General features: G+C 35.4%; 9 protein-coding genes and 1 pseudogene across 21 annotated transcripts; 5 read left to right on the forward strand and 5 right to left on the reverse strand.

Annotated features, from left to right (window-relative positions):
- Positions 1-3,639: 3,639 nt before the first annotated feature.
- Positions 3,640-8,312, forward strand: LOC138325723 (ectonucleotide pyrophosphatase/phosphodiesterase family member 5-like). The gene is made up of 3 exons (XM_069271563.1): positions 3,640-3,902; positions 5,337-6,067; positions 6,725-8,312. The coding sequence occupies exons 1-3, from the start codon at positions 3,650-3,652 to the stop codon at positions 7,070-7,072; spliced, it is 1,332 nt and encodes a 443-aa protein (XP_069127664.1). The 5' UTR covers positions 3,640-3,649; the 3' UTR covers positions 7,073-8,312.
- Positions 8,313-8,443: 131 nt separating this feature from the next.
- On the forward strand, positions 8,444-22,854 carry LOC138326352 (ectonucleotide pyrophosphatase/phosphodiesterase family member 5-like). Its single transcript, XM_069272468.1, has 4 exons — positions 8,444-8,682; positions 20,220-20,476; positions 20,997-21,727; positions 22,215-22,854. The coding sequence occupies exons 2-4, from the start codon at positions 20,230-20,232 to the stop codon at positions 22,539-22,541; spliced, it is 1,305 nt and encodes a 434-aa protein (XP_069128569.1). The 5' UTR covers positions 8,444-8,682; positions 20,220-20,229; the 3' UTR covers positions 22,542-22,854.
- Positions 22,855-29,802: 6,948 nt separating this feature from the next.
- Positions 29,803-32,159, forward strand: LOC138326353 (ectonucleotide pyrophosphatase/phosphodiesterase family member 5-like; annotated as a pseudogene).
- Positions 32,160-32,754: 595 nt separating this feature from the next.
- LOC138325724 (NACHT and WD repeat domain-containing protein 2-like) lies at positions 32,755-53,474 on the reverse strand. The gene is made up of 7 exons (XM_069271564.1): positions 53,031-53,474; positions 42,430-42,518; positions 41,977-42,096; positions 41,330-41,542; positions 40,690-40,831; positions 39,719-40,290; positions 32,755-39,242 (listed from the first exon to the last, which is right to left on the reverse strand). Exons 1-7 carry the CDS (start codon positions 53,146-53,148, stop codon positions 35,247-35,249), a joined length of 5,250 nt encoding a protein of 1,749 aa, XP_069127665.1. The 5' UTR covers positions 53,149-53,474; the 3' UTR covers positions 32,755-35,246.
- A 6,695-nt stretch (positions 53,475-60,169) lies between these two features.
- Positions 60,170-62,609, reverse strand: LOC138326354 (nuclear factor interleukin-3-regulated protein-like). The gene is made up of 2 exons (XM_069272469.1): positions 61,916-62,609; positions 60,170-61,551 (listed from the first exon to the last, which is right to left on the reverse strand). Exons 1-2 carry the CDS (start codon positions 62,580-62,582, stop codon positions 61,256-61,258), a joined length of 963 nt encoding a protein of 320 aa, XP_069128570.1. The 5' UTR covers positions 62,583-62,609; the 3' UTR covers positions 60,170-61,255.
- A 14,480-nt stretch (positions 62,610-77,089) lies between these two features.
- Positions 77,090-77,467, forward strand: LOC138326481 (uncharacterized). The gene has a single exon (XM_069272580.1). The coding sequence runs from the start codon at positions 77,090-77,092 to the stop codon at positions 77,465-77,467; it is 378 nt and encodes a 125-aa protein (XP_069128681.1).
- Positions 77,468-81,034: 3,567 nt separating this feature from the next.
- Positions 81,035-104,040, reverse strand: LOC138325725 (dynein axonemal intermediate chain 4-like). Of its 8 annotated transcripts, none has more exons than XM_069271566.1 (26): positions 103,879-104,040; positions 102,896-103,094; positions 102,220-102,327; positions 101,729-101,811; positions 101,255-101,352; positions 100,791-100,847; positions 99,690-99,871; positions 99,137-99,244; positions 98,685-98,754; positions 98,426-98,443; positions 96,358-96,483; positions 92,582-92,620; positions 88,803-88,921; positions 88,349-88,451; positions 87,593-87,741; positions 87,269-87,355; positions 86,903-86,980; positions 86,387-86,460; positions 85,092-85,246; positions 84,766-84,889; positions 84,297-84,384; positions 83,971-84,099; positions 83,178-83,275; positions 83,002-83,077; positions 82,398-82,475; positions 81,035-81,857 (listed from the first exon to the last, which is right to left on the reverse strand). In XM_069271566.1, the coding sequence occupies exons 1-26, from the start codon at positions 103,923-103,925 to the stop codon at positions 81,753-81,755; spliced, it is 2,598 nt and encodes an 865-aa protein (XP_069127667.1). In that variant the 5' UTR covers positions 103,926-104,040; the 3' UTR covers positions 81,035-81,752. The 8 variants fall into 8 exon arrangements, with proteins under 8 accessions (XP_069127667.1, XP_069127666.1, XP_069127672.1 ...); XM_069271565.1 differs by having other exon boundaries at positions 96,340-96,483; XM_069271571.1 differs by lacking the exon at positions 100,791-100,847.
- A 205-nt stretch (positions 104,041-104,245) lies between these two features.
- Positions 104,246-117,171, forward strand: LOC138325727 (mesoderm induction early response protein 1-like). The gene is made up of 12 exons (XM_069271573.1): positions 104,246-104,367; positions 104,673-104,700; positions 105,613-105,740; positions 106,236-106,476; positions 107,793-107,887; positions 108,271-108,340; positions 108,803-108,859; positions 109,522-109,619; positions 110,316-110,397; positions 110,858-110,952; positions 112,507-112,634; positions 113,132-117,171. Exons 1-12 carry the CDS (start codon positions 104,359-104,361, stop codon positions 113,652-113,654), a joined length of 1,554 nt encoding a protein of 517 aa, XP_069127674.1. The 5' UTR covers positions 104,246-104,358; the 3' UTR covers positions 113,655-117,171.
- Positions 117,172-118,171: 1,000 nt separating this feature from the next.
- LOC138325728 (high affinity 3',5'-cyclic-AMP phosphodiesterase 7A-like) lies at positions 118,172-206,395 on the reverse strand. Of its 6 annotated transcripts, none has more exons than XM_069271575.1 (14): positions 206,158-206,395; positions 164,779-164,839; positions 143,553-143,639; positions 142,664-142,806; positions 141,872-141,935; positions 139,726-139,821; positions 129,157-129,257; positions 128,259-128,390; positions 127,531-127,622; positions 126,472-126,553; positions 125,728-125,793; positions 125,075-125,171; positions 124,048-124,128; positions 118,172-123,521 (listed from the first exon to the last, which is right to left on the reverse strand). In XM_069271575.1, exons 1-14 carry the CDS (start codon positions 206,341-206,343, stop codon positions 122,401-122,403), a joined length of 2,409 nt encoding a protein of 802 aa, XP_069127676.1. In that variant the 5' UTR covers positions 206,344-206,395; the 3' UTR covers positions 118,172-122,400. The 6 variants fall into 6 exon arrangements, with proteins under 6 accessions (XP_069127676.1, XP_069127680.1, XP_069127679.1 ...); XM_069271579.1 differs by lacking the exon at positions 206,158-206,395 and adding an exon at positions 175,610-175,991; XM_069271578.1 differs by lacking the exon at positions 206,158-206,395 and adding an exon at positions 175,606-175,991.
- A 21,897-nt stretch (positions 206,396-228,292) lies between these two features.
- On the reverse strand, positions 228,293-260,350 carry LOC138325729 (uncharacterized). The gene is made up of 3 exons (XM_069271581.1): positions 259,886-260,350; positions 240,128-240,207; positions 228,293-231,955 (listed from the first exon to the last, which is right to left on the reverse strand). The coding sequence occupies exon 3, from the start codon at positions 231,949-231,951 to the stop codon at positions 231,421-231,423; it is 531 nt and encodes a 176-aa protein (XP_069127682.1). The 5' UTR covers positions 231,952-231,955; positions 240,128-240,207; positions 259,886-260,350; the 3' UTR covers positions 228,293-231,420.
- Between the last annotated feature and the right edge of the window lie 28,008 nt (positions 260,351-288,358).

Below are 288,358 nucleotides of genomic sequence, written 5' to 3' on the forward strand. Positions count from 1 at the left end.
AAGGAGCCTTTCGTAATGCTTCCCTATGAAGAATTTAAAGTTAAGGAATGTTCATGAAACTGGGCCCTGTTTACGATGAGAAACATACTTCGTTGTCTAATGAAAATTATGTTATTTGTATCCATGTATATACTTTCATATTTCGAATAATGATTTGATTAGTAAAGATTTATTCCACATTTGATAAAGTTGCTTACACCTCCGGATCGCATGGTCTTGTCATGAACATATTGCTGTATAATGTGTGGCCATATGAGTTTATTATATTTACTCTTTTCTTCTGTCATACGTTTGTGTAAACATTATTTAAAAACTGAATTGTGGTCATATTGTGCCATATCTCCATTTTACAGTTTGCATTTAAATATATGTGATCAGATTGTCACAATTGCAAAAGTAAAACTTGGGCTGTATCGGAGGAAATGTGAAAATATTCTTCGTCAAAATGCTTAACTTTTAATAATTAATATGAATTTAAATTTGACTGAATGCTCTTTTTAGTAGATAAAAAGGCTTGGTATTTCCGAAGTTATGTTTTGTTATATACATGCGGGATAAATATAGGATTTCGTTATTTCTATTCTTTATCCCCCGAACTAAGGCATGATAAACACAAGGATTTCTGCCTCGACAATTCGTAGATCTTGAGGATAGTTTATTTCAGGGTATATCTAAGTTTATATTAATCAATTTTATGTGTATAATCTGTATAGAGCATTTGCATTTGAATATGTAAAAGAAAATCAATAGTGTGTCAATACGTTCACATTAAAGAAGACGCTAGGAAAATATATAACTGCATGGCAATTTTTATTGTAAAAATTAAGACAGAATTCTAATAAGATTTTTTTTCAAATATATAAAAGTCGTTGAATCGTAGATTGTAAACCAAAATTCACAAGTTGCACCTATTTGTAGATATTCGAAAAGAAATGTATCTACATAACATTGTCACATATGTACTCTTGTAATAAATTGTTGTTAATTAACATTTTGACGTGTATTGTCATATGTAATCATCACAATAGATATGAATACATCAATCCATTCAATACACAATGTAATGCCTCTTCACAGTTAACAAATAATTGACGCCTTCTATGAATGAATGTTACTAATGGACTGTTTGCATGTATCACAATGTGGCGATAGTATAAGTAAATCTTAACATACCCACTTCATCTTAATTCAGTAACCTATCTACACTGAGGAAACCACCATCAGAAAAAGAGCGTTTCATGTAAGTATCTTATTCTGAATAGCTTGATCATCTTTTTTTCTTTTTACTTCCTTTTTTCCCTTCCTATTCACAATTTAATTATAATACTCGTTTTCTTCCCTATTGATCATCTGTAAATTATTATCTTGATCAACCAGTTGCTTTCTCTATGAAGTGTAACCCCTACACATTCTTCACATTTTGTCTTCATGAAGTATCCGAATTAACATTTACTCCAGTTTTGTTCATTAACTATACTGACTTCATGAGGTTCTTTAAAGCTGAAAATGCACGTTAAAAATGAAAAAAAAAACATACAGTTTAACTATATCTTCCGGTCATTAATCTGGAAATGAACGGTGACATGCTTGTTGGAGTGTTTTAGCTGCATGACTATCATTCTTATTTCTGGATAAAATATAGAACTGACCGGGGTGTTATTGTTGTTGTATTTTTGTGCTTTTATAAGCTTGTAACAGCTTGATCATTCCGATTCTATCCATTTGAAATAATCAAATGTAATTTTGTGTAGTTTGATCATCGATATTTTGTCTCTATGACATATTTTTAGTATATATGGATCCCTCATATCCTTTCACTGAAAATTTACAAAATTTGAATCTTCCATATTCTTTCTATTGGCCATTCATAGTCTTTCTTTTTTAATATTTTCTGTCTCTATGAAATATTTACCCTGTTTGAATCTTCCATATTTTTTCTCTGTGAAATATTTACATTATATGGGTCATTCATATTCTTTCTTTTTTAATATTTTGTCTCTATGACATATTTTTAGTATATATGGATCCCTCATATCCTTTCACTATGAAAATTTACAAAATTTGAATCTTCCATATTCTTTCTCTGTGAAATATTTACATTATATGGGTCATTCATATTCTTTCTTTTTTAATATTTTGTCTCTATGACATATTTTTAGTTTATATGGATCCCTCATATCCTTTCACTATGAAAATTTACAAAATTTGAATATTCCATATTCTTTCTCTGTGAAATATTTACATTATATGGGTCATTCATATTCTTTCTTTTTTAATATTTTCTGTCTCAAATATTTACACTGTTTGGATATTCCATATCCTTTCTCTATGAAATATCTACACTATATGGGATATTCATATTTTTCTTTTTGAAATATTTTCTGACTGTATGAATTATTTACACTGTACGAATCTTCCATATTCTTTTCCTGTGAAATGTTCACACTGTATAATTCCTTCATATTCTGTCCTTATGAAATGCCCCCTGGCGTAATCTGACCCATATTCGGTCAATCATTATTAAATACTGTTCTGAAGCTTAATGAACCCTACCGTTATGACTTTATGAAATATTTCTTCTGTGTATATGGCTCATTTCAATGCATATATATCGTTAAATTATACACAGGTTTAATATTTATTCTGTCGCTATAGCTACTTCTTTCTCGTGCTGTAATCAAAGGGAAATAACTCGTACAAAATTTAGCTGGTTACGATTACGCTATAGGAACCAATAAATGATTTTGTTTAGTAATAACGATACCTTAATTTCATTCGTTTCCTATAGATTTTAAGTTTATTGTCCATTTCTACTGGACTCTACTACTCATATAACACAAAAGAAAAGCGAATATGAATTCTTGAGGGATGTAACCAGATATACTACCATGGATAGTAAAGCAGTTGATCCCCATCTTTGCTAAAGTGTTTTCATTTACTCCATTTAATATATAACAAACAGGTTTTTATAATAAGAAAAAAAATATCGCGTGTATTTCCGTCATTTATTATAAAAACAAATGACATCAGTCACTTCAAGAATATGGAGTTTTTGTTGTGTTTTTCCATTATACAAACACATCACATCCAGGGTCTTAAAAGAAATAAAATGTTTTCAAACTTTGGGAAATATTGATGTTTGCAACCTTCTTTTCAACTGTAGTTTCTAGGTTTTATTTGATTTAGTGTATTTTCTTTTAATTCCAGCAGATGAAAAAGAGCAATTTTATCGAATTAATTAATAATCTAGTTTAACAAAATGCTAACTTTATAGAAAAAATAGTCAGACATCCATGTATGCATAAATATACCATCTACATGCAACGCGCATGCTTCTCCTGTCCACGTGTGATGTCTTCGGCTTTTTCCGTTCGATTGATGACAAACATTTTACCGACTTTAAACATTAAATATATCGATTGTATTTTTAAATTGTGTAATTGCGAGAAAGTGTAAATTTAGGATGTGTAATATGTTGCAAAATGCTTGGCTTCTGTTATTAACGATGAAATCTAATGTTAAATTCCCTTTAAATATTTGGGTTAGATATTAATCGAAATCGAAGAAAAGCCTTTTGAAAAAAAGATACACAAGTTCGGAATAGTATTGTTTTAATTACTATTGTTGCTTAAACAGGAGTTGTAACGTGATGGCTCACCCAGTGAGGTTCATACCTATTCTAGTGTTGCTAGCGATTTGTTTGACCCGAGGAACAGAAGGAAAATATAGAAAGTATGCTAAGCATGTTTTACTGGTATCCATGGACGGTTTCCGATGGGATTACATCGACAAAGCAAAAACTCCCAACTTTGACCGACTGGAGTGTTATGGTGTGAGATCGAAATACGTCACCAATGTATACCCAACCAACACCTTTCCATCACACTACACCGCCATCACAGGTAAATGCATTATTTAGTGGTTCGACAGTGACATACGGACAATTATCATTTTGGTACAAAAAAGTATCATCAAAGCATTAGCAGTGGCTTTATTATTTTTTTTCCTTTTATGTTTTTGTTTAGCAGACAAAATTTTAGACTAACAACAATAATTGTTTCAGCGAGTATACCTTGTAAGGTTTGCACCAATAACACGACCTTTTTTAGTTATAATGTTTTGTAGTGTTCAGTTATTGCTAGTGAGGCCCTATCAAATGTATTACTTTCGCAGTGATTAAGAAAAAGACACATTTCATTGCTGATATCGAAGTTTAAAAGAAAATAAGAGCTTAATATTCTATTCACCCTGTTCCCTTTTTTTAAATAACCTGTGACATTTCTGTTCATTCTCCATCCTAATCGGGCGTCAGAATTGTACCTGCTGTCCTCTTTGCATGATCGTTAAAGGCTACTAAATGGCATATTATTTTTTCTCTTTTTAATTACAAATTTCTTTTTTTTTTTACATCAGTTGGGCGTTCGCCACCTTTGGAAAGATCTAGGTTCTGTCCCCTGTCCGAGACGCACCATAGTCTATAGCAGTGATAGTTGCTGCTCCTGTTTAGTTCCCAGCACACGTTAATGGAGTGGGGTGACTGGTTTGCTAGTTATTAAGATAACGTGACCGAATGTGGCGTACTCGTTCTGTGTCTCTGGCAGCACGTTTCAGTGAGATAGCACTAAAATAATGGCAAGAGTATTACTATTACAAAGATTCACAAGAACATACTGCAGTCTCCCAAAACACGCACGAACTTCACACACGCAACACACCGCATCTACGTAAGGCCGTCCTTAAATGACCCTGACTGTTAATAGGGTGTTTATCTAACCAATCAAACAGTATAGATATTTTATAAAGCTTTCATTTTAAATCTTAAAAGATCATACATTTGAAAAACTATTCAAAACTATTTGATAACAAAATATAACGTCGAAAAGTGTTTTTTTCCATTCCTGCTAAGAGTCGTAGAAATATTTGTTTATACATTATGTAGATCAAATCACCCGTGTATAAAGGTGAATAGATTTTTTATGTTGTGGAGACAGGAGTACACAAAATCACTGAGAACCGAAATGACAGCATACTGATTTAACTGTTATGATTTCATGACATACATTCAATCTCGTCCTGTGATATTCCGTAAATCATTAATAAACCTTACACTGTTATATCAGAGGCAGCGTCGCAAACGACCACGTGATGGTTTTTTTTATGTTAATTGATGATGAATTAAATCAGTTGCAAATGAAAATGCTGGTTACAATTCAGATCTTATGAATCCTTTTGAATTTCGCAAAATCTTATATCATAATAAAACTAAGTTACAGTTGATCATAGTTTCTTGAAATTGAAATACGACATATTTATTGTTCCCATTCTTTTTTACATAGGCTTGCATGCTGAAAGTCACGGAATAGTTGGGAATTACATGTATGACCCAGACTTTGATGAAATCTTTACCATTGGGACGCACGACACAAAATGGTGGGATGGAGGCGAACCTGCATGGATAACGGCCCGGAAACAAGGCCTTACTTCCGGTACTATGTTCTGGCCCGGAAGTGAAGTCGAGATTCAGGGTCTTCGCCCTAACAGATGGTACTATTACAACGAGTCTATAACGTACGATCAGAGATTAGACATCGTTATAGACATGCTGAAAGTGGACAAGTTAGATTTTGTTACTCTGTATTTCCATCAGCCTGACTTCCAAGGTCATGTCTCTGGACCTTCTTCGCAAGGACTTATCGACAAGGTCGAGGAAATGGACGAATATATTGGAAAACTTTTACACAAATTGGTAGTAAACGGTCTTAAAGATGACGTGAATCTACTAATCATGAGCGACCACGGGATGACCGATATAGACCATGATAATAAACTAGTGGAGATATGGGATCTAGTGGATAGGTCTTTGATAGAGCGAACAGTGGACACTGGCGCATTGATGCACGTGGTTCCGGTCTCTGGACAGGAACAGGCTGTGATTGACGCTATAAATAGTCATCCACACTTCACAGCTTACAGAAAGGCGGACATTCCAAATCGTCTGCACTACAAAAATAACCGACGGATAATGCCAATCTTCGTTATGGCTGACGAAGGCTGGACCATCACATTTGTATGAGAAATTATCTCAAATTTGTTATTTCTAAAATAATTCAATCCTATTTGATAATGATTAAGCCAAGTATTTCCCTGAAGCTATTTGACATAATCTATTAATTGCGTGTGCAAAAATAAATATTATCATAACATTTTTGTCAATTAAGCGTAACAAATTGTTTTGTTGTATGTTTCGATAGACCGAAACGTCATATCGGAGCCTTATTTCGCCTCTCGAATAGAAAGGTTTTGAATATATTTCCATTAATATTATATGTGGTAAATGGAATCTTACACTAGTGGCTACGCAATATGAAAATTATTAAACCTGTTTAATAATTCAATATACCACGAGCGTTTAATAAATTCACATTACATAGCTATTAGTGTAATGTACACAATGTACTATCTACAATTCATCAATCTGAAAGCATGTTTTGGAAGATTCCAATTTGATCTATACAAAATTCGATTTCGATAAAAAAAAGATTAGTTTCATTTGGCGTTTCTTATTCATTGCACTACCACATAGGCATACACGCTTTATCAAACATATCATGTATCACGTGAGTTATTCATGTTTGTTTTTATTTTATTTTGAATGGTGTCACTTGTCTATTGTCGATGTAGCTATGAACATATATATATATACAATTCCATAAATATGTTTTAGGATCGCGATTTCACAAGACGGTATACTAAAAAGGGTGGCCATGGATTCGACAACAGGTTGATGTCAATGAAGTCAATTTTCTACGCTATTGGGCCAAACTTCAAACCGAACTATGCGGCGCCACCTTTTAAGTCCGTTGACCTATACCCGCTTATATGTGAACTACTGGGGATAAGACCAGCACCTAACAACGGCTCCCTGTGTAATACTGCAGACTTCCTAAAGCCATACAGGAACTACAATGACAAGTTCTACAACTATGGGCTACTTAACCTTCTACGTTTCTATTCCATGCAGCAAACTCGCCACAGGAAAAAGGATGGAAAGCTGACATACGACCTGTATTAAGGTTACATCAGGATTTCTTGTTTTGATTAATAAAAAGAAACTCTGGAAATCGATTTTACTTATTTATAGTTGAAATTCTTATTTTATCTGAAGATATGTTTGGAAGTGTAACATCCATACAAAGATACAATGTTTGATTGACTTAACGTCGTATTAGCAGCCAGTGTCTATTGTTTATTTTAATGTCGTGAGGAGTTTTTACAAACAGTTGGACATAACAAATGCTAATTTCTCAAAGCCGCTTAATTTTGTAGAATCATCTGAAATCTATCCTCAGACTTCAATTTGTGTATATTAATTGATCATTTGTATCTGATAATATCAGCTAGTGAGGTAACCATCGTCCTTAGTATACGATAGATATTGTGTAGTGATTACTTATTTGTATAAAGTCACAATAAACAAAGAACCAAGTGTTCGAAAAGAGCTACCGTCCTCTGCTTCAGACCACCATAATGATCGAGATCTTTTTTAAAGTAATTTGTGCCGTATTTGTCATATTCACGAATCAAGATATGCTTTTAGCCTTTTGATATGTTATTCATCACCAAAAGTTACCAACACTTTGGGAATTACAGTACTTCCAATGCATAGGTTTTAACTCTACACGCACAGATAAACGCTGAAAACGAGTTTTGGCAGTACTGCAAAAACGTATTATATTTACATATGTAGTGAAGTGAAATGAATACATACGATCCGACCATGAAGCCAAATTGTAGTCTACAATTTCATTACACATTCTTACAGTGTTATTAGTAATTGTAAAGTGATATCTGCAGATATGTTTCCATCTTACTTCAGGCATAAAAAAACATCAATTTTACAGTACATGATTTCTGTGTTGCAACTAACGTTTATAAGGCATCTGAAACCATTTGAATGATATTCACAGCGTAATTCACCAAACAAACCTCATGGTATTCAATAAATTAATGAAGAAAAAAATCCCATTTCAAAATTTTCGTTCAATTACGGCACATATAACTTTAACATGAACAGATGTTTTCTCAAAAACATAAGCTACATACATATATATGTTAATATCATATTTGGCAATATACTATAAAAATCGAAATGCCAATATATCAGCTAATGAAAAATGGCATTATGAACAGTGGTCTCGTTTCCTCCGTGTCTGTTACAGATATAATTGTTATGCATATGCATGAAAGATTTAGGATGAATATCAAACAGGGTATCTTATATTCCGGGTTATGTTATCAGTGCATTTCGGTGAATCTCTATATTAAACATTCTTAATAATTGTTTATAGTTCTGTCATTTTTTTGAAGTCACAGTGTATGGTAAGTCATATTTTTGATAAGGGACACGATCTTACAACGACTAGTGATTTTTAAGAAACTGAGGCCTACCCAAGGCCGCGGCCGTATTTCCGTTCTCACACTCAGGCTAGGGAGATCCATCTGTGTACTTTGCACGAATTTATAGCTGACATATTAACTTTATTGTATTAGCTTTACTAAGACCAGTAGCACTTGTTGACAAGGACAGTAATAACTGAATCAGTACCTCTGATCGACTACAAGTGTGTGCTTATGTGAGCAGCAAACACGGGAGTAACTTTGATCGAGAGGAGTACAGCATTGGTAAGTATACGTCTTGTTTAACGGAATATGATCGAGAGGAGTACAGCATTGGTAAGTATACGTCTTGTTTAACGGAATATGATCGAGAGGAGTACAGCATTGGTAAGTATACGTCTTGTTTAACGGAATATGATCGAGATGAGTACAGCATTGGTAAGTATACGTCTTGTTTAACGGAATATGATCGAGAGGAGTACAGCATTGGTAAGTATACGTCTTGTTTAACGGAATATGATCGAGAGGAGTACAGCATTGGTAAGTATACGTCTTGTTTAACGGAATATGATCGAGAGGAGTACAGCATTGGTAAGTATACGTCTTGTTTAACGGAATATGATCGAGAGGAGTACAGCATTGGTAAGTATACGTCTTGTTTAACGGAATATGATCGAGAGGAGTACAGCATTGGTAAGTATACGTCTTGTTTAACGGAATATGATCGAGAGGAGTACAGCATTGGTAAGTATACGTCTTGTTTGACGGAATATGATCGAGAAGAGTACAGCATTGGTAAGTATACGTCTTGTTTAACGGAGTATGATCGAGAGGAGTACAGCATTGGTAAGTATACGTCTTGTTTAACGGAATATGATCGAGAGGAGTACAGCATTGGTAAGTATACGTCTTTTTTAACGTTCATGGATTGGTTATTTTATTAAATTGTGAATATCAACTTTTGCTTAGTGCAAAAATAATATCAAATCTAAATTAATTAAATCTATTTTTAAAAATATATTAGAATGATTGATACATACCCTTGATCCCATGACTTTATATTTGTTATAATGAGGAAAAACGGTATAAAGCTAGTATATTAATAATCCGAAATAAAAGGCCAAAATAAATTCAAAGTAAAATCAAAATCATTTCTATGGAATATATATTTGCCACTATAGGGCCTTCTTCAGTCCGTTATCATGTTATGTTGCTGAAAGATGAATGAAAACTACAGAGAGTTAAAGTAAATGAACGAATTTACAATGCCAATGTCCTTCTGTCTCTGCTTGATATATTTGAATAAATCAGTTTTAAATTTTGTATTTGCATCTGTAAAAGTTCCATTTTACGGAAAACATTCAGATCACGTTTCATCTTAACATTAAGGTTTAGATTATGTTTAAGGGGGTTAAACGTACCTGTACGATAGCATCGTTCCGGATACGAGAACAGATACAAGCGGAGTAGGAAGAGTAAAAGGATGTAGAAGAGCGGGAGGGGTCCTCTGTTTTATCTATGTATCTATTAATTTTAAAGACGACTCCTAGATCCTGTTCTGTCTTAGCTTACCACCGTTCAGCAGTAACTAGCCTAATCCATCAAGAGAAGAAAGATAACATATCAATATGGATCATCATAACATTTAACAACGCTTTGTGGTGTAGCTTTGCCACTCAGAAGTTCGTACTTTATTAAAGAGTATAAAGAGAATATTCGCGACTTCGCTTAAAATGTTTGAATCAGCTATCCTAAACAGTCATTGTGATTCTTAGCTATGTACATGATTTGACGAGAAACATATGTATAAACATGATCGCAAACCTACGGTATATACTTTGCAAATGTCTTGCCTATATGTTTATAAATAATCTTAGATGACTTTATATTTGTTATAATGAGGAAAAACGGTATAAAGCTAGTATATTAATGATCCGAAATAAAAGGCCAAAATAAATTCAAAGTAAAATCAAAATCATTTCTATGGAATATATATTCAGCCACTATAGGGCCTTCTTCAGTCCGTTATTATGTTATGTTGCTGAAAGATGAATGAAAACTACAGAGACTTAAAGTAAATGAACGAATTTACAATGCCAATGTCCTTCTGTCTCTGTTTGTTTGAATAAATCAGTTTTAAATTTTGTATTTGCATCTGTAAAAGTTCCATTTTACGGAAAACATTCAGATTACGTTTCATCTTAACATTAAGGTTTAGATTATGTTTAAGGGGGTTAAACGTACCTTTACGATAGCATCGTTTCCGGATACGAGAACAGATACAAGCGGAGTAGGAAGAGTAAAAGGATGTAGAAGAGCGGGAAGAGTCGTCTGTTTTATCTATGTATCTATTAATTTTAAAGACGACTCCTAGATCCTGTTCTGTCTTAGCTTACCACCGTTCAGCAGTAACTAGCCTAATCCATCAAGAGAAGAAAGATAACATATCAAAATGGATCATCATAACATTTAGCAACGCTTTGTGGTGTAGCTTTGCCACTCAGAAGTTCGTACTTTATTAAAGAGTATAAAGAGAATATTCGCGACTTCGCTTAAAATGTTTGAATCAGCTATCCTAAACAGTCATTGTGATTCTTAGCTATGTACATGATTTGACGAGAAACATATGTATAAACATGATCGCAAACCTACGGTATATACTTTGCAAATGTCTTGCCTATATGTTTATAAATAATCTTAGATACCAGGGGAGTAACAGAAACAGTTTTATAGCGGATATAAACAGATTTTTTCCTTAGCTATGATTTGCAACTTTCACACAGTGTTTTTATTGTCAGCGAGATTAACGTTACTGATGTTATATATGTATTAGAATATTCATACCGCCGTAATACTGCGCAGAACACATGAGGGATAAAATCACTAGTGGTGATCGTTTTCTTTTGAACCGAATCTTATGTTAATGCAATGGTGTTTATGGCGTGCCGAACATTGCAAAATCAATAGGTAAAAACATGTGTGTGTGTTTTTTTTTAAATATATTGCTATATGTGTTCAATATTTTCAATTTTTGTGTAAATGTTTATACTTTTAGCTAAAAAGAAAGTTCATGTTCAATATTTTCTTGGTTAAAACATATGTTTATGTGTAATTTTATTTTATATCTGTGTGAAAAAAAAAATAAAAAAAAATAAATGGTGTATGATTAATAATACAAACAATTTTTTTTACACAAATGTTTTTACTTATTGAATTTTGCACCGTTCGGCACGCCATATGTGTTCCCTTTCAATAGCAGTGTGTTAAACATCAGAATACCAAAACTATTTCCCTGATGAAATATTAAAAGCTGGGGAAAAACAAGTTAAAAAAAGTCCTGCTTGCGACACACTAATCTCACCCTGTTACAATATTTTGAGTTATCCTCTTTTTGTTTTGAAATGACCATTTTTTAGACAAAATGTTTTTATGCACATAACTATTTGCTAATGCATAGTAAAATGCTCTTTGATCGAGATTAATTATCTACTTGCATAGATATTTCAGAAATTATACCACTTTTTTTAATTTCCGTTTTCCAATTAAAAAAAACCAAGATAACTTTCAAAATAGCACGGTTAGGTTTTTATTGCTTGTATGTTCGGAGGTTACCCTTAGGCAAATACTATACCATTTTTATTGTTATCATTATTATTATATTTTATTTCATTTTTCCCTACACTTTACCTTAAAACGAAAACCAGTTTGAAAGGTAGCGCGTCCTTCTTTATCCACTGATTCCATAACTGGTAACTAGGTAGCCTTTGACAAAAATGTCTTCTTAGAAACGATGACAGACATTACAAAGGACATCAGTAAACCATTTTAAAGATATATCAACGCTAAAATGATTTGAACTTGTATTGTCAGCTTTAAGGATTTATATAATTATGTAACTTTAGCAATATGAAATATATTAACCATTTCTGAAATGTTAAAATTGATACACAAGTCACCGATTGAACTATTGTGTAGTTGTTCTAATTCTGTATTCATTTAACGTGAATGAAATTCATATGACGAAAAGAATTGCTTTAGCGGTATCTGCACAGGCATAACAGTATGTAATGTATAAGACAATCTATGACTGATGACGGCAGTGAGGAACATATTTGATCTACAATGATTTGCCCATAATGGATTTTAATTTGAAGTCAAAACTTAAGAATGTGATTGGGGGGAAAAAGCGTAGGGGTTGATTTATTCCTAAAGTGTTCAGAGAGATTGTTCCAGTCTCTATTTGATTTTTTTAAAGGAAAGATTGGCGATAAAATGTTTTTGAGGAAATTTGAAGGGGTCCATCTAAATTTAAAAGTTGTAGTTTAGAGCGTGATATGAAAAAGTGGACGAGGTGTTTCAAACATTAAGGGAAAAGATCATGTTTCATTAAAAAATCACTTAGTAGCCCACAACCAAGCTCGGTTAAAAGTGTTATATAAATAGTAATCTCATACCCCTTGTGCTGATTAGGGCAACCCTTCGTCGATTTCTTTCAATAAATTCTGGTTCATGCTGATTGCAAATGCCAGAGAGTAAACAGTTAAATTTATGGTGTTTGAAGATCGTTATGTAGGGTTATGTATGTTTAATATTGCATAAACCTTTGCAGCAATATCAGACATGTGCATAAATTGCATAAGTTCCAAGATAATAATATACCAAGATGTTTATGTCAACGTGTTGTTGAATAATGACAACTGCATTTTAATGCATACAACAAGTTCTGTTTAGTTGGGTAAACATTACTAACTAACGCTTTGAGCAATATGAGTGAGCCGAAAGTCCATTTGTTTAAGTTATTAATACACCCAAGGTTGGTAAGTTCTGAAGCGCGAAACGTGTCATGTGCAAATACTGTCAACCTGTCTTAGCGACAACCTCTGTATAAAGACCACCTGCTTTATAAGACCGCTTTCTTGGTGCCCCAAATGGTCAATTTCAACACAATGTGCCCCGTGTACGGGTATAAAAACCACTTGTGTATAAATATATTTTTCTTGGCTCCTTAGTTGGTAATTATAGACAGGTTTAACTGTGAATTATTAATGTCTTCCAATATCGATACCATTAACATGTCTTAAAACAATGAAGATCAAATATAGGACCCCGAGGGACACCGAGTTGGCTTAACTGCGTTCTGACCATTTAATACAAATATGAATTCTGTCTGTAAGATATCACTAAGCTATTTAAGTAAATAAACTTTACTACTAAAATATTTTAAAATAGTTTTTCATGTTAAACCTTATCAAAAGTCTTCGAAACCTCTATGAAAAACGGAACATACGTACTTAACATCATCAAAGCTTTTGTAATATGTAAGTAAGTAAATTTAATTATGTGCTAATATTATATAAAGAATATTCCTTGTTTCTTGATGAATATCAGTTATATTTCATCAAGTGGGTAGAAACTTTGATAGGACGGATGAAAAATATCAATGTTTTCATTTTCTAATTTAAATGACAAGATACAGAAACGATTACTGATTGACTTACTTGTTGGTTATATATTAATCCAGTTCTGCGCATAATTTTGTATGACATCATCCATATATTTTTAAATCCATATTAACATAACGTATGCAAGGCGATGTGCTCAATTCATTAAAAAATTATGGCTGCTTTGGTTAATACAAAACACAACATTTAAATTTAACGAAACGCATAATGTAAGTAAGGCTTACTTCGTTTCTCTTGTTTTGCGAACATGTATAGATAACTCCTTATTTTCATAAAACCTCAATATTCCTAATAAAATTAGAATGGCGGTCGAAACAAGTAAAAATACTATGAGTGAATTAAGAAATACATTAATCACTGCTTCTTGGACTGAATTGTAGAAAAAGTTTGTAAATATATGTATTTATGACATCTAAATTCCAAAAAGTAAGCGACAACATATAAAATGTGACTTTTGATACATTTAATACCATTTTGATAAGCTGTGGTCTAAAAACAGGAATCAATGGCCGTGCTCGTTAGAGGTCACACGACGCAATGTTAAGAAATATCCGGTTGTGTTAACCTCTAACATTGTTTGAGCAGTAATACATTTATTTTATTTTGGGTGTGATATTTCAAAATAAGATATTCCCTCCAAAACGATATCTTTTCACTATCACTATAAAACTTATTTATACTGAACTCTGCAAAATGTCATAAAATCTTTTTTTAACCAGCGTTTTCCTGATTGAGAATATTATTTTCCACGAGAAAATTATAAATACATTTCTATGCATTTTCCAATACATTTTCAGATATTAGATAGTAGACATGTAGGACGGTGATTGTTAATATCTTGTTTGGTACCTTTCTTGTCGGTAGGGCGTTAGAATTGTACTTGCTGCCCCTATTGCATGATCGTAAAAGGCGACTAAATTTAGGATCTTATCTTTTCTTTTCTTCCTAACTGACTTTATCTTTCCTAATGCCTTCCTTGGCACCGCCTCACTTTTGGCCTTGCGTTGAGCGTTCGCCCCTGTGAGGAAGGCTCTGGGTTCTGTCCCCTGGCCGAGACACACCAAAGTCTATAAAAGTGGTAGTTTCTGCTCCTGCTTGGCGCTCAGCAAACGGGGAGTGGGACGACTGGTTCGCCCGTTGTCAGTATAATGTGACCGGGTGGGTTGTGTTGTTTGGTGTCTTCCGCGGCATGCTTCAGTGATATAGCACTATAAAAAGGGCAATAGTTCCACTATACAAGAAGACACAACATGAATTTACCGCAGTCTCCCAAAACATGCACCTCGCACAACATACACGCAACACACCGCATACATGGGAGGCCGTCCTTACATGACCATAGCTGTTAATAGGACGTTAATTAATCAAACAAACAAACCTTTATTGTATTGCTCAGTTACATTTCATGTATAACATATACATGGTTAGAAATTGAAGCCTGTTATATGGAGATGTAAATATATTGAAATACTAATAAATGCAGAAATGTTAATATTGTAATTACATCTGTTCTATTTTCATACATTGACAGCTGCTACATATTGTCATAATGGTTTGAAACATGTCACGTGACACGACAGTGGTCACACGCTAAATTACCTCTGGTGAAATATTGCTAATCTATGGTGCTAAAGTGGCTTAAATTTGCTAAAAAAATGACTGGTGGAAGAAGAGGTTGTCGAACGAGAGGAGGACGTGGCGGTAGTTGTGCTTTGAACAGTTCTAGAGCAGGGAAATGTGGATTTTCTGTACAAGGCCAGGACACATCCAGCGACGAAGATCAAAATGGCCACGACGAGTTCGTCAAGGTCACCTCCAAACGGCAACGGCACAGTACAGGGGGCAGTAAAGTGGACACTGGTCTGGGCTTATCAAAGTTTGAATCTATGTCTGTAGATGAGAAACTGAGTGTTATGATGGGAGAGCTTATGAAGCTCGACGGTATTGGAGTCGTCCTGAACAAGGTCAGTAAACAAGTTGATATAGCCGTAGAGGACACTGAAAGCATACAGGAAAATATTGATAATTTAGAAGACAGAATGAAATATCTGGAATATAGAGCAATGGATTTGCAGGCGAGAACTCGTCGGAACAATTTGTTGTTTTACGGTGTTCCGTATTCAGCAGGTGAAAGAGGCATAGATGTTGTTAAAAACTTTATGAAAACAATGCTGAATATCAGTGAAGGTGAAGACATGTTTATCCAAAGAGCACATCGTGTAGGGAATCCCGGCCGAGTACGTGGTGAAAATGATGGACAGGTTAAACCACGCCCACTAATCGCGGGTTTCCGTGACTATACCGACACTGAAAAAATTATGTCTGAAGTGAAATGCCTCAAAGATACAGGTTTCGGGGTTGGTAGAGACTACCCAAAGGAAGTTCAAACCGCGCGTAAGAAACTGTTGAAGGATCTCAGGACGGCAAGAAGGAATAATGAAGACGCAAAGATAGTTTTTCCAGCTAAGCTGATCGTGAAGGGCAATGTCGTCAAGGACGCGTTTCCCGAATGGGACAAAATTCTACAGCGACGGGCGTCTACTGATTGGTCCGAAAGACAAGGAAGCGAGCCAATGGAAGCGGCAAGGGGCGGAGACTCGGACAGTGACTAGGTTAGCGAAGGTTGCACGTGCGCGTGCGCGGGTAAGGACAGCATTATACTTGTTTACCTGAGGTTAGTTACTAAGAGAAGTAACAAACTGAACAGCGATTTAAAAAAAAAAACTTATTGATGTTAATAACATTATTTTGTTTACCGAGACGTGGACGTCTCCATTGCGGGATATTGAGGTTGAAAATGTTACGTGTTTTTCCCTGCATAGAACTGAATATGTTAAAAATACTAAAAGAGACTCTGGTGGTATTATTGTATATGTAAGAGATACAATCTCACAGGGTATCAAAATTGTTAACAAGGATTCTGATGATATTATCATTATGCAACTTTCAAATGATTTCTTTGGTTTTGAGAGAGATATTTTCCCATGTTTATGTTACGTGCTGTCTGTTAATTCTGGTAGAAGAGCGCTGATGAATGCGGATACTCTTGACCGATTAAATGATCATTATTTAAATATACTGAATAATAATGTAGATCCTATAGATTTTATAGTTATATGTGACAAGCTAGGACTAAGTGTCCAGATTACATAGAAGTTGATGAGAATGATTACGTTCCTTTGGGTGAAGATTACATTACAAATATAAATATACCTCGTCACTCATTAGATATAGCTAGTACGAATGAAAACGGTCACAAACTCATTGATATCTGTAAAAGGTCAGGGTTAAGGATTTTGAATGGTAGAATTGGAAACGACGCTGGAATTGGCGATTTTACTTGTATAAATGAGCCAGGAAAAAGTCTAGTTGATTATGTGTTGTCAACACAGAGTATTTTCCCTTTGTTTACTAATTTTCAGGTTAGCCAACCAAACATATACAGTGATCATGTGACTATTTCGTTCTCGTTACAAACTGATACCGAAAATGTGAGCACTCTGCAGTCAAATGAAATGTATTCAAAATATTACAAGTGGAAACAGAAAATGTGTGACGCGTATATTCAAAATTGCTTGGTGAGGACTGTCAACTACTGTTGTCCGAAATGACATATTTAATTGAAAATGTCGGAGTAGAAACCAGTAACTTAAATAAAGCTGTTGAAAAAATTAATGAAGCTCTGTGTAAAGCAGCGGATCCAATTATGTCAAAAACCAGGCGAGTTAGGTCGCACGGTGAGGTCATTAAGTACATGTAATAGCAGGAAGTATAGTATTCCCTGGTATAGTAAAAAATGTGAGGAAATCAGGTCAGTATTTTTAAAAAATTAAATTTATACGGGAGAGAGAGTACTAATGAGAATCGAGTTAACATGATGAAAGCAAGAAATGAGTTTAAAAAGGAAGCAAGGAAATGTCGTTTAAGTTACGACGCTGATAAAACTTCAAAATTAGTGAATTTTAGAACTAGCAATCCCAAAAAATATTGGTCGTTGTTAAAAGAGTTATCGTCTGCAACCAACAATATCAACATTGATGCCGACGAGTTTGCGAATTTTTTCAGTTCAATTAATAATCCGGACGACCCTTTTTTTACACCCGAAGAAGATGTAGTAAATTATGTTGATAGGTACGAAAATAGTGAATTGCAAGTAATGTTTAATGAACATAGACCGAAAGGAAATCACAGATGCTTTATGTCGGCTTAAAAACGGGAATAGTGCAAGGCCTGATTTGGTGATAAACGAGTTTTTGAGTAGAGGGCGCAACATACTTACCCCATACCTCGAAGCGTTATTCAATGCTATTTTTAGAAAGGGAGAATTCCCCACTATTTGGTCAGAGAGTTACGTGATACCCATTCATAAAAAGGGCAGCAAATCAGGTGTTCGTAATTATAGAGGTGTTACTTTATTAAGTGTGGTTGGTAAGCTTTTTAAAATTTTAAATAATAGGTTAACTACCTGGGCAGAAAAATACAGTGTTTATGTAGATACCCAGGCCGGTTTTAGAGCTGGTCATAGTACGATTGACAACATTTTTATTTTACATGGCCTAATATCATGTTTTACTAATAATAGAAAAACTTTTGATTGTACTTTTATTAATTTTTCGAAAGCCTTTTATTATGTTGTGAGGGAAAACTTATAGTTAAAGTTTTTGAAATTGGGAATTCGAGGCAAGATGCTTGATATCGTCAAGTCAATGTATCAATCAGTAAAAGCTAGGGTGAAAGTTAATAATGAACTTTCTGACGAGTACGAATGTGAAACCGGGGTAAAACAAGGGGAAAGTTTGTCCCCATTTCTTTTTGTAATGTATGTAAATGATCTTGAAGAATAGCTGATTTTAAAAGGTTTTGAAGGGGTGTCAATAAATTTTTTGAAATTATTTATATTACTTTATGCAGATGACATCACTTTGATGACCTGCACTAGTACTGGATTACAAAAGGGTCTGGATATTCTGCACGGTTATTGTGATAGATGGAAATTAAAAGTAAATGTTTAGAAAACCAAGGTCATGATTTTCAGAAACTGTGGTCGATTACCAGAAGATTTAAATATCTATTTGGGTGAAGAGGAGGTGCAGATAGTTAAAAAGTTTTCTTTTTTGGGCTTAGTACTCTCACCCAGTGGGTTATTTGCCGATACCCAATTTACTCTAGCGGGACAAGGAAATAAATCACTTTTTCAGCTGGAAAAACAATTGCAAAAATTTATTAACCTTTCACCTAAACATGCATATACTTTATTTGAAAAATTAGTATGTCCCGTAATGAGGTATGAGTGTGAAGTGTGGGGTTTTCACTCTGGGTTGGCAGTAGAAAACGTTCATTTAAGGTTTTGTAAAAGATTCCTTGGAGTGGAAACTTCGACAGAGAACAACTTTATTTACGGAGAATTAGGATGTTTGCCACTAAAACTCAAGAGATATTTTAAGATAATTAAGTATTGGCTACAGATTGTCCATCATAAGAAAAATGTATTGGTGAAGTCAGTCTATGGTGAACTTTATCAACAAGCTGAATCATGTAGAATAATTAACTGGGCAAAATTAGTAAAACATTTATTATGTACGTATGGTTTTGGTTATGTTTGGTTAGAACAACAAGTTGGAAACGAAAAGGTATTTTTAGAATAATTCCAAACAAGAGTTAAAGATATTTTTATACAAAACTGGCATAGTGAGCTGGTAGATTCGCCAAGGGCAAGACGTTATTTATTGTTTACAAATGAATTTGGATATAAGAGTTATCTCGATACTGTAAATATTGAAAAATATAGAAACGCTCTAACGAAGATTAGAACATCATCACATAGATTGTATATAGAAACAGGTCGGTGGCGTAAGCCTAATCCAATTCCAGTCGATTCGAGATATTGTTTTAATTGTGCAAAAATTGAAGATGGATATCATTTTATCTTGGAATGTCCTAATTTTGTAGATATTAGATCAAAACTGTTAAAAAAGACATTTTGGTTTAGGCCTAATATGACTAAATTTATAGATATCTTGACTTCAGAAAATAGTAGCATTGTTAAAAATTTAGCTATCTTTGTTCACAGAGCTAATGAAGTTAGAAATTCAATATTATTTGAAAATTGATATATTTGTTGTGAGCATCCTTTCGCTGGTTTCTCTTTTTTTATTTACATATATATAGTGTTCATCCTTTTTCCAGAAAAGTCTGTTTACCATTGTCATGTCTGTATTTGTTTTGCACAAAGGCTTTTTAGCCTATTTGCTAAATGAAATAAAGACAAATTATATATGTTATGCTATCATAAGAATACAATTATTGATTCCCATGTATAAGAATAAAGCATGAAGAAAGTAATTCTGGTATTTTTGACAGGAACTGTTCCATGATGGCTCGGTCAGCATTCATCGTGATAATGATGATAGTATTCTACACTGGAAAAGCAGCAAGTAAATGTAGAAAATACGCCGACCAGGTTTTCCTTGTGTCAATGGATGGGTTCAGGTATGACTACCCCGAGAAAGCAGCTACTCCAAACTTTGCCAGAATGGCTCGAGATGGCGTCAGAGCAGAATATATGACCAGTACCTTCGTTACCAAGACCTTTCCAACTCATTACAGCCTTGTAACAGGTACATTATGTGAACAGAATATGTCATAATTGTTATCATTATATGCAAGCATAAAGAAACGAATGTTGTCATAATTGTTATCATTATATGCAAGCAAAAAGAAACGAAGGTTGTCATAATTGTTGTCATTATATGTAAAACACGTTTTTAGATTACAAAGGTATGATGTCAATTTGAACATTCTGTTGCCCTTCAGTAATATGTAGTTTTGCAGGAAGATGTCAACCGCATATATATGGGGTGCTTTTAGTCAATCATTTTTCACTATGCTTATGGTTATTTTCAGGAGTCAAAGGTCATAGCATAATTGAATTTCTTTATTTTATACTAGAGAAAAAAGAATATCTTTTTTACGTTTCTACATTATTTTTTTTCTTCTGAAGTGTAATACTGAAAGTGCAGCAGAATTGTGTGAAATGACATTCCTACTTGGATACAGAAATATGAATCCGATAGAGTTTAGAACAGATGCTAGAATGTTATTGTATAATGAGTGAATTTGATGTCGTGTTCAACACAGGAATGTACTCTGAAAGCCACGGTATTGTGGGGAATTCAATGTATGATCCGGAATTTGACCAATTCTTCTCGATGCGATCCCATGAGACAAAATGGTGGGATGCGGGAGAACCTCTATGGATAACGGCCCGGAAACGCGGTCTAACTTCCGGTACTATATTCTGGCCCGGAAGTGAGGCTCAAATCCAAGGAATGCACCCTAATAAGTGGTACAAATATAACGAATCCATAACTTTTGACCAAAGAATAGATATTGCTATCAATATGCTTAAAAACGACAACTTTAATTTCGTAACTACCTACTTTCACGAACCGGATCGGACAGGGCATATTTACGGACCAAATTCTAGAGAAATCGAAGACATGGTCATGGAAATGGATACATTACTTGGAACGATCTTGAACAAACTGATCGCAAATGGACTCCAAGATAAAGTAAATCTTATACTAGTAAGTGACCATGGAATGACTGAAGTCGATTATGTTAACAGACTTGTTGAAATATACAGCTTAGTGGATAAATCCCAGATCCAACTTACAGTAGACAGTGGTCCGATCATGCACGTGCTTCCAGCTGAGGGTCAGGCTGACGCTGTGTTTAGTGCTATCAATAGCCATTCCCATTTCACAGCCTACAGAAAATCAGATATACCAGACAGGTTTCACTATCAGAACAACAGGCGGATAATGCCGATCTTCGTATTGGCAAATGAAGGATGGAGCATTACGTGGGCAAGTACAAAAGTTAATGTCGAAAGTAACTTTATCGGTCAAATGTTTTATTGTTGCACATTGTTTATAAATAAATATTTATTAAAGAAACAAATACAATCATTGCATTCCTGCATGGTGTGGATTCTTTGGTGTACATGTTGACCACGATTTCAACTACATCAGAACAGACCCGGACGTTTCTCGAGAAACAAAGCGCTGCATCCTAGGCTTCCAAGACCTACAGTGTTGATCATATGATATCTTGTACCGATAATACATGACTTCTTACCATAAAAGCTGTATAAGATATCATGTTACATATGTTGTTAATATGTTTTGATATCTACTTTGATATCTAAATTTTTCCACAAAAGGAATACATAATAAGTGATGCTTTGTTCCATCACAGATTATCCATGCTCATCCCAAACAGCGTTCGCTGGGATATTTGCACATTTCAAATTCCATACAGACAATAATGCGCTGTGCTTCCTACATGTTTCAGAATGCCAGTAGAACTTCCGCAGGGAAAGGCAACCATGGCTATGATAACAGTCTGATGTCCATGAAGCCGATATTCTACGCCATGGGTCCTAACTTCCGGTCAAACTTCTCGGCTCCACCTATGAACGCAGTAGACATTTACCCTTTGGTTTGTGAATTACTCGATATGACGCCATCACCTAACAATGGTTCGTTATCGAACGTGGCAGACCTTTTGAAGCCTTATGACAAAGATCATCTGATATGTGATGGCGCTGCTGCGTGTACTTCCGGTCGATTGAGCATCCCGTCTGTCATATTGTTAGTTGTTGTTTGGCTGATTAATTAGAATAATTTTAAAACATATAAGTCAATAAACATGTCTGTCACTACACCATATCTGTGTGTATATAAGTCAACGCTCTTGATAGCGCTTGGATGTGTGATAGTAGAACAGAAAAGAATATATCAAATTTTTAAAGTGATAACTGTTTCTTCTTTTCGGGTGTTTGAAATGTAATGTTGAAAGGTTTTCTGTGTTTGTTGCTGTTTCTGTGTGCTGTCGTGTAGAACTCCACCTTGTAGTTTGATATGTTTATTTGGAGTTCTTTGGAGTCGAATTAAGTACACAATTAAAACATTTATTACATTTATTACCGAGATATCATGCGTTAATGTCTATCAATGTAATACCTGACCAACTGAAGCCACGATACCCTACAGGACATGCATACTTGTCTGGTATAACACAACTCGTTGCCTGGTGTCCTGTAAACGGTCAACATTACCCCGACTGATCCAAAGGCTATGTATAGATACACATTTGCAAATTTCTAAAAACCTAATCAATTTATTGCATTTGTCCCTATATTATAAAGTATATCAAATTAGTTTTAATTTGATGAATCTTATCTTTTATGACCATTGCATCCTATATCAATGAATCTTATGTAAAATGTACAATGACACTTTTACATAGATGTGTTTCCCAATTAGACTGAACACCAAAATGGTGTCCTTGTTAATATTTAACCCCAGAAATAGGGTGCAAGACAAGGAAGAAGCATGCGATAATTTTGTTTTGATATTTTCTTTTTTTAGTTTTCCTAACTTAAATACCTTCTATCATATAGCAAAATTGCTCATTGTAGCCAAAAAAACCATTGAAGGCTTTCCATAAAAGTGAAAATAACTTAATAAGGAAGGAAATACCGATGCTTAAAGGCCTTCGAGCTAAAAAGCATTGCTTGATGTCTTATATACTACTAATTTATAGGTATGAAACAAAACAAGATCTTTTTGGAGACTGAAAGCAACTTAAACATCAGGTTCAAATAGGGTTTTACATCACCTGGTAGCATTGACTATGACCATATGAAATAAACCCAGTTTTACAAAGCTTCAACCTCATGGGTACCATAATATTTAACGTCTCGAATCTGAATTCTTCCATCAGTAACCATGCAGTTAAGTCAACTTCATGACGGTCGCTAATATGTTTTATCTTGAAACAGACTATAGAAATATCTGGTATGTCCTGTATATGCATCCATAAGATATGATAAAGACTATTCATCTTTATTTAAGCTGTTCGTAGGAATAAAAAAGGGAGAACTCCGTTCTTGGTGACCAGATGAATAGTCTTGCTGGTGATATCATCATTTTTTGGTAGAATTAACCACAAGCGTCTTGTAATCAAAACATTGCCCATATAATAATTTAAACACTTTATCACGCATCCCATATTTACTTTCTAGATTCTGAAAGCTGTCACGTGACTGGCCATCTCATCCATTCACCCACTATGTGTTTTTATATTGTATGATACTAAGTAATCATATGTGCGCTATGAAAAAGAGTAATAAGGTAAAAATCTCCCGATTGAATTGAATACTTCAGCACAAAATCCAAAATTCAAATTGGCAAATGACTACCTTGTTCTGGTTTTGTTCCTCCCGAAAATCTTATATGGGTAGACAAATTAGCTGTGTCCAATTCTTGTATGCATGAAAGGTAACGACATTTTCCTTTGCAATTGCTTCAGTTGTAAGACTGAATTTTCTTTGTAGAAGTAGAAGGTGATTGGATTTAAAAAGAAAACTTCTACTACTGAATATCAAGAAATCTAAAAAGAAGGAAGAATTACAATAGATTAAGACTAAGAGGCACAAAAGCGACAATATAATTCAGGATAATCAGCAGCGTTACCGAGCTCAGGTTGCAATTTCTGTCACTAATAAGAACAGTATGGTTTACTGAAATCGAAAATGAACAAGACATACGAGATGATGGCAGACACATTCCATTACACAAACTCTCTATGAAAAGATTGACAATATGAACATAAGTCCAATAAGCAATGTAAAGTCTTAGAATGGAGCGGAGAAGATTGCAATGGCAAAAAGAACCATTGCTGTTATATTGGGAATATTTTGAAGAAATAGAGTAACAATATTACTGAGCAGTGTTGTCATGGTTTGTTAGAAGCAACGAAAAGATAGCGACGCACAGCTGAGAAAGAAAGAACAGCAGGATGGAATGAAGAAATGACAGCTGCATGCAAGAGTGAAGCTTTCAGACTTGTGCCATATATGACAAAGAAAGCTGTAAACGAAAAGATACAGGAAAGTCCATCTTTGAATAGCCTTATGGCTGTTAATTGAATGTTAACTAAGCCATTCCACATTAATAAGAACCAACCTTACTTTCATCAAAGAAGGTTCTGAATGAGACTTCAGATTTCATATATGTGTAGAAGAACAGGGAAAATACACATATGATTCCTGTATAGTGCCCCGACATTGTGAATTGCAAATTTTGTGACGGTAAAATGACATGATCTTGCAACGATCAGTGATTTATTAGTCGTATTTCCGTTCTCACACTCAGACTAGGGGGATCCATCTGTGTACTTTGCACGAATTTATAGCTGACATAGTAACTTTATTGTATTAGCTTTACTAGGACCAGTAGCACTTGTTGACAAGGACAGTAATAACGAACTGAATCAGTACCTCTGATCTACTACAAGTGTGTGCTTCTGTGAGCAGCAAACATACGAGTAACTTTGATTGAGGGGAGTACAACATTGGTAAGTAGACGCCTTTCCATTAGCTTCTTATTTGTTTTTACTATATTGCGAGTATTAATCCATTCGACTGAAAAAATTCAGATCAAAACTATATCTGAACATACTTAAAACACATCGCATTGGCATTTTCCTACTCAAAACACTTAGTACTAAAATAAAGAGTAAAAAAGAGTGTTCGTAGCTTCGATTATGCTATGTTGTTCTTGTTCTTTAGAAATTCCCTCCGTTGTAGGAGCATACTGCAGAGTGTCTGTGCGATTCCAACAGGTGAATTATCTATCTAACCCACGTTGTTGATTTTAATACTATTTCAGATCAAGTTTTTCGGGTCCCTTTGGCCCGTCAATGAAGTGATGATCCAGTATAAATGACGAAATACAGGACTATATACAGTTTATGGATTAGTTATACACAATGAGCATGCGTGAACACATACTTTGTAGCCGGTCATAGATTATACATATACAGGATTACACACACAGGGGATATAGGGTCACAGTTAAAGTTCATGGGTTGTTAATATATTTTGTGACTCCACTTTACAGCTGATTGATACATAGTCTCTTATTAAAGCAGAAGTGGGTATATGTGCACTGCAGGATCACCCAGTTAGATTAGTCATAATCGAATTTGTGTCATAGCCCCCTTTTTTGTTGATTGGTAGATTTGTCGTAATTTCCAATCGGCGTTGGTGAAGAGCGAAGCATATTCTGCGCGTGATGAGTTCGACCTTAAAGATAATGTCTCTATTTAAGTCTCTGTTTCCGGAGCAGTCTAAGACAAGTTCTACATTGACGGTTGCTGACCTTCCTATTAACTTTTCTTCAGTATGAAAGTTCCTTATAGACGACATAGAACCATCCGTTCTATGTCTCCTCTGTTTGATGAGACATAGGCCATGACTTGATGTCTCCTCTGTTTGATGAGACATAGGCCATGACTTGATGCAGCGTGCCTGACTTGTAATTTTCGATGTTGCGATATTTCAAGGTATTGAGATACTTTGGCTTTGATACAATAAGCGATTCCCTGTATCTTCTGATGTTTGTTTTACCCTTGGATTTCCAGGCAGCATATCGGAATGAGGTATCCAGAAGATCAGCAATACTAGGCTGTTATGTTCTCTTGGTTTTCGTTAGCAGTACATGTCGGAGTAGTATGTCCCTTTCAAGCGATGTAGATAGACAGATACATCCCAACATATTTAGGGCGTTGGTATGTATCCTAGCGACCAAGGGGATCGTTCCAATGAGAATGATCTGTTTCAGTACTTTACGGAATTGCCTTTCCAGGGGAATCGGTACATTGCTTGATGGTGGTAACACCTCCAGGCCATGTGTAAGAATTGGAATAATATATGTAGTTAGGATATGTAGGCTGGTTGTTGGGTTTAACCCGTTATTTCCGTGTAGTCCTGTTCCCATAAGACTGTAAAGCGCACCTTTGCCTTTTTTTATGTTTTTCTGAATGGTAATAGGGGCAGATTTGTTGGGATTGTTGTGATGGAGTATTCCTAAATGAGTGGCTTCCTCAACGATTGGAATGTTGACGTCGCCCAGACTCCATGGAAATAGAATATCTTTTTCATTCTGAGTCTTACATAGTTATTTACATTATGTGCCCGGCGGCTACGGAGTTCGTCGTAGAGTTGTGACTATTTTGTCTCTGTATTTAAGTTGAGCTGGGTCTTGCTACGTTTTGCCTCGATCTTTTGCGGATTACTGGTCATTGGGACAAGGGAAAGTCTGTTACCGGAGGTTAAAGATGGCCACTACATTTTGGTCTGTGCTATACCACGGCTACAACTACGTTCTCCATAGGCCCGTAACGATCTGATGAGGTCCCTACGTTTAGCATATTTAATCAAGCTCTTATACCTTTATACGGTCCTCCATGGCTGACGAGGGATGGAAGTCTGATGTTGGGCATTTCAAAAATAGGTAATAACAACAAAATGAGTAATTATGAAAGAAAAGCTTAACAGCTTAATTAGCCACACAAAGGGGCATCATTTGCGTAACATTTTCGGTTATCATATGAAAAGTTCCCAACGAAGTTACAATTGACTTATTAAGCATACATGAAACTCTAGACCTCTTCGATGACATATCTGAAATGATTATCACAGCCTACGTTAAATCTTTAAAAATATCTAAAACTAAAATATTTATTCGACTCGACTTCTTGTGAAGTACTGATTTACCTAGATTCCTAACATTGTCTAACGGTCACCCCGTTTTGTCCACGGTGGCCCGAAACGAGGCTGTCATGTATAAACATGATCGCAAATGTACGACCAATGTTGTATGCCTTTAAGATGATAAGACATGTTTATAAAGAATCTAAGTACGGGCGGAATAACAGGTTTATAGCGGATATAAAGTATATTCACATGCACACACTATCACGCCATTGAAATTGAAACAAAGTAATCGATACAGCAGCAAAGATTAGTCATTATATAGCTGTAAAGAAATATATACTTGATAAGTTAAATAGGAACAAATGAACATACAAATTCCCCTCTCTAATGCTAGGTTTACACTAAGTACTCGGCGGCCTTGGCAGCCCCGTTTTAGGCCAGCGTGGACAAAACGTGGTGAGCGCGAGACAACGTGAGACAACGCAGAAGGACGTGATAGACCAACGTGAGCGGCCGTGATTACCGTGAGTGCCGTGCCAGATTTTTAAAATGTCAAAAAATTTTCCACGGCAGTCATGGTACAGATGGTGAACGCCACAGGACGTAATTAAACGGGATTGACATAACAAAACGTAACAGCGCATATGAAGCCGTAACAGAACTTCAAGATGGTCCGTGGTGGAACGGGCAGCAAGCAAGTTCCCTGGAATATCATGGTGATTTCAAGTTTTGTGACGTTCTGTTGCGTTTTCTCCACGTTTTCTCAGGGTTGATGCAGATTGGCTGCACGTTTTGTGCCGTTTTATCCAGGTTTTTCACGGTTTTCACAGTTTTCACGGCAAGCCAAGGTGGATGATATCCTATTCGATGCGTTTTTTCAAGGCACATCACGGCTTGTAGCGGTTGAAAGCCAGACGTGATACGGCGTATTGCGTCCGATTACGGGATTACATTGCAAGCAATATAACATCATTGTTAACTACTCATATCCAACCGCAGAATCAAAATGGCCCCTACAAGCACGTGCACGCTAATTTGGTGCATTAATAGCAAGAATCAGCAAAATGAAGTTGTTTAGGTACAACACAAAATAATTTAAATAGAACCATATCTGAAAACATGTCAGGGGTTGTTTTTCTCAAACCCTCAAACAATGTTAGCTTAAGTCTAGGTCAGATTAAAGAATAGTAAATTGTTTCATATATCTCGATGTCTGGGGTAATTATTTCTATGATCTCATTTAAGAGGTCTTGAGAAGTATTTAGGCATTGGCAATTTTATTGGGGAGTTCTGGAATAGTAACTGTTGAGCAGTTGCATATCTGCTGCCTATTGTGTTACTTAAATGCTATACAATATATTAAATATATAATAATTATATATCTTTACCAAATACAGTTTAAATTTTCTTTTCATTTAACTCATTTTATAATAAAAACGTCTTTTAAATTAAATTTTCAACAATAAATATTGTTTCATTTGCTCTAAAAAGCACGGCATCAGACTTCCTTCCCTAGTAAGCCTTCGCGAACCGTGAAAAACGTATCGGAGCTTGATCAAAACGTGTAAAACGTAGCAGACCTCATCAGATCGTATCCGTGATAGACCGTTCAAAAGCCGTGTTGTACCTTTAACCTCCTGGAACTGCCCTTTCCCCTATATCCACGGTCCACCACGTAATCCGTAAAAGACCGTGGCCAAACTTCACAAGCCCTAGCTCAACTTGAATACAAAGACAAAAATAGCCAAAACTCCACGGGCAAACGAGGCTACTGTGGTCGCCGGGAACAAAGTGTAAACCTAGCATTACATAAAAATGAAACTTGGACTAATTACGTAAAACATACAATATGGACATCTTAACCACTCGTGTTGTTTTACATTCCGACGCAGACGAAATGTGCCTGAGTGGACGGCGTATGCTGTATACTAGTTTGGCGAAAGTTTTAGCAAACATGTACATTACCATTATGTTATTAATCATATTAAACAGAAAAAAAAACGACAAGGGAATACTGTATTGTATTAGTTTGCTTAAACATGAAGAAAGCATAAGTATTTTCCGTGATGAAAACATTTCAGCTGGTAAGCAGGAAAAGTCTATTTCTAAAGATTTCTAAACGAAATGAATGAATGAGAATATATTGTTAACCATGGGAAAGTTGTGAACGCGTTTATATGCTATGTTTCGATACATTTGAAATGTTTGATAGAATTGGTAATTTTGAATACCTTCTTTGGTGCATTTGATGTATTATGGAATACCTATTCATGGATATAGCAGATATCACATGGTAAGAAAATGAATCAATTACAGTATACATGTAAATATTAAAACATCAAATTAATAATCACATGCAGAAATATTATTTTCAAATACTTTTCAGGTAAAATGGCATCTGCTCTCTCCGTCTTCATCATTCATTGACGGCTGTTACGCTGTATTGCTATTATTATTTGAAACATGATATTTAAAATAAGAATATCGTTATTGATATTAGAATAAAGCATAAATATAAATATATTCTGCAATTTTTGACAGGAACTATTCTATAATGGCTCGGTCAGCGTTCATCATGATAATGATGATAGTGTTCTACACTGGAAAAACAGCCGGAAAATGTAGAAAATAATGTAGAAAATGTTAAAAAAAAAAAAAAAAAAAAAAAAAAAACATACGCCGACCAGGGTTTTTTCCTTGTGTCAATGGATGGGTTCAGGTATGACTACCCCGAGAAAGCAGCTACTCCAAACTTTGCCAGGATGGCTCGAAATGGCGTCAGAGCAAAATTTGAACAGTACTTTCGCTACCAAGTCCTTTCCAACTCACTACAGTATTATTACAGGTATGGTCCGTGCTTGTAGTTTAAAGAAGACAATTTATCTAGTTCACATATCTTTATATTGAATTCCTCAAAAAATAAATAATTGTTATCATTATATATGTAAACGCAGATATTAGATATCAAATGTATGATTTGACCGTTCTGCAACACTTCAGTGATAAATATATTATTTTACAGAAAGATAGGCGTCAGCTGCATAATATGTACGTTTCAATACGATTTGATATCTTATTTATCACAGGAATGTACTCTGAAAGCCATGGTATAGTGGGAAATAAAATGTATGATCCGGAAATTTGCGAGTACTTTACCACAATGACTAACGACTCAAAATGGTGGGATGCGGGAGAACCTCTATGGATAACAGCCCGAAAAAGTGGTCTTACTTCCGGTACTGTGTTCTGGTCCGGAAGTGAGGTTACAGTCCAGGAAATGCATCCTAATAAGTGGTGCAAATATGATAAATCTATGTCTTTTGAACAAAGAATAGATATTTCTTTAAATCTGCTAAAAAGAAAGAAATTTAATTTCGTGTCTACCTACTTCCACGAACCAGATCGGACAGGGCAATATCCGATAATTATCAATATTCAAAAAATAATTATCAAAAATATCAATAATTCTAAAGAAATTGAAAGCATTGTTGTGGAAATGGATAAATTTCTTGGAACGATCTTTGACAAAATGGCCGTAAATGGACTCCAAGATAAAGTAAATCTAATCCTTGTAAGTGACCATGGAATGACCGAAGTAGATTACAAAACGAGACTTGTTGATATATACAGCTTAGTTAATAAGTCATATATCCAATTGACAATCGAAATCGGTGCGTACATGCACGTGCTTCCAGCTGAGGGTCATGCTGACGTTGTGTTGAGGGCTATAAATAGCCATCCCAATTTAACGGCCTACAGAAAAGCAGATATACCAGACATATTCCACTATCAGAACAACAGGCGGATAATGCCGATCTTCGTATTGGCAGATGAGGGATGGACCATTACAAATGTAAGCATAATATTGACAATAAAATTTATGTCAAGACTTTTATTTTTACGAACGTTAATGTCAAACATATTTGTTTTTTGGTTCATTTTTGTTTAGGAATAAATGAAGAGTCAGAGTCAATAGGTTATTATGCTGTGTGGTTTCCATGGTGTACAAATGTTGACTTAGCGCAACATGTCTTGGATACAGTTCCAACTACAGCAAAACAGAGATGACCATTTGTCAAACAAAGCACCAAAGCAATCGGTACACTCTAGGCCAGTTTTACAATGTTAATTATTAATACCTTTGTGGGATTATGTATGCTAAGTATATGATAGCTAATACCAATAAGGCAGGACTGATATGTTTAGTTTCAGAAGATTTTTGTTTAAACTCCTTCAATAAGTTTTTGTTTTTACGCTGTTAAAGATTTATCGTACTCTTCCAAAGGATTAGTCGTCGCTTGGATAATGACACACTTCATACAAATATTGACGCTTTGTTCTTCGTGTTTGTATCAGGATACTGATGGAACTTCCGCACGGACCATGGGCCCTAACTTCCGGTCAAACTTCTCGGCTCCACCTATGAACGCAGTAGACATTTACCCTTTGGTCTGCGAATTACTCAGTATGACGCCTTCACCTAACAATAGTTCGTTGTCGAACGTTGCAGAGCTTCTGAAGCCGTACGACAAAGGTCACCTGATATGTGATGGCGCTGCTGCATGTACTTCCGGTCGATTGAGCATCCTGTCTGTCATCTTGTTAGTTGTTGTTTGGCTGATTAAATAGAACTAATTTAACAATATAAGTAAACAAACATGTCTGTCAATAAAATATCTATGTGTGTATGTAAGTCAACGCTCTTGGTAGCGCTTGGATGTATTAAATTTAAATGATAACAGTTTCTTCTTTCTGGATGTGTGAAAGTAGAAAAAAATGAATATACGTGTATCAAATTAAACTGATTACTGTTTCTTCTTTTTAAACGTGTAAAAAAAGAAAAGGAATTAACATATCAAAATAATATGATAATTATTTCTTCTTTTTGGTGATTAACAGTCTACTATAATTACATATTTAGGCCAAGAGGAATGAAAACTGACTGGGACAAAATAAAGGCACGATCATATTAACGAGGAGATAACAGAGGGTATATAGTAAAACCTGTGACCTTGTGACCCTCGTATCGCCATAGACAGGTTATATTGTATATGTCGATGTCTGATTTATTTGCAATCTTAAATGTTCTTACATGTAAGATAGTGACAATGGAAACCCTTGACATCGTATACGAATACTGATTCTTACGTCCTTACGTAATACTGCAAATGGATTTTTTCTCGATACAATCTTGACATCGATCGTAAAAACCTCCCGTCATAACTTTTGTAATTTCAATAATACCATTTCCATTGGGTAAAGCACTGCATGTGTAATGTCTATTTTTCTCGCTTTGAATTAAAACGAAAAAAACAACAACCAAAAATGCACATTTGAAATTATTTATTCTAGATCTTGGCATTACATGTTTAAATACATTGTATATAAAAGCAAGTATCACAAGTCGTCATATAGCATAGTATAGCAGACATTAAAGTAAATAATTGACGTCACAGGGGAAGTGGTTAGGGGAAGGCCTTGCACTTATAATATGTACTTTTGTATACTAATTACCATGTTCGTTATAATAATATAAAGCTCTTGATTATTCATATTGTAATAAAATATTACGATGAACATCTACAAGGTACATTTATGAAATAAAAGTAATTGAGCAACAAATAAACACATATTTTAATTTTATTGTATAGCAATCACTGCATGTTTTGATCCAAATATGATAAAATGATCTGAAATTAATTTTCTTACTTTAATTACAGAATTTCAGAAGAAGATTTTAATTCATTTCTCTTAGTTTTCATATTATTAACAGACCTCGTATCATAATATGCCTAGACTTTCATTTTATATCTTACGGATTAAATCATAAGTGTCATTTACTGTTTATTTCAGGATTTCGATACGAAAAGGAATGTTAAAATCAAATTTAAAGTTGTTTTAATTATCGCGTATAGATTATTTGTTTTTAACTGCTTTTACTCTTTGTGATATGAAATAACAAAAATAATGCGAAGACATACGCGAGGTCAAAATTCCAATAACCCTTTCTTAAAGGTGCTCCACCGCCGACAAAGCATAAATGATATTCATCACTTGAACAATAATTGGTGTTTAAACATGTATATATATGTCTAATTAACAGTAAAAAAATCATCTAAAATAATTTATTTTGCCTTTGGTGCATGCGCAATCAGTACTTCATTCCATAAAGGATATAGTGGCGCGGAATTTTTTCGGGATGCAATTAATTATGTTTTGTAATTTTAACTTGAAGTAAAATTAGAAGCTCAAACGTTTCAATGGTGGTAATGGTGTAAAGTAAGTTTTTTTTGTAACTGAAGAAAAATACTAAATCGCCTGCTCCTGTTTTTGATAGTGAAAAAATACCCTTTGTCAGCGGTGGAGCATCTTTAAGCATAATGTCTGTAGACCGACATTCAATTTATTACTGGAACTGTGTAGAGAAGTGTCTTCAATTTACCGATATATCCAATCCCCTCAATCACTTGCATTCTATTTTCATATCGCGACAATTTCATGCAAAAGGAAGCCGATACACTAGACATTCGGCACTCCCAATGATATAACATATACGTGTAACGGTAATAAACAGCACTTTTAAACTTTACTTGTCACATATCAGTAACAAATATAAGTCATATATTACTCTACTGCAGAAGGTATAATCTGCTTATATCAATGCATATGATACACATAGTTGTATAACGCTATGCATTTATCTGAAATTATCACAGTTAAAATATTGCAACATAGGCTTAGCTAGATAATTGTATAAGTCGTGAAATGATATTTCAATACAAAAATATATAAAGCCACTGGATATACACTACAAGTAACTTTAAGTTCTCATTGTGTCTAAAACATATTTAATCATAACAAGTAGTCTGTCTTTTACAAAACATGTTATAGTAAAGACACATATGGAATACTATAAGTGCAATCCCACAAACATAAAGTATCTGGCACGAACACCCCTAAAATAATATTACTGCTGGGATATGTACAGTAAACCTAACATTACAAGATAAATTATATGACTAGCTAGTATCACAGCTTTGTATTATATTGGCACACGCTACATTAATACCCTTTGTTGCCTGACATGTTGATTTTTACAGTAAAATAAAAAAAATGACAAAAAACATTTTATTATTGATAATATTTACACATTTTGTATGACAACCTTAATCAAAGTTATTTTCACAGTGACTGAATTCCGCGTTTCCTTAGCAACATACATAGCCATAATAAGTTTATTGTACATGTCATAAAGTATCCGCAGATACTAATATTCGTATCAAATCTAATCACACGCGAAAGAAAGTTTGTTTCACCATACAATAACCGTTTTTATGTTTATATACAAGTATTTGTTCAAATGCTAATATTAAATACTATTATCACAGAGGAACAGCTGTTGTTTGAGACTTCAATTACATTTTTTTCTATTACTATTATAAAGTTAATCTTGAATCACAGACGTTAATTCATGCTCAAAGTAAATTTTGTGAGAACACATTTGATCCCAAACACAAGTTTTCAATAAGTCTTTGTATTTGATATATATTCTAATTCATTACTATAAGCCAACCTTATTTCGCGGTAACTAAAATTTGCGATTTCCATTTCATAAAAGGTTCGCGAAGATTAACATTCGCAGATTTAACATTTTAAATGGTGTAGACATCGATTCGTGAAGATAAAATTTCGCGAATTTACCTTAATCGCGAAGTTTGCAAAAGTAAATCTAACTCCAAGGAAAGTTGGTTTACAGTAATCCGCGGGTTTTCTGAACACATTGTAGGACAGGATTCCGCTGTACCAAGTCAGAGTGAAATCTACATGATTGAACAGGATTTGGAGTTAGCGTTTAGGTACATGAAGGTGTCAGAATTGGGACGAACTTTGGGTACCGGCTTCACTCGTTTCAGCAGGATCTTGTCCTTGGGACTGGCGCCAATCATACCGGAGTTTGGACGGGACTGAGGAGAGTAGCCGCCGCTTTCAATCTTGTCCCATGATCTGGATAGTCTCCCATCAACGTCATCTGTTACGTCAATCTGTCGACTTCGCAGCGTTTGTATGACGTCACTGGCTACTTCATGGTCAGGGTCAATGAGTACATAGGACGCGATAGTTCCGTCGTTACATCCTACGATGATAGTACGGTCGTTTTTACATAGATGTAAATGACAGATTTTGGCATGAACGTTGCACGTTGCAATCTGTTTGCCGTCGGATATTCTGCATGCGTAAAGAACGCAGTCGTTGTAATATACGACGACGGAGTCGTTGAGTGCCGTCAGTGTCGGTCGTACGCCGGGGCTGGGCAACTGACCACGGTAACAACACTGGGTGATGTCAAAATAATTTGACTTCATATCTAAACAGAATTCAAAATCATTGGAATATACAAGTCCGTGGTCAATGGATGGCGAGTTCGTCATGAAGGGATCACACATCGCAATCATGGATCCACTACAGATGTCAAGGATGAGCAGTCCGTGGCCCGCCTTCGAGATTCCGTTTGTTGTTGCATTTTCATTGATATCAAATGACGCATTAGACTCGTATATGACTGCTATAGTGTATGGATTTTTCGGGCATGGCTTGACATCGACGATTTTCGACAAGTTTGCGGTCCCTTGGAAACTCTCGGGAGCAAAGTAAGAGACTCGCATGTCCTCTTCCATTGCAAAAGTACAGATGATAGGTGTATCGTAAGTGGCAGTGAGCTGTATATAATCCTGGGCAGTAAGCACAACCAAGTACTTGTCGTCACTGGTAAGGAACGGTGCACCAAGGATGTACTTCAGAGACAAAGGATGTGTGTACTCGTGAAACGTGTCCCCAATAAACCTGAAGAGTGTGATGTAAAAAGGTGCCTTGAAATTGTGCTGCTCTTGGGCCAGGAAAATCATATAAGCATCCGAGTGGGCGCTGATGCAGTGTCCGGAAGTGTTGCCGAACTCTTTGATAATTCTTCGCTCTGTCATGTCCCACAGCTTGGTCGCCATGTTTAACTTCTTGGAGAGAGTAGACACTAGGACGTAACTGCCAGTGGGTGTGATGGAAAAGTCATGCACGGGACTGTCGTGTGTTAGAAGATCTAGCATCGATCCGTTGCGCATGTCAATGACGCCGATTTCGTCACTATTTTTGCACATGACGTATGCGATAGAACTATCACCTGTTACACGAACGGCGGTGATGGCTCCCGTGAGACGATCAAGCATGTTAACTTGGTTGACAGCCTCGTCGATGTTCCACAGTTGGATGTTGCTGGCACCCTGAATATGAGTAACGATCTGGCTTCTTTTGGTTGAGACAAGCAGTTCCGTGATGATACCGACCGGGGCTTGGATACAGGTCACTTGATCACCAGTGGAAATCTGCCACAGATAGATGTTTCGGAAGATGGTTCCTATCACAAACTTCCCATCGCGCGTATAGTCGGCCGCAGTGAAGAAAAGATCGATGAAGTGGCTCTTTGGCAGTTTGAATTCCTTCGGAATGTCTTTTGGTCTTGGGAAACGTGCCATCACTTTCTCGTTAAATCTGCTGTAAACGAGAATAGTGTTCAGACCCCGAATAAGTACAGTATCGTCATTCGGAGAAATTTTGAGTTGCATAATCGTATCGTCGGGCATTTCCTCTTCCAGTAATGTTTTGTACGCCATTTCTACTGCTCCCCGATGCAAGTGCATAACTAATAACTTCGTCTCGGAAGCACTCGACAAATATCCGCGAAAGCCGTCTTTGCTGAATGTCATGGAGTTAGGTCGACTTCCCAAGGAAAAGGTACAAGTATGCTCTAGAGAATACAAGTCGTATCCAAGTAGAAACTCGTTTGAATTGCAGAAGACAAATTTTCCGTTTGGTGTTATTCTGCATAGATCAGATCTGCCGTCGAGACTAATGATTTGTAAGAAATGACATGACTCGATATCTGCGATACAGAGATAGCTAGTATCTGTAGTCACAACCAAGCAGATTCGGTCATTTGTGATGCTGATGTCGCCCATCTTGTACTTTTCCTTTGGTTTGAGAGTGATATGATTGAGAACTATTAGCTGTCCCACAAAGTCACCTGTTGTTGAATTGTGTATTTTTACAGCTTTTTCGGTGACGTGGTCAACTATAACAAAGTATTTCCCATCAGGAGTTGTGTGTAAAGCACCGTTAGATGTAAATATACTTTTCTTCTTCTCCCCTACGGCCATATCGTAAACATGTATATGGGAACTGTCTCTTTGTTTGATCAACAGGATTCGATCATCTTGGAAAAGTTGAAAGAATTCTCCCGTGATGCTTGTGTCGAGTGTGCAGATCAGGGAGCTTCCTGGAACTTGCAAGTACGGAAAATTCGGAATAAGTGCACAGTGCTTGAGTCCATCAGTATCACACTGTTGGAGAAGAGCGCGAATATTTGCCATTTTGCCATAATACGGCAGTAAATGACCTGATATTTCTGGTGATAGATTATTGATATCAAGTTCAATAACGGATTCAGCAACTCTAAGTGCCTCTTCCACGAGTGTCGCCTCAACACCAGGGTTTAAGGCAAAGTCGGCCATGATATGCTGCAGCGACAGAGCCTTAATTTTGTTATACATCCACTCGTAGTTGAACAACACCAGCTGATTGAGCTCCTTCAATCGATCTGCAAGATACAAATGTCTCGGTACTTGGTCATATTTTCTTCTATTGAATCTCACGGCTCCTTGTTCATAAAAGAAAGTAAGAGGTTGTGACGGAACATATCGGTCTGCTTCTTTTCCTGGGGTTACGTCTGCACTTTGTTCCTCCTTTGATGTTATAGATGTTACTGGCTTGGGTTTACCATGCCATGTACCGAGAAAGTAGTCAGCCATCATTGAGTGGACTTGCCTTGCTGTTTCCTTACTTGACAGATATTTCTCTTTGATGACCGTGTTAAATTCCTCTTGACGAAAGCAGCAGGCTGTCACTCCATCCACTTCACGAACAATCAAGAATCGCCGGATGTCATCTTTCAGGCGGAGCCATTTCAGCGCCGGTAGTCGTCGGATGGACGGATGATAATCGGTATATAACGAAGACATTACATCTTCATCCAAGGACAGGAGGTCTTCAATCTCACAATCACTCAATCCGGTTACAGATGCAACAATATATGCCATTGCTTTGGAGACAAACGTTGTACCGTGGGATATTTCCAGTCCGTCCAACAGTAATGTTATTGCTTCGTGTATATTTGTTGGAAGTGTCTTTAAACTAATTTCGTCACTCGAATGCAGCATTTTTGCATGCTCCGCGCACAGACTAACGTACATCGGTAGAGAGCAGTTTGTCATAGCTTCTTTGAACACTTGCATTTGCTCTGTACTAATTCGCCTGCCATACTGACCGAGGAAAAAGGACAACATCCGTTCGGCATCGTCTAACGACAGTGGCTTCATTTCAACTAATGCCTTATCGTTTCTGATGATATCCTGCTTCATTGCTGAGAGGATCTGGTTTTTCTCGGGATGAGTGGATATCACAATTTTGACATTACGGCTCAAAAGATTTGGCATCCAGGACATGAAGTGAGCACTGTAGTCGGGTAATATACAGTCGACGCTGTCCAGAAACAGCACCAATGTTACGTGAGACGGAATCGTCTTGATCACGTGAAGGAAGAACTTCTGCAGGTCCTTGAAGTCATGGGGAACTTCTGTTGTGTCACGCTTGAGAGAGGCGAGGATTTGTGTACATATTCCAGAAAGAACCTGTTTCAGATCGGCACTCCGTGGGGTGAATCCTATATACCTTATCACACTGATTACTTCCCCTGGTACAATCTCTTGGGTCTGAAATAAAAGCAATGAATGAAATAAATAACTGTACTTAGTAAAAGCGTTCTCAATTCATAACAGGTGGTAACAGCGCAGTTGACGGTACGCTTAGCTACTTGATTTGATGAGTGTAACACTGTCTAACGTTTCAAAACGCAATTGTTTCTAGTCGATAAATTTCACAAAGAGAATGTTTAAGTACTGTAAACGTACTTGGTTTAGCGGAGTCAAATTTTAGCGTAAATGCAAAAAACAATGTTAATTATGATTTATCAGCGTGGAGTTAAATTGGAGTCGCTCGGTGGTTAAATACCTGTAATACCCTTTTACAAAATTTAGCGATGTGCATGACTTAGCGATTCAAAGACAACGAGCAAAGCGCTAAAATAAAACAACCGCTGAAATAAGTATATTTACAGTATACATTTCCATCCAAATGTAACTCGAAATTACCAGTACTTAATTCATATTAATATCTTAAATCAACCTACCTCCATTGCAATCTTTGACAGCAAGGAAGTCTTGCTTGAACCTGGTGGGCCAAACACGACGACGGGCTGGTTGAATGTCCCTAGTAGATAGTCTGTAAGGAGTTTATATTCCTCCTCTCTACCACAGAAAGTCCTGGCAATATCTTGACATCGTAGCCAGTGGTACAACGCTTCCTCCACAATGTCAGACTGGAAGTCGTAAACAGTCGTGGGCACTAAGCGGTCAATCAGCTCTTTCGTAAGCAAAGTAAACTCAGAATACAGTTGGTCCAGATAGTCTTTGTGTAGCTCAGGGCTGATGACGTCATCATAACGCCATAATACATCATAGGATAACACATTCGGTGAAACCATCGAAACCGCATCTTCTTTCATTTTAGTGAGCATCTGTGTTGATTCCGTTTCTAGTTCAAAATGTTCATGTTTTTCATTGTAGACAACTTCAGAGAAGACTTTGGCTTTGGGGTCATCTAAATAGTTCTTGAGATCGACGATATTTCTGAGGATTATGGTACACTTATTGAGAGGGTTGTCAGACTCTTCAATACCTTGATGCAGGTAGCTATCCAACTCTATAAAATAGACGTTGAAATGTGTATATTGTATATATGCCTTTAAATTTAAACGTAATTCCATGTGCATTTAACTATAGCTCTAATTTGATAATTGAAGCGAATATTACTCAAAATGCAAAATTTTAATAATTATTTTTTTCTTTGATTTCCTTTTTTTCTTTTTGGCACATATCGTTTAAAACAAATCAAGATATATGTTTCCATTTCCATTTCCAAATCGCTAAACCTTTACACAATGTATTTACGTACAGGTAATACCTACATTTCACCAAGCATTACACAAATCATACTATCAAATATATTTTTGAAAATAATTTATTGGAACCACTGCATATTGAAAAGAAGAAAAGGCATGTTATTGATGAAAATATTGAGATATAAAAATGTGAAGTATACCTGACATAGAGTACTTGTTTTTCGTTTCCTTGGTAATTTGACCTTCTAGATAACAATAGTCGGCGGCTTTCCGGAAAAGGCGTCTCATTTCCGTTTTTACCTCGAACCATTTAGAAATACCCTCAATGCGCTGATCACCATCCTAAAAAAACATTTGGAAAACTTAATAAATTGTCAGATAAAAAAAATGAAAGTGTTTTGTGGTATTGTCGAATAACCGAAATTACAGAAATATTTACATACTGTAACTACATAACATTTTACATTGATGTATTGCAACAAGTATTTATCTAAATTTAGCTATGCTTCGAAGTGTCACAATACCGAATAGCCTTTAGAATCAACAGAAACCTTTACATGTTATGATGTTAACGAGAACGTCTTTCAAGCATCCCGTTTGAACGCTTAAATCTTCTCTTGTTTATAGATTAATTGTAAAATTTGCATAATTTACTTAATTAATCAAAGTAGGTTAGAGAGAACAAAACCACTACAATTTACATGTATGCCTATTTTTCTCTTTGATGTGTACGTTATTGCTAAAAAGAAAAAGGTGACAAATGACTTTGACTCGCGCTCTGCTCCGTTGCCAAACGTCTCAATAAATTAAATTCCGTGATGGAGTCATAATGTGACTAACCTGGTTGTACTCAGGAATTATATCCCCTATTTGTCTGAGCACGTAAACTGGTGCTACAGAGTTATCGTCCCTAGTATACCACTTGTCCAGTATGGGGGCGTTCCGAGTTTCTCTTCCTCTGTGATTATGAAGGGCCATTCGTAAAGTATCGAACTCGCTGGCAGGAATGGACGAGTGAAGTAATCGTTCTCCATACTTCTGTCCGACAAAGCCCTGGGTTAAGGAAATAAACAGTATAGCTATAGATGTTCCGCAAAATCAAAACATTAAAATTTTGGATATAAAGCGGTTTAACATTGGTGAAATATTTCTGTCTACCATGAGAAAAGACCCAACACGTTTTTAAACGATTTTGATATCAATTAACATTCTCTTTTGGCAATGTCGCTGTTTCAAAAACCTATTGCAATTAACAGTATCAATTACAATTGGTTTTACGAGGTAAAAAAACGTTCATTGAAATGGTACAAAGATTTCGACATACTAGAAATCGTGGCCCTGATGATTTTGTCTATCATTAGAGCATATTAAAACAAATGGTAAAAGTGACCCATTATAAGAAACAGATCATTCTTTTTAAATCTCAATAGATGCAATTTTGTTACACGTAAAGCTATCACACATCACTCATTTCCATGGCTACCTACCACAAAATTGGGTCCTGCGGAACTCCTCTGACATCGCTGTAACTCTCTAAGCTTAAAGTCGGGAAGTGTGTTGTCGATATTTAGATTTGAAGGCGGCGTCCCCCATTCAAGGTCAACCATCTATTATGTAAGGTCAATAAATTAAACACTTGACAACTCCAAAGGTGATATCGTGAGCCTTACAAATAAAACATTTTGTTGTGTTTCATGTCAGTTTTTAAAATTAGATTACGTAAATCAACAAAAGACGGAAATTGTGGAATATTTGGATGATGTCATTCTCACATTCTATTGTATTATATAATCAGGATTGTATACATAATGTATGATATAACATAATGTTTAAAACATTAACAAACAGGTGTACAAATATGCATGATATCAGTGGAAGCCGGCTTTTAATATATTTTATTGAAATTGATGATAGAAGTATAACTATATTTATAAGTTTACCTGGAATTCGACGCCATGTCTATTTCTACAGTACTCCCTAAGCTCCGGGTAGACACGCTGGGTGATCATGTCCCGTTCAGCTTTAGAATCTATAATAATAAGAGAAAAAAAATCAATCGTTATTTTGAGTTTATCGCACTTATAGTTTAATCAATCAAAAACATGAAGGTATAAAATATCGTGGACAATAAAACCATGCAGATAATATGCTAATAACGTGTCTGAAACTGTTTTCCTGGTGTTTGGTGCCGTTCGAGACAGTTGGCAATTAAATTGTTTGGACCCAATACTATCACCACCAAATGCATATATTTGCTTTTGTATAAACAGTTTGTTCTTTGAAGACGAGGAAAGTGAGAAATGTCTCGGCTCAAATTCTCATTAATGTCCAACAATCACCTACGACAAAATGTGGTCCAAAGACCATCAATGCAAACGAGGAACAGGGATCAAAGCAAGTATTACCTTTGAAATCAAACGCTCGGTAATCGTTTCTCCATTCCGCGCGTCATGAAGCAAATGATTTTAGAGTTATATAAATGAGATAGTCATTAGAAAATTGTTTGACTTTTGTGAAAAAGGTACATCGTTTTCGTTGTTCCCAAAACAAACAAGCATTCACTAAAGGTGTATCTGACTATCTATGCAAACAAAACAATATATTTATATTGGGTTAATTCTCTACACTATAGAAAAAAGCATTATTCCTGAGCTACCTATGGGCATAAGGAGTTTGTAAAAGATTCTAATAAAAAAACAAATAAAAAAGTGTATCTTGACTTAATTAGAGCAAGGATTACATCAACAAAGTAATGAAAATGTTTATTGATTTCAAGACATTTGATAGGATAGTAAATACTAACAATATAAGACAAAAGTACAATGAAAACTGAACCAGTGAAAGCTAAGTGTTCGTTGACTGTCAACTTCTTTAATGATTAATAATTCACCGTAAATAAGTGTTTATCTGTGTGTAGAATTTCCTTACAATAAACTGAAAACGCCAAGAAAAGTAGATAGAATTATGAAAATAGATGAGATAAACATTAAGAAAGTAAAATCACCAGTGCATACTTATTACGTTGAATGTATATAATATAACATACTTTATACAGCATATGGTGAACCCTAAATCGGATTTATGAGGAAATTATAGGCAAAGATGTGATTTTGCCTTTACTCTACACGGAGCTCATTTAAACACAGCACTGGATTAATAAGCGAACACATTCCAATGTGCTTATCGCTAGGATTTATATATCAGTGAAGGTATTTATTGCTAATACACAAAATCATCGACCTCAAACGACATTGATTTTGTAATAATCTTAATAATGCTTGAACGAATTCTTTTGATTGTAACAGTTAATGTCCAGTACTATAGAAATGATATCATCAATGTTTCGTTAGCACGGATTTAAAAGAGAACGCTGCTTAGTAGGATTAAAACAGCTTCGATAACTAAGGGTATAATTCCAGAACACGAAATGGTCATGAGTTGCGTTCCGTTCTCATCGGGTTTCATACCCCTCCTTCCAGCTTATAATCGAAAGTCAATATTGTAACTAGAATAACAGTGACTTTAATATCAACTAGGCCTCTGATTATATATGTCACGTGTCAGGCAGAGTTAGTTGTAATCCTCTCATCAGGATTATGTTATAACTGTTCCAGTTTTGCTATCTTCCTCTTTAGTGGTTGTATTTCGAAACTGTTGACCTTTGAAAGGACGACAAATGTCAAGTATATCCGAATTATATTAATGTTCCGTCTACCAATAAATCCATTGAACTACTATCAGTTGACGAAATGATGATGACAACCAAGCAAAGACTTTTTTTTATATTTGTGGGGATTTTTGATTTAGCTAAATTCACGGATTCAACCAAAATAAGCGAAAATTAATATCTCGCGAAATTTACCAAAATTATGATGGTTTTACATATCAGAGCATGTCGTGGTGAATGACGCGAAAAAAAATCTAAACGGTAGATCATCGCGAAATTTTGCGAATGTTAACTAATATACATTATAAAGTATATATTTATTTACTATATATATATATATATATTTATTTATGCTCTTCATGGCAAAAATTGTTGATAATGGGAGACTATAAAATCTAAACTCATAAAGTTTTCAAGTGAAATTCTTAAACTCCTTGATAGATAAAAAAATGAAACAAAACTATTCATGAAGAATTTTAACATAATTTCTTTCTAAGGAGTTTAAATAAATATAAATAATTCAAAAGTGCACTTCCAGTACTATAGAACTGATATCATCAATGTTTCGTTAGCACGGATTTAAAAGAGAATGCTGCTTAGTAGGATTAGAGCAACTTCAATAACTAAGGGTATAATTCATGAACACGAAATGGTCAGAAGTTAATTTTGAATATTTCTTGATACTAAATGAAGATCCTTTTAGATTCTGGATCGTGTCACATTTCTAATAAATAAAGGCATGACAGACATTTTTCGGTATACCTAGAGGGCTAAAACACCATCGTACAATAAACCTTGTAAAGGTTCAGTCACACACCATCGTACAGTAAAGGTAAAGTGTAGCCTGGTAAAGGTTCAGCCATACACCATCGTACATTAAAGGTAAAGTGTAGCCTGGTAAAGGTTCAGTAAAACACCATCGTACAGTGAAGGTAAAGTGTCGCCTGGTAAAGGTTCAGCCATACACCATCGTACAGTAAAGGTAAAGTGTAGCCTGGTAAAGGTTCAGTAAAACACCATCGTACAGTGAAGGTAAAGTGTAGCCTGGTAAAGGTTCAGTCACACACCATCGTACAGTAAAGGTAAAGTGTAGCCTGGTAAAGGTTCAGTCACACACCATCGTACAGTAAAGTTAAAGTGTCGCCTGGTAAAGGTTCAGCCATACACCATCGTACAGTAAAGTTAAAGTGTAGCCTGGTAAAGGTTCAGTCACACACCATCGTACAGTAAAGGTAAAGTGTAGCCTGGTAAAGGTTCAGCCATACACCATCGTACAGTAAAGGTAAAGTGTCGCCAGGTAAAGGTTCAGTCACACACCATCGTACAGTAAAGGTAAAGTGTCGCCTGGTAAAGGTTCAGTCAAACACCATCGTACAGTAATGTTAAAGTGTAGCCTGGTAAAGGTTCAGTCATACACCATCGTACAGTAAAGTTAAAGTGTCGCCTGGTAAAGGTTCAGTCATACACCATCGTACAACAAAGTTAAAGTGTCGCCTGGTAAAGGTTCAGTCATACACCATCGTACAGTAAAGTTAAAGTGTCGCCTGGTAAAGGTTCAGTCACACACCATCGTACAATAAAGTTAAAGTGTAGCCTGGTAAAGGTTCAGTCATACACCATCGTACCGTAAAGTTAAAGTGTCGCCTGGTAAAGGTTCAGTCATACACCATCGTACAATAAAGTTAAAGTGTCGCCTGGTAAAGGTTCAGTCATACACCATCGTACAACAAAGTTAAAGTGTCGCCAGGTAAAGGTTCAGTCATACACCATCGTACAGTAAAGTTAAAGTGTCGCCAGGTAAAGGTTCAGTCATACACCATCGTACAGTAAAGTTAAAGTGTGTCGCTGGTAAAGGTTCAGTCATATACCATCGTACAATAAAGTTAAAGTGTCGCCAGGTAAAGGTTCAGTCATACACCATCGTACAGTAAAGTTAAAGTGTCGCCTGGTAAAGGTTCAGTCATATACCATCGTACAATAAAGTTAAAGTGTCGCCAGGTAAAGGTTCAGTCATACACCATCGTACAGTAAAGTTAAAGTGTCGCCTGGTAAAGGTTCAGTCATACACCATCGTACAGTAAAGTTAAAGTGTCGCCTGGTAAAGGTTCAGTCATACACCATCGTACAGTAAAGTTAAAGTGTAGCCTGGTAAAGGTTCAACATACACCATCGTACAGTAAAGGTAAAGTGTAGCCTGGTAAAGGTTCAGTAAACACCATCGTACAGTAAAGGTAAAGTGTCGCCTGGTAAAGGTTCAGTCAACACCATCGTACCATCGTCATCGTACAGTAAAGTTAAAGTGTCGCCTGGTAAAGGTTCAGTCATACACCATCGTACAGTAAAGTTAAAGTGTCGCCTGGTAAAGGTTCAGTCACACACCATCGTACAGTAAAGTTAAAGTGTCGCCTGGTAAAGGTTCAGTCACACACCATCGTACAGTAAAGTTAAAGTGTCGCCTGGTAAAGGTTCAGTCATACACCATCGTACAGTAAAGTTAAAGTGTCGCCTGGTAAAGGTTCAGTCATACACCATCGTACAGTAAAGTTAAAGTGTCGCCTGGTAAAGGTTCAGTCATAACCATCGTACATAAAGTTAAAGTGTCGCCTGGTAAAGGTTCAGTCATACACCATCGTACAGTAAAGTTAAAGTGTCGCCTGGTAAAGGTTCAGTCATACACCATCGTACAGTAAAGTTAAAGTGTCGCCTGGTAAAGGTTCAGTCATACACCATCGTACAGTAAAGTTAAAGTGTCGCCTGGTAAAGGTTCAGTCATACACCATCGTACAGTAAAGTTAAAGTGTCGCCTGGTAAAGGTTCAGTCATACACCATCGTACAGTAAAGTTAAAGTGTCGCCTGGTAAAGGTTCAGTCATACACCATCGTACAATAAAGTTAAAGTGTCGCCTGGTAAAGGTTCAGTCATACACCATCGTACAATAAAGTTAAAGTGTCGCCTGGTAAAGGTTCAGTCATACACCATCGTACAGTAAAGTTAAAGTGTCGCCTGGTAAAGGTTCAGTCATACACCATCGTACAGTAAAGTAAAGTGTCGCCGGTAAAGGTTCAGTCACACACCATCGTACAGTAAAGTTAAAGTGTCGCCTGGTAAAGGTTCAGTCATACACACCTCGTACAGTAAAGTTAAAGTGTCGCCTGGTAAAGGTTCAGTCATACACCATCGTACAGTAAAGTTAAAGTGTCGCCTGGTAAAGGTTCAGTCATACACCATCGTACAGTAAAGTTAAAGTGTCGCCAGGTAAAGGTTCAGTCACACACCATCGTACAGTAAAGTTAAAGTGTCGCCTGGTAAAGGTTCAGTCACACACCATCGTACAGTAAAGTTAAAGTGTCGCCTGGTAAAGGTTCAGTCATACACCATCGTACAGTAAAGTTAAAGTGTCGCCTGGTAAAGGTTCAGTCATATACCATCGTACAATAAAGTTAAAGTTAAAGTGTCGCCTGGTAAAGGTTCAGTCATACACCATCGTACAGTAAAGTTAAAGTGTCGCCTGGTAAAGGTTCAGTAATACACCATCGTACAGTAAAGTTAAAGTGTCGCCTGGTAAAGGTTCAGTCACACACCATCGTACAATAAAGTTAAAGTGTCGCCTGGTAAAGGTTCAGCCATACACCATCGTACAGTAAAGTTAAAGTGTCGCCTGGTAAAGGTTCAGTCATACACCATCGTACAGTAAAGTTAAAGTGTCGCCTGGTAAAGGTTCAGTCATACACCATCGTACAGTAAAGTTAAAGTGTCGCCTGGTAAAGGTTCAGTCATACACCATCGTACAATAAAGTTAAAGTGTCGCCTGGTAAAGGTTCAGTCATACACCATCGTACAGTAAAGTTAAAGTGTCGCCTGGTAAAGGTTCAGTCATACACCATCGTACAGTAAAGTTAAAGTGTCGCCTGGTAAAGGTTCAGTCATACACCATCGTACAGTAAAGTTAAAGTGTCGCCTGGTAAAGGTTCAGCATACACCATCGTACAGTAAAGTTAAAGTGTCAGCCTGGTAAAGGTTCAGCCATACACCATCGTACAGTAAAGTTAAAGTGTCGCCAGGTAAAGGTTCAGTCACACACCATCGTACAGTAAAGTTAAAGTGTCGCCTGGTAAAGGTTCAGCCATACACCATCGTACAGTAAAGTTAAAGTGTCGCCTGGTAAAGGTTCAGCCATACACCATCGTACAGTAAAGTTAAAGTGTCGCCAGGTAAAGGTTCAGTCACACACCATCGTACAGTAAAGTTAAAGTGTCGCCTGGTAAAGGTTCAGTCATACACCATCGTACAGTAAAGTTAAAGTGTCGCCAGGTAAAGGTTCAGTCATACACCATCGTACAGTAAAGTTAAAGTGTCGCCTGGTAAAGGTTCAGTCATACACCATCGTACAGTAAAGTTAAAGTGTCGCCAGGTAAAGGTTCAGTCATACACCATCGTACAGTAAAGTTAAAGTGTCGCCAGGTAAAGGTTCAGTCATACACCATCGTACAGTAAAGTTAAAGTGTCGCCAGGTAAAGGTTCAGTCACACACCATCGTACAGTAAAGTTAAAGTGTCGCCTGGTAAAGGTTCAGTCATATACCATCGTACAACAAAGTTAAAGTGTCGCCTGGTAAAGGTTCAGTCATACACCATCGTTCAGTCATACACCATCGTTCTATAAAATTAAAGTGTCGCCAGGAACAGGTTCAGTCGCTAACCAGTGTTAACATAGCAATTCTTTAGAGATGTGTTTATAAAGCATATTTACATCCATTACTGTACAGTATTATTACATTGTACGACACATAGACATAGGGGTAGATTTTCTATTTACATACAGAATATTTACATTTCTGAAGCCGTTCATACGCTCACACATTTCTTCGACCATTATGTTGAATTTTCTTATAGCTACATGATATCTATTGAAAGAACCCAATTTAAAGTTTTAGATAATATCTTTGTGATGTCGTATTTATCCTGTCAGATATGTCCGATCTTATAAAGTATATTATATTTTAGATCGTAAGACATCTGTTCATGGTTTAATGTAGCTAAATCGTATTTCCCTTCTTACCATCAATCTCTATAAGATACGTCATCTGTCAGTCAGAAAGTGTCTTATTAATTAAATAGAGTGGAACCTGCCTTAACAGTCACCTCTGAATAATGACCACCTGTTTAATAAGATCGCTTTCTATGGGTCATGAATGTTCAATTTAAGACAATTTAACCTGTGTATAAAGTCCACATGATAGTAAACTAAGTAAAGGCCATTTTTGTCCATTTATCCTCTTTACAGATAGGTTTGACTGTATGATATGTGTCAAACCTCCTGTGCTTCGACTTCACTCTCTTTGGACACACTGGCGATGAGTCTAGGACTACCGATTACGCAACATTCGGTGGAAAAGTGATCAATGAACAATGAAATACGTTCGTTAATAGCTAAATTTCGTTATTAGCAATTTCATATCATGAAAATTTTTATTCTGAAAAAAAAGATAATGAACAGTGTTAAAAGTTTTTTTTTGTTTTTTTTTGTATCAAATGGGTTCATAATAGACAAGTTTTACTGTATTGGTGCATGATTTGTATGTATGTTGTAAAATATGATGGATGGTAAGGCCTAAAGAATGAATTGAATTGATTTGAATAGCTAGTTATGTCTCGCCTCTAGACACTATCTTGCCAGTTGCCTAAGCAAACATATTTGCCTTACACGTCAACACAAGAGCTGTTTGTAAATGAGTGTGTCAAATAAATCTTCTCTGATTTCTATTACAAGCCATAAAAGTTTAATATGTGCCAGGACCGCTATCATTGTATCACATGGTACGTTAGACCTTGGGCCGACTTGCGTCACAGATTGAAGGGCTGGTGTCCTGATCAGTATAATTGAAGAAGATTTCTCCGTCGTATTGATCTTAGATGCCTTACTGCACCAATGCATACAATAAATTACGTAATATTAGACCATTTATTGATTTGTGCCATCTTAACCTTGACTTTTCAAAATTAATGTTTCTTCGGCTCAATATTACATGAGTGTATGGCACATTTAAAGGCTGTTAATTCTCAGGCGCCATGAGAAGTTGCATTCATAATTCTCCTGTTATATCAGAAGCAAATTACAGTAACAAACGTAGCATTGAAAATTATTCGCTATGAGAAGTATTTTATGAAACGTTGCATTCATAATTCTTTTGCATTATATAAAGTTAACATCATGTTTTGTATATCGCAAGGGAAAGTTAATTATCTTGCGAGACCATCATAATTATAGACAATGGCGCAGAAGATGGTTGAATATTATCCGTTAAAACCATAACATAAAACCATATAAAGACAAAATTACATTAGTTTGTAACTGGATGTTTATTTCTGTTTCGCTTTTCGCTAGTACCTAACTGTGGTATTTTGTATTCATGTTGAATGTGTTAATTTGTAATCCATTCTGTAAGTAGACCTTCTGGTCTGTTGAATTGGAAATAAATAAATAACATAAATATGTAATATAGTGCGGTTACTTTACTTTGAGAATTTTAAGTACTTTCACATTTCAAAGACTCCAACTAGCGCTGGATTCACCTGGTACTTCACGGTATATAGTGGTATGTGTGTGGTGTTATAAGTGGTATTATCGTGTTAACACTTCAGATCAACAACCAACATTACCACATAACACTTCAAACCAAAAAGTGTAATTCGCGACCTCGATAACCTTTATATATAGTTTTATGTTATTGTAAATACATATAAACTATAAACAAAAGCAATAACACGAGGAATGAGTTGGTATCGGCTATAAACGAGACCCCTATTTTGTTTGTGTTTTATTATCAAACACAACTACAGTGACTTCGTAAGGAGATTTTAAATGAAATAAAACATATTGAGCGCGAAATATTTTACAATTGCATGCGAACGCAATACATTACTCTACATAGGTAGCCATTTAATACTGTTTGTGTGCGAAGGCAATACTATTGCCGTGCGATTTATTGCGTATGCATGCAGAAGTATTCAGTTTGCACGGAATGGGATTGTGTTCCAACACAAAATCTCTTTATAAAAGAGCATTAAAAGAATATTTCGTGTTTTGGTTGAGGAGGAAAATCTGAGGGGAAAACTAGAACAAACAAGTAAGTGTGAAAAATGGATGCAAGTCTAAGTACCAGCAGAAAAGACAATCCACGATTATTACCTGGGACCTTAAGTAGGCTTAAACTCTGCGACTCAGAGGTAGGAGGCCAGGGGTATTATATGTCATAATATCTACTCCACTAGTCTCCCGAAAGCGATCAAGAATTGCTACAATCGTACCACGAAGTTGTTTACCGCGCGAAGTTTACAGTCATCGACATAATTTATTTATGGGGTATTTTGTTCGTTTTTTACACGGGTGAATTCGTACTAACAATAAACAGACAAAGTGTCAGCCCTGTCGTTAACCAGGTGAGTATCGAACACGTTTATAGACTGTTTTTGTCCTGGCGGATCAAATCAATGGCTCTACACACGAAGTATTGACACAGATCTACGGTTCGATAAAGGAAGAAAATAACTCAATGCAACCCAGTTCAACTCACGAGCAAGTTACAGCATCTACGGGTAATGTTAACATGGTGTATAATGTCAGGTGCTTTGTGAGAAATACTACCGTTTTAAGTTAGTGAAAAAGGAACTCATCATATCTGTTATCAATATGATATCTTTCTTCTTTTATTTATTTTTCATATGACGAACTTGGATATCTCGACTCCGTTATGTTTTATAAGCTTCGCTAATAAATATCCGAGGACATCGTGACATGTTTAACTGGTGGGTATGTTCTAATTAACAAAACAATGGCGGATTATGATATCCGAACATAAGAGCCGATCCCAACAATAACAGTTAATTGACCATGAAAGAATATGTTTGGAACTTTATCAAAAGTACATATCTGGAATGTAGGGGGATTGTTAATTGTTTATGTATAGTAATAAATAATCCTGTCAAATAACAGTAAACAGTTAATTGCATTGAAATTAAGTGTTCAGGTAACAGAGCCAGTGTCGGATAGACGGCTATATAGGCTATTAAAAAAGGTGTAGTTTATAAAGATATTATGAATGATATCAATTAGGGTCGTAATGCAAGAAATATACATATTAAATTACATATATTGTATAGGATGTAATTGTATAAATGGAAGGAGTAAAACGTCAATTTCAAATGTCACAATCGACACCAAGACATACAAGTAAAGGTATTGGGAAAAAATATTATGGGCCATCGTGGAATTCTGTGCATTTATAAATAATTTAAAAGACATGATATTTAAATGTTGTTTTATGGAAACTTGTTTGTGTGGTCGTGCTCAATATGTTAATCATTATAGAGAAACATTAATTATACATTCAGTGAAGTCTCCGTCACTAATTAGTTTGTACGACAAGTCGCACAGATGGTACAAAATATTTCAACATACCCAGGCAGCACAGGAATGAACACAGGATGTTTTGTGCCACTTTGTTTTTAATACAATTCCTTTGCACAGGTTGATCCCAGAAACGTATTTTAAACACTAGTTCTATTCTTGTTATTTTCATGACCACGCATTTATTTCATATACTGTAAATGTGATTTATGACAATTTAATCAACGATATTGTTGTTGTTTTTGCTGTGTCTTTTGACTTATATACATACAGAAAAACCCACACGTTTGTCAAATAGATAAAGAAAGTCTCGCCGTGGTATTTCTCACGTATTAAACTGATCGTTTCAAACCAAGGTCGTTCGGTCCTTCCCATCTCTAATACAAGTTCTCACTACCTCCCCAACCGTTCCCAACCCCTCTCTATTTCTACCCTCTGAGCGTATTATATATCATCAGTAATATTACCTGGTCCTGAAGCCCCTAGAAACACTCGCACTACTCTGGCGGGTATATTGGGCACCCTTCCCTGTGGAAACATCCCGGAGAGGATCTCCAGGGCGTTCGGATCCGCTAAAGACGACATCTTTGCTGTCTAAGTTCCAATCCGACTCCCGTGGGGGTTTATGTGCCACTACACGCGTGCAACATGTGTGTTAGAACTCCATAACACTGAATCCCACTGAAAACTATATTAAAACACGTCCAATTGGTCCATTCCTATATCTGATTGTCTCGAAGAAGCTGGTATCGACCTGCCGCTTCGTAAGACCACAGTGTCCGTGTCCATAAACAAACAACACCTGACAGTTACTCCGGACTGGAGACGACACGCGATCACCTGTCCGACAGCCCCATAACAGCGCTAGTGGTTACCAGGGACGCTACGGCTTACACAGCGCGAGCTATAAATAGCTACGGGCCCGTATACACCTTTGCGTTTGCCGGTGTGTAGTGATTCAAGTATGCTATTAAACTTCAACTTATTGATATCATTCCTACACAATGCAATACACATGTGGGTCTTTACAAAAACCAGAGTAAGGCTTTTACCGAGGTTAAACTTTTCCACCTGTTTTGTGACTTTGCCAATATTTTCTTTAAGCCGTTATAACGCAAATATAGGAAATTATGACAAATGTATTGTGAATGGGAGGTGTACCTGCCAATAATATAATGCGATTGTCTCTGTGTTTATTCTATCATGGTTATTGGTCCAGTTCCACTTAACGTTCTCACGGGTGGGTAGTTCCCTATACACGGACCACCAACGCTAGCTGATAGTTTAGAGGCCAGGTCACCGGGGTAAGGACATATGATCAACATTGCTATCAAACATTACCGATTGTTTTTGTTTACCTCACACCATCCGTATAGCATGAAGATTATTAATGTTTTATTAGTACGTCGACGGTATGCACATATATCAAGTGTCTAGTTAGACATAACCAGGAACTTCTCACATGTGACTGCATGTTGAGTTGGCATGCATTTATGCTGCAAAACAACTTATTATAGCGGCGACATATAGTTGCGCTTTTGTCATTAACGACTTTCTCACGGCAATATATTTTCGCGATGTAGAGTGTTTTAAGGTTTTTTTTTTAACTTTTGCATCTATGTATATTTTTGATCGAGTTCTGATCAGCTACAAAACACACGACATTAACTTGCACGCGAAATATTATATAACTAAAATTTACATATTCAGTTATAATGTCATGACTAGTAAGTCAAATGGTTACATATGTAGTCACCTTGACACATTCCACAGGCTGTGAATTGGAAACCTTTCGCCGGGTTCCAAATATAATCGCGAGGTTCATCTATAGTGTTCTGGGCCCAGTTGTTCAAAAGATGATTAGCTTGAGCATGTTTAATGAAATGTTCGTTTATCATTTGTTGCAAAACCTGTCATTATATCTTCTACAAAATGGGCAAGTAGGTAAAGAATGGAATACAATGTACTTTGAAATTCTCTAAAATTTTGTTCAGTTAGTTTTGCAAGAAATTTTATTTTTCATGTTATTATCACATTGCACGGAACATCGCCAAAGGCCATTCCGTATATAATATTTCATTGCTGTATCATACACAGTCTAAAATGAACCATTTTTTTTTGAGTTATCGCGTTTATTTGACCTTTAATATTGAGTCCAATATCACAGTTATCATACAACAGTTCATTGTTTCGACTTTATTGATGCAAGTCTAATGAAATTTCGACAGAATTTTTCCATGGTTTGTTAGTTTTATGGTTACAGAGAGAAGATGTATTTGGAGATTGTCTGACTCGGCGATTTTTCCATACCTCTATGAAAGAATTTCGAAAATGGTACGGAAAACTGATGTCATCGAGGGCTCACAAAAAAGACATTGATGTTTCGGATTGATTTGGAAAACTAATCCCTTGATAAATCAACTAAATTGTACATTAAAACCTCTAGGATTTTTTTTGTGATCTTGTCTAAAAATTGATTATAAACATTGATGTCACTATCTCTTTTTAAATTCGTCGCGTGATGAAAAAAAAATATTTGCAAACTTTTGTGAGAACCTGCTATGACAATGGTAATGATATGTAAACATATAGTCGGAAGTGGCTGTTAAAGTTCTGTTCAACTAAAAGTAATATAATGGTGTTTTCCAATAAACGCACACATAACAATGTATCTGATATTTTACTTTTTAGCTCGCCTATTCGAAGAATAGGGGAAGCTAATGTTGTCACCCCGGCGTCGGCGTCGGCGTCGGCATCGGCGTTGGCGTCCCATTTCACGTTAAAGTTTTTGAGCAAGTTTCTGTTTCGTCAATTGTTTGAGCTTAAGTCATCATAAATGTTTATGATTTAATTTTCCTAATGAGTATAGATGATGAACGTGATAATACAACCAATTTGGGGCCCTTTAGGGGTCTTTTGAGTCTGTTAATTTGTCATATTTCCATGTTAAAGTTTTTGAGCAAGTTTCTATTTTGTCAATTGTTTAAGCATAAGTCATCATAAATGTTTATGATTTTATTATCCTAATGTGTATGGATGCTGAACGTGATAATACAACCAATTCGGGGCCCTTTAGGGGGTTTTTGAGTCTGTTAATTTGTCATATTTCCATGTTTAAATAGTAAATACTTGAACATCAACTTCTTCTCAATAGGCGAGCTTTGCTGTTCTCCAACAGCTCTTGTTTACAATTGCGTTCTACCAGTAGTTACTGAAATAAAACACGTTTGTATTATATCAAATCACATTAGAAATAGTGTCGATATAAGTAAAAGGGCATGTTTTAAGTTAAAAACTGGTATAACATGTATGTCACTTCTAAAGTCAGGTGCTCGTCCTAATGCTCTAAACCCTGCAACAATTGCCAGATTAGCCAAAATTAATATTATAAGACTCTTTCATAAGTGAATATGAAGGATAGGGATATTCTACCCGAGGGTCACAAAATGTAGTAAAACCCAAGGCTTGCCGAGGGTTTTGCAACATTTTGTGATCCCGAGACCAGACCAGCCAGTATTACACGTGTAGGTATGAAAGAAATATCCATCTTATCTCTTCGGATACGAGTTGTGGCTTCTTAATAATTTAGAGATAAATATGTTAGAACGAGCACAGAATTTTATTGTCAAATCTGTTCAAGGCTTTAATATGAGGACCAGGACTGACATGTGTGTATCATTGCTCGGTCGGGTTACCATCGATTCATATATTGACATCGGAAAATTATTGTTTGTGAAACGAATTATTGTCACGGATAATAGTTTTTTGATACTCAAAATTTTTGTCATAAGTGTTTTTTCCGGATTTTTTAATGCAGAAAAACAACAAGGTTTTATACCAGATATTACACCAATATTACGAAAATACTCATTGTGCGATACATTACTGATTGGATTAAATCTAAATTGGCGAAAACTTGTTTTTAAAAATATATACTTTAATGAAAAATCACGGCTAGAACGAATATCAAATGATATAGATTTTACCAGATTCAATTGTATTCACCCTGAAAGTAGTTTGCACTTTCCATGGAAACTCGCTGTAAGGTTCCCACAAAATGATAGCCATGTGTAAACTCAACTTACAAATATCAAATTGTACAGAATTATGTCATAACTGTGAAATGCTTTTTAATGATCAAGTCACCGATATTATTTTGCATTGTGATACATATAGTGAAATTCGTGCCGGTGTTATTTGGTGAACCATTTTAGATTAAAATTCATGATCTCGCTTCATATTTTATCAGATTTTGATTTATGTAACACCTTGTTGGGTAAAGAATTAGTCTTTGATTTTTTAAATAGTGATTTAGAGGAGTTTAGATTAGGAAATGTATTTTTGTATAGACATCTGAAAGCAGTTGATCTTTATTGTTACGGTTAAATCTAAACTAATTACTAATTATAAGACTTGAACTTGCACATGTATTGTAAATATCAATTTGCTGTTTTGTTTATTGTTTTCATTTTTTAATGTTATTCTTTAAATAATTTTCGATTTTGGAGGAAATAAAAATAAAAATGATAATGATAATCCCATTAACAGCCAGTGTCATTTAAAGACGGCAAATCTGTGTATGTAGTGTGTTGTGTGTGTGAAGTTTGTGCGTGTTTTGGGAGATTGCAGTATGTTCGTGTTGCGTGTGTGAAGTGCGTGCGTGTTTTGGGAGACTGTAGTATACTCGTGTTGTGTGAGTGAAGTGCGATGGTGTTTTGGGAGATTGCAGTATGTTCGTGTTTGCGTGTGTGAAGTGTGTGCGTGTTTTGGGAGACTGTAGTATGCTCGTGTTGTGTGTGTGGAGTGTGTGCGTGTTTTGGGAGACTGTAGTATGCTCGTGTTGTGTGTGTGAAGTGTGTGCGTGTTTTGGGAGATTGCAGTACGTTCGTGTTGCGTGTGTGAAGTGCGATGGTGTTTTGGGAGACTGTAGTATGCTCGTGTTGCGTGTGTGAAGTGCGTGGGTGTTTTGGGAGACTGTAGTATGCTCGTGTTGCGTGTGTGAAGTGCGATGGTGTTTTGGGAGACTGTAGTATGCTCGTGTTACGTGTGTGAAGTGCGTGGGTGTTTTGGGAGACTGTAGTATGCTCGTGTTGCGTGTGTGAAGTGCGTGCGTGTTTTGGGAGACTGTAGTATACTCGTGTTGTGTGAGTGAAGTGCGATGGTGTTTTGGGAGATTGCAGTATGTTCGTGTTGCGTGTGTGAAGTGTGTGCGTGTTTTGGGAGACTGTAGTATGCTCGTGTTGTGTGTGTGTGGAGTGTGTGCGTGTTTTGGGAGACTGTAGTATGCTCGTTGTGTGTGTGTGAAGTGTGTGCGTGTTTTGGGAGATTGCAGTACGTTCGTGTTGCGTGTGTGAAGTGCGATGGTGTTTTGGGAGACTGTAGTATGCTCGTGTTGCGTGTGTGAAGTGCGTGGGTGTTTTGGGAGACTGTAGTATGCTCGTGTTGCGTGTGTGAAGTGCGATGGTGTTTTGGGAGACTGTAGTATGCTCGTGTTACGTGTGTGAAGTGCGTGGGTGTTTTGGGAGACTGTAGTATGCTCGTGTTGCGTGTGTGAAGTGCGTGCGTGTTTTGGGAGACTGTAGTATGCTCGTGTTGTGTGAGTGAAGTGCGAAGGTGTTTTGGGATGATTGCAGTATGTTCGTGTTGCGTGTGTGAAGTGCGTGCGTGTTTTGGGAGACTGTAGTATGCTCGTGTTGTGCGAGTGAAGTGCGATGGTGTTTTGGGAGATTGCAGTATGTTTCGTGTTGCGTGTGTGAAGTGCGATGGTGTTTTGGGAGACTGTAGTATGCTCGTGTTACGTGTGCGAAGTGCGTGGGTGTTTTTGGGAGACTGTAGTATGCTCGTGTTGCGTGTGTGAAGTGCGTGCGTGTTTTGGGAGACTGTAGTATGCTCGTGTTGTGTGAGTGAAGTGCGAAGGTGTTTTGGGAGATTGCAGTATGTTCGTGTTGCGTATGTGAAGTGCGTGCGTGTTTTGGAGACTGTAGTATGCTCGTGTTGTGTGAGTGAAGTGCGATGGTGTTTTGGGAGATTGCAGTATGTTCGTGTATGCGTGTGTGAACTGCGTGCTTGTTTTGGGAGACTGTAGTATGCTCGTGTTGTGTGAGTAAAGTTTGTGCGTGTTTTGGGAGACTGTAGTATGCTCGTGTTGTGTGAGTAAAGTTTGTGCGTATTTTGGGAGACTTTAGTATGCTCGTGTTGTGTGAGTAAAGTTTGTGCGTGTTTGGGAGACTTTAGTATGCTCGTGTTGTGTGTGTGTGTGAAGTGTGTGTTTGTTTTGGGAGACTGTAGTAGTATGCTCGTGTTGTGTGTGTGAAGTGTGTGCTTGTTTTTGGAGACTTTAGTATGCTCGTGTTGTGTGAGTAAAGTTTGTGCGTATTTTGGGAGACTTTAGTATGCTCGTGTTGTGTGAGTAAAGTTTGTGCGTGTTTGGGAGACTTTAGTATGCTCGTGTTGTGTGAGTAAAGCTTGTGCGTGTTTTGAGAGACTTTAGTATGCTCGTGTTGTGTGTGTGTGTGAAGTGTGTGTTTGTTTTGGGAGACTGTAGTATGCTCGTGTTGTGTGTGTGAAGTGTGTGCTTGTTTTTTGGAGACTTTAGTATGCTCGTGTTGTGTGAGTAAAGTTTGTGCGTGTTTTGGGAGACTTTAGTATGCTCGTGTTGTGTGAGTAAAGTTTGTGCGTGTTTTGGGAGACTTTAGTATGCTCGTGTTGTGTGTGTGTGTGAAGTGTGTGTTTGTTTTGGGAGACTGTAGTATGCTCGTGTTGTGTGTGTGAAGTGTGTGCTTGTTTTGGGAGACTAAGTATGTTCGTGTTGTGTGTGTGTGTGTGTGTGTGTGTGTGTGTGTGTGTGTGTGTGTGTGTGTGTGTTGTGTGTGTGTGTGTGTGTGTGTGTGTGTGTGTGTGTGTGTGTGTGTGTGTGTGTTGTGTGTGTGTGTGTGTGTGTGTGTGTGTGTGTGTGTGTGTGTGTGTGTGTGTGTGTGTGTGTGTGTGTAGTAGTAGTAGTAGTAGTAGTGTGTTGTTGTTGTGTGTGTGAAGTGCGTGCATGTTTTGAGAGACTGTAGTATGTTTTTGATGTGTGTGTGAAGTGCGTGTTTTTAGAGACTGCACTATGTTCGAGTTGTATGTGTGAAGTGCGTGGCGTGTTTTGAGAGACTGTAATATGTTCGTGTTGTATGTGTGAAATGCTTGCGTGTTTTGGGAGACTGTAATTTGTTCGCATTGTGACTCTTTGTAATAGTTGAAAGTCTAGACACAGAACATGCGCTCCACATTATACTGACAACGGACAAACCAGTCGTCCGACTCCCTTAATACGGAGTGCTAAGCAGGAGTAGAAACTACAACTTTTATAGTTGTGTCTTGGCTTTGGGACAGGACCCAGAGCCTTCCTCACATGGGCAAGTGCTCGAAGAATGATGAATGTCATAAGCACAAACCGGTGATACGTGTTCTAATATTTTAAGATTGGGATAATTCCTTATGTTGATACTTATGAAAAGTACAACAACAAAAAATGATGTGATTTCACCCACTCAAAAAAACAAAATGTTCTTAACGATGGATATTAATTTATTTATCATGAGATAACAACATTAATAACAAATCAGTTTTAAAGTTTTTAACAAATATTATATCTTTTCGGTATTTCTACACTATTTTTTCATAACATGTATATGGTAGGACTTTGAATGCGGGCCATTTCATGTCCTGGCATTCTGTATGTGGACGTCGTAGGTGAGAAGTGAACTATAATGTTGATCAGTTGATATGATAACCGAGTAATCGTTACTATTACTACATCTTGGATCAAGCGGTGAACATAAAAAATAAATACAGATGCACAAAGATTATGTTTGAAACACAACTCACAATATTAGTACGTGTACAATGTACATACTTTTCTTCACTAATCACTTAATGTCGGGTATTTCTGTCACTTCGTTACCAATCCAATCACTTAATGTCGGGTATTTCTGTCACTTCGTTACCAATCCAATCACTTAATGTCGGGTATTTCTGTCACTTCGTTACCAATCCAATCACTTAATGTCGGGTATTTCTGTCACTTCGTTACCAATCCAATCACTTAATGTCGGGTATTTTTGTCACTTCGTTACCAATCCAATCACTTAATGTCGGGTATTTCTGTTCATTTTGTTACCAATAAGACACTATATATTTACAGTTGTCATTCATTTTTTATCGAAATTATGAAGCAATACCTCTCAAACCCACAATTCAATCATCTGAACTATCACATGCTAAGTTCGTCACCAGCACCTAACAATGGCGACTTCTCATCATTCAAAACCCTCAAAAACAAAATCGTTAAATCAATATATATACCTTAGTGTAACTTGTATATTCTGATCCCATTCTTACAAACATTCCTTCATTCTGGAAATTTCTGAACTTTTTCCTTTAGGAAAGCTTTACAAGAGTAAGATAAGAATCTGTCGTTAAATATGAGAAATCTAGACTAGACAATTAACCTGCGATCGCTAAAGGTGTTACCCACGGTTAAAACACGAATAATCCTAGTGTTCGAGTAGAATTTGATCGATTTATATATGGCCTTCGAGTTAAACGAAGTGGAGTTAACGAGGCTAAATGTACACACAAAGTTATGTTGTTGACTATAACAAAATAACCTGAATTCGTTTTGGTCTGTTCAGACGGTTCTCGGTATCTGTATTCAAGGGTTACCTACTCCCAGCGTTTTATCATTTGATGTGTGTGAAGTTTCCACAATCGAACGCACATTCTTCTTAATACGTAGCTTATGTGGCACTTTTTGTACTTTTTCTCTAAACTGCAGTATACAGTCCCGCTCCATGCCTCCTACAGGTGTTAAATCGTCCCGGTCAGACCTCCATATGTTGCTGTCAGAAGAGCCGTTGCCGTTCATGAACTGGGACGAAGAATACATCAACTTGAACGCCTCGGGCTCTGATAGACTGCTCGGAGAACAAGACGAACTTGAATATTCATCTGAATTTAAACATATTACAAAATATGAAATGTTGGTTAATGAAAGGTCAAGACATTACTTTTTCTTTAAGTATAGCTTACATTTGTTTCATATTCCATGATGTAAGGCTAATAAAACGGAAATAAACATAAGACCAAATGGAAAATTAAATGCTCGTAAAATTCAAAAGACCAATTATTCAACAATTTCTATAATATTGAAATTATTGAATATTGAAATAGGCAGGGTTTTCAGCGAAATGTGACATTTTGAATATCTACAGAAGAGAAATTTTTCGGAAATCCATTAAGAATTAAACAATGCCATTTTAGTATACATATGCCATGGACTTTTTGAACTCAGAAATAGATCAAATTTACTTACCAGATTCCTGAGTAAATGAGGATTGCAATGTGTCGTTTTCGTCCCCACTGGAATGTAAAGATTTCGATGGTTCTATGATCTCTGTATGTAATTGGTTTGGAAATGCATTTACGTTTTGGAAATGTGAGAACATTCCATATATACTATTGAGACTTGAGGACTCAATTGTAGTTTCCGAAAATGCATTTGCCGAACTGACCCTTGAATGTTGTTTATGTAACATTCGAAGCTCATATTTAAGCTGACAGTTCTCATTTTGTAAAACAGCTATTTTCTTTTCGAGGATTTTGTCCAAGCACTTCCTTTTGAACCTTGACCTCCGAGCAGAGTCATTATTCTTACAGCGTTTCAACCAATAGGAGCCGTCCTTTTTGTTGTTGGGTACAAATTGACGTTTTGCGCGCGATGGTATATCCACGCCTTCCGTGGATTCTAGAAGCTGAGTCTGGAGGGGTAGACAGGTCTGATGTAAGAGGAGAGATTCACTCTCCATGTTCCCATGGCATCTTGTTCTATCAAGCATGACCTGTGGTAAGACATTCGATTGTACTATATCTTGATTAGGAAACATCATTTTGTGGTTTGGCCGGTAAGATACGCGAGGAACAGAGATGTTGTCGTAAAATGTGCTTGCTGTTCTTCTGGCCGAATCTGTAAATGATAGCATATCTCACACCTTTCCCTAGAGAGAAATTGAAAATATCATCAGAAATTAAATCAACGTATTACATTAAGGATTTATTCCTCTGGGAAGTCAGCATTTTCTTGTATTAAACTTTATATCTCATATAGTTTTTTGGAAATAGGAGTTCATACTACAAAAGAAAATGGAAGGAAAAAACATATGTCTGTGTGCTCGTTTTTTGAGCTATTGTCACTCAAAGATACCAAGTTGTCAAAATATTGGTTTTTATGAGAATTTAGCCATTTTGACCATATACACGAGATAATAAAGACATAATTTCATAATGAGGTGTTTGATATGTATGGATGTTTGCAGAATTTGTTTTCTAGCGGTCATCTTTGAAAATATAACAGTTATGATTAATAAGGCACTTAATTTTTTGCAGAGTAGCAACATATGCCACACTTACCCCTTGATTTTGAGCTACAGAATGCACCATTTGCATCCATTTTGCGCTTTACAGAAAAAGTTCTGGTATTAAACTATTTTGCATATCAATTGGGAGGGGGGGGGGTCGATGTGCTTACTTTTTCCCCATAGTTAAATATTTGTTATTTTTGAATATTATTGAATAATAGTAAAAGTGCTCAAATTAACATTAAGTGTAAAAATAAAGTGACAAAAGTGTATAATTTCACACATTAATGCCCAATACATATTTAATTACCACGAATCAAGTAAATAATTACAGCAAAAATTAGCTACCCAGTGATGTTTTAAGTAAAAACAATTTATGTAAAAAGCGGTAAAACGTTGGCTCTACTCAAAGCGAAAAAGACACATTTTCAAAATGGCCACCAAACGAGCCATATCTAAAATCAACGTATAAAAAATCTACTAAGAACAGAAATGTATTCTCTTAGTGGCAATAAATCTAATAATCGACAGTATTTAGTGTTATGACTCTCTCCTAGATAAACTTAGATAGATAAGCGTAATCACACATCAGTGTATTATAGGGTATAAGGTATCATATCATGCCGAATGAGCTCTTTCGAATGACGTTCTTATTTTTATAATCGATCGATTATTTATTTTATTACAAAATGGCTGCCTCACCTTTCCTGCATGTAATTCGACAAGCAATGTGAGAAAATAACTCTTTCATATGTAAATTATGTAGGATAAAACTATTCCACCCTCGGGTACAGAATTTTGGGTCAGAAACCTCGGCAAGCCTCTATCCTACATATGTACATATGAAAGAGTCATATAATCTTTAAACACTTGTAGGGCGTTCGAATTATACAGACTGATCCATTGCATTAACGTAAAAAGGTGATTATAATTGGGAACTCATCTTTTTTTTATTCTTCCCAAAAGACTTTCAACCTCTAAATATCTTAATTAGCTATTCTTTATTTTATAATTGGGTAAAGGGTAGAAGGTAATGGGGTTTCACTCCGGATCGAGACACGTCATAATCTATTAAATATTATGTTACTGCTGAATGTGAGGTAATCGCTGTGAGTGGTACCACATATCTACTCCTTGTCAGTATAATGTGACTGGATCGGGGGTTGATTTAGATGTACCAGTTTGTCTCCATAATTGGGGATGGTCGTTCTTAAATGTCATTATATGTTAATATGACTTTAAGCATACTCAGCCAAGCAACCAACCTAGTAATATTATAAAAACATCACACATACAAATACATTACCAAGCAACCAACATGGTGATATTCTAGAAACATCACACATACAAATACATAACCAAGCAACCAACATGGTGATATTCTAGAAACATCACACATACAAATACATAACCAAGCAACCAACATGGTGATATTCTAAAAAAATCACACATACAAATACATAACCAAGCAACCAACATGGTAATATTCTAAAAACATCACACATACAAATACATAACCAAGCAACCAACATGGTGATATTCTAAAAAAATCACACATACAAATACATAACCAAGCAACCAACATGGTGATATTCTAAAAACATCACACATACAAATACATAACCAAGCAACCAACATGGTAATATTCTAAAAACATGACACATACAAATACATAACCAAGCAACCAACATGGTGATATTCTAAAAAAATCACACATACAAATACGTAACCAAGCAACCAACATGGTAATATTCTAAAAACATGACACATACAAATACATAACCAAGCAACCAACATGGTAATATTCTAAAAACATGACACATACAAATACATAACCAAGCAACCAACATGGTAATATTCTAAAAACATGACACATACAAATACACAACCAAGCAACCAACATGGTAATATTCTAAAAACATGACACATACAAATACATAACCAAGCAAACAACATGGTGATATTATAAAACATCACACATACAAATACATAACCAAGCAACCAACATGGTGATATTATAAAAACATCACACATACAAATACATAACCAAGCAACCAACATGGTGATATTTCTAAAAAAATCCACACACACATACAAATACATAACCAAGCAACCAACATGGTGATATTATAAAACATCACACATACAAATACATAACCAAGCAACCAACATGGTAATATTCTAAAAACATGACACATACAAATACATAACCAAGCAACCAACATGGTAATATTCTAAAAACATCACACATACAAATACATAACCAAGCAACCAACATGGTAATATTCTAAAAAACATCACATATACAAATACATAACCAACAACCAACATGGTAATATTCTAAAAACATGACACATACAAATACACAACCAAGCAACCAACATGGTAATATTCTAAAAACATGACACATACAAATACATAACCAAGCAAACAACATGGTGATATTATAAAACATTACACATACAAATACATAACCAAGCAACCAACATGGTAATAATCTAAAAACATCACACATACAAATACATAACCAAGCAAGCAACATGGTGGTATTCTAAAACAATCACACATACAAATACATAACCAAGCAACCAACATGGTGATATTCTAAAAACATCACACATACAAATACATAACCAAGCAACCAACATAATGATATTATAAAACATCACACATACAAATACATAACCAAGCAACCAACATGGTGATATTCTAAAACATCACACATACAAATACATAACCAAGCAACCAACATGGTAATAATCTAAAAACATCACACATACAAATACATAACCAAGCAACCAACATGGTAATAATCTAAAAACATCACACATACAAATACATAACCAAGCAACCAATGTGGTAACAATCTAAAAGCTTCACGCATACAAATACATACAATTATCTTACTTCACATAGATCAATTTAACACGACAACAGTAATTTATTAAGGTATTTGATCATATACAAGCACATATCTTAAAACAATTTGATTCAAAGTAAATTCTGTTATCCATGCACGGCAGATAATGTTTTTTAAACACTACAAATTTCGTTTCTTTTCAAATTTTCGGCTTCTTGTATTCCAAGAGAAATTTTGCCCACTGATGTTTAAAGTGAATAGTCGGGCAAAGAAAACCAGTCTAAATGCGTTCATTAGCCTTCCAAAAGTTCTCACATATTAATACGACTGTCAAGTTCTGCTTAGTTTCCCAGTTCTGACCATTGAAGTAAAGAAAAGTTGAAAGCATTGAAAGCGAGGCTGTGTGGAAATGTAACCACGGACATAGTGTGCCGGGAGGACGTTTTAGAATTCCCATACTTTAAATTAATTTCTTCGTACGCAGACAGATTTTGACGAGAGATTTTTATTTTTCCATTTCATAAGAAATTATACTGGATACATTCACACCATTTTTACCGACTTTAGCCATCCTTGCACGACTGTTCACTTTAAAGTTTGTGTTTTTTAATCTACATTAGTTAATTTTTTACCTTTGTATGACGTTATTTTTCATTATTCTGTTTTCGAAAAATGCTGTTAACAAGTTCCTAAATTATTTGATACAAACTGTGTATTTATGTAATTTGTAAATAAGATCAAAACGGGGAATTCTTTCCGAGTTGACACCCATATACACTCACGATATATTGAAATTATTGCATTGCAATAACGTCAAGACAACATCGCACACAAAAATATGTTTGTTTATTTTGACTACAGAAATGAATTTAGAAACCGCTTAAAGATACAAAATATCGACCTGTTACTTCATGCACACGTATGAATGTAGATATATACTTAGACTTACCTGATCAAAGTCGACTGTGACGTGTTCTCTATTCAATGTAAGTGTTGTAGTTAGCTCTAGCAGAAGTGAAATGGCGAGTCTTCCCCTGGTACCAGAAACCTACACGAAATTTTCGTCATGTGCAGTTCTCTCACGTGTTCACGTGTGCGATTACGGTAACAGATTAGGATTATAACCGATACAATGTGAACAACATAATACCGGTGACGTAAAGCCAGGAATTACGCATTAACATACTATTCATGATACTAATCATGTATCAAATTTAATTCAGAAATGTGACTATATTGCTACGTCAAAGAGCTGAATGGTAAATGGGGTCTATCTTAAGTGATGGATGTAAGATTCTTCCCCGCACTAAACGAATAATCTCATGATCGGTGCCGAATATTTTCTGAAATATGATCAACTGATCTTGACTGATCTCGATTTCTTCTCCGAGAGAAGAATAATGGCCACGTGACTAGCGGCGAACGTTTCTTCGACGAAAAAGAATCATTTTAAAATAAAAAAAGGAGAAAGTTTCTCATTATTTAGAAAACTGGCATATTATGTGTCCAATAAGAAACGTATGTTATATTACTTCTGTCGTTGTTTGATTTGGACAAAGGAAAATCATATTGGTTCCGATAAGCAAAAGCAAATTTTCGGGCATGACCATCGACGAATGTTTCCATAAACAACACAAACCATAATGCTGCTATGTAGGAACGATTATTATATATTATTATTATATACAAAACTGAAAGAAAACCCCAACGGTACATTGAATGATCTTAAAACTATTCGTCATAAATCTGCTATATAAAAATCGAAATAAAAATTGTATACCTTATAAATATTTTGAAAGCACTGCTTTGGGAATGCCCGAAGTTTGTAATCTAATACCTTTGCGATAATCCTGACACTTTACTATTGCTGGATAATTGTATATATAATGCATGAATCACGGATTTTGTCATATAGTACACCACATTATACCATTTCGTCTGTCACCGTTCATGTGTTTCTGTATTACTTAAAACGTGATGAATCTACACGTGCCGTTTTTGTGAAGGTCCACTAAGTAAGCTGAGTATATCAGCTCAGTTCTCCAAAACACAGACCACCATCTCATTGGTAGAAACGTGTAATACACTTCGATTCAACTGGACCCACCATCTCATTGGTAGAAACGTGTAATACACTTTACTTCCAAGGGATCCAACATCTCATTGGTAGAAACGTGTAATACACTTTACTTCCAAGGGATCCAACATCTCATTAGTAGAAACGTGTAATACACTTTACTTCCAAGGGATCCAACATCTCATTAGTAGAAACGTGTAATACATTTTACTTCCAAGGGATCCAACATCTTATTAGTAGAAACGTGTAATACATTTTACTTCCAAGGAATCCAACATCTCATTAGTAGAAACGTGTAATACATTTTACTTCCAAGGGATCCAACATCTCATTAGTAGAAACGTGTAATACATTTTACTTCCAAGGGATCCAACATCTCATTAGTAGAAACGTGTAATACATTTTACTTCCAAGGGATCCAACATCTCATTAGTAGAAACGTGTAATACATTTTACTTCCAAGGGATCCAACATCTCATTAGTAGAAACGTGTAATACATTTTACTTCCAAGGGATCCAACATCTCATTAGTAGAAACGTGTAATACATTTTACTTCCAAGGGATCCAACATCTCATTAGTAGAAACGTGTAATACATTTTACTTCCAAGGGATCCAACATCTCATTAGTAGAAACGTGTAATACATTTTACTTCCAAGGGATCCAACATCTCATTAGTAGAAACGTGTAATACATTTTACTTCCAAGGGATCCAACATCTCATTAGTAGAAACGTGTAATACATTTTACTTCCAAGGGATCCAACATCTCATTAGTAGAAACGTGTAATACACTTTACTTCCAAGGATCCAACATCTCATTAGTAGAAACGTGTAATACACTTTACTTCCAAGGGATCCAACATCTCATTAGTAGAAACGTTAATACACTTTACTTCCAAGGGATCCAACATCTCATTAGTAGAAACGTGTAATACATTTTACTTCCAAGGGATCCAACATCTCATTAGTAGAAACGTGTAATACATTTTACTTCCAAGGGATCCAACATCTCATTAGTAGAAACGTATAATACACTTTACTTCCAAGGGATCCAACATCTCATTAGTAGAAACGTGTAATACATTTTACTTCCAAGGGATCCAACATCTCATTAGTAGAAACGTGTAATACACTTTACTTCCAAGGGATCCAACATCTCATTAGTAGAAACGTGTAATACACTTTACTTCCAAGGGATCCAACATCTCATTGGTAGAAAGGTGTAATACACTTTACTTCCAAGGGATCCAACATCTCATTAGTAGAAACGTGTAATACACTTTACTTCCAAGGGATCCAACATCTCATTAGTAGAAACGTGTAATACACTTTACTTCCAAGGGATCCAACATCTCATTGGTAGAAACGTGTAATACACTTTACTTCCAAGGGATCCAACATCTCATTGGTAGAAACGTGTAATACATTTTACTTCCAAGGGATCCAACATCTCATTAGTAGAAACGTGTAATACACTTTACTTCCAAGGGATCCAAACATCTCATTAGTAGAAACGTGTAATACACTTTTACTTCCAAGGGATCCAACATCTCATTAGTAGAAACGTGTAATACATTTTACTTCCAAGGGATCCAACATCTCATTAGTAGAAACGTGTAATACATTTTACTTCCAAGGGATCCAACATCTCATTAGTAGAAACGTGTAATACACTTTACTTCCAAGGGATCCAACATCTCATTAGTAGAAACGTGTAATACACTTTACTTCCAAGGGATCCAACATCTCATTAGTAGAAACGTGTAATACACTTTACTTCCAAGGGATCCAACATCTCATTAGTAGAAACGTGTAATACATTTTACTTCCAAGGGATCCAACATCTCATTAGTAGAAACGTGTAATACACTTTACTTCCAAGGGATCCAACATCTCATTAGTAGAAACGTGTAATACACTTTACTTCCAAGGGATCCAACATCTCATTAGTAGAAACGTGTAATACACTTTACTTCCAAGGGATCCAACATCTCATTAGTAGAAACGTGTAATACATTTTACTTCCAAGGGATCCAACATCTCATTGGTAGAAACGTGTAATACACTTTACTTCCAAGGGATCCAACATCTCATTAGTAGAAACGTGTAATACACTTTACTTCCAAGGGATCCAACATCTCATTAGTAGAAACGTGTAATACACTTTACTTCCAAGGGATCCAACATCTCATTAGTAGAAACGTGTAATACACTTTACTTCCAAGGGATCCAACATCTCATTAGTAGAAACGTGTAATACACTTTACTTCTAAGGGATCCAACATCTCATTGGTAGAAACGTGTAATACACTTTACTTCCAAGGGATCCAACATCTCATTAGTAGAAACGTGTAATACATTTTACTTCCAAGGGATTCCAACATCTCATTAGTAGAAACGTGTAATACACTTTACTTCCAAGGGATCCAACATCTCATTAGTAGAAACGTGTAAATACACTTTACTTCCAAGGGATCCAACATCTCATTAGTAGAAACGTGTAATACACTTTACTTCCAAGGGATCCAACATCTCATTAGTAGAAACGTGTAATACACTTTACTTCCAAGGGATCCAACATCTCATTAGTAGAAACGTGTAATACACTTTACTTCCAAGGGATCCAACATCTCATTAGTAGAAACGTGTAATACACTTTACTTCCAAGGGATCCAACATCTCATTAGTAGAAACGTGTAATACATTACTTACTTCCAAGGGATCCAACATCTCATTGTAGAAACGTGTAATACACTTTACTTCCAAGGGATCCAACATCTCATTAGTAGAAACGTGTAATACACTTTACTTCCAAGGGATCCAACATCTCATTAGTAGAAACGTGTAATACACTTTACTTCTAAGGGATCCAACATCTCATTTGTAGAAACGTGTAATACACTTTACTTCCAAGGGATCCAACATCTCATTAGTAGAAACGTGTAATACACTTTACTTCCAAGGGATCCAACATCTCATTAGTAGAAACGTGTAATACACTTTACTTCCAAGGGATCCAACATCTCATTAGTATAAAACGTGTAATACATTTTACTTCCAAGGGATCCAACATCTCATTAGTAGAAACGTGTAATACACTTTACTTCCAAGGGATCCAACATCTCATTAGTAGAAACGTGTAATACATTTTACTTCCAAGGGATCCAACATCTCATCAGTAGAAACGTGTAATACATTTTACTTCCAAGGGATCCAACATCTCATTAGTAGAAACGTGTAATACACTTTACTTCCAAGGGATCCAACATCTCATTAGTAGAAACGTGTAATACATTTTACTTCCAAGGGATCCAACATCTCATTAGTAGAAACGTGTAATACACTTTACTTCCAAGGGATCCAACATCTCATTAGTAGAAACGTATAATACATTTTACTTCCAAGGGATCCAACATCTCATTAGTAGAAACGTGTAATACACTTTACTTCCAAGGGATCCAACATCTCATTAGTAGAAACGTGTAATACACTTTACTTCCAAGGGATCCAACATCTCATTAGTAGAAACGTGTAATACACTTTACTTCCAAGGGATCCAACATCTCATTAGTAGAAACGTGTAATACATTTTACTTCCAAGGGATCCAACATCTCATTAGTAGAAACGTGTAATACACTTTACTTCCAAGGGATCCACCATCTCATTAGTAGAAACGTGTAATACACTTTACTTCCAAGGGATCCAACATATTAGTAGAAACGTGTAATACACTTTACTTCCAAGGGATCCAACATCTTATTAGTAGAAACGTGTAATACACTTTACTTCCAAGGGATCCCATCTCATTAGTAGAAACGTATAATACATTTACTTCCAAGGGATCCAACATCTCATTAGTAGAAACGTGTAATACATTTTACTTCCAAGGGATCCAACATCTCATTAGTAGAAACGTGTAATACACTTTACTTCCAAGGGATCCAACATCTCATTAGTAGAAACGTGTAATACATTTTACTTCCAAGGGATCCAACATCTCATTAGTAGAAACGTGTAATACACTTTACTTCCAAGGGATCCAACATCTCATTGGTAGAAACGTATAATACACTTTACTTCCAAGGGATCCAACATCTTATTAGTAGAAACGTGTAATACACTTTACTTCCAAGGGATCCAACATCTCATTAGTAGAAACGTGTAATACACTTTACTTCCAAGGGATCCAACATCTCATTAGTAGAAACGTAAAATTTGTATTAGTAGAAACGTTAATACTTTACTTCCAAGGGATCCAACATCTCATTAGTAGAAACGTGTAATACACTTTACTTCCAAGGGATCCAACATCTCATTAGTAGAAACGTGTAATACACTTTACTTCCAAGGGATCCAACATCTCATTAGTAGAAACGTGTAATACATTTTACTTCCAAGGGATCCAACATCTCATTCATTAGTAGAAACGTGTAATACACTTTACTTCCAAGGGATCCAACATCTCATTAGTAGAAACGTATAATACATTTTACTTCCAAGGGATCCAACATCTCATTAGTAGAAACGTGTAATACACTTTACTTCCAAGGGATCCAACATCTCATTAGTAGAAACGTATAATACATTTTACTTCCAAGGGATCCAACATCTCATTAGTAGAAACGTGTAATACACTTTACTTCCAAGGGATCCAACATCTCATTAGTAGAAACGTGTAATACATTTTACTTCCAAGGGATCCAACATCTCATTAGTAGAAACGTGTAATACACTTTACTTCCAAGGGATCCAACATCTCATTAGTAGAAACGTGTAATACACTTTACTTCCAAGGGATCCAACATCTCATTAGTAGAAACGTGTAATACATTTTACTTCCAAGGGATCCAACATCTCATTAGTAGAAACGTGTAATACACTTTACTTCCAAGGGATCCAACATCTCATTAGTAGAAACGTGTAATACATTTTACTTCCAAGGGATCCAACATCTCATTAGTAGAAACGTGTAATACACTTTACTTCCAAGGGATCCAACATCTCATTAGTAGAAACGTGTAATACACTTTACTTCCAAGGGATCCAACATCTCATTATAGTAGAAACGTGTAATACACTTTACTTCCAAGGGATCCAACATCTCATTAGTAGAAACGTGTAATACATTTTACTTCCAAGGGATCCAACATCTCATTAGTAGAAACGTGTAATACATTTTACTTCCAAGGGATCCAACATCTCATTAGTAGAAACGTGTAATACACTTTACTTCCAAGGGATCCAACATCTCATTAGTAGAAACGTGTAATACACTTTACTTCCAAGGGATCCAACATCTCATTAGTAGAAACGTGTAATACATTTTACTTCCAAGGGATCCAACATCTCATTAGTAGAAACGTGTAATACATTTTACTTCCAAGGGATCCAACATCTCATTAGTAGAAACGTGTAATACATTTTACTTCCAAGGGATCCAACATCTCATTAGTAGAAACGTGTAATACACTTTACTTCCAAGGGATCCAACATCTCATTGGTAGAAACGTATAATACATTTTACTTCCAAGGAATCCAACATCTCATCAGTAGAAACGTGTAATACATTTTACTTCCAAGGGATCCAACATCTCATTAGTAGAAACGTGTAATACACTTTACCTCAAAGGGACCCAACATCTCATTCAGTAGAAACGTGTAATACACTTTACTTCCAAGGGATCCAACATCTCATTAGTAGAAACGTGTAATACACTTTACTTCCAAGGGATCCAACATCTCATTAGTAGAAACGTGTAATACATTTTACTTCCAAGGGATCCAACATCTCATTAGTAGAAACGTGTAATACATTTTACTTCCAAGGGATCCAACATCTCATTAGTAGAAACGTGTAATACACTTTACTTCCAAGGGATCCAACATCTCATTAGTAGAAACGTGTAATACACTTTACTTCCAAGGGATCCAACATCTCATTAGTAGAAACGTGTAATACATTTTACTTCCAAGGGATCCAACATCTCATTAGTAGAAACGTGTAATACATTTTACTTCCAAGGGATCCAACATCTCATTAGTAGAAACGTGTAATACACTTTACTTCCAAGGGATCCAACATCTCATTAGTAGAAACGTGTAATACACTTTACTTCCAAGGGATCCAACATCTCATTAGTAGAAACGTGTAATACATTTTACTTCCAAGGGATCCAACATCTCATTAGTAGAAACGTGTAATACATTTTACCTAAAAGGGACTCAACACTTCACTTGTAGAAACAGATAATAATTTCATTATTCTTTTAAAGATTTGATCAAAGTTAAGGAGCAACCTATTTTTTACTAATGCTCTGTCCTCATTAGTAGGAAGGTTCTGAATTTATACCACAATTGGTTTTGTGTAACGTTAGCCCTACTATGTTACCTTGCAAATATTTGTTGGCATTAATCAGTGTATATTTACATTCTCATTGCAGTCTCACTATGTAGCCTTACCAAGTGCAGTTGGCATTCGTCAAACTATGAAGTACCTCCCGCTTATTATGACGTCATTATCATTGTGACGTCACAATTGTCGTGCCAGCGATCACGGAAGATGGCGGTTCAAATGGCTGTTCCATCTTTGACGATAATGAATTATTTATTCATTATAGACGCAACATCTCTTGGGATTTCATCATAAAACTGTTATCAAATGTAATTATAAGCATTGAACATCTTTCAGTTAGCATTTTTGAATTGAATGCGAACTGGACAGCGGTAGATTCAACGTGAAGCAAGACGTTAAATGAACTGTCATGCGCTTATTATGACGTTATTGTCATTGTGACGTCATAATGTCGTGCGAGGGTCACGGAAGATGGTTGTTTAAATGGTTGCTCCGTCTACGACGATAATGAGTTCTTTATCAATTATAGATGCAAAATTTCTTGAGATTTATTAAATTTGCCGCTGTCCAGTTCGCATTCATACTCCCATCTAAATGCAACAGCCGTGGTCATTTAATAAGGGCGGCCTTCCATGTGTAAAAGGTGTTGCGGTGAGTGAATGTCTAAGTTTTAGGAGGTTTCGTGTTATTTCTTCATTTAACAGAATGAAGAAAATTTTTATCTAATATATATATTATTACTATTATTACATTTTGATTTCCATCAATAGAATGCCACCATAGTAACACTAGTTACTTTAAATCAGTGATGTATATGAGATATCTCACTTATACATCCTTGCTTTTAGTCTGTCAATTAATCTGATGGGGAGTATAGATACTCATGATACAAGTAAAGATACTCATGATACAAGTAAAGAGCATTAGAGACGAAACACGTGTAACATTAACTAGATTGTGCTACAGACAACTTTAGGGGATCTCAAAAAGAGCCTTCCTCACAGGGGCGAACACTCAACTGCAGATCAAAAGTGGTGTGGTATCAAGTGAGACGTAAGGAAGAAGAAAGTCAATTGCCTTTTATGATAATCGACTTATTAAATATTCTGTGCAATGTACTAAATTTATCGGTTTAGTACACAGGGACCTGGCACGAAAATTTTTAACCAATAGTATACATATAGTATATTATAGTATCAAGGGTATGAACTCGGCGGTCGAGAAAAACGGACCTATTTTTTTAAAACCGTGATTATTTTAATAAATGGGTTCTATACAACATTGACGGATATCTTACCTTAAAGAGAAATAATTTATCTTTCCATTGAGTGCTTGATGAACAAAATTGGCCAAGTATTGACGAAGTTATGGATTGATGAATCGGGAAATTTACGAAAAATATGCTAGGTAGACACACAGGGACCTGGCACGAAAATTTTTTTAACCAATAGTATACATATAGTATATTATAGTATATATGTATACTATTGGTTAAAAAATTTCGTGCCAGGTCCCTGTGGTTTAGTACACAGAGGTTAAACACAAACATAGATGATGAGTTGTTTACCATCAGATACCCGATATCTCATACATAACACCTACTCACCTAGTACAATGAACTCTAAATCTACTATTCCCGTGTTAGCATAGCAAGTGCAATATTAATAGATGTATTGTCAACGGTGGTACTAATCGTTGTAGATGTGATAGCAGATTGATAGGCTTTTAAACACAACAAAAACCGACAATTAAACATTAAACCCCAAACCAATTCATCCTGACAAATCATGGCCGACGATTTCAGGCAGAACAAAGCGATGCTATAATATAAAGATCATCTGTATTTGAGAGTGTATTCGCGGTTTATTTAGAGTACACTCAGATTTTTGTGTTTTATATCCATAACATAAAAAATCTATTAAAGTTAATCATTAAACAATGATAATCCACAAATCATTCAGTTATTCATAATCTATAACAATGGGATGTTGATATACAGCTGTTATTGGTAAGTTATTCATAATTCATAATAATGGCATGTTTTTTTATGAAATCCAACAGAAACAAACTGATTTATAATGGTACATCAGACCAACTCAATAACGGACAATTATCAAATGCAAGGGAAGACGTAAAGAAAATGCGGAAATTAATAAAAGTAAATATGGCCAGTCAAATACCACCAACATCCAATATCAATTGGAGGGAGGGGTTGGTGTTGTGAGCTAGCAAAACGTAACTGGTGTGTGATTATCAAATATCAGCATAGAGAGGCTTAACCGGAGGGCAATGGTGATATGATACGGAGGAAAAATTGAAGTAAATTGAAGGGAATATAAATCTACCTCTTTCGCAAATGGTAGAGGATTTCAAGGTAGCAAAGTTCGCCTAGACATGACATTGCGGGACTCCTTAGATGCAAAAGTCAGTGGTAAAAGTGTCCAGATAAGGACAGGAAGAAAGTGGTCAGCATCGACATCTGTAGACTAGGCTGAAAGTATGTTGGAGCTACGGAATGTGGTAGGAAACACATGCAACGGAATACATGGAATAGGGTTGTAGCACTTTCAACAGTGGTAGAATGAATCAACGCCAGAGAGATGAAGGATGATGATTCAGAGCCAGGTCAGGAGGATAGCAGAAGACAAGAGGAAGACAAATGTTGTTGAGCTGGGAAAGCAAGGGGCGTGGATGAAGTAGGAATTGCCAAGCAAGAAACTGTCTTGGTCAGAAGTTTGGAGGAAGGACCAATACAGGATAGCATTCCAGTTAAGAGAGGTATGCGACACACTACCGTCCCTATCAAATCTTCACCAGTGGAGACTTACTGATGACCCATAATGTCAGCTCTGTGGCAGCCAGGGATCAATGGCCACATCTTGTCAGGGTGTCGGACATCGTTGACAAAGGGGCGTTACAGATGGCGTCACGATAAGGTCCTACGCGAACTAGCAATCATTGTAGATGAAGAAAGGAGAAGGAAGCGCCCAAAGTCAACATTAGGAAGTATGAAGATGTTTGTGAAGGAAGACGAGGCAGTGGAGATAAAGAAGTCAGCTACAACATCATTGCTGGATAAAGCAAAGGACAGGGAACACAAAGTGGACTTAGATGGAAGGCTTGTTTTCCCAATAGTGGAGACTACATTACGTCCAGACATGGTTCTGGTATCGAACCAGTCCAGCAATATCATCGTAGTGGAGCTCACAGTACCTTGAGAGGAAAGATGTGAAGAGGCGCATGAAAGGAAGAACTTGAATTATGCGAATCTAATAGCAGACTGCAAAGAAAAAGGATGGAAGGCATGGCTGTTCTCAGTTGAGGATGGAGTTCCCAGCTCAATCACCGAAAAGACTCCTGTGACAGTTACTGAGAGTAAGAGTACGGGGGAAGGTAATGTCATCAGCCTTAAGGAGAATTGGTGAAGCTGCTGAGAAAGCATCTTGATGGTTATGGCACCGTCGGGGCTACTTGAAATGGATGTCAGGATCCATCGAGTAGTGCATTGGCCACCACTACTGACCCATCAATGGAGGATGTCGTGGTCTTGGGTTGAAACATCCGAGTATATTTGGCGACCACCTGATGACGATGGAGAGTGACAAGTGAGCACAGAGCGGCACAAAACCAGGCATTGGCAATCTATGAACTTCAAGCGCTTTTTATGACATCATTATCATTGTGACATTACAATTGTCGTGCCAGCCTTCAAGGAAAACGGCTGTTCAATGTTCCATCCAAGACGATAACGAATGATTAATTCATTATAGATGCAAAATCTCTTGGAATTCCATCATAAAAATGTAACCAAATGTAATAATAAGCATTGAACATCTTTCAGTTGGCATTCATAGCCAATATGAATGCCGACTGGACAGAGGCAAATACCATGAAGTGCGCTTCACGAAATTTGCCTCTGTCCAGTTGGTATTCATATTGGCTATGAATGCCAACTGAAAGACGTTCTATACTTAGTGTACAGTGGGTCATGTTCCGGGTAAAGAACTACAATGTATTTTGATAATAAAGTTATCAATTTGACGATGATGCATTGCCATAAAATATCACAAAATACTTATCAGTACCAATGTTATTGAGTTCAAAGTTTTGAAGATGCTCCAGTGCTGACAAATGGTATTTGTTCTTTATCAAAAACAGGGGCATACAAATTTTTGTTCAGTTAAAAAAGTTACTTATTTACACCATTACCATCATTGAAAAATTTGAGCTTCTAATTTTAATTCAAGATAAACAAGAGATCCCAGAGGGATCTTGGCGTCCACCAAAGAATGATCTATATCTGACAAAGGAAAGATGGATCTTTTCTCTACTTTTTAAACTTTTTCAAACATACTACGTACATATAAAATTTGAGACAGATCACTTCAGTACCTTTTGAGAAATAGCGGTAACAAACTTCAACTATCAAAATCCAAGATGACTCCTTGGCGGCCATCTTGTTGATCAATCGGTCCCAAATCACTTTATGCACAACAAGGGCCCTAGGGGAACCTACATGTGAAATTTGAGAAAGATCCATTCAATACTTTCTGAGAAATAGCGATAACAAACTTTGAATATAAAAATCCAAGATGGCTGCCTGGCAGTAATTTTGTTGACCGATCAGTCCCAAATCACGATATGCACAACTAGGGCCCTAGGGGAACCTACATATGAATTTTGAGACAGATCCCTTCAGTACTTTCTGAGAAATAGCGATAACAAACTTTGAATAACAAAATCCAAGATGGCTGCCTGGCGGCCATCTTGTTAACCGATCGGTCCCAAAATGCAATATGCACAACTAGGTCCCTAGGGGAAGCTACATATGAAATTTGAGACAGATCCCTTCAGTACTATCTGAGAAATAGCCATAACAAACTTTAACTATCGAAATCCAAGATGGCGGCCTGGCGGCCATCTTGTTCACCGATTGGTCCAAAAATGCAATATGCACAACAAGGGCCCTAGGGGAACCTACATATTAAATTTGAGAAAGATCCCTTCAGCACTTTTTGAGAAATGGGGATATCAAACCTTAACTATCAAAATCCAAGATGGCCGCCTGGCGGCCATCTTGTTTTTCCTATCAGCCTCAAAATCTGTATGGCACAAATAGGGACCAAGGGTAACCTCCATGTGAAGTTTGAACAAAATTCCTTCAGTAGTTCTCAAGAAATATCCATAACAAACTTCAACTGCCAAAATCAAAGATGGCTGCCTGGCGGCCATCTTGTTTTTCCGATCAGCCTCAAAATCTGTATGGCACAACTAGGGACCAAGGGTAACCTCCATGTGAAGTTTGAACAAAATCCCTTCAGTAGTTCTCAAGGAATATTGATAACAAACTTCAACTGCCAAAATCAAAGATGGCTACCTGGCGGCCATCTTGTTTTTCCTATCAGCCTCAAAATCTGTATGGCACAACTAGGGACCAAGGGTAACCTCCATGTGAAGTTTGAACAAAATCTCTTCAGCAGTTCTCAAGAAATATTGATAACAAACTTCAACTGCCAAAATCAAAGATGGCTGCCTGGCGGCCATCTTGTTTTTCCGATCAGCCTCATGTTTGTTTGATTTATCAACGTCCCATTAACAGCTATGGTCATGTAAGGACGGCCTCCCATGTATGCGGTGTGTTGCGTGTATGTTGTGCGAGGTGAGTGTACTGGGAGACTGCGGTATGTTCGTGTTGTGTCTTCTTGTATAGTGGAACTATTGCCCTTTTTATAGTGCTATATCACTGAAGCATGTCGCCGAAGACACCAAGCAACACACCCCATCCGGTCACATTATACTGACAACGGGCGAACCAGTCGTCCCACTCCCTGTATGCTGAACGCTAAGCAGGAGCAGAAACTACCACTTTTATAGACTTTGGTGTGTCTCGGCCAGGGGACAGAACCCAGAGCCTTCCTCACAGGGGCAAACGCTCAACTCAAGGCCAAAAGTGAGGCGGTGCCAAGGGAGGCATTAGGAAAGATAAAATCTGTATGGCACAACTAGGGACCAAGGGTAACCTCCATGTGAAGTTTGAACAAAATCCCTTCAGTAGTTCTCAAGAAATATCGATAACAAACTTCAACTGCCAAAATCAAAGATGGCTGCCTGGCGGCCATCTTGTTTTTCCGATCTGCCTCAAAATCTGTATGGCACAAATATGGACCAAGGGGACCCTCTATGTGAAGTTTGAACAAAATCCCTGCAGCAGTTTTTAAGAAATAGTGATAACAAGCATTGTTTACAGACGGACCACGGACCACGGACGCAGGGCGATTTGAATAGCCCACCATCTGATGATGGTGGGCTAAAAATATTATAAATAATTAATTGCATCTAGAAAAAAATTCTGTGGCTGTATGTCCTATATGGAATGAAGTACTGATTGCACATGCACCAAAAGACAAATAAATTACATGATAATGAATAACTTCAGTAACCAATTATTGTTCAAATGATGAGTATGGTTTATGCTCTGCTGGCAGTGGAGCATTTTTAATTAAATTAAACAGAGCCAACTTCCCAAACAGTTGTGCACTAAAAATATCTATTTTCTTTAAACATCACAATAACTTTCCATTTTTATGAAGTAACAATCCTGTTTCCTTTCATACTGCTTCATTGTCACATAAGGCTTTAACTTGAGACCATGTTGTACATGGCATGTGGACGAATGCTAAACATATTATCCCATGAGTTACACATTTCCTGCTGAAGCAGTACTTTTTAAAAATTATCTATTATTTATGATTCTTTTAACGAAATGAAAAACACAAAAAACTTAATTTAGTTTACAATAATTTCATTCATTAAATGTTTTCTTGGTCATTTTCATATAAATATAAAATTGCATACAAACATATTTTATAAATACTTAGAAATACAAATAAAAGTCACATGGAACGTTAACAGAACAATGCCTAACAGTAAACACATTTCTCTATCCCTTATCTATGTACAGCACCCACAGTTGGATCTCATGTCAAGTGGAAATGATGTGCAACATAATTAATTCTTCACTTATTTCTTCAATTATCATAACGGATGAAACAATGATACTTGCTTATCAAGTAAAATATAGATGAACAGTTAGGAACATGAATGCTATTGAGAATATAATTTTATTTTAATCTTTACAATATCACAGATGGAAATGCAGCTTATACACTGCTTAATGTCACTAGGTTTACTGCTGCAGAATCTGTTCTGATCTTCAAACCTACATGAAATAAACTTGATAAATCATTGCCTCTTCTCACTGTTTTTGTTTCCAGCTGACTTTGTTAACTCACAAGTATCTTGCTGCTTTGAAGTTTCAGAGATGTGGACAAGTCCAAAGTCAGAAAGCGAAAATGCAGCTAATTTATTTCTTTGTATGGCTTTTACAGGTACAGGTAAATATATCGCTGTAGATGAAGGCGGATGACATTTTCTTGTCTACATAACCACAGATAGATCACCTGATCACTAGTCTTTTTTTCTCCATTTTCCTCCCTGACCAGATCACTCGTCTTCCTGCACTCCATCCTCTTCCTCCTTCTCCTCCGTTGTTTCTGTTTGAAGTTGACTGGCCAGTGAAGATTTGATGACATTGTTCAGTGCTTCAGCCTAGGGTTAAGGAAGAACATGTTTAGCTTTTGCTTTCAAATACATCTCAAAGGTCATATGATCTTGACGGTGGTATGACTAATATAAAATAGGTTTTATGATAGGGAGTTGTCTCCCTTAGTAGAATAATGGAATTTTAAGGGGAAAATGTGCCAGAAATGAATTTGGAAATCTAAACTGCATATTAGTGATATCTAACTCTTATACCGTGAAAATATGCCTTAAAATTAGGCATACATACACAGCTTATTCTCATCTAAATACTGGGCTTTTTCTCATCTAAATACCGGGCTTTTTCTCATCTAAATACTGGGCTTATTCTCATCTAAATACTGGGCTTTTTCTCATCTAAATACCGGGCTTTTTCTCATCTAAATACTGGGCTTATTCTCATCTAAATTTTGGGCTTATTCTCATCTAAATACTGGATATAGAACAACATTTAGGTCTTAAAATCAACCAAAACCGGAACTAAATGGAGAGTTTTAAAAAGCTAATATAATATACCAATTATTATACGCTATCTATCGACATACAAACCTGGTTATCTGGGGGTTCTGGCATACATCTCAACTCGTACACAGTAACCTGTCCTTCACTGTCACCTACCAGGATACACTGTAAAAAGTAATACACATATTAACTATTAGGCTAGTATTATATAGATGTTACATCTTCTAAGTGGTACATCTCACAGACAGTTAGTGTAATTGTCCATTAGATAAATATAAACATTTAATTACAGATAATATTGAATTACATCACAGGCATGCAACTGAAACATTTTGATATTCAACATCTAAATACATCTAATATATAGTCAAACCTCCTTAGCGACGACCTCTGTATAAAGACCACCTACTTGATAAGACAACTTTCTCTGCCTCCCAAATGTTCAACTTCAACATAATTTGACCTGTGTATATAGACTACTTGGCTATAAAGACCATTTTTCATTGTCCCTTGGGTGGTCTTTATAGACAGGTTCGACTTTGAATCAAATATGGTAATATTGATATGGAATACAAACTAAAAAGAAACTTGCTTTCAGCTTTGTAGGTTTTTTCCCCACACATAAATGCAATAATATTAGGTCAGATTGAGCTTTACATACAAAAGACAAACTTCTTTATGAAAAGATTACCTCTGAGTTTTTGGCAAATGTAACAGCAGTTTGTTTGGCTCCTGATGTTGGGTTACTGACAATCTGTGGGTCCAGTCTACAACAAAATCGAACATCAAAGTTAAAAATGTCTAAACCAAAGTAGTTATACTTCACTTCAACATTAGGTAGATATAAGTGGCACAAAGAATACCTACGTGCTAAGACTAAGGTCCCACACCTCTACACGACCTTCATTGACACAGGCAAATACTGTTGAGGACCTCGGCGACCATGTCACATCATATACCGATTTCTGCAATGCAAAATACAACAATCAGTAATATTTGTGCTTTTATTTAAGGGATAGAATGCCATTTTTCATGAATCTACAGAGTAGATCATAAAATTTTAATTTTTAGTTTTAACTCAAGACGAAGTCGAGTGTTAAAACGGCAAAATTCATGATCTTAAATCTCCAGTAGATTCATGAAAAAATGGTATTCTATCCCCATCCTAAAATTATTTAGGATTCAGTGATGTATACATATTTTCCCTTGAAATTTATTAAAATTAGTGAACCAAAGAATGTAAGTTGTGGACAAAAAAATATCAGCCATATTTTCTGTATTCATGACACATTATCTGTTGTAGTAAACATGCATATGCCTTTTAAACTTTAAGATGCATTATCATGTGGTGATTAACATGTAAAAGATTCACAATTCATGTATTATGGGATACAAAGCTGATATCAGAGGCATCACATATTATAAAATATTGTTAAATCCAGGGGATGAGGGCATTCATACAAGTTCAACTCCTTCTCCAGAAAAGGGGAGGGGTGCTTATAGGGGGAAGAGCACTAATTACGGCAAATATGGTATCAGTTTTAAAAGTCATGAAAATATATGTTAGATTACACTGTTTTGTTCTGTAAAAAATAATATGTAGATCTATATGGACTTATTGATTTCATACTGACACTGAAGGCCAAAAGCAATGACTTACATTTAGGGAGAAGAAATTAAGGATAGGTTTATTTCTCTCTTGATGCCACAACCGTATACTCCAATCGGCACTGCAACTAAGGAATATATCATTGACGAAGGGAGACCACTCCATTTTGTATACTGGACCCTGCAAAATAAAATAAAAAATACATTGCATAATGTTAGGTATAGGAATAACATCAATACAAACATTGTTAATTTGTGAAAAGAGACCGTTTGGAAATTTTTGTAGAATGATCCTTATTAAAACGTCAATACGATCCTTATATAACATGTTTTGAGACTTAAAACCCATGAAATGTGTAAAAGACAAAGTATACTTACATTGTGACCAGTGTAGCTATCCAGGTATTGCTCGTTGTAGGAACATGAACACTTGTGAATGTGGCCGTCTTCTGTTCCAGCTAAATATCTGATAAAAATTATAATCACATTAGATATCAACTTAGTGCAACAAGCTGTTGAATGATTTTAGCATACTGGGCTTCAATATAGCCTTAATTAACAAAACTTGGTAGTCCTTCACCCAAGGATGCTTTACACAATTAGCCATTTCTCTTTTTAAGAGAAGACTGACAACTGAACTGCTCTATAAGTACCATAATCTCCTTGCCTCATGGGCAAGAAATCTTAACAAAGTAAATATAAACAAACCGGACACACTGAGGGTGAAGTCAATAACAGTTATTACAGCAAACTGTTTGTTTTAGTAATGTAAATGTTTAAAATTTGATTTAAATATTCGTTGGAAAGTTTCAATTCATAATTTCAACACAAACAATAAATAACTTACATGTTTGAATCCCTACTGTTGAAGTCAAAACACAGACCTCCGGCATGTCTTGAGATAAAAGCCTCACCCTTCTTCTCTTTTTTACCACCCATCCGTGTGGGCATTCTCTTCAGTCGCATTAAGTCTACAATCAACAACAAATTGAATTTTAACAATTTAAAACTGAATTTCAATCTTTTTATCAAATATTATTTTTTATCTAAAAATTATAAAAAATAACTGGTAATTCAGCTTCATTTATAACTGTAGTAGTTAATGATAGGACAACAATCTATTCATTGACAAGTGAATCTGATTTTAAGCGTGTACAATTTCCAGGTATTTACCATAGCTTTCAAATCCTTTTCTGATGGACCACTGCGTCACTCTTCCGTCAGTGGAGATAGAAACAAGTACCTCTGTACGATCCTCACCGGACCCCCTCTCTTTTTCTATCCACCGAATGTGCCACACAGGTGCTGTGTGCTTCCCAGCAAGGTGGCTAGTCAATGAATATACAGGTAAATGTTTTATATGTTCCAGTGGGGTGGCTAGTTAATGAATAGAAAGGTAAATATTTTATAGGTTCCAGCGAGGTGGCTAGTTAATGAATATACAGGTAAATATTTTATAGGTTCCAGCGAGGTGGCTAGTTAATGAATATACAGGTAAATATTTTATAGGTTCCAGCGGGGTGGCTAGTTAATGAATATACAGGTAAATATTTTATAGGTTCCAGCGGGGTGGCTAGTTAATGAATATACAGGTAAATATTTTATAGGTTCCAGCGAGGTGGCTAGTTAATGAATATACAGGTAAATATTTTATAGGTTCCAGCGAGGTGGCTAGTTAATGAATATACAGGTAAATATTTTATAGGTTCCAGCGAGGTGGCTAGTTAATGAATATACAGGTAAATATTTTATAGGTTCCAGCGAGGTGGCTAGTTAATGAATATACAGGTAAATATTTTATAGGTTCCAGCGGGGTGGCTAGTTAATGAATATACAGGTAAATATTTTATAGGTTCCAGCGAGGTGGCTAGTTAATGAATATACAGGTAAATATTTTATAGGTTCCAGCGAGGTGGCTAGTTAATGCATTTACAGGTAAATATTTTATAGGTTCCAGCGAGGTGGCTAGTTAATGAATATACAGGTAAATATTTTACAGCATTTATTTACAATTACAAGTATTGATTCAAATGTTTATATCATTGGTTGCACTGAATTTCATAGTCTGAGTAATTTACTTAAAAACACAATGATACCATGCAATTAATACAAATTGTATCCCTGAACACTTACATTTGATCTTTTTAACTATTGTCATAAAAAGCAGGCATAGCGAGAATACCCCTACAAAACATACCAGGGTCTCGCCATTTACGAAATGTATAAGCGTTTTTTCGTTAAATTTTGATTTCTGATAACTTTTTAACAAACTTGTATCCTATTTCAAAAAATTACAAGTCTATGGTACAAATTCATATGATTATATATGTTGATATTTGCCATGGTTTAATTAATTCATTTTGAGTTATTTCCTTCTTCTAGGTGTACTTAAAATTGCTGCATATAACATACAAGTCTACACATAAAACAAATCCAGTTTAAAGAATTAAGATTCCTCCAAAACTTACAAACTGTCAATGATAGGCTCGTCTTGTGTGCTCTTAACATTGTATATGGCAACTCCACCATCATATAGACCAACCTGACAATACAAACATACCATAGAAAAGCTTAACTTCCCTCTTCTTAAGTAGGAAATCACTATGATATTTGATAGTGTAAGTAGCCTGCATAGTTTTTGAATTGACAAAATTGATGTGGTGACATTTAAGAAGTATGAATAAAAAGAATAGAAAGCTCAACACTATAAAATAGGTTTTGGAATCAATTGGATTATAGCAAAGTGGATTTAAAAAATGCAACGCTTGCCTTTTGGTATATAACAGAAACAAATAAATTGGTAGCTTAGATATTCGATTAGCATTTTATGACTCTCCATATTTGAAAAGTGAGGGACTGTTGACATCCCCTTAATGTACACCTTTTCGCAGAGGTTAAACTTATCTCGTTAAAGATTCTGAAATACTACAGATTTCAACAATGACTTTTAGGTATATTTGGCCAAAAACCAAATTAACACTTACTGCCAACAAGTTAGGGTTTGACCTTGAAAAGTCAATGGCAGTCACACCTTCCTTACAGGTATAAACACGTTCTGGGAACTGAAATTATAAATCAGACGGATTAAATTAGAGTTTGAAATATATATTATAACAATGAAATTGCATCATCCAATCTAACAGGTGAATTTTTCCATCAGTTCATATATAACTATATAGACTTGCTTTACAGCAGGTTAAGATATCAATGTTTTGTATGTATATGTTTATGTCCATACTATGTTCTTTCTCAGACATCAAAGTCTAATTATAAACTACACTGTCAAATCTTTGGTTATATTCTCATAAACACTTTCAATTTTCGATCATTTCAACAAAATGAAACAATACCTCAGGATTTTTGAGCGACCAGCAACAGATAAGTCCTGACTTCTGATTGGAGAACTCAAATTGTCCATAGCCAATGGCAATGAGATCCTGCAAGATAAAAGAACTAGAGTCATTCAAATCTGTCATATGATAGAATTGATTAGTTAAGATGTTACATATATATGATCTTGCAGCAAAATGTTTGTTTCATTAATCCAAATATTTTGAATATTTTACTTCAATTTACATTTCGAAATATCAGGTTAGATTAGACCTTTAAAGCACAACTTTCTTTTTAAAGATTAGATCTTAGAATATCAAGACAAGAAAAAAAAGATCAATTACCGGATTGAGTTTGTTCCAAGACATACAGCTGACATTCCGTCCCTTTGTCATTGGACAGGAGTAGGCCCACAGCCTGTCCACGTTAGGGCCCATATCGGCTACACTGATCTGCTGGGTAGGGTTAGCAGCCACACTTAGGACATCAAAGTCTTTAGAGAACAGTCAAAAGCATTATTGAGCAAGGTAGAGTCAAACCTGTCTATAAAGACCACCCAATGGACAAAGGAGGAGAAAAGGTCTTTATAGCCAAGTTGTCTACATATGTTCATGTGACCATTCAGGACTACTGTGGTAATGTATAGCACTTTAGATTTGTGGGGTCAATATTTCGCAAGTTACAATAAGAGACATATTGATGAGGCTAAATTTTGTTGTTGACTGATTCCAACAATTTGTGAATCTATACAATATTGTTGTTCTTAGGTACGTTAATGATAATCTGAATGTATCACTAGAGTACAGAATTCACAAATTCATTAAAATATGAATATATTTAACTTCTATACAGTATATGGGTAGCGGTTATATCCAAGAATTATCTTTATATAGAGGCATGGTTCCTTGTCTTTATAATTGTTAAAATGGATAAAACAAATAATTCAAGGTTAATCAAATTATGCGAGTACCCCACGTGTGGGCAAGAATTTTTGCCAAGAAAGTGAAATGTAACCATAACTTTTATACTGATCATGAGCAAATACGACTGTATAATTGTCTGCTGTGTCAGTAAATATAGGGATCTTTAAGGATGGCTACCTGGTACAATATCAAATCCTCGGTAACATGCTTGCTTTGGTTGGTAACTGTTCAGGTTAATAACACGCTCCATGATGAAAAGATCTCGTTTGAAATTATCAGACTGTAAATGAAAACATTTCATGTTTATTGTTTACACATACAATTTGAATATCAATACATGTTTGAATACAGTGTATAATGATATGAAGTTTCCCACTAGATTTGGTGCAGCAGTAGGACTATCAACTTCAGGTTATTAAAAATTAAGATTCTGAAATAGGTTCCTTCTTATGAAGCAATAAGTTCGACAATGAATCAAGCAGATTGGTTCTAGTGGAATGTTTAACGCAAAGTCAAATCAAAGTAAATAATTCAAAATGACACTTTTTTTTAAAACTCATAATCAAAATTATTTAGCCTTTCGTAATTGCTATACAATTATTGCAATAATATTGCATGTGTGTTAATTTACCTTAAGAATCTTGTCTTCCTCGACTGCTGCGAGGTCAGGTTGCATGGACGACACTCCAGTTTCTCGGCTGGCAAAAATACTCTCAGATCCAGCAACGGATGACATGGTGGCTTGACTCTCTGTCAACATGAAACATCCTAGTATTGTCTCTGTTTTGTAACACCTTAATTATTTATTCAATGGATGCAAAATATAAACACCCTTAGGGTCTCTTAGTTTGATAAACAGTAAACATCTTTAACAGTGTTCGCTGTTGTCTCAGATTGATAAAGTAAGTACTGAAAAGCAGGTTGTGTTTTAGCATGGATGATACTTTCCAGATTTATGAGATTGGTTTAAAAACCTTGATAACTGAAATAAAATGAATGAGATGAGTAAATGAAAGAAAATGTTTGGCAGGGTAAAACTGAATTTTCTTCTTCTATGTAAAAATTGTGTGATTTTTTTTTCCAAATTAACCAGCAGAGTAGACTATGTATCATTCATTATTTCAAATGACAATGAAAAATGATATAACAGGATGATGTAAATAATTTATTTACATAAGGCCTAATCAGCATTTACATGATGAAGATGTAGAACTTAAAGAAGAAAGAGACCGAAAATAGTACATACAATTAGATGAATATGTTGTGATGATAAAACTAAAAAGGAAGTTTAAGATGCAGAGAAAGACATCAAATGATATAATTAAACCTGCATTCATGATATCTAAAAGAAAAATATATATGAAGAATGAACATGAGTGACATATTCCCATAAACTGATACAATGTGTTAATGAAGAGCATAAAATAATTCTGTTAAAAGTAAGGCTTTCATTTTTTTATATATGAACTTTTGTATTCTATTATAAACTTCATAGAATATACATGTCATAGAATACATGTAGCAATGTCATAATTGTACATTTATGTGGGCAATAGGGTAGAAAATTCATCTATTTTAAGCATTAATTGGTAGATCTCGTGCAAGGGAGACAATTTCAAATGAATAAGTTCACAAGATGCTAATGGCTATCTGATGAAGTTTCGTTTGTTAAGAAATAATTGCTTTTCAAACATTACATTATTAATAAGCATTATAAGTTATAATAGTGTTATGTGTCTAATACAAGAGGGACATCCATATTTTAATAACAAGAGGCCCATGGGCCTTAACGGTCACCTGAGTTAGAATATATAATGAAACAAATAATGAAACAAATTAAAGACATATAAACACTATATGCTGGGCCTTGAAGTTGGTCAGTGATTAATAAATTTAACTTTTAAGACTATGAAGAGTATTTGCTTCCATCAAACCTGTGAACTTGGAGGTATTTTTGAAATTTTAATCATTTTGACCCTGTTTGGTCCTGCCCCTCTGGTCCCCCAGGGGGTCATTGAGGACGGATATGGATGTTAAAATGCTATATCTTAGGCTTATAATTCTAATCAAGTTTGACTAATTTCCTACGAAAATTGGGCAAATAATGTTCACAAATATGTTTTCCTATATAAACTAAAGTAAACTTCACCCCTCCCCAGGGGGTAATGTGAGATCCCAAGGTCATATAATTCACAATTTTTATAAAACACCTTAAGACCTTTCCATCTATAATTATTTGATTCTACTATATCCTGAATTTTAGAAGATTTTTGAAGTTTTAGCCTATTTGACCCTTTTTTTGCCTCGCCCCTCTGCCCCCAGGGGGTCGGCCAGGACCAATGTGGATATGATATTAAAATGCTATCTCAGGCTTATAATTCTAACCAAGTTTGACTCGTTTCCTATGAAAATTGAGCAAAACATGCTCATTAATGTGTTTTTCCTATATAAACTATAGTAAACTTGACCCCCTCCCCAAGGGGAAACAGGACACCCCAGGGTCATATAATTTACAATTTTTATAAACAAACTTTAAGACCTTTTCATCTATAAAGTGTATTTGATTATACCATTTCCAGAATTTTAAAAGAATATTTTTGAAGTTTTAGCCTATCTGACCATTTTTGGCCCCGCCCCCTCTGCCCCCAGGGGGTCGGCCTGGACCAATATGGAAATGATATTAAAATGCTATCTCAGGCTAATAATTCTAACCAAGTTTGACTCGTTTCCAATGAAAATTGAGCAAAACATGCTCATAAATGTGTTTTCCCTATATAAACTATAGTAAACTTGACCCCCTTCCCAGGGGGAAACGTGAGACCCCAGGGTCATATAATTCACAATTTTTGTAAAGGACCATAAAACCTTTCTATTTATGAAAAGTATTTGATTCTACCATTTCCAGAATTTCAGAAGAAGATTTTTGAAGTTTTAGCCTATTTGACCCCTTTTGGCCCCGCCCCTAAGGCCCCTGGGGGTCAGTCATAGAAAATTTGTTATTAGGATTAAATGGCCATCTCATACTGATAATTCTGACGACATTCGACTCATTTCCTATCACAATTATGACCAAATAATGCACAAAAATGTGTTTTCCCAATATCAACTATAGTAAACTTAACCCCCTCCCCAGGGGGAAACTAGAGACCCCAGGGTCATATAATTCACAATTTTTGTAAAGGACCTGAATACCTTTCTATCTATGAATAGTATTTGATTCTACCACATCTGTGAGTAGAGAAGAAGATTTTTGAAATTTTACTCAATTTTACCCCTTTTGGCCCCTCCCGCAGCCCCCTGGGGGGTGGGGACCATATAATTCACAATTTTGATTGGCCTTATGCCTTAGAAGGTTTGTGCAAAATTTCATTGAAATTGCTTCAGCAGTTTTGGAGAAGAAGACGAAAATGTAAATTGTTTACGGACATACGACGGACGACGGACGACGCACGACGACGGACAAAAGGCGATTAGAATAGGTCACTTGATACTTCGTCTCAGGTGACCTAAAAAGGGGACAGAGGTTAACATTATTCTGTGAATTATACATCTGTCTGCAGTGAACTTTCTGATTGAACAATACACAGATTTATTGATACTGTAAGTTAAACCCCTCCATTTCACTAACAATAAAAACCATTAGTTTCTGAAAACGATCAAACTTCACATAAATCTAATATGTCAATTTTGAGACACCAAACCGATGTAGGTGAGGTACGATTAACCATTGATTACTTAAACCTTCTAGTGATTGTGAGGTATTTGGTGTGTTTGACGTCACAATCATCAGAAGGTGGGACTACTAGATAGTAAATCATACTTGATTCATGTCTTTTTTGGAATCTTGAAACCCCTTTATTGTGCCTCAATGACTATAAGAAATCATTATTCTGAATTGATAACTTCTAACAACTGTGTTGTAAAAATTAATAAAACTGTTTAATATCCCACCATACATTTGAAAACCAATATACAATAGCCAGGTTACTCTATTATTGATAAAGCACATGCAAATGTTACACAAGCAATAATAGAAAATATTGGCACATTTTGGTAAGGAACATGCGAAGCTAAAGGGATAAACAAAAGACTTTAGTTAATGGTACTATATATGCTACTTTCAGATGACTTCCAATATTCTTATGTAAGAAAGTATTAATTAAAAGCATGCATTAAAGCCAGTCAGGATCGAGGAATGAAGATGACTATAAACAAAGTACAGCGATGATTACAGAAGAAAGAGAAAAGGACAGCAGATGTAAGAGGATGAAGTAATGAAATATTAGGGTTTATATTTCTCAATAATTGGTGAATATATACAAGGATATAGAAAGGTGCTGACCGGCCAGGATACGGATCATGCAATGTCTATACCTACACAGAGATCTACGTAGTAATCTACTGACTTACCTGCCCTTGATTGCATAATTGACCTTGTCCTTGCAGAACCTTAGATGATATAATTATAATTCTTGTTAAACTTTCACTAAATTAATTGATATCTAAATTTTCAAATGTACTTACACCAAATCTAAGATGTCCAGTTTTAGTTCAGCTGGGTACAGAGTAAAAATGTTTAGGACTATATTCCAAAATTATTCACATTAGAAAAACGAGAAGCACTCTTTTTGGGACCCATTACCCATGAAACATTTTAACATTTTTTCTATTAGAAGTACTGGAAGAATGGGGATTTATCCCAACCACTAATCAAATTATAATACCATTTCCTCCCACTTATCCCACATGGATAACTCTGGAATAGCCCTTATGGATAACACAAAGTTTACACCTTATATTCTGTTTGACTTTTATACAATGATGATGATTCATGCTAATCTCTGAGTTCATGTCCAATTAATATTGTATGACTGATTCAACAGAACTTCTCAAACCGCTCCAAACAAAACAACAGTCCTTGCATCTTTCTGAGAGATACATGTAATTAAACAATACACGTATACACTTCAGAGAGTAAGAAACAGACATGGCTGTTCTTATTTAACTCAATGACCCATACAGACACACATGAACTCTTCTAAAACTAATAAAATTAGCTGGAATAGTTCATCGTGAAATTTCAGGGGTGAATGAGTTTTCCTTTAATAGAGACATTATTGAACTTCTAATCATAACAAACATAACACCAATACACAACTTCTAAAACAGTGCAATAGGAACAGGAATGAGACTATGTGTATACTACAACATACGTGTTCTACTTAGATACTGAGTGTAGTTATGTGTCTTTAGCATTGGATCATTATTAGTACATGTTATTGTGTACAGAAATCATGTATACCAATTCTGTATGAAGTGTTGTGTACAAGATATAAAATAGTGTCTTCTGTATAATACAAATAGTGTTGTCTGTATAATACAAATAGTACTGTCTGTAAAATACGAATAGTACTGTCTGTAAAATACGAATAGTACTGTCTGTAAAATACAAATAGTGTTGTCTGTATAATACAAATAGTGTTGTCTGTATAATACAAATAGTGTTGTCTGTAAAATACAAATAGTGTTGTCTGTATAATACAAATAGTGTTGTCTGTATAATACAAATAGTGTTGTCTGTAAAATACAAATAGTGTTGTCTGTATAATACAAATGGTGTTATCTGTATAATACAAATAGTGTTGTCTGTATAGTACAAATAGCATTGTCTTTATAATACAAAGTGTTGTCTGTATAATACAAATAGTGTTATCTGTATAATACAAATAGTGTTGTCTGTATAGTACAAATAGCCTTGTCAACGTCTGTATAATACAAATAGTGTTACCTTTATAATAAAAATAGTGTGGCTGTATAATTCAATTAGTGTTGTTTTTATATCACAAATTGTACATGTGTTGTCTGTATAGTACAAATAGTGTTGTTTTTATAATACAAATAGTGTTGTCTGTATAATACAAATAGTGTTGTCTGTATAATACAAATAGTGTTTCCTGTATAATACAAATAGTGCTTTGTGCTGTACAAATAAGTGTTGTGTATAAGATTTTATTTTATTTGGTTGTAACGTTTTATGAACAGATAGAGAAATTCATGGATGTGCCGGTCTTTAACAGATGAAGAAAATCTGTAGTCAGTACCTGGCAACTGCCCCGCAGGCGATTCAAACTTAGGACCCAGAGGTAGAGTACCTGGCAACTGCCCTGCAGGGGTTTCAAACTCAGGACCCAGAGGTAGAGTACCTGGCAACTGCCCTGCAGGGGTTTCAAACTCAGGACCCAGAGGTAGAGTACCTGGCAACTGCCCTGCAGGGGATTCAAACTCAGGACCCAGAGGTAGAGTACCTGGCAACTGCCCTGCAGGGGATTCAAACTCAGGACCCAGAGGTAGAGTACCTGGCAACTGCCCTGCAGGGGATTCAAACTCAGGACCCAGAGGTAGAGTACCTGGCAACTGCCCTGCAGGGGATTCAAACTCAGGACCCAGAGGTAGAGTACCTGGCAACTGCCCTGCAGGGGATTCAAACTCAGGACCCAGAGGTAGAGGAGTTCTAGTAATATAAGTTACATAGTGTTGTATATGTATGGTACTCTCAGTGTTTCCTCAGAGATAACATATATATATAATGGTGTGGAAAATACTAAAATAGTACAGAAACACACATAGGATAGAGAGATTATTTCTACAAGTGCCACACTGTGTTGTATAGATTACTGTAAATATTAAAGTGTTATGTATAAGATACAGATCATTTTGTGTATCAGAAAGTGTTTTGTGTAAGATACACATAACTTTGTGTATAAGATAACACAGTGTTATGTGTAAGCTTAAGGTTTTTTTGTGAAAGATAAAGTGTTGTGTGTAAGATAAAGTGTTGTATATAAGATAAAGTGTTGTGTGTAAGATAAAGTGTTGTATATAAGATAAAGTGTTGTGTGTAAGATAAAGTGTTGTATATAAGATAAAGTGTTGTGTGTAAGACGAAGTGCTGTGTGTAAGATAAAGTGTTGTAAGATAAAGTAATGTGTTGTGTATATGACAGTGTTGTGTATAAGATAAATTATTGTATATAAGATAAAGTGTTGTAAGAAAAATTGTTGTATATAAGATAAAGTAATGTGTTTATGATAAAATGTTGTATATTCTTTGGACGGCCATAACGTATTTATGCCTAATTATGCATTTGTCCCATTTCATGCGCCCTTCTGGAGCCCTACTGAGACCCTTAAACACTAAATATTGATTCGGTCATTGCATTAGTGACGTCACAAATAATCTTTGAACATGCCCAAAAAAGTAAAAAATTGAGGTCTGAAATCCGGATTTAAGTGTGTGCCCGGAAACCTGTTGTGAGCTTAATTGTCAAGATACAGATATGCAGATGATCGTAAACAGTAGAAGAGATATCAAAGTTAGAGAAAATAGAGAGAAAGGGAAAAGAAAGTGGAAAATAGCACCAATAAAAAAAAAAACAACAACCAAAAAAAAAGCCCACACGCAGGTTTCTGCCTCCCATGTCCCGTGCATGGTGACATTTAGGGGACTTCCAGTGACTGTTTTTGCTTGTTTGCAGTGTGTACTGTTTTTTATTATCGTGAAAATGACATCAAAGCGAAATCTTGATGCAAAATGCTTTCATAAATAGCATTTGTTATAACCTACTATCAAAAATTGAGTCAGGTTCTAATCCTGCCGCCATCGAAAGGATATAATATAAAGTGTTGTATATAGGATAAAGTGTTGGATATAAGATAAAGTGTTGTATATAAGATAAAGTGTTGTGAATAAGATAAAATGTTGTATATAATATAAAGTGTTGTATATAGGATAAAGTGTTGTATATATAAGATAGTGTTGTGAATAAGATAAAGTGTTGTGAATAAGATAAAATGTTGTATATAATATAAAGTGTTGTATATAGGATAAAGTGTTGTATATAAGATAAAGTGTTGTATATAAGATAAAGTGTTGTGAATAAGATAAAATGTTGTATATAATATAAAGTGTTGTATATAGGATAAAGTGTTGTATATAAGATAAAGTGTTGTATATAAGATAAAGTGTTGTGAATAAGATAAAGTGTTGTGAATAAGATAAAGTGTTGTGAATAAGATAAAGTGTTGTATATAAGATAAAGTATTGTATATAAGATAAAGTGTTGTATCTAAGAGATCTACTGTTGTTTCTACACACAGTCCCGCCCCTACCTATCCTCACGGTGCTACCTTCGCGTGCCAGTGGTGGTTTATCCTGGGTGTTAGTCTGTGACCCAGTCTCCTCTGTACTACCCGACTCCTTTGGACTTGTAGGGCGACTGATCGTACCCTCCTCCTCTCCTTCATCGTCCTTCTCTGTAATAAAAACCAAGGTATAATTTAACATCTAAGTAAAGAAGAATTGTCTTCTATTCAATATTCACTCAACATCCATTTTAACTCTTTCAACATAAAGGATTGATCAGTTCACTTCAGCATTAAAGGATAAATGAATAATTCATTTTTGTATGGTTTAAAGGTTTTTTTTCTATTAATTACAAGGTTTGCAAGTCAAGTATATATAAAGTCAAATTAGAGTACATATATTATCATATGAGACAGATACATATCAATTAAGAGGATTTTAAAAAAAAATCCTATCAGATCCACATTTAACCCACATCATTAGGACAAACATCTTACTAAAAATTGAAACAATGTATCTTCAAGTAATTTTTTTTTTGATATATTAGTCCTTAATTTCCAAATCAAAAAGCCCCTGGTAATGAAAAGTGTCTTATCTATATGCATTGAAAAATATCTTAACATGAATTTTAATGCTTTTACACTGTATTTTCATACAGCAGAATAGTATAAGGTAATCTAAATGAATTTTGACAAGGGGGAAAAATCCATCAAAAATGATCATACGATGAAAATGACTCGTAACATATAAGGTTAAAAAGTATTGGATGTTAGGAATTGGATTGAGACATTATGTATTGTTAAGGAACAAACCACCATTACATGATATTACTGAAAGGTTAATCATCATAGCAACATCACCCATAGATATTGGTAATATTATAGATGTTGGTAATATTGTAGATGTTGGTAATATTGTAGATGTTGGTAATATTATAGATGTTGGTAATATTATAGATATTGGTAATATTATAGATGTTGGTAATATTGTAGATGTTGGTAGTATTATAGATGTTGGTAATATTATAGATGTTGGTAATATTATAGATGTTGGTAATATTATAGATATTGGTAATATTGTAGATGTTGGTAATGGTAATATTGTAGATGTTGGTAATATTGTAGATGTTGGTAATGTTGGTAATTGTAGATGTTGGTAATATTGTAGATGTTGGTAATATTATAGATGTTGGTAGTATTATAGATGTTGGTAATATTATAGATGTTGGTAATATTATAGATGTTGGTAATATTGTAGATGTTTGTAGTATTATAGATGTTGGTAGTATTATAGATGTTATTGATGAATTTAAGTGAAATATTTGAAATGGATTAAAGTGTTGTGTTCTAGCATATCTCTTAAGGTGCACAATAGCACACCATAGGATGTGCTAGAACATAAAATGAATGTTACACACCAATGCATATAAAAATATGAAATTACCAATGCTTAAATAATAATCACGAAGATTTGCATCTTGATGAAATTTATGCATTCAAAAAACCCCACAAACTTACACAAAATATGAAATATGAATACAACAATATTTATGTGTTCCAGAACAGGCAAATTACCATGTACAAGTTCATGTACACATAGCACATACAGATACAACAGTCAAATTTTACAACAGGTTTAATCACAGCAAAAGATTTCAGACTAGTATTCAAAAATTGCTAAATTGTTCCATGGTATGTATCTTCACTTAAATATGAATTCCAACATTTCCGATTTTCAAAGAAATTTAGGAAATGCAGACAACTATTTCTTCCATCTTTGTAATATTATAGAGGAATTCAATAAGCAGTTTTACTGAAGAGAACATTCAAATAACTGCAGTATTCATTTTGGCGTATAAAATGGTTATTTCTGTTTTCCTTATTCATCAGCCATATTAAAAACATGTTAATTACTGTTAAAATTCTGAAGCATAGAGCAAAAACGTATAAACTTAAATGACTAGATTGTTATAAATCTAAGAATATATTTTGCTTCCCAAACCATGGCGTGCTGACCAAATTGTATGTTTCAGTAAAGACTCAATGATTAGGAGGGAATGATGTTAATTCCACCACAAGCGAAACATTCAATCTCACAACATGAAAATCTTACTCTCTTTATCTCCTGAACCTGAAACAATACCTCTTACTTGAACTCACATATAAATGCAATCTCAAAAATAATAGGAAGAAGGTAACTTCACTTTCTCATCCTCTAGTGCTGAACTACATTATTTCTATCAATATTTTAATAATTGAATGAAAAGTTTGGCACAATAATCTAACTAAAGATAAAATGTTTTAACAATATACATCATGATTTCTCATCATGTTAACGATGTTAGAACTATATATAAATGTATAAATTTTACCTTTGTTTTCTTTATCCTGCTCCTCATAGGTATCGTACATATCCCAGGTAGTAGCTGTTATACCAGTATCCTGTAACAACAGTCTCTATCACTTATTATTTATCATAGGAAAATCAACAGTTAATGTTACAATCACAACATCAAAAATATATTTATATTAAAGGTTTACAATAAAAATAAAATTTCAACTCAAATATGCACTTGATTGAAAATGTTACAAGTTTTCAGGATATTTTTAATTTTTGATATGCATTTAAGACATGAAAGAATTATATAATTTGATAGTCACACTTCATTATTAACTTTGAAATAATCTAGCAAAATAACCCCAAAAACTGTTTCTGTCTATTCCGCATTTGCATGTTACAGAGTAATCGCCCATATTGGACAGGTATTGTTATTTTTTAAGCATAAAAAAACACCACAACATTTGTATGCCAGTATATACTAACAGTATATGAGATTTTGTTGGTCTGGATGGTTTTATATTTTGGAGGTTCGTTAAATGTGTTCATTCCCCTTTCCATGTATCGGTCATTGCCAACTCTACTCTTGATCAACTGAAATAAAAAATCAAAACATGTTACATTTTGATCAAGGGAGCAGGTTTTTATCTCATTCAAACAGGCCATACACTAAATCTGGTAAATCAGACCAATATGATATATACAAGGGGAGATAAATCACATCTTACATGTGTAACAAACGAAGCCTTCCATGTGTTAATTAGCATCAAAGGTGCCTTATTATTTGCTCCTAATGGAAAATTGTTTTCAAATAGATTTAGTCAATCTGTACTATATTCAATACAACATTGATCAAATTCCTCACCAAATTACTATATATATCATAGATATTCAATCAAAGAGTATAACTAAACTATGCTGGGAAAAGATATGGAGAGCGGGACAGTTCATTTCAAAACATCTAAAGAACTTAGGATGGATTATTGTATTGAAGGGGAGATAATTAAATCACTAATAATATAAAGTTAATATGACATACTTCCTGATACGTCTCATTCCTCTTTTTGATGTCAGCTGCCTCGTTTGACTCTGTTGACACACAGATGGTGGGCAGGTCCAGCAGCCATATTGTTTCTGTTTCGGTTAAGGTGAGGTCAACCTCTTTCTCAAGGTCAGCATCTGTTAGTGTTTCCTTTACCTCCTCTCGCTTGTGACGGATATCTGTTACAGAAATAGTATCATTCATTTCATAATCAATTACAGCTATGTCATAGTAGGTAATGATATTTTGTTGTTTTTATTACTCTAATAGCAATGAAAAAAATTTAAGACTATAAACAAACATACAAAAAATAAATAAAATGCAAAATATAACAGACTTTTTTACATTTCTTAATTTTGGATAACAATAAGTAATCAACTTTAGGACAGGAAGGTGATATAGTCTTATCAATTAAGTAACCCACTTTGGAAAACACCACGAACATAAAGCAATGATCAAATAAAAATTTCATCTTTGCACATCAGAGTCATCTGTCCCTGTGAGTAGTATTGGTTCTGGTAGGGTTTTCATGTATTTGCAAGTATAACATCACATTTCAAGAGAAAGTGACATGAGTTTTGCTCAGAAAATGATGATGTCAAAATCAATACCTTCCTGCAAGGGAGAAAATAATCAATACCATTTCACTCTCATTTTTATTCCTTTAATCTTTTCCTTCTCTGATGAAAGGAATAAATCAAGACATTGTAGTTTAACACCAACTCTAATGGAAACATCCTCTGTAACTCCAATAGATTAATCAAATAAAGAACATGTATAAAATACAGAATCATTCACTGGCAGCACTTAAAAACAGTGTCCAGATCTAAATTATACATATATGTTGTACTATTAAAAAATGATGTTCATAAAATACCACTACACCAAATACTAACCATTACCAAATTTAAACAGAGAAATGAAATTGAATGCTTTTTCACAATGACCATGTAATATACAATTTTATATTAATACCAGAATCCACACTAAGAAAAAAATGTTTGACTGACAAGGAAAAAAATAATAATAAAAAAATGTAAATACCAGAACATCCGATATTTTAAATCTAAAACCCTTTCCCATATTCTAAGACTTTACCAATAATATTATCTGATTCAGGGGAGCTTCGTGTAAGAGATGGCACTGATGAAACATCTATAATACAAAGATTTTATAAAACAACACAAAACAAAACATACATCTAATTAATAATAGTGATATTAAATCAACTTCCATCAGATACAATCAAACCTGTATTTAGTGGCCATCCTAGGGATGGTCCAAAATTGGCTACTAAAACTATAGTAGGATCAAGCACCCAAAAGTCATACCGATATTTAAAAAAAAACACCATTAATTCCATAATCTTTTAATGTACAGTTACAATGTCACAACATAACTGTGTAAAATTGTTACATTCTATTCCTGTATCTTTAAGACAAAACAAATCTTTAACGGATGAAAAGTCAGGAATCTAAAATCAATGCCACAAAATAGAAGAAACGTCTGAAAGATACAAATGGCCCTCGATTGATATCTAAATATTACAGTTTGAATCTTACCTGCCCAGGCGGTTTGTTCCGAGGAAGGTTCTGTGATCTCTTCATCCCCACCCATCATTGAGTCCGTCCCTGTACCTTGTGACTGACTAAATACAGACCTGAAATAAATCCATAAAAAAATGTTTTGATCTGAAACTTTTAATTACCTAAAGATTATATTTAGAAAATACAGATTTCATAATAGAAATTGTTAATTTAAGACATAAATGTAACTAAACAGTTACATTTGTATATTATTTAGTAATGAAACCGTTATATAATATTTGTACATTATTTATCAATTAAACAGTTATATAATATTAGCACATTATCTATTAATCAAACAGTATCATTTGCACATTACCTTTTATTAATTAAACTGTTGTATAATGTTTTTACATTATTTATCAATTAAACAGTTCCTTAATATCTGTATGTTATTTATTAACTAAACAAGTATAATATGTATACATTATTTAGTATGTTTTACTTTACCTTGTAAATGGGCCTCCACCAAATGTACTGGCTGTGACATTTGCAGTATTGTAGATGGAAGCCTGAGACATCAGATCAGTGGGCTGTGAAACAAATCAAATAGATTTCTAATTTTGATACGAACATCATCTTCGTTCTATGGTATCTTTTATAAAATTATGTTTTTGTCTATGAGGAAAATTTTGTATGTTTCAGATATAGTTAGCATATAAAAACTCTTTAGTGATGTTTTCTCCTTTCAAGAATCTAACAGGAAAGCTATATCATTATAATAGTCAGTTACAAAAATAGGAGTATAATTTCAAGTGGAGACAACTCAACAAAAGTTACATTGGATGTAACATTGGATGTAATAATGAGAAGACAATATATAATCTGCATATAAAGTAAATCAATGGTGCTTGACAGAAAAAAACCCATTAATCATAGATACCATGATGTCATTAAAATCTGGTTAATATTCACACCAAACTTTGGCTTATCAAACTTACAGTTCCAGCAGAACTTTCCAGAATATTGCTCTGGTTCTTCTTTACAGTGGTATGATCATGGGTTAACAATGGGACTGGTGTCACATCGTTACCAGCTTCATCAATCACCTTTTTTTAAGAATAAAATGGAAACAAATTTAAATTGTTAAACATAACAGCTTACTGTTTTACAATATTGGAAATACATGGTCATTAATGTGTATGGTTAGAAATTTATATATCATTAAAGATAATGATCATCACTTAGTCTCTTTTTCTTTTCTTATTTAACTTAAAGTCTTAGTTTTTCATAAAAGTTAAGATTATTTCCCCCTACTTTGAATTTTTAAATCTGATATGTCTGCAAGTATATGCACATTAAAAATAAAAACTAAGTTTTAAGTCAGAAAATATCATCAGAGGAATATACCTGATTTATAAAAGGATCATGGGGATTCCAATTATGTATTTTTGTAATGTATAGATACACTAGATAAATAAAGTTTTGAAAATGAAATTTTATAAATCTGAAAGTGGCTTTGTTAAATTATTAATTTTAGAAAAAAAATTATTATGGTTTTCTAGCCTTATAAGGTAAGAAGTTAAGTAGTTGTAATTTACATTTTGGAGAGACTTTGTTATCAAATTATATCTTCGATAGTCTTTAAAACCCCAGTCAAATTACACATGCATGTACCTGGACAGGGGGCTTTCCTGCCAATGCAGCTTTTTCAGCTTCGCGAGCAGCCATACTCTTGCGACTTGCTGATGATAAGACATTTGACCTTGATCTTGTACTTCCATATACTCCAGTATTTCCGCCATATTTGCTTTTTGATACAGAACCAGCAAGGTTTCCTTTCCTGGAGGCAGTACTGGCACCTTGACCACTACCACTGAAATACAATGTAAATAATTAAAACTAAATGCAATACAGATCAAAAATTTAAAACAATATATAGCCAATTTCAAGAAACAAATTCAGGTTAATTCAAAATGGTCTGTGCATACTAACTTAAACACAAATTCATAATTTGACTATCACATATCTGTCCTATAATTATCATTAAGCAGTAACTGTAAATAAAACATATTGAAAACACTTGATTTCAATTTTCAAATTGAATCTTTTCTTTTTAATTTCTGAATTGAAGTCTGAACATTGGTACAGGAAGTCAGGTTTAGTAACTTCCTATTCATTTTTGAAAGATTTTCCAAAGATACATGTGTTCTTTACTGGTTATATGTATGACATGATAATATTTGTCAGTGTGTGCTTATGGTATAGCTCATGCATTCAATCATTAACTTTAATTTTCATTGCATATTTTTTTTATATGTGTATAACTGAAGCATTTAGAGTAAAACATGACTATTTTTTCTTGAAAATATTTCAACAAATAGACAGCTGTACTTTGTGTTTAATACTGACAGTTCAATAAAGGAAAAAAAAAGAAGACTATTTGAGTATACTAAAGAAACGACTTTGCTACATAAACGTTTGATCTTGAAATTCAATACAATTCACATAGACAAAAAAAACAATGCCTAACATTTTCGATAATTTCGAATTATTTTTTTTTCAGCATCTCACAAAATATATTGGCATCTGTCTTGCAAAAACTGTCAACATTTGTCATTTGTAATCACTTAAAACTATATTCGTCATGTTATGCCTACCCTGGTTGTGATAAATAAGTAGACTTCTTCGATTTTGACGTTGACATTGTCACTGTTAAACAGATATGTGTTTTCGAACTACAGTCTATGCACACAATGTAGACTTGAGATGATCAACAGGGTATCGCCATGTTCAAAGTTGTGTCATGTTGCTATAGGAAACTAAGTGTCGTACGCAAGAACAAATTTCATTGGTTACTGCGATATCTCCCTTGAGAAATATAGATAGAAAAATAGTACTTTTAAAGCGTATATCGATATGAAACTATAGCCTATGGACAGAAATATCAAAAGAATCTCGTATTGACAACATATATTGATTGCCAAACTTCAGAAATATCCGCTTTTCTCAAATAATTGGTTAATAGTTAATTTTGACATTGACCAATGAAAATTGTGGTAACAAAATATTTTATAGCGGCAGGTAGTTGTTGCCTCGTTTTCGAATGTAAGCGACGTATCCCATAATTTCTAAGCAAAATGGCGGAGGTAAGTAAGGAAAAGAACCGAAATATCTCAAGGAATTTCCCTCGGATTTCATTTATTGTGTGATTTTGAATTTCGAGACCGATGGATTCTTATACATTGACATATATTCTACTTTTGCTGTAAATATGAAGTCATTTGAGCGTGATTATGTTGGGAAATTTACAATTGAATTATGGCGCGCTCTCGATTGAAATTTTGACATCGCCATTACACCGCGAAGTAAAGGAATTTCCCGGAGTTTTTGCCATATCGGTATACTCTGCTGAACCCGTTGTAAGATTTTATTTTATTTTATATCGTTTCAGACGGGTGCCAGCGATTCCAGCAGCCCAGGTAAATATTTAGTGTCACTAATCGGGGTTTTTCCGTTTCGCACACAAAATGAAGATATTTTATGCAAATTACTAGGGTCACTGATGCTGGAAAGAAAAGTTTCATCTGAAGCTTCTGACAAAATACTTCGGATAGACCATGTCAAATCAATGTGACGAGGCTGAGAGTGCCGTGAATCATTTCCATTTCATTTCATCTGAATTTGTGTTTTTGTTTTGTTAGAAGTTCACAATACTTTGGATTAAAGACATATCTAATTGAAAATCTGTGATCAAAGACTGGGTTAGAAATGAAAACATTGTTAAAATTCTGTTTTGAGATTAGATGACAATTACCAAATCTGAGCAGTACCACGTACCATAAATTCTGATTACCTTGATAAAATATCGAAATGGTTGTGTACTGTTTTATATCCATAAATATAAACTAAATAAATGTTATAACTATTGGATGAAAACATTAAAGGTGGGTTGTCCATAAGAAATGATATGTTTTCATAAACACTATCTTGCAGCTGACAAGCTGTTGTCACTTTTTTCTTTAATTGTCAACTGCTTGAATTATGAAGTTAAAAAATAATTTGATAACCAAATGTCATAATTATTTACTTTGATAGCATTTAATGAAAACAATACCGAAAAATTAAAGTTATATATGGAGAATAAGTCCCAATATAATCTCTTTAACTATGAAGTCAAATTCTCTGTATCATACTAAAAGTTTCTATTCTGTATTTCATAAATCGTAGCATTCATAGCTGTGGTTTGTGCTAGAAAATTCTAACTTCATAAATTTTTTATTAACTAAAAAGTTGCAGCAGTTGTTTGCTGTTGTCAGGTTATATTGTGGAAAATTGATGAAGAGAAACTAGATACTTTATATGAATTAATGTCTGTTCTAACTGCATTTTAGAGACCGACCGTGATTTTGACCCATCTGCTGATATGTTAGTCCATGACTACGATGATGAGCATACACTGGAAGAAGAGGAAGCCCTGAGTGGTGAGAGCTGCTCAAATGAACTAGATGATCTTGAAAGAGTAAGCATGCTTGAAAAAATTGTACTTTCATTAACTTATTTTATGATCAACTTCTTGTCTAAGAAGTGACATGCTATTGTGTATGATAAACTTATTGCAATAAACCCCATAAAACTTAAAGCTGTAATCTGAATTTGAATCAAGTTTCAATCGATAAAAATGTGTCAAGTGAAAATGACAAAGGCATGATATAAGTTTAATGGGACCAATTCACATACCATGTGATACCTGATAACGTTTGTGTGGAACTAGTATCTCCAGTGGTGATGGAACATAAAATTATCTTCCAGATGAAAAAATGTTAGCGTGGGATATAATCTTTTTACGTAATTCCATCATCAATACAAACAATAGTCTGATACAAAAGTTATTGGGTTATGGTATCACATGGTTCATGAATTATTCCCATTGAAAGATCATAATCTAATCATCAGTCTAGTCTAAATTATTATTTTCTGGGTAGAAAAATTGTTGAAATTGCTTTCTTGCCTACAGGAAGGAGATATGCCTTTAGAGCAACTATTGGCAATGTACAAGTATGCAGACGAGCCACAGGATACACGATCAAGCAGTGAAGAAGAAATCCTCAGCAATCAGGACCTGACTCTGGACAAAGAGGAGATTGCGCGTGATCTACTGAAAACTAGTGATGATGACGACGACAAGGAAACGTCTGTGAATGACCTGTTGAATAGTGTACATGTGTCCTCTTCACAGACTAACAGGCTTCTTAGATGTAAGACACTTGTTCTGTTAGACTTTGAATGGTTCATTTTGTTAATTTACTGAAAAGGTGACTACAGTGTCTCAATAATATAAAACAATTCTCTTATTTTGAAGTATTTGCAGTTTGAAAATGTAAAAAATTCATGGTAGATATGCCTAAGTATCATTTTCTTCTGTTTCAATTATACTACATATGCATAGAATCAAGTTTTCAAATTTTTCACAGGCGTTTGGCTCTATAGACATTTTTCTCTCTATATATATGTAATACTGTGTGAAGGTCTATAACTCAGCCAGCCATATAACATTACCTAATTTCAGAAGTATGATTAAACTATATCAGATGTGGCAATAGGAATACTCTCAATTGACAGCCAGATAATTTATCTTGAATTTGGTATATGATACAATATATATCATGTCGTATGAACGTCACTAGGTATCCAGAAACACTGGAAAACAGCCAGATTTCAACTTGTGTGAAACTAGTGTCCTCCGATAAACATGCCAGGGCTCTAATGGGTAGCTCTAAAATCACTGCATATCAACACTTCAGCTTCAGAAGAATGAAAGTTTGGTAGAAAATAAATTTACTGGTTAGTTAGTTTATGTCTAAAACTTCAGTGGTTTTTGAGCTACCCATTAGAGCCCTGGGGTTTTTATCGGAGGACACCACAGCGTTTGACCAGTTAGAATCTGGGATACTTAATGACATTTATATGGCATGATATATATTGTATCATATATAAAATTAAAGTTAAAATTATCTGGATGTAGATTGAGAGCATTCCCATTGTCACATGTTATACGTTTTGTTAATAATGATAATCATACTTTTTCTGAAATTGAGTAGTGTTATATGGCCTGCCGAGTTATAGACCTTAACACAGTATTACATGTATGTATAGAGAGAAATGTCTATAACTAGACTATAACAAGGTTTATGTAGTAACAGAGAAATTTTCTGGTTTTTGATTTGTTCAGTTGTATCTTAGATATGAAAGATGGGCAAGTGAAATGAAATTTAAAATCTTAAAGTCCAACTACAGTAAATAAAATGTTATTTGTGTAGTGTTCATTATATTGTCAGAAGTAAATAAGTTCTTATTTATCAGATAAAATACTGTAAAACATTTTCTTTTTGCATGGGATTTAATTTCGCATAGTTTGTGTGGGCAATAAGAAATCACTAAAATAAATTGCCATAAAAATTGATTGCCACAAAAATGCTAACAAATAGAAGTAAATTAGACCCCAATGTGTCAAATGCATAATGAAATTTTACCTTTTCATTTAGATGGCTATAATTCATCTTATTTTCTTCAGCCAATAGCCAAGATGGCAGTGATAATGAAGATGAGGATTCTGAAGAGGATAGTGACTACCACCAGCCTATAGAAGTTGTTGATGACTGGAAAAAGGTGCAATATTTATAGAGAATAGAGAACATATTAAATTCAAAATACATCTATTTTCTTTGTAACCATTAGTGAAAGTGGGGAAAATACTGACTGACAAATAGTCTTAATATTGCTCACTTGAAGAAATCATATTAATTTTAAAAATTCTTATTCAGCTAGTATTTAAATGTACTTTGTTTTAATGGTCAGTTTCTTGGTAAGATATTTTTATTGAAAAGTTTTATGTATAAAAAATGAAATGGCTTAAGCCAATTTAGCCTCTTTTGACCATGGATTAACAAAACTATCTTGAGGCTTGTTAAAAATCTGTCTTAATCTATGAATGATTTTTTTGTTAATAGTTTATACTAACTCACTCATTTTGAAATTGTTTATTACTACAGACAATCCAAGTTGGCTCCGACTACCAAGCTAGTGTCCCAGACGGTCTCTGTAAATATGGTGATGCTCCTGGTGAGTGTCGTGGTCCATTCATGGCCTAAGGGGACCAGTAATACGCCCCATTATAATTTATATCATGATGAAGTTTAGCAAAATTCACTTCTAACTGCGAAATTTGAATAAGTACCAATACCAAAGAAAAATTGCATAAATTCATCCTGCAAAATTTAAAAACTATACAGTAAGAGAGAAAAATGACCGTTCACTGTTGAAGAAAGGTGAACTTGGTAAAGATGTGTTTCCATCTACTACAGATAAATGCCACCTTGCTGTGTTCATTTTTCAAAGATTTAGTATTTCCCAATTCTGTAATCTGTATACTCCTGTATAATTTCTTGCACTCAACTTTTACAGCCTATGAGAATGAAGTACAGATAAATGCCACCTTGCTGTGTTCATTTTTCAAAGATTTAGTATTTCCCAATTCTGTAATCTGTATACTCCTGTATAATTTCTTGCACTCAACTTTTACAGCCTATGAGAATGAAGATCGACTGCTTTGGGATCCCAACAAGCTGACAGATTCTGTTGGTAAGTGTTGAATGTGTTAAAAATTGATTTGGTGGACAGGGTTCTCACTAAGTGTTTTAATAGTTAGTTGAAAATTAATTATAGGTGGTTGGGGGCCACAAGCCCCAGTGGTGGCCACTACTTATTTCTGATAGAAACAGCCGGTTGTAAACAAAGAAATAGACAGCTGTTTTTGCCGGCAAACAGCTTTTAACGAGAACCCTGGTGGAAAAAAGAAATGGATTTGATTGTTGTATAAAATCATGGAAACAACTTGCGTATGTTTACAGCTTAAAAATTAATTGGGTGAATTAAGGCTGTCTTCATCTGATTTTGTCTTATTTCTAAATATTTGGAGCTGATTCTATTTAAAAAGAAAGTAAAGAAATAAAAATTGTCCACTTGCTCTAGTTTATGTACACTGGAATACTACGTACCTGCTTGGAGATTGATGTGTCTACTTTGTTATACACTTAATAAAAAGCCATTTTGTTTAAGGTTGTGAAATTTACATTCGTATAGATTTAAAATACAAGCACACAAATGTGAAATAAGTTCAGTGAAAAATTGAGTAGTCTAAAATAGGGAATAACTAGTTTTTTAAGAATATGTTATTGTCTTTTGATTGTAGTTTTAAGATGAAATGCCTGTTCTTACTTTGATAATGTTGTTTTTGTCTGTAGTTGAAAAATACCTGGATGAAATCCACACACAGGCATTAATCAACGCTACAGGTGTGAATGCAGTGAGCACTGGTATACATATCCGAGATGATGAACAGGTATGTGTGATATGGTGCAGTTTTCAATGATACAATCAGGGATTTCCAGGATGCAGGTTTTCTGCGTCTCTGACGCACAAAAATGCCTTGGGACTCCCAAAATGAAATGATGGGAGTCCCAAGATGGGAGTCCTTGGGACTCCATGTTAAAGGAATTTGAAATGAAAATTACAGGTCAATTAGATGAAGTAGAAGCAATATTTGTCTTTTTTTTCTAAAGTATATACAGTTATTATTGTACAAGATATATTTTCTGATACAGCGTAGACAGATTTATAAGATCTACAATAAATTTTAACTAGAAGACTCCAATGCTTTTATAAAGGACTCATTAACTTCCAACCTATAGGAGTCCCTGGGACTCCCAAATTTACAACGAGAGGGAATTCCCTGAGAGTTCTTTACAGAATGGCTGTCATCACTCCTAAAGGAGTCAAAATTTGAAAATCAATTTTTATAAGAATTGGTATACGTGACAATTTTGGGGATACTGAAGGAATTAATGTGTTGATTATTAAATTAATTGATTAAGCTAGATAATGTGAAGAAAGTATTTTGTTTTTAACTGGTATTTGGTTATATTAATTTCAATGATAAACCACAGTAATATAAATAGACAAAGGATGTTGACTTATTGGTAAATTTGGAATACTAGAAGTAGCTGAATTTGTCTGTACATGTCATCATATATTACAGGCATTGTATCTACTACTTCAATGTGGACATAATGTAGAAGAGGCTCTGAGGAGGAGGAAGATGCAGGCAGTCCCTCCAACAGGTAAATCTTGGAGGCTAACGTCCAGTACTAATTTATAAAGAATATTGTTTATGTCGCTAAATTCTGGTAACATTGGGGAAAAATAACAGCTGTGAAGCATTTTTCACTAGATCAGGTAAGGGCTATTCCAGAACTATCCGTGTCGGAGGAGTGGGAAGTACTTTTATTAAAATGTGATGTGTAGTCGGGGTAAATCCCCATTTTCCTGGTATTCCTTATACAAAAAATATTTAAGTATTTCATTGGCGTTGGGGTCTTGATAAAAGTGCCTCCCACCCTTCTCATTTGGATACTTTGGGAATTTTCCTATCTTTTTACTGTAAAAAGAGTTCTCAGTTAAAAGTACAGAATTTCCATCAGGTAATTCTAAAAAACCAAATAAAGATCTTAACTTTATAAGATGTTGCAGATTGGGTTGAACTCCATTTCATTGTAAAATATACCTCTTTTCTGATTTTAGATCCAATGAGTTTGTGGTCTGAAGAAGAATGTAGAAACTTTGAAAATGGTCTTAGAACTTACGGAAAAGATTTCTACTTGATCCAACAGAATAAGGTGAGAGATGGGTGCTGCTGGAAAAGATAAATTGTTGAGAAGAAAGAAGTAGTTTCAGCTCAATGATGTATAAAACCAGAAACACTTTGGCATTACTAACTGTTTAGGTCTCACTTTTATCTGAACATAGGGCTACATATTTACAGAAAATTGATATTTTCCATGTCAGTTTTAAAACTGTTTTATGTGATCAAATTTTACACCACATCTTAGGGCTGCCACGATACGGCAGAAGCGTACCACGATATATTGTGATACACAACAACTGTATTGTGATATGTATTGCAATATTTTGACCTTAACATATGTGGTGTCTATTTTGTATATATTCCATAATAAAAACACCCTTTACATTATACAAACATACAGTGCTATGTTATGTAGTTTTACATCGATTTGAACCGTGTTGTTGAGTAACAGAAATGTTCAAATATGAGTTTCTTGTTTTAAAAAATACGAGTCTGTTTGTGAAAATGCTAGGCTACAGACGATCGTAACCTAATAATGCAATAACTAAACATGATAGTTTACACTTTTGAACCTAAATAATGAACAAATTTAAGTACAATTGTCCTGGCAAAATAAGCTTACGATCGTGATTAAACTTCAAAGGGCTGATCGACTTGCAGTGTTGTTTTGACACGTGTAAGAATTCGAAAATGGCGGCGGATGATGAAGCCTGAAATAGCTGGCAAAATCCCTGCAGCCATGTATTCACCGGGCCTTAAATGTGTTTAGAGGAGAATTATATATTTCGGCATTGTTGATTGATGGAGCAAATCAGCTTGATAATATTTCAGAAACTAGCCTAATGTCATATTGTTTATATTCAACGTCATGCAAATGTTTGAATCATTTGAACATTATACACGTTAGTTACAAACATTTGACCGACATCTGAATCGAATGAAAACAAAAGGGATACCCACATGGCTTCATATTATTGGAAAGGAAAACAAATACAACTTGCTGGTTTTGTTTTAATGACAGGACATTTTAATTATATCAAATTAATGAAATTATGATACTAAGAAAATATATTGAAAAAACCGATACAGGTAACTGTATCGCGGTACAATATTTTTTGGTGGTGCATTGCAATACCCCAATATACCGGTGAACCGCGGCAGCCCTACCACATCTTGGTGAAATAGGAATTCCTATGTCACATTCTCCATTTGTGGTCGTATTTGGCCACACTTGAATGTTCCTGTCATGATATAGATGGGGTTATATAATGTTGTCCATCTTGGTTAACTTCTGATTTCATACAGTGGTGAGAGTAGGTTTATCTTACAAAAAATGGCTAGTTGTAATTACAAAGCTAAGGTTAGGTAAAAGTTAGGTATTTGGAAGCAATGAAAAAAACCTTGTATTTGGAAAACTTGTCATAATAAATTGGTAGTCATGGTAATTAGTAATTATTTATAGTCTTTCTGTTTTCAGTTTTATGCATATCCCAATATGGTGACTTGGTCATTGTTGTTACAAGAGAAATGTGCCAGAAATATGCAGTGTCTAATAAATTATCATTGTTTTGTGTTGCTTGTCTAGGTGAAAACAAGGTCTGTTGGAGAATTAGTGCAGTTTTATTATCTTTGGAAAAAGACAGAAAGACATGACATGTTCGCCAACAAGAACAGATTGGAAAAGCGCAAATATTCCTTACATCCTGGTGTCACGTTAGTATTCGCTTTGTTTACATCTTTGGATGAATTTCAAATTAAATAGGAATTTTAACTAAGTACAAGATGAGGGGTGCATCTGTTAATATCTGATGTGTAGAAAGTGAGATTTACCAAAAGTTAATGAGATACATTCCTTTAAATGGTAAAAATTACAACAAAAAAGAACCAAATATACCAAAATGGTGTTGGTAAAATACAATTATTGTTAATTTTCCCACCTTCAACTGATTCTGATATCATATTTTGAAACAATTTTTGTGATGACATATCACTCAAAGTTGGGTCTAATTGTGCTCACCCCACATGGTTTTAGTATCTTGAGTAATTACATTGAAATATCTACCAAGCCCTGGAACTCCAAAAACTAATCCAATAAGATAAATTAAAATCCTGGAGTTCTCAGCTTTGGTGGTAGATGCTTCACTGGAGTGGCCAATACTCTTATGTTACAAAGACTTTGAGTGTAAACATTATTTTGATTGTGTTTGTAGAGATTATATGGACCGGTTCCTTGATGATCAGGAGTCTCCAGCTGCTGCACCAGTGAGGGAGAGGTCAGCTAGTCCTGTCACTTCACTTATATATGGTGATCCTAAACGTAACCAACTCAAACCTCCGTCATCAGATACAGACACAACGTCCAACTTTGTTGGCGAACCCAAAGACTTTGATCTCAGTGCTGCTTCACCGACTGTTGTTCGACCGGAGATCAAGAGGCACAGTCCTCCTTCTCCGCGAGCCACCAGTAATGCAATTCATTTGTCACCTGGCTTAAACGGCAGCTGTGATGATGTGATAGAACCACTTAGCAAGAAGATAAAAACAGACTCTGAACACTCGCATTATGAACTCCAAGAATCTTATTCAGACAACAACCATATAGATTCTGTGTCATTAGCTTCTGTTGCCTCAGGACTCACTCAATCAGAACACACATTAACATCTGTCGTCGGTGCTTTAAATGTAGACCTTCATCCCGTAAAGCATGCCTCGGCCGAGTCAGTGGTGCTGTGATGTACACTACACTAGGCTTTATATATATCAAATTTCATATAGAAACATACTTTTAATGATTAACATCCAAGATCCAGTTCTGTTCTCTTTGAAATAACAATAGGCTCGTGTCTGTCTCATGTGACGATTGGTTGTGAAATTCAAACAAATTTTAAAATACCATCACTAATTTAGGGTATATTTCTATATACCTCTGCCATGAAATAAAGATAGGAGATTGAGAGGGGGGATATGGTGTTAATGTCGCGTCCCTTATATGTTACATCCTGCTTTGATATATGAAAGTAGGGACCTACAATATCTTAATTAGTTGCGTCTTTTTTCAAACAGTATGGAAGTGGGTCTTGGATGTTTTAAGCAAAAATATGGAAAAAATCATTCCATTCAGGGAAACTATTTAAATGTACAACCCAGGAGAAAAAGTGACATAGACCAGCTTTTTGTCTGACATCACTTACAATGTGCAATATCGGAGATGATCATTGGACTGCCCAGTGTATTTCCAGGATCAAAATTTGGCCAGTGGGTCTGTCTGTTACAAGACAGACGTAACAGACAGACAGTCAGTGGTGCGCGTGTTTTATGAAATCGAGCCCAACCACTCTGTATTATCTGTCTTCTGCTTAATCATGTGAAAACAATGTCAATTATAAGCCTACAAGCAATTTGCCAACATTGTGATTGTCCAAGCTTTGTGTATAAAATGATAGAATAAGAATGTGTACAACTACATTAATTTGATTGTTATTGAGCTGTCAATGACAGATAAATGATTGAAGATCTTTGATAATGAATTGTCAATGACAGATAAAGGATTGAAAGTCATTGTTCAAGATATTTGATAATGAATTGTCAATGACATATAAATGATTGAAAGTTATTGTTCAAGATATTTGATATTGAATTGTCAAATGACAGATTAATGATTGCAAGTCATTGTTCAAGATCTTTGATCAATAACAGATAAATTATTAGAATTTCATTTTTAAGATCTTTGATATTGAATTGTCAATGGCAGATAAATAATTGGAAGTTCAGTTGAGATCTTTCGATATATATTGAATCGTCAATGGCAGATCTTTTTATAGATGTTGAATTGTCAATGACATAAATTATTAGAATTTTATATTTAAGATCTTTGATATTAAATAGTCAATGTTGGATAAATGATTAGTATTTCATATCTTAAATTTTGATCACAAATGAAGTTGTGATTTATTAGTTATGTTTTGGAAAAAATGTCAAGAAGAAAATCAGATGATTGCTTTAGATCAGCTATAGAGTCACCAGCATACATGTACATCTGACAGTTGTATTGAGGTGCAAGATTAAGGAATAAAAAAGAAGATTATGTTTAAGTTATAACTGTTGGTGTCAACTGTGTCTGGAAAAGAACCTTGTAGATTTACCAGTTGATGGATCGTGATGAAAAGTATCATATGCAAAGAATGTTGTTAAGAGAGTGTAAATAGAATTGTTAATACTTGAATTCATTAGTTTCTCTACCACTAAGGCCTACTATATACACTTATGTATACATTATACTGAGTGTTTTAATACAATCGCTTGTTGATGTGTCAAAAGCATTTTAATTTGTGCAAGATTTTATTAATTTTTGAATATGATATATATTTATTAAGCATACATGTTAATGAATAGAACTTGTCTCTTTGTTAAGGATATTAAAATGTTTAGGTATCTGAAGTAAAATTGTATATACTTGTACAACTTTTTCTTGGATGAATCATCCTCTAAATTTTAAAACTGACATGCCTGATATGATAATTTTACACCATTGAAAAAGAAGATGTATGATTTTTTGAGTTTATTGAAAATTTAAAATGAAGTCCAGAAATAATTGTGATTGGTTGCAATTGATTACTTAGCATTCTATTAAGATCAATGTCCCACACCAATACAGCCAAGATTTTGATTTGTGTTCATATGATTTTACAAGTTTGGAATATGTTTGGGATAGCTGAAATTGAACAAACCTGATCACATTGCCAAACAATATGGATTTTGTAAAACACTCAAAATTTCTTTGATGTATCAATGTATTATTGTCAAAACTACTTACACTTTGGCAGTGTTTATGTATAAAAAGGGTACATTTCAATAACAGCTTTAATTCTGCTTGACATATATTTCAGATATATACGCAAGTTGGGTGCAGAGTATGTATATGATTTATCATTAAAATTACTATAAACTAACACCTTCAGCTGATTTTAATAAATTCAATAAACTGATTAGAGCAGAGCATATTTCAATTTGACAAGACCATAAATTAACACTTATTTTTGTCCACCTTTTAGTATAAGATGAATATCACTTCTGAATCTACTGAAATAAAGTCAAAATTGGACATAAAAAGAAAGAAAGCTATCAAAACAGGAAATGTTATAATAATTCTTGCCCAAATATTATTATTATTGATTTAATCAAATTCATTTGTCAAATACAAGGGGAATTTATCTTGACATTCGAATTAAGAATTATGTACACATCTATTTGCATTGTTCATTTATGTCATTCAAAATACTGTACATTTTAACATATGAAATGAAAATTGATACATTTTTTAATATCTTTTTCATGCCACTTCTTCCTGATCAGTTATGTGATAGATAAACTAAAGATGAGTGACATTATACTTTTAAATCGAAACTTGAAATGTTCCTTTGCCTATACATATGAATTTGTGTCGTGAAGTGTTTGGTGACCATGGAGAGCCGACGAGGCCGATAGAGAGACATGCTCACTCGGGCAGCATTGTAAAGTATCTAGTGCTCCACAAGTCTTTGTTTTATATCTTACTATGTGTCTTCAGTCTCTCTCTGTCAGTCAAGTTAAATTTGAACAGAGACATTTTTTTATGTATAAATCTGTCCCAAAGATTATGTATATATCTATATATAATGTATATACATCTTAACAGTGCCACACATGTACATAAAGTTAGTTGTAGGAATTACGCCGGATATAAAATACAACTTCTCTATATACACTTAACATTCTGTTCTAAAGTATTAAAATCAGTTTTGTGTTTCTTCAGTGCAAGCTTAATAAATTCTACTCTATTATGCTGAATTGAAACCAGTTTCTTACACTTCAAAATGTTATTTAATGAATTTTGGTTATTAATTTATCATGGATTCGTGGGGGGATTGAAAAAAAAGCATGGATTGTAAGTCATATTTTGAGAAGCATTTCATTTAACACATCTCTGAATCATACACTGCAACATTTTTACCTTCATTTAGGTGCATCAATATCTATTGCAATATTTATTACGGAGTGATGTGAAAGTAAATGTGTTTATTTTTGTACAAACTACTACATACTGCCCGGTTTCGCTGTACTATTGTGTAAATGCATCAATCATACCATTATCACCCTCCTATCCATATAGTGTTGTAGATGTGTACATGTTATGGTTTGTACTATTTATTATGTACATAGACATAGATAGATTCTATGCCACACAGAAAATAAAACATTTTTACAGAAAGAAGTGGATGGTATTTGTCATTTATTTCCCTTTGTTGCCAGTCAAACCTGTTTATAAAGACCTTTCAGTCGACAAGGGGAAAGTGGTCTCTATGGCCAAGTGGTCTTTTTACTCAGGGTTCCAAATGGTTATACATGACCATTTGGGACTCAAGAAAGTGGTCTAAAGAAGCAGGTGGTCTTTATACAGAGGTGGTTGCTAAGGCAGGTCTAGCTGTATGTTTTGGTAAAATATCTACTCTGAACAATATTTGTCTTGGAAGGACCTGTAAAATAGTGTACTAATCTAGTGGGGGGTGGCAGTTGGCATATCGTCATGGTGATATTGAGTGTATGACAATGCTGTTGAAATCTGCAAGAAGCAAAGGTTACCATTTTTCTTTTGTGACTAATAGATTTCGTGGACATTCTTTTTGGCGGATTCAAAATCTGATTTGAAATATCATTCCAACACTTTCAAAGTGAATAACAGTTTGCAGAGATACTAGCGAATTTCTCTTTGATTGCAAAAGAATGTTGGTTTTTGGCAATTGAAACAGTCATAGTAAAGTGGAGACATGCACCAGGCATAAAAGATTCAGAATCTGCTACAATAGGACCTCAGAGATAGGAAGGGTTACTTCCCTTGGTTTATAAATGGCTTGATTGAAGACTACATGGAATGTTTTCCAGCATCTTGAGGAATTTAATTTTGTTTCACTACTATTGTCTATAATAAAGGGGAGAGATTACTGTACCAACCGTATTTCACATATAGTACATAAAAGTTGTAGCTAGGTAGTTACAAATAACTGGTAGAGTACATAAAATCTCAAATGGCTTAAAAGCTTAACATTTTGCTACTTGAGATGTACCTGAGGATTTCACATGGTCTATATCTGTTAAAAGCGTGTTCCTTCACCAAGCCTACCATTCTTTGTTGGGTAGGGCAACAACGAATTATTTTACCAAGATTTGTGTAAAACACCAAATGAAATGAATTAAAAAAAACTACAACAACACTATATTTACATAAATATATATTTATTCATGAAATTTGTAAAACAAGTGCAAAAATTTAGTATTATCCCTCTAAGCGTTTTGTGAGAGCTATTGTATTCAATGTACTTGTAATGATGAAATTCAAGTTTGAAAAAATCTTAAACAATATGAAATAAGTTTAGACTTACATTACAATAACTGCATTCAAACTACAATAACTATATTAATTAGTTAGTTTCCTTGAAATTCTGCCTTTTACTCGATTCAACATCCCAAAACAATATGAAATAAGTTTAGACTTACATTACAATAACTGCATTCAAACTACAATAACTATATTAATTAGTTAGTTTCCTTGAAATTCTGCCTTTTACTCAATTCAACATCCCAACAATATTTAAACTGAAGACTTCTGTAATAGTCCTTCTTGTTTGAATTAATGACTAATTCAAAATTGAAGGTATTCCATATTTGTTTTACTATAACAGTTAACTTAATATCAAACACAGATTTTTAAATAACAAATCCAGCAGTGAGTTAAGAAAAACCTTGTTAAATACAATGTATATTGTCAGTTAATAGCATTGTCTCCACAATGAAACCTAAGCATGTGACATGCATCAATAAACTAGCTGATTGTTATCACACTTTGAGCATAAAATGGAACAGTTATATTCCATGAAAATGCTAAAATTATCACCTTGAATGTAAAAGGTTGTAGATTGTATTGAGAAGTTTTTTTGTTTTTTATTTAATATCTCGAATATTTGAATATACATATAACAGTACACTGTACTTTGGCGAATACAGAAATAATCATATAGTTATACAGGTGTTCTTAATGCCCTAAACATAAAAAAGTTTTTAAAAATCTGCCATTTTTAGTTGAACTTGAAATCATAATGAGTTACCCCAAACCTTACTATTCTGAGCCTAGATAATGAACAAAGTATATGTAAGATTGACAATAACTAATTTAAAAATAAAAAAAAATTAACATTACATGATTGCTGAATATACGATATACTATCTTTATATGTGAAGCCATATATTTAAATTCCTAATAAAAGAAGTAACAGTTATAATAAGTTATTCTGGAAATTCAATGACATCAAATAATGACATTTTTTATATGATATTCTAAGTTATAAATTAGGTATCATGTAATCATTATCTGGTATACAACTGCAATGGAATCTCTGAGCACGATCTAGATAAACTGATGGCTGTGAATTATCCACCGGAATTTTGATAGGGTACTAGATATTTTCTGACTATATTTTATATAAATAACAAATTTCTATAAATAACCTTAACCTTACCATTGGTCCTAAATTACATGTCATTCTAAGTTTAATTCAATGTACGACATCTTGAACAAGTATTGCATTACACCAAGAAAAGACAAGTTTCAGAGCACAACATGTAACATTTTTGCCCAATAAAATGGCACCTTTAGTAGAAAACATCTCTATTTTAACGTGTTCAAATAAGAAAATTTTCTGTCCGAATGAAAAATCCACAGAGGCTAATTAAATTAGCTCAATGTCCGTCTCACAGCCAATAAATGTAACAAGTGATGTCCCTATTCTGTACAATACACTAAACACAATGTTCTAAATCCAAAATCCTGAAATTTAATTAAGACTCTCAATAAATAAGTAAACAAAACACAAAACCCAAATTTGCTTTTAAGACCTGAATTTGTCACATGACCTTTCATATGGTGCCAACTGGCGAAGGTAAACAAAGGGCAAAAACTCTGATAACACATGTTTGAACAAAGTGGCTTGGAGTACAGACTGTAGAGAGAGATGACCAATTAATGCACAGATTTGTCCAACATTTCATAGCTATCAAAACTAAATGGAATGCCACTTTTATGAAACTATATGAACATTGTATTGGTACCAGAAGAAAAAAAAAAAAAAAAAAACAGTCGAGAATATAACTGGCCACAAGATTTTGTTGGATTTCATATTCAAGATTTCCAATTTCAAAAATGATATATGACATAATAAAAAGTATATAAACATTGAAGTTAACACCTAACAATTCAACTGAAGTTATTGTAAGTAGTTATACTTACAGTCTACCTAGAGGTCATCTTCAATATTCTAGGGGTTACTATCACTGTCATTATATGCACTTCTGAACTATGTCCTACTTAACAAAACTGAAGGCTCTTTGTGTGGTAACAGATAAGACAGGTACCGCCTAGTTTGGTCCTTTCTTGTAAGAAATGAGCAGTGGTAAATGGTATGGCTTTGAAGTAGGTGTGTAAATGCAGATCTCTGTTAATCTTCAAAGGAAGTCTCCAGTAAACCTGTGATTGGTCAGTTTTTTTCTCCTGAACTCTCTTAAGTTTTATTATGACATAGTCTAAGGGTGGACATAACAAGAGTAATAGTAACTGCTGGAAACACTGTTCAACTTATCATGCCAACAAAGCAATCAACACCTGCCTACATACACAGATGACTACATTACAAAAGACCCACAATCACAATTTCACACTCGTAATGCTGATCTACCTGGTACTCAAAAAATATTGGCATTCTGATATTTAGAAATATCTAAACAAAGTAAGACTTTAAGGAAACTAATAATATTCAATATTTCAGTTTGATACAACTAATTGATGTAATCAGTAGGCTTTTGAATTTTTGGATTCGTTTGTGATTGCCTTGTTAATGATTTCAACCGCACAGCTTTGACATGTAACATTTATAACTATAACTCTTTTACAGTTGACATCTATAAAGTTCTGTTTTCATATATCATACTACAACTGTGAAATATATCCTTACCCATCCAATGTTTTAAAGTCTTATACAATATTTCCCAAAAAAAGTTCATTACATTATTGTGGTATTGAATTTATCAAAGCCCCTACCACATTCTGATTATCACACAAACTAACTATTTTTTAAAACCAAATATTCTAAATTCATTTCACAACAAACACCAGAGTCTGTGAAGGCTGTGTCAATTAAACAACTCTTTTTTTCCTCTTTTCAGGATAATTATTCTGTAAAAGAACTAACTTTTCAGGATAATCATTCTGTAAAAGAACTAACTATTCAGGATGATTTGATTTTGTTGACTTCACTTTGTGCTTAAAAGTAATAAAACAACATTTTACTTTTTTGCCTGCAAAACACTTTAAGATATAATCACTCATAAAAACGAATTACTCACAGAAAGTCAATAATATGTGTTATAGTGATTTCATTTAAATTATTGACTGCATGTTGTTCAACATGCATTTTCACATTTTTCCCCAAGAAATTTATTTGTTTGGAAACCAAATAAGCACCTCTTTGAAACAAAAATTTTTACAGGTATTAAATCTGGGCCCTAATTACAAACCAAAACCACATCCCCAAACCCTGAAAATGGTCAACAGTCCAATTCTGATGAACCATGGATTTTTGTCTCTCATAAATTTCCCTCTCTCAGTACAGTTAAATCTTCTTAACAAGACCTTATATAACTTAATACCCTATCTAAATCAAAGTACCAAATTTAATCCAATAAAAACTCTGGGAGATAAAATGTTTTCAAGGAGTGTGCATTTCATCGAACACAAAGTTCAGAGTCAGAAGTATCCCAGATAACCAGTGATCAGATAATTAAAAAGATATGTAATTTTTAGAACTTAAACTTTTAATACTTTTAATTATTACATGGATTTTGAAATTTCCAAGGTGTGTTTTGTAACATGCAAATGGGAAAAATTACTGAGAAAACAGAGTGGGATGTCCTTTAGAGACAGGGTGTTTATTGGAATAAATACAGTACACTGCAATCATACCAGCAAAATATCACCTTAAACATTCCAATCCAGTTAACTTTTAAAAAATACTCGATTAATTTCACCACCACTGAGCGAACTTTGAGATCATGAGGTCAGACTTTATGTATAAATCTGGATAATATGATATTTAACTTGGTCAAGTATCTAACTAATATTAAAGAAATCAGTAGACATCAATATAAACCTAGAAAAGGGATCTGTTATAATAAATATCCTTTTTTTTCCCCATAAGAATTCATAAAGTGACATGAATGAAATTTTAACCATAGACACGAAACTATTAATCTAAAACAATTCGAGCTACATTTATTATACTTAACAAAGATCTATTGTACAATTAACAAATGAAGACTAGTACCAATACTTTTACACTTTGGTAATCCCTACATCATTAACTTAGAATTATAAATATAACAAATGCTACATGTATTGCTATGCAATTGTACCTGGTACATGCTTTGTCATTTCCTGTGACTTGATAGCGTCTGAGTTAGGAGCTAATGATACCCTGTCCATCGCTGAAGACGCCCTAGCATACTCAAGTGATGCCTTGATGTGTTCTCTATCACTACCAGAAACACTTGAGTCAAGGTCACTAGCAGTCAAAGCACCTACACAGTTGAAAGACACGGGTGTAATAACAGTTGTCTCCCCTTGAGCAAGATCCCCAGCTGCTTGGGAAGTTTCCGTCGATAATTGTTGGGAATGGAATGTATGACTAGTACTATCGCGCTTTCCTAACTGTGGTCCTTTAAATCCCCAGTTTGGAGTAGTCCGACTGCCACCCAGCAGATTTTGGGCACCAATGAATTTCACTGACCCTGTGGAACCGTTTAATGATCCTAGTTCTGATGACAGCGACAATCCACTGAACATTCTACTAGCTTCAAAACTTGGACTAAGGTTTGAGATCTTAGGCTGCGTTACTAATGAGTCGATAGATATACTTCTGTCAGCTATCTTTGCCGGTGAAGGGAAGGGAGACAATTTTCCTATGAGTCTATCCATTGAGGTAGTATGCAGTATCATAGCCGTGGGTAGGCTACGTCGTCGAATGTACTGAGTATGAGGTAGGCTATCTCGACGAATTGTCACACAAGTAATCTCCTTCTGTAGGTATGCTGGAGGCATACTATGTCTGCGTATCTCTGGGTTCCATTGGTTCTCAGGGATTTCTCGTAGCGGGGACAGACTACGACAACTACCCCGTCGACTTCCATTTCCAGAGGAACTACACTCGTCTTCATTCACAAGATGAGTAAAAGTTAGAGGTAAGCGTGCCTCCTGCACAAAGTCATTTTCCTCGTCACTATTATTGTTAATTTCCTCCTCCTCCTCCTCCTCATCAATATCCTCATTTTCCTTTTCCTTTCCATCATCCACCAGATCCTCTTTAATTTCTACCTTGATTTTTTCAGCTGTTTCATCTTTTATGATTTCTTTCCACCTCACATGATTTGACTTCAGATTGTTTAACATACACTCACTAAGTTTTGTCGGAAGAAAGCGATACCATTCTTGAAACAGGGGATTTACTACAAATTCTATAAAACCTGCCAGAAAATAGAAGAAAAAAAACTTCAGTCTCAGTGAAAGTTCTTAGAAATGAATACAGTAATAAGGTGTGTTTCAAGATATACTTCTTAGATAATACATCTATTTAACCACATTCATTTCTTAAAGACATTTGAATATCTATTTTTTAGTTTGGCACAGTTTATTATAAAACTATCAATACCATGGCTGATCAATGTAAAATAAAATATTATGCAATATGTAATTTGAAATTATTTGTTGTATCAGTATCGCAGTGTAAAATATGTGATATAAAACAACATTTTCATGTAAGTTTATCAGCATCATGAAGGCTTTAAAATGGGTTTATTTTGTTAAAGAATACTTTAATTGCCATGATCAATAAGGCCATTTAAAGTACAGAGAATTTTTTTTTTTACAAAAATTTTGAAATTTTCTACTTCAATACATAGCAGAATAATCCAAGACCCTCTTAATCACTTGGTCATTTATGCTTGCAAATCTGCTTTTTGTGGTTGGTAATAGATTCCCTGTTTTACATACCTGCTTGAATTTTGGCGACTGTGGTGGCTTTTCTATCACACATTGGAGTAACAGGGATATGTAAGCGACGTTCATAGTCTCCTGTCAAAAAAAACCCACAGCTTTAACCAGTCAAATAAATAAGCATGGTTTCAATCTACATGTATATCCTAACCCCAGATGTCAGTTTTATCATAATTATAGATTTTATACATCAATTATACAATAAAACATTTAATGGACTGAAATTGATCTAAAATGAATCAACATATACAATATACATTATGATCTTTCTCAGTTTTTACAAATTTCAACCCCCTGAAGGTAACAGTGTAAAATGAGTTAAAAAGTTAAACAAGAGCTGTTGGAGAATAGCAAAGCTCGCCTATTCAGTAGAAGTTGATGTTCAAGTATTTACTATTTAAACATGGAAATATGACAAATTAACAGACTCAAAAACCCCCTAAAGGGCCCCAAATTGGTTGTATTATCACGCTCAGCATCGATACACATTAGGAAAATAAAATCATAAACATTTATGATGACTTAAGCTTAAACAATTGACAAAATAGAAACTTGCTCAAAAACTTTAACATGGAAATATGACAAATTAACAGACTCAAAAACGCCCTAAAGGGCCCAAATTGGTTGTATTATCACGTTCAGCATCTATACACATTAGGAAAATAAAATCATAAACATTTATGATGACTTAAGCTTAAACAATTGACGAAACAGAAACTTGCTCAAAAAATTTAACGTGAAATGGGACGCCAACGCTGACGCCAACGCCGGAGTGACAACATTAGCTCCCCTATTCTTCGAATAGGCGAGCTAAAAAATGTTTCTTAAAGTTATTTTGTTGTCATTTTACATTTTATACTACAGAGTAACTTCTCTGAGTGAACATATCAGTTTTGACCTCATTTTTGTTATGGGCAAAACTCAGAAAAATATGACATTACCCACACAAACATGTACCGTAAATACCTGCAAGGGCAGATCACTCTTTAATATGAAAAAATAAAATATATTGTCTAATATTTACCCTGTCTAAAAAACTCTTCACAAACATGTTCACTCCACTGACGGCTGATGTCCCAGACACGACATGGATTGGAAATGTCTGCACATTTTAGCGCTATCTGTAATAAATTAATCAGACTGAATATTAGGCACACATCATTTTCATATATACATTTTTGTTCAAGCATTTTAATGTACAACACTTACTCTAAATGTGGAATAAGCTTTAGTTAAAACTCCCTGTAGTCATCCTTGATACTCCAGGGATTACTAACACTGTCCTTATATCCACTCCTGGAATATTTCTTTGTAAAACTAAAGGCAGTTTTGGAGAAAAAAACTGACAAATCACGAGCCTGCAAAAATTTTCTTTGAAAATTACAGAGACAGCAATACCCAAGTTCAAAGCCACACTGTCAACCAAAGTGTACAGTACTTCTTTAAATGACATCAAAGGACCACACTACCTTTTGGTTGCACAAAATTCCTTCTGTGGTCGCATATAGAGCCTTCGGTTTAGACATTAAATTATTCCATGTGTGGATATAATGACAGTAATAGTAACCCCTGGAATATCAGGGATGGATTCCTGTGCTTTTCTGTATAGTTTGTCAGGTTTTAACAACCCTTCCTCAGTCATGTTTCAGTTTTTAACTTATGAAGAACTAGTCTTACCTGTAACATGAAATGTCGATGTGATGGATTTCTCGCTGAGTCATACTCCCCACTATCTAAATACCTCTGTAATCAGAAAAAGAAATACTCACAATGAAAATTCCAGAATAAATGTTTGTAAGATATACATTCATCAACACATGGGACAGGAGGGCAGAACACTGGAAGCTTTGCTGTTTTTTTCTCTCCATTATTCAGAAAAGCATTCAACTAGGATCCGACCCATTGTATTTTTTATTAGTTTGATGTCCAGGGTCATGTAAGGATGTGCCAGGTTTGCTGATGGAGGAAGGCTGGAGTTCCCAAAGAAAAACTATCAACTAGCGGTCAGTACATGGCAACTGCCCCCACATGGGATTCAAACTCGCACACCGGAGAAGGAGGACTTGTGGTAATGTGTCAAAGGATCTTAACCACTTGGCCACTGTGCATGTGGTCTCATGACTTTTGAATTTCCAGATAGAGAAGTCTGAGCTCATCAGATACAAAACAAATGATTTCCTTTGATTTAAAAATATATGACAGCTATTGTGGAGGCGTTTCCCGAGAAACTAAAAACAGCAAATGCAACCCAATGGCTAATTAATACCTCCATATCCTACTGGCACAAAATTCCAAACATTTCCATTGTACTAATTAAGGGAATGGACAGGTGTTTACCGTCAAAACAAAAGGCCTGATTTCTGTATGGAGTGGCAGTTACTATATTTTATACATGTAAAAAGTAAGTGTTAACATACATACCTTAAAACGTGTTAAAAATTCCTGCTGCCGAGTTATATCAGTAGCCAGTATAAGAGACTTGATCTGTGATTCCATTTGTTCCCTGAATAAGATATGGTTAATTCAATTTTACTTTCATTTCTAAGCATAGCAACTGTGTCTACAGTAGAACATATTTGTAATGAACACTCTACACACGCAACAAAGTCATGGGTATAACATAATTATCTATTATGGCCTGGTTGATAGGGCACTATTGCCTCATAGTATTGTCGAGGGATGGAATTGTGCCCGAGCTGAAGGCGAGGACACTATCCTATCAAGAGACAATACTATGAGGCAATAGTGTCCTCTCAATCAGGCCATAATGGGTTTTCATGTCATCGTAACAGAAGCACGTCAAGCGACACCTCGCAATGCTATAACGTTACTCATTTCCACACCACGTTGTTACATTAAAAGTACAACATATGAATTGTTGCAGAAATCTGTGTTTCTATAAAACGGGACTCAGCTTCATGAAGATTAAAAGTAGATGAATATAGCACATGAGTGAACTGTCTTCTGTAAAAAAGCAACATTTGCTTCCATCCCCGCACACAACAGCCTGTCCGCCATCTTGACGTCTTTGTCGAAGCGCAACGTTATAATGACGTAATGTAATGGTGACGTCACAATACATTCACTTTTAATTTTTGAACCACTTCAATAGTGCCTGCTTGCCCGGGCACTATTGCAAATAGTTTCAATGTGTGTAGCCAATCAGAATCCAGTATTCTGTCACGTGATGTACTAATACTGATTATTCCCCACTTAACTTACTATAATATGATATGTGTATAACAAACTATACTTTTAATGAAGAGATTTTGTTGGTCCCTAAAACAGCAAAATGAATCTTCACTGTTAACATAGATTACACAGAAAAATGTGCATTTGTTAGGTGTTGTAGCCTCATCATAGGCCATCAATATAAATTTTCAGTAAATTTTTTAAGAAGCTATACTTTTTTTGGTTCTGAAAGGAATTGAGCCTTTAAGAATCCTGTGGTATTTAACCAAATGACAAGCCATTTCTCACCATTGTGTAGTGCTAAGATGACTAAACAGCCCAGTTTCATGAAGGACCCCTATAGCTGATCTCCAATGATGGTTTTCCAGCACCGATGTGTTCTAAAATAAAATTAAGGCATATCTTTTGATGCAACAGAATCATAAATATCCTTCTACATTTTGTAAAGCATTAAATTTATTCTTCATTGAATTCTGTTACATAATTCTTAACTGAAAACCATCTCGATTCATATGCCTTTTAATTTTATGACCGATCAGAATTTGCAAAATTATTAAATTGCTGCACCTGATTTCTAGCACAGGTACAGAAGAACCCTATGAAATTATATCGCCATAAAAGTGTTGTCATGCATCAACATAGTTTACTATTTCAAAAGTAGGTAAAAAGGTGGTACATTTAAATACCGATAATCAAAACCTATATATCATCAGATAGTGCTAGTACATTTGTCCAGTAATATGAATATAAATATGTTACAATATGGTATATTATGGTACTTATTGATTTAACAAAAATGTTTTTCATACAGAACCGTTAGTCTCTATTCTGCCTATACATATAACAGAGTTATCTGCCCTTGCAGGTAGGTATTGATTGTTGACATCTATTGTAATATCATTTTTGCTCCTAAACTGATATCGTCACAACTGGTACCTATAACCACAAGGGTAGATACCTATAAATATCCAGAAATATTGATTATTACACCAAATGATCCAGTGTCCTGTAATTACCTCATATAGAGCAGCTAGATGGTTAGCTGTTGCTATAAGGAACGCTTGGTTGACCCCTGGATGGTCAAGGTCGTGTGTCATGGCAGCCAATAAGCAGGTCATGATTTCCAAAGGAGGTATCGTATTCTGGAGCTGTGGAAAAAGGACAATTTGATTGATTTAACTCTTTAACATGCCAAAAAAAAACCTCTAATTTTTCCAAATTTTCAAGCAAAAATGTCTTAAGAATTTGCACGTACGGCAACTGTGCAAATATTAAAGGCTGTACCGTATTTTCCATATTTGTTTATATCATGTAGCCATTTCTTTTTTGCAAAAATATTTTTTTTGATATTTTGTGGATCTTTGTCATGTTTGCCAAAAGTTTGATTTTCCAGTTTTAGGAGCAAATCGTTAAAATCTTCTCCAGCAAACAGCTATACAGCGTATATGTAACTGATAAACTTGTCAGAAAGATGAAAGTCAGGTGTCTTTCTATGTGTAGATGAACAATTTTTGTTTTATCAAAATCAATAATCACATAAAGCAATACAGAGACCCAAATAATTTGTTTCTATGGAGAGAAATAAAGTCAATTGTAAACACAAAAGGAATAGATAGCTATTATTATTCTAAGAATGTTTTTAGAGTCAAGTTTACTTTAAAATATTCAATCCTTAATTTGATATTGTTTATTTGTAAATTATTGTTTGGATTTAATTCAAGGGGCATGACTTATTTTTTAATACTTGAAAAAAAATCGCCAATTTGAAGGGGTTATAGTTTCAATACTTGATCCCTAATTTGATATCAATTTTTGGTAATCTATTGTTGAACTTTATTTCAAGGGGGCACACACACACACACCCTCACACATGTGTGCTGGGTTCAGCTGCAATGCCATGTGGACTAAACTCACCTGTTTCTCCTGAAGGTAACAGTGAATGGCTTGTGTTACATCCGCAGCATGCACGGCGTTGTGGTAGGGATTGTTGTCATGGTAACCCTCCTCAATCAATGCTACAGTATAAACAGTGGAGATTATAGCGTGTGTTTTACGTGTGTTTTACGTATGTTCATAGTCTTTGATTGACCTCACATAATTACTACAGATAAACATTGTACATTGAGCTTGGCACCGTTTTACATAATATTGTCATCCAATGACCTCCGGTGATATCTACAGATAAATACGGTACATTCTGCTCTTACACATACATTTCAAACACCTATTAAATATTCTAGGTACTCAGACATCTAAATAAACATTCAATATTGTACATTGTTATCATTCAATACAAAATTTTCTTTCTGTGATCTAAATTAGATGTATCTATATGTTCCTATGATTTTCACCCAATGAAGAAAAGAAATCAGATTCTTGTAACAGCTTTACATTGTAAGTTTATTCCTGGTATAATTTTGGTATTACACACAGGATATGACAGTAAAGCTTCTGTTTATCAATGTATTGTTTTTCTATATAAGACCTAATCACAAATCTGAAAATATCACAGAATCGAAATCAAGGGAAATAGGCTGACGTCAATATGGCTTCAGAATCATCGTCAGTTTGTACATATTTCTACATCTCTATAGATTTGTATCTATAAACATTTATGTGGTAAGGCCATCAGTAGCGGGTCAATAACCTAAGAAACATTGATGTTTATTCAAGGTTTAATCTCCCAATAAAATCTTGATGATGGACTTTCATATAAAAGCCTTATAAGGGCAGACAATACTCATGATCATTGGTCGGAGAAAGTCTGGTTAGCTTGTTTGGTCATCCTATTAACGGTCAGGGTCATTCAAGGACATGCTATGTTTATAAGGTATAGGAAAGTTGGAATACCCATAGAAAAACCTTAGTCCAGTGGTCAGTATCTGAAAACTGTCACACACAGGGTTTGTTTATTTCACAGCTATGGAAACCAAAAGGCTGAATTTTCACGGTGATGGTAAGCTTAGTGGCAGTGAATAACCACAAACTATGTATTGTATCCTGTAAACAAAACAGAGTTTGCAGTGTCTTATTTCACGTTTCAATGCCTTATAGCTTTTTCACAGCGATGAAATTTCAGTGATGAAAAATCAGAAATAATCAATAATATCTGACCCTTTGAAATATTCCAGAACAATGCTGGAACTGTCCTAGAATGGTTCTGGAACAAGTGTTTTGGAACTGTCCTTTCACCAGTTTTGGAACAAGTGTTCTGGAACTGTTCTGGAACATAGGTGTTCTGGAACGGTATCAGAACCTATCCCGAAATGTGTAATATTGAGACAAGATTTTAAACAATGCTAGAACCATTCTGAAACTGATACTTTGAAGTGTTTTAGAACAGTTATAGAACAGATGAACACTTATATGTTCTGAAACGATTCTGAAGAATGCCACATAAGTTTAAGACTTGTTTTCCAATCATTTTTCAGACACCTGAAGATCCTAACCAAAAATGATCAAGATATCAAGGTTCTATGTAAACACTAAATCAGACAACACAAAACACTTACAGAAAGTTCTCAGTAGCTTCATGAGATCTAAGTAAAACACTTACAGAAAGTTCCCAGAAGCTTCATGAGATCTAAGTTAAACACTTACAGAAAGTTCTCAGTAGCTTCATGAGATCTAAGTAAAACACTTACAGAAAGTTCTCAGTAGCTTCATGAGATCTAAGTAAAACACTTACAGAAAGTTCTCAGTAGCTTCATGAGATCTAAGTAAAACACTTACAGAAAGTTCTCAGTAGCTTCATGAGATCTAAGTAAAACACTTACAGAAAGTTCTCATCAGTAGCTTCATGAGATCTAAGTAAAACACTTACAGAAAGTTCTCAGTAGCTTCATGAGATCTAAGTAAAACACTTACAGAAAGTTCTCAGTAGCTTCATGAGATCTAAGTAAAACACTTACAGAAAGTTCTCAGTAGCTTCATGAGATCTAAGTAAAACACTTACAGAAAGTTCTCAGTAGCTTCATGAGATCTAAGTAAAACACTTACAGAAAGTTCTCAGTAGCTTCATGAGATCTAAGTAAAACACTTACAGAAAGTTCTCAGTAGCTTCATGAGATCTAAGTAAAACACTTACAGAAAGTTCTCAGTAGCTTCATGAGATCTAAGTAAAACACTTACAGAAAGTTCTCAGTAGCTTCATGAGATCTAAGTAAAACACTTACAGAAAGTTCTCAGTAGCTTCATGAGATCTAAGAAAACTCATGAGATCTAAAAACACTTACAGAAAGTTCTCAGTAGCTTCATGAGATCTAAGTAAAACACTTACAGAAAGTTCTCAGTAGCTTCATGAGATCTAAGTAAAACACTTACAGAAAGTTCTCAGTAGCTTCATGAGATCTAAGTAAAACACTTACAGAAAGTTCTCAGAAGCTTCATGAGATCTAAGTAAAACACTTACAGAAAGTTCTCAGTAGCTTCATGAGATCTAAGTAAAACACTTACAGAAAGTTCTCAGTAGCTTCATGAGATCTAAGTAAAACACTTACAGAAAGTTCTCAGTAGCTTCATGAGATCTAAGTAAAACACTTACAGAAAGTTCTCAGTAGCTTCATGAGATCTAAGTAAAACACTTACAGAAAGTTCTCAGAAGCTTCATGAGATCTAAGTAAAACACTTACAGAAAGTTCTCAGTAGCTTCATGAGATCTAAGTAAAACACTTACAGAAAGTTCTCAGTAGCTTCATGAGATCTAAGTAAAACACTTACAGAAAGTTCTCAGTAGCTTCATGAGATCTAAGTAAAACACTTACAGAAAGTTCTCAGTAGCTTCATGAGATCTAAGTAAAACACTTACAGAAAGTTCTCAGAAGCTTCATGAGATCTAAGTAAAACACTTACAGAAAGTTCTCAGTAGCTTCATGAGATCTAAGTAAAACACTTACAGAAAGTTCTCAGTAGCTTCATGAGATCTAAGTAAAACACTTACAGAAAGTTCTCAGTAGCTTCATGAGATCTAAGTAAAACACTTACAGAAAGTTCTCAGTAGCTTCATGAGATCTAAGTAAAACACTTACAGAAAGTTCTCAGTAGCTTCATGAGATCTAAGTAAAACACTTACAGAAAGTTCTCAGAAGCTTCATGAGATCTAAGTTGAACACTTACAGAAAGTTCTCAGTAGCTTCATGAGATCTAAGTAAAACACTTACAGAAAGTTCTCAGTAGCTTCATGAGATCTAAGTAAAACACTTACAGAAAGTTCCCAGTAGCTTCATGAGATCTAAGTAAAACACTTACAGAAAGTTCTCAGTAGCTTCATGAGATCTAAGTAAAAAAACACTTACAGAAAGTTCTCAGTAGCTTCATGAGATCTAAGTAAAACACTTACAGAAAGTTCTCAGTAGCTTCATGAGATCTAAGTAAAACACTTACAGAAAGTTCTCAGAAGCTTCATGAGATCTAAGTATGACACTTACAGAAAGTTCCAGAGCTTCATGAGATCTAAGTAAAACACTTACAGAAAGTTCTCAGTAGCTTCATGAGATCTAAGTAAAACACTTACAGAAAGTTCTCAGTAGCTTCATGAGATCTAAGTAAAACACTTACAGAAAGTTCCAGAAGCTTCATGAGATCTAAGTAAAACACTTACAGAAAGTTCCAGTAGCTTCATGAGATCTAAGTAAAACACTTACAGAAAGTTCTCAGTAGCTTCATGAGATCTAAGTAAAACACTTACAGAAAGTTCCCAGTAGCTTCATGAGATCTAAGTAAAACACTTACAGAAAGTTCTCAGTAGCTTCATGAGATCTAAGTAAAACACTTACAGAAAGTTCTCAGAAAGCTTCATGAGATCTAAGTAAAACACTTACAGAAAGTTCTCAGTAGCTTCATGAGATCTAAGTAAAACACTTACAGAAAGTTCTCAGTAGCTTCATGAGATCTAAGTAAAACACTTACAGAAAGTTCTCAGTAGCTTCATGAGATCTAAGTAAAACACTTACAGAAAGTTCTCAGTAGCTTCATGAGATCTAAGTAAAACACTTACAGAAAGTTCTCAGTAGCTTCATGAGATCTAAGTAAAACACTTACAGAAAGTTCTCAGTAGCTTCATGAGATCTAAGTAAAACACTTACAGAAAGTTCTCAGTAGCTTCATGAGATCTAAGTAAAACACTTACAGAAAGTTCTCAGTAGCTTCATGAGATCTAAGTAAAACACTTACAGAAAAGTTCCAGAAGTTCTCAGAGCTTCATGAGATCTAAGTAAAACACTTACAGAAAGTTCTCAGTAGCTTCATGAGATCTAAGTAAAACACTTACAGAAAGTTCTCAGTAGCTTCATGAGATCTAAGTAAAACACTTACAGAAAGTTCCCAGAAGCTTCATGAGATCTAAGTAAAACACTTACAGAAAGTTCTCAGTAGCTTCATGAGATCTAAGTAAAACACTTACAGAAAGTTCCCCAGAAGCTTCATGAGATCTAAGTAAAACACTTACAGAAAGTTCCCAGAAGCTTCATGAGATCTAAGTAAAACACTTACAGAAAGTTCCCAGAAGCTTCATGAGATCTAAGTAAAACACTTACAGAAAGTTCTCAGTAGCTTCATGAGATCTAAGTAAAACACTTACAGAAAGTTCTCAGTAGCTTCATGAGATCTAAGTAAAACACTTACAGAAAGTTCTCAGTAGCTTCATGAGATCTAAGTAAAACACTTACAGAAAGTTCCCAGAAGCTTCATGAGATCTAAGTAAAACACTTACAGAAAGTTCTCAGTAGCTTCATGAGATCTAAGTAAAACACTTACAGAAAGTTCTCAGTAGCTTCATGAGATCTAAGTAAAACACTTACAGAAAGTTCTCAGTAGCTTCAGAGATCTAGTAACTTACAGAAAGTTCGAGCTTCATGAGATCTAAGTAAAACACTTACAGAAAGTTCTCAGTAGCTTCATGAGATCTAAGTAAAACACTTACAGAAAGTTCTCAGTAGCTTCATGAGATCTAAGTAAAACACTTACAGAAAGTTCTCAGTAGCTTCATGAGATCTAAGTAAAACACTTACAGAAAGTTCTCAGTAGCTTCATGAGATCTAAGTAAAACACTTACAGAAAGTTCCCAGAAGCTTCATGAGATCTAAGTTAAACACTCACAGAAAGTTCTCAGAAGCTTCATGAGATCTAAGTTAAACACTACTTACAGAAAGTTCTCAGTAGCTTCATGAGATCTAAGTAAAACACTTACAGAAAGTTCTCAGTAGCTTCATGAGATCTAAGTAAAACACTTACAGAAAGTTCTCAGTAGCTTCATGAGATCTAAGTAAAACACTTACAGAAAGTTCTCAGTAGCTTCATGAGATCTAAGTAAAACACTTACAGAAAGTTCTCAGTAGCTTCATGAGATCTAAGTAAAACACTTACAGAAAGTTCTCAGTATCTTCATGAGATCTAAGTAAAACACTTACAGAAAGTTCTCAGTAGCTTCATGAGATCTAAGTAAAACACTTACAGAAAGTTCCCAGAAGCTTCATGAGATCTAAGTAAAACACTTACAGAAAGTTCTCAGTAGCTTCATGAGATCTAAGTAAAACACTTACAGAAAGTTCTCAGTAGCTTCATGAGATCTAAGTAAAACACTTACAGAAAGTTCCCAGAAGCTTCATGAGATCTAAGTAAAACACTTACAGAAAGTTCTCAGAGCTTCATGAGATCTAAGAAACACTTACAGAAAGTTCTCATGCTTCATGAGATCTAAGTAAAACACTTACAGAAAGTTCTCAGTAGCTTCATGAGATCTAAGTAAAACACTTACAGAAAGTTCCCAGAAGCTTCATGAGATCTAAGTAAAACACTTACAGAAAGTTCTCAGAAGCTTCATGAGATCTAAGTAAAACACTTACAGAAAGTTCTCAGTAGCTTCATGAGATCTAAGTAAAACACTTACAGAAAGTTCTCAGTAGCTTCATGAGATCTAAGTAAAACACTTACAGAAAGTTCTCAGTAGCTTCATGAGATCTAAGTAAAACACTTACAGAAAGTTCTCAGTAGCTTCATGAGATCTAAGTAAAACACTTACAGAAAGTTCTCAGTAGCTTCATGAGATCTAAGTAAAACACTTACAGAAAGTTCCAGTAGCTTCATGAGATCTAAGTAAAACACTTACAGAAAGTTCTCAGTAGCTTCATGAGATCTAAGTAAAACACTTACAGAAAGTTCTCAGTAGCTTCATGAGATCTAAGTAAAACACTTACAGAAAGTTCCAGAGCTTCATGAGATCTAAGTAAAACACTTACAGAAAGTTCCAGTACTTCATGAGATCTAAGTAAAACACTTACAGAAAGTTCTCAGTAGCTTCATGAGATCTAAGTAAAACACTTACAGAAAGTTCTCAGTAGCTTCATGAGATCTAAGTAAAACACTTACAGAAAGTTCTCAGTAGCTTCATGAGATCTAAGTAAAACACTTACAGAAAGTTCTCAGTAGCTTCATGAGATCTAAGTAAAACACTTACAGAAAGTTCCCAGTAGCTTCATGAGATCTAAGTTAAAACACTTACAGAAAGTTCTCAGTAGCTTCATGAGATCTAAGTAAAACACTTACTTCAGAAAGTTCAAAGCTTCATGAGATCTAAGTAAAACACTTACAGAAAGTTCTCAGTAGCTTCATGAGATCTAAGTAAAACACTTACAGAAAGTTCTCAGTAGCTTCATGAGATCTAAGTAAAACACTTACAGAAAGTTCTCAGAAGCTTCATGAGATCTAAGTAAAACACTTACAGAAAGTTCTCAGTAGCTTCATGAGATCTAAGTAAAACACTTACAGAAAGTTCTCAGAAGCTTCATGAGATCTAAGTAAAACACTTACAGAAAGTTTCTCAGTAGCTTCATGAGATCTAAGTAAAACACTTACAGAAAGTTCCAGAGCTTCATGAGATCTAAGTAAAACACTTACAGAAAGTTCTCAGAAGCTTCATGAGATCTAAGTAAAACACTTACAGAAAGTTCTCAGTAGCTTCATGAGATCTAAGTAAAACACTTACAGAAAGTTTCTCAGTAGCTTCATGAGATCTAAGTAAAACACTTACAGAAAGTTCTCAGTAGCTTCATGAGATCTAAGTAAAACACTTACAGAAAGTTCTCAGAAGCTTCATGAGATCTAAGTAAAACACTTACAGAAAGTTCTCAGTAGCTTCATGAGATCTAAGTAAAACACTTACAGAAAGTTCTCAGAAGCTTCATGAGATCTAAGTAAAACACTTACAGAAAGTTCTCAGTAGCTTCATGAGATCTAAGTAAAACACTTACAGAAAGTTCTCAGTAGCTTCATGAGATCTAAGTAAAACACTTACAGAAAGTTCTCAGAAGCTTCATGAGATCTAAGTAAAACACTTACAGAAAGTTCTCAGTAGCTTCATGAGATCTAAGTAAAACACTTACAGAAAGTTCTCAGTAGCTTCATGAGATCTAAGTAAAACACTTACAGAAAGTTCTCAGTAGCTTCATGAGATCTAAGTAAAACACTTACAGAAAGTTCTCAGTAGCTTCATGAGATCTAAGTAAAACACTTACAGAAAGTTCTCAGTAGCTTCATGAGATCTAAGTAAAACACTTACAGAAAGTTCTCAGTAGCTTCATGAGATCTAAGTAAAACACTTACAGAAAGTTCTCAGTAGCTTCATGAGATCTAAGTAAAACACTTACAGAAAGTTCTCAGAGCTTCATGAGATCTAAGTAAAACACTTACAGAAAGTTCTCAGTAGCTTCATGAGATCTAAGTAAAACACTTACAGAAAGTTCTCAGTAGCTTCATGAGATCTAAGTTAAACACTTACAGAAAGTTTCAGTAGCTTCATGAGATCTAAGTAAAACACTTACAGAAAGTTCTCAGTAGCTTCATGAGATCTAAGTAAAACACTTACAGAAAGTTCTCAGTAGCTTCATGAGATCTAAGTAAAACACTTACAGAAAGTTCCCAGTAGCTTCATGAGATCTAAGTAAAACACTTACAGAAAGTTCTCAGTAGCTTCATGAGATCTAAGTAAAACACTTACAGAAAGTTCTCAGTAGCTTCATGAGATCTAAGTAAAACACTTACAGAAAGTTCTCAGTAGCTTCATGAGATCTAAGTAAAACACTTACAGAAAGTTCTCAGTAGCTTCATGAGATCTAAGTAAAACACTTACAGAAAGTTCTCAGTAGCTTCATGAGATCTAAGTAAAACACTTACAGAAAGTTCCAGTAGCTTCATGAGATCTAAGTAAAACACTTACAGAAAGTTCTCAGAAGCTTCATGAGATCTAAGTAAAAACATTACAGAAAGTTCTCAGTAGCTTCATGAGATCTAAGTAAAACACTTACAGAAAGTTCTCAGTAGCTTCATGAGATCTAAGTAAAACACTTACAGAAAGTTCTCAGAGCTTCATGAGATCTAAGTAAAACACTTACAGAAAGTTCTCAGTAGCTTCATGAGATCTAAGTAAAACACTTACAGAAAGTTCTCAGTAGCTTCATGAGATCTAAGTAAAACACTTACAGAAAGTTCTCAGTAGCTTCATGAGATCTAAGTAAAACACTTACAGAAAGTTCTCAGAAGCTTCATGAGATCTAAGTAAAACACTTACAGAAAGTTCTCAGTAGCTTCATGAGATCTAAGTAAAACACTTACAGAAAGTTCTCAGTAGCTTCATGAGATCTAAGTAAAACACTTACAGAAAGTTCTCAGTAGCTTCATGAGATCTAAGTAAAAACACTTACAGAAAGTTCTCAGTAGCTTCATGAGATCTAAGTAAAACACTTACAGAAAGTTCTCAGTAGCTTCATGAGATCTAAGTAAAACACTTACAGAAAGTTCAGAAGCTTCATGAGATCTAAGTAAAACACTTACAGAAAGTTCTCAGAAGCTTCATGAGATCTAAGTAAAACACTTACAGAAAGTTCTCAGTAGCTTCATGAGATCTAAGTAAAACACTTACAGAAAGTTTCAGAGCTTCAGATCTAAGTAAACACTTACAGAAAGTCTCAGAGCTTCATGAGATCTAAGTAAAACACTTACAGAAAGTTCTCAGTAGCTTCATGAGATCTAAGTAAAACACTTACAGAAAGTTCTCAGTAGCTTCATGAGATCTAAGTAAAACACTTACAGAAAGTTCTCAGTAGCTTCATGAGATCTAAGTAAAACACTTACAGAAAGTTCCAAGCTTCATGAGATCTAAGTAAAACACTTACAGAAAGTTCTCAGTAGCTTCATGAGATCTAAGTAAAACACTTACAGAAAGTTCCAGAAGCTTCATGAGATCTAAGTAAAACACTTACAGAAAGTTCTCAGTAGCTTCATGAGATCTAAGTAAAACACTTACAGAAAGTTCTCAGTAGCTTCATGAGATCTAAGTAAAACACTTACAGAAAGTTCTCAGTAGCTTCATGAGATCTAAGTAAAACACTTACAGAAAGTTCTCAGTAGCTTCATGAGATCTAAGTAAAACACTTACAGAAAGTTCTCAGAGCTTCATGAGATCTAAGTAAAACACTTACAGAAAGTTCTCAGTAGCTTCATGAGATCTAAGTAAAACACTTACAGAAAGTTCCCAGAAGCTTCATGAGATCTAAGTAAAACACTTACAGAAAGTTCTCAGAAGCTTCATGAGATCTAAGTTAAAACACTTACAGAAAGTTCTCAGTAGCTTCATGAGATCTAAGTAAAACACTTACAGAAAGTTCTCAGTAGCTTCATGAGATCTAAGTAAAACACTTACAGAAAGTTCTCAGTAGCTTCATGAGATCTAAGTAAAACACTTACAGAAAGTTCCCAGAAGCTTCATGAGATCTAAGTAAAACACTTACAGAAAGTTCTCAGTAGCTTCATGAGATCTAAGTAAAACACTTACAGAAAGTTCCCAGAAGCTTCATGAGATCTAAGTAAAACACTTACAGAAAGTTCTCAGTAGCTTCATGAGATCTAAGTAAAACACTTACAGAAAGTTCTCAGTAGCTTCATGAGATCTAAGTAAAACACTTACAGAAAGTTCTCAGTAGCTTCATGAGATCTAAGTAAAACACTTACAGAAAGTTCTCAGTAGCTTCATGAGATCTAAGTAAAACACTTACAGAAAGTTCTCAGTAGCTTCATGAGATCTAAGTAAAAACTTACAGAAAGTTCTCAGAAGCTTCATGAGATCTAAGTAAAACACTTACAGAAAGTTCTCAGTAGCTTCATGAGATCTAAGTAAAACACTTACAGAAAGTTCTCAGTAGCTTCATGAGATCTAAGTAAAACACTTACAGAAAGTTCTCAGTAGCTTCATGAGATCTAAGTAAAACACTTACAGAAAGTTCCCAGAAGCTTCATGAGATCTAAGTAAAACACTTACAGAAAGTTCTCAGTAGCTTCATGAGATCTAAGTAAAACACTTACAGAAAGTTCTCAGTAGCTTCATGAGATCTAAGTAAAACACTTACAGAAAGTTCTCAGTAGCTTCATGAGATCTAAGTAAAACACTTACAGAAAGTTCTCAGTAGCTTCATGAGATCTAAGTTAAACACTTACAGAAAGTTCCCAGTAGCTTCATGAGATCTAAGTTGAACGTCTCTATAAGGTTGTAGTGCTGGAATAGGTGGTAGGCTACATGGAACAGCGGTCGGCCTGAAACATAACAACATTCAAGGATGTATATATACTGCTAAAACTAGTCATTAAACTCTCTTAGTACTGTAAAACATGAAACTTTTGTTTTTGTTTTGTGATGAAACCACAAATATCAAAACAATGACATTCAGTATAACATACTGCAATCATTGTTATATTTGACTGGTCCCCACCTGGTATTTAGCCATGCACCTATTCAATGTCAAGAGAAAATGTCGCAGCATAAACAATAGCAAAATGCAAAATCATGTGTGGTAACTAAGAGTAGTTTGATTGACAGAAGGTGAGCTACCCACAAAAATAAGATGAAATTTTCAAATCACGAAGGAAAATACAAACATCACATGTTATGCAGGGTATTTTTTTTATAGCATAGCATTCCATATACTTGTTGGAAGTTAATAAAATCATTTACTGATGTATTATCACATGCCTATGTTATCTCATAAAACTAACACAGTACACTATTTCTCTATTTCTGTGAATATTTTCTTGGTTTGACTACATCACATGTTTGGTTCAGTTGGTTTTTTTCTGTTTGACATCCAATTAACTTCCAGGGTCATTAAAGAACATACTAAGTTTAGGAAGGAAAGGAAAGCCTTGAATAGCATGAGAAAAACCATTTAACTACTGTATAGCCTTTTTTTGGTTATGATTGCAAACATTAACTGATCCACAAAATATTCTGAAATGATTCAATCATACACAGTATACCTTTAAATCCAGATTGCAAAAAGTAAAACATTGCTAAATAATTTTTGCTTTGTTAGATCCAAGATCGCAAAAATCTTGACAGGCGACTACATGGTAAGCACTGTCGGTACCAGCTGGTACCATGGGGTTTCGAACTCACAACACAGAAGTGGAAGCCAAGTGCATGTGGCTGTGTGTCATGGCACCTTAACAAATCGGCCACTGCAACCTCTTGAAGGACGATTTGATCTCAGTTTTACAAAATAAACCTCATACGTAATATACAGAATTGGTTGTTGTGTTAACCTAAGTGTATTACATACACAAGGCCAATAACACACAAATGTACTCCAGCAACATTTCACTCACTAATTTGCTAATGGAAAGCTATTATCATTTCCAGATAAAATCACACTTGCCCTACAACACTTAATATAATAACTGTAGACAAAATTGATGTGTACTTTAACATAAAATTTTATTATGTAATAATAGTGTGTGGTAACATAATCAGTCCAAAACATATCGAATATATACTAGGTAGATATTATACATAATTATCGTAATATGAGAGTAGAGCCAAATAGGTAATGTTAGGCATTTCAGGCAACATTATGTGACCGACTTTATACTAGGCTAACTGACATTTACTAAAATTTACCCTAATGAATGACATCATAAGAAACAAATAACTAATTAGAATAATAGATTTTATTGGTATATAATTAATAGATTTTATTGGTATATAATTAATAGATTTTATTGGTATATAATTAATAGATTTTATTGGTATATAATTATGTATTAATGTTGTAAGATGAAGTTTATCTCAACATTTACTGACTTCACAAGTGGAATGGTTTAATTTATTTATTTTAAATTATGTCGAGTATACTTTGACTAAAAAAAAAAAAAAAAAAAAAAAAACATACCATATTCGACCCAAAAAGCACCCGTGTCCTGATAAGTGCACCTCCACCTTAATTGAAGCTGTAATTTCACTTACTTTGAATCAAATGCAGACCAAAAATATGAAAACCATTGGTTTCTATTCTTGATTTCTTTTGTAAATTGATTTATGGCCTACTTTGTACAATAGGTTTGTGTCAACATTTGGTCTTATAAAGCACCCTTCCCTTTATTCAAGAATACTACCGCCCTGGGCACTTATTGGGTTGATTACAGTACTTATTGGTCTGTACCTGGCAACTGCCTTTGCATTTGTTTTCAAACTTCCACTGTCAAGGTGAAGGATTATTGGTAATATGTGAGAACACATGAACCCTCCAGCCCCCCCCCCCTCCCGAAAAAAAAATAAAAATATATGAGGCTGGATATGGACTATACTTACCACATGTAATCACATCCAGATGGAACATGCTCACACCCCACCCATCCAGCTTGGTCATCAAACACTAGAAGACAAATAAAGAGGTTTCATTAAGTTTCATTAATTCTTGGTTCTTGACATTTCTTTTTCAATTTGTACTCAAGTACAAAATTTAATGTAACTTTGAGATAGAAATTTTGGCATATTTTTCACGACAGGACTTAACTGTCGTCCTTGCCGTGTAAGCGACAAGAAAATAGATATTTTGCCATGTCATTTAAGAACACATGCATCTGGTTCAGCTACAAAGCCAAAGTTTGCAAAGAAAAGCTACTGACCAACAGAAAATCATTTACCATACCTACATATGTAAGCCAGTATCGGGCAACAGCCTAAAGTACTACTCTGAATTTAAAACCATGAGGTGCTCAGTAAGGAAACAATTCAGAGCATTTTAAAGACTATTAACACATTCATCCCTGGAAATTCACATTGAACTGTTTCATCATTTGACTTGGAAGAGCTCAAATGTGTTTCCAGGAGTGACTGTGTTAAAGCTATGTCTAGAACCTACGAAATCTCAGATACACATCCAGACTAGAACCTACGAAATCTCAGATACACATCCAGACAAAAATTAAGTGGATGTGGCACAATGGTATTATAAGGTACAGCAAGCGATTTGCGATTGGGTGTTGTAGATCTGGAGTTTGAGACCCTGATAGGGTACGAGTCACAAATTTGTCTTCCTTTGGTCACTTGTGTTTCGGAGATATTACATAAGAAGATAAATTTAGTGATCATTATACCAACCTGTGCCTGTTTGCCATACAACTGGTCCAGTAACGAATTACTTTCCTGGGTCATTTTAAGGATAGGCCGGTGCCTCCGCCTCGTTTTATGTAAACTCTGAAACCTGGACCCCCATCGTATTTTATAATCCTTGGACGATAGTTCTGTAATGATATGCAATGGGGTTTGGATGAATCCAAAAATTTCCAGCGAAATTAAAAACCTCTCAAATATTGGCAACAATACAAGTATTCTTTATTCTTTTTCATAAATCACCAGTTATGTTATTCACCAACTATATATAATTATGTAACTTTAAGCACAAACAATATCAAATTCTATGCAAAAACAAAACTAACAGCTGTGATCAGATAATGAGACAGCCATAGGGATGTTTATATAATAATGAAGTTGACATTAATTTATGTATTTAATTGCTATTAATTAGCGTAATTATTTTCTTAAAGAGAGTTCAAGAAGTAACATCTTTCTGAAACATATATATTTAATGTATCATTCACAATGACGTACATGCCTTAATAATTTATTCAATGTTGGAATTTTCTTGGTTCACTAATAACCATCCTTCTCATTTAACAAACATGCATACTGTATTTGACCCAATAAGCATCCTTGTTCCTAAATGTGCCCTCCCCCTTTTTGAGGCCTCATTTTCACTTACCTCAATTTAATGCTGACATAAACTATAAAACCAGTGTAGGCTTATCTATTTGATTGATTGCAAATTGATAAATGGCTTACTCTTTGTAATAATTTTGTGAAATATGAACTCATATCTAGTCCTTAATTGCCCCTATATTTTTTCATTTACATTTTTTAAATGCCCTGAACAGTTACTGTTCTTCAATTTAGACTCATTTTTTTATAAGCTTGTTAAATCTGAACTTACTTTCCAAGAGCTTGAGATCGGAGACAGCCACAGCATTTGAGCGGCGATCTGAATAACATTCCAGCTTGGATTTCATTTGAACATCTCCTGTAACAAAATATACAGACTTTGATTATCTTATTTACACTTCAACAAAATTCATTCCTGAAAATTTATAATGAACTGATCCAGCCTTTGAGTCAGAAGATCTCAAACACATCTTCAGGGGTTATTGAGTGAGATTCCTGTGAACCTGTCAAATGTTAAATATAATAATATTTCTGTATGAATGTAGTTCTTTTTCAAAGGGTAGAAATTGAAATGTTCTCATAAATATAATAGAAGTAGAAGAGAAAATGTTGCTGCCAGACTTTCAGGGGTTCAAACCCAGGATCTTCTAACATTAGCCAGATATTCTATCAATCATTTACCAGGACAACAAGGATTGACTCAAGAGGGTGTCAGGTGACAACAAGGATTGACTCAGGAGGGAGTCAGGTGACAACAAGGATTGACTCAGGAGGGAGTCAGGTGACAACAAGGATTGACTCAGGAGGGAGTCAGGTGACAACAAGGATTGACTCAAGAGGGAGTCAGGTGACAACAAGGATTGACTCAGGAGGGAGTCAGGTGACAACAAGGATTGACTCAGGAGGGAGTCAGGTGACAACAAGGATTGACTCAAGAGGGAGTCAGGTGACAACAAGGATTGACTCAGGAGGGAGTCAGGTGACAACAAGGTTTGACTCAGGAGGGAGTCAGGTGACAACAAGGATTGACTCAGGAGGGAGTCAGGTGACAACAAGGATTGACTCAGGAGGGAGTCAGGTGACAACAAGGATTGACTCAAGAGGGAGTCAGGTGACAACAAGGATTGACTCAGGAGGGAGTCAGGTGACAACAAGGATTGACTCAGGAGGGAGTCAGGTGACAACAAGGATTGACTCAAGAGGGAGTCAGGTGACAACAAGGATTGACTCAGGAGGGAGTCAGGTGACAACAAGGATTGACTCAGGAGGGAGTCAGGTGACAACAAGGATTGACTCAGGAGGGAGTCAGGTGACAACAAGGATTGACTCAAGAGGGAGTCAGGTGACAACAAGGATTGACTCAGGAGGGAGTCAGGTGACAAAAAGGATTGACTCAGGAGGGAGTCAGGTGACAACAAGGATTGACTCAAGAGGGAGTCAGGTGACAACAAGGATTGACTCAGGAGGGAGTCAGGTGACAACAAGGTTTGACTCAGGAGGGAGTCAGGTGACAACAAGGATTGACTCAGGAGGGAGTCAGGTGACAACAAGGATTGACTCAGGAGGGAGTCAGGTGACAACAAGGATTGACTCAAGAGGGAGTCAGGTGACAACAAGGATTGACTCAGGAGGGAGTCAGGTGACAACAAGGATTGACTCAGGAGGGAGTCAGGTGACAACAAGGATTGACTCAGGAGGGAGTCAGGTGACAACAAGGATTGACTCAGGAGGGAGTCAGGTGACAACAAGGATTGACTCAGGAGGGAGTCAGGTGACAACAAGGATTGACTCAGGAGGGAGTCAGGTGACAACAAGGATTGACTCAGGAGGGAGTCAGGTGACAACAAGGATTGACTCAGGGGGAGTCAGGTGACAACAAGGTTTGACTCAGGAGGGCGTCAGGTGACAACAAAGATTGACTCAGGAGGGAGTCAGGTGACAACAATGATTGACTGAGGAGGGAGTCAGGTGACAACAAGGATTGACTCAGGAGGGAGTCAGGTGACAACAAGGATTGACTCAGGAGGGAGTCAGGTGACAACAAGGATTGACTCAGGAGGGAGTCAGGTGACAACAAGGATTGACTCAGGAGGAAGTCAGGTGACAACAAGGATTGACTCAGGAGGGAGTCAGGTGACAACAGGGATTGACTCACGAGGGAGTCAGGTGACAACAAGGATTGACTCAGGAGGGAGTCAGGTGACAACAAAGATTGACTCAGGAGGGAGTCAGGTGACAACAAGGATTGACTCAGGAGGGAGTCTGGTGATAACAAGGATTGACTCAGGTGACAACAAGGATTGACTCAGAGGGAGTCAGGTAACAACAAGGATTGATTCAGGTGGGAGTCAGGTGACAACAAGGATTGACTTAGGGGGAGTCAGGTGACAACAAGGATTGACTCAACAGGAGTCAGGTGACAACAAGGATTGACTCAGGAGGGAGTCAGGTGACAACAAGGAGTCAGGTGACAACAAGGATTGACTCAGGAGGGAGTCAGGTGACAACAAGGATTGTCTCAGAAGGGAGTCAGGTGACAAAAAGGATTGTCTCAGGAGGGAGTCAGGTGACAACAAGGATTGACTCAGGAGGGAGTCAGGTGACAACAAGGATTGACTCAGTGGGAGTCAGGTGACAACAAGGATTGGCTCAGGAGGGAGTCAGGTGACAACAAGGATTGACTCAGGAGGGAGTCAGGTGACAACAAGGATTGACTCAGGAGGGAGTCAGGTGAGTATAGTACCAACACAAAAAGAACACACTTTTGGTTTGGTTGTTAACTGTTTGACTACACTGTATTTTTGACAGATTAGAAAAGCTGAAGTACCCAGAGATAAAATCACAAACGTATGTATTGCTATAGGCCCTAAATTACTAAAATTACTACCCTCATTGGTCTCAATCCCAACCTTGTGTCCAGGAGGTAAATACTTACTGATAGAAAGTTCCAATAATTTACCAATTACATTGTATCATAAAATGATAGATTCAGTAATATCAAAATAACATCTTTTATGATCTGTTTCTAAATATCATGTACTCTAGTGATTTAAATACAAAGAATAAAATACTTGAATTATATCATATTAACAAATTGGACGATTTGGTTTTATTTGCTATAATGTTTCAAGAATGTAAGTCTAGTTGTTTATCACGGAGTTAGAACATGAACTTGCGGAACAATCCTTTTCTTGCGACCAGTCCCAATCCTTTTCAAACACCATGGTTAACCAACTATCGCTTATTAACACATACCATTATAACAACGGCCAACTTCTGTCATCACGTTCAACTATGTCATCTCAATACATAATAATCTGTAGCTATAGGAATCACCAATTGTCTGTCGGAGAACCCCAGGTGTGATTAGATCACAGTGAAGAAAACAGTATCAGTTTGGACTTAAAACAAGCATTTAATATAAGTAATATTTAGGAATAAAATGATGTTGATTTATATTGCAGGATTAAAAATCAATGTCCATTTTTCCTTATAATTCATTACTTGAAAGTGCTTTAAATTCACTAGGTCAATATTTCGCTGTTTATTATATATACGTGACATATTGAATTCCCAGAAGTTAAATTTTGCGATATGTCAATCGATTTCTTAATACTCAATAGGTGACTAGAATTCACACATTTCACTAAAAAACATGAAAATAGAACCAGCCATGACAGTTTCACTGCTGTATAGTAGTTGTGCATTTTTTTTACTTCAATAACTGATAATGTACATACAGTAGATAAAGAGAATTGGTAAAAATGTTTTGATCTATGACACTTTGTTTCTTTGTTTGATTCATTATTTTATCGTCCTATTAACAGCCAAGGTCATGTAAGGATGGCCCCGTGTATGCATTGCCCAGCGTGTGTAAAGTGTGAAGTGCGTGTTTTGGGGGACTGCGGTATGTTCGTGTTGTGTCTTCTTGTATAGTGGAACTGTTGCCATTTCTATAGTGGTATATCACTGAAGCATGCCGCCGAAGACACCGGGCAACACATCCCACCTGGTCTCATTATACTGACTACTGGCGAACCAGTCTTTCTACTCTCTGGATGCTGAACGCTTAAAGAAGGAGCAGAGACTACCACTTTTATAGACTTTGGTGTGTCTTGGCCAGGGGACAGAACCCAGAGCCTTCCTCACAGGGGCGAGAGCTCATCAAAAGGCCAAAAGTCAGGCGGTGTCAAAGGAGACGTTATGGAAGAACAAAGTCAGTTAGGAAGAAGAGAAATTATAAGATCCTAAATTGAGTCCACTTTTACGATCATGCAATAGGGGCAGCAGGTACAATTCTAACGCCCTATCCGCAGAGCAAACAATCTACGACACAAACGGCTGTGTTCTAAATTGGTCGTGAATAGGTTTAAATTAGTTGTATAATTAGAAGTAATAATTACTGGTTTTGTGATTTTATCAAAAACTTAAGATGCTACACCACTGGCAAATGGTATTTTTTCTTTTTCAAAAACAAGAGCAGACGAATCAGAATTTTCCTTTAGTTACAAAAGTTATTTACACCATTAACACCATTGAAAAGTTTGACCTTCTTATTTTATTTAAAAGATAAAAATAAACAAATTATTAATCGCATCCTGGAAAATCTCCATTACAATAATTGTCCTATATGGAATGCAGTAGTGATTGAGCATGCAACAAAATCAAAATAAATTATTTTATTAGCATTTTTGTGTTAATTAGACACATTTGTATAAACGATTAAATTTCAATTATTGTTCAAATGATGAGTATCAATTATGCTCTGTGGGCGGGAGCATCTTTAAATTGGCTGTGTTTAGGTTTTAATTTATTTTGTAAATTAAGAATTGAACTGTGGGTTGCGTGAAGATTTTAACTCATGGCTGTGAAAGGTTAAGGACATGTTTATTGACAACTTAGGAAGCAGACAGATTGCTCTGATAGGAATAACTAATTATCATAAATGCTGTAAACATCAGAATTTATCCTAGACAAGATAGATCACCTATAGGAGTGAACTGGCGACAGAGAAATGACACGATGACAAGATTTAGAACCTTCACCAGGAGATAAAACTGCTAAGTAGACATGCCAACTTACTTACAAATTGCTGACTTATTATCTTTTTTGTGGTATAATTAATTACATAACGTTACATTAGAGATTGTTATCAGTTTTCTGAAATTTTTTGATGATCCTATTTATCAAAATTGTAACAAATTAACTCATTCAACCGTGAAAGACACATTTTTGTTTTTCTAAATTAAAGAATAAAGCTGATGAAATTTCCGGGGTGACTGAGTTAATATTACAAGAGGCCCAGAGGGCCTGTATCGCTCACCTGGTTTGTAATGCCTAGTAAGGTTCATTGTTTCTTTTCTGAAGGAATTTGAATATTTACCTCTAATTCCCCTATTGGGCCCCACTCTTTCTGCTCAAGGGGGTCAGAGCCAAAAATTATAGGAATTCTGTTAACCCCAAGGATGTTTCTGGGCCAAATTTGGTTAAACTCCAAGCAGAACTCTAAGACTAGTAGCGATTTATAGGATTTACCTAAATTTCCCTATTGGGCCCCGCCCCTCCTGCCCCCAGGGGGTCAGAGCCAAAATTTATACAAGTTCTATTCTCCTTCCCCCAAGGATGTTTCTGGCCAAATTTGGTTTCAATCCATGCAGAACTCTAGGACAAGTAGCGATTTATAGGATTTACCTCTATTTCCTCTATTGGGCCCCGCCCCCTCCTGGGGGGGTCAGAGCCAAAATTTATATAAGTTCTGTTCCTATTCCCCTAAGAATGTTTCTGGCCAAATTTGGTTACAATCCATGCAGAACTCTAGGACAAGTAGCGATTTATAGGATTTACCTCTATTTCCCCTATTGGGCCCCCCCCTCCTGTCCCCGGGGTCAGAGCAAAAATTTATACAAGTTCTGTTCCCCTTCCCCCTAGGATGTTTCTGGCCAAATTTGGTTACAATCCATGCAGAAACTCTAGAACAAGTAGCAATTTATAGGATTTACCTAAATTTCCCCTATTGGGCCCCGCCCCTCCTGTCCCCGGGGGGTCAGAGCCAAAATTTATACAAGTTCTGTTCTCCTTCCCCCAAGGATGTTTCTGGCCAAATTTGGTTACAATCCATGCAGAACTCTAGGACAAGTAGCGATTTATAGGATTTACCTTAATTTCCCTATTGGGCCCCGCCCCTCCTGTCCCCGGGGGGGGGGGTCAGAGCCAAAATTTATACAAGTTCTATTCCCCTTCCCCCAAGGATGTTTCTGGCCAAATTTGGTTACAATCCATGCAGAACTCTAGGACAAGTAGCGATTTATAGGATTTACCTCTATTTCCCCTATTGGGCCCCACCCCTCCTGTCCCCAGGGGGTCAGAGCAAAAATTTATACAAGTTCTGTTCCCCTTCCCCCTAGGATGTTTCTGGCCAAATTTGGTTACAATCCATGCAGAACTCTAGAACAAGTAGCAATTTATAGGATTTACCTAAATTTCCCCTATTGGGCCCCGCCCCTCCTGTCCCCGGGGGGTCAGAGCCAAAATTTATACAAGTTCTGTTCTCCTTCCCCCAAGGATGTTTCTGGCCAAATTTGGTTACAATCCATGCAGAACTCTAGGACAAGTAGCGATTTATAGGATTTACCTTAATTTCCCCTATTGGGCCCCGCCCCTCCTGTCCCCGGGGGGGGGTCAGAGCCAAAATTTATACAAGTTCTATTCCCCTTCCCCCAAGGATGTTTCTGGCCAAATTTGGTTACAATCCATGCAGAACTCTAGGACAAGTAGCGATTTATAGGATTTACCTAAATTTCCCTTATTGGGCCCCGCCCCTCCTGTCCCCGGGGGGGTCAGAGCCAAAATTTATACAAGTTCTGTTCCCCTTCCCCCAAGGATGTTTCTGGCCAAATTTGGTTACAATCCATGCAGAACACTAGGACAGGTAGCGATTTATAGGATTTACCTCAATTTCACCTATTGGGCCCCGCCCCTCCTGCCCCCGGGGGGTCAGAGCCAAAATTTATACAAGTTCTATTCCCCTTCCCCCAAGGATGTTTCTGGCCAAATTTGTTTTCAATCCATGCAGAACTCTAGGACAAGTAGCGATTTATAGGATTTACCTCAATTTCCCCTATTGGGCCCCGCCCCTCCTGTCCCTGGGGGGTCAGAGCAAAAATTTATACAAGTTCTGTTCCCCTCCCCCCAAGGATGTTTCTGGCCAAATTTGGTTAAAATCCATGCAGAACTCTATGACTAGTAGCGATTTAAAGGAAATGTTGACGGACAGACGGACGACGGACGGACGGACGGACGGACGGACGACGGACGACGGACGACGGACGCCGCGCCATGACATAAGCTCACCGGCCCTTTGGGCCAGGTGAGCTAATAAGTATATAAAGTCACCTTCTACAAGCATATATTGTAAACGAATTCAATGTTGTGTATACTCAACGTCTTCATTATTGTCAACATTATCGGGAATTACATAAAATTCGTAAATACATAAATCTCGCAAATATATATATCAATGATCAATTTAGACTCTAGTACAATCCTGCATTCCTATACAATGTATACATTTTATACAAGATTCAGGAAACATTTGCATTCAAGCTCTTGTGAGATTACATGAAAATTTGTAATTCACAAAAATGTGGTAAACAGTCTGATTGCTGGAACAAATTATGCCCTAGGAACAATAACTTGTCAAGGTTAATTTTGACCGTGCAGGTTTTCCCTAAGAATTTACATGGTTTGAGGTAGTTAGAGACCCATAAGATTTTCAATTAAGCATCACAGAGTTAATAAATTATACCAAAACAAGGCCTTGTTATCAATCGGAAACCTGATTTGTTTGGTGAGATTTCAACAGCGGCCTTGAAATTTATACAAAATAATTTTATTTTTCAAAAAACCTTACTTTAACTGATCTAAATACAACAGACAGGAACCACTACCTGTTGGTTCCAGGGTCTGTTATAGTACTGCATGTAATCATTAATCAATACCGTATTCAACCCAATAAGTGCCCGGGCATTTACAAAAATTGAAAAAATGAAAAGATGCTAATGAAGTGAAATCATTGCAAATTTATACAGTTTTGTGTAGTTTGGGTCTTTATTTATGCCTGGGCAATTGAAATCGAGGCCTCAAAAAGAGGGAGGGGCTCTTATAGGGACATGGGCCCTTATTGGGTTGAATATGGTAAGGGATTTTGCTGTGAACAAGAAGTTTGTTCATTGTATCTCTTCTAGTCTATGGTTTAAAAGCATTCAACCTTAATATGAAGCTGATTTCAAAGTGCACATATTCATATGTAATTATTCTTTTAGGTTGTTAAGATTAAAATGACCTAATTACACAATACTAAAGACCATATCCAAGTTTAATTACTATATCCTTAACTTCATTGCCTTAAATTGACAAGAATTAATGCAAAAGTAGACAACTTAAATTTGACCTTTCACCTCAATGAAATAAATGAATAACACTGCACTGCATATCAGATTTAGATGATGCCATTGACAAACTGCAAGTTCAATCAAAAGTCGTCATAGAAGGAACAGAACCATAAAAGTTGGTACTAAGATAGAGATATCTCCTTCACTGGAAAAGGAAATCAATAAGACTTAAACCTCCTAATTTGATAAAGCCTTTAAAAGAATATATGTACACAATATGTACATGATATCTATCACTCACCTGAAGTGTTTCAAGTTATTGTTGTTTCTGTTGTAAATCCTCGCCAAATATAAAACCAAAAAGTAGAAATCTATCGAACCAAGTGTTTGGTAACGAGTGATGTTTCAAAGAGCTTTCCAGATGTAAGATCATATGTAACCATCCCTCTTTGCCTTTAGATAGACCACTCAGTGCAAACTGTGAAATCAACTGTAAGTCTGACTGAATAGATAAATGTTGGATATGTATCACAATAGACTACGACAAAACCTTAAAACTACCACATGTTCACCTAGTAAGATATGATCAGTTTGTTTTACATATCAATGTATTTGCACTTGCAAGCCTTTGAGGGCTGTGTAGAGTAAATGCTCCACTGATTTTGTTGTGCTGATGACGTCAGAGTCCATTGTTGTACAGGTATGTAATGACCTCAGTCGTTATATCTACTACGAGAGCTTACCATTATCTATATGTACACAGGAACACCGTCCTTTGTGATAGAGCACCTGCCCCAGTTATACAGAATGACTGACAGTGGTGTATTAGTGCACCTGATGTCTATTTGTTTGTCACAACTCAATTAGGATCAGTAGATACACTAATGAATATTGTCCATAGATTCCTCCTAATATCATCCTTTTACCAATTAGTACTTCAGCAGTATGGGGTATATAGGGATAGGCTTATAAGGGATTAGCCTGCTGGGCAATCCCAAAGCAATATTTGATTCAACAACATACTTTAAAATGAAAACGGATATCAATTTATCTTAATTCTATTCTTATATAACCAATAGGATATCAGTTTCTCTCATTGATGCTCTTATGCATTGTATGTATCAATAAGACTAATTGATTCTAACTACATTTGATATTCTACAAAATTCCAAAATCTATAGACCACCATTCTTCAAATATCAAATACAGTAAAAACACATCTATAACCAACTTCAGGGGACCAACAAAATTATGATCGTTATATATATAATTTGTTAGAAACATGTTACAAATATATAAAAGGAACCTTGACGATGATTTTGTTGTTAATGTCGTCGTAATACACAATTTTTACTACGACCTTAATTCGACCAACAATTAGATGTTACCTCATTTCTACCAACAATAAGATATGATCTCATTTCTACCAACAATTCAATGTGACTTCATTTCTACCAACAATTAATGTTACTTTATTTCTACCAACAATTCAATGTGACCTCATTTCTACCAACAATTCAATGTGACTTCATTTCTACCAACAATTCAATGTGACCTCATTTCTACCAACAATTAAATGTTACTTTATTTCTACTCCTTCAATTAAATCTTAACCTATTTCCACTTATCAATTAAATGTTACCTTATTTCTACTATCAATCAAATGTTACCTCATTTTTACTTTCAATCAAATGTTACATCATTTCTACCATCAATTAAATGTGACCTCATTTCTACCATTAATGAAAGGTGACCTAATTTCTTTAAGCATTTAGACGTGACCGCATTTCTACCAACAATTAAATGTGACCTCATTTCTACCAACCATTCAATGTTTTTTTTATTTCTACTATCAATTAAATGTTACCTCATTTCTTCTTTCAATCAAATGTGACCTCATTTCTACCATCAATTAAATGTTACCTCATTTCTTCTTTCAATCAAATGTGACCTCATTTCTACCATCAATTATATGTGACCTCATTTCTAACATCAATTTAATGTGACCTCATTTATACCATCAATTATATGTGACCTCATTTCTAACATCAATTAAATGTGACTCATTTATACCATCAATTATATGTGACCTCATTTCTACCATCAATTTAATGTGACCTCATTTATACCATCAATTAGTTGTGACTTCATTTCTACAAACATTTAAAGTAATTAGATGTGACCTCAATTCTACCTGCAATTAAATGTGACCTCATTTGTACTGTCAATTAATTGTGACCTCATTTGTACTGTCAATTAATTGTAACCTCATTTATACAAGTAACACTATGTGACTGTGTTTTATACTACTAGGTAGTAGGTACACAAGCTGACAATAATTGAAATATTTCAGCAGCTCCTTACCTTCATAGTGTAAAATCAATGAAGCTGACAGTGCTTGAAATATTCTGCATGCAAAACACATTTGCCTTGTTAATTAGCCAAGCAAGCAAACAATACTTCATATTCACAAGCTTGACATTAAATCAATGATCTAACTTAATGTGATGGACTGTAGTAACAGAACAAGCAATAAGAGGTAAAAAAATTATATAATTTCTTTCTTTCATCAATCCTATCACAGAACCTGGCATTTTGCCGTCTTGTTTTTATCTACATATTATTGCCATCGCAACTTATAGTCTACTTGTACACAATCTTGGCACATCAGAGATTTATTATGATCATATTCATTTAATAGACACTGTATACCTAGTAACTAAATATTTCTCAGTCTCACTCATTATTCCTTGTTTGATTGCAAACATCAGATGGTTTGTCAATTTCAATATTTGTTTAGTAATGTTTTATGTCATATGTTATCAACTAATATCTTTCAAGGACACACCAGTTTTTAGTGGAATGCCTAAAATGCTCCAGAAAAAAATCTGCCACCATGACCCAAAGGTGAAGGTTATTGGTAGAATGGCAGACATCTTAAACATAGTCTGCCACCATGACCCAAAGGTGAAGGTTATTGGTAGAATGTCAGCCATCTTAACCACTCTGCCACCATGACCCAAAGGTGAAGGTTATTGGTAGAATGTCAGACATCTTAACCACTCTGCCACCATGACCCAAAGGTGAAGGTTATTGGTAGAATGTCAGACATCTTAACCACAGTCTGCCACCATGACCCAAAGGTGAAGGTTAGTGGTAGAATGTCAGCCATCTTAACCACTCTGCAACCATGACCCAAAGGTGAAGGTTAGTGGTAGAATGTCTAGTCACCTTAACCACCCAGCCACCATGACCCAAAGGTGAAGGTTATTGGTAGAATATTGAGTATATTTTAAAAAACACACAGTAAGCATGACCCAGATGTAATCATGATGATTTAGTCAAGACACTTTAACCACTCAGCACAAATGAACATTCAGAAGTCAATGGTTCAGTGGTAGACCATTTGCTGCCACTTCCAATCTTATGTCTGTTGACACTTAATGACTTAATCAATGTTACCTGTTCAATCTGATCTCTAATACAAGAATGTCCTGAACATCACAATGATGCCAACAACATGATACTGAATCGTACAACTAGCATGCAAAACATATTTTTCTTCAACATCATACAACGTTTTATCTTGCCATTACCGAAGACTTAAATTGCATTGCTTATGTCAGAGCAGTAAAAGTGTATTCTAAATTAGTAGCGTTAGCTTTAATTAGCAACAAATCTTCAGTACAGCTGTATATCAAATATTCCAGAATTAAATGTCTCATTCAGTCCCAACTTATATCAGGTACAACATACACATTATGTTTCTGAATTAACAAGGCCTATCATAGAACATAAAACATCTGAATTAACAAGGCCTATCATAGAACATAAAACATCTGAATTAACAAGGCCTATCATAGAACATAAAACATCTGAATTAACAAGGCCTATCATAGAACATAAAACATCTGAATTAACAAGGCCTATCATAGAACATAAAACATCTGAATTAACAAGGCCTATCATAGAACATAAAACATCTGAATTAACAAGGCCTATCATAGAACATAAAACATCTGAATCAATAAGGCCTATCATAGAACATAAAACAGAGTTTAAAAGGCCTGTAGCTTTACAAGTACAAAGTCATTCAGATGTTTATAGAAAAATGATGGCTGCACCATACAACACAGATTACACTGACTGCATTGTAATAGAGTTTTGACTTCTCAGATTGTTGTAGCAGCTAGTCAGGTACTACTGTACTTATCTGATATTACAAACTCATTTACCCCTGAAATTGCATGATGAACTGTTCCAGTCTTTGAATCAGAAAAGTTCAAATGTATCTTCAGGGAGGAATGAATTGACATGTGAAGATAAAGTAGATAACAAAATTGTATCTAGGAGCAATGATTGTGAGGACCCACCTGAACATCATGTAAGAATACAGATTGTTTGTGAGGTAATGGGCTGGGCATATCAGCAACAAGGTTCTGCCGGCATAGTGGTTAATGTGCTTGACATTAGTTTTCAAACTCTGACAAAATTCAAAGCTAATATAGGGCAATAGCCAGGAGCCATTTGTATTGATGTATCGAGGTCAGTGCTTTTTCTCCGGGAACTCCAACTTAAAAGTTTCATTTTCCTGCACTAAATCCTGATACATTCTTTAAAAGCAATAGCTCAGGTAATATTCATAACATTAACTAACCAAAACATCTATATATAGTAAATCCTTCCTGAGCAACCACCTCTATATAAAGACTACCTGCATAACAAGACCACTTTTCTAGGGTCCTATTGTAAAATTATCAATTTCAACACAATTCAACCTGTGTATAAAGACCATCTGGCTCCAATGATCATTTTCCTCTGTCGTTTGGGTGGTCTTTACAGACAGGTTTGAAAAAAACCTGCCTGAGCAACCACCTCTATATAAAGACCACTTTTCTAGGGCCCCGTTATAAAATTATCAATTTCAACACAATTCAACCTGTGTATAAAGGCCATCTTGCTTCAAAGACCACTTTGTCCTTGGGATGGTCTTTGTAGACAGGTTTGGCTGCAGCTATAAGCTATCTATATCAAGCTGTCTGATCCCTATGAAGTATGGTTACCACAGATTTGGAGATGTGTATTTCAAGCACAAAACTGAGAGTTTCAATTTAAACATACCTAAGATGCCACAAGATTCTTCTCTCCTGTGAACCAGTGATCCCTCTAGAGTGTTGGCACCAGGGTAGTCTACAGATCTCTCAACACTGTACAACATCTACACAACTGATATACTACCACAATTATATTCCATTCACTTGCAAGTTTTTTGTGTCTTGTTCACAGAACAATACCTAAATTTCCTTTTACACTTCCAAACTCCCAACAAGACTGGTCCTCAAGATAATATTTTAGATTTCCTTAAAATGGTATTGTACACTGACAGAATTCCCCTGAAGTGGGTAGATTGCAGTCTTCTTGTAAGAAAGGCTATCCACATTTCACCAAGTGGTCAGTCATATTTATATACACTAGCTGACCATGTTCCTATATATAATGAATCATTGATGTATGTCTTAGCTGTCAAAGGTCCATCACATTTAGGGAACACCAGACTGGCTAGTCACACTGGCAGAGGTCAGTGTGTTGACCAACCATCACCACAGGATTTCAGCCAATGTTATCCCAGATTAATTGACGTAGGCGCACACAGGTGAAGGGCAAAGCCTGATGATTTGAGATGTCCCACCAATGTTATTGCTACATTGCGTATGAGGCCCCCTATCGCTTGCCTATAGGTACACATTAGTCGGTTATCAGGTACTGGTTCCTCGCCCATCTATGACGTACGTACAGGCACTGCTCTTTAACTGCTCATTGCATTGTTGTATTTTCATACCTGACTATCCGACAGCTCTATGACAGATAACAAAACTAGTTACACAAACCCGCCGACCCATGTGTAACACACATCTGATGACCCATATGAAATACGTGTAATCTACCACGTGTGATACATGTGTAATTGGCATATGTAATATTAAACTCCATCACCGACATGTTATATAAGGTTACAACAGACTGCTATTGTTCCTATATAGGACTGAAACACAACCAAGTGCAGTACATTCAAATAGGTCACACATAATTCTACAAGTGTATTGTACCACAAGTGTATTGTACCACAAGTGTATTGTACAAGGGTCAAGGCCACATAAACATTAGGATCAAGATGCAGGTCACTTTTTTTTTTTTTTTTTTATCTTTTAGATGTACTAACTTGCACATGTATATTTTACACATTTCAATTACCCAATAAGTCATAATAAAACAAACATAAAGAACATAGCATAAAGTCTCCAGACCTGGTTCATAGTAAAACTTCAATAATAAATTGTAATAATTTTATTTTGATCTCTACAAACAATTTTGAATAAGACAGCCTGTCTTCAAGTTAATGAGTGAAAATGGACAAAGTTCAGCCGTATACAGAAGAGAAAGAAGAGAAATGTACATGTGATGAAATGACCTGCTACATTAGATAAAGTTGTAAAATTCGTTTTCATACTTCTATCAAGACTGAAGATATTTTTCGATAACTGAAAATGGAGTCCTTTTCTTTAGTAGACATCATTTTTTTGGTTCTCCTATAACATTTTAATTAATTGTAATTGCTATTTCTTAATCCTGAATTTTCTTTCTCCATAACTACGTCACATTTAAATGCCACTTATTCATCAAAGTACTTCATGTTGGACGGAAAAGTAAAACAAGAGGCCCAGAGGGCCTGTATCGCTCACCTGGTTTGTAATGCCAAGTAATGTTCTGAATACAAGTTCATTGTTTCTTTTCTGAAGGAATTTGAATATTTACCTCTGATTCCCCTATTGGGCCCCACTCTTTCTGCTCCAGGGGGTCAAATCCAAAACCTATACGAATTCTGTTAACCCCAAGGATGTTTCTGGCCAAACTTGGTTACAATCAATGCAGAACTCTAGGACAGGTAGCGATTTATAGGATTTACCTCTATTTCCCCTATTGGGCCTGCCCCTCCTGCCCCCGGAGGGTCAGGGTCACCATTTATGCAAAATCTGATCCCCTTCCCCTAAGGAAGTTTCTGGCCAAATTTGGTTGCAATCCATGCAGAACTCTAGGACAAGTAGCGATTTATAGGATTTACCTCTATTTCCCCTATTGGGCCCCGCCCCTCCTGCCCCAGGGGGGTCAGGGTCACCATTTATGCAAAATCTGATCCCCTTCCCCTAAGGAAGTTTCTGGCCAAATTTGGTTGCAATCCATGCAGAACTCTAGGACAAGTAGCGATTTATAGGATTTACCTCTATTACCCCTATTGGGCCCCGCCCCTCCTGCCCCAGGGGGGTCAGGGTCACCATTTATGCAAAATCTGATCCCCTTCCCCAAGGAAGTTTCTGGCCAAATTTGGTTGCAATCCATGCAGAACTCTAGGACAAGTAGCGATTTATAGGATTTACCTCTATTACCCCTATTGGGCCCCGCCCCTCCTGCCCCAGGGGGGTCAGGGTCACCATTTATGCAAAATCTGATCCCCTTCCCCTAAGGAAGTTTCTGGCCAAATTTGGTTGCAATCCATGCAGAACTCTAGGACAAGTAGAGATTTATAGGATTTACCTCTATTACCCCTATTGGGCCCCGCCCCTCCTGCCCCCAGGGGGGTCAGGGTCACCATTTATGCAAAATCTGATCCCCTTCCCCTAAGGAAGTTTCTGGCCAAATTTGGTTGCAATCCATGCAGAACTCTAGGACAAGTAGAGATTTATAGGATTTACCTCTATTACCCCTATTGGGCCCCGCCCCTCCTGCCCCAGGGGGGTCAGGGTCACCATTTATGCAAAATCTGATCCCCTTCCCCTAAGGAAGTTTCTGGCCAAATTTGGTTGCAATCCATGCAGAACTCTAGGACTAGTAGAGATTTATAGGATTTACCTCTATTACCCCTATTGGGCCCCGCCCCTCCTGCCCCAGGGGGGTCAGGGTCACCATTTATGCAAAATCTGATCCCCTTCCCCTAAGGAAGTTTCTGGCCAAATTTGGTTGCAATCCATGCAGAACTCTAGGACAAGTAGAGATTTATAGGATTTACCTCTATTACCCCTATTGGGCTCCGCCCCTCCTGCCCCAGGGGGGTCAGGGTCACCATTTATGCAAAATCTGATCCCCTTCCCCTAAGGAAGTTTCTGGCCAAATTTGGTTGCAATCCATGCAGAACTCTAGGACTAGTAGAGATTTATAGGATTTACCTCTATTACCCCTATTGGGCTCCGCCCCTCCTGCCCCAGGGGGGTCAGGGTCACCATTTATGCAAAATCTGATCCCCTTCCCCTAAGGAAGTTTCTGGACAAATTTGGTTGCAATCCATGCAGAACTCTAGGACTAGTAGAGATTTATAGGATTTACCTCTATTACCCCTATTGGGCCCCGCCCCTCCTGCCTCAGGGGGGTCAGGGTCACCATTTATGCAAAATCTGATCCCCTTCCCCTAAGGAAGTTTCTGGCCAAATTCGGTTGCAATCCATGCAGAACTCTAGGACAAGTAGCGATTTAAAGGAAATGTTGACGGACGGACGGACGTCGGACGGACGACGGACGCCGCGCCATGGCAAAAGCTCACCGGCCCTTCGGGCCAGGTGAGCTAAAATGGGCGAAATTTGATGTCAAATTAACAGATAATTAATGTATGTGTTAAAGCGATCCTAATGAGATGATTAACCATTCAGCTGGTTAATCAAGAGTTGAAGGGCCAATGGTAAAATGTCACTACACTATAATCACCAAGCTAAAGTTGTCCAGAGTTGGTCCAGAGTCGTACAGATAATTTAGGTAAAATATCAGACACCTTAACCACATACCCAGTACCAATCAAAACATGGTCATTTAGAGAACCTAATGATAGCATATCTCCAAGAGTCCAGAACATTTGACTTAGTGACAACCTCTGCATAACAACCACCTGCTTAATAAGACCATAGCTGACTTAGTGACAAGAGACCTAGAGGGCCTGTATCGCTCCCCTGGTCTGCCTCCAGGGGGTCAGAGCCAAAACTGATTCAAGTTCTGTTCTCCTTCCCCCAAGGATGTTTGTGGCCAAATTTGGTTAAAATCCATACAGAACTCTAGGACAAGTAGCGATTTATAGGATTTACTTCTAATTCCCCTATTGGGCCCCGCCCTCCTGCCCCCGGGGGGGTCAGAGCCAAAATTTATACAAGGTCTGTTCCCCTTCTCCAAGGGATGTTTGTGGCCAAATTTGGTTAAAATTCATGCAGAACCCTAGGACAAGTAGCTATTTATAAGATTTACCTAGAATTCTTGTATTGTGCCCCGCCCCTCCTGCCCCCGGAGGGTCAGAGCCAAAATTTATACAAGTTCTGTTCCCCTTCACCCAAGGATGTTTGTGGCCAAATTTGTTTACAACCCTCGCAGAACTCTATGACTAGTAGCAATTTAAAGGAAATGTTGACAGACGACAGACCTGCCATTAGATGAGCTTTTGATATAAATGACTAGATTCATTGTGATGTCATTCTGGGCCAAACAACAAGGCAGAATTCACATAAAAAGGCTATAAATCATACAGAAAGGTAAAACATCGATAGAGATGGTGTTCTGTGTAACGCTCCATTAAATACAGAAACAAAGGATGTCTTATTGTGAACTTTTTAACCATTCTTATTTATCTACTACTTTGTCATATACATTTAAGCAATAATCGGGCGACACGATTATTTATCTGTCACCCAAATTGTATTCATATTGACTATATACTACAATTTGGTAACTGTTTATTGCTTATATTTACATTCAACTATTTTTTGAAGAAACGTCACTAATAATGCGTTTAAATTTGCCGCTAGTCACATCGCTGACGTCAGCAGGTACAAATACCGGAACATTGGATATTTCCCAGATATAATTTAGTTCCCCATGGTATCATAAATAAAATAATCAAAAACTTATTTTATACCACATCAAACTTTATTTTAGCAATAATACCTAAAAATCTACAAAACAACATACACTCTTAAAATATTTAAACATTATATCTCTTGATGTGACATTTAATATCGCGCAATGTAGATACCCTACTATAGTAGTGATGTGGTTCGGAATCAGCGCTTGGGGAAGGACGCTGCTGAGGTGATTCATCTGATGATGGAATTCTATTCCGCGAGAGACAAAGTGATTTATTTAAACCACATATTTTGACGTAGGATAACGGGATTTTTGTGCCACTAGAAAGGTAAGATGCAATCTTATTTAAATCTGACTTTTCTATGATAGTTTTGTAGGATATTGAGTGTGCCTGGTTTCACTTTTATGAACTTATTATGTTTCTATCAGTCTGTCAGATATCTGTCGATATCAATCGAAGAGTTCTTGTGATAAAGTTGGTTCTCATTAGCAATGTCATCGTTTTTCTTCGATCTAGCCTAGCTTCGGCATAATACCATGCCGAGCGCCTCCCCCAAGACGTTCGCAGTGATGTAGAGTCTACTGTACTCAGTAAGGGTTATCCCCCTTTAATCATCAAATTCACAACACTACAATTTAATTTCTGTTCTCGGAAGGCACATGTATTACAGTCACTCCGGAATCACTATTGCTGAGTAAATTTTATGCTGAGTAAAGCTCAAACGATACGATTGTTCTTAAATTAAGTTGAACATTCAATCAGTTTAAGCTGAGTTTATCTCGAAATTACACGGTGTAATTCTATTTCAAACAGTCAAAAGCTTACTAGGTATCTTTAAAAACTCTCAACTGAAGCCCCATACTGTATTTTTTCTTGTGTTTTCCAATCAAAGTAGACTACTTCTTAATTACCTCCAGTGTTCCGGACACAGTAGCAGACGACGTTCTAAGACACTGGACGATGTTTTTACGACGTTTTAATTAATTTGGTATTTGGAAAACAGCCAAATATTAATTACTGCAATTTCAAATGATTTTGTCTTGATTTTCATTTTAATTTCATTAATGCCAGCATTTTGAATTTAAAGTTTAATTATTTCGAATACAAATCTGATGTGATGACAGGCTACTAGCTTTGTTTATTGTTTACTGGCGGCCATGTTTGTTTACGTTTTTTGTATTCCTACACAGAGACCTCATCACTGTAAATTTCAGACATACTCTCATATACTACAATTTGGTATACTAGTGTTATATAGGCGAATGCAACATGGAATGTAAATATAAACACATAACTTTGATATTTTAAAAGTAAGGCACGTTTGAAATATCAATCTGATGTGAAGATCTAGGATAAATATAAATGAGATCAAGTCTGAAATATTTCATTAGAAATCTCACGGTATTTTATAATCAGATTATATCCTCTAATTGGTATTGTCATGATTTGAATCCAGTTGCTATTTCTTTTGTGCTTAGTGATGATTGAAAATGAATCACAATAAAAATTCAATCAATTAACAAATATAAATTCCCCACAATGTTTCAAATTTGAATGTTATTTCTCAACTGTTTATCAATGTCTCTATAGAAACAATGGTAAATAATGAAAATGACAGTGATTTTCAGTTGGCAATTCATAGACAATATGTTTGTAAAACAGTAGGAAAATGCCACAAAATAAACAGACATTCTAGTTTATAATGACAATTCAGAAAGTGATGTCAGTATATATAGTGATTCATGAAATTGACTATTTACTATTTTGGCTTTAATATGCAAATGAAATAGAGAACATTATTTCTAAGTAATTTTGAAAATTCTGACTTGACCACATGAAGTCTGTTAGTAAGTAATATATCATAGCTCCAATAGTGACCGTTTAGTACTCACTAATGACCATTACACACATTTTCACAGATTCTGATGTTGATAACACTAAAGTGCCTTCAGGATAATTAGCTCCTCTTTAGGATGAACAAACAAACAGGTGAAAACCTCATCATTAGTACCTTTTAATTGACCGCCTAGTTTGACTCAAAAGTATTCAGTAAACAAGTTAACACTTGTCTATCAAGACTACTTGTGACTTTGTCTTCAAACTTTTTAAATCTTGGCACATAATATTCCATCTTTATTTATAGCAGAGTTAAAAATTACCTTCCTTGTGGCAAGCTATACTGGAATATACTATGATGTATCATAATTAGTGAAACTCTCATTATTTTCTTTCTGAAAAGTATGGCTTTATACTCACAAACGCTTGACGTCACAATCATTACCAATTAACCCACAAGGGCACATAACTCTGTATTTTTCAAACTTCAGAAAACACACAAATACACAAAGAACTAGATAACTGTCGCTCAAGAGGCCATCTTATACTTTGATGACAGTTGCAGTTATGATTTAAACACCGAAATATATTCTTACACATTTTTATTTGTGCATGAAAACAAAACTGTTTAAAGAAATCAATCTGTCCATGAGACAGTACACAAAAAACTTTTATCTCATAACTATGCATGTTTCACAATGGAAAACTCATGTGATAATTCCATAGCAGTTGGTTATCATTTATGTTTACACACTCCAGTGTGTAACACCTACAGCACCTCTGATTGGTCAATTCCAAGATCTCTTGATTCCGATTGGCTCTCAACTTTGGGCTACTTTCCATAGTGCATTTTCTTTTAAATAACAGTATTTACTGTTTAACTAGTAGTTGCTTATTCAAAGTATCAAACAATAGATTATTGGCTGTCTGTTTAGGCACTATATTTTATGGCGGAAAGATATCACTACACAATGTATGGTGGTAAGTTTCCCTGAATGAAGACGAGAAAATGGTCACCACAGAATAAATAAAGAGCTAAAGTTATGGGATAAATAAGTTCCCCAACACTTGACTGTTGTTTATCATGTTTATCTAAACTCTAGTTTAGTGCTAAAGCTCGTTTCTTTTCAAAATTTGAAAATTAACTAACAGGAGTTTGATAAACATGATAAACAACAGTCACTTGTTGGGGAACCTCTATTTCTCTAAAACTATATTTTTGCAAGTCTTGATATCCAAATTCTGCTTTCAAATGTGAATAAGAAAATTTTCATCTACAAAATTATCAAAGAGAAAATTTGAAAAATTAAAGATTAAAATTCTATTCGTCATCGAAAATATTCCAAGAATTTAATATGATTCTGACAAGGATAACTTACCAAGCATTCTGACATATATAGCATTCTTGTCTCTTCTATCATAGGAAATCCCACCACGTCTCTGCAACACAAAATACACACAATTTAATGCAATGCAAGTTTGCAGTCCACAGTGAGACCATTGTTAGTAAGTGGATTGTTAGGTGATTTATTCTAATAGGTCACTCAAAGATGGCAAGTTCTGGTGGCAGGGCAAAAGTTGGTCATTGACCGGTGAACCAATAAGCAGGAGATCGAAGGCACGTCTGACTGATTAATATGTTCCATCAGAATGTTCTCCAGCCTTTCTACCCCTCACACACTTAAGTGTACAAAACCATTGAGCAATATCTGAGCCCTACTTACATTAAAGCTTCCCCTTATCTTTGTATGTATATGTAGCTGTTTAATTGAACAATTGTTCTATTTCAGAGACATTTTGAACAAGAGGGCCAAATTTATCTAGGGGATATGGGCCTTTATTTGGCTCCAAATCTTCCTAAAATAATCACTGATTATGTCATGTTTAAATACCTATAAATTAAGAAGGAAAATGCCACACAATTATGGAATAGACAGGAATCCAGATCATACAGTAGTATATGTGTATTCCTTATATGTATCTAGCTGATATGAGTATGTTGACTATAATTAATCCTACACTACTGTATGATTTAAGACAATTGATCCATTCGTAGGTAATCATTGTTACGTTGAAAATCAAATCGGTGAATGGTACTAGACACATTGACTCAATTAACACGTTTTTTAGCTAAATCGTGTTGCCAGGGAACATCCATGTCAGTCCCGATTTACACTAGTATTATAGAGCCAATCCCTGAACAGGATAAATGCTATTTACCATTTCTGAATAACAATGAATTAATTTATGAGTATATCAGATTTGCTTGATTCAGCTTGATAACATTGGTACTAATTAGTGACAATCTAGTACAGTAGCACTCAGATATCGTGGTAACGAAATATTAAATCTTTTATATTGACTTATATATACATATATTAATCTTTATTATATACACTCTTTCTGGGCCAATCTGGAGTTGAATACTAGAAGAGTAAAATTATGATTAAGATTTAGGCTATTTTTATCTGGTGAACCACGGAAAAATCCTAGATGTAGAGACATTATTAGCCTGAAATGTGTCGACAAGGATACATTTAACAGTTAACAAATCATAATAGTGGAGGTGAGATTTCCTTTTATATTTTACATAGTATATTGGTACTTTAAAGGAAAAAAACAAATCTTTACCACACTATATTAAGAAAGGACCACCAGAAACTCATATATCTGCTGGTCCTGATAGTAGCAAACAAATAATTGTTTTATTATTTTAAATCAGTTAGTATCAACACCTAAAACATTGGATGGTAACCATTTTACTTTGAAACATATCATTTAAATCAATTGTTCATCCAACATTATACTGTGTACATGCATACACGGGAATGCCGGGATACATTTGTTAATTGAAAACGAGTTTCCATCCTTTTGTGAGCACTTTACTACAGCAACAAATCAATGATAGCAGGGGCAAAACTTGCTTTCCACATCACAACCAAACATTCAGATTGCCTGCACAGTCATTATTTTTGGTTTTTGTATAAGAATGTTTTGCTAGAGAAAAGTTTACACATTTGACGGGGTATTTGTTCGGTGATAATGTTTTTAAATATATGAGAGCAACTACCTAATCACCACAACATGTATCATATCATAGTGTGGATAAAGTATCCTGATAAGTATCCTAACTTTTATATGCAGTACATTTTGTACGCTGACCTCTGTATATATACCGGTAGTACATATTTGACCTCCATCCATTTAACACCCCCTCCAAATTTTGAGACCTGAATTTTAATTACCTTGAAATACTTAAATGCAGACTGAAAATGTGTTTATGGCTAACTGTTCAAAATGTTCTATGAAAGGCTGGTTCTAATTTGTTCTATTAAAGATGCTCCACCGCCGACAGAGCATAAATGATATTAATCATTTGAACAATAATTGGTGTTTAATCGTGTATATATATGCCTAATTAACACAAAAAATAATATAGAATAATTGATTTCGCCTTTGGTGCATGCGCAATCAGTACTTCATTCCATATAGGATATAGTGTCACTGATTTTTTTCGGGATGCAATTAATTATTTTTCATATTTTGAACTTGAAGTAAAATTAGTAGCTCAAACTTTTCAATGGTGGTAGTGGTAAAAAGTAAGCAACTTTTGTAGTTGAAGAAAAATACTAAATCGTCTGTTCCTGTTTTTTATAGTGAAAAAATACCATTATTTCAATTTTGTAAAAGTATTAAATTAATTGCGTCCCGCAAAAAGTCCATAATACTATACCATATAGGAATGAGGTACTGATTGCAAAGACAACAGAGGCAAAATAAAATATTTTATATGTACTTTTGTATTAATAATGCACTTACACAATTAAACATTAGTTATTGTCCAAATAATTGATCAATCTAGCTTGAGAACTAATACTACTTTAAATAAAACAGATTATGCTAAATCTTAAAGATTTTAGGCACCCTAATGGCACTGATTAATAAAACTAAGGCAGAATTCTTTCAGTACAAATAGTTCACATTATGTTGATATTCTCTAATCCACATATTGTTATACGTTCCTGTAGTACAGTCATGATGTCAGATCCAGACACTACCTATAATCATCCACATATCACTGATAATATCACCTTACCAATCTGTTGTAAGGTCACGCTGTACATTTTAACGTCATCAAGTGGTGACAAAATATATAAAAACATGACTTTTGTACACTTAAGATAACATTCCCCTAGTACAAACTATGGTCATTAACTAGTGATGTAAGTCTATGATTAGAATGTTTACAGGCTTATTGTAGGATGCATTATTCATTAGCTTATTGTATCATGATGGTGCCTCATCAAGGCTTATTGTTTCGTAATGTAGCATTATCAAGGCTTATTGTATCGTAATGTAGCATTATCAAGGCTTATTGTATCGTAATGGTGCATTATCAAGGCTTATTGTTTCGTAATTAGCATTATCAGCTTATATCAAGGCTTATTGTGTAATGCATTCAAGCTTATTGTTTATGGTGCATTATCAAGGCTTATTGTTTCGTAATGTAGCATTATCAAGGCTTATTGTATCGTAATGTAGCATTATCAAGGCTTATTGTATCATAATGGTGCATTATCAAGGCTTATTGTTTCGTAATGTAGCATTATCAAGGCTTATTGTATCGTAATGTAGCATTATCAAGGCTTATTGTATCGTAATGTAGCATTATCAAGGCTTATTGTATCGTAATGTAGCATTATCAAGGCTTATTGTATCGTAATGTAGCATTATCAAGGCTTATTGTTTCGTAATGTAGCATTATCAAGGCTTATTGTATCGTAATGTAGCATTATCAAGGCTTATTGTATCATAATGGTGCATTATCAAGGCTTATTGTATCGTAATGTAGCATTATCAAGGCTTATTGTATCGTAATGTAGCATTATCAAGGCTTATTGTATCATAATGGTGCATTATCAAGGCTTATTGTATCGTAATGTAGCATTATCAAGGCTTATTGTATCGTAATGTAGCATTATCAAGGCTTATTGTATCGTAATGTAGCATTATCAAGGCTTATTGTATCATAATGGTGCATTATCAAGGCTTATTGTATCGTAATGTAGCATTATCAAGGCTTATTGTATCGTAATGTAGCATTATCAGCATTATCAAGCTTATTGTATCATAATGGTGCATTATCAAGGCTTATTGTATCATAATGGTGCATTATCAAGGCTTATTGTATCATAATGGTGCATTATCAAGGCTTATTGTATCATAATGGTGCATTATCAAGGCTTATTGTATCGTAATGTAGCATTATCAAGGCTTATTGTATCATAATGGTGCATTATCAAGGCTTATTGTATCATAATGGTGCATTATCAAGGCTTATTGTATCGTAATGTAGCATTATCAAGGCTTATTGTATCGTAATGTAGCAAGGCTAATTGTATCATAATAGTGCATTATCAAGGCTTATTGTATCATAATGGTGCATTATCAAGGCTTATTGTATCATAATGGTGCATTATCAAGGCTTATTGTATCATAATGGTGCATTATCAAGGCTTATTGTATCATAATGGTGCATTATCAAGGCTTATTGTATCATAATGGTGCATTATCAAGGCTTATTGTATCGTAATGTAGCATTATCAAGGCTTATTGTATCGTAATGTAGCATTATCAAGGCTTATTGTATCATAATGGTGCATTATCAAGGCTTATTGTATCATAATGTAGCATTATCAAGGCTTATTGTATCATAATGGTGCATTATCAAGGCTTATTGTATCATAATGGTGCAGTATCAAGGCTTATTGTGTCGCAATATAGCATTATCAAGGCTTATTGTATCATAATGGTGCATTATCAAGGCTTCTACCACAATAGGTGGGGTTATTCAACTCTCAGGACATTGAATAAACATTGCATCTGTTGATTAACACTTTGTTTATACCACACGTGGTATAAACTCTGTACGCATTCTGATTGGTTGACAAGGTGTACTTGGACCGAACTACTTATTTCTCAGTGTGACATCATCATTGTCAACGTCATCAATAACCAAATGACATCATTTTATGTTGTGATCGCCGCTTGACGTCCAAAACTGCTGTTGGAAAGCGTATGCGTTGTGGTCGTTGTGTCAAAATTTGTGATGTTTTTATACATGTTAAATTGACCTTTAGTACTAATAATACATCTTGACAGACAAGAATTTTACTGTTGAGTTTCGTAGATTTAACATGTATGAAACGAAGTTGATCTTGATGGTCATCTTGATGATTATCTGCCGGGAAATAGACAATGCCGTGTCGTGCGAATGCTTGTACATGTATACATGTAGTCCGCCATTGTGTCTTATTTTCTGAAGGCATTTATGAATGAGTATTATTTAACCCTATATATGTTCCCGATTAGAAGAATTTGATATAATGGATTCTTTATCAAGGACTATTTTATCATAATGGTGCATTATCATGGCTTATTGTATCATAATGGTGCATTATCATGGCTTATTGTATCATAATGGTGCATTATCAAGGCTTATTGTATCATAATGGTGCATTATCAAGGCTTATTGTATCATAATGGTGCATTATCATGGCTTATTGTATCATAATGGTGCATTATCATGGCTTATTGTATCATAATGGTTCATTTTCATGGCTTATTGTATCATAATGGTGCATTATCAAGGCTTATTGTATCATAATGGTGCATTATCAAAGCTTATTGTATCATAATGGTGCATTATCATGGCTTATTGTATCATAATGGTGCATTATCAAGGCTTATTGTATCGCAATATAGCATTATCAAGGCTTATTGTATCGTAATGTAGCATTATCAAGGCTTATTGTATCATAATGGTGCATTATCAAGGCTTATTGTATCATAATGGTGCATTATCAAGGCTTATTGTATCATAATGGTGCATTATCAAGGCTTATTGTATCATAATGGTGCATTATCAAGGCTTATTGTATCATAATGGTGCATTATCATGGCTTATTGTATCATAATGGTGCATTATCAAGGCTTATTGTATCATAATGGTGCATTATCAAGGCTTATTGTATCGTAATGGTGCATTATCAAGGCTTATTGTATCATAATGGTGCATTATCATGGCTTATTGTATCATAATGGTGCATTATCAAGGCTTATTGTATCATAATGGTGCATTATCATGGCTTATTGTATCGTAATGTAGCATTATCAAGGCTTATTGTATCATAATGGTGCATTATCAAGGCTTATTGTATCGCAATATAGCATTATCAAGGCTTATTGTATCGTAATGTAGCATTATCAAGGCTTATTGTATCATAATGGTGCATTATCAAGGCTTATTGTATCATAATGGTGCATTATCAAGGCTTATTGTATCATAATGGTGCATTATCAAGGCTTATTGTATCATAATGGTGCATTATCAAGGCTTATTGTATCATAATGGTGCATTATCAAGGCGTTTTGCATTGTAATAGCACATTATCAAGGCTTAATTATTGTAACGTAATGCCTTATCAAGACTTATTTCAAAATAATGGTGCCTTATCAAGGCATATTTCAACGTAATGGTGCATTACCAAGGCTTATTGTATCATAATGGTGCATTTTCAATAACTGGTTACAAATCATATGGCAACACTAACAGTTATATTGTAGATTTAAGAATTCAAAATCCCGCTACAGTAAATTACGAAATGATTTTGGGGTACAAATACACTCAGACATATTTAGGTATGTTACAGTATGTTACTATAAGTAAGGCCACACTATGGTACGCTGTATACCCTGCTACGCTATTAGCAAGTATCGCCAGACCTTTAAAATACACATACCGTATTCGTCACAATAAGCGCCCCTCCCCTTTTATTCTAAAGGATCAAACAATGTTTTACAATATGTTATGCCTCTAACATAACACTACATCCCATATTACATGAATTTGCGAGTCTTTTACATGTGAATCACAACATATTATAATGCATCTCACAAGATAAAAGGCAGATGCATGTTTACTGTAAAAGATTTATGTACAATGAATACAGAAAGATTTAAAGTATGGTCGACTTTTTTCGTCCACAATTAACATTTTGGTGCATTAATAAGTGCCCCCTTTGTTACAATTATTTAAGCTTCCTTGGCGCTCATTAAGGCAAATATGGTATCTAAAAGATCAGCCAGTATTTAGCATTATAGGGCACGTCACAAAGTCAAGTGCTATTGTAAAGACAAATGATCGACCTCCAATAAAAAATTATCTCTTCTCTAGCTAACGTGTGAAAATATCGTGTTATGAAACAATTTCAATTCATTGTTAAAATCCTAATTCACATAATCCAGTGTAATTAAACAATTGTTGTATTCATCTAAGGCTACATATGAGAACTTACAAGATCAGCCTCAGTTGATTCATAAACGATTTTTGCATTGCCTTGTACTACCCTCCATGCCTGAGTATATCCTTTACGCTGCCGGTAACAGAAACATGACATGAATGGCATCATGTTGAATTTGTGGTGTCAGGGAACAGAATCAGATCCAACACAGAGATAGAAAACTACACATCCTTTCATGAATGTTTACACCACAATCAAATGTTTGACTAAGCCCATCATAATGAATTGGTGGAAGTGGGCTTCAGAATTGTCGATCCAAGCAGTAAAACAGTTGTTCACAGATACAATGCTATGACATTTCCTTTGGTAATTTTTACAACAGCCATGTACTAATACTGTTCAATATCTAATCTCCAAACATGAAACCAGATTTTAAAATTCCAGAGTCAAAGAATAAGTAGTTCAGGTCAGTAACATCCACAACAGATACCAGCTACACTTATCCCTCAATAAGATTCAGATTCACAAAAGTGAAAAAAGAAACATCAGTGTTGTTCAATGTTTGACTCAGTGCTGATGAGGTCCTCCGGCATTCCTATCAACCTTGTTTACAATGAATTACCACTGGGACCAGACACTGTAGCCTTTGATCTCGTCTAGCTGCATCAGTATAAAAGGCTAGCCATAGAGTCATTGCTGTGGTGAAATTACAACACAATATTTGCATTGATGGTGTAAATTCCATTCACATGAATGGGATTATGGACCTGAGGACAGAGCTGCTGAGTGACTTCCAGCAGCAATACATTGCAAGTGTAGCACACACACACACACACGGCAAGTGTGGCACACATCAGGGTACATGTGTGTGTGTGGGTATACATGTGTAGTGATGGCGGAAACTGATCACTTTAACAGATATACCACAAATATTTATGACGCACCTTTTCTCGATTCCACAACACTTATTTCCACATCGTCAATTTAGTACAGTAATAAACAACATTTCAACAAACATTCATAACATATTTTAGAAACTTATATTTGCCATCTGACCAGATATAAGCATGTATATATATCTCTTTGTTCATTTACCATTAATCTCTTATCCCGAGATACTAACATAAACATTTATCATTTTCTTTTCATATTTGTTTATTCTTTTAACAAGCAATATATATCAAATGCTTTGCAAAACAGTTACTGAAAAATATTCAATATTTTATATTCAATATTTTTTACCCAACAGCAAAGGAAATATGTTGCAGTTACATAATTAAAATTTGACAAAGAAATTTCATAAATTATAAACTTACAGGTATTTGAATTTCTTTCATAATTTTAAGATGAAGGTTTCAATTGTTTTTTCAATTATTTTATTTCATTTTTATTGCAAATTTCATCTTCCAAAAATTTGATTGCATCCTTTTTATGATTGTTTTTCAATGAATCGTGATCCCAAATCTGTCACATTTCCAGCAGAATGTGAGATCTTGTTTTCTTAATCGATAAAGCTGTTATTCACAGTCTACACAATGTCACTTTTTCATCGTGGAGTCAGACTGAGTGTTAGTGACAAGGCTAAATAGCCATATTTATTAGCACAAAGACCGACTGCCGTCCAGCAATTCCCTTCAATTCTTATTTAGCACAAAGACTGACTGCCGTACAGCAATTCCTTTCAATTCCTATTTATCTAATCAGCACAAGCTGACCACATAGTGCTGTGATTAGCCACCTCAGAGTCAACTGGACAAACGCTGACACACACACAAAACACTCATTACAGTACATGTAAAGCACCTCACACTTATACAATATCACATAAGGACTGGATTCTATCAATTTAACTCCACAAAGGATATAATGTATTCCTTCCTGAAAAATATCTACCGTAATTCACTTGTAGTCAAACATGTCTAAAAAGACCACCAAATTGCAAAAGGAAAAGTAGTCTTTCTAAACAAGTCAATTAACACTGTTATGAATAACCATTTGGGATCCTTACGAAAATTGGTTTTAATAATTAAGCATGTGGTCTTTATACAGAGGTGGTTGCTAAGGCAGGTAAGCATATTTACCTGACCAGTAATAAACTGCGCTAACAACCATCTGATTAGTAAGACCACTTCCTTGAAGAATTTTACCTCAGTATTAAGACCATTCGGCAGTAAATGCCATGGCTTTTTTGTCACCTTGATGATCTTATGGAATGATTTGTATTTGACATTGAAACATTCATGATAAATTTTCCGTCAATATTTTGGTACAGAAACATGAGAGTACCCTAGCTAGCTTAAAACCATCAACCTACTGTCAGTATATATATCTGGTAGTTAAGAAGTGACAGTGGAAGGCAAGTGCAATAATGAAATCCATATAAAGTTATATTAACCATCGTTATAGACATCAAATAGGTTATCTAAGTATAAGATCTACTCAACATCAACTGATATGAACGATATACTATACAGTGTATTAGCTATAACCAAAAGCTATTATATTATTTGCTGCAGGATAAAACAATACACAGACAAGATTATATGTATTTCATAAATCTTTACTACCGCATTTACCCAAATAAGTATCCTTCCAAGCATTACCAAGTATAAGGAAATCACTAATCTAATATGAATATACATGCATTAATAAAAAGAAGCTTACAACTGTTAGATATAAAACACAGGCCAACTATTTAAGTATTGTATGGATATACAGGTGACAAGCCAACAATAAATTGAATTCTACCCAGGTGGGTCAAATTACATAATGTCAGCCTATAACACCTGTAAAAGAAATAGGCCAGTAAAAACTTTCTTATCCTGTACAACAGTACCCGAGTACAGGTAAATTAGACCGCCTGAGTTACATATAATGCTAAGAATTTAATCGGTTTAATACATATTTCTTACTCTGACTTGCACTTTCATGTTTTACTTTATTAGCATATTAATAATATTCTATAGTGTGTATGCAAAAGGAAGCTTTCTGATTGGTTGGTTGTCTGTTCCTACCTGTGCCTAATTAAATGGAAAAAATAATCGTAAAAGGTTCAGGAACATGACGTTGCAGTCCGTAAACACCGACGTAGTTCATTGATTTGTAAATAAAACACTGATGTGTAAAACAATGCCTCTTTTATTAAGCCTGTAAAATTAAAATTAAAATGTTAATTTCTATTTTTCAGATTTACTTTTGATAATATTAATTGTCAACATAAATCAAAGAATTTTTCTTATTTTGATATTTAATTGCAAAATAGATAATTAATTTCATTTGACAGATATCTAGTTAAAGGTCTATAAACTTTCATTTAATTTCATATGAGGTTTTTTTTTTGCATAATCTGAAAGAATTGTACATTAAATATATCATGATGGCCATGGAAACCCCAACTTTAATTTGCATCTTCAACGAAATACAGAATGATCAAATATAAATTGAACAGACAGCTTTACCAGTCTTGATTTTGACCTCTGAGAGAGCTAAAATCAAATAAAATTGATAAACCCCACACTAATTTACGTTGATTTCTGTAAGTGTTCAAACTTATAAGAACTATCTTCCTGTATCTTCATGATCACAAGCTCACTAATGGTTACAGCTTATAATCAATGCTTTTTATCAAAATTGTCAAACAAATTAAACAATGAATGAAATATGTAGTGATGTAACACTTTTAGCTGTTATGTATAACTAGTTTGCCATTTTTATATATGTACAGGATTACATTTAATCACCACTCTGTTAAAAAAGTTGATGACTTTAGACAGACCGTGCCTGTTATACATTAATGATAGAAATCATTCAATATATCCGTCCGTATCTAATGGATTTTATTCCCAGACATATTGACTCGGAAGACAGCATTAATCATGATCTGAATCTCATTGTTTAATTTACCTACCCTGGGTCCCTAGCTTACGACTCTCCATTCCTTTGAGTACACAAATAACATTGCTGATAAAATGTGGCAAACATTTTCATCAACAAGAACGCATGCCTTCATAGATTTCTATAGTCTGGTACAGAAGGTAGAGAAAACCATTATAATGACTCTCATTCAGTCCCTCTGGTCCACTACAATATTTGGCTTTGACTTTTACAGCAGCATGTCTAGTTCCACGGGTATGTCTTTCTATGATCCACAAGCTGGGTGTAGCGGCGAATTTTGTCTATATTTTCACATGTTACCTTACTAGAAGAAAACCCCTTTTCTTTGCTCAGTCTAAAGATTAACTTCATTCAATAGTACACAAAATGTACCCGACTAAGTGGCTGATAGCCTAGCAGGGCTTTAATACTTTATACAGGTATGGCCATGCAGGTAGCACCATATCATATAGATATCTTGACACTTCTAAAAGAGGCTTAAATACATGACTTTTATGTACCTATGTACCGAGTGGGCCATGCAGGTAAGTAAATCTGTATGAGGGTTAAATAATGGACTTATTTATCTTAAGGTAAAACTTGGTTATTTACTAGGTCACAGTAACGCGGTTAGGTTGGCCCCATAATAAGAGGTCAGGGATGTTTATGTTATTCTAGGTTATAATGTTATTTTCACCATAAAAAAACGCACCAGTAAAAAGTCACAATAGTTCTGGAAAAGTTACAATATTTAAGGAAATAATGTCATCTATACCATAAAAGGTAATAACAAATGTCATAGTCATGATACTCAAGGTTATAGGTCATAGGTCATGGTTATAGGTCACGATTCTTTAGGTTATAGGTCATGATTCTCTAGGTTATAGGTCATGATTCTCTAGGTTATCGGTCATGATTCTCTAGGTTATCGGTCATAGGTCATGATTCTCTAGGTTATAGGTCATGATTCTCTAGGTTATAGGTCATGATTCTCTAGGTTATAGGTCATGATTCTCTAGGTTATAGGTCATAGGTCATGATTCTCTAGGTTATAGGTCATGATTCTCTAGGTTATAGGTCATGATTCTCTAGTTATTGGTATGATTCTCTAGGTTTCGGTATGATTCTCTAGGTTAAAGGTCATGATTCTCTAAGTTATAGGTCATGATTCTCTAGGTTATAGGTCATGATTCTCTAGGTTATAGGTCATGCTCTACCTGGTTATAGGTCATAATACCAGGTACTCAAAGTTATAAGTCATGATTCACTCGGTTATGGGTCATGCTTTACCAGGTCATAGGTCATGATACTCAAGATTATGGGTCATGATACTCAAAGTTATAGGTCATAATACTCACGGTTATAGGTCATGTTTTACCATATTATAGGTCATGACACACAAGGTGATAGTTCAAACCTGTTATAAGTGTAGATACTATAGGTTGTTACATGTAAGTAAGTTTTATCATGTCTTTTCTGTCATTTCATAACCTATGTGCACTTTGTAGGTAAGGCAAGTAAACATTCACAATTTTGATGGTGTTTTCAAAATTATTGATGCATCTGTCTATGTACATGTATAATCATATCTAGAGCAATAAAAAAAAGCAAAAATTCCATCTAATCAAATGTCATCAATCAACACAAATAAGTATTCAATTACAAACTGGAGGAAGACTCACAGATCTGTTAAAAAGCAAATAAAACTACTGAAATAGCCTTGAAATGTCTACAAGGAAACTTAACACTGTCAACACATATAACGGATCTTTAAAGAGTGCATCATTTCAAAGGAGATTTTATGAAAGGTGTCTCAGAAGTTTTTATTTTTGCGAGCCTTGGCGAGCAAAGATTAAAACTTTGAGATGAGATTCATAAAATCTGATATGAAATGAATATGTTTAAAAGATATATTACGTACGCAATATAACTACCACAACAAACCTTTTGGAGAATTTCATACTGTGCTGAAAAAATGTAGCGAAGGTGGCCATTTTGTCACGACATCTTCAAGTCATGATGTCACAATGGCATTCCAGCCAATGAAAAATGCTCCCGGTTATGTTACACTTAAGTGACTAATACAAATTTATAAGTGGACAAAATCAGTGGATATCAAGCAGATTGTATGATAATTGTGTTATGATTTTACTGTGTCTATATAATTTGTATATAGTTCCTTTTTCCTTCTCTTTTCACTGTTATGACAGTCCTATTTTTCACATTTCCAATTAACATGTTCCCTTTTTCACATTTACTTTATAACAATTTCTGTCAATAATTTGCTGAATTTCAATGTTCCTTGAATCTACTTTTTTCATTCATAACATATTCGGTTTTTCCTTCATCATCCACTTTTTGTTATCATTTCCTCTGAGTCCATAAACTTCAGTTTAGCTGGTTAATCTGCCACTAAAAATTGTGATTTGACTTAATTCTAAAATATTAAGCCTTTACAAATTAATATTTCATAACCTGGTGATAAGACTAGGATGATCTAATTATTATTTCAAGGATAAATTGTTTTTGACCTCCATAATACATCATGCAAATTTTTGAAATTGCCATCCTCACGTTAACTACCAGACAAATAAGGTAAAATCTGTTCAAAAAGTATTTTCCTCAAACAAGGAATCTTATTTTAATGTTCTTTTTTTTTGGAAATCAAAATTATTTTATAATATGAATTTGATATTTCAGACTAACATATTCATTTCACATTTATCAAATTTAAATGAGGAAATTGAATATACACACCAGGTTTACATTGTACCGTAACACATAAATCATCATTTGTTTACTTAGATTAAATGTATGTAGTGAATTTATAGCTATCAAATGACTTCTGTATGAATAAATGTGTTAATTAAATTGAACCAAACTTGACTGAGTGTTAATTACAGTATGAATACAAAAACCTTTCAATTTCAATGCATTTCCTTATTTTGCATTCAATAGATGCATTAAATCACTTGGTGACACTGGAATGAGGCCACAGATCCCCCAGACATCAGTCATCTTGTTTGGGACATTCAATCATCTTGCGATCAAATTACGTAAGCAAATTAATAATACTTTATCAACCTTTCTTACCCTCCAGATCAACATCATTTCTTCAACAAATGCATACAGCCAGATCTTAGAAAGATGAGGGCTTTTCGTTGGATTTTTTTGTCAAAGATAATTAATATGAGATATTGAATATTTGTTGTCTAGATAAAAACTTTTTAGTCATGCAAGGAATCAATGAAGTCAGCAGATCCTAAATGCAGTAACCAGTTTGTCTCTAATTCATTCAACACAATACAGACTTCTGATCAAGATATTAACTCTGCCTTTTCAATAAGATTTCCCAGCTGACAGAGTTCTCATTTCAAGTTGTCTCCCCTTGATTTGACCGAGTCATACCATACACTGATATCATGGGTTTTTTATAAGTCTAAACTGTCTATAAAGATCACCCTTTGGATATACGAAAAATGGTCTTTATAGCCAAGTGGTCTTTATATACAGGTTTGTGTTGAAATTGACCATTTGGAACACAGAGAAAGTTGTCTAATCAAGAAGGTGGTCTTTATACAGAGGTGTTCACTAAGGAGGTTTGACTGTAGTATTTTTGTTCTATGCTTTGAACTCAATAAGATGTTCTGTCATTTAATTACTAAATCTTACAATGAAGACCTTGGACTGTCATACTAACTTTATACCAAAGGTTTGGGAAACACTCCTTAAACACTAGCATCAGGAAACAAACCAAGATAGAAAATAACTCCATATTTGGAAATAAGTTACAAACAATTGAATGGTATACATTTACATTACACAAGTCTACACCCACATGGTTTTAAACAGGCCATATAGTAAGGATCTCTCTCTAAACTTTATAAACTTTACATTGGACAAACCACATACCTATCATCATCAAAATCCACACTGTAATGCTGGCTAATCACCATCAAGCTTGTTCCATGTATCAGATCATGATTTAAAATCTGTTCTCCTTATCTCCACAGGAAATAAACATGGATTCGAACATTGATTTGAGGATTGAACGAGTACATAAGTCTATAAGAGTGATGTCTATGTAATTGTAACTACCGTATTCGACCCAATAAGTACCCCTATTCCTATGCCCCTGCCTCAATTTCACTGACCTACAATAAACATGAAAACCATTTTCTTTATTTGATTTCTTTTGGCAAATTGATTTATAGCTTACTTTGTACAATAATCTTATGAAAGGCTATTCCAAATTAGGTTCTAATAAGCACCCTCTGATTTTTTTTCATTTTTTTAAGTGCTTCAGGCATTTATTGGATTGAATACAGTAATTAATCAGTGTTCACAGAAGAGTTTGATTGGCTCACAGTTCAAATTGTTCAAAGAACAGAATCGACTACGAACAGTATGGCCGACCGTGACATGATTTGATATCGAAAGAAATTTCAGATTGTTCATCTACATTTATTATACTGTTTGTAAAAATATAAGCATATAGTCCAAACCAATGTGCTGACACAAGCTTAGTCTTACCTGTAATGTACATCAAGTCATTGATTAAGACTAGGCTGCTAATTAATACAGCTATAAATGTAATATTATGTTTATCATCGCTTAAATGCTTTCATTTCAAATTAACTTTTTTTTTCTCATTGCCTAAATACATTAATTTTAAATTATATTGGGGTTTTTTCTAAGAAATTTCTGCATGTAACAGCAAAAAGAGATTGGATGACCTTGACCTCTCTTGACTAATAGACATTTCTATGGAGCAGAACATTGACAGCCAGGGTCATGTAAGGACGTGCCAGGTTTGTTGGTGGAGGAAAGCCGGAGTACCCGGAGAAAAACCACCGGCCAACGGTCAGTACCTGGCAACTGCCCCACATGGGATTCGAACCCGCTTCCCAGAGGTGGAGGGCTTGTGGTAATATGTCGGGACATCTTAACCACTCGGCCACCGCGGATGACCTTGACCTCTCTTGACTAATAGACATTTCTATGGAGCAGAACATTGACAAAAGAAACACCTCATGTGTAATACCTGTAAATTTCATTTCATGGACAAATATTCTAACAGAACTCAAAAACTCAAATTCTATCAAAAATGTTTTGTTGGTTTCAGCAAAACATTAAATCATCAACATTCAAATCAATTCAAATAAAATAAATTAAAAATAAAATAAAACAAAATATCAGTCCCAACAAACTAAAACAAAATGTTTAATTCAAATCAGTGATCATCCCTTCTCATTCTGTGTTTTCTAGCACTTAAAATCCGCGGGGTCAACATTTCGCAGTTTCCTATCCATGGAGGTTAAAATTCACAGCTTACTTCTTCTAATAATTATTTTAACTACCACCCTTATGTCAATGAGTTTCTGAATATTTCACTGGTTTTAGAATTCGTGCATTTCATTGAAATGCAAATAAAACAAACATAAACAAGTGAATATTTAACGCTATACAATGCATACTAATAGGTAACAGGACTTATGAAAGGAAATGTACCATTTGTAATAACTGGTCAAGTCTATTCCATTGAACTCTCAGAATCCCCTAATGCTTATCTAACTGACATATTACCTCATAAGTGTAATCAACAGTCCAACTTTTTGTTTATTTACGATTTCACTTAAAGTTCATGCAATCTTTGACCTTGACACATGACCTCTGATTGGTCAAACTGAGTCACATGTTGTACCTGAACCAATGACTGAGTTTCTGAATGGGCTATGATCTCACAAGGGAGTACTACCTCAGTGAAATACTGCTGATAACTTGGCCTCCAGGCTTCAATAGCCCTGATAAACCATAAAGTAGCCCTCCCATCACCTGTTACAAATGTGTTGACCCAAAGGCACAACAATCATGATAAGTTTTCCACAGGCTTCACCTGACCTCCATATTTAAATTACTCTTTATCATGTATGTGATAAATATCATCTCTGACAGACTCATGATTATAATGTATACTTAACAGCCAGCCTGGATAAAAACGAAACCTGTCTCCAGTGTAATCCAAACAGAATTTAGAAACACATCTCTTACTAAAGATTAAATATATCATCTTTACAAATCTATTAAATCATTCATAGACATGAGAGTGATGGCTGTAAATACATATAGTAAAACCTGCCTTAACAACCACCTCTGTAGAAAGACCACCTGTGTATAAAGACCACCTGTGTATAAAGACCACATGTGTATAAAGACCACCTGTGTATAAAGACCACCTGCTTAATAAGACCACTTTCTTAAGTAGGTCCCAAATGGTCAATTTCAACAGACACGTGTTTAAAGACCACTCGTCTTTAAAGCCCATTTTCTTGTTCTCTTGGTCCTTGGGTGGTCTTCATAGACAGGTTTCACTGTATTTTATCTGTAATCACAACAGAAATGTTGTGCTCAAATATGACTGCACAAACTGTATTTTCTATAGTTTATATAGTCATTATGGAGATTTTGCCAATTCATCATTGTACTAATCATAACATTGACAAAATAAGTATGTTTATAGGTATATTAATATGCCAGCTAGGGCGACCACATTTCTTAGGAAAAGCCGAGATGCAAGGCTTTGCCAAGGCATCCTGGCTTTCCGTGTCGAGCACCAAAATAAACCTTGTATTGTAAGATACTAACCGTGTATTCTGTTTATCCTGCAACCACTTTGGCATTCAAAACGAAAGCAAATTGATTTATTTACTTGGTTTCGCTCAAAGCGAGACGCTTCCTTGATACGGAGGTAAATATTCATTCAGTAAACCGAATGAGAGTGTACTCCTTTTTACTGCCGTGGGAAATAAATAAGCGCATTCACAAACAGTATCTGTAATATTATTCAGTGTGATATATCATTGAAACAAAATGAAAATACTCAAAAAACGAGGTTCAAGTTCTGGGTCAAGTTAGAAAAAGTTCCCTCAGATATGGAACAAATTCATGTGATCGTATTGACGAATAAAGCATTTCGTATTGACGGATAATGAACAAGTTTATCCAGCAGTACTTATCGGTCAGTATGCGGGACAGTTGCAGGATAAAAGTAAATCTATGCCCAAGAACTTTGACATCATTTTTGCAAATTAATCATGTTTTATTGTGTATACATGTTTTACTGTGTATACATGTATTATTGTGTATACATGTTTTATTGTATATACATGTATTATTGTGTATACATGTTTTATTGTGTATACATGTTTTATTGTGTATACTGTTTTATTGTGTATACCTGTTTTATTGTGTATACTGTTTTATTGTGTATACATGTTTTATTGTGTATTTATTGTGTATACATGTTTTATTGTGTATAAATGTTTTATTGTGTATTTATTGTGTATACATGTTTTATTGTGTATACTGTTTTATTGTGTATACATGTTTTATTGTGTATAAATGTTTTATTGTGTATTTATTGTGTATACATGTTTTATTGTGTATGTATTTTGTATTCATGTTTTATTGTGTACATATGTTTTATTGTGTATTTATTGTGTATACATACTTTATTGTGTATATAAATACATGTTTTATTGTGTATAGATGTAAATCCTATTAACAGATATGATGATTATGTGCCAGGTTTGATGGTGAAGAAAAAGTCCACAGAAGTGGATGTGTGGCCTGCACAGCATCATAAAAAATATTTATTTACAGTTGAAAATATTTGTTTAATAATTATAGGTGAAGTAATCAAGTCCCGTAACTCTTGCAAATGTTGATGGATTTTGACAAGTATCAAACCACGCTGTGACCTCATTAATATAAAGCAATAAACCAAATGTGGCTGAAAATGGAAAATAAATACTAAAGTTATCGAGCGGAAACCATAGGTTTTTCTGTTTTCACAATTTTAAAGTCCTGTAACTGAGACTTGCAAGTAGTAACGGATTTTGACCATTTTCAAACGCATCTCAGATCTCACTAATATATAAAGCAATACACCAAATTTGGTTGAAATTGGACAGTAAATACTTAAGTTATTGTACGAAACTGTTTCCCGGACGCCGATGCTGCCGACACTATCAGTGATACCTAAGTGTCGTCCAACCAATCTATGGTCACTGCCCGTCAACTGTAACAGTAACAATTAAATTGGCACACCAATTCACCCCTGAAATTTCATAATGAACTGATCTAGTCTTTGATTTAGAACAGTCTAAAACTGTCTTCAGGGGTCAATAGACAACCTGACCACTCTGTAAGAGTAACTGATCAATATATCTCAACTTTAAAGTCAGAAGTAAGCAGGATGATTTTACGAGAGTAAATACAGTTTAATAGGCCAATTTCACCAGTAACTACTTTTCAATTACACTGTACAGTTAAATAGTACATAAATCAATTTCAATCTGTGATTTTCTAACTTTGATAAATGTTTCCGAATTCAAACAAAATCGCATTATATACAACATGCATATTCATGAAAGTAATCAATGTATTCTGGTAACACTAGCGACGCAGTCAAAAGGCCATTCTTAGCTGACTATTGCCAAGAACATGAATATCTTATGATTCATCACAGGTGTCGCGCATCAATAACCTGTACAATTAGACAAATAAATATGCCATCACACCTATCATACATGTATACTACCCTGTCAAATAATTACACTCACAACATCGGTCACAATACAAACAAAGGATATATTATTACATGTATACAAAGACAAATAGGTAACTTGCGGATTGAGTGATATAAGAATTATGTTCATGTACATTATGTACTTCTGAAGTAGGTCAAAAGTCATAATCAAGGTCATGACCAAAGTTTCAATATGCAGTAATATTATGTACTAATAATTTATGATTTGTAATAATACACAAAGCGAATACGGAATTTTATTAACAGTTTGGATTAATTAGGTCATAGATCAAAGTTACAAAAGTCCAGAACAGACATTTTAACTTTAGACATTAATTTTTAACTTTTAGGACTTAATCTCCGATATAATATATATATATTAAACAAACCAATTAAATACTCAAATTTTCTATTTCATATTGGGACTAATTCATGTACCTGCACGTACGTTATATCAGATAATGTTTGTGCGGCACTAGTATCTCCAGTGGTGATGGAACATAATTCTTCGTAACCTTCCCACTGAAATGATGTTAGCGTGGGATATCATCTTCTGACGTCATTCCATCACCAATAGAAACAATAGTCCCATATCACATGATATCTCAATAAGTTCTATGGTACTAATTTCTGTTGCCCTACCATGACTTAAAACAGAGGACTGAAGCTGCATGTACTAAAATGTTCTTATTCTACTACAATGCATTTATCAATCATATGAAACTTAGTCAACCATATACAGTACTGAGTTGAACTTTCAGGGAAACTGTGGTGCATGTGTTCTTATTCTTTGTAAAATCTCTTCTGGGCAAAACAACAGATATTGCATGTACAGGCCATGCTGTTTTTCATCTGTAAGTGCATCCCGCTTGTATGTAAACATTTACAGGACATGTGACGTTTAAGTCAGAAACTTTCTGCATTTTACCTAAAAAGTACCCTAGTCAAAACACCCCTTCCCATTCTTAGTGGCTCTAAGTTCACTTACCTAGAGTTAAAATATCTTTATCAAAATGTAAAATATGAGTATACCATATTAGTTTATATTTATTTTCATTTCTTTTGCAAATTGATTTAACAATAATTTAGTGCATTAGTTTTGGTATATATTTGGTCCCATTAATACCCCTCCATTTCCTAAATTCAAAGTGCTCTAAGTGTTTATTGGGTAAATGTTGTCCTATATTTGACCTAATAAACGCCCCTTTCCCTTTAAGTGCTACTCTGTCACCCCCCCCCATCCCCCCCCCCACGTTTTTTTTTCAAGAATCAATATCACTTACTTCAAATTCAATGCAGACCTAAAATATGAAAACCAAGTTTGGTTTCTTTATTTGACTTCCATTGCTAATTTGTTTATGGCTTACTCAGTGGAATAATTTTGTGAAAGCATTAGTCCATATTTGGTCCTATTAAGCGCCCCCTCCTTTTTGAAGTATTTACACGCCCTGGGTGTTTATTGGGTCATATATAGTATGTTTAAATTCACATGGCTCGCAATTATCAATTTGAACTCCTTGAATGTAAAACATAACCTCGGATGTGAATTAGGTGTAAGAAACTGTAATAAAATCAAACATTTTCTTAGCCGGAAAACCTAATAACGCCCTAACTGCAGGGCATAAGAAAATGAATAGTTATTGAAATGATAGTCGTATTTTCAGAAATTGAATGTAATCATTTCTCCTTAGAGACAGACAACACCCAGCATCAATGAACTGACACTTTTCGAGGGGTTGTGCCTTGGTGGCAACCAGTTGTTATGAAAATAGTGCATTGTTTTCAAAATGGATGCCCTTGTGTCACATCCAAGGTCAATGTACGACAGTTACATCCGAGGAGTTGCGATTGCCGCAAGTATATAGCCATTGTCATAGCATTGCATTTCCCATAATAGCTTAATTACTTCAGTTAACATTATCATTTTAGGCCAGAAAGTATATAGGATAGCTATATGGGCATGCTTGTTAGAAGAAATCTGGTAGTTTATAAATGATGACTTATTGCTAGTCTATAATTATTCGGTGTGAACCCGATATGTCAGTGTCATCCTGCCGACAGGCTGATGGATCATATTGTATCTTGTCACATTCTTACATCATTTAAATTCAGAGCAATTATTTCCAGCTATGTATAAAATCAAGTTCAAAAATTTGCATACAAAAAAATTTGCTTAGCATGGGAAAAAAACCACCAAAGATGAGCTAGAAATTTGAATTCATTTGACAACTGAAGACATAGGGTTGAAATGAGTTCAACATTTGAATTTATTTGACAAATGAAGCTGTATTTAAGTTCAAAAGTTTACACACAAAAATTGTGAATACTGATATGCAAGGCAGTTTTCAATCTGTTTGATGAATGAATATACTGTAAGAATGCATTAAGATTACAGTCTTAATTAATTCAATAATCAATGACATATATGAGTCAAGATGCTCCACCGCTGACAAATGGGATTTTTTCACTAAAAGAAACAGGAGAAGACGATTTAGTATTTTTCTTCAGTTACAAAAGTTACTTACTTTACACCATTACCACCATTGAAAAGTTTGAGCTTCTAATTTTACTTCAAGTTTAAAATATGAAAAATAATTAATTGCATCCCGAAAAAATTCTGTGACACTATATCCTATATGGAATGAAGTACTGATTGCGCATGCACCAAAGACAAAATGAAAATATATATATTATTTTTGTGTTAATTAGACATACATACACACGATTGGACACCAATTATTGTTCAAATAATTAATATCATTCATGCTCTGTCGGCGGTGGAGCATCTTTAAGAGTTTCAGACCAAAATTATTAATTTCATTATTTCAGAACAATGATTATGTAGTTGAAATAAAATCAAAGTTTGAATACTTCACCGACAAAATTATGGTATAGATCTAAGTGTTTTTAGTTTATAAAAATGAGAAGGAAACAGCCATTAAAAAATAAATTAATGTTTTTTTCATACTTTTAACGGCAGCTGCAAGGCCACATCATTTAAAGACATGACAGGTTTGAGGGAATAAAAGAAAGCCAAAGTACTCAGAGTAAAAACATCACCATGCCAACTGTTCCATGGGGTTTTAAACTCATAACCCAAAGCTTATAATGTGGAAGTCTAGTAGTAAAATGTGCATTGGGATACCTTAACCACTTGAACACCTGTCTGCCTTTATTTAACTAAATATTGCTCATCTGAAATTCTGCTTATAAAATCAATCATGAGTTAATCAATATGACAGTCAATTGCACATCATGTAGATAATTCTCTCATCAATAATGCCCCAGTTTTAATTATTTCAATTAATCATAGCAGATGGTCAGTTATTCTAATAGACGACTGTAATTCAAATTTCCTGTCACATCAAGGCCCCAGTGGAAATCTAGTATAGATCTGTCTGACCACTACAGGCTGATGGCAGCAAGTGACAACTTGTTAGGAAATATCAACACTGTAAGAAGCAGACAGAAATCTGCCCTCACTGAATTAGCATGTAAGCATCAAATGTTGATTCAATTTTGACAATTATCTATGTACAGTACTGCAGTCTCAACCTAAATATACTGTCAGGCCCAGAATGCCTAAGTTTACAGTATAACCTTTGCCTGTAGCCTACAACTTCAGATCCTATGACTGTTTAGTTTACAGTATTACATTTGCCTGCTATGCCTACAATGTCTGATCCTTTGAATGTTTGGTTTCCAGTATGACCTTTGCCTGTAGCCTACAACTTCAGATCCTATGACTGTTTGGTTTCCAGTATGACCTTTGCCTGTAGCCTACAACTTCAGATCCTATAACTGTTTGGTTTCCAGTATGACCTTTGCCTGTAGCCTACAACTTCATATCCTATAACTGTTTGGTTTCCAGTATGACCTTTGCCTGTAGCCTACAACTTCATCTCGTATGTCTGTTTGGTTTCCAGTATAACCTTTGCCTGTAGCCTACAACTTCAGATCCTATGACTGTTTGGTTTCCTGTATCACCTTTGCCTCTAGCCTACAACTTCAAATCCTGGGCCCGGCACCATAAAACTTTCTCAGACATATTTCTTACTCAAGTCTATGTGAAATCATATACTTGAGTAAAAAATCTGTCTAAGAATAGTTTTATGGTGCCGGGCCCTGTTCTAATTTTCTGTTCTTCCAAGATCTTTTCAAGGATTCACTGTCTCTATAATGGTCCTACAAGGAAGCCTATTCATATCAGATTTTGTTTTTGTGTTGGAGATGCATAGCTATATATATATAGTCAGTTACTACTAACTGTTGAATCCACAGACATAATTGCCTAAAAAGAAGCATTTTCATTTTCATTTGACATGAATATAATTTCGTCGTCTGCACGTCAATATTGATGAAGTCATTGACAATGCAAGCCACAGTCACATCGCATGTAGTGATCATGACGTCACATGATTGTCTTTTGGTTCAAAAGGTAAGTGCGCGCAATCTGTCATACCCTAGGGGTTCACAGAGAAATCTACCAAGGCTAAAACCGGTAACAAATCAGTGAATGGTAGCAAAAATATTAGTCACCTTAACCACTGAACCCCTGTATTCCTTGGTGTATACAATATAACAGCCTGTATCTAAAGCACAAACAAGATTAACACTTACAGGCATTAGATTACTTCTGTACAACACTCCTGGGGTCTGATCCTCAAAAGAAACAGATTCTATTCATTTAAATGTACCACTTCTTCATGGTTTGAAAAACACACCATTTTAATATTGTATCGTCTTTACTGATAATTGTTTAACCTGATTTCCTTAAAGGTATGTTTTCTTAACAAATTAAGGAATATAAGACTCTTTCATATGTGGATATGAAGGATAGGGATATTCTACCCGAGGGTCACAAAATGTAGTAAAACCCGAGGTTTGCCGAGGGTTTTGCAACATTTTGTGATCCCGAGGGTAGAATATCCCTATCCTTCATATCCACTTATGAAAGAGTATTTTTCTTTCATACCTTGACGTTTTATTGCAATTTTACAACTATAATATCCCGCCATTTTGAAATAAACTCGAAGAAATTCACAGCTGAAAGTCAATTTTTCATACATGAAAATTTACGTGATATTTTCAACTAAAATTTCGTTATTTGCATCTTTTATTGTAAAACCAGTTAAGTTTGTGAAAAAAATGTTAAATTTTTACCGAGGAAATAGAAATTTTGTTGATGCCGTAACGTCACGAGGCTTTATTGCATGGGTAGCCATGCAATACAGCCTCAGGCGGCATGAGTGTATTGCCCTAGACCAGCCAGTATTACACCCGTTGGTATGAAAGAAAGCTCTTTACTTAATAAACACTAAAATTGTCCTGCTTATTTGGGGGAGCAATAGGGTAACACAATCCTGTCTCATCTCTCTTGAGATGTAGCAGTGGCCAAGTGGTAAAAATGTCCTGACATATTACCACAAGCTCTCCACCTCTGGGTCGCAAGTTCAAATCCCATTGGTGGGAAGTAACCAGGAACTGAATGCTGGTCAGTGATTTTTCCCTACACACATCTAGGTTTTCCTCCAGCATCTTAACCTGGCATGTCCTTAAATTACTCTGACTGTTATAAATAGGATCCTAATCTAATCAAACCAAGTAAATCACTGTATCAAAACATATTTCTCAAATCCCACCTTAGAACCCAGCAATAGGTTTTCCGAGAAATTATGGCAATAATTTTTTTTTTTAAAGATGCTCCACTGCCGACAGAACATGAATGATATTTATTATTCGAACAATAATTCGTGTTTAATTGTGTATATATGTGCCTAATTAACACAAAAAATAACATAGAATAATTTATTTCGCCTTCGGTGCATGCGCAATCATTACTTCATTCCATATTGGATATATAGTGCTACAGATTTTTTTCGGGATGCAATTAATTATTTTTCATATTTTTAACTTAAGTAAAATTAGAAGCTCAAACTTTTCAATGATGGTAATGGTGTAAAGTAAGTAACTTTTGTAACTGAAGAAAAATACTAAATCGTCTGCTCCTGTTTTTGAAATTGAAAAAATACCATTTGTCAGCGGTGGAGCATCTTTAAATTTTTCGTGTTTTCTTTGCCACTCTTCCTTTTAATCATTTATCGGGAAAATCTAGTTGTCTACAAAGTGAACAAAAGAGAGTAATAGACAACGAATCTTCAGAAGAGTACATGAAAAATCAACATATTCCCTGGTATTCATACCCATCTACATGTATATTAGATGTACATCATTGAAATTGGTGCCTATTTAATGAATTGAAATTCTTCTACAGATCAAACTTTGTCATTCAGTATTTTATGAGAAAAGCCATTAATATAGAAATGAAATCATTGGAATTTATTTTTTAATAAAAAGTTTTGTCAAAACTGAATTAAAGTACACAGTGAATCAACTGATATTGAAACCCAATCACTCATACACATCAAATATATGGGACTAAACCCAATCACTCATACACATCAAATATAAGGGACTAAACCCAATCACTCATACACATCAAATATATGGGACTAAACCCAATCACTCATACACATCAAATATATGGGACTAAACCCAATCACTCATACACATCAAATATAAGGGACTAAACCCAATCACTCATACACATCAAATATATGGGACTAAACCCAATCACTCATACACATCAAATATATGGGACATCAAATATATGGGACTAAACCCAATCACTCATACACATCAAATATATGGACTAAACCCAATCACTCATACACATCAAATATATGGGACTAAACCCAATCACTCATACACATCAAATATATAATGGGACTAAACCCAATCACTCATACACATCAAATATATGGGACTAAACCCAATCACTCATACACATCAAATATATGGGACTAAACCCAATCACTCATACACATCAAATATAAGGGACTAAACCCAATCACTCATACACATCAAATATATGGGACTAAACCCAATCACTCATACACATCAAATATATGGGACATCAAATATATGGGACTAAACCCAATCACTCATACACATCAAATATATGGGACTAAACCCAATCACTCATACACATCAAAATATAAGGGACTAAACCCAATCACTCATACACATCAAATATATGGGACTAAACCCAATCACTCATACACATCAAATATATGGGACATCAAATATATGGGACTAAACCCAATCACTCATACACATCAAACATAATGGTGACTAAACCCAATCACTCATACACATCAATTATATGGGACTAAACCCAATCACTCATACACATCAAATATAAGGGACTAAACCCAATCACTCATACACATCAAATATATGGGACTAAACCCAATCACTCATACACATCAAATATAAGGGACTAAACCCAATCACTCATACACATCAAACATAAGGGACTAAACCCAATCACTCATACACATCAAATATAAGGGACTAAACCCAATCACTCATACACATCAAATATAAGGGACTAAACCCAATCACTCATACACATCAAATATATGGGACTAAACCCAATCACTCATACACATCAAATATATGGGACTAAACCCAATCACTCATACACATCAAATATATGGGACTAAACCCAATCACTCATACACATCAAATATATGGGACTAAACCCAATCACTCATACACATCAAATAAATGGGACTAAACCCAATCACTCATACACATCAAATATATGGGACTAAAACCCAATCACTCATACACATCAAATATATGGGACTAAACCCAATCACTCATACACATCAAATAAATGGGACTAAACCCAATCACTCATACACATCAAACATAAGTGACTAAACCCAATCACTCATACACATCAAATATATGGGACTAAACCCAATCACTCATACACATCAAATATATGGGACTAAACCCAATCACTCATACACATCAAATATATGGGACTAAACCCAATCACTCATACACATCAAATAAATGGGACTAAACCCAATCACTCATACACATCAAATATATGGGACTAAACCCAATCACTCATACACATCAAATATATGGGACTAAACCCAATCACTCATACACATCAAATATATGGGACTAAACCCAATCACTCATACACATCAAATAAATGGGACTAAACCCAATCACTCATACACATCAAATATATGGGACTAAACCCAATCACTCGTACACATCAAATGTATGGGACTAAACCCAATCACTCGTACACATCAAATGTATGGGACTAAATCCCAATCACTCGTACACATCAAATATATGGGACTAAACCCAATCACTCATACACATCAAATATATGGGACTAAACCCAATCACTCACACACATCAAATATATGGGACTAAACCCAATCACTCATACACATCAAATATATGGGACTAAACCCAATCACTCATACACATCAAATATATGGGACTAAACCCAATCACTCATACACATCAAATATATGGGACTAAACCCAATCACTCATACACATCAAATATAAGGGACTAAACCCAATCACTCATACACATCAAATATATGGGACTAAACCCAATCACTCATACACATCAAATATATGGGACTAAACCCAATCACTCATACACATCAAATATATGGGAGTCTATTGAATGGGATTCCTACCAATATTGTTATCTTTCATTTCACAAGCTAGTCATATATATATATAAGGATTCTATTCCCATAATATATTGGAAGGTTAGATGATCCAATTTTAACAAGTACTCATTGTAATGGACACCATTACACAGTCCCCCAAACGCACCTCCAATTGCAACAAATCTGAAATCTATATGCGCAAAAATACGGTAATACCAGGCTATTTTCAGAGAAATTGATTTGGCAGTAATCATGACTGTATGGCATCCCTTAAAATTTTAAGTTAAAACCCCCATTTATCAATTTTCAATGAAATGCTGACGAAAATTTGAAAACAGGAAGTTTGCCGAGCGACAATCTTTTAAAATTTTCATCATATTGATAAGCATCCCTTAATACCCCTACATACTAATTTTTATTGAAATCAGAGACCAAAATATAAAAACAGGAAGTGATCCCAGTGGCCATCTTGGAATACCAAAAATCTTCACGAAAATGTTTTCATGATGTTCGCCATCATTTAAAACCCCCATAGACCAATTTTCAGCGAGATCGGAGATCGAAACCTGAAAACAGGAAGTGGGCCAGCGGCCATCTTGGAATACCAAAATCTTTACGAAAACCTTTGCATGTTGTTCGCCATCCCTTAAAACCCCTATATACCAATTTTCATTGAGATAGAAAACCGAAACCTGAAAACAGGAAGTGGGCCAGCGGCCATCTTGGAATACTAAAATCTTTACGAAAACCTTTGCATGTTGTTCGCCATCCCTTAAAACCCCTATATACCAATTTTCATTGAGATAGAAGACCGAAACCTGAAAACAGGAAGTGGGCCAGCGGCCATCTTGGAATACTAAAATCTTTATGAAAACCTTTGCATGTTGTTCGCCATCCCTTAAAACCCCTATATACCAATTTTCTTTGAGATCGGAGACCGAAACCTGAAAACAGGAAGTGGGCCAGCAGCCATCTTGGAATACCAAAAATCTTTGTGAAAATGTTTTCATGATGTTCGCCATCCCTTAAAACCCCCATAGACCAATTTTCAGCGAGATCGGAGACCGAAACCTGAAAACAGGAAATGGGCCCTGGCGGCCATCTTGGACTTCCGGTTGGGAAAAAAAAACCTTTATGCACAATCCCATACCCTAATGAATATGTATGTGAAGTTTCGTGATAATCGGCCCAGTAGTTTCTGAGAAAAGCTGCGGAAACCCGCGCGGCGGAAGAAACCAGAAGAAATAAGAATAAAAATAATAATAATAATAAGAAGAAGAAACGGAGCAAAAACAATATGTCCGCCCAGCTTCGTTTGGGGGACATAATTAGATTCAAAACAATCAATTTGGAAATTACATTTAAAGGGGGGGAAACACTTAATTAGATTCAAAATTTGGAAATTTCAATCAATTTGGAAATTACATTTAAAGGGGGGGAAAAAGATGGCTACCAATACGAAATTTGAAAAAGAGACTTGTCCATGATTATTACATTTTTGGAAAATAATAGAGCTGCTATTAAGGATGCATGGACAACAAAAATTTGGTCAGAAACAACGAAACAAAAGATAAATAAGAATGGATAATAGTACTTGTAAACAACAAAAATTTGCACAAAAACAACAGAACAAAAGACAACAAGACTCTCTGATGATGCTCAGACGTTGATGGACGTACGTAACAGGAAGTGGCTTTCACCAACTGAGGATGGCTTTCTCCATTATACTTGTTCATTAATAAGTGTTAAATAATGGGAAGGCTCACACCTTTAATGACAAATTCAATACAATATTAACAATTATTTATGCAACTCATAAATGTTAATTTCATAACAAACTGTTTCATAACAGAAATTCTAATCAAGATCGACCTTGACATTGAAAATGTTATATCATTTCAAATTCAAATAGCTTCTGAAGATTAACATACAATTGTCATGTGTAATGTATCTATATTACCGCAAGAATAGTTGCTGACCTTCGACCTGCAGATGTGGGCTTGACATCTCATCATGAGTGATAGTAACGCTAAATACTTTTACAAAGTTGCAGCAGATACAGCAATTCCATAGTGTGAAAGAGAATTCAAGAATAGCAAGAGACAATGCCATAGATGGAGACCCTACCTTGCAAACTTAGAGCAGGTTGTTCCAAAGGTGAATCTGTGTTTACACATCTACCAATAAGGCCTTGATCTGGATGAGCCTCAGATGATGGGTGACTTTTCTCCGTGCCAAATAAACACAGACCTGTCTTTGTATTGACATATACCATACCTTCACAATGGCATATCTATGCTCTCGTTTGACTCAGAGCATTTCCGCATTGAAAAGCATTGCCCGTAAAAATCTTTCATACCTACATAGGTACACTCACACATGCATATATATATCTTTATGAAGCCAATGTTATCTTAATGATAATACACACTGACCTATAGCCCAAGGCAAGGATAAAGGTAAACTTTTAATGACAGTCTAATTTACATCAGCACAACCTCAACTACCTACAACTTAAAATACACAGGCCATAATGAATGGTTAGATGAGTACATTTGTATCATTTGGGGGTCAACAGGTTGCCCAGGAAACCACATACTCAGGTATGTATTATGCTTTCAATTGTATGTATATGAGATGGAAATGACCAAAGCATGATTAAGCTTTCAGGAAACTGACCTTCGATAAATGGTCAGTCACAATAACATATTAAGTAGTCCTTTGACTCATGTCACGATCAGATATATCACATCTCTACAGTCAGAAAGCACAAATCAACAGCTACTTCAGGTTAATTAGATACAGTCTAGGAGGTTTCTTCATATTCATTCGTAATGCTCAGACATTTCACCAATTCTTTTATTGAAATTAGATCTAGATTAAGAGTTCAAAATTTATTAAATATTGTTAGAAGTTTTGGTTTGGGTTTAGATTTATTTTACATTCTTTTCCTTTTAACAGTTTTCACTTCATGAGATGATATATAACTTTTAGAAGGTGAACGAGGGCTCGTGAGTATACTCATTTGAAGGTGAACAAGGGCTCATGAGTATACCCACTGAAGGTGAACTAGGGCTCGTGAGTATACCGTAACCCATGTGAAGGTGAATGAGGGCTTGTGAGTATACCCAGAGATATAAACACCAACCTTTAGTCAGTACAGGCGACTGGCTTTCTTGAGTTTTGATTTTAACCATGAGGAAAAGGAATGTTGATACTTTGTCCACCAACCAAAAAACCAAAAAAAAAAAAAAAAAAACAAAAAACAAAAAAAAAAAAAAAAACAAAAATGGTGACTAACGAGGGCTCATGAGTATACTCATTGAAGGTGAAAAGGGCTCATGGGTATACCCGGTGAAGGTAAACAAGGGCTCGTGAGTATTACCCATGAAGGTGAACAAGGGCTCATGAGTATACCCATTGAAGGTGAACAAGGACTTCGTGATATACCCAGAGAAGGTGAACAAGGGCTCGATGAGTATACCCATTGAAAATGAACAAGGGCTCATGAGTGCTCCCATTGAAGGTGAACAAGAGGCTCATGAGTATTCCCAAATGAAGGTGAAACAAGGGCTCATGAGTATAACCCAATGAAGGTGAACAAGGGCTCATGGGTATACCCGTTGAAGGTGAACAAGGGCTCATGAGTATACCCCTTGAAGGTAAAAGGGCTCGTGAGTACACCCAGATGAAGGTGAATAAGGGCACGTGAGTATTCCCATTGAAGGTGAACACGGGGCTCATGAGGTATAATTTAAGGTGAACAAGAGGCTATGAGTATACCCGTCGAAGCGTGAAGGTGCATCAGTGCTCATGAGTACACCGTTGCGGTACACCAGGGTCGTGAGTATACCTCATTGACAGGTGAAAATGGGAGAGTTTACATTGAAGGTGACAAGGGATTCTTGACGTATACCAGAGATGTGAAACAAGGGCTATTGAGTAACCTCAGGATATAAACAACCAACCTTTGTCAGTACAAGGGAAAAACACCATAACCATCCTGCCAGTTATACATAGACACATGTGTAGTGAGACCTTTATCACCTTTCTCACATATCACCCAATATTTCTACTTTCTAATAGCAGATTGAATGGCCAGTGACCTTGAAGTCAGCTTGTCGAAGTCATCTAATTAACATTTAATAATATCTCAGCTTCATCACTGAATATATCTTCGTCCCTGTGCTGTTACATATTTCCAGTTATGGCTGTCTGGACAAGGCATTATTATATGAAGTAAAATATTAGTAAAAATGTATGTAGCTGATAAAATTTCATTAGAAGGTTTAACAGAGAACCTTTATGACATCAAAAAGTCGTGATAACACTTTACAATAGTCCTAATCAATCTGCATATATATATATCTCCCAAGAAATACCTCAATAATTAATATTATTATAGTCTACTAAAATATCATTTAGCTGTTATTTTTGTTGGCAAAAGAATTAGCACTGGTGACTTAAACAGAGAAAATTTTTGTTAGCAAATTTACATTCTGATTTGGCTATACATTATTGATTTTGTTAAATAATTTCAAAAATTTGATGTGCCATGAGTCTTCGGGCAAGTGCCACTTCAAATTATTCAACAATTTTGATAAATTTCATATTATGTAGTCAGAGAATAATATTCCATTTATAACATAACTTGCATTTATGGAATTATAGACAAAACTTTCTTTTTTATTTCTCTATAAAAAAGTCCAAATTAGGATGTGATATTGTTTCCAGCAGGCGAGTTTATTTTTGCAAGTAATTTTTGATTATGATGTTATTATTACCTGTGACGTCACAATAGTATTATTATATATGTGTCTTACGATATCTATGACATGGCCGTACGACAATTGGCTGCACAGGCCAGTTACGTGATATATTTTCTTCACAACAAAATTTCTTAAATCTGTTGTGAAAATGTGAGATCAAAATGATTAACGATATATGTGAGATCAAAATGATTAACGATAACACAAAATTCTACATACATTACATACGTGTTCGTTGTAAAAGGTGATGGAAATATGTATGATGGAGTAAATCTGTCGGCCAGTGTTGTGACCTAGTGTATCCAGTTATTTGATCGTACTAAAGGCTGTCATTAATAAGCTACTTAACGACCACTAGATGATACAACTTTATTACAGAAATCCTTTTACCTGTACAATATACACCAGTACAATAGACTGGAGCCCTAGCTATACAGGGTCGACACACTGAATGTTTACAGAATGTTAGCTAAATACATTGTATGTCATAACATGTGTATACTTTTACCCACCATTTGCCTAGCTAAAGACTTTTATATACTTAAGTTAATATTAATTAATTAATATTTATGTCAAGAAGTCTGGCAGTTTGTTAATAGATTAGTTCTTACAGAATATCATTGTCGATAAATATCTATTATTATACCTCATGTTTATAACAGTGCCTGTGATTAGTTGAAATATATCACATGACAGGGAAATTTAACATTGTATCTCCCTCGGGGGGGAAAAAATATCATATTTCCCTTTGGATTGTACCCTCTTTGTGACCACACATCTCTCACAAGGAGTTATCTCCCTTTCTGATTTTACAACAATGATGGACAAAGTGTAAAACAACAATTTTACTCTTCACGAAACTAAGTAATATCTATCCCAAGGGTAGCGATTTGCGAATTTTCTGTATAATAAAAAATATATGTCCCAGTGGCAGTGTGATATGAAGGTTAATTTACCCTCAGATGTAATATTTCCCTCGAGAAAGCACTCAGGAAATATACATCTTCAAGTTAGTAAATCTTCATATCACACTGCCACCAAGGCCATAAATGCATAATATCAATCATATCATATACACATGTACCAGTTACACGATTTTATATATACTTTTGCTTTCTTAAATTTCCCTCTTCTTTTCCCTCAGTTAATCTTCATTTAGGAATTTGAGAAAGATCCCTGATACTCTTCCAGAAATCACAAACTTCAATTTTTCAAAATCTATTAAGTCAAAACTTTCTTTGAAACAGTGATATCAAACTTAAGAATGTCAACATATTGAGATTTTAAAATGTTCCCATCAAAACTTTCTTTGAAATAGCAAAAACAAAAATAGATTTCTGGATATCCTGTTCTTGTGGTTCTTTCCATTCAACCATATATTTTCAGAGCATATTAATGAGTTGCATTTCAACTCTGCTACTAAGTAGCACATGGCTTCTTAAGCCAAGACAGGGTAACATTGGACATGGACACACCTTAAGTAAAATATCACAATTAATATATCACTATGTGAACACCTGCCTACTAATAACAGAACTTTTAATTAATTATACATATATCTCTGTCATTCTGACTGATCAGAATCTGCCCATTATAAGTACATCATTTACTAATGACAATTGACCGTTGTAATAGCCCCAGAGCAGCAGTCCACCAGCATCATCCATGTCAATGGTACTCATAGGTATCGAGATATTATTTGGACTAAACATCAGGTTTTATTTATCCTTAATGAGAGGTTTATGATAACACACCTGCAGATGAACTTAACATAGTCAAGATGAAGGGTCAAGGTGTCAAATGTACAGTAGCGCTAATGGGGTCAGGGGTAATGTACAGCAGCAATGCTGGCAATGCCATGGCTTCCAACATTGTACCTTTATCAGCAATCATAAGTATTATATTTGGGTAAGAGTTCCTTTTGAACCACCCCCCCCCTCTAGATTTTTAGGAGAAAGAAAACAAATTTTTGGTGAGAAAGTAATGAATTGTCCTCTTCACTCATTCTCAAATGTACTCAATAAACTAAAACTCTCTATAACTTTCAGAGAGTATTAATTATCAGGATTAATTTTGAAGACATAGTTTTGTTTGAATTGTTTGCCTTTACTTGACCCAGTGGTGTAGTGGTTAAGACAATAGACATTACAGCTTATGGCTAGTGTCAAGTATGTGGGTTTGAATCTTTCCGAGAGTATTCCCGTTTGTTTTAACTTGTATATCACCTAAGTAAGCAATATGCATGAGTTGTTGTATGAATATGACAAAGGAAAGCAGGTATATATATGCCGAGGGTTTTATAACATTTTGTGATCCCGAGGGAAGAATATCCCTATCCTTCATATCCAAATATGGATTTTGATATAAATAAAAAAAAAAAAAAAAAAAAAACGTGACTGCAATATTCCATACCTGAAAATTGTATGATATTTTCAACAACAATCCCATTGTTTGCATCTTTAAAAGAAAACAAAACTTAGTTTCTGGAAAAAAAAAGGATAAATTGTAACAAGCGAATATTAATTTTGTTGATGCTGTGACGTCACCATGCATGGGTCCATGCATGAGTAGCTCGACAAACTAATAAAGCCAAGTATTAAAGGTATGGACAAACTAATAAAGTTATGGACAAACTAATAAAGGTAAAACTAATAAAGGTATGGAAAAACTAATAAATGGTATGGGACAAACTAATAAAGGTGTGGAAAAACATAAATAATGGTGTGAACAAACTAATAAAGGTGTGGAAAAACTAATAATGGTATGGACAAACTAATAAAGGTGTGGACAACCTAATAAAGGTGTGGACAAACTAATAAAGGTATGGACAACCTAATAAAGGTGTGGACAAACTAATAAAGGTATGGACAAACTAATAAAGGTGTGGACAAACTAATAAAGGTATGGACAAACTAATAAAGGTATGGACAAACCTAATAAAGGTATGGACAAACTAATAAAGGTGTGGACAAACTAATAAAGGTGTGGACAAACTAATAAAGGTATGGACAAACTAATAAAGGTATGGACAAACTAATAAAGGTATGGACAAACTAATAAAGGTGTGGACAAACTAATAAAGGTATGGACAAACTAATAAAGGTATGGACAACCTAATAAAGGTGTGGACAAACTAATAAAGGTGTGGACAAACTAATAAAGGTGTGGACAAACTAATAAAGGTGTGGACAACCTAAAAAAGGTGTGGACAAAACTAATAAAGGTGTGGACAACAACAAAGGTATGGACAACCTAATAAAGGTGTGGACAAACTAATAAAGGTGTGGACAAACTAATAAAGGTGTGGACAAACTAATAAAGGTGTGGACAAACTAATAAAGGTGTGGACAAACTAATAAAGGTGTGGACAAACTAATAAAGGTGTGGACAAACTAATAAAGGTGTGGACAAACTAATAAAGGTGTGGACAAACTAATAAAGGTGTGGACAAACTAATAAAGGTGTGGACAACCTAATAAAGGTGTGGACAAACTAATAAAGGTATGGACAAACTAATAAAGGTATGGACAAACTAATAAAGGTGTGGACAAACTAATAAAGGTGTGGACAAACTAATAAAGGTATGGACAAACTAATAAAGGTGTGGACAAACTAATAAAGGTGTGGACAAACTAATAAAGGTGTGGACAAACTAATAAAGGTGTGGACAAACTAATAAAGGTGTGGACAAACTAATAAAGGTGTGGACAAAACTAATAAAGGTGTGGACAAACTAATAAAGGTATGGACAATAATGTATGGACAAACTAATAAAGGTGTGGACAAACTAATAAAGGTGGTGGACAAACTAATAAAGGTGTGGACAAACTAATAAAGGTGTGGACAAACCCAATAAAGGTATGGACAAACTAATAAAGGTGTGGACAAACTAATAAAGGTGTGGACAAACTAATAAAGGTGTGGACAAACTAATAAAGGTGTGGACAAACTAATAAAGGTGTGGACAAACTAATAAAGGTGTGGACAAACTAATAAAGGTGTGGACAAACTAATAAAGGTGTGGACACAAACTAATAAAGGTGGTGGACAAACTAATAAAGGAGGTGTGGACAAACCTAATAAAGGTGTGGACAAACTAATAAAGGTGTGGACACAAACTAATAAAGGTGTGGACAAACTAATAAAGGTGTGGACAAACTAATAAAGGTGTGGACAAACTAATAAAGGAATTCTCGCCGTCTCGTCTTTTGTGATAATCGCGTCTCTTCGAGTCCGTCAATTAGTGTCCTCTCCGAAGGACTAGCATCATGTGTACATACCTTGAGTGGACTTATAGTCAAGTTGCTGACAATTTTTTCCTAGAAATCCGTCTCTGGTTGTCATTCAGAGTGACCGAATCCGACGTAATACAGAGACTAAGTGTCCGCTGAAGTGCTACGCTACTAGGTGTGACTCGAAACGTGAGAACACTAGATTATTCCGCTACAAGCCGCTACACCCCACGTCGCCCCCGCTGGTGTGGACGTGGAATGTGTCCCCTGTCGCCTCACATATAATTAACCAAAGTGTCACCTAGCGACAATTGTCGAACATAGCTCTCTCAACTACCGTCTGTAGAATATCCGGTTTTTGAGAGAGATTGTGTGTTTTGTTGTGCGGTCTCTGCTGTGTGTGTGTGTGGATGTGGATCAACTACGACAGAGATATCATATCGCTAACTAAGTATGTGTTATGTGTGGAATTCGCTCAGTCTTATTCGTCGAGTACTGCGAATAAAGGTGTGGACAAACAGTGATGTTTATACGCAATCGCTCTCGCCCTTGAGTCTCCTTGGCAGGGAATCGTGTCTAGATAGAGTTAGAAGCCTAAGAGTAGCGCTCGATGGAATCTCGCGAGTGCCAGTCTAAAGGTCTATCTGTGGCTCTTTTGCGGATCTGGCGTGGATTTAGCTCATACGAGATTCGCATCTGATGTGGAGAGCACAAAGCTACGTCCACAGAGTCTTAGTAGCTAGTATCCACGTGTACACTTCGCCCACTCTGGATTGCGCTGATCATAGAGACAGTGTGGCACCAACCATTTGCCGAGGGAACAGAGAGTCCAAACTCTATGCCCCATCAACTTAAACCAGCAGAATGGTAGCAGATCCATGTCTGCAATTGTGCTTTCCGATAACATGGGATCAGTACTGGTCTGCATTTCATTACATAGATTCTTTGCACATACTTATCAACGAAACTAATATAAAGGTGTGGACAAACTAATAAAGGTGTGGACAAACTAATAAAGGTATGGACAAACTAATAAAGGTGTGGACAAACTAATAAAGGTGTGGACAAACTAATAAAGGTGTGGGACAAACCTAATAAAGGTGTGGACAAACTAATAAAGGTGTAAGGTGGACAAACTAATAAAGGTATGGACAAACCTAATAAAAGGTGTGGACAAACTAATAAAGGTGTGGGACAAACTAATAAAGGTGTGGACAAACTAATAAAGGTGTGGACAAACTAATAAAGGTGTGGACAAACTAATAAAGGTGTGGACAAACTAATAAAGGTGTGGACAAACTAATAAAGGTGTGGACAAACTTAATAAAGGTGTGGACAAACTAATAAAGGTGTGGACAAACTAATAAAGGTGTGGACAAAAACTAAAAAAGGGTTGGACAAAATAAAAAGGTGTGGACAAACTAATAAAGGTATGGACAAACTAATAAAGGTGTGGACAAACTAATAAAGGTGTGGACAACTAATAAAGGTGTGGACAAACTAATAAAGGTGTGGACAAACTAATAAAGGTATGTTCATGGACAAACTAATAAAGGTGATGGGACAACTGAAATAAAGGTGTGGACAAACTAATAAAGGTGTGGACAAACTAATAAAGGTGTGGACAAACTAATGAAAGGTGTGGACAAACTAATAAAGGTGGACAAACTAATAAAGGTGTGGACAAACTAATATAAAGGTATGGACAAACCTAATAAAGGTGTGGACAAACTAATAAAGGTGTGGACAAACTAATAAAGGTATGGACAAACTAATAAAGGTGTGGACAAACTAATAAAGGTGTGGACAAACTAATAAAGGTGTGGACAAACTAATAAAGGTGTGGACAAACTAATAAAGGTGTGGACAAACTAATAAAGGTGTGGACAAACTAATAAAGGTGTGGACAAACTAATAAATGTGTGGACAAACTAATAAAGGTGTGGACAAACTAATAAAGGTGTGGACAAACTATTAATACAAGTATTTGTTGAGAAAAATAGTTTTTATTCCCGGTTCATAAGTGTCTTGCATGGTATTTAGTAGTGTAAAGAGACAGTGACGAATACTTCTCACTTATAAATCCTTGAAATCACTAATGGTAATTATTTTTCCAGTTTTCATTAAAAAAAATTTTTAAATATTTAATTCAAGTTAATTTATCTTATATATTTTTTTTTGTTTGTTAATTCACATTTTATTTTATAGAACCGGGCACCTGTGGTGTACATGTACTTTAATTTGTATAGTTAATGGACATTCTATCTATCTATATCTATATATATATGATACGTTGCAGATACGTTGCAGAACCTGTTTCCGTTTCAACACAACGGTAGAGAGAGAATCTTACAGGGCATGTTTAAAAGTCTCCAATGTTGGGGCACATACTACCTTATCCTCTAAGTGGTTCCAGTCAATGACTATACGCACAAAGAAGGAATTCCTGTATTGCTCACAGTTGTGTGTTGGTACCGTTAGGGGTTTTGAATTTCCGGTGACATTTTTTTCAACAATATTTGTGGTGATGTGATTTTCGTTATACTTAGCTTTGATGTTTCTTTTGGGTCGTTGTTTTGTTAAGTACTCATCTTGGGGTATTGATGGTAGCATCCCCGTCACCACTTTATATAGGAAGGTCAGTCTCGCGACATTACTCATTAGGCCCATATTGTGTACAAAAGTATACATTTTTTTTGTATCATAAATTACATTCAATTCTATAGCCGAGATGCAATTGTCACTTTGTGTACATTAGTTTAATAAGTAAGTTATCATATAGATGTAAGTATTAACTATCAGAGGTTAAATTTTGATATTTTATATTCGGCCACACCAATTTGAAAAATAGTTTGTCGTGAATTCCCGCTCCTAAAATTGAAATTTCAGAAAAATATATAAAAAAAATAATCCTGCTCCTGTTTTCCGAGTTCCGGATTTTGACGAACGAATTCCGTTTCTTTTTTATATTATTTTCTCGCAATCGGAGAAACGAAAGAAAAATAAAATGGCGCGGGATGTAAAAATGCTTTCGTTTGCCATTTTCCACAACTGTAACTTTATAGCTGAAGTAAAGCAAGAGGAAAGGTAAAAAATCTCTGTTGTAAATGTTAAATCACGAACAGGGGACGTCCCTTGCATGACAACAGAATGTTGTGAAGATTGGTCTTGCAATGTTTTGCTAGAATTGCCGTCGTTGCTAGTGCTTGGCGCCATGGCAGTCATATTTTGGAAACATGATTAACATTCAATGCATGCACGCGTTTTTCAAAACCAGCTAAAGGTTGTATCGAAATAGCTTCTCATCATATGGCGTTAATGATTGTGGTGAGTTCAGTACAGAAATCAGCACATGATCGGGAAAAAGCGTCATCACTCTATTTTATTTAGGCCTAGAATTTTGTAGAAAATCAGCGTTTGATATTGTGATGAACACACGAATAAACAATTCCACTTCCTTCGAAGCTTACTGGAGATACATTAAAAGGATTTTTTTTCTGAAGTGTTAATAGTCTGACTGTGTTATTTTTCATTAAATTATAATATCAAAATTGTATGCCAGTGAAGGGTGTTTTTTCATAATATTTTAATATTGTTGTGATATTGTCTCTGAGAAACATCAATTATTATTGAATCATATGTTGGAGAAAATATCAGAATCATTTTGAGTCCATGCATGGACATCTAGGATAATGTAACCTAAATTGGTTGTTACTATTTTTTTCTAACTGAAACAACTTCAATTTTCTATGACTTGCATGAGATTTATTTAATGGTGTTTAGCAATAAAACATTAATAACCATTCCATCCTAAATATTTTCCAAATTTATACTATTTAGATGCTATATTAAACTGGTAATATTGACAATGTAAATGTGTTTTAATATTGTTACAGGGTGCGTCATAATATTTGAAAATATCCGTCGATATGGAATAAAAGAACTTGCATGGTTAATCAGTGTTCTTGTTTCTAACAATACCCCTGCAACATTGCAAACAAATATCACTCAAATATAATGAATTGGGACATGTTAAATCCTTACATATATTAAAATATAGCATTTTACAAACCTGTCGCTGCGATTTCTCCCAAAATGAGAATTTTTTTTTTTTTTTTAAATTCCACCATCTCGCTCCAATTTTTAATTTCAAATCCCGATGAACTATTTTTGAAAATTGGTATGGCCTTAGGCCTAATATATTTTTATGTTATGTTATTATTCCCCGGTCATCGCGACCTAGCACCAAGGGGGGGTAACTCGTAAGAAATAGGGAAGCTCGCGGGGAAGCTCTATGTACCGTAATATGTAGTCGATTGTGTTCGACTTTTATAGATTCCAGGATTTAGAATCACGAGAAATGATTATGCACTGGTAATATTTTGTTGATGTTGACAAGCATTAATCAGCGTGAATGACATGACTTACCCCAAGTCGTGGTCTGAAGGATTGGATTCCACTGGACGCATACGAGATTCCCCCTCTCCTGGCGAGGAACTGTGCGGGCACGTGCACGTCTAGCGGCAATGAAGGAGGATAACACACATTTAGAACACTCATTTTGCATCGCTGTGTCCTTTGTTTCATGGATCCCCCGTGAACGCATCCGCACATAGGACGGGTACCTACAGTCGGGTACCTGTCAGTCGGTTCCCTGGCTTAGCTGTCCATGTTCACGGAAGTACGCGGTGTCATGGGAAATTCACGCCTTAGAGACAAAATATTAAGGATACTTGCACGGCATTACGGTATTGCTGTCTCCCGTATTGCTGTCTCCCGTCATTTACGGTATTGCTGTCTCCCGTCATTTACGGTATTGCTGTCTCCCGTCATTACGGTATTGTTGTCTCCCGTCATTTACGGTATTGTTGTCTCCCGTCATTTACGGTATTGCTGTCTCCCGTCATTTACGGTATTGCTGTCTCCCGTCATTTACGGTATTGCTGTCTCCCGTCATTTACGGTATTGCTGTCTCCCGTCATTTACGGTATTGTTGTCTCCCGTCATTTACGGTATTGCTGTCTCCCGTCATTTACGGTATTGCTGTCTCCCGTCATTTACGGTATTGCTGTCTCCCGTCATTTACGGTATTGCTGTCTCCCGTCATTTACGGTATTGCTGTCTCCCGTCATTTACGGTATTGTTGTCTCCCGTCATTTACGGTATTGCTGTCTCCCGTCATTTACGGTATTGCTGTCTCCCGTCATTTACGGTATTGCTGTCTCCCGTCATTTACGGTATTGCTGTCTCCCGTCATTTACGGTATTGCTGTCTCCCGTCATTTACGGTATTGTTGTCTCCCGTCATTTACGGTATTGCTGTCTCCCGTCATTTACGGTATTGCTGTCTCCCGTCATTTACGGTATTGCTGTCTCCCGTCATTTACGGTATTGCTGTCTCCCGTCATTTACGGTATTGCTGTCTCCCGTCATTTACGGTATTGCTGTCTCCCGTCATTTACGGTATTGCTGTCTCCCGTCATTTACGGTATTGCTGTCTCCCGTCATTTACGGTATTGCTGTCTCCCGTCATTTACGGTATTGCTGTCTCCCGTCATTTACGGTATTGCTGTCTCCCGTCATTTACGGTATTATTGCTGTCTCCCGTCATTTACGGTATTGCTGTCTCCCGTCATTTACGGTATTGCTGTCTCCCGTCATTTACGGTATTGCTGTCTCCCGTCATTTACGGTATTGTTGTCTCCCGTCATTTACGGTATTGCTGTCTCCCGTCATTTACGGTATTGCTGTCTCCCGTCATTTACGGTATTGTTGTCTCCCGTCATTTACGGTATTGCTGTCTCCCGTCATTTACGGTATTGTTGTCTCCCGTCATTTACGGTATTGCTGTCTCCCGTCATTTACGGTATTGCTGTCTCCCGTCATTTACGGTATTGCTGTCTCCCGTCATTTACGGTATTGCTGTCTCCCGTCATTTACGGTATTGTTGTCTCCCGTCATTTACGGTATTGCTGTCTCCCGTCATTTACGGTATTGCTGTCTCCCGTCATTTACGGTATTGCTGTCTCCGTCATTTCGGTATTGCTGTCTCCCGTCATTTACGGTATTGCTGTCTCCCGTCATTTACGGTATTGCTGTCTCCCGTCATTTACGGTATTGCTGTCTCCCGTCATTTACGGTATTGCTGTCTCCCGTCATTTACGGTATTGCTGTCTCCCGTCATTTACGGTATTGCTGTCTCCCGTCATTTACGGTATTGTTGTCTCCCGTCATTTACGGTATTGCTGTCTCCCGTCATTTACGGTATTGCTGTCTCCCGTCATTTACGGTATTGCTGTCTCCCGTCATTTACGGTATTATTCTTGTCTCCCGTCATTTACGGTATTGCTGTCTCCCGTCATTTACGGTATTGCTGTCTCCCGTCATTTACGGTATTGCTGTCTCCCGTCATTTACGGTATTGCTGTCTCCCGTCATTTACGGTATTGCTGTCTCCCGTCATTTACGGTATTGTTGTCTCCCGTCATTTACGGTATTGCTGTCTCCCGTCATTTACGGTATTGCTGTCTCCCGTCATTTACGGTATTGTTGTCTCCCGTCATTTACGGTATTGCTGTCTCCCGTCATTTACGGTATTGTTGTCTCCCGTCATTTACGGTATTGCTGTCTCCCGTCATTTACGGTATTGTTGTCTCCCGTCATTTACGGTATTGCTGTCTCCCGTCATTTACGGTATTGCTGTCTCCCGTCATTTACGGTATTGCTGTCTCCCGTCATTTACGGTATTGCTGTCTCCCGTCATTTACGGTATTGCTGTCTCCCGTCATTTACGGTATTGTTGTCTCCCGTCATTTACGGTATTGCTGTCTCCCGTCATTTACGATATTCTAATTTATATTGCTGTCTCCCGTCATTTACGGTATTGCTGTCTCCCGTCATTTACGGTATTGCTGTCTCCCGTCATTTACGGTATTGCTGTCTCCCGTCATTTACGGTATTGCTGTCTCCCGTCATTTACGGTATTGCTGTCTCCCGTCATTTACGGTATTGCTGTCTCCCGTCATTTACGGTATTGCTGTCTCCCGTCATTTACGGTATTGCTGTCTCCCGTCATTTACGGTATTGCTGTCTCCCGTCATTTACGGTATTGCTGTCTCCCGTCATTTACGGTATTGCTGTCTCCCGTCATTTACGGTATTGCTGTCTCCCGTCATTTACGGTATTGCTGTCTCCCGTCATTTACGGTATTGCTGTCTCCCGTCATTTACGGTATTGCTGTCTCCCGTCATTTACGGTATTGCTGTCTCCCGTCATTTACGGTATTGCTGTCTCCCGTCATTTACGGTATTGTGTCTCCCGCTGTCTCCCGTCATTTACGGTATTGCTGTCTCCCGTCATTTACGGTATTGCTGTCTCCCGTCATTTACGGTATTGCTGTCTCCCGTCATTTACGGTATTGCTGTCTCCCGTCATTTACGGTATTGCTGTCTCCCGTCATTTACGGTATTGTTGTCTCCCGTCATTTACGGTATTGCTGTCTCCCGTCATTTACGGTATTGCTGTCTCCCGTCATTTACGGTATTGTTGTCTCCCGTCATTTACGGTATTGCTGTCTCCCGTCATTTACGGTATTGCTGTCTCCCGTCATTTACGGTATTGCTGTCTCCCGTCATTTACGGTATTGCTGTCTCCCGTCATTTACGGTATTGCTGTCTCCCGTCATTTACGGTATTGTTGTCTCCCGTCATTTACGGTATTGCTGTCTCCCGTCATTTACGGTATTGCTGTCTCCCGTCATTTACGTATTGTGTCTCCCGGTATTGCTGTCTCCCGTCATTTACGGTATTGCTGTCTCCCGTCATTTACGGTATTGCTGTCTCCCGTCATTTACGGTATTGCTGTCTCCCGTCATTTACGGTATTGCTGTTGTGTCTCCGTCATTTACGGTATTGCTGTCTCCCGTCATTTACGGTATTGCTGTCTCCCGTCATTTACGGTATTGCTGTCTCCCGTCATTTACGGTATTGCTGTCTCCCGTCATTTACGGTATTGCTGTCTCCCGTCATTTACGGTATTGCTGTCTCCCGTCATTTACGGTATTGCTGTCTCCCGTCCATTTACGGTATTGCTGTCTCCCGTCATTTACGGTATTGTTGTCTCCCGTCATTTACGGTATTGCTGTCTCCCGTCATTTACGGTATTGCTGTCTCCCGTCATTTACGGTATTGCTGTCTCCCGTCATTTACGGTATTGCTGTCTCCCGTCATTTACGGTATTGCTGTCTCCCGTCATTTACGGTATTGCTGTCTCCCGTCATTTACGGTATTGCTGTCTCCCGTTCATTTACGGTATTGCTGTCTCCCGTCATTTACGGTATTGTTGTCTCCCGTCATTTACGGTATTGCTGTCTCCCGTCATTTACGGTATTGCTGTCTCCCGTCATTTACGGTATTGCTGTCTCCCGTCATTTACGGTATTGCTGTCTCCCGTCATTTACGGTATTGCTGTCTCCCGTCATTTACGGTATTGCTGTCTCCCGTCATTTACGGTATTGCTGTCTCCCGTCATTTACGGTATTGCTGTCTCCCGTCATTTACGGTATTGCTGTCTCCCGTCATTTACGGTATTGCTGTCTCCCGTCATTTACGGTATTGTTGTCTCCCGTCATTTACGGTATTGCTGTCTCCCGTCATTTACGGTATTGCTGTCTCCCGTCATTTACGGTATTGTTGTCTCCCGTCATTTACGGTATTGCTGTCTCCCGTCATTTACGGTATTGCTGTCTCCCGTCATTTACGGTATTGTTGTCTCCCGTCATTTACGGTATTGCTGTCTCCCGTCATTTACGGTATTGCTGTCTCCCGTCATTTACGGTATTGCTGTCTCCCGTCATTTATATTACGGTCTCCCGTCATTTACGGTATTGCTGTCTCCCGTCATTTACGGTATTGTTGTCTCCCGTCATTTACGGTATTGCTTGTCTCCCGTCATTTCGGTATTGTTGTCTCCCGTCATTTACGGTATTGTTGTCTCCCGTCATTTACGGTATTGTTGTCTGTCTCCCGTCATTTACGGTATTGCTGTCTCCCGTCATTTACGGTATTGTTGTCTCCCGTCATTTACGGTATTGCTGTCTCCCGTCATTTACGATATTATTGTCTCCCGTCATTTACGGTATTGTTGTCTCCCGTCATTTACGGTATTGCTGTCTCCCGTCATTTACGGTATTGCTGTCTCCCGTCATTTACGGTATTGCTGTCTCCCGTCATTTACGGTATTGCTGTCTCCCGTCATTTACGGTATTGCTGTCTCCCGTCATTTACGGTATTTGTCCTCATTGTCTCCGTCATTTACGGTATTGCTGTCTCCCGTCATTTACGGTATTGTTGTCTCCCGTCATTTACGGTATTGCTGTCTCCCGTCATTTACGGTATTGTTGTCTCCCGTCATTTACGGTATTGCTGTCTCCCGTCATTTACGGTATTGCTGTCTCCCGTCATTTACGGTATTATTGTCTCCCGTCATTTACGGTATTGCTGTCTCCCGTCATTTACGGTATTGTTGTCTCCCGTCATTTACGGTATTGCTGTCTCCCGTCATTTACGGTATTGCTGTCTCCCGTCATTTACGGTATTGCTGTCTCCCGTCATTTACGGTATTGTTGTCTCCCGTCACTTACGGTATTGCTGTCTCCCGTCATTTACGGTATTGCTGTCTCCCGTCATTTACGGTATTGCTGTCTCCCGTCATTTACGGTATTGCTGTCTCCCGTCATTTACGGTATTGCTGTCTCCCGTCATTTACGGTATTGCTGTCTCCCGTCATTTACGGTATTGCTGTCTCCCGTCATTTACGATATTATTGTCTCCCGTCATTTACGGTATTGTTGTCTCCCGTCATTTACGGTATTGCTGTCTCCCGTCATTTACGGTATTGCTGTCTCCCGTCATTTACGGTATTGTTGTCTCCCGTCATTTACGGTATTGCTGTCTCCCGTCATTTACGGTATTGCTGTCTCCCGTCATTTACGGTATTGTTGTCTCCCGTCATTTACGGTATTGCTGTCTCCCGTCATTTACGGTATTGTTGTCTCCCGTCATTTACGGTATTGCTGTCTCCCGTCATTTACGGTATTTGCTGTCTCCCGTCATTTACGGTATTGCTGTCTCCCGTCATTTACGGTATTGCTGTCTCCCCTCATTTACGGTATTGCTGTCTCCCGTCATTTACGGTATTGCTGTCTCCCGTCATTTACGGTATTGCTGTCTCCCGTCATTTACGGTATTGCTGTCTCCCGTCATTTACGGTATTGCTTGTCTCCCGTCATTTACGGTATTGTTGTCTCCCGTCATTTACGGTATTGCTGTCTCCCGTCATTTACGGTATTGTTGTCTCCCGTCATTTACGGTATTGCTGTCTCCCGTCATTTACGGTATTGCTGTCTCCCGTCATTTACGGTATTGCTGTCTCCCGTCATTTACGGTATTGCTGTCTCCCGTCATTTACGGTATTGCTGTCTCCCGTCATTTACGGTATTGCTGTCTCCCGTCATTTACGGTATTGCTGTCTCCCCATGTCATTTACGGTATTGTTGTCTCCCGTCATTTACGGTATTGCTGTCTCCCGTCATTTACGGTATTGTTGTCTCCCGTCATTTACGGTATTGCTGTCTCCCGTCATTTACGGTATTGCTGTCTCCCGTCATTTACGGTATTGCTGTCTCCCGTCATTTTACGTCTCCCGTCATTTATATTGCTGTCTCCCGTCATTTACGGTATTGCTGTCTCCCGTCATTTACGGTATTGTTGTCTCCCGTCATTTACGGTATTGCTGTCTCCCGTCATTTACGGTATTGTTGTCTCCCGTCATTTACGGTATTGTTGTCTCCCGTCATTTACGGTATTGCTGTCTCCCGTCATTTACGGTATTGTTGTCTCCCGTCATTTACGGTATTGCTGTCTCCCGTCATTTACGGTATTGCTGTCTCCCGTCATTTACGGTATTGTTGTCTCCCGTCATTTACGGTATTGCTGTCTCCCGTCATTTACGGTATTGCTGTCTCCCGTCATTTACGGTATTGCTGTCTCCCGTCATTTACGATATTGTTGTCTCCCGTCATTTACGGTATTGCTGTCTCCCGTCATTTACGGTATTGCTGTCTCCCGTCATTTACGGTATTGCTTGTCTCCCGTCATTTACGGTATTGCTGTCTCCCGTCATTTACGGTATTGCTGTCTCCCGTCATTTACGGTATTGCTGTCTCCCGTCATTTACGGTATTGCTGTCTCCCGTCATTTACGGTATTGTTGTCTCCCGTCATTTACGGTATTGTTGTCTCCCGTCATTTACGGTATTGCTGTCTCCCGTCATTTACGGTATTGCTGTCTCCCGTCATTTACGGTATTGCTGTCTCCCGTCATTTACGGTATTGCTGTCTCCCGTCATTTACGGTATTGCTGTCTCCCGTCATTTACGGTATTGTTGTCTCCCGTCATTTATATTGTCCCGTCATTTACGATATTATTGTCTCCCGTCATTTACGGTATTGCTGTCTCCCGTCATTTACGGTATTGCTGTCTCCCGTCATTTACGGTATTGCTGTCTCCCGTCATTTACGGTATTGCTGTCTCCCGTCATTTACGGTATTGCTGTCTCCCGTCATTTACGGTATTGCTGTCTCCCGTCATTTACGGTATTGCTGTCTCCCGTCATTTACGGTATTGCTGTCTCCCGTCATTTACGGTATTGCTGTCTCCCGTCATTTACGGTATTGCTGTCTCCCGTCATTTACGGTATTGCTGTCTCCCGTCATTTACGGTATTGCTGTCTCCCGTCATTTACGGTATTGCTGTCTCCCGTCATTTACGGTATTGCTGTCTCCCGTCATTTACGGTATTGCTGTCTCCCGTCATTTACGGTATTGTTGTCTCCCGTCATTTACGGTATTGTTGTCTCCCGTCATTTACGGTATTGCTGTCTCCCGTCATTTACGGTATTGCTGTCTCCCGTCATTTACGGTATTGCTGTCTCCCGTCATTTACGGTATTGCTGTCTCCCGTCATTTACGGTATTGCTGTCTCCCGTCATTTACGGTATTGCTGTCTCCCGTCATTTACGGTATTGCTGTCTCCCGTCATTTACGGTATTGCTGTCTCCCGTCATTTACGGTATTGCTGTCTCCCGTCATTTACGGTATTGCTGTCTCCCGTCATTTACGGTATTGCTGTCTCCCGTCATTTACGATATTATTGTCTCCCGTCATTTACGGTATTGTTGTCTCCCGTCATTTACGGTATTGTTGTCTCCCGTCATTTACGGTATTGTTGTCTCCCGTCATTTACGGTATTGTTGTCTCCCGTCATTTACGGTATTGCTGTCTCCCGTCATTTACGGTATTGCTGTCTCCCGTCATTTACGGTATTGCTGTCTCCCGTCATTTACGGTATTACGGTGCTGTCTCCCGTCATTTACGGTATTGCTGTCTCCCGTCATTTACGGTATTGCTGTCTCCCGTCATTTACGGTATTGCTGTCTCCCGTCATTTACGGTATTGCTGTCTCCCGTCATTTACGGTATTGCTGTCTCCCGTCATTTACGGTATTGCTGTCTCCCGTCATTTACGGTATTGCTGTCTCCCGTCATTTACGGTATTGCTGTCTCCCGTCATTTACGGTATTGTTGTCTCCCGTCATTTACGGTATTGCTGTCTCCCGTCATTTACGATATTGCTGTCTCCCGTCATTTACGGTATTGCTGTCTCCCGTCATTTACGGTATTGCTGTCTCCCGTCATTTACGGTATTGCTGTCTCCCGTCATTTACGGTATTGCTGTCTCCCGTCATTTACGGTATTGCTGTCTCCCGTCATTTACGGTATTGCTGTCTCCCGTCATTTACGGTATTGCTGTCTCCCGTCATTTACGGTATTGCTGTCTCCCGTCATTTTCGGTATTGCTGTCTCCCGTCATTTACGGTATTGCTGTCTCCCGTCATTTACGGTATTGCTGTCTCCCGTCATTTACGGTATTGCTGTCTCCCGTCATTTACGGTATTGCTGTCTCCCGTCATTTACGGTATTGCTGTCTCCCGTCATTTACGGTATTGTTGTCTCCCGTCATTTACGGTATTGCTGTCTCCCGTCATTTACGGTATTGTCTGTCTCCCGTCATTTACGGTATTGCTGTCTCCCGTCATTTACGGTATTGCTGTCTCCCGTCATTTACGGTATTGCTGTCTCCCGTCATTTACGGTATTGCTGTCTCCCGTCATTTACGGTATTGCTGTCTCCCGTCATTTACGGTATTGTTGTCTCCCGTCATTTACGGTATTGCTGTCTCCCGTCATTTACGGTATTGTTGTCTCCCGTCATTTACGGTATTGCTGTCTCCCGTCATTTACGGTATTGTTGTCTCCCGTCATTTACGGTATTGCTGTCTCCCGTCATTTACGGTATTGCTGTCTCCCGTCATTTACGGTATTGCTGTCTCCCGTCATTTACGGTATTGCTGTCTCCCGTCACTTACGGTATTGCTGTCTCCCGTCATTTACGGTATTGCTGTCTCCCGTCATTTACGGTATTGCTGTCTCCCGTCATTTACGGTATTGCTGTCTCCCGTCATTTACGGTATTGTTGTCTCCCGTCATTTACGGTATTGCTGTCTCCCGTCATTTACGATATTATTGTCTCCCGTCATTTACGGTATTGTTGTCTCCCGTCATTTACGGTATTGCTGTCTCCCGTCATTTACGGTATTGCTGTCTCCCGTCATTTACGATATTATTGTCTCCCGTCATTTATATTGCTGTCTCCCGTCATTTACGGTATTGCTGTCTCCCGTCATTTACGGTATTGCTGTCTCCCGTCATTTACGGTATTGCTGTCTCCCGTCATTTACGGTATTGCTGTCTCCCGTCATTTACGGTATTGCTGTCTCCCGTCATTTACGGTCTCATTTACGTATTTGTCTCCCGTCATTTACGGTATTGCTGTCTCCCGTCATTTACGGTATTGCTGTCTCCCGTCATTTACGGTATTGCTGTCTCCCGTCATTTACGGTATTGTTGTCTCCCGTCATTTACGGTATTGCTGTCTCCCGTCATTTACGGTATTGCTGTCTCCCGTCATTTACGATATTATTGTCTCCCGTCATTTACGGTATTGCTGTCTCCCGTCATTTACGGTATTGTTGTCTCCCGTCATTTACGGTATTGTTGTCTCCCGTCATTTACGGTATTGCTGTCTCCCGTCATTTACGGTATTGCTGTCTCCCGTCATTTACGGTATTGCTGTCTCCCGTCATTTACGTATTGCTGTCTCCCGTCATTTACGGTATTGCTGTCTCCCGTCATTTACGGTATTGCTGTCTCCCGTCATTTACGGTATTGCTGTCTCCCGTCATTTACGGTATTGCTGTCTCCCGTCATTTACGGTATTGCTGTCTCCCGTCATTTACGGTATTGTTGTCTCCCGTCATTTACGGTATTGCTGTCTCCCGTCATTTACGGTATTGCTGTCTCCCGTCATTTACGGTATTGCTGTCTCCCGTCATTTACGGTATTGCTGTCTCCCGTCATTTTTTGTATTGCTGTCTCCCGTCATTTACGGTATTGCTGTCTCCCGTCATTTACGGTATTGCTGTCTCCCGTCATTTACGGTATTGCTGTCTCCCGTCATTTACGGTATTGCTGTCTCCCGTCATTTACGGTATTGTGTCTCCCGTCATTTACGGTATTGTTGTCTCCCGTCATTTACGGTATTGCTGTCTCCCGTCATTTACGGTATTGCTGTCTCCCGTCATTTACGGTATTGCTGTCTCCCGTCATTTACGGTATTGCTGTCTCCCGTCATTTACGGTATTGTTGTCTCCCGTCATTTACGGTATTGCTGTCTCCCGTCATTTACGGTATTGTTGTCTCCCGTCATTTACGGTATTGCTGTCTCCCGTCATTTACGGTATTGCTGTCTCCCGTCATTTACGGTATTGCTGTCTCCCGTCATTTACGGTATTGCTGTCTCCCGTCATTTACGGTATTGCTGTCTCCCGTCATTTACGGTATTGTTGTCTCCCGTCATTTACGGTATTGCTGTCTCCCGTCATTTACGGTATTGCTGTCTCCCGTCATTTACGATATTATTGTCTCCCGTCATTTACGGTATTGTTGTCTCCCGTCATTTACGGTAATGCTGTCTCCCGTCATTTACGGTATTGCTGTCTCCCGTCATTTACGGTATTGCTGTCTCCCGTCATTTACGGTATTTGCTGTCTCCCGTCATTTACGGTATTGTTGTCTCCCGTCATTTACGGTATTGTGTCTCCCGTCATTTACGGTATTGCTGTCTCCCGTCATTTACGGTATTGCTGTCTCCCGTCATTTACGGTATTGTGTCTCCCGTCATTTACGTATTGCTGTCTCCCGTCATTTACGGTATTGCTGTCTCCCGTCATTTACGGTATTGCTGTCTCCCGTCATTTACGGTATTGCTGTCTCCCGTCATTTACGGTATTGCTGTCTCCCGTCATTTACGGTATTGTTGTCTCCCGTCACTTACGGTATTGCTGTCTCCCGTCATTTACGGTATTGCTGTCTCCCGTCATTTACGGTATTGCTGTCTCCCGTCATTTACGGTATTGCTGTCTCCCGTCATTTACGGTATTGCTGTCTCCCGTCATTTACGGTATTGCTGTCTCCCGTCATTTACGGTATTGCTGTCTCCCGTCATTTACGGTATTGCTGTCTCCCGTCATTTACGGTATTGTTGTCTCCCGTCATTTACGGTATTGCTGTCTCCCGTCATTTACGGTATTGCTGTCTCCCGTCATTTACGGTATTGCTGTCTCCCGTCATTTACGGTATTGCTGTCTCCCGTCATTTACGGTATTGCTGTCTCCCGTCATTTACGGTATTGCTGTCTCCCGTCATTTACGGTATTGTTGTCTCCCGTCATTTACGGTATTGTTGTCTCCCGTCATTTACGGTATTGCTGTCTCCCGTCATTTACGGTATTGCTGTCTCCCCGTCATTTACGTTTATTATTGTCTCCCGTCATTTACGGTATTGCTGTCTCCCGTCATTTACGGTATTGCTGTCTCCCGTCATTTACGGTATTGTTGTCTCCCGTCATTTACGGTATTGCTGTCTCCCGTCATTTACGGTATTGCTGTCTCCCGTCATTTACGGTATTGCTGTCTCCCGTCATTTACGGTATTGTTGTCTCCCGTCATTTACGGTATTGCTGTCTCCCGTCATTTACGGTATTGCTGTCTCCCGTCATTTACGGTATTGCTGTCTCCCGTCATTTACGGTATTGCTGTCTCCCGTCATTTACGGTATTGCTGTCTCCCGTCATTTACGGTATTGCTGTCTCCCGTCATTTACGGTATTGCTGTCTCCCGTCATTTACGGTATTGCTGTCTCCCGTCAACGGTTTGTCAAAAATACGGAAAAATAACAAATATGCAAATGGGGCAAAAAAGTAAGCACACGGATCCCCCATTTTTCTCTGCCTGATTTGGAAAGAACAACCCATTCCCTATTGATATGCAAACTATTGACAAAAGTTTAATATCAGAACTTTTTCTATAAAGGCTTAAATTTGACAAAAATGGCTGAAAATGGTGCATTTTGGAGCTCAAAATTAAGGGGTAGGGGTAGCATATGTTGTTATTTTGAGAAAAAATAAGACTCTTATTAATCATAACTGGTATATTTTTAATGAAGACTACTTGAAAATAAATTCTACAAACATCCATACATATCAAACACCTCATTAGGGAATTATTGCTTTAAATTCTAGTTTATGTGGTCAAAACGGCTAAATTCCAATAAAATCCACTATTTTGTCATTTTGGTATCTTTGAGTGACAATAGCTCGAAAACGAGCACACGGACATATGTTTTTTCTTCCATTTTCTTCCATGGTATGAACTCCTATTTCCAAAAATCTATATGAGAAAAAAAGTTTAATACAAGAAAATTTTGACTTCTCAGAGGAGTACATCCTTAATCGTTTAATTGCCAAATACGTTTTTCACAGCGATTTATTTCTGAGGATTTTAACTCGTCCGTGAAATATTGTAACATATTTTACCACCCCGTGTTATAGATGACTATAACTATGGCATCCCTTGCATTGCTTTGTCATTTTAATGCGTTATTAAGACATTCCTAGCATTACTTTGTCATTTTAACGCGTTACTATGGCATTTCTAACATTACTTTGTCCTTTTAACGCGTTGCTGTGACATCCCTGGCATTACTTTGTCCTTTTAACGCGTTATTATGACATTCCTAGCATTACTTTGTCCTTTCAACGTGTTACTATGACATCCCTGGCATTACTTTGTCATTTTAACGCGTTATTATGGCATTCCTAGCATTACTTTGTCCTTTTAACGCGTTACTATGACATTCCTAGCATGTACTTTGTCCTTTTAACGCGTTACTATGGCATTCTACATTACTTTGTCCTTTAACGGTTCTATACATCCCTAGCTTTGTCCTTTTAACGCGTTACTATGACATCCCTAGCATGTCTTTGTCCTTTTAACGCGTTACTATGACATTCTAGCATTACTTTGTCATTTTTAACGCGTTATTATGACATTCCTAGCATGTCTTTGTCCTTTTAACGCGTTATTATGACATTCCTAACATTACTTTGTCAGTTTAACGCGTTATTATGACATTCCTAGCATTACTTTGTCATTTTAACGCGTTATTATGACATTCCTAGCATTACTTTGTCCTTTTAACGCGTTATTATGTCATTCCTAGCATGTCTTTGTCCTTTTAACGTGTTACTATGACATTCCTAGAATTACTTTGTCATTTTAACGCGTACCTATGACATTCCTAGCATTACTTTGTCCTTTTAACGCGTTACTATGACATTCCTAGCATTACTTTGTCATTTTAACGCGTTACTATGACATTCCTAGCATTACTTTGTCCTTTTAACGCGTTACTATGACATTCCTAGCATTACTTTGTCATTTTAACGCGTTACTATGACATTCCTAGCATTACTTTGTCCTTTTAACGCGTTATTATGACATTCCTAGCATTACTTTGTCATTTTAACGCGTACCTATGACATCCCTAGCATTACTTTGTCCTTTTAACGTGTTACTATGACATTCCTAGCATTACTTTGTCATTTTAACGCGTTACTATGACATTCCTAGCATTACTTTGTCCTTTTAACGCGTTACTATGACATTCCTAGCATTACTTTGTCATTTTAACGCGTTACTATGACATTCCTAGCATTACTTTGTCATTTTAACGCGTTACTATGACATTCCTAGCATTACTTTGTCCTTTTAACGCGTTATTATGACATCCCTAGCATTACTTTGTCCTTTTAACGCGTTATTATGTCATTCCTAGCATTACTTTGTCCTTTTAACGCGTTACTATGACATCCCTAGCATGTCTTTGTCCTTTTAACGCGTTATTATGACATTCCTAGCATTACTTTGTCCTTTTAACGCGTACTATGACATTCCTAGCATTACTTTGTCCTTTTAACGCGTTACTATGACATCCTAGCATTACTTTGTCATTTTAACGCGTTATTAATGACATTCCTAAGCATTACTTTTGTCCTTTTAACGCGTTATTATGACATTCCTAGCATTACTTTGTCTTTTAACGCGTTATTATGACATTCCTAGCATTACTTTGTCATTTTAACGCGTTACTATGACATCCCTAGCATTACTTTGTCATTTTAACGCGTTACTATGACATTCCTAGCATTACTTTGTCATTTTAACGCGTTACTATGACATTCCTAGCATTACTTTGTCATTTTAACGCGTTACTATGACATTCCTAGCATTACTTTGTCATTTTAACGCGTTATTATGACATTCCTAGCATTACTTTGTCATTTTAACGCGTTATATGACATTCCTAGCATTACTTTGTCCTTTTAAACGCGTTACTATGACATTCCCTAGCATTACTTTGTCCTTTTAACGCGTTATTATGACATTCCTAGCATTTCTTTGTCCTTTTAACGCGTTACTATGACATTCCTAGCATTACTTTGTCCTTTTAACGCGTTATTATGACATTCCTAGCATGTCTTTGTCCTTTTAACGCGTTATACTATGACATTCCTAGCATGTACTTTGTCCTTTTAACGCGTTATTATGACATTCCTAGCATTACTTTGTCATTTTAACGCGTTATTATGACATTCCCTAGCATGTCTTTGTCATTTTAACGCGTTATTATGACATTCCTAGCATTCTTTGTCATTTTAACGCGTTATTATGACATTCCTAGCATGTCTTTGTCATTTTAACGCGTTATTATGACATTCCTAGCATGTCTTTGTCCTTTTAACGCGTTATTATGACATTCCTAGCATGTCTTTGTCCTTTTAACGCGTTATTATGACATTCCTAGCATGTCTTTGTCCTTTTAACGCGTTATTATGACATCCCTGGCATTACTTTGTCATTTTAACGCGTTATTAAGACATTCCTAGCATTACTAAGTCATTTTAATGCGTTATTAAGACATTCCTAGCATTACTTTGTCCTTTTAACGCGTTATTATGACATCCCTGGCATTACTTTGTCATTTTAATGCGTTATTAAGACATTCCTAGCATTACTAAGTCATTTTAATGCGTTATTAAGACATTCCTAGCATTACTTTGTCCTTTTAACGCGTTATTATGACATCCCTGGCATTACTTTGTCATTTTAACGCGTTATTAAGACATTCCTAGCATTACTAAGTCATTTTAATGCGTTATTAAGACATTCCTAGCATTACTTTGTCCTTTTAACGCGTTATTATGACATCCCTGGCATTACTTTGTCATTTTAATGCGTTATTATGACATTCCCTAGCATTACTTTGTCCTTTTAACGCGTTATTAAGACATTCCTAGCATTACTTTGTCCTTTTAACGCGTTATTATGACATTCCTAGCATTACTTTGTCCTTTTAACGCGTTATTATGACATTCCTAGCATTACTTTGTCCTTTTAACGCGTTATTAAGACATTCCTAGCATTACTTTGTCATTTTAACGCGTTATTATGACATTCCTAGCATTACTTTGTCCTTTTAACGCGTTATTATGACATTCCTAGCATTACTTTGTCCTTTTAACGCGTTACTATGACATTCCTAGCATTACTTTGTCCTTTTAACGCGTTATTATGACATTCCTAGCATTACTTTGTCCTTTTAACGCGTTACTATGACATCCCTAGCATTACTTTGTCATTTTAACGCGTTATTATGACATTCCTAGCATTACTTTGTCCTTTTAACGCGTTACTATGACATTCCTAGCATTACTTTGTCCTTTTAACGCGTTACTATGACATCCTAGCATTCCTAGCATTACTTTGTCATTCTTTTCAAACGCGTTACTATGACATCCTAGCATTACTTTGTCATTTAACGCGTTACTATGACATTCCTAGCATTACTTTGTCCTTTTAACGCGTTACTATGACATTCCTAGCATTACTTTGTCATTTTAACGCGTTACTATGACATTCCTAGCATTACTTTGTCATTTTAAACGCGTTACTATGACATCCTAGCATTACTTTGTCCTTTTAACGCGTTACTATGACATTCCTAGCATTACTTTGTCATTTTAACGCGTTATTATGACATTCCTAGCATTACTTTGTCCTTTTAACGCGTTACTATGACATTCCTGGCATTACTTTGTCCTTTTAACGCGTTTATTATGACATTCCTAGCATTACTTTGTCTTTTAACGCGTTACTATGACATTCCTAGCATTACTTTGTCTTTTAAGCGTTTTAACATCGCGTAGCATTACTTGTATAAGCATTCCTAGCATTACTTTGTCCATTTTAACGCGTTATTATGACATTCCTAGCATTACTTTGTCCTTTTAACGCGTTATATACTCTAGTCATTCCTAGCATTACTTTGTCATTTTAAACGCGTTATTATGACATCCCTAGCATTACTTTGTCATTTTAACGCGTTATTATGACATTCCTAGCATTACTTTGTCCTTTTAACGCGTTATTATGACATCCCTAGCATTACTTTGTCATTTTAACGCGTTATTATGACATTCCTAGCATTACTTTGTCATTTTAACGCGTTATAGACATTCCTAGCATTACTTTGTCATTTTAAGCGCGTTATGACATCCTAGCATTACTTTGTCATTTTAACGCGTTATTATGACATTCCTAGCATTACTTTGTCATTTTAACGCGTTATTATGACATTCCTAGCATTACTTTGTCATTTTAACGCGTTATTATGACATTCCTAGCATTACTTTGTCATTTTTAACGCGTTATTATGACATCCTAGCATTACTTTGTCATTTTAACGCGTTATTATGACATTCCTAGCATTACTTTGTCATTTTAACGCGTTACTATGACATTCCCTAGCATGTACTTTGTCTTTTAACGCGTTACTATGACATTCCTAGCATTACTTTGTCATTTTAACGCGTTACTATGACATTCCTAGCATTACTTTGTCCTTTTTAACGCGTTACTATGACATTCCTAGCATTACTTTGTCATTTTAACGCGTTACTATGACATTCCTAGCATTACTTTGTCCTTTTAACGCGTTACTATGACATTCCTAGCATTACTTTGTCTTTTTAACGCGTTACTATGACATTCCCTAGCATTACTTTGTCCTTTTAACGCGTTATTATGACATTCCTGCATTACTTTGTCCTTTTAACGCGTTACTATGACATTCCTAACATTACTTAGTCCTTTTAAAGCGTTACTATGACATACCTAGCATTACTTTGTCATTTTAATGCGTTATTAAGCCATTCCTAGCATTACTTTGTCATTTTTAACGCGTTATTATGACATTCCTAGCATTACTTTGTCATTTTAACGCGTTATTATGACATTCCTAGCATTACTTTGTCATTTTAACGCGTTACTATGACATTCCTAGCATTACTTTGTCCTTTTAAACGCGTTACTATGACATCCTAGCATTACTTTGTCATTTTAACGCGTTATTATGACATCCCTAGCATTACTTTGTCATTTTAACGCGTTATTATGACATCCCTAGCATTACTTTGTCCTTTTAACGCGTTATTATGACACATTCCTAGCATGTCTTTGTCCTTTTAACGCGTTATTATGACATCCCTAGCATGTCTTTGTCCTTTTAACGCGTTATTATGTCATTCCTAGCATTACTTTGTCATTTTAACGCGTTATTAAGACATTCCTAGCATTACTTTGTCATTTTAACGCGTTATTAAGACATTCCTAGCATTACTTTGTCCTTTTAACGCGTTATTATGACATTCCTAGCATTACTTTGTCCTTTTAACGCGTTATTATGTCATTCCTAGCATTACTTTGTCATTTTAACGCGTTATTATGACATCCCTAGCATTACTTTGTCCTTTTAACGCGTTATTATGACATTCCTAGCATTACTTTGTCCTTTTAACGCGTTATTATGACATTCCTAGCATTACTTTGTCCTTTTAACGCGTTATTATGACATTCCTAGCATTACTTTGTCCTTTTAACGCGTTATTATGTCATTCCTAGCATTACTTTGTCATTTTAACGCGTTATTATGACATTCCTAGCATTACTTTGTCATTTTAACGCGTTATTATGACATTCCTAGCATTACTTTGTCCTTTTAACGCGTTATTATGACATCCCTGACATCCCTAGCATTACTTTGTCATTTTTAACGCGTTACTATGACATCCCTAGCATTACTTTGTCATTTTAACGCGTTACTATGACATTCCTAGCATTACTTTGTCCTTTTAACGCGTTACTATGACATTCCTAGCATTACTTTGTCATTTTAACGCGTTACTATGACATCCCTAGCATTACTTTGTCCTTTTAACGCGTTACTATGACATCCCTAGCATTACTTTGTCATTTTAACGCGTTACTATGACATTCCTAGCATTACTTTGTCCTTTTAACGCGTTATTATGACATTCCTGACATTACTTTTGTCCTTTTAACGCGTTACTATGACATTCCTAGCATTACTTTGTCCTTTTAACGCGTTACTATGACATTCCTAGCATTACTTTGTCATTTTAACGCGTTATTATGACATTCCTAGCATTACTTTGTCCATTTTAACGCGTTATTATGACATCCTAGCATTACTTTGTCCTTTTAACGCGTTATTATGACATCCTAGCATTACTTTGTCCTTTTAACGCGTTATTATGACATCCTAGCATTACTTTGTCTTTTAACGCGTTATATATGACATTCCTAGCATTACTTTGTCATTTTAACGCGTTATTATGACATTCCTAGCATTACTTTGTCATTTTAACGCGTTATTATGACATTCCTAGCATTACTTTGTCACTTTTAACGCGTTATTATATGACATTCCTAGCATTACTTTGTCATTTTAACGCGTTATTATGACATCCCTAGCATTACTTTGTCATTTTAACGCGTTATTATGACATTCCTAGCATTACTTTGTCATTTTAACGCGTTACTATGACATCCCTAGCATTACTTTGTCATTTTAACGCGTTATTATGACATTCCTAGCATTACTTTGTCATTTTAACGCGTTACTATGACATTCCTAGCATTACTTTGTCTTTTAACGCGTTATTATGACATTCCTAGCATTACTTTGTCATTTTAACGCGTTATTATGACATTCCTAGCATTACTTTGTCATTTTAACGCGTTATTATGACATCCCTAGCATTACTTTGTCATTTTAACGCGTTATATGACATCCTAGCATTACTTTGTCATTTTAACGCGTTATTATGACATCCCTAGCATTACTTTGTCATTTTAACGCGTTATTATGACATTCCTAGCATTACTTTGTCATTTTAACGCGTTACTATGACATTCCTAGCATTACTTTGTCATTTTAACGCGTTACTATGACATTCCTAGCATTACTTTGTCATTTTAACGCGTTACTATGACATTCCTAGCATTACTTTGTCATTTTTTAACGCGTTACTATGACATTCCCTAGCATTACTTTGTCATTTTAACGCGTTACTATGACATTCCTAGCATTACTTTGTCCTTTTTAACGCGTTACTATGACATTCCTAGCATTACTTTGTCTTTTTAACGCGTTATTATGACATTCCTAGCATTACTTTGTCCTTTTAACGCGTTACTATGACATTCCTAGCATTACTTTGTCCTTTTTAAGCGTTACTATGACATCCCTAGCATTACTTTGTCATTTTAACGCGTTACTATGACATTCCTAGCATTACTTTGTCATTTTAACGCGTTACTATGACATCCCTAGCATTACTTTGTCATTTTAACGCGTTACTATGACATTCCTAGCATTACTTTGTCATTTTAACGCGTTACTATGACATCCCTAGCATTACTTTGTCATTTTAACGCGTTACTATGACATCCCTAGCATTACTTTGTCATTTTAACGCGTTACTATGACATTCCTAGCATTACTTTGTCATTTTAACGCGTTACTATGACATTCCTAGCATTACTTTGTCATTTTAACGCGTACCTATGACATTCCTAGCATTACTTTGTCCTTTTAACGCGTTATTATGACATTCCTAGCATGTCTTTGTCCTTTTAACGCGTTATTATGACATCCCTAGCATGTCTTTGTCCTTTTAACGCGTTATTATGACATTCCTAGCATTACTTTGTCATTTTAACGCGTTATTATGACATTCCTGGCATTACTTTGTCATTTTAACGCGTTATTATGACATTCCTAGCATTACTTTGTCCTTTTAACGCGTTATTATGACATCCCTGGCATTACTTTGTCATTTTAACGCGTTATTAAGACATTCCTAGCATTACTAAGTCATTTTAACGCGTTATTATGACATTCCTAGCATTACTTTGTCATTTTAACGCGTTATTATGACATTCCTAGCATTACTTTGTCATTTTAACGCGTTATTATGACATTCCTAGCATTACTTTGTCATTTTAACGCGTTACTATGACATTCCTAGCATTACTTTGTCCTTTTAACGCGTTACTATGACATCCCTAGCATTACTTTGTCATTTTAACGCGTTATTATGACATTCCTAGCATTACTTTGTCCTTTTAACGCGTTATTATGACATCCCTAGCATTACTTTGTCCTTTTAACGCGTTATTATGACATTCCTAGCATTACTTTGTCCTTTTAACGCGTTACTATGACATCCCTAGCATTACTTTGTCATTTTAACGCGTTACTATGACATTCCTAGCATTACTTTGTCCTTTTAACGCGTTACTATGACATCCCTAGCATTACTTTGTCATTTTAACGCGTACCTATGACATTCCTAGCATTACTTTGTCCTTTTAACGCGTTACTAGGACATCCCTAGCATTACTTTGTCATTTTAACGCGTTACTATGACATTCCTAGCATTACTTTGTCCTTTTAACGCGTAATTATGACATTCCTGGTATTACTTTGTCCTTTTAACGCGTTACTATGACATTCCTAGCATTACTTTGTCCTTTTAACGCGTTACTAGGACATCCCTAGCATTACTTTGTCATTTTAACGCGTTATTATGACATTCCTAGCATTACTTTGTCCTTTTAACGCGTAATTATGACATTCCTGGTATTACTTTGTCCTTTTAACGCGTTACTATGACATTCCTAACATTACTTTGTCCTTTTAAAGCGTTACTATGACATACCTAGCATTACTTTGTCATTTTAATGCGTTATTAAGCCATTCCTAGCATTACTTTGTCATTTTAATGCGTTATTAAGACATTCCTAGCATTACTTTGTCATTTTAATGCGTTATTAAGACATTCCTAGCATTACTTTGTCATTTTAACGCGTTACTATGACATTCCTAACATTACTTTGTCCTTTTAACGCGTTGCTATGACATACCTAGCATTACTTTGTCATTTTAATGCGTTATTATGACATTCCTAGCATTACTTTGTCATTTTAATGCGTTATTAAGACATTCCTAACATTACTTTGTCCTTTCAACGCGTTGCTGTGACATCCCTGGCATTACTTTGTCCTTTTAACGCGTTACTATGACATCCCTAGCATTACTTTGTCATTTTAACGTGTTACTATGACATCCTTAGCATTACCGAATTTATCCTTATATAGATCTTATTTTCTCTATTATAAATTTATGTTTTCACCTATGATCTTATAGTTTACTCCACTTAACTAATTGTAATCTTTTGTTTTTTTTTGTTCTGTGTTTAATTGTCTCCTTTGTTTGATATGTATATGCTATGCCTTTTTCAGCAGGACATTTGATTTGTTTGTCTCCGATATCTGTCATGTAAATATTAATTTTCGCCATCCTTGGCCATTTCATACAAATCTATTTTTTGTTTGTTTATGTGACAAGATGGAGGATGTATAAAGATCTCTCCCTGTTTTCTCTTCATCGCCTTGCCTTCACTACCTAGATCTGACAAGTCCTTAAATGGTTATTATAAGCGTTAATAGAACGTTTCACACATACAACTTCATTACCGTGCGAGTTGCATACTCTCACATCTCTCGAAATGAAATCGTCGAGAAAATGAGTCGGTTAAGTGATAACAATGGAATTTATTCGAAGTTACTTTATTTTGCGAATTGTACATAGCATTACAAAATTAATCACACATTTAAACGACTATTTCTTACAAAATGACAAATTACGGTTATATAAGTAATATAGATCAGAGTGTGTAACATTGGTATCAGGGTTATTTCCGCACGGTATTTATTCCATCGTTCCAAAATGCACCTACGAAATATATATATATATATTTTTGTTAGAAAAACCTGTTATAAATGTCCAGTATCTTATTACCGTTAAGTAGGTTAGTATATATAGTACCTGGTATATATTAAGCTATTCCTTATAAATTTAATGTCTGGTAAATTATGTAAAAACAGTTCGGGGCCCAGTTTCATGAACATTAATTCCTTAACTTTAAATTTCCCTATAGGAAAGCATTACAAAAGTTAAGGAGCCTTCCTTGTAGTCTGTAATGCGTCTATAATGCTTTCCTTTGGAGAATTTTAAGAAAAAAGTCTAATTTGTGAACTAGATGTTTTGTAAAATAATTGTTATAATAAAATAAATAAAGTCCTTCCAATGACACTTATATTATTTAAAAGATTATTTTCTTCGAAACTTCATGTTAAAAAAAGCTTTGCATGTCTATTTGAAGATGCTCAACCACCGACAGGAGCATACACGGTAACCATGATACGAAAAATAACCGGTGTTTAATCGTATATTTTTGTGTCTAATTAGCATAAAATACATATAGAATAATTTACATTGCTATCCATATAGAGCATAGTGTCATAGATATTTTTTTTCGGGATGCAATTAATTATTTTTAATATTTTTATTTTGAAATAAAATAAAAAGCACAAAATTTCAATGATGGAAATGGTGTTAAATAAGTTGCTTTGTAACCGAAGAAAAATACTTATTGGTCTGCTCCTGTTTTTGATAGAGATACAATACCATTCGTCAGCGGTGGAGCATCTTTAACTGGTACAATATTACAATATCCTGTCACAGAACGCCGAAATCTAAAGGCACCTTATCTAAATTTATCGTGTTCGGGTCGTCTGAAGGCTTAATAATGCCCGCTATTTGCTAGGGATCCACCAGAAAGACAATATTTTGCGGATTAGATATTCAGAACCTTGTACCTAGTGACAATATCTATCCATTCATCCGATAATACATGCATTTGGAAGAATCTTAAATCCCTGTATAATTTTGTAATCCTGATATGGTACGCAACATGTAATCCTCGATATGAGATATTCAAATTATTCCGGTTTATATGATCTAAACGTAGGATGATAAGGACGCGTGGTATTTGAAACTATAGACATTAAGAATTAACAACTGACAATATCTTGCATGTGCTGTCACTTTAAACCCCCAACAATATATCCATTGCAGGGTTTTCTTGGCATATCTGAAGGACGTCTCGTTTGATGGTGTCATCAATTTATCAGATGTTTGTGTAATCTACGACAGAAAAACAATGAACAAAACATTCGATGCAGGTTTCGTATTTTTCCTCTATAAGCATTCATTTTTACGTTTTTTGATTATTTTGGTAGGATATTTTTTTCAATGGACTGAATTGTAAAATATTAGGCACTGGTTGAATCTTGTTGATCTGTCTTGTTTTCAGAGAAAAAACTACGATACACATTGAAAACAAAAGTAGAAAGTATGATCCCGAAATTCTTGAAATCGATTATCGGGATCCATGTAAACATTATCAAAGGAACATAGAGTTATGGCAGAATAAAATCCATTGAAAAAATATTTTTCACATTAAGAAAAGGTTGAATTTAGAGCAAAATAATCTGCCCAGGTTTCTTCACGTGTCTACAACAATATATATACAGTATATATACACAGAAAAAATACATTTTTTAAATGTAATTTCCATCAATCACAACAGTTATCAAGCATTTGATGTATGATACATTTCTCTATTTTTCTGAGCCAAATATAGCACCATTTTCACGTTTTAAAATTTTTGGATGTGTCCGCTCGATCACAATCACATCATATATATACATGTACTCCGACCGATATGTGTAATATCGTGTTAGAGTTACTCCCCCTTGTCCACACAGAAAACAATTGTATGTGGAAATCGTACTTGCGTCTGTTGTATTGATAAATACTATTTGCGCACCAATAAGCAAGTTTGCCATCTGAACTCTTGTTTTCAGAAAAGATAGTTGCGCCCTAAGAATATATGCATCAGTTCAGTCGAAAAGATTTCCGCCTCAACGTCTGTCGAAACCTTTCAAATCTTTGTAATTTGACCGAAGATGTGCAAATTGATCACTAAATAACTCGAATCAAAGGTATAATCCTCTCGCCATGCATGACAAATATAAACACAAGACCATGGATAAAAACTAATACAATAATTTATAATTTCACTTAAATAGATTGAATCATATATACAGTTACATTTAAATACATTTTATATGTACTCTCATCACAAACGTTTTGCTTGACAGTTGTTATAGTAGAGTACATTCTATTTTTTTGTTTTATCACCATCATATAAAATATATACAAATGTATTTAAGTTTAATCCTTGATGGCTGCGATAATCTTGAAGGATTTATGAAATAATGAAACCGTGAAACCATATGAGGACGCCGGGAACAATCAAAGAAGTTTCATGTAAATCACAAGGGATCATTGCATGCACATGTAGCATTGAATGAGGAAATGGCGACAGACGCTGAAAATATCCTGTACATCGACGCTTAGCCAAATCCAATTATAAAGATAATATGACACGAAGTATCGAGCAACATTATGATAAAGAAAAACAATACATTATGGGGGACAAGGCAATGGAATACTGACATATTTGAAAATTGCAACTTGGTTGTTTTTCTTGTAAACATAGTCATAGCATTAATAATGCTTATACTATACAATACATGTAGATAATCATGTACTATCATCTCATAGTTTTTAACCCTACTTTTGATTGGCTATCCGAGTGACTTGTCTTGTAATTGGATGAATACAAATTAAGGATTAACTTGGATATATGCGTGTTATGGGTCTAAAAACATTCCCACTAGCATTCATATCTGAGCAAAATGGTATGATAATTGATCATAATATGGTGGCCTACCCATGCACGGTAATTATGAGATCCTTCTGAGCGTTATTGGCATGACAAAATCACAACGACGTCTGTTCATTTATAACTGTTACTAACAGAGAATTCTGTTTGGAATTTTGACTTTCACACGTTTTAGGAGGCGATTCTGATTCGTCATCGTAATTCAACTGCAGTCCTGAATCGTTGGTATCATCACTTGTGCTATTGGCACGAAATACAAACTCCTGTTTTTCTTCATGTCCTCCATCGACCATTTTTGGAGATTTCTTTTTCTCAAAATCCTCCGAAAAAGTATTCTTCCTCGCGGTGAAACTTGAAATGGTTCCCACCAATTTTTCTCTCCGGTCGTTTTTCCTCAGCACGGCCATTTCTTTTAAGTAGACACGAAGCTGATTGTCTTGTTTGTTTTTACGGATGTGTGAAGCGATCATCATTACTATAGAGAAGCCATAGATGAACACAACGGCTACAACATAATAAAGAGCCCCGATGTCATCCGAATCACTCTTCCGAATGGTTTCTACCACCGCCTCCATTGTGTGATTATTAGTCCTAATGCGCAGGCGCAGATTACTCGTGAAGTCCATCATATTTCTGAAAGATATGAAAAACATGTTTTTAAAAGAAAGTATACCATATATGTCTTCCTGAAAATATAGACAGCATACTTGCAAATGCCAGAAATAACATGATTTTAAAAGAAAAACAAAAAAGACTACAAGACGATGGGACGGAATGCATATACCATATGCCGGTAACGAAATGAAGGCAGGGTATGATTATTTGTTCTAGCTATTTTCATTTTACCCATGTTGTTTTGCGCTCTTCCAATATCGGTAAGTGATTTTTCCCGGGAACTTCCGCTACTTTTACCATCAAATCCACGTTCACTACTATCAATGGAACAACAAACACACACTTCCTTGATGTATTTAGAATCATTTAGTCAATTCAATGTCATTAATAAATGAAAACATGTAACGAACAGTTTCATCCCAATTCAAGAAAATTCTGACTCCTTAATAATAACAGCACATTAGATTGTTTAGTTGCCCGCACAACTGCGAATTGACAACCACAGTTTAGAAATCGAGGCGTGTAAGGTAAAAACGATTTACCGTCCTCTGCGATTATGCAAATTTTGTAATGACACTGAGGATGAAATCCACTTCATTCCGTTAACTCTGCAGTGAGAACAATTTTCTTTAATAGACATAAAGATGTAATTAACAATCATCTAACAGATTTTGAAAATTTGATACGACTCTTGTCTTCTAATGATCTAAAACTTCTACAGGATTTAGGCCTCTTTGTTAAAAAGTCATTTGAACTGGGGAAAGCTGGCTTGATAAATGTTTAAGTTGTTGTTTTAATCTATTTTGTGTTATGTTTGTTTTGCTATCGATCCTTTTTTGTATGGATGCAAGAAACAATTGAATTGAATTGAATCCATTCCCCAATCTACATTTGCCATATTTTAAGGGTGTGTAAACGTGTGATAGTTGTAGAATGCTGCACAGTATAGTTTTCATAGGGAAAACACAACCACGTTGACCTGTATGTTGGTTTTAGAAGTAGGACCGACTGATGACGACTACTGGTAGTATTTCGGATACGTTAGTGTTTGGACAGAGTACAGTAGAAAGTCATGGGATCAAGGTTACACAGTAAAAGGCCACGCGGAAGTCGAAAGTCGAACATATCAACAACAAGGCCATACTGACCCTAAGATAGAATGCTTATTGTAATATGTCAGAAACCTGAACCACCCTACCATCGAGTCATTATAAGAGCAAGAGAAACCGATAGATGTTTAGAAAGTATAGCACGGAGTCAGGAAACTAGGAAACATTCATGGAGGACGCCGGGAACAAGTAAGGAAGTACCACAAAAATAACATCACATGGGATTATTTAGACGAGGAAATGGCGACAGACACTGGAAATATCATGTCCAGCGACGTTTTACCAAGTCCAATTCTCAAGATAATATGTAACGAAGTAACAAAATTAGGATAATGCAGTTACGAAATTACTAAAACTGAGAAGGAAATAGATTACCATTATGGAGGATACAGCAGTGAAATAATGGTAATATAGCGCAAGTGATGCCGACGAACGCACCTTTAGCCAAAGATGGTAAACCAGTCTTGCAGAACAGATAATGATTGCTGTAATATACATCTGCTTGTGAAAAAACGTCTTTTGTTTTAAAGAAAATGGCATAGTTTGTTTTCAAATTGAAACAAAAAATATTTTCGGCTCGGATACCTTCAACTCTATCAATCATTTTTCAAAGAAAGATCAATATGTATAAGCAAAAGAAACAAAGCAGAAATGGGGGGATGCTGTATGAAGCAAAGAAACTTTGGAATCTAAAATTAGCAAAACAATTATTTATAAAAGACCAATTGTCATAAAACATGAAGCAAACATCGAACGCATTATTCTATCGTTATATCGGCTTCAATATGATAGCATTTGGCGACGTTTAAGACCTAAATAAACCAGACAGCAGGATATTTTGAACTTAGACAACTCTCATAAGGAAATTGGCAAAGAAAGAAAACATTATGGAGATGACCTGAAACCAACCCTAATCTTGGTAATCTATTAGGGATTGTTCAAACATCAGAAATAATTGTACCCAGCACATAATTCCCGGCCTTCAACAAACAGCCTGTCTCTAACGAAGTCGATTCACAGCAGAGATGTATATCGCCATAGAGACATGACCCCAATACACCTACCACGGACCTCTTACTCTAATCAAACGAGAAATACAAATCCAATGAAATAAAGGACTTGGTGTGGTTGTCATCACGGCTGACAGATAGGCACGCCAAATGAAAACTACAAAATCTGCTCGGTCTATTTCAGCACGTTATCAATTGTCGCCGCAATTACACCTCGTCCAACACCGCTTTGATTTCAAGTCGTTCGATAACTCTGCTGGGCTGGGAGGGAGAGATCAACAGCTGATTGCCGCGGAACACGATGTGTGCTGGGAATAGTGCAATTCCAGATTAGGTCTCACTTAATTATAATGTCATGTGCCAGCGTTATTTTTCGTACGATCTACTCAATGTTCTTGTGTTTTCGTGGACTTTATCGACACACAAAGTGTATTCTAAACGTACGAATTTAAGAGGTAATCATATTTACCTATCATATTTAAGCGCATATCGTAAAAGACACTTTCTGCGTATAAAGTATCACGTTTAAGATGTTTGGTTGAATACCCGAAATTAACATTGCGCTTACCTATTCAAAATCAATATTGGTCTAAAATTGCGACGAAGTAAGACCATTTTCAATTCGAAAAAGCATTAGTTTGACACCATAATGTATACACAACAGCTATTTAAATTCCAAATCAATGAGATAGTAATTATAAAAGGTTGAAAGCAAATATCAAAACATTTGTCAATTCTTTACCCAGATATGTATCTATGTGTAACATTCCTGGTTTTAAAACAAATAATAGTTTTTAATAACAGCACGAAAACAAACCGTGATTCTGAATACAATCATGAAACGATTTTTTGGCGAGGCATTTCGAAAGTAAAGAGCAATGACAACGCAAGATACGACTAGCTTAGATGCCATATTTAGCCTTGTTTATACGGCAAAATATTCCCAAACAAATGGCAAATATTGAGAAATGTTTTGGACATGCAATGGGTAGATAGGATATTCAGCGTCACAGACAAAGTTAAAAGTACTTGTTGAGTATCTCACTGCATAAATATGGACCAGAACAAGATCAACGCTTTTGAACGTAATATTTTCTAAATTCTTGATTGAACATGACATTTCAAGTAGAAAAATAATTACAAAATAAATTGATATTTTTTTTAAAGTTACTTAATACCAGATTATTTTCGCGGGGATGATGTTCGCGGAACATTGCTATGATCGCGAAATTTGATTGGCGAAATACAGAAAAAATGGTTTAATAATAAATTACATACCCTTAAAACCAGATATCGAAAATTTTAAACCGCTTAAATTTAATTTTCTCCTTTTTGTAGTTCAAATCGGAAAAAATAACCGCAAAAATAGTCGGTTATACGGTATTATGTGACCAGCTGCAGAGCAGTAAGTATGCTTTGTATCCTGTGAATCAAGTCTTTATACCTTTGGATCCGCCTTAGACCAAGTGCCATCACAAATTGAGCAGTTCACTAGATGAACAACCCTTTGCATTTATGCAAAACAATTTACAAAAAAACTCTGAATTCTCTTGGTGACAAGAAGTACTCTTTGATCCGTTGGCTTTACGTAACATCCTTACAAAGTGCGTGGGAAGAGGATCTGCTGTTTCCCATGTGATGGATATTGTGTGTAATTAGAGAACGTACAACCGATATGCAGGTTGTGTAATCAAATAGCGCCACCTGGTGAGCATCATGAAACCACATAAAGCGCCATCTGTAACGGATCGTTTAATTTGATACCACGCCATCTGGTGAGGGTAGCAGGTTTCATATTGAACGGTGGATATCTTTGTGGACAATAGGCTTTTTCAGAACATGTATGGATGCTTATGACATGGTCAAATGACATCGAATAAACAATATCGATAAACAATTGTATATCAAACCCACACTGACATAGACACCATTGGACAGACTGTCTTCATCTCGGATAGCAGGCTATAGCGACATAAACAATATCTACTATAACGGCGCAATTGTGATTTGATTTATTTTTATTCTACAACTTTCTATCAAACAACTGAATGCGGTCACCGAAGTAACTAAGGCAAATTTGCTTAAGTTGGTCACTAAGGCAAATTCACTTAAGTTGGTCACTAAGGCAAATTCACTTAAGTTGGTCACTAATGCAAACTCACAAAAGTTAGTCGCTAAGGCAAACTCACGAAAGTTGGTCACTAAGGCAAACTCACAAAAGTTGATCACTAAGGCAAACTCACGAAAGTTGGTCACTAAGGCAAACTCACGAAAGTTGGTCACTTATGCAAACTCACGAGAGTTGGTCACTAAGGCAAACTCACTTAAGTTGGTCACGAAGGCAAATTCACTTAAGTTGGTCACTAATGCAAACTCACAAAAGTTGGTCACTAAGGCAAACTCACGAAAGTTGGTCACTAAGGCAAACTCACTAAAGTTGGTCACTAAGGCAAACTCACGAAAGTTGGTCACTAAGGCAAACTCACTAAAGTTGGTCACTAAGGCAAATTCACGAAAGTTGGTCACTAAGGCACACTCACGAAAGTTGGTCACTAAGGCAAACTCACGAAAGTTGGTCACTAATGCAAACTCACGAAAGTTGGTCACTAAGGCAAACTCACTAAAGTTGGTCACTAAGGCAAACTCACGAAAGTTGGTCACTAAGGCAAATTCACGAAAGTTAGTCACTAAGGCAAACTCACGAAAGTTGGTCACTAAGGCAAACTCACGAAAGTTGGTCACTAATGCAAATTCACAATACATGTAGTTGGTCACTAAGGCAAACTCACGAAAGTTGGTCACTAATGCAAATTCACAATACATGTAGTTGGTCACTAAGGCAAACTCACGAAAGTTGGTCACTAAGGCAAACTCACGAAAGTTGGTCACTAAGGCAAACTCACTAAAGTTGGTCACTAAGGCAAATTCACGAAAGTTGGTCACTAAGGCACACTCACGAAAGTTGGTCACTAAGGCAAACTCACGAAAGTTGGTCACTTATGCAAACTCACGAGAGTTGGTCACTAAGGCAAACTCACTTAAGTTGGTCACGAAGGCAAATTCACAATACATGTAGTTGGTCACTAAGGCAAACTCATTAAGTTGGTAACTAAAGTAAAGTCACTTAAGTTGCTCCCTAAGGCAAATTCACGAAAGTTGGTCACTAAGGCAAGTTCAGTTGGCATTCATAGCCTAAAAGAATGCCAACTGGACAGAGGCAAACATGTTGGATTTGCCTCTGTCCAATTGGCATTCATATTGGCTATGACTGCCAACTGAAAGACGTTCAATGCTTATATTTACATTTGGCTATAATTTTATGTTGAAATACCAAAAGATTTTGCATTTTCTATGTTGAAATACCAAATGATTTTCTATCTATAGTGAATTAATCGTTCGTTGTCGTCAAGGATGGAACAACCTTTAGAACAATCGTTTTCCGTGATCGCTGGTATGACAATTGTGACGTCACAATGATAATTGCATCATGATAAGCTATTGAAGTTCATAGTCTATATGACTGTCAACTGGGCTTGGTAAGGTAACGTAGTGATAATGTAAATACCTATATTTCATTGCATGCACCACATGGAGGTTAAATCTTAAACCAATATATGATTTAATTCACACAAAAACTAAACATATGATATTCAAATACTCTATAGTATAACTAGGTATTTGTTTTTTGCAAATTGTTTTAAATCTTTGATTATTCGAGTTTGAACAACACATTGTCAACAAGAAATTTCCGAACGCCGACAGAACTTTTTGTGTTCAAAATAACTGGTTGGAATACCTTGATCATAGAAAACATATCATCGCTTTCACTATTCTTCCACGGTCGCTGTAACATACGTTATAATACTTTTGATACGAGCTACTACGAAAGTCGATTGAACTAATTTTTGTAGAAGTAAAAAAAAATCGCGATATTACACGAAACGTTGGCGTCATCACGCAAAACTAACTCATAATTACGCAAAACTTTGGCGTTTTTACGCGAAACTTTCGCGTTATTACGTGAGAAATACTATATGTTACATTGTTTGAGCTTTCGGAAGCCATATTTAATATTGAGGATCAAGAACTTTGTCTTCTTTACCCATGGCTTTGTCCAGAATACTGAATTTCACTGAAATAAATGTTGAAACATCGTATAAATCTGAAAACTGTTTCGATCTTGTTTCATTGATTTCTGTAATTTGTTCAAAATTATTTTTGCGCTACTTATTGGCAACGGCAAAATTAGTACGCTTACAGGTTTTAATACAATGTGTAGTGTTTGTGTTAAAGTTCAATTATTATACATTAAACAAACTTTATTTTCGAGGTGGATTATTTTCTCGATTTCAAGCATGATCACTTATACAGTCTCTACGATACTTATTTTTTCCGGGTTCTCTTTGCTCTTAGAATACGCGAAATTAAGTAACACTTAATGAATTATTGTCGACTCACCCGTGTATCTCTGGTCATCTATGCATTATTGTTCACTCTGAACAAGGCTTGTCCTCGTACAGAGCGAAATAAGGTAATGGCTGAGAATGAAGTGTTGAGTTTAGTAGCTTGACAAATGCTTGACGGGAAGTAGAGATTTCCGCCATTACATCGTGTGCGATACTGTAAAAAGATATCTAAAGGCCGGATACTGGGTCAGAATTTCTAGGACTGGTTCATACAATGTATTCACTTTGCAAAACCCATTATATGGATTGTTGATAATTGTCAGAGTATTGAAAACGTCAGACAACCGTGCCAACTCCTAAAGTGCCATTTATAAGGATGAGACTATAATTAGGCTATTTAGATCATGATCCAGCCATAGGCGGTACGATAGGCTGTTGGTTCAAAAACAATTTCTAGACTAGTATTCTGCTGTCAAAAATAACTGGTAAGTAAGTATATTGTAATCGCAATACGTATGCATCTTGCAAAATATGTATTACGCGAAAAAACCGAAGAAAAAAAAATGAAAAAAAAAAACAACAACAAACAAACAAAAACAAAAACAACCCCGTCCAACCATAACCCCCAAAAAATCAAAACAACAAAGGAAAAAAGGGTAAAATAAAAATAAGATACAAGAGTCTATATTCAAATGTTCTATAAGGGTAAACGGTGTCTACAACTGGGTTCAATTACACTATACACTGAATAGTGTTTTCTCGCTTTATAATTAGGCACCGTTTCCCGTGAGCTGCCATGAATACCAACAGTAATCATTATTCTATTGGGGTCTTGACCTTAGCATGACATCGCCATTACAGTTAATGAGGCCAATGATAAGCACAAGCAAATCACCATGAGCTACATCTGAGATCACAACACAGGTATTCAATTTCATTAACAGTCACGGCTTTTATGCTCATTATGTCGTAAGTCGATAATCTCTATATCCATTGGGAACTCTTACAACCTGGAAACTAAAGGCACTCACAACACCTAGCCAGGTAATAAACTCATATCGTCGTGTTATTTTTATATAAGTATTCCTATGAGAAGGGCATATACTATTTTGCAATTGAACGGTTAAATTAAAAAGTAATATTCACCCATGTAAAGGTTATCCAAACATGATTCGTTTAGAGTAAGAACTTGTCAATTTATATTTTCCATTTCCACCATGTTCCCTTATCATTGGCGGAATGTGAAATTTATTAATATGCCGCAGTTAATTACAAAAAGTAAAACGGGACGATGCCCATTCGATAAATCAATCCCTTATTAGTTCATTAAAATTGGAACTCCTACGTTTTGATTTCTTTTAAAGTCCTAGAATTATTCACGTTTAAGATTATAATAAATCTTGCATCGCGATTCCAGGTCGTCCAAAACATAATATCATATTATCCAAGAATAACTGAGTGTTGTCACCACCTGAGACTAACTTGAGCTCTGTTTGATGGGTGTCATTATCGACGTCGATAACGCTTTCTTGTCTGAAACACCTGGTTCCGTTCCCGCGCACACACGTTTGCCTATTCGTAAGAATGGCACAAAATAATTTTGTGTGATGTTTTAACAAATAAAGGATTTTCTATTGAAATTAAACAACAGTTTTAGTAATGTACCTGGATTTAGATGAGCAGTGGACGACAGCTAACGAAGTGAATTCACTGACACCACGCTGTCAAATGGTAAGGCTCTCCGTCTGATATATACAAAAAAGGTTTGCGGTTAAAACACAATACAGAGGCAATGAAACAACAATGACATTTCTGTGCAGGAAATACATATTTTAAAGAATATTAAGTAATATCTATTGTTAATCAATATATTTTGGGGGTATTTCGCTGGCGATAGAAATTTGCGGAAAAAAAATCGGCGTGAGTTTTTAACACGAGTAAAGTAGAATAATTAAAGTCTAGATTGCGAAATTAAATCGTCGTGAATTAGTCTTTTGACTAATACAGCGATGACGTTTTAGGACCTGTCAAAATTTGGTGAATGTGTTCACAGAGAAAAAACATCGACCTTTGGTCAGTTCATAGCCATTCCAACTATTATTTTTCAATGCGCTGTAGAGGCTAGATGTACTAAATCAGACACCTTAAATGATGGGCCACTTCACACCACTTTAATATTATGTGTCAAGAAGCTAATATGACAATTTAAATTTAGTGAAAATATTTAAATCTTACTTGTAACAGGCATTTACATTGGCTTAAAAATCATCTCATAACGTTAAAAATGACATCGTCGTTTGCATGCAGACTCTGAAACAACGGCACCATGATTTACTAGAAAAGGGTCCTTAAAATGGAATTTCTCGGGATAAGATTGAATTCATATAAGGAATAACCTGAATCATTCTATTTAATCTTTAAGTGAAATACAGTGATTAATTGTGTTTTAACTTGCAGGTCAATTTACAAATATCGTTCAATCAGTAAGAGTTGTTTGTAAAGGAGGATGAAAGAAGACGGAAAACGATATAGTATTTAAGGCCTGTTGCCTTCTGAATCGAGATGTTATGGATATAAAGAGATCTAAGAAATGCTGTGTTGGTGGTGAACACTCGTTCATCTCCGGGCTGGATTATAGACAGACGTTCATATCCGGAGAGTGATACATTCATTCAATAAATCAAAACACCCGGGCGAAAGTCTAGCCGACGGTCTGTTGCTGCACAGAATATGGAAACTCCACAAGGTGGTTTTGTTCAGACCTGTTCTATCATTGTTTTATTTACTAAAAGTAGTCAATCTTTTTTATATAGAACACACAATACAGATATGATGCCATTGGAAAATGGAAGGGTGAAAATCATACCAGAAATCCATCAATAAACTGTCTTTGTTGTATTTTTTATCACTATTTAAAGTGAATAGTCGAGCAAAGAAAACCAGTCTAAATGCGTTCATTGGCCTTCCAAAAGTTCTTACATATTAATACGACGATATAGTTCTGCTTAGTTTCCCCAGTTCTGACCATTAAAGTAAAGAAAAAATGAAATCATTGAAAGCGAGGCTGCGTGGAAATGTAACCACGGACATAGTGAGCCGGGAGGATGTTTTAGAATTTCCGTACTTTAAATTAATTTCTTCGTACGCAGACAGATTTTGACGAGAGATTTTATTTTTCCATTTCATAAGAAATTATACTGCATACATTCACACCATTTTTACCGACTTTAGCCATCCTTGCCCGACTGTTCACTTTAATCTAGTATATGGGGTATTATTAACTATGTTTTATAGCGGCTGAATTTGGCGGGTGGTTTATTTTCATTATATATTGAAATCCGCAAATTATATGCACCATTATAAACTTGTATTGGAAACCGCGAAATAATGACACATCGAATTTAAAGCGCTATACAGCATATGTGCGTTTTAATTAAAGAACCCAGGTACGGATAAACTCCTTAGACGGAAACAGCATTATATAGCAACTCCAATCTAAAATATTTCAACACACGCTAAACCTGAACATAACCCCCAATATTCACACATCATATTGACACTTCGAATCGAACTTTTTTTCCATTCTCTGTCTTTCTGATCGACCTAGAAAAAAACACTGGCCAGTTATTGATCGTAGATCAGTGTATTTCCACCGAATATGCCGACTTTTTCCGAACTTTTTAATCTGGCTCGACCTTAAATAAACTAATTAAACATAATCCATTGATATCAGAAATATATGAATTGTTTTCATTACTGAGATGACAGTAAAAAGATCAAAGGATTTGTCTATTTACGCGACGAGTTTTGTAAATTTTGATAACAAAGCTCTAGCTACGTACAAGATAGTATCTTGTACGTACAAGATACTATCTTGTACGTACAACTAAGATACTAACTTGTACGTACAAGATACTAAGTTGTACGTACAAGATACTAACTTGTACGTACAAGATAATATCTTGTACGTACAAGATACTAACTTGTACGTACAAGATAAATAAAATTTTGTAGTGGCCCTAATACGCCGCCGTAATATTCGGCCTTAATTGACTTCGTCACTTTTTAATTACATCGTCAGCCTACCTTCCGTACACAAAAACATGACTGAAATAAACACCAAAAAAAATAAAACAGGTCAGTACGGCTAATATTACATCCTTCTAAAGTTAATTAGTTTCCAGGAACCCAATGTCTTATAATTTGTTCTTTATCTTACTGAACGTCTTGCGTTTCCGAAATTAATCCTGTATACATTTGGACATTCTACAACAAAGACAACCAGAAAGATTATTCTTGGCGTTAAGAAGCCAAATGACATTCCTTCTCGCTAGATTTTCAGACGAAGAGAAACCCTGCTGTAGCCAACACATCGTGACTTTATACAAACCATAGAACTAAATAACCCCGCTTAAACCAACAGTTGTAAGACTACATCGATGTGAGCTGTTGACAATCATTAGAAGTTTAGTTGATATTTACATTGCTGACGAATGGCATGCTTCTCTATCAAAAACGAGAGCAGGTCCTTTCTAGTTCATCCTATTATCCCTTCTCTCCTTCCCAATTCTTTGTTCTTTATTTTATCTTTTCTCTCCCCCTCCCTCTCTATCAAAAAACCCAAACAATGTAATTATACTGATGAATGAAAGAATGGCAGAGTGAAAGATGTGCATGGAAGAAAACTATATTCATATTTCATGATTATTTGATTATTTTAAAATTGATATATTGTTTGGGAAAAATTAAAAATTATTAAAAAAACGAGAGCAGACAAGTAATTAGTAATTTAGTATTTTTCTTCCATTACAAAAGCTACTTTACACCATTACCACTATTGATTTTTTTAAAATTTTACTTCGAGATAAAAATATCAAAAATTATTAATTGCGTCCCGAACAAAACATTGTGCCACTCTGCCCTACATGGAATTAAGTACTAATTGCGCATGCATCAAAAGCAAATAAACCATTTAATTAATATTTCAATTAATTTAGATAATTATATACACTATAAAACATCAGTCATTGTTCAAATGATGAGCATGCATCGTTTATGCTCTGTCGGCCGTTTAGTATTTTTAACAGGCAGTATTAGCTAGAAGATCAGTCTATATTATAGTAAAATACTCAAAGCTTCTTATCTCTCCTCTTAGCAAATACTAAATCATCGATACTTGCACATCGCCATAGTTCCATTCAAATATTGCAAAATTACGTTGCTTATTTTCCAAATACTACGTACGATATTTCTATATAAATCATACTTTTCACAGTAAAGTCCATTTAGGACATGTCCAAATCATTTAGCCAAAAATGTATACTAAAAGAAGATGTATCAAAGAGTAAAAACTACTACTAGGTCTATCAGACAATTCCTTATGGAATAGGGATAGCTTCATTTGCCCCATATCAATTTCATGTCGAGGTAAAACAATCAAGAAACTTAAGCATTAGATTATCTAATAATCCTGTTGCAAGCCAATATAAATCACTTCCTTGGTGCAGACTTACCACAATTCCGGTTATTTTCGTGGGGATGATCTTTTCGCGATTTCCCAGGACATTGCTATGATTCCTAAAATGTGATCCGTGAAATGTTAAGAACTTGCTGAATAATAACAGAATTATGTACTTCATGTTCTCGTTAAAGTTGCGATAATTGGAGCCCGTATAAATAAATGATGTAATCTTTTTTTAGTTTGCCTTTTCTTAATAACTATATTCAGTGCAGTTAGTTGGTGTTAATTTCCCCATGAAATGCAATCGAGTAAATTACATAGCGTATTATGACATATGAAGAGGCATTTCAAATTCTAAAATTACATTTATTAAAAGCTATTAAACATCTGGGTATATTAATGAATGCTTTTCAAGATAAATTGTCAAACTGTGAAGTTGTTTTACTCTAAATACTGAATGAATTACTAAAACAGCCTTCTTGTCATAATCATGGTTACAAATAGTTTCTAATAGAAATGTTTTTATTATTATTATTATTATGTCTTTCTGTTAGCATTATTTGAGTGATAATATTCACAGCCGCCATTTACATTTTAAGGCCAAACAAATATCAGCGTTCAAGCCTTTATGAAGCCATATTAAAATCCATATATGGAAGAAATGTGTTTTCGCCTACAACTATACGATGAATAATTGCTTTTATTTTGGCTTCTATTTGGAGGACAATATTTCCTATAGAATGATCATGGCAGCACCCATTATAACTAGAACAGATGAGAGATTTATTGATTACAGAATTATATCGGATGTAGCCACGCCATACACTCAAAGGGGACATATCATCTTCATTTAACGAGATATCATACGCCATATCATCTGTCACAGCTATTAAATCTCTCGCGCGGTTTATCCCTATTTCTTATGTTACAACACGTGCTTCATACCCCGTGCGGACAAACAAACATTGGTTACTTTAGGGATAAATGTTAAAATTAATGATTGCATCATGTATTCATATTGTTATCCTTCAACATTAGGTTTTATCATACATTTTTTACATATCAGAAAACATTTCCACTGAACATGACAACTTCATAAAAGAAGATGCTACAATAACAAAGGGGATTTATTGCATATCTATTTCATTTGATCAGTTGCATGACTGGGTATTGATAATTCCATATTGGCCAAGAACACGCTAATTTGATAAGCAAGTTACATGATGTATTAGCATTCGGAAATATCAACTTTTGTAATGAGTAAGGGAATAAAGAATCCAAGGATACTCCAAATGAATACTTAATGTCTGAATCCCATTAATCCGATAAACAATGATAAATCAAGCCTTGTATGCGAGGCATTTCAATAGAAGTGTTCAAGTTCATCTACTCATTAATGTTTATATCGGGTTGATATTAATATTCTCTAATATTTTTTTAACATTTGATGAGGTACGACTGTGATTAATATCATATTAATATATTTATAAAAGTGCACATTTAATCGATCGAATAAGACATAGTCATTTTCTGACTTCCTCTTCCCCTGATTCTATTCCTGTCACACATTCCTTCCACCCTCCTGCCTTTTTCCCCTTTCCTCGTACTTTTCCGTCTCATAATCCACTTTCACCCTCTCTCATACTTCCTCTCCTCCCCCGATATCTCTTGCACTGTCTACATTCCATTTCCTCCTATCATCCTACCTCTTCCTCCTATCCTTCTACGCCTTCTTCATATCCTCCTACCCCTTCCTCCTTTCCTCCTACCCCTTCCTTTTACCCCCCTACCCCTTCCTCCTATCCTTCTACGCCTTCTTCCTATCCTCATATCCATTCCTCCTTTCCCCCTACCCCTTCCTCCTATCCTCCTATCCCTTCCTCTCAGCTCCATTTCTCCGTTTCCTCTTTCTCTGTACGACTCATAATTCACTTCCATCTCCTCCTCCTGGTCCTAGCGTCCTAAATATTTCATTTCGGAAGTATGATGAGATATGTTTTCTATCTCGAATCAGGTCGGCTAAGAAGCGTTACTACCGTCGTCAACGAGGGGACTTGACAATCGCCTGCTTCATTAAATTATCAACAGGATGTGTAACAAATGCTATAGAAGACTTGAACAGGAAGTATAGAAACCAGATTGAGGTTCTTAACAGGGAAATAACATTTCATATAATACGCAATTCAATATTAAAGTCAAGAGCGCGATTTCTTTTTATTTTGTTTAATTACCATACCACACATCGACGCCTCTCACTTCTCAATCGGAATCGTGTTGGGATTCATTTTAAAAAACAAAACTCGGTTTAATTGGATGTTCATTAGGACAAACAAATGACTTTTAAAATCTTGTTTCTCACACGAGCAATTTTAATATGCCATTGTATTGATCGCCTCGGGCACAATTCTGGATTTATTGTGTGTATGAACAAAGATTGCATTCGGATTATTTGATTGTATCGAGATTAACCAATACCATAACAACATCTCAAAATGAAAAAAATGTCTCAACAACCCCGTTGTCATGGTTTCATTAAAGGCGTGATATTCAAGAATTTAGTTGAAGAATCAAACATCATGACAATAATCAAAACCATGTGTTACAATACGTCGAAAAAAAAAACCCAAAACACCACAGGAAAGAAAAATCACAGAGTACTTAGGAATTGGTTAGTATTTTATTGTGGTTTTCATATTCGATGCAAAATACCCCCCTTCGAGACGTTGATGAATATTTCATGAACATTCATGAATAGTTCATGAATTATTCATGAATAAAGTTCATGAATATTCTTCAATTATTCATGAATATTTTCATGCAATTCATGAACTAAGAACTTCATGAATAATGTAGGAAAAATATTTCATGAACTTTCATGAATCCTTCTATTAATCAATTCATGGACGTTCATGAATCATTTTATTCATCAAATCATGAACATTCCTGAACAACCCCTTCATGAAAATTCATAAAAAGTTCATGAATGCTTTAAGAATATTCATGAACTTAAAACCATGATGAATTATCATGAATGTTTATTCATGATAATTCATGATTTATTCATAAACTACAACTCGCAACAGTATGCACAAACAATTCATGAATATTCATGAAACTTCATGAACAGGATAAATTCATGAATATTCATGATCTTGGGTCTTGGTCATGAAGTTTAATGAATGCAAGTTGGAGTCAGCGGTATCTGAATTTCATGAAATCTATGGGGGTCCAGAATAAAAATTTCTATAAAAACAATGACAATTCTATTAGAATCAATTCAATATTTGATGAAGCAAATTCTTATGACAATAGGTATAATATATATTGATATAATCATGAACAGTTTACTGCATTCATTATATTTTCATACTGCCACAGATAAGTGCTAACAAAATTTGTTTTCAGTGATACGCAGAAATCAATTTCATAATACATTCGAAGTTAATTAGTATATGACCAAAATTAACCTATAGTTGTAAAGCATGATAGTTTATATGGGCAATTTAATTCAATAACATTACACAAAATTTACAAACCAATATCTATGCATAATTACTATAGCAATATCAGTGTGCAACAATTTCATGTTAAAAAGAACTGCAGATAAATAAAAACTTACTGAAAAGTGTTCATTTGTGCTAAAAGAAATCCAGGAATGGAATAATCCGTTCACTAATGTGCCAATACTTCCATTTTAAGATGAATAATGTTTCCCCTTCCACACGCCATCAGATACAGCAGTCATTTTGGATTGTGACTGTTTTGGCGTATATAGAAGTCACATGACTCATGTGGTCACAAGACAAGTCATGTTACTTCAGTGGATATTCATTAAAATCCATCAAAATGAATGGAATTACAGGTTAGGAATCATTCATGAAGTTTTATGCATAACTGATGTTCAATAAAATTCTTAAAATGAATGAAACATCTTCATTCATTTTGAAGAATTTTAATGAATATCATTCATGTAAAAACCTTCATGGATGATTCTTGACACATTGATCATGAACAATCATGAATGTTTCATTGATTCATAAATAGGGATTGGATTCCGCTTTTATGTTAACCATGCTTGTATGGAGCAATTCCTCTAAAAATATATTCTATGGGGCGCGGTAAAAGCGAAATCCAATCCCTATATTTACACTCACACGACTTTTTATTTATATTTTATGCAATAAAATCGTCTTTTTGGAAGTGACGTAATTATTCAATAAAAGTCGGTCAAAAGTGGGAGGAGCTTACTCAATTAAACAGCGAATGATGACTCTTTACGTAAGGTAGAATTATTCATCCGCGACGACAAAAGAGTTCAATATTTTTGTGTAAAAAAGCCATGACAAACAAAGTTAATTTCAGAGATAATTTTTTTAATCAGATCAGAACCTTAAATATATATCCAATTTGCTAAAAGTTAATATGTAGCGTAATAACATAAAGTATTTGTATTCGGCCACATGTGTGAACTCGGCGACCGTTATTGTGCAGCGAGGCGAAGCTGACGCACTGGAGTTTGCCGAAGTTGTCAAAACACCAGTGTTCAACTAGCTGAATGTGTTTGAGATTGTCGTCTGGCTTGACGATATAACATCCTTGGGAGCCATGTGATTATATCCATCGCCATCGATAGATGGAATAACTTCACTTGTGTTCGATGGATACAATGTACATCTGTATTTGTGGTGACGTGTAGCTGTCAAAACGTGGATTTCTAGCAGTGCATGTTTTATAATAACGTTACACATGATTAAATTCTCAAAGAAAAAAGACAAGAGGATATGTTTATAACTAACCTCTGTCAGAAGGTCTCACGCCCGTCCATCCCAAAGACTCGATCGTAGGACGAACACAGAGACATAGGTAGGACCTAATGTTTGACATCCATCATTTTTCACAAAAATGAAAGCACTGCACGTCGCCCGTCGGGATATTTTTTCTCGTTTCTTTATACTATTGTTAATTTTAAAAATATTTGGATCATATATAAATATAAAACATATATGTATTGTTTACATTTTTCCAAAATTCTATGAAAAAACCCCAACAATATACACGTAATGTTGCGTCAAAATGTAAACAAAGCCATGTGTTTCTTTTAAAAAAGTAGTCCCTTTACGTTGCATAGAACATTTTCATACGCAAGTTCAAAGTTCAATGTTACCATGCAGTTATGGTAAACAAAATGGGCTAGTACTTGCGTATAGTGAACAAGCCTAGCAAGTGTAAATATAACTTCATGATGAGTTCATGAGAGACATTTGATGAATATTCATGAACTTTTTCATGATGTCATGAATACCATCTCGCAGGGGCAGTTTTATGTAATATTTTCTTTGTTGCTATGAGAAAGAATTTACTGCTTAATTTCTTTAAAAAGTAAGGCATGAAAAAAAACCGGAATCGACATGTTTTCGTTCTGTTGTCTCCTTATAATGATTTTACATCGATGAAGCTTTCTAATAAACATACATTGGATTATTTCCCGGTCCCTGAATGAAAAGAGCCCTGCACGAACTGACTAAGCGTTCCATCTCAGTGGCATAGGAAGATGAAACATAATGGGGGGGGGGAGGGGGGAAAGGTCCTCACTATTTTGTAACCCGTGGGGTCGCTAAAAGGAAATTAACGAATACGCAAATTGGCCAAGTTAGCGTGTGAGCGTCGAAGGCGCGAGATTTATGTGTTTTAGGGGTCTGAGGGTGACCCCCGGGAAAATACATGTAATTTGAATATTGTAATTTAGAATAGCTTAAATGAGTTTTGATGAATTTGCGAGCGCCCGAAAGCGCGAGATTTTGGTGTTTGGGGAAAAAATTACGATTTAGAATGGCTTAGATGAGTTTTACTATGCATTTTGATGAATATGCGAGCGCCCAAAGGCGCGAGAATTTGATGTTAGGGGGTTCCGGGAGTCTCCCCGGCAAAAATAAAAAATTATGATTTTGAATGGCTGAGATGAGTTTTACGATGTATTTTAATGATTAAAAAGCGTTCTTAACATGGTAATTTTTTCTATTTAAAGCTAACTGCATTTAGAAATGATAATTGTGTCGTCATTTAACATTATGCAACCCTACTCGATCTGAATATACCGACTACACACCATCGGCACATTGTTGTGTAACATAAAAAAAATGAAAAAAATTGTCTCGCTAAGACATATAAACAAATTGATCTTTTAAGAGACTTTTTTTTAAATAGGACATAGAATCCCGTGATGGACATTTTTAGTCTAGTTCGTGATTGAATTTTTACTATTTAATGTTTGACATTATGTGCTTGAACGTTTTATTAAATGCTTCCTACACCCCTGCATCTTTCCATATAAACAAAGATCATGCATGTCTTTTGACCGACAAATTTAGCAAATCGAGTCACCAGTCTTACATATATAACACAAGATAAGGATGTATTCCTCTCAGAAGTCAAAATTTTCTGGCATATAACTTTTTTCATATAAGGTTTTAAGAATTAGGAGTTCATACCATAGAAGAAATTAGGAGAAAAAACATATGCCTGTATGCTCGTTTTCGAGCTATTGTCCCTCAAAAACACCTAGTTGACAAAACATTGGATTTTATAGGAATTTGGCTGTTTTGACCATATGCACTTGAGATTAAAGCCATAAATTCCTAATGAGGTGTTTGATATTTATGGATGTTTGCAGAATATTTTTTCCAGTGGTCTTCTTTAAAAAATATACCAGTTATGATTAATAAGACTTATTTTTTTTCTCAGAATAACAACATATGCTACCCCTACCCCTTAATTTTGAGCTACAAAATGCGCAATTTATAGAAAAATTCTGGTATTAAACTTGGTCGTAAATATTTGCATATCAAAAGGGAAAAGGTTGCTCTTTCTAAATCAGGCAGAAAAATGGGAGGTCCATGTGCTTACATTTTTGCCTCATTTAAATATTTATTTTTCAATATTTTAGAGTAAAAAAAAAAGAAAATGGTAAAACTTTAGCTCTACTCGAAACGAAAAAAGCACATATTTTGAAAATGGCCACCAAATGGGCTGTTTCTTAAAATCACCGTATAAAAAATCTTCAAGGAATAGAAATGTTGTTTGACTAAATTTGCAAGTGGCACCTTGCTAAAGAAATTGATAAGATTTATTTGAAAATCTTTGAACTTCTTTGATCTATGTCGAAACGAGACTTCAACGAGACTGAAACCTAATCGGAATACATCTTTAAGTCCAAAATAGTCATAAGTTTAGACATAGCAATCAAACTCGATGTTACAAAAAGTGACGTCATATTGGATTTTCATGATCCTGGAGTCAGGGGGTAATATTGATGTAATCCCGGAATAGAGCCGTTTGAGACCAATCTTAGTTTAGTCTCCGACTCAACCTTGCTTATTGGACACAAGCATAAACTCCAATCTATTCAAGTATTGTCACGTATTCTGGTTCACTTTACCACTCTTGATTAAAGAGCTAATAATAGAAATGTGACTTTGGCACAGAAGATTCATAATGGATTTCAATTGACAACCGTTATCAATTGGGCCTGGCAGCCGTTGTAGTTGCGACACTTAAAGTCTGTTCCAGAAATTAGTTGCCAAGGCAACCAAGTTAATGTTTCGATAACATTTTCCCTCTATCAAATGGTAAAACACAGATACCGGACACTAAAAAGAAATAAAATCAGAAACTAATCCTAAAATCCATTATAAAGATAGAAGATGCATTTTCGTTTTTAAATGCAATGCTCATCAAAGTGACGTCACCAATTACGTGTAATCGCAAGTCTCCAAGGGATACATCCGGCGATACTAGACTGTTACTTCCAGCCAATCAGATAGGCGTGCTGTGCGCTCGATCGTTAATGCTCATCAAAACAATTGTTGGAAACACTTTTGGGATGTAGGTGACATTTAACTGCTTCAAAACACATTTCATTTGAATTTACAGTCATTGATTGAGATACGTCGGGCGCCGCCGTTCCTCAGGACTAATATGTTATTTTAACGTCTAACGGATCGAGAGTGAGACCTTCAAGGATGACAGTCGTTCAGGGAGCGTAAGACACACGTTTAAAAACGAAAACAAAGTAGATATGCAACAAAACATGGGGTCATGCGATATCTATAATAAACCACATTTTACAGGTTGTGTTATACCCAAGGAGAAGGAGCCAGTGATCAAAGCTCATTTTTAAACACAAAACAATGGCAATGTCACAAAACACGTTACGAACAAGAGAAACCAAACATATTTTGAAATAAGATCGCCTCATACGATCATGCAGTGGGCAACAGTAAGAATTTTGAAAACCTACCATCAGGACAGAGTTGCTAAGGATAAGATATACATGTATCACATTGGTATCATATGCAAAATATTGTGTTCAGTACCACATGTGGCAATGAAACATAAGGCACACATATGTTGATGGGAGTTATGATATGTGATAACATGTAATTACAAAATACAATAAAGATGGCACCACATGAGGTGCCATGAGACATCAAGAGGGAACACCAATGCAACTCAAAATAGGGTTACTCGTAATTTGTCGTGATATCTTAACCATGAAAGTAGGAGTTAACTAATGAGGACCTTAGGTGCCGTAAATAGTGATTCGGGAATACACAATAGGTATATAAATATCTCCGGGGAGACATAACAAGGGACACTACACCACTTCTCTCATTCATTACCGGCTTCCTGTGGCCTGGTATCCACCAATATTACTGCCAGATATCTCATTTATTTCGGGTTTGTTGTGTCCTCCACACTCCACACTCCTGTCGTTACATGTGCAACATGATGATTAACACTGCGGAGACAGAGAAGACTCATTTTTTATATTGATACCTATCCAACTGAATACGTTACAGGTTTTATCCCCTTAGTGATAAAGCCGCTCTACTGACGTAAATTGTGGAAATGAAAGGTGCATCTCATACTAGGATTAATCTGATTAAATGAAAGATATGTTAAAATTTATACGTGGGCGCACAAAATGGCGTGTATAATGATGGTGTCATGCGTGATTTGTCCATCAGGCTTATGTAATGTAGCTTCAACACCATGGCATGTTGCAATGGTTAGAAAAGCCGAGATATCTAGGACAACTGCAAGCTTTTTGTGGTGATGCAGCGATTTGTCTAATGTAACTTTTATTTCATGAAAATCAAATAAAATTTTATTCCGTAAATTAGCAAACGTATTGGAATACATTAATTACAAATATGTATATCCATTTGCAATAATTAACATTGAAAATACACAAACTTTGAACGGCTACAGCGGAGTTTTGCTATCACTTAGAACTTTGTACCTGGCTATAAATACAGTTTTACTGATTAAACTAGTTTAAAGTTAAGTAATATATTGATTAGATTTAATTGCAGGAGTTCTTCGTTTACTAATCAGTGGTCTCATTTTAACTATGAGTCGCCCATTACTATCCGCTGTCTAGGTTTAGCTATTCGAGCCTATGTTTTTGCAGTACTGTTGGCAGTCATTTCTAGGGTAACACATTGACGAACATCTGTCTATCCTCATTGATATCGAGGTCAATACACTGACGATCGGTACCACAAAGCAAGTAAAAACAGCGAAACTTAAAAGTCATAAATGTCATTTTAATCGATGTAGTCATGCAAACATTAACAACACCGGAAGTAGAATTACGGAAACGCAATGTTTGAATCGGAGTATTGTCGGACGACTTCCGGTCGAGAATTGAAGCTGTGTAATCATCCGAATCACGAAGCTAATGTTGTTAGGTTTGACATACACGAATCTGATGATATAATGAAACTTCTTTAATTGTTTTGTTTCAGCCATTCTTTATAGCTGCGTCTTCGGAGGGTTCATTAAGCCCTAATATCTATAGCTAGTACATTGGCTTCTGTAATGTCTCTCGGACACGCAGATATCATATCATCAATGGAATTAAAGAAATGGGAAATCAGGAAAGTGTACAGAATGTATAGTGTAATGAGGTCTGTGTCACGTCTGAGGATATTAATAGCCATCAAACAGTTATGATTGTGATAGCCCCACTGGACCCATCCACCTTGTAGTCTGGTGCCGAATCCGTTATCTACACAAACTTTTAAGGTAATATTACGATTACAGCATGTTTATGATGATATAAGATCCACGAGTTCAGGTTTTGTGAGATTTTTTTATTCACTCAGACACAATAAATGTGTGACAACAGATGTCCAATATTCTAATAGAAGTTTTGTACATGCACAATGAAAATATTTATTAAACAGAAATTACGAAAATTCTATACGAACGTTAATTTATCACGCCTGTTTACTGGGTAGTATTGTGGGATGAAATCAATTACCTTTACCGTTTCACGTCAAATAGGGATATCGAACCTTCATTGTTTTGACGAAAGACAAGTATGTTACTATTGTGGCAATCGAGGATAAGACATGAGGGATAAACGTATAGGAAGCTACAGTATATATGTAACAAATGCTAGAGAACAATAATGGAAACCTTCTCTGGTTTTGTGTTCACTGTTAGCATACAAAACTTCAATTGAATGGATTTCGCCTGCACATCAGCATTAGAAATAGAAAAGAAAATAATAGTTTTTTTAGAAATATTATTGAAATACATTCGATTTTATTATAAAGCACACACATGTCACTTTTGTGAAGACCTTGACTATTAGACATTGAATACAATCCTGAGTTAACAATTCCCCCGAGGAATGTATCTATGAAGACTCACTTTGATTATTTGAAGGACTTTTCTTATGGAACGAAAAGTTTTGATATTGTTTTATATAGCAGTGACCTTGAGGGAATCTTAAGTTGTCGCACGGAACCCTATTTCCGCGTTCGACGACGCTAACATAGTCATGTCGTTATGTCGTATTAGCTTTGCTGGCGTGCTATTGATGGTGTAAATTACTTAGAGAGAATTTAAACAAACAGTAAGTATACCTGATAACTAATTACTTAGATAAAATATAAAACACACTGTTAGAACCTAATACCTAATTACTTAGATAAAATATAAACATACTTTTACTAATTACTCAGAAATAATATAAACACTCTAAGTATACCTGATAACTTAGATAAAATATGAACACCCTGTAAGTATACCTACAACTGTAATAACTGATTACTTAGATAAAATATAAACACACTTTAAGTATACCTGATAACTAATTACTTAGAGGAAATATAAACACACTGTAAGTATACCTGATAACTAATTATTAAATAAAATATAAACACATTGTAAGTATACCTGATGACTAGTTACTTAGAGATTTTATCGTTTAAATGTTTTTTTCGCTGACACAAATATCCCTTTTCAATGAAAACACGAAAAAAATAAAATGGTGATCGAAATTTCATGATCTGGCAACTATTGTATATTTCACTAATAACTCGAGTCTTGATATTTGACATATCAATTTTTGGAAGTATGGTAAGCTAAGATGCATGTATTACTTAAGTATTAACCTAAATATATGTTTACATGATATACAAATATATTCATTTTAATGCTTATAATTTATTTTTTCTCTCAGAAAACATAACGCTTTCTTATCAACCAATCAAATGCAACATTCTAAGCGTCAGTTTTTACGTTATGGGAATATTACATATTTTTAAGTCAAAGAAAATGCATGTTACAAGAAAGATTAAATTACATACGTAACTTCATGAAACTATCGGTTTATTTGGACGGATATGCCATATTTAGATGGCAGAGAAAAGCAGAGATTTCCTGAATAATGACTTATTATGTCCTCTGATCATAACTCCAAATACTCGAGATCAAGTTTCAATAATGGCACGAGGTCTTCATGGATAACAATACATCAATTAAATCGTGATGAATGTATGTGACCTATTCTCAAACGCCTTATAATTGTACTCCATCGACATATCCACTCAGCAACATCAAACCCATCTGTTCAGTGTATTAAATCAGTTCCAAGCTGCTGATTATACAATAGTCACTTTAATGTAATAATTGTCTGTGGTTTATTGATGAGGATATGGTGCCCAGGGATCTAAGGGCGACCATATTCTGCTGGCGTGACCACGTTAGACCGAGATTATGGCTCAACCAGGCTGACCTGGGGGGTCGCTTATCGATTGAACACATTAAAATTAGCTAATGAAATATTCAAATTGTCTAAGATTTTCTTTAATCTTGAAGGACAGTCGTAAGTGATCCATGGCAATAAAAGCAGCATTCGTGGGTTTGTAACCTTTTGAAGACTTTTAAATTAATGTTTTTAGTTTTGTTTGATTTAGCTTACAGTACTTAATGTTAATTAACAGCTACTATGCTATAATGAGCACTAAGCAAGAGTAGAAACGATCACTAACATAGACTATTGTGCGTATCGGCCAGGTGACAGGACGCACACAAGAGCCTTCCTAACGAGGAGTGCGCACAACCCAGGCTAAAAGTGTCAAGGGAGACGTAAGGAAGAAAATAGTTGGTAAGAGGAGGAGAAAAAAAGATCCCATATTAAGTCGCCTTTTAGTGTTATGCAGACTTATCGGACTTTAGAGACGGAGGGAATCCACCAATGTTCAGTCAATACCTGTTAACTGCTGAATGTTATATTCGAACTCGCATCCCAGAAGCGAAGGGCATGTGGTAAAACGTCAACAGTGTCAACACGATGTTTTGAGGTTTGTTTTAAAAAGGGGGAGTAAAAACGTAATATTTCAGATAGTCAAATGTAACACAAATAAATAACTTTACCCTGACGATCTCCACGCCCACACCCACCATTCCTCTCGTTCTCATATCTCCTATGCCGTGTAGGTGGAATACATTTAATAATTTACATGATGGAATATCCTCAGTTCTAATCATTGACATTTCCGTTCTGCAATGTTTACCGACAAAACCTGCCCATATCACATTTTTACAATAATCAGCACTTTGCGTTGCTATGTATATGACATGTCGACCTATGTCCATATACATCAAATGTACTTCTCTTATCACCTTAATATCGGTCGTCATAGAATAAACTCTTTCTGTGCGTGTATCAGAGCATTTAAATGGCGAATATATTTATCTCAACCGCAACCTTCACCAAAATAGGATCAGCCGGTCTGATAAGTTTATAGAAGGGTATAGATGTTTTGTAATGATAACTGGTAGTAAGTATTAAGTATATCCCGACAAATTAATTAGAAATGGACCTAACATTGATCCAGTATCTCATTCCGGCCACTGACCAAAAGATAAACCCTGACATCAACCCTTTCATCCACAAATGCTCTCATTAATATCAGCCTTGCTATGAAACCAGACCTTCGACAAGTGATAGTTCCATATCATGATAAATACCTCGATGTTTAAGATATATGAAGTTCTTTGATACTAACAATTGAATCCCTGAAGTGACTCACCACCACGATGCTTCAAATATCAGCCATAAAAATAAAGATATCAATCGTCAGGTAAATTTGATAAAATACTCATGTTCTCCACTTTAAAAAGTTCAAGATTTGTTATTTGATTTTGTCTGCAATCAGTACAAATATACATAGTAACACGTACAAACAGAACAGTGACATAACAACATAAATTGCCACGTCATCGTTCTTCTCTAGTGCGTACACAATTTGTTTAAGCATATCTAGGTTCAATTACTGAGCTATATGAAGTTATCTGAAGTTGATAGTGGACAATGCATGGACGGAACACACACACACACATATATATATACCTTCTTGTCGCAGTGAATCATGTAACTTAAAGGGTATTTCCTTTTTTATTCTTTTACTATTAAGATATATTGCTTTGTACAGTCATAAGCGAAAATATTTTTAGCTACCACAACCTGGGATGAGATCGAAATGAGTGTCTATTTTCAATGATTATGTCCAAAAACACATCTGGAATTACAAAAATCACTTCTTGGTTTGATGACCGCGGAAGCCTTCTTTTTGCTTTGTCATGTACCGTATAGGGTTTAATTTCGAGAGTAGTTGATTTCCGGTGTATTTGTGTTTTTAATCGAAATTCGCGAATTCTAAATACCAGCGATATATTCACACGCTTGATGTACCTAGAAACAATAGTTATGGACTTTGGGAATCAGTGAACCGCGAACTTTACCTCAGCGAACATGTCTTATATGGAAGAGCGCGAAATATTGACCTCGTGAATATGCCTTATATGGAAAATCGCGAAATATTCACTCCGCGAAATACCTTATATGGAAAACCGCGAAATATTGACCCCTCAAATATACCTTATATGGAAAACTGCGGAATATTGACCCAGCAAGTATGCCTTTTATGGAAAACTGCGAAATATTGACCTCGTGAATATGCCTTAGATGGAAAATCGCGATATATTGCCCTTGTGAATATGCCTTATATGGAAAAACGCGAATTATTGTCCTTGTGAATATGCCTTATATGGAAAACCGCGAAATATTGACCTCATGAAGATGACTTATATGGAAAACCGCGAAATACTTACCCCGCGAATATGCCTTATATGGAAAACCGCGAAATATTGACCCCACGAAGTTGAAGCGCTTTACAGTACCGAAATGATGTATTTCAAGAATCTTGAAATTCTGCGTGACGTTTAGAGAGGAGAAATGTTAATAATTTTGGAAAGAGTTCATATATGAAATAGTACGTCCTACAAGTTACGATTGGTTTGGTATGGCTTGACGTCTTATTGATAAGTAAACAAAGATAGGATATGTTTGCATTTCGACAATGTCAATATGAGACATGTTTGTTTGTTGTATTGAAATGCAATTAAGACAATTTTGTTGGATCATCATCCAAGTCTTGTCCATAAATAGCTAAAAATGCGTTGTTCTGTATGGCGTCAGAGGACACGCGAGATTCCTGTAATTGGATTGATTCCCCCTCTTTTGTGATAATGTCGTATTTAGCGGGCTACAAAACACCTCACAAATAACATCTTAACAACAAAAACACCTCACAAATAACATCTTAACAACAAAAACCGGATTACAGGCACATTACATCAGCGGCTATTGGCTGAAGACTCGTCTAATGCGCACTATTCTAGGGACATAATTTCATACATCGTGGGGCATTTACTTTAGATACATAAGGGTGAAAACGTATTCAAAGACAATTGATGAAGAAATATAAACAAATGCTGAAAATCAGTTATTTAATCAGAAATTAACAATAATAATAAAAAAATCACAACGCGAGAATGATGGATGCAGTTTAAATGTTGCAAATAATTAAATACAACAGATTTTTCGCGTGTCCTGTCACTAAAAATAAAATTAACATTACAAGACCTTCCATGTTAAATGAATATTTTTGAATATATAGTTATAGGATAACATAACCCATTTAAGCTTCTAAACGAGTAGTTTCGATATAAGGAGACACTGGCCTCAGATAACATAGAACGATGCTGATCACATGGTATAAAGCGTTCTTAATCCGTTTTGAATATAATATATATATATATCTGTTGATCACTAGCAAGTCGCCTTAGTGAGACACACAGGCTGGTTTTCAAGTGGATATTTTTAAACGTGCATTACACATAACAAGCGTATTTTCCATCGTGTTATAACTTAAATCAATGATGATGAATATCAGACCGTTTAAATATTGGTGCCAAAGACAGCTTTATCAAATATTACAGAACCTTTCGGAATACTTAATTTGTTGACTTTTATCAATACTAACAAGGAATAATTAGACCTACCTTACTTTTAGTAAATTCCAATCATTTATAGGAAATGTTGATAGGCGCAGATTCTTGTCAGAGTAGCCCCCGAGGACATTCATTGATTGGAAGCACGCAAGCGTTTCAAAATATGTCTGATCAAATCGGAAACAAAATGCTTTGATAAAATGCTTTACTACAAGTAGTCCAAATGGGAATGATTGGATAGACCTGACATAACCTCGGTCAGGAAATCGCTGAAACCTCGACAGGAGACAACATTAAATTCGACTTACCTTGATCAGGATCATGGCGCCATTCGAAAATGCCTAGTTTGGAGTCGGCGGTGATGGGGAGCGCACGCGAGGAGCAAACGACAGATTCATGTAATCACAGCGGAATGACTATCAACGATCTGTGTGAGGGCTTTAACAGTACTGCTCCTAGGCGACAGGCGACAGCCACAATCGTGGTCAGTAAGGATCAGGTGTGATGGAGAACCTTAGTACAACATGTATCATAACATCTACTTTGTGAATATGCTCGATCGATAATGTCTCAAATCTCCACATTTAAGTATAAAACGCGTGCTATATCATCTGGAATGTGTACATTTTTTTCGTTTCGGCTGATACAGTCACAAATTCTTCTTTCATGTTGGGAGTTTTACGTATCTGTATGGTAACATATATGTGTGATGATTATGGTCATTAAGGTAGTTACCGGGCATCAGTAAATTCTCAATCACGTAGACCAAATGTCATTGTACGTGGCAATGCTTTTGACACAATGTATGAGAATGACGATGTCAGCTGCACAAAAATAGTATGAACAGTAAAACTTAGTCCCAAAGGAATTAAATAACCTTGCACACGAAACATGGTTAATATGTACATGGTCATATGACGCCGCCAATTTCTGACGGTTGTGTCACAAACGATATGGTGATATGACGACGACGATATATCACCCATGTTATTTTCACTCGCTTTTGACCAATCCGAATGCAGCATTTATCAATTTTATTGTTACGTCATTAGTTTGTGCACAACGTAATAATCGCAAGGGTAAATAACTCTGTAAAATACAATGGCGGAATAACCTTCAGCAGAACTAGAAGATATGTCTTCCGTAAGTGGAAACGAAGCGTGAAAACAAATGTAATAAATAGAATATTTCTTGTTTCTTGATGAATACCAGTAATACTTCATCTCGTGAGGTGGAAACTTTGATATCCCACTCGTGAAAATATCAAAGTTTCCACCCCATTCGATGAGGTATTACAAGTATTCATCAAGAAACAAGGAATATCCTCCAAGCAATGGTTCCGACGATTGATATATAATAATGCATGATCATTTGGATCATATGGGCCAACAGGATGTACCCACTACCTCCTTTATTGCAAATAGAGCGTCAAAGATCTAATATTTCCGTTCTCTCATTTGACTCACTTTAAGACTTAAGTTGGGCATTCGACCTTAGTTGGGAAGCTCTTGGTTCTTTCCCGACAAAAATGCAAAGTGGTCTATAAACGGTACCGTGACTACTCTTGACGAAGACTAAACATAAAGGGAGTTGGACATGTGCTCCTTGCTGGTATGATATAACCTGCAGAAATGTACTGATCCTTACTATTAACATATAATATATTGTATAATACATAATGAACCTAGCAAACTCCGATCACTTCATTTCCCAATGAAGATGCTTGGTCCCGCCCTGACCTCTGTCCAGAGAGATAATACATTTTGACAGTGTTTGCATTGTGACCTAGTTTTACGCCGCTTCAGTTTTGAATGAGCTTTTTCATGAAATGTTACATGAACTGCTCCGCAGTTCACTTCATTTGCACGAGATTAACTTTCTCCATCAGTCAATGCAAGCAACAAAATTGACAATCAATCCTTAAATGAATGCAACGTCTTACTTTTCAGAAAGAGCGATGCCATTTCGCTCACAAAGTAATTCCGTAGCATTACATACCTACCCGCAAGGGAGGTAACTATGTACTATACTCAGACGGAATTCTTAAGAAGTAATTTATTTTAACGTTAAAGTTCATTTGACGTCCAACTGTGCTAATTAAATGCAAATAAATCACATGAAAAACGGTATAACTGATAATCGAGATATGTATCAACATCGATTACACGACCGCAGTGTTGAAGGTTTTGAAATCTAAAATCTCATTAATATCAAAATCTGAATCGGCAAGAAATAGTCTCAAATGAAGAACCTCTAATGAAATGGTTCACGGAATTTCAATTCGATAACGAAATCAAACACAATTCCAGAAATGTTGAATCTTATTACCATAAATCACTCGTCACATCAATGGTTGTTTGTGTTAAGTTCCTCATTTTCAAATAACAATGATTAAAAAATGCGACAGAAAAAGGAAAACTTTAGATTATTTATTCTGATGTGTAGTGTTATAGGTAATACAAAGCTGTAATTCTACTTCTATGTGTAAATGCCGACATGCAACAGACACATTGTATAAGGATTAATATTATGATTTTTTATGTAATGGGAACAGCATCTAATCTGACTAAACTGGCTTGGAGTGGATACATATAATGACTCATATAATCTTCTGTTTCCAATAATTATAATAAAGGATTATATTCTTCTAGAAACTACTACACCATATTAACACCCCACTTATCACTAAGACACATACATGACACTCAACGAATGGAGATCCTTACAACGCAAAAACAGTTTCAGAAATATTTTGTTGAATGCAATGCTTTAATACTGTAAGCATACAAATAACGTAATATAAGACGGCCTTACCCTTTCAGAAAAATTCCGACATTTTCATATATATATATTTTTATTCAATCACATGGGCAATTTAAGCATGTGGTATATTTAAAATACATGTCTTAATCCAATGAGTAGAAAGGACAAACATACTATTGTAGTATTACTATGGTGTAAACATTATGTAGAAATCTGACAACAGAGAAACCAACAGACGGACTAATTTCTCGCTGCTAGCTTGACGAACCTGTTACTTGTCAATACGGTATAACACCCATGATTCGTTGTATCTGTTGAATTCCCTCAGCACAGACGGATTTAACACCTTTATCTCTCGGCATACGCAACACACAATCTCCAGCAGTCCCAACAACACAATCACAACTGCTCCGACCCATCAGATGCGTTACCCTTCGTCTAAACAATTTGTATTTTACAATCCAGTCACAGTTTTGCGTACAACAGAACATAACCCGAATTGGTTTAGTTGATTTTTGTTTTGTTCTTTTAGAAAACTATCTACATTCCTGAACTGTGGAATTAGTTACCTATTCAATAACCTATGTTAGCATTTTATTTCTATAATTTGGGCTTCGGATGATGTCCCATGTTGTTACTTCCAACCTCCGTCGAGACTGGATTCGGTAGATCTAGGAACAACTTTTAACTGTGCATGTAAAAATCGTGTCTTTTAGTGCAAGCAACGAACCTATATGTTTAGTGTGATTATAAATTGCTTAACGTTCTATTAACCCATAGTCAAATTATATTATGTGTTGCATGTGATGAGTGAGTTGGGCTTTTGGGAGACTGCGGTATGTTCGATGTTTTGATATTCCGGCTCCTTGTAATTTCATGTTACAAAGAAACTACTGTATTTAGCTATGGTAGATTCATGCATAATAAATAGTTAACGAACACATAATGACTTTAATGTAAATATCATTTCAAACTGAAATTAAAAATACACCTGGTAATTCAGAATATTTTCCGGTTTTTTTTTTACAATAATATCCGAGGGTTTAGATGATATAAAATTTCTATTAAAGTCTTTCCCTGATGGTATTCACTACATCTTCATCCTCTATCAAACCAGCCAAGTAGTTTACTTTCTTAACAACATTAACTTCATTTAGCATGTATTAACCGAATTGTCCATAGATAGGAATAGAACATTTCGAACATTGAATACACGTTCAAAACTAATGGTCTCAATACAACATGTAATTCTGATCTACGTAGGAATCGTTACAAAAGGCTCGACACAAGAATGGTTAATGATAAAATCAATAATCAATTGTCTGCTACATGTTTTAATTAAAGAAAACGTTTTCAGATAGATGAATTCAATCTTTTATTCTCTGTGCAGAATTGAATCTACTCTAAACTGATTAAGTGAACTGGTGAGTGGACTTTTATTTTTCAATCTTTTAAATATATGGGTCTCATTGCTTTAAAACTGATCAGCTTAATTACTTGATTATTGATTAGTAAAATTTATAATTTTCTGCTAAACCTGTAATCATATCGTCACTTAAACAAGTAAGTAGGTAAAGAGGAGAGTTCTAAATAATCTACAAAAAGTTAGTAATACAAGAAATGATTTGTCCGTTTCCGCTCTATGTCATCCATACGTGCGCCTGTTATACAATCTAGTTATTCGATATGTTCAATTATGTGGAAGCAATTTTAATTATTCTTAAACAAAATTTTACATTGTGTAAGAAAGCTAGTAATCTTAAACTCTGAATTTATGTTAAACTCTCAATTTAACCGACAGGTCCTGCCTGCCCTGTGTGGTTTCGCCAATCTGACTTCCTTATCATTATTTCTCTTATTGCACCTTCTATAAATAATCAAAGAACTCTCGCTTGTGTAATTCTATTCTCGCACTAGATCAGAACATTCATGATTTCTAACAGTACCTTATTGGATATAAATATTCTGAAATGAAAAAAAAAATGATTGTATTCTCAATTGTAATTGTCCTTTATAACTGCGTACTAACCCCTCTAAGCCTGGTTTGTTCCCTCGTAATAATGTGGCCGGATAAGATGTGCGGTGTGGTATCATTTGGAGCATATGCTTTAGTTAGATAGCACTATAATATTTGCAGAAGCATCATCATCATTACAAGGCGACACAACACGAACATTCACACACGTAACAGAGAAGTCCGTTTCTATATGACATTAGTTGTGAATAAGATGTCAACCTTTATCAACTAAATTTCATTACAAAATAATTTCGCATTCCAAATACAGTTGACCTGCCATGTAGTGCAGAAAGGGCAGAGGAGGATTTCAGTATGTCTGTTTTTATACAAGTATTATCCGCCTCACCCAACTTAAAACTATATAAATCTTATTGAAATGTCTGGTTATAATACTGAAGGATTAACATAGATTTTTATGTTATGGAAATATAAACCGCGAAGTGGTTTATGATGAGAGTAAACTGCGTTATATCTACATAACATAAAAACATCTAGTATTAGTTAATCCTTATAATTCAAATTAATAATTTTAGGATTCTGAATTCAGTTCCGAACTCATTTGCCATGAAATCATTACGTCGCTGCCTCAGCCAATCAGAAGCGACGTTACAATCGGCGAGGCCATTTTTTCCTTTATGGGCTGATGAAGTAATTTTAAGTCAATCGAAATGCTTCTTACAACCAAAATTGAATTATACAAAATAAAAAATCCTAAAAAGACAGGGTTATATTGAGTCATCTTCTCAACGTCAACGACCCTAGCCGATGCCGATACGTAAAACTATTTTCATGATATCGTGTTAATCAAATAAATTTATACCTTTCAAGGAAACACCATAATAAAGAAATGAATGCCTGCTTCAAGCAGCATGTAAAAAGGGAGTCTGGTGATCTGCTTTCCTCGGCAAAATTAATAGTTCGCTTTTGCGTTTTCCCACTCTCCATGTACTTTAGATTCGTTATCTATAACCTTACGTTTCATTTGTAATCTCTATAGATGTCATTTGGACATATATACTGATATAATTATGTTTTCAGACTAGAAACCTTCCCAATTGTGTTGTTTGTTGATAAACAAAACCAAAGCCATTTGCTGTGACGTAATAACTGTAGAGGGACTAGGAAACAAAGAAAACAATAGATAATTACCCGCTTGACAGTTTTTCAGAATATCTCGTGCACTTCTGTAGTTCATGTCGAAGGTTGGCCCTACTCTTTGACTTCATTCCCGAACGATAATCAGTTTATAAAATAAAAAGGCTGATAGAAACAAAACAATATTGGTGAATTCTGGCTCTGTCTCGATTTTAGCCTTGTCAAGGTACATTCTGCTTGCTTTTCTGTGCAGAAAAAAAACTAACAGAACACGGCAAAAACAACACAATCAAAGCAGACCACAAAATAGTCAGCGTTTTTAGCTTCTTTATCAACACTTTTAAATACAAACCTATATGACACTAAAATTAAGTATCACCTATAGTAACAATTGATGTATTCGATGTGTTTGACTTTTGGGCTGAACATTATATCTCGGGGTAGAATTTTTTTTTATACAATTGTTATCAGCGTTCTCCATAGATTTGATCATCTACTTTAGGTCTGCTAATCCAGGATTTATGAGCGCAGCCTAGCGGAGGGCATTGATGCAAAGGCAGGTAATCCAGTCCACGATATCCAGGGGTTACTGTCACTATAGGTATCTCCGTACAATGTCATAGCAAAACTGAAATATTTGTGTACAACAGCGGATATATCAGAAACAGATCTGCTTGTATTTTCGATGTACGAATGACTTTGATCGAATAACTGAAGGCACATTGCTTTGACGTTCGACGTAACTTTTTCGTAATCTTCAACAGAAGGTTATGTAGGTCTCTCGTTAGTTATCTATTCCTCCTGAAATGCCTCCAACTTCAAAAAGTACCGGGGATGAAATGTGGTTTGTCGTCCTTGAAGATTTAGAAGATAATATCATAATTTTGTCGCCTTTTGTGATTATGCAATTGGGTCAGCATCAGAGTCATCAGTCATATCAAAAGGTACCAACATATCTAATGTATACCACATAACAGACAAGGTATGCTGTTATTAGACTAAGTTACGTATATAATATAAACAAATGTATGCTTAAACTACTGCTTGTGGTTTTGCTAAGTAACAAAATTCTATTAAAAACTTTCCAAAACCATAGCTCACTTACAAAGTGAAGTTTAACAATGTAAATTTGCAAAATGTGCTTTATTTTCTAATTTTTCATTATCAGAGACAATATTTTAATGACTGTTTTAAGGCTATTATAGCCAACCCGTTATATTTGTTATAAAATGACACTAAATATAGAGCCTGCACCTGACATATTATCACCTAGGAAATGTTTCTGTCTAGAAACTCCCATGTGTTCTACATCTTACAAGGATATCCCGTAATAAAGACGGCAGCCTAGACAAGACCGGAAGCATCATAGAGACCATCTTGATCTCCCAGGGGATGAATCGGAAGTTCACATTACCATCTAATCGACAAGTACATTCAACAAGAGTCGCCGCCATTCCGTTCTGTCCACATGGTGCCCTGTCGACTTTTCCAAGATAATGGCGGCTGTAATAGTCTGCAGACTTGTAATGATAAGTGTGCTTCCGCTTAGTGATCACAGAGTAGTTGATGACGTATGACTGCACGATGCTCTTGCGAATGTCAACAGACCTAATGGCGGGTCTGACCATAGGGAAAAGGCGACATTATCTTGTCCATCAACGCTTTATCATCGGGAAGGGATGTTAATCCAAGGTAGGTGATAAATCTCTTCAGTAACGACAGCTTACGTTATCTATTAACGGATATAAAATAAATAGTTCCAACTTGCATATTTAATACGATTTCATTGAATAAGAATGCTTCCAGTCTTAATACAAAGATAACACTATGCTGACAAATATCTCGGATCTAAGTGGTACTAGGCCATGGGCTAGGAGGGTCCCACATGCACCCCCCCCCCAAACCTCCGAACTAATATTTTTCTGAACCCTTATGACCCACTGATCACAAATCCAAATGTTAACATTGCATAAGTTGGGATGAACTTCCGGTTATGACGTCATCAAGATGGCCGCCATCTCGAATTTCACTAAAAATTGAAAAATAGTCATAACATTAACATTTTTCAACCGAAGTAGACAAATGAGGTACCAAAATGACCACAATGGAACAACAAATACATATCAGGACCAAAAAATCCAATATATATAGTGATTTCTACGCAGGAAATGAAAAAAATCGGATTTAAAGCTCAAAAATGGTGATTTTTCAGCAAATTTTTGATATTTTGTTCGACGCAGCAAAAATGTTTCCCAACAGCAATCTATTATTTCTAATAAGTTTTTTGACCACTTGTCAATCAGTTTAAGCAACAAAAACAACCAAAACCAATGTTAACATCGTATAAGTTCCGGTTATGACGTCATCAAGATGGCCATCATCTCGAATTTCACTGAAAAATGAAAAATAGTCATAACATTGGCATTTTTCAACTGAAGTAGACAAATGAAGTATCAAAATGACCACAATAGAACAAAAAATACATGTCGTGACCAAATAAGCCAATATATGTAGTGATTTGAACGCAGGAAATGAAAAAAATAATATTTTAAGCTCAAAAATGGTAATTTTTCAGCATTTTTTCATATTTGGCTTGACGCAGCAAAATTGTTTCCCAACAACAAACTGTTATTCACAATCAGTTATTTGACCTCTTATCAATCTGTTAAAACAACAACAACAAAAATATATAGAAATGCAACAGAGATTTGTTATACCATCATTTGGTTTACAAAACATCACCGGATGCGGCATATGATTGTTATTTTTTTCCAAACCGCTAACACTTCAGTTTCCTGGTGTATTGGAATTTCCTGAATATAACATTGGCTATTGACGATTTATATCTTCACAAATTTGAATTTAAAGTTGGCTGAATATCTAAGTGGGACTTCAAAATAATCCATTTTCATGCTCGAAATTTTGTAGACTAGTAGCCTCTCAAACTGAATTATTACAGCAAAACGCTAACTAATAGCTATAGGGTATCAAATTAAAGTTCCGTAAATACCATGACACTTTTCGAAACATATTGTGTCTTTTAGAATGAGCACATCCATTGTTTATTTCCTGTGTATAACGCAAGATATAAGATGGTTACTACAGTGTCACATATTTCTTTCACTAGTTCTTAATGCTAATCATTTTCGTTGTGCGTGCTTTTCTCGCCAGAGTGTCGTCTTCGACCTCGGTGACCTGATGTGACATTACATTACCGGGTTACCATCGTGGTTCTAACTTGTCAACTGTCCATGGTCAGAGTTAAGATCAGAAACATCAGCTTCAGGGATGTGGGAGCTCTTCCTGTTTCCAACCTAGTTTCACCTAGATTCACATATCGTATATGATGTTCCAGACTTCCCCGGCATGATGGAAAAGACACCAGATCAACATTCTGTGGAGGGTTGAGTTGGTTCTCCTTAATTCGTATGAAGCACCATTCCTAATTCTTGTGAACCTCAGTGACCATAGGTGGCACAGGTGGATTCTTTGAGGTCATAAATGAGGTCTGCAGTGAAGTTTCTCTCTTTGCCAAGTCTGGAAAGCACTTTAGAGAACTTTTTACTGGAGAATCTTCAATGGTCTCTTTGCGCATACACCAGATGTGACACAACCAGCACCTTCAAGGGAGTGGGAAAAGTCAGACCAATGAAAAACATTTAACATTTATGCCCTCATTAAAGACCTCGATGATATCACCAGTGCCATTTATGGTTGCACGAGGGTCCACAAGATTGATGAATAGTACTTCATACGAATTATGGAGTTATGTGCTTAAGAGAACCAATTCCACCATTGGAAGAATGTGCATCTGGTGTAATTTCCATTATGCCGGAGAAGTCTGAAACAGCATATACGTACGATATGTTAGAATCTGAAAGAGATCCCACATCCCTGAACCTGTTGTTCCTGATATGAACTCTGGTCATGGATGGGTCATAAAAGGCTAGAACAACACTGGTTATGCAGTGTCACATTTCGACGAATTGAATACTGATATTTCGAGTACTCTGATTCGGACTGCATGTACCAGCTACCAGATATGCCGAGTCTCTTCAGTGGATAGGTCAGTGAGGCGAGAAAGCACGCACAATGATAATGGTTATCATTGAGAACCAGTGAAAGACATATTAGTGATATTGTAGTAACCATATGGCATTTTGCTTATGCTATGCATAGGAAATAAACAATGAATGTGCTCATTTTCAAAGACACAAACGCTTTGGGAACTGTTAATGATATTAACGGAAACACAGGCTTAGCTTAGGTTACATTTGTTACGCTATCAGTAGGTGTTGTGTTATTTTTGAGACGCTGCTAATCTATCAAATTGAGGGTATAACAATAATTCTTTTTTTGCATTTCTATATATTTTTTGTTGTTGTTGTTTTAACAGATTGATAAGAGGTCAAATAACTGATTGTGAATAACAATTTGTTGTTGGGAAACAATTTTGCTGCGTCAAGCCAAATATGAAAAAATGCTGAAAAATTACCATTTTTGAGCTTAAAATATTTTTTTTTTTCATTTCCTGCGTTCAAATCACTACATATATTGGCTTATTTGGTCACGACATGTTTTTGTTGTTCTATTGTGGTCATTTTGATACCTCATTTGTCTACTTCAGTTGAAAAATGCCAATGTTATGACTATTTTTCATTTTTCAGTGAAATTCGAGATGGTGGCCATCTTGATGACGTCATTACCGGAACTTATACGATGTTAACATTGGTTTTGGTTGTTTTTGTTGCTTAAACTGATTGACAAGTAGTCAAAAAACTTATTAGAAATAATAGATTGCTGTTGGGAAACATTTTTGCTGCGTCGAACAAAATGTGAAAAATTTGCTGAAAAATCACCATTTTTGAGCTTTAAATCCGATTTTTTCATTTCCTGCGTAGAAATCACTACGTATATTGGATTTTTTGGTCCTGATATGTATTTGTTGTTCTATTGTGGTCATTTTGGTACCTCATTTGTCTACTTCGGTTGAAAAATGTTAATGTTATGACTATTTTTCAATTTTTAGTGAAATTCTAGATGGCGGCCATCTTGATGACGTCATAACCGGAAGTTCAATCCAACTTATGCAATGTTAACATTTGGATTTGTGATCAGTGGGTCATAAGGGTTCAGAAAAATATTGGTTCGGAGGTTTGGGGGGGGGGTGCATGTGGGACCCTCCTAGCCCATGGCCTATACGCTTCGGTTCGGCTGGTGAAGTATATTACAGACACAATGGATTAATAAATTCTGTGGAATAATCTGTTTTCCTACATTATGTGTTTAGTCTCATTATTGGCATAATATTTCCATTTAAAATTGTGTCTCTTCCTTTATATGACATTGGTTTTATAAAATGTAGCCTATTTTGCCGCTGAAGCACAGAACACTTGATTTTCTGTAATACATCGGTCGCTATTGTCCTTGTTGTAATATTATATGTTTTGCTTTATTACATGTTTATATTGTTCCTATCATATGAAATGGTTTAATTAAGCTTTTATTGATTACATTGCACTATTTGTTGAATTTGTAAACGTTTGATGAACTGGTCATCGCTAACCTTGATCTTTATAATTAGAGGTCCATCAACTGTAATAGACAGGACTGTACATACACACATTCTTAACGGTCTGCACTTCAAAGGTTGACATAAAATCATTTGTTTGATAGATGGGGAAATTAGAGCAGTATGGTTGAGGTGTTTTGGGATTTTACCAGTAACTCTCTGATTCTGCGTTGTTTATTCGAAACCTGAATAAGAAAGTTGTCAAACGCTAACCCTAGATCATTTAAAACTCTGGACTGTTATATGACTTTCATCTAACGCCACAATTGGGCACGTCCTTGCACCACCCTGTCAATTAATAGGACATTAAACATACCAAACCGTATTTGGTAGGTTTTATTATACGACTTCCGCAGAATTAGCATGTCTTTGGGAATGATTATTCTCGTCCTTTCGTTCGGTGAAAAGACTTGCCATGAACTTGTTTCTTTTGTCCTTGCTTCCATCTATGTTTGTGTTTGAGCCAAAATGAAGAAACGCAGACCTTGACACCCATATACAAATAAGCTCTATCTGTTATAGCAAAGAAAAACACACTGTGTATTCAAACAAAGAAAGTTCTCATTACAGAATCAAGAGAAATGTGAAACGATTTCACTGAATAAAATCCAAATCATTTTCTAAGTCACAGTTCCTACAGCGTGTAGAAATTTAAAGACAGGCTGGAACGTCAGAAATACCGCTGTGTCTTTTGAAGCAGATTAAGAACTCCAGCCAAAATTGTTTTTGGCGTCTACGACATACACTTCGCAGAGATGACTGGTCCCATGAGGGCTACACCGTGACTGTCTGTGGATGTTTAAGCAGGTTACAAAAATAAGAACGAATTTCGTTCGACAGAAATAAAGTACTTATGTGAACCGTATAGTTTTCTTATCTATCAAATCTGTCATCTGTAGTAACAATCGATCTGTTCAGTGTGTTTAAATGCACCAACAGAATGTACTCATTATCATTAACCCTTTTCTTGTATATTAAGAAAACATGTTTTTCTTCAAATAATAAAAAAACCTCTATTAATGTTATCTTTTATCATGCACAATCCATTTAAAGTCAAACATTCTCAAAGCACTTTTTTTCTGCGAATCAATTCCTTATTGTATATAAGCCAATGAGAAACAAACGGCGTCCTTGTTTTAATGGAATATTCGTTACAAGGAAGAATGGATTATATAGAAATATGATTTATAATTGATAAAAATCAATATAGAAGGCCACTAGAATCCTTTATTAAAACATATTAAATCTATTAAATCATCCCTTCTATCTTCCTCTATTTTGTAATATATGTAAATTAATTTTGATTTTAAAAAGGAAACATAAAAGAAGTTTGATATTTTGGTAGAGTCGCAAAAGTGATTAGCTTACCGTTAATTTTAGACTTATCATCACCTTCTAAACAATTTGATTAAACTAAACAAAACACTTGATTTTCAAAAAGCTGGTCGTCGTATGTTTTCCGCCATACTGCAGCACACGGCAAAACATAGATATACATTTATACATAAATTACACAGAGACTATGTTATTTTTTTTGTTTCGGAAACGTAGGTGGACCTTAGCAGTTGGGACGTAACGTAAGATATCATATTGTATTATTTTAATATCGAGTGTTTAACTGTTTAAGAAGTTATGATATGTTTGAGTGAGGAGACTATCTTATTTCAGTGGTTCTCTTTTGTAAAAAGTTTGTAATGCCACATATGTTTTTGTTTTGTAACATGTTTGAACATCACTACACCCATTGAAATAATTTATAATGGTATTGCCTATTCCTCCATCATTGTATTTTACAATCAATGTGCCAATAAAATCGATTGAGATGAATTGAAGTATTTGAACAATTATCATCTTATTTCGCCATGATGTAACCCTCATGGGCGAATCATATACGGAGAATTTAGTTCATGAGTGAAGTAGGAATACCCCACCCTGTAAACAGTGGTCATATGTATATTGTTATACTGTGCACAAAAGAATAGCTACATTTTATCGTTTGTGTTCTTTTTGGCCCCAAAATCAGTGGATTTGTTAAACTTTTCACAATGAATTTAATGTTAAACTGGTTCGATTATCATCTACCCCACAGATATGATAGCTGCAGCCGTAGTTGCTGCGGTAACCGTTATAAATATTTTGTCAATACTAGTCATTTTTATACCAATTTAAACATTTTGTCAATACTAGTCTCTTTATAACAATGTAAACATTTTGTCAATACAAGTCTCTTTATACCAATGTAAACATTTTGTCAATACTAGTCATTTTTGTACCAATGTAAACATTTTGTCAATACTAGTCTCTTTATACCAATGTAAACATATTGTCAATACTAGTCTCTTTATACCAATGTAAACATTTTATCAATACTAGTCATTTTTGTACCAATGTAAACATTTTGTCAATACTAGTCTCTTTATACCACTGTAAACATTTTGTCAATACTAGTCTCTTTATACCCATGTAAACATTTTGTCAATACTAGTCATTTTTGTAACAATGTAAACACTTTATCAATACTTGTCATTTTTGTAACAATGTAAACATTTTATCAATACTAGTCATTTTATACCAATGTAAACATTTTGTCAATACTAGTCTCTTTATACCAATGTAAACATTTTATCAATACTAGTCTCTTTATACCAATGTAAACATTTTATCAATACTAATCTCTTTATATATACCAATGTAAACATTTTGTCAATACTAGTCATTTTTGTACCAATGTAAACATTTTGTCAATACTAGTCTCTTTATACCAATGTAAATATTTTGTCAATACTAGTCTCTTTATACCAATGTAAACATTTTATCAATACTAGTCATTTTTGTACCAATTTAAACATTTTGTCAATACTAGTCTCTTTATACCAATGTAATAGAGAATACACGGTTAGTATCTTACAATACAAGGTTTATTTTGGTGCGAGACTTAGGAAAGCCGAGATGACGAGGCTTTGCCGAGTCATCTCGGCTTTCCGTGTCGAGCACCAAAATAAACCTTGTATTGTAAGATACTAACCGTGTATTCTGTTTATCCTGCAACCATTATGGCATTCAAAACGAAAGCAAATTGACAGTTCCTTACTTTGTTTCGCTCGAAGCGAGACGATTCTTTGATGCGGAGGTAAAGATTCATTCACTAACCGAATGAGAGTGCACTCCTTTTTACTGCCGTGGGAAATAAATAAGCGCATTCACAAACAGTCACCGTAAATCTATTCAGTGTGATATATCACTGAAAGAAAATGAAAATACTCAAATAACAATAAATACCCATTAAAGAATTACTTAACAATACATACCTTTGTCATGAGCCAAGAAAAAGACGGCACCGCCATACGAGATTTTCGATATCGTAAAAATGACGTCATTTCGGTGAATGTGACGTCACGTTTTAGCGGGACTGAATGACGTTTCATTCACCGGAAGGTTCAAGTTCTGGGTCAAGTTAGAAAAAGTGCCGTCAGATATGGAACAAATTCACGTGATCGTATTGACGGATAAAGCATATCGTATTGACGGATAAAGCACAAGTTTATCCGGCAGTAGTTATCGGTCAGTATGTGGGACAGTTGCAGGATAAAACATTTTATCAATACTAGTCTCTTTATATATACCAATGTAAACATTTCGTCAATACTAGTCATTTTTGTAACAATGTAAACATTTTATCAATACTTGTCATTTTATACCAATGTAAACATTTTGTCAATACTAGTCATTTTATACCAATTTAAACATTTTATCAATACTAGTCATTTTAAACCAATGTAAACATTTTATCAATACTAGTCTCTTTATACCAATGTAAACATTTTATCAATACTTGTCATTTTTGTAACAATGTAAACATTTTATCAATACTAGTCATTTTATACCAATGTAAACATTTTGTCAATACTAGTCATTTTATACCAATGTAAACATTTTGTCAATACAAGTCATTTTTGTAACAATGTAAACATTTTATCAATACTTGTCATTTTATACCAATGTAAACATTTTGTCAATACTAGTCTCTTTATACCAACGTGAACATTTTGTCAATACTAGTCATTTTATACCAATGTAAACATTTTATCAATACTAGTCATTTTAAACCAATGTAAACATTTTATCAATACTAGTCTCTTTATACCCATGTAAACATTTTGTCAATACTAGTCTCTTGATATATACAAATGTAAACATTTTATCAATACTAGTCATTTTATATATACCAATGTAAACATTTTGTCAATACTAGTCTCTTTATATATACCAATGTAAACATTTTGTAAATACTAGTCTCTTTATACCAATGTAAACATTTTGTCAATACTAGTCATTTTATATATACCAATGTAAACATTTTGTCAATTCTAGTCTCTTTACACCAATGTAAACATTTTGTCAATACTAGTCTCTTTATACCAATGTAAACATTTTATCAATACTAGTCTCTTTATATATACCAATGTAAACATTTTATCAATACTAGTCATTTTATACCAATGTAAACATTTTATCAATACTAGTCTCTTTATACCAATGTAAACATTTTATCAATACTAGTCTCTTTATATATACCAATGTAAACATTTTGTCAATACTAGTCTCTTTATATATACCAATGTAAACATTTTATCAATACTAGTCATTTTATACCAATGTAAACATTTTATCAATACTAGTCATTTTAAACCAATGTAAACATTTTATCAATACTAATCTCTTTATACCCATGTAAACATTTTGTCAATACTAGTCTCTTGATATATACAAATGTAAACATTTTATCAATACTAGTCATTTTATATATACCAATGTAAACATTTTGTCAATACTAGTCTCTTTATATATACCAATGTAAACATTTTGTCAATACTAGTCTCTTTATATATACCAATGTAAACATTTTGTAAATACTAGTCTCTTTATACCAATGTAAACATTTTGTCAATACTAGTCATTTTATATATACCAATGTAAACATTTTGTCAATACTAGTCTCTTTATACCAATGTAAACATTTTATCAATACTAGTCTCTTTATATATACCAATGTAAACATTTAATCAATACTAGTCATTTTATACCAATGTAAACATTTTATCAATACTAGTCTCTTTATACCAATGTAAACATTTTATCAATACTAGTCTCTTTATATATACCAATGTAAACATTTTGTCAATACTAGTCTCTTTATATATACCAATGTAAACATTTTATCAATACTAGTCATTTTAAACCAATGTAAACATTTTATCAATACTAGTCTCTTTATACCCATGTAAACATTTTGTCAATACTAGTCTCTTGATATATACAAATGTAAACATTTTATCAATACTAGTCATTTTATATATACCAATGTAAACATTTTATCAATACTAGTCTCTTTATATATACCAATGTAAACATTTTGTCAATACTAGTCTCTTTATATATACCAATGTAAACATTTTGTCAATACTAGTCATTTTATACCAATGTAAACATTTTGTCAATACTAGTCATTTTATACCAATGTAAACATTTTGTCAATACTAGTCATTTTATACCAATGTAAACATTTTGTCAATACTAGTCTCTTTATACCAATGTAAACATTTTGTCAATACTAGTCTCTTTATATATACCAATGTAAACATTTTATCAATACTAGTCATTTTATATATACCAATGTAAACATTTTATCAATACTAGTCATTTTTGTACAGTGCAAAAATTTTGTCAATACTAGTCATTTTTGAAAAAGTTGTTAATAGTTAACATACAGTAGAATCTTGAACAAACTTTGTATTTCTAGAGATTTTGCTCTATTGTTTCTTACATAAAATTATCGAAAAATATGCCAAAATAAATAAAAGATATTCAAATTAGCTTGATTGTTGCATACAGCCAGTATTTAGGAGGGATTGAATGATAACTATGGTAGATCTGTAATATTTGATAACGTCTATCTTTATTGAAAAAGAATGTGACACAATATTTCAACAGCCTAATTTTGTAACGCATTGTTTAAAAAATGATGCAAGTAATACTTGATGCTAACAACGAGAGAACACTCTTTGCTTGACGATTTGTCACACCATTATTTTTTATGCTGATATGGTAACTATCCCAGCTGTTGTTGTATGGAGAAACAACCTACCACCAACATATTGACTTATTAAGTTGACACAATAACACAACTTCAGATACTTTCACGCTATAAGGGAGCCAACCTTCATAGACAATAGGACCCGGAAAAAAGTACACCCGACCTGAAATTAGAATGCACGTATCTCCATTTACTAGAAAATGATTGTTTCTGAAATGTATACTTGTTTTGTTGTTGAGATGATTATCACTGATTTATAAACTTCTGTCAAAAGTTATTTCCGTCTATGAATTAATTATGATTCAAGAATTTGAGATCAATGTTGTTAATGATAGACAGAATGACGTCGGTAAGATCAATACCAAATCTAACATCTCGTTTTGTACACTAAATCTTGTTAAGATTTTGTTAACTACGGGGAAATCTTTACTGTATAGAACATACTGGTCTTAGTCCGTGATTGTATTTCTGTTAGGAGACAGGGAAAGATTGTATAACTCTATTGATCTTGATTGTAATTTAACATAAAACAAAGATTAAAGACAAAAGCGGACGTTTGATAGATCACGACTGTCATATTACGACACTTACTATCAGTTATTGTATAAAATAAAATATCCGTGAGTAATTTATTTCATGATTTTACGACTTAAAATTTTATCTGAACAGATAAGCCTGTTAATAAGGATAACAATGATATATATAACAAATTTCATTGTTTAATCATCGATGTCGCCATAGCAACCTTTATAACAACATAAGTCAGCAGAATAAATATTAAATTTCTGACGTCATTCAATTCTAAACAATCGTTAATAGTTCTCTATGCAAAACATTTCAAATAGCATAAAGCTTGGATATAATGACATTAAAAAACAGTTAATCCTTGGAACTTACAAAGAAAAAGCAGGTCCTTTCCAATCAACATCATTGATTTTCTTTTTCGAATGTTCAGTAATATCCGCCTAACAGTCATTAAGTAGTGATGAAACTTGTTTTACGTTGTTAACATCGGACGCCATTTATACATTTATGGCCATTTAATCAAGGAAGTGTAAGGATATGGTTTATTAGAAGGAGAGACCATCCTTCGACTATACCTGGAAATTTTCGCCGCTGAAATCACATCCCCGAGAGAGGCGGAAGTATGATAGTACAATGGAATTCAATTTAATGGACAAATTATGTTCTGACCATCTTATACAGTACTAGGAATGTTAGATGTTAAATTTAAAACCATGTCGAAGAGAAAAAATGTCAGAAACCACTTTCTTCTCCTCTCAAAAGTCGCTTTGATATTATGATCTGGTCTCCTGCAAATCTTAGTTGCATCAAAAGAACACACGATTCCTTATCTCGGGATATCAAGCAAGTGCTCATGCGGAGTTGTTGACGTAAGGAAATGTCCATTTTTGTCGCTTCATAATGACATCGCAAGTGACATGTTCTTTAATGACAGATTGGTGTACTCTGCACCTGTGTCTTCCTTAAAGTATTGTACTTGGCACACGCAACTCTCTCATTAGATATAACGTCACATCTGGCCACGGTTGATCGAAAAAAGAGTGCAGCCTTAAGTCAGAACTTAATTTTTTCTCCTTATTTAACTTATGTAAAATAGTCAGTTTTAAACTTAAGTTGGTTTCGAGAAATCGGGGCCTGGTACTCATGGAGAAAAGCATTTTTGTTAAAAACACAATTATTTCACTATATATATTAAACAGCATGAAAAAACCTTTTTATTAAGCGTAAGTAAGTATTTAATTTATCATCAATATGTTTCCATTGTATATTTCGTACATATTTCAGTTGATAACGTTTCCAGAATCACATTGGTATGACAGTATTATAACGACCATATTTGTCAGTCCTGGGTACAGTTTCACGAACATTCATTAACTTTAAGGAATTCTTTAACCCACTTATAATAATATATAATTATTTACCCATAGAAAAGCATTACAAAAGTTGAGGGGAAAATCTTAAATTGAGGAGCCTTCCATAAAATCTGTAATGCATTCCTATGGAGAACTTTAAGTTAAAGATGCTCCACCGCTGACAAATGAGATTTTTTCACTATCAAAAACAGGAGCAGACGATTAAGAATTTTTCTTCGGTTACAAAAGTTACTTACTTTACACCATTACCACCATTAAAAAGCTTGAGCTTCTAATTTTACTTCAAGTTAAAAATATACAAAATAATTAATTGCATCCCGAAAAAATTCCGTGGCACTATATTCTATATGAAATGAAGTACTGATTGCGCATGCACCAAAGGTGAAATAAATTATTTTACGTTATTTTTGTGTTAATTAGACATATATATATACACGATTAAACACCAATTATTGCTCAAATGACGAATGTCATTTATGTTCTGTCGGCGGTGGAGCATCTTTAAGGAGTGAAGAGTCGGGCAATGACACAAGTCTAAATGCGTTCGTTGGCCTTCCAAAAGCTCTTATTCATCAAAACGACTGTCAAAATCTGTTTATCTCCAGTTTTGAACATTGAAATAATGGGAAAAGCCCACATTTAGCAAGTTCTAAAAATAGATTTGAAAGTTTATTGATAAATTAGGAAAGATGAGACCACATATATTCCATAAAATATGTTCCATATACAATTTTGTGCTGAAATGACAAGTATAATAAAACATCTGCAGTAATGAGTAACCAACAAAGATTGTTACCATTCGCATGTTGTTTTTCCTTGCTGAAGCAAAATATGATGTCATCTATTTGTGTACCATTTTGCCGATTGTAAAAAAGAAAGCGTCACTTTGTTTTAAGGTTCAAGGCAAAGGTCAAGGAATGCGTTGAAACACGTGCTCACGTATCAATTATGCGGATACTTGTCCAAGTAAACAACTAATACAGGCGTTTCTGGAACCAGTGTTACCAAAAGGTTAATTAGCTTACATCTCTTGTGGTACGAGTCTGGGAAAGGATTTTGAGAATTAATTAAGGAATGTCGTTTTAAGCGTAGCTAATTAGTTTTAAACACTTTTATGGTCATTGTCACAATCCGTATTAATGTAACACACAATTATACATTATATCAACATATATAAATAATATAGTGACTTCGTTACATGTAACGTTCTTTTAATTTGTTGTTATTGCATTTGACAGAGTTATCAGGAAGTTTCGATTGTGACGTTTATTATTTTTTGGTGATAAATTGCAATTTTCGGTTCATACTTTTTTTTTAAATTTTAATTTGATAATTAAAGTTCTGATAGTTTTTTTCAATATCAATAGAGTTAAGACATAATTTGCATAACAACACACAGAAATTAATCGATATAAGATTTTTTGGTTTCATACCAGAGATTTATACATGGTACCTGTCAATCACACAAATACAAATAATTTTCTTTGATCCAATGCTGCGTAGACTTATCAAATATCAGTTTGATAACCAGTAGTAATAAGTGTGTGGTTGTACAAAATCAGTCCACTCCCCGCCAGTATTCTGTCGGACATGTACGACAGTAGTTTCCTCTGTTCACGGATATCTGGACAGCACTGACACATCACAATGAAACATTACACCACATAATAACATACAGGCCGTGTTATATGTATGTCCTTCCATTACTTTCTGTGTATGATATTCCGGCCATTAATGATAACCCGACGTCATAACAGGTTCTGTATTAGGGCAACAGTGGAAATATGATGACGGCAGAATACCATGGTTCTGTCTTATGAATGTGTATTACATGTCCATTTGATGTCGATGGATTGTGAAAATACAAGAAAATGCGTCTTTTAAATATCCAACGAATGCCGAAATCACCAAAAAAAGTGTGTTTATCTTTTACAGGTTAACATTTTGTTGAATTATCTCAATTGTTAAAAAAAGGTTTTAAACCACGTGTATCAGAGACGGATGTAGTTACTCAGAAAAGTTTCTTTGTAATGAAAATTAAGGTTATAAAAATCCAGAATATGATCATAATGGATACTAAAGAGTTAGTTGTAGGATCGATACCGTATTCCAATATTTTATTGATATGCGTAGTGAGTTTTTATCCAAAGGTTTCGGTAGGAATAATTCACGGCGAAAAAGACCTCGATTGTCCCCTATCACCTTGGCACATTGTCACGAAGAAAAAACATTTACATTTACAGTAAGAAATCTACCGAAAAAAACTGGCTCACATATTTTGGCTGGGAACTGCTAGATTACCACAAGAAGAAATCGGTCCTTTGGGCGAGGTAAATTTTGCTGGTAGCATCTACTTACCATACATAGGAAACTTGTCAGTTCCACTGGCTGTTAAAGTTAAATTTAGCTATGACTGAAATGTGGTTGACAGTAGAACGTAACTCAAACCATAGTTAAGTATTCGGCTCTGAGAATAGTTTTATGGTACCCGAAGTTGATAGCATTTTTCTTTGCAGCAAGCGACCTTTCCTTTTCATCTTTCAAGTGAATTTGGTGTCTTTAAACTCTATTAATAGATTTGTTTGAAAACAATCTTGATTTACGAATTGTAATAAGAAGCAATTAAAATTGGTATGATCACAGATATGAACACAAGTTTCGTATTACTATAAATACATTTTAATACATTAAAAACAGTTTTACAATAAAATATACAATAAACAATAACAATATCATATTTTTGTTAATAAATCACTGTACATAGATTCATAGATATGACAATTCACGCAGCAGACTCCATTTCGCCTTCGTCAGCAATTTTCGTGAGGACACTTTTTACAGGTGGGCGTTGGGAAGGTTTTGGCTGTGGCTGAGGTAACAATGGCCGCTTTAATTTCCGATTGCGTTCGAGATGCTCGTCGTAGTATTCAATATCGTGACCATCCCGGCCTTTCTGCTTCCGTATCTGCGTTGCTATAAGCACCATAAGGGCTGTTGCGTAAAACATTATCACTATGACAACGTATAAAAGTTCATTGAGTTCACTGTCCTTAAACTGGCGTCGGGTGTCGAGATTAATTACAGTCCCGTTTAAAAGGTCCGGGTTACTAGTGTTGACGATCAGATGCACGAGCGGCATTGTATTTTAATTATGATTCTGTAATTAGGTCAACGTTAATCAAGATATTTTGCAGTTGCTAACAGTTACTAGTCATGAGTGCCATTGATTTATGCTCTTTCATGAGATGCTGGATGTGTAGTTCCCGTCCGTCTATGATTAACTGTTTTATAACGTAGAGAGACATTTCCAAAATATGGTGGCGGCGGTTTGTTTAAGGTCCATGCATTCAACAGTCAGTGAATATCTGAAAATAGAAAATTAAAACCCAAATCAATAACAGAATGAAACTCACAACATGTACAGGACAAAAATCAATTTGTAATTTGTGACAAGCAACAGCACGCCGAAAAAAAACAGATTTCCGAAATGCACCAATTTAAACATACTAATAAACATGAAATGTGAAAAAGACGAATTCTGGTATCGAGTTTTTGTGCAACAAAAATAACAATCAATATTAGTCACAAAACATATTTTTAGTAATACACGTAGTTGACATAATTTTCAAACATATTTCAAACCACAGAGAAAAAAGCTTGGTAAATAATTTCTAGAAATGTTTATTTTAATCAGAAAACAATACTAAGCACATTGTACGTGTCATAAAACCTAATAAAACACGAAGACTGCTTGCTCCCTTGACATGTCCTTCAAGGCTATACTTACGACATACACACTCACATGGAAAGTCCCTTTAAGGTATCAGTATTTTCTCATTAATGATAAATGCACATGTGTAGCTAATCCGAGACATATTGAAAATGAGTCCTTATTCACACTAGGCAGCTGTGGTCATGCGGTTACTATCGACCAACACCATCTGATCGAATTCCCGATCACACACAGAGAACGACCAGATCCCTAGCACTGTTAGAAGGTTCGTTTTCTAAAACATTCAGCATTGTATTTTTCTGGGTATAATATTAAGACATGATTCTGTTTACACTTAATTTTGTGTCGAAATATACTGGCATTACCAAACACATGTTTAGAGTCCTTGCAACATTATAGATTCGATGACCTGCCGGAGTTATTCTACTCCCCGCTAGGCTTCGAAAATATAACGACAGGTCAGGATCTATCTTGCCAATTTAATTGGCGAATATCCATAACGTTCAGAGGATCTTCCTTTTCAAAAGGGCATCTGCATTTTTTCGGAAAAAGGTGCTAAAATTTATTTGTTTGCAATATTGACGAATCAGAGCGCACTTGGTGAGAATCTTGACCTGGCCCATCTTAGTATTTATGAGCGCAGTCTATCGGAGTGAATTCTTACTAAGGAAGGTAATCCAGTCTAGTAACAGAAATATATAATGAGTCTTTTCAACAGCTGTATTTCATTTCTTATTGAGTTGAAAACAAAATGGTTTTACTTCTTTGATAAACAAAAAACGAACTGGGGACGAAGGGACTGCATTCACAACACCAAATGAGGTCACGTGCATATCAAAATGCTTCATTCCTATGCATATGAATTTTATACCATATTAATTACAATGTGAAATCAACATGGTGTGTCCTGGGTGTATTGCAAAGGCCTATTAATGTACATTTAAAAATGAATACTAATACTTGCACTGGCATGCACATGTCACAGAAAACAGAAAAAAGAACAAAGGATGATTTACATTATGTTATGAAGGATTCTGGAGAGTAATGCTTATTTCTTTTCAATAATGACTAAAACTTTTATTATTTAAGAAAACAGGGGCGTAGGAAGCAGGGGGGCAGGGGGGCAACTGCCCCCCCCCCCCCCCGTTCCCCAGGACGGGGGGTCAAACATGTCTTTTTGCCCCCCCCCCCCCATTTTCGCCGACTGAAATTTTCTAAAAATGCTTATTTGAAAGAACAAAGGGTCCTCCTGCACATTTTTCATACTTCATTATAGAAAATTTTCCGCTGCGCGGCGCATTTTCTAAAACGTTCAAGCACATAATGTCAAACCTTACATTATGTAAATAGTAAAAATTCAATACACACGAACTAGACTAAAAATGTCCATCAAGGACTATGTACTATTTAAAAAGTGTCTCTTAAAAGATCAATTTGTTTATATGTCTAAGCGAGACAATTAATTCATTTTTTTATGTTACACAACAATGTGCCGATGGTGTGAAGCCGGTATATTCAGATCGAGTAGGTGTGCATAATTTTATGACGGCACAATCATCATTTGTAAATGCAGGTAGCTTTAAATCGAAAAATTACCATGTCAAGAACGCTTTATAATCATTAAAATACATCGTAAAACTCATCTTAACCATTCTAAATCGTAATTTTTTTCTCGGGGAGACCCCCCGGACCCCCCCTCACCCTTACACCAAATTCTCGCGCCTTTGGGCGCTCGCAAATTCATCAAAATGCAAAGTAAAACTCATCGCAGCCATTCTAAAACGTAATTTTTTTTCCGGGGGAGACCCCCGGAACCCCTCCCCCCCAAACACCAAAATCTTGCGCTTACGGGCGCTCGCAAAATCATCAAAATACATTGTAAAACTCATGTCAGCCATTCTAAATTACAATATTTTATCCCGGGGGGTAACCCTGAGCCTCAGACCCCTAAAACACCAAAATCTCGCGCCTTCGACGCTCACACGCTAATTTGGCCAATTTGCGTATTCGTTAATTTTATATGTGCACAATGATTAAATTTAATGATATATGAAAAATGTACATAAAGCATATATGGTTTGGAGTTGAATTAATCTCCTCCTGAAGGTGCGGGGGGTTACAAAATATTGAGGACCTTTGCCCCGCCCTTTAAGTTTCATCTTCCTACGCCACTGGAAAATCTACAAAATATTGTTTTGTGAAAAAAGGTATTTAAGACGAGAACTTCTAAAAGGATTTATCGTAATCCGTCTTATGGCTTCTATAATATAACTCAATGGATACCTTTACCAACATTGTTTCTATATCAATGGTAAAGCAGAAAACGTGTTTTCTTCTGGAACGCCCGGTACAAAACCCCTTCGTCGTTTTCATGTTTTTGTATGTTAACAAATATATTTGCCTGGTATTTCTCCTTTTATTTGATTTTGAGTTTGGAGAAAAAATATGTTCCGATGCATTCCGATTTTAAAACTTTTCAAAGAACTATGAAATCACTTGCCAACAATGCGGCTGTCATACAAGAGTTCAATACTGACGTGTAACTGTGTTAATGGGTAAAATAAATTGACCAAACACTTCAGTGTAATTGTTTCTGGTAGAATTTCCTTGTGAATGACATCGATATATTTCGGTACGTTGATCTCCATACTTCAATCTCTCTGGAAGACGAAAAACAATTTGTCTGTGATTGCGTTTTGGACACATCATCTCGTTGAGAATTAGCAGTGATGAACAATTATCTAGCAACATCAATCTGTACAAGAGATTTGATGGACGTAAAGATAGAGAGGTACGTAAGTCCTGGTCAGCACGCACTGTTGATGGACACCACGCGACATATGAACAAGTCAAGGATGTATGCGTGGTATCACAGAAATGAAGATGGACGGGAGACGTTACCAGGGTAACACTATCTAGACTTATTAGTATGAATCTATCATTAAGCATGGATATTGAAGGCTACCGGATATGTATAAACCAGTCATAATTTCGTTATCATACTATGTATGATATTTACAACGCAGTTATCATTGTAAGGTTAGTTCGTTATACATATATTATAGATAGGAATTTGGCGGGAAATGGAAATTTGCCACGACATGACCACGAATACGTTGTTCATTATAAATATAGGTATGTTTTAATGTTATTAAAACACTGATTTACTATACAGGAGAGCCAAATGAAATTAGAATAATACGAAGTTCATCAAAGGAGAAAAATTAAATATTAAATAAGAAACGTGTCATATTTTAATTTTTTTATATTCTTTTTGTAACCAGGTCCATAATACATGCTTTGAATGATAACTCGAAATTAAGGAAAACATATTTAATTATTTCAAATTATTACCTTTTCATTATCTTATTTCGCATAATTCTAGTCTACAGTTTTGAGTATTTCAGTAAATGATCAATAATTTTGAACCTACGCATCGCTGGAAGTGTGTGGTCAATGCCTCTTTCATAATACTTTGAAAATATATTGTGTATGCCTTGAACAATCCAATGGTACCCTAAGGATATACTTCATCCCATCCAGTGGCTGGTAAGCCCATGAACACCATCATTTTTTCACCTAGTGCCAGATATCTAAATGAAATATTAAATATAAAACGAACCAAATAATATAGTACATGTAAAACAAAACAAAATAATTTAAAACTTTTCTTTGTTTTCATACTAAATTAGACTTTCTGATAGGCTGACTGTTTTTCGTCATACCTCTTTGAAGAAAAGTCAAGAATGAAATCTGACGTAATCACAACGTCATAATAGAGACATCGACGTTTCGTATTGATTTGGAAAAATAAACCATTAGGAAATCAACGGATTTTTTTTTATTTATTTTTTTTTTTGCACAGTTTCGTGAGAATCCGCTACGCGGATTCACACAGTTTGCAAACTGTGTTTGTAATGTTTCTTTTATACCCCAATGAAAAATTTGAAATAGTGACATCAATACTTAAATGATATAGTACATGCGGTAAAAAAACAAATAATATAGTACATTAAATTAGAACAAATAATATAATACATGAAATCAGAAGCAAACAATATTGTTCATGCAATTAGGGCTGAATAATAAAGTACATGTCGTAAGAACCATAAATATGGTACATGTAATTTTTTTGTAAGAACCAAAATATAGACAAGTATATAGTACATGTTATAAAAATTAAACCTATAACATATGTAATAAGAACAACATAAATAGTATATGCAATAAGAACAAAGTAATAACATACATGTAATAAGAACATTATAATAATTATAATACTGTACATGTATTTTGTGTTGTTCGATGGTGCACATTATTTTCTTTTAAAAGATTGGGTATTTTGGAAAATGCAAAACGACTATACCGGTATTAAATGGCAGTAATTTAAAGTTATGTCTATATCATTGACAAAATCAAAACAATTCTAAAAAAAAATGTATTTTCTGTAGACCCAATGATAATTTCATACAGGTCCTCGCTACACAACATAAAGGAAACTTGAATGGCTATCCTTATCCCTGCTCACAGAATGACAATAAAATCCTTTGTCATTTCGCACTGTCATTTTTATTTCATTTTTTGGTGTGCATTATGATTTTTACTGTATAAAGGTGTGCACATAAAAAACATGTTGTAGTTGTATGTAGAAATGTTCATCCTTCGAACATAATTCATACAAATATTGATGCGTTAGTTTTAGATATTACAGAAATTCAAATGACGGTATCTCTTGTCGTATCAGCTACAAGATGTCGTGTTTTCCAAAAGAAGCAAATAGTAATTCAAATTAGAGAGCAAATCTAACCGAGTTTATTATCAGCGTACTTGTACGATAACTTCCTGATACTGTAATTAGTGTTAACGAGTCACAAAAGAATTTAGTTACATTACAAAGGTACCTTGATGTTGTTCTGATGTAATTCCTGGATGCTTTATACTGCTACGCCAATCAGGCCCTCTCAAAGCATATCAACGAGGAAGGAAAATTACCTCTAGTAATTAGGTCAATCTAATGGAAGCCATGCAATGTAATTAGAGTTTGTTCTTACATGACAACGCCATGTGAAGTATTACGGCGCCTAGTAACAAAGTACATGACATTTCGTTTTGGTTGCGACACTCTGTGTAGTACATGGTATCCATGGCAACATGCGTTTAATATTCAACTTGTGAATAGTTTTGATTGATAACTTATTTCTGGTTAAGACAGTACTCACTGTTGTGTTTTGTTCAATCATCTGGTTTTTTTTAAACTTATTGTTACGTATTAAAGCTAGATGTGCCTACTTTTTCTTTAGTAATCTATTGAAAACCATACGTTTTAGTGAATTTAGCTACTAAAATCATTCAAAGGCATGGACAAACATATACGATACTTTATAAGCATTTGCAACAACACAGAATTTATGCATTGTAATAGTAATTGTTTTAAGCTTTTGTATGATTAACTAGAAACATATCTGAATACGTCACTATCACTGTAAAAATGTAACATGAAATGGGAGACCACAACTTGGCGTCTCGGTTTGACAGTGTGTAGCCTTTATACTGCATTATAGACGTAAATATCATGCTTTTTGGCAGTACTGTCATTTTGAGTTTCTATG

Source organism: Argopecten irradians, chromosome 6 (genome assembly GCF_041381155.1).
Source record: "Argopecten irradians isolate NY chromosome 6, Ai_NY, whole genome shotgun sequence".
In the NCBI taxonomy this organism is placed as follows: Eukaryota; Metazoa; Mollusca; class Bivalvia; order Pectinida; family Pectinidae; genus Argopecten; species Argopecten irradians.

Coding starts and splice junctions, on each gene's coding strand:
- LOC138325725 (XM_069271565.1), bottom strand. CDS start 103,925: ATGTCAACGTCAAAATCGAAGAAGTCTACTTATTTATCACAACCAGG. Junction 98,755..99,136: donor CCAACAAAATCTCATATACT/GTTAGTATATAC, acceptor CTGTTGTTACAG/GATACTGGTATAACAGCTAC. Junction 87,356..87,592: donor CTTGGAACAAACTCAATCCG/GTAATTGATCTT, acceptor TTTATCTTGCAG/GATCTCATTGCCATTGGCTA.
- LOC138326354 (XM_069272469.1), bottom strand. CDS start 62,582: ATGCTATCATTTACAGATTCGGCCAGAAGAACAGCAAGCACATTTTAC. Junction 61,552..61,915: donor CTCATTTACTCAGGAATCTG/GTAAGTAAATTT, acceptor GTTTAAATTCAG/ATGAATATTCAAGTTCGTCT.
- LOC138326481 (XM_069272580.1), top strand. CDS start 77,090: ATGTCAGCTCTGTGGCAGCCAGGGATCAATGGCCACATCTTGTCAGGG.
- LOC138325723 (XM_069271563.1), top strand. CDS start 3,650: ATGGCTCACCCAGTGAGGTTCATACCTATTCTAGTGTTGCTAGCGATT. Junction 3,903..5,336: donor ACACTACACCGCCATCACAG/GTAAATGCATTA, acceptor TTTTTTACATAG/GCTTGCATGCTGAAAGTCAC. Junction 6,068..6,724: donor AAGGCTGGACCATCACATTT/GTATGAGAAATT, acceptor AATATGTTTTAG/GATCGCGATTTCACAAGACG.
- LOC138325728 (XM_069271575.1), bottom strand. CDS start 206,343: ATGTGCGGATGCGTTCACGGGGGATCCATGAAACAAAGGACACAGCGA. Junction 125,172..125,727: donor ATCGACATTTCATGTTACAG/GTAAGACTAGTT, acceptor AATTTATTACAG/ATAGCGCTAAAATGTGCAGA. Junction 124,129..125,074: donor TGAAGAGTTTTTTAGACAGG/GTAAATATTAGA, acceptor TTTTTTTGACAG/GAGACTATGAACGTCGCTTA.
- LOC138325727 (XM_069271573.1), top strand. Junction 106,477..107,792: donor GACTAACAGGCTTCTTAGAT/GTAAGACACTTG, acceptor TATTTTCTTCAG/CCAATAGCCAAGATGGCAGT. Junction 110,953..112,506: donor ACTTGATCCAACAGAATAAG/GTGAGAGATGGG, acceptor TTGCTTGTCTAG/GTGAAAACAAGGTCTGTTGG.
- LOC138325724 (XM_069271564.1), bottom strand. CDS start 53,148: ATGTCGTCTTTAGCGGATCCGAACGCCCTGGAGATCCTCTCCGGGATG. Junction 42,519..53,030: donor TCTAGGGGCTTCAGGACCAG/GTAATATTACTG, acceptor TTATTATTATAG/ATTCTAAAGCTGAACGGGAC. Junction 40,291..40,689: donor AAACAAGTACTCTATGTCAG/GTATACTTCACA, acceptor TCTATTTTATAG/AGTTGGATAGCTACCTGCAT.
- LOC138325729 (XM_069271581.1), bottom strand. CDS start 231,951: ATGATGGACTTCACGAGTAATCTGCGCCTGCGCATTAGGACTAATAAT.
- LOC138326352 (XM_069272468.1), top strand. CDS start 20,230: ATGATGGCTCGGTCAGCATTCATCGTGATAATGATGATAGTATTCTAC. Junction 20,477..20,996: donor TCATTACAGCCTTGTAACAG/GTACATTATGTG, acceptor TGTTCAACACAG/GAATGTACTCTGAAAGCCAC. Junction 21,728..22,214: donor AAGGATGGAGCATTACGTGG/GCAAGTACAAAA, acceptor TACATGTTTCAG/AATGCCAGTAGAACTTCCGC.